The sequence below is a fragment of the Rhinolophus sinicus genome, chromosome 13 (genome assembly GCF_057876585.1).
Source record: "Rhinolophus sinicus isolate RSI-liver-muscle chromosome 13, RSI-T2T, whole genome shotgun sequence".
Taxonomy (NCBI): Eukaryota; Metazoa; Chordata; class Mammalia; order Chiroptera; family Rhinolophidae; genus Rhinolophus; species Rhinolophus sinicus.
Genome location: NC_142513.1, coordinates 31,188,129 through 31,425,985, shown reverse-complemented (window position 1 = coordinate 31,425,985; position 237,857 = coordinate 31,188,129). Strand labels below are relative to the sequence as shown.

At 39.7% G+C, this 237,857-nt stretch overlaps 4 protein-coding genes across 5 annotated transcripts; 3 read left to right on the top strand and 1 right to left on the bottom strand.

Moving 5' to 3' along the window:
- Positions 1–8,453: 8,453 nt before the first annotated feature.
- SLX4IP (SLX4 interacting protein) lies at positions 8,454–197,642 on the bottom strand. 2 transcript variants are annotated; one of them, XM_019734904.3, is made up of 8 exons: positions 196,638–197,642; positions 174,743–174,798; positions 79,456–79,545; positions 75,300–75,420; positions 34,623–34,700; positions 31,632–31,720; positions 14,987–15,087; positions 8,454–13,681 (listed from the first exon to the last, which is right to left on the bottom strand). In XM_019734904.3, the coding sequence occupies exons 2-8, from the start codon at positions 174,767–174,769 to the stop codon at positions 12,961–12,963; spliced, it is 1,227 nt and encodes a 408-aa protein (XP_019590463.3). In that variant the 5' UTR covers positions 174,770–174,798; positions 196,638–197,642; the 3' UTR covers positions 8,454–12,960. The 2 variants fall into 2 exon arrangements, with proteins under 2 accessions (XP_019590463.3, XP_074174090.2); XM_074317989.2 differs by lacking the exon at positions 79,456–79,545.
- A 10,541-nt stretch (positions 197,643–208,183) lies between these two features.
- On the top strand, positions 208,184–210,645 carry LOC141568270 (uncharacterized). Its single transcript, XM_074317990.2, has 2 exons — positions 208,184–208,393; positions 210,423–210,645. The coding sequence occupies exon 1, from the start codon at positions 208,184–208,186 to the stop codon at positions 208,373–208,375; it is 192 nt and encodes a 63-aa protein (XP_074174091.1). The 3' UTR covers positions 208,376–208,393; positions 210,423–210,645.
- LOC141568271 (uncharacterized) lies at positions 210,462–210,825 on the top strand. The gene has a single exon (XM_074317991.2). The coding sequence runs from the start codon at positions 210,462–210,464 to the stop codon at positions 210,612–210,614; it is 153 nt and encodes a 50-aa protein (XP_074174092.2). The 3' UTR covers positions 210,615–210,825.
- Positions 210,826–210,833: 8 nt separating this feature from the next.
- Positions 210,834–227,464, top strand: MKKS (MKKS centrosomal shuttling protein). The gene is made up of 4 exons (XM_019734903.3): positions 210,834–211,824; positions 215,073–215,248; positions 216,173–216,283; positions 218,210–227,464. The coding sequence occupies exons 1-4, from the start codon at positions 210,840–210,842 to the stop codon at positions 218,648–218,650; spliced, it is 1,713 nt and encodes a 570-aa protein (XP_019590462.2). The 5' UTR covers positions 210,834–210,839; the 3' UTR covers positions 218,651–227,464.
- Positions 227,465–237,857: the final 10,393 nt, after the last annotated feature.

Sequence of the window (237,857 nt, the reverse complement as noted above, 5' to 3'; positions counted from 1 at the left end):
ACAAACTTTGGAGGAAAAGCTGATGGGGGATGTTTTTCATTCTTGGGAAACTCTTTTCTTGTTCTGCCAGGCTAAGAATTGTGTTCTCTGATGAGCATCTTATTTAAGAGTGGATGATGGGCTGTAAGTATCCCTGGCCTTGTGCATGAAAAAGCCATCAAGGGAGTCAGAGTCCATGACTGCGTTTTAGCTTGTTGGGGAGGCCGCCCAAAGGACGGTGAGTCGGGATTCCCATGACATCTGCCTGCCCTAATGTAGCAATACTTTGTCACTAATCTGCTGAACAGCTGGTTTCTGCAAAGTGGCATAAGAGAGACAGATGTGCGCTGGTACAGACCCAAGGAGCTGGAAACAAGGTCTGGTTTAGCAGTGCTGAATTCAAACCATCCTGAAGCAATACCTTACTCTGGTGATTTGTAAACTTGGATTATGCAGGACCCCAGAATTTCTTGGGTAGTTGCCAAATGCTTTTGTGCCAAGAAAAAAACATTTAATGAGCCTCTGCAAAGGGACGTGATCTCAAGATTCACATGTGTTTTAAGGAGCCTCCCATCCCGGACACTCTCAGTAGTGGGAAAGTAGAGATAAGGCTCCTCGAAGCCAGGACCGTAATTGTCAAGGATGGTTTTCACCTTTCTCCAGGTAGAAGGAATCAAGTAAGGGGGCCTTGGTTATCCTGGATACAAGAAAGTGAAACGGAAAGGACTCTGTACCTTTCCCATTCTCCATGAACATTCTGGGCCCTCTTTAAGCAGGCACTGGAAGGGAATTTTCAGTCCAGAAACGTGGCTAACTAGAACTCCAGCATTAGCATGTACCGTAAAACTCCAGGAAGCAGCCAACTAGAAGCTGATCGTTTTTAGATGGGCAACTGTTCTGAGATTCTAGACACACAATGTAGGATCAGAGGACAAAAGTGGTGGCGGTACCTCTTAATTGGCTAAAAGTCCAGTGAGACTGGGTGATGATCAGAAGCGTACTTTGGAAGCAGCCTGTTTCAATGTAGGCCTGGCCCAAGATTCACCAAAAGTGGGGCTGGGGAGTCTATTTTCAAGAGCTCTCCCCTCCTCCCCCTTCCTCCCTGCCTTATGTATAGTAAAATTGGAGAACTCTACTAAAGTATAAAGTACTAAAGTACAATCTCTTCATTAATTACAGTTTTTCCTCCTTGTTAAACTGAATTAAGTAGCCTGGAAGCCAGTTTGTTGCTAAATTGCCACCTGACATCATTTTTAAGTAAAATAATTACACAGCCCCTTGAGCAAGTTGTGGTCTAAATGCTTCGTGTTTATTGGTTGATCTGAGAGGTCAGTGAGTCAAAGTTAACTTACTTGGTAATATTTCTTAGGCAGCAAAGAGCCAAAGGAACCAGAGTGTGGGCTTCCCACCTTTCTAAACGGTGTATACCTGTCTATGCAAAAGTGAGTGAGTGTGCAGCTAAAAACCAGTTGCCTTTAAGGAAAAAAGTCTTACGGGCTTTCAGATGTTTGCAACTTGGGCTGAGCAATGTTCCAGCATTTCCGTTTGGACTGCGGGTCTTTCTTGCTTCTAACTGGGAATGAGAAACAGGAGTTCAGAGGTTCCTGGGCTGGGAAGACACAAGCACATGGGTTATGGGAAGCCTCCTCCTGCTAATGTGTATTTATACTTTGTGAGCTCTGATTCATCCAAGCACTGGAACAGAAATCTGCTTCCTGAGGTTCTGTTTTTAAATAGTTTGCAAAAACAACAATTATTTTTCTTAACATTTTTTTCCACCCCACAAGCACCTAAACATCCCAGCTCAGGCTATGTCAGTCTCCAACAATGCCAATAGACAGCTTGGTATTCAGAGGTAGAAGGATGCCCCGAGGCAGTTCTGTGGGGTTCTGGCCCCACAAGTCTCAAAAACAAAGTTTAGAAACCATTTGGGCAATCTTGTTACATCACTTCAAAACTAGTTGATATTTCTGGGTCTATTAAAAATAACAAATTTAGCTTTGTGAACAATCGGCTTCCAATGGTTACAAGTAACAGCAAGTGGGGTGAAGCTGATGGGCCTGTGGCTGCTGTCGCTGGGCAGCAGAGGGGCCTGCACGCCTGCATAGCACCCGCTGAGACAGTGTCAAAAGGGCGCGGCTCCCCTGCTTCGGACATAAATTCTACCTGTATTACTTGCTCTTGCATGCCTGGCACAACCTTCCCGGTTTGGAGTGTCTCTTTCAAGTCCCAGGCAGCTTTTACAAGTCCTAAATTATGTATCATTATGCACAGGTCCGGTATTAACCTGTGATATGCAAGTTGGGAACATTAACTTGTGAGTAAAGGCTCTTAAATCCAGTAAGAACCTCGAATTGAGACCTGCCCACTGCCTCCCCCATCCTATCCTTTTCCCTCCCCCTGCAAATATCCACACCAGGGCACCCAAGAGTTGAATTATCCAGTGAGCAAAAGCAGATGCCAGCAACATGAAAGTAACAGCTTTGTTTTAAAGAGGAGCTCTCCTGGCAGGGCCAGTGTGGCTCCTCCGTGATCCCAAGGGGAATACAAGTTTGCAGCTGGCTCCCTAATGACTACTCAGGTGCCACAACACAAGACAGTGACCTTGATCTGAGCTGTGCCTCCTCTAGGTTTTGAGTAGAGAGGGACATCTTTCTAAATCTGAGAGCAATAGGTGTTTTCCGAATCAAAGGCAGATTAAGCCCTGTCCCTTTGTAGGTGTTTCCTTTGTTCGTTCAGATTTTCTTTTTAGTTTCTGCTGCATAGGATTATAAAGTGAATCACAGGAAAAGAGGTGCAGAAAGGAAATTGACAGCCCCGCTACATCCTACTCCTGCCTGCGCAGGCACACGCAGGCACGTGTGCACTCACGCACACCACAAGCACACTTTACAGGCGTTTTCAGGACAACAGCACTGCTCCCCATACACTTACTTGGGGAGGTCCTGGCCAGCATCAATTATCATTAGGCCTTAACACACTTTCCCTAGCCACTCCTGCATCCCCTGACAGGCTACTTCAAGGTTATCACGGAAAAACCCCCTGAGCATTTAAAATACTAAAATGCAAGTGGCTTGAATGTGGTGAAGTTCCCCAGGTCCTATGTGGTGGGGCCAGTACCACAGATCTGGGAGTTACTGAAACTGCCTATGGACAGCTCTGCTTCCTCCACCCAACACCCCCGAAAGCCGGCTCTCCTTCGCTCTCCTCACCCACCCACCGCTGAGGGATTAACATTAGGAACTATCCCAGGAGTCACCTTTAACCTGTCAGCGTGGGCCAGAATGACATATTAGACAGAAGTTTCCTATGTGCTGAGGCACTCACGCTGAACGGTTTAGGAAAACCCCGTCCTGGAGACAAAAATGTAAACTCTCCAAGTTCAGGATATTAATGAGACACTGGGAGCTTGCTCTGGCTGTGCAAGGATGGTTTTGGGAAGTGTGTTTGAAGAAATCTGAGGCTTCAAACAAAGGAGCGCCAACCTGAAACAGCTCCAGGTTTGCAGAAAACTAAGGAAAATGTGTCTGAGGTAAAGAAAAAGGAGAGAAGGGAGGGGTTGGGGTGTGGCGGGGCACAGGGGGCAAGGCCTCACCACACCCTCTGGCTTGCCCCACCTCCGTGGTCCTGTTATTTCTGTGCTTCCTGTGAGTTCTCAGTCCAGCACTCAGCAGGAGAAGTCCCGAACATTTCCTTTAGGACGTTCTGCCTCCACATGGGCCCGGCCGGTCGCCAGGCCGTGTATGCCCGGTGGTCAAGGGCATGCTCTCTGGAGCCAGACTTCCTTGATTCCAATTGCAGCCCTTCCTTCCCAGTTCCCGGTGTTGGAAGTTTCTGCCTGTGCAGCATTGGGCTCACACAAGTTCAGCCCGACAGCAGTTTCTGGGCTTTGGGGTCAGACAGACCTGGATTCTGGGCTCTGCCACTTAACTTACTTGGGAAAGTTTCTGAAATTTCTTTGTGTCTCAGTTTCCTCATCTGTGAAATGGTGATAGTAAATGTATCCTACTGTTAGTAATCATGAAAAGGGCCGCAGGAAGAACGCTGCTCTTAGGATCTCTCCAAACATCCTCTGATATAACAGAGTCCATAGAAAGATGAAGGAATCCAGCTCGATTCCAAAGACAGTATCCATTCTTGCCATTAAATTGGGCGCCTGTGAGAAGAGCTAAGGGCTGTTGGATCTGCTGCTAAATGGAACCCCAAAGGTGGCCCCTGGTTATGTGATCAAACACCAGTTCAGGTGCTGCTGTGAAGGTTTTCTATGGACATAAAGTCCCAAATCAGAGAGCCTTAAAATTAGGAAATTGCTCACGTGGAGCTGACTTAATCAGGGAGCTCTTTAAAAGCAGAGTTTTACCTGAAACTAATAAAGAAAAAGAAAATAAAAAAAAGCAGTTTCCTCTGGCCGGTCACACAAGGAGAAGTCAGAGATTCGAAATGTGAGAGATTCAGCACCAGGGTCGGTCACATGGCAGAGACCTGAGAACAGCCTCTGGGAGCTGAGCGAACTCCCTGGTCAACCACCAGCAGGGACAATGGGGCCCCAAGTCTCACAACCACAAGGAACTAAATTCTGCCAACAAACTGACGCAGCTTGGAGGTGGATCGTTCGCTAGTTGAGACTCCAGATGAGGATACAGCTGGCAGACACCTGGATTCCAGCCTTGTGAGACCCAAGCAGAGGACCCAGCTAAAAGGAGTCAGAAACTGTTCGATAATCAGTTTCTTGTTTTAAGTTGGTAATTTGTTATTCAACAACAGCAAACTAACACAGGCCTCTTCTAAAGGGACTTGGACCAGGCTGTGGGGAGATGCTATGTTTGATTTTGACTGCAAATCATTGGCTTTTTCCCAGATCAATTCAGTGCTTCCTATCAGCATAGCAGAACTCATTCAGGACAAGTATGAACTGCAGGGTCTCAAAAAAACTCGGTGCCTGATTAAATTCTACAACAGTGTGTGGTCTGTGAGCAGAGAGAGCTCTCCAAAGCCTCTAAATAATAATAGAACATAGGTCTTTCTTCCATATCCATAGTTTCATAAAATCAGGGCCAAATGAGGTAAGCTCAGGTGCCTGGCCTTGGCGGACTCCAGGACAGTCTTGGGCCAGTTACTTCTCCTTATGAAACGTGATGTTTAACTCTTGTTTCCTTGATGAGGTTTTCAGTGGATTGGACATCTCAGAGATACTTTGTAATCCCACCTCCCCATCCCCAGCAGCCTTTCCATACACAGAAGTTCCCTCCTCAGCTGTCCTCACTGCACAGTGGCCACTTCCTCCGGACCAAGAAGGGGCTAAATGTCAAGCCCCGCTTTCTCCCACCATCTCCTTTTTCCTTTCTTTGCCTTCCTATGGTGGGCAGGTGGCCTAGGTGGACATGCACAGCCGGTGGCAGAAAGTTCACGTTTCTCTCAAGTTCAGTGGGCTTTTCTAAGGTAGTACCAAAATGTGGAACATGTGGAAACATGTGGAACAATAGCCAAAATCGTTTCTTACAACCAGAACCCAGAACATGTTATTTGATAAATGAGTACTGAGAAATAGTATCTTCAAGAGAAAAAGCAAGGCCAATTTGGTATTGGCAATTCGCAGATGGATGGACGGTCTGCTTGTCATTGAGCCTGTATAGAGATTTCAGGTGAGATCCAAAAGGTTCTTCCAGCTGGAGATTCTTATTAACATCAAAATAAGAACCCCAACAGATCTCCTGTATCTCTTCAGAGAGCTCTTCCCCCCAGAGGTGTTTTCAGACTGACTTTTCATTGCAGAGCCCCTGAGGATGCTGCCCCAGATGCCCCAGGCTCTGCTCAGGCAGTCTCCCCTGCTCTAGATGGTCACCAAGGCACTGGGGAAAGGCTTGCCAGGGAAGCATTTTAAGGGAAATATCCAACTCAAAGCGCTGCTGTTTCACAAGCCGGATTCACTCTGGCATCATTACAGGAAGGTCCTTCCAGGCTCCGCCCACTGGGACACATCCCAACCGCCCAGCCCAATCTGCCACATCAAGGCTGGAGGTCGCTTTAATTTACCATTCCACCTTCTCCCTCTGACAAAAGGAATGGATGGCTGGTATTAATCCTCCCAGGCACCCACAGTGGGTTTGGGAAAGAGCCCTCTGCATTCTTCTCACCAGCTGAGCACGTTAAGGAGGAACTGAAAAGGCCTTAAGAGCCACTGGGCTTCAAAAAATTCCCAGTCAATTCATCTATCACCTGCCTCCTCCACAGGAGGGTCTGCCGGTCCATTCCACAGTTCCAGGGGCAGGTGGAGAGGGTGGTGAGGGAGGGAGTGGAAGAGCTGTGCCTGTGTGTGTGTGTGTGTGTGTGTGTCCGTGTGTGTCTGGGTCCCCATGTGTCTGTATGTGTTGGTGTGTGTGTGTATGTGTGTCTAAGTGCAAAGAAAGGACTAGTAATAGACGAGCCGGTGAGAGGGCGTGGGAGACTGGGAACTTATTTATAAAAGCTCTTCTGCCCTAAAGCAAGTCAGACTCCCCGCTGAGGAGCTGCTTTTTCTTCCTCCCTTTTGAGTCTTGTGTGCTGAACTGACCTCTCCCCCGGCAGAGGTCAGCGCTCTGCTCCCCCTGTGCACACTCGGCTTTCTGGTCGCCTTAGAAGCCTGAAGAGGAGAGAATTCTTCAGCTCTAATTTCTGAGAGAAACGCTGTAATAAATCTCGTGAAGAAGCTGGCCTTTTTTAATTTTCTTTATTTTTTTAAAGAAATATATATACGTTGTGATCTTTGGGGAGCTGTGGAGAAAACAAAAAGCAAACATGGAACTACATCACTGGAGTCCCCTCCCACAGCCTGTTTCACCCCCTAAAATATATCAGTCTGGGTAATGAATGAGGTTTTAAGAAATGTAACTGAACTTAAAATACGAGGTCAGCATCTCATCCTAGGTAATCCTTTGGAGGATGAGAAATTCTCCTGATTTTCCCACAGGGTTATTTCAGATGCGCTTTCTGAGCCAAACTATTTTAAAAGCATTCACTCTTCCACTGCCCTGCCAAATGTGAACTTGAGATTCACATGCACTTTTCGAGAGCTTATTAATAATATTAATGATCACAGATCAAAGGCAAACCCCAATTATTTAGGTGCTTTAAAAACTCATCTTCTCTACGAGGGTAACAATTTCTCAGTGCTGCCAAGGATAAAGCTGTGTGCTGAGGTGCCGGGTCTATAAAGCAGCATAACTAACTGGAAAACAACACATCTCTGTGTGTTTACTGACACCTTTTCACCAAAGCCATGCCCATTCATTAAGTAGGTACACTTCTGATTTGCAGAAAGGCCCTCTTCTAAAGGATACTCAGTTCTTAGCAGACCCTGCGTCTTTTAACATCCAGTTTTAAACAATAGTTCTTAACTAAGGCTTCTCATGAGAATCATTAATTGAGGATCTTTTAGAACTGCCAATACTCAGGCATTGTATCTCAAGGATTCTGATTTAACTAGAAGCTACCCAGGTAATTCCAATGTGTGGCCAGTGTCAAGAACCTGCTTTTAAACAGATGGAGAAATTAATGCATAGTTTTTTAATCAAGAAATTAATGCCTAGGAGTGGTGTTTACCTCAGGAATCTACAGAGCCAAGTGTGGCACTTAAAGTATCAGAGAATTTTATTTGACAAATGAAGAAACTAAGGCCCGGAACATTAAGTTATTGTGTGCCAAGCACACAAGCCAATTAGTGGCAAAGCAGCAGCCTGGACCCACGGTTTGTGCTCACAGCCCCATGCCATCTTTCTGTCTCCAGAACCCCAGCCCAGGCCCCGTGCGCAGGGCATCTTGCCTGTGGGCTCGGCCACACGGCGCACCGCCAGACCAAAACACGAAGAAATGGGCTGTACTTCATCAGTTGCAGTGGTTCTCAGCATCTCATGCACAACTATTCAAATGTATCATTCAAACCTGATATTGAAATGCTTCTGAAAAATTATATACAGAACCCAAGGGAAAATATGTTTACAAGCAACCAGAGAGGCCTGGGATCCTGTCATAAAAGGCAGTATAGAGAGAGTCGGCCCAGGACTTCCCTCAGCGCTGAATAAGGACTAGATCCATTTAGAAAATGGAAATGAGTCCACTTGGGAAATGTCAAGATTCTCTGGGAAGGAGTCAAGGTCACATTCTTTAACCCCTCACAAGAGGGGTCTAAGCTCACAATTGGGAACAGAAGTGGGAACATAACTGCATTGTAAAGACCACCCCAAAACCTTACAGGCCAATTTAATCACAATATCCCACACAGGGTTTTTCAAATCTAAATCTTTAGGATGAATGGTTCAAACACAGAGATCCTTTGAATATTTTAACACAGTATTCAAAACCTCAGGATTGCTTTAAGGAGGAAAAAAGTCTCTAATAAAAGGAATATAATTTTAAATAGCATGTTCAGAAAAGAGCATTTTAGATGTATATTCCTTGGGGTTAACACACGTTTTTGAAGAAAAGTGATACAAACTAACTTAATTTTTTAAAACAACTTTACTTTTTATTCATAAAACAGGTTCATTTTCACTACATACTACTTTCATCCCCTAGACATATACAACTATTTAAATACTTTAAACAAATAAGAGGAACAAGGTCAATGGGAACAAGAGCTCTCATGGTGATTACTGCTAGTGTTTGGCTTTTTAACTTGACTGAAGAAAGTTATTCTGGGGAATCTGTCAAATCCACACCTACAGTTGCTTGATTAGAGGCTTTGGGGTCAAATGTGTGATTTTATTGATTTTTGTTTAATTAAAGAACTAAGATTTTTGATAAGAAACTGTAATGGCAATATATAAGGTAACACACGGTAATATTATGCTGCATAATGAAACTTACTGGAATGTAATTTGAAGCCCAGTATGGAGTAGTTCTCAACAATTAAAGGCAATAAGTTCACCCACTCAAGTCCCCCACTGAGCTACACATTGACATATATTCCTTGTCTTGCTAAATAAGTAAGGAAACCAAATTAGAGGCAGTTCTGCAGATTTCTGAGAATTTAATTATATCATTAAATTGTAATACCGATCATATTTAAGGTTAGATTTCTGTCCTGAGTAATTAGCTGAATTACCTTCATTTTACAATGCTTAATTTATTTTGTACTAAGGAAGGCTTTAAACCATTTAACAGAATCAGCTTAATTTTGATTTTTTTACTTGCTCCAACGTGTTTCAATTCATTAGTGTTTCAATTACAAGGAATGAACTCTCTCATCTTAATAAACCAAGCATGGAAATTTCCTCATAAGAGAAAAAAAAAGAAATTGAAATGACTTCCATATTCAAGTTATAGCATGCCGAATAGAGAATTTTAGGCTCTTGGGAAAGCCATTTGTTACCTCAAAAGGAGAGCCACTCACTAGAATTTTGTGGAAATGTTACAGTGCGGCCTGCCAAGAAGGAACTGAAGGAAACTGGGAATGGCGACAATGTAATCCCAGGCCATTCTCTTGGGCACAGAGGTTTCCTTCCCTTATGTGCTCTGCCCTCACCAAGCTCTTTCTGAAATCAAAGGCATAACAATTCATGCTAAAATCCAAACAAGCATCAAAAGCAAACAATTAACTCTAACCCCATCACTGTCCCCAACACGTATCTTGAGATATCTCAGAGAAAAGCTATATTCTCCATAAATCAAAATACAGAGGATTTTTGTAACTTGCTTTTTATAAAATGAAATACATTTTCCTACTTCTTTCATATTAAAGTAAGTGAACAAAAATGCTGCAGCACTCACTCCTCTCTCCCCAAATGTTTGTTCCTTTGCATTAAACAATTTACATGCACATCTGGATGAAAGCTAACCTCCAGTGGCAAAGAAAAGAAAAATGTGTAAGAAAAATCACACTGACTGTTCTCAGACATTCTTATTTACAGACACAAAATGACCTAAAACAAAGCAAAACCCAACAGCAACCTATTAAAATGTCATTTGAAAGCACATGGAGGTGACTTAGAAGCCATGAGACTGAGAAAGTTAGGGAGTTCAAAGTTATGACATTAATCAAATTGGATCCACATTTGCTTCAAGCATCAGAGTTTCAGGGACGTGAATACACATTTAATTTAGGTTTTCAAGTAAGTGGTTGATGAACTTGTTCTCTTTGGCTAAGAATACTGACAGGGTCTCAGATTTTCAGATGCTGAATTACTAAGATTATTAAAAATATCAAAACACATATCACTCCCAATAGTGGGAACTCTTCATTTCCCATCTAATAAGCAACAAAAAAACCCTGGCAGCCATTTTTTCCCCTTTGTATTTCCTAATTAAAAAAAAAAAAAAAAATCACACAACCACTCAAATAACAAGAGATCCAGGGGTGTTTCAGACATGTGGAAGAAAAATGCTTAAAGGCAAAATTCCTCAAAAACATGCCACAGTGCATGGGAGTGGAGAGCTGATCCATCCATTAATCCTGTTAAAATCCTATGTACCTGAGGCCTGAAAGCCCAGTCTGCAACCAATGGTACTATTTTCCCTCTTAGATCACAGCAGTTATTTCACAAACACACCAAACTCTAAAGCCAAGACTTTTCTTGAAACAAAATCATTGAAAGTATAAGAATTGGCTTTAACCACTGGGTCCAGCTTAACTGAAACAAAAACTCAACAAAAACTTTCCCTGGTGCCTCCAGTTCAAACATCTTCTAGTTCTGTAGCGGGCAGCAGCTATTGTTCTGGAATGGCCTTCTTCTTTATTCTGGACTCTTCCAGGGAGCTGATTGTTTCTTGGCTGATCACCTGGGTTAGTATTTGTGCCCTGTTTAAATTGTTCCAATAATTGTTTCTGTTTAAGAAGATTCAGTGACACACTGTGGTCCTGTCTTCAGTGAAGGAATACTGACCACTCTGAGGGGCCCACGATGGGCCATGGAAATTGATGTTCTCCCACTTCCTTAAGAGGTTTCCATTCTGTGCACTCCACCCCTACTGGAAGAACAGAATCTGTTCCACTGTGGTTGGTAGTCTGTTGGGCTCCTTCCTAGCTTATAGAATCCTTTGATTAGAATCAGTTGGGGCAGGAAAAAAACGAGGAGGGAAGAGGAAAAGATACCAGTGGGCAGGGCCATGTTCCTGGTGGGAGTGGTGAGGTTGGGACCACAGGAAGGGGACAGGTTTCCAGGAAGGGTTTGGAATATCAAAGGAATAGCATCTATATCCACGGCCAGGTCTGGTGACCAAGACTGAATTTCATGACCCAAAATGTGCCACAAAATATGGTTGCTTTTTAATGAGTCCTACCCTGCAATACGAATGGAGAAAGACATGGGAAGGACAGGATGAGCTGGGACAAATCACTGATTAGTCTTAAGCACAAACTTACCGTTGTCTGTTTTTATTTCATTGGACTTTTTCTGAGGTATTTTTCTGCTGACTCTAACACTTTTGGGAATATATTTGATTTTCCTTGTAACTACTGTGTTTCCTCGAAAATAAGACCTAGCCGGACAATCAGCTTTAATGCGTCTTTTAGAGCAAAAATGAATATAAGACCTCGTATTTACATTATATCAGATATTATACCCGGTATTATATTTATATAATATAATATAATATAATATAATATAATATAATATAATATAATATAATATAATATAATATAGTATACCCGGTCCTATACTATATGATGTTATATAAGACCCGGTCTTATATTATAGTAAATTTAAGACCAGGTCTTATATTACTTTTTGCTCCAAAAGACTCATTAGAGCTGATTGTCTGGCTAGGTCTTATTTTCAGGTAAATACGGTAGGGAGGCGTTACTTCAAAGGACTACCCAATGATGAGCAGGAAGAAAAGGTATGCTTGATGGGTGCCTTTGAAGATGGTTTCTTCATTTTAGAATGAAATTGAATTATGAAAATCTTTAGAAGGTGTCTATCCAAAATAAGTCATTGCTATGATTCACTATGTGAGATTTCAGCAAGCCCACTGGAGATGTTAGTGGGTGACATCGTAAATCTAAGGCTGCTGTTTTGAAATTGAAACTGTCTGTGAAGCCTTCTAAATGGGAAACTGGAAACTCTGGCCACTTGGGTTCTGTTCCATCTTGAACCTAACCAAAATCTTAGAGGAGAGACAGGGCTAGGGATAGGCTTGAGCTATAAGCAAGAACAAGTGTCTTCCATATCTTCCCCTAATGCTGGGCAGAATTATATGTAAACGTCCTGCAATTCTTAGGGTAAGTAACGGCTCCCTGGGTGCTGTGCTGTTATCCTTAAGAACTGGGGAGCAGAGTAACTCATACACTGAACCCAGGTGCTTTACAAATTTGAGGGAGCAGGAGAGTGTACGTGTCTACACGTGGCCCCAGCTGATGAGCTGCAGGCCATGGCCGCCAGGCTGGAGGAAATAAACACTAGGGAGTCTCCAGTTAGTATGGTGGTCCTCGAACTTGAGCGTGTTTCAGGATCACCCAGTTTTTCATTCAGTAGGTCTGGGGTGGGGCCCAAGATCTGCGTTTCTAACACATTTTCAGATAGTGATGCTGGTGTAGGACTAGATGCTGAGAACCACTGGCCTGTTCTTTCACTGCGGCCCTACTTGGACTGAGGAGCGAGAGGATAAACTGTACCCCTAGACCTGAACTGCAGCACTGGGGCACTGTCTTTACGGGGCCCATTGCATGGTCCATACCATGATGTGTCTGTACGGCGGCACCTGACTGGTTTCTTCACGCAGTACATCATCAATGGTGTCATTCCTCACAGTGAACGGATGGTCATCACTAACATAATTTCCTGAAGACAGTTATAAAGTATGACGGGAGAGCAGCAAATGGTGTTAGAACAAGCACAGAGGCTCCTGGAGGTGCCTGCTTTGAAAGCTAACTCTAACACAGATATGTATTTCCTATTTAAAATAATCACTCTAATTCCTTTGAAATCACAGCATCTATACACACTTCTCATTTTTCACAGGTTTGGCCACTATATCCTCAACCACAACTTTGCAATCCTCTTTAGTAAGTTAGTGGCCTCTTTCAGACTTCTTCTTTTTCTTGGTTGGGCTGCCCTGAATTGTAGCTAATCTTTCAGGGTTTGTGGCTGAGCCGGTTTGCTCTGCCTGCCCTGGCTTACTTTTTATAAGATGTCTGGAGGAGAGATTTTCCAAAACATGTAACTCTTCATTAGACGTGGTTTTTGCCAAATCTTGTTTCAAAAGTAACCCCGGATCTGACAGCTCTGAAGTTGGCAAAACTCTGACAACTTTGCTTTTCTCCACGGTTATTTCTCTCGGGACTAATCGATCACTTCCAAGAGAAACTCTCTTGTGGTGGTCGGGGTCTTCCGCAGAGTCGCAGTTCCTGCGTTTCTGTTGTGTTCGAGCCCCTCGTGGACTTTGTTTTGGACCTGGTGATGCTGACTCAGAGCCCCAGACAGGGCTCCTGCGTAGAAGCCCAGTCTCTAACCACTCCCCAGGATGAGGTTTTTGCTGGCTGCGAGTGTCTTCTGGCTGTGTCTGATGAACATTTTCCAGCTTTTGAACAGGAAGCCCCCAGTGGCTCTCAGTTGCCTTTATGTAATTCTTTGCTTGTCCCGTGGACTCTGACGGGAGACTGGACAAAGCCTGACTGTCACCCCTTCTCACTGCCGTCTCTGCAGTCACTGAGTCACTGGATGTTCCCACAATGTTCCTGCTGCTGTGTGATTTCTTCACGGTACTGCTTTTTGTTTCAGCTCTTTTCACACTAAACAAACAATAACAATAAAAAGATTTTTTGTTTTAAGCTGTAATGGAATGGTTTCCTCCAAATTCCCCTTACCACGTTTCCTACACCTGAAAAAAAGAAGGCATGCACTACCCTCCCTTCTCCCCATCTCTCTGGCAAATCTAGAAAAATCCCCAAGTGTATGTTTAAATGCAGGCTGGATCAAGCCGTAGCCTTCGCATTGCCCAGTACACTGGGACACACCAGGACACAGTTTATTGATCACTGGGTTATCAATGGAGTTATGCTGGAGTTCATATTCTGACTGAAGCAGACAGACATTCATTTCAGACGTTAAGGGTCATTACTGCCTACATTTGACACACTTGATTCCCACCCCCCCAGAAGTACATGGTCCAATACGTCCAAACCAGAGGCTGTTTGTGTGTCTGTGTGTGTGTACAAAACATGCTTGTACACACACATGATTTCTATTTGTAGATAAAGAATAATCTGGAATTCCTCTCAGGCCATTTCAAGGTATTACTCAAATGTAATCATCATTTAGCTGGTTCGTTAACTACCAGAAATAGGATTTGGTTAATAAAACTTGCAATGTCCTGAACGAAATTCCAGAGGGTATGCAAGGAAAGAAAGTAGAATCATGGTAGACACAAGAGCATGTGTGTACACACACACTCACACACACACACACGCACCCCCTTTTCTACAGCACACACAATAGACAATGCAAACTTCAGTCTGATCGTAAAATTCACTTTGAGGGGCAGGATACAAGCTGCACGGGGAGAATTTAGAGACTAGAGAATTTGACTTCAACATATTTGCAGGTTTGTGAGTGGCAAGAAATTTCTTAAACCATCAAACTCAAAACAATGAAGCTGAAATATTTAGTTTGGAAAGAAATACATATATTCATGTTCTTACTGCTGCTATCAGGGTCACAAGGATTATAATTATGTTAGGGTCAAACAAGCATCTTAGGAAAGGAGTGCTTTTTTTTTTTTTTTTTTTTAAGATCTGTCTGTAGTCACTGCGAAAGTTGTATGAAACACACCAGCAACAGGTGCTTTTCATCTTCAAAAGACATAATTAATCACTCCTTGCAACACACCTGTGAAGCAAGGACTTGATTCCTATTGTCCAGAAAGCAAGAGAGAGTCAGGCAGGTGGAAGAGCAAGTATGAGACGTAGGGTAGGCGCAGTGCCAGAGGGGGTTTTGCGATTAAGGTCCGTGCACTCTGGCTGAATGCGAGCCTTCATGCTATGTATCCATGCACATAAACAGTCAAAAATGAGAGAAAGGAAACACATTGGACCTACATTTCTTTCAAAGCATTTCTCTTGAGCTTTGCACTGGAAGGAAGTGGACTCTCTGCACACTCAGCAAAATAATCAGACGTTCCATGGAGCGCTCTTTCCGTCTATTCCAAAAGATAACAAAGATTCAACAAGAACGCGATTGCTGTATATGAGAAAAAACAGTTATACTCTCAAAGCCCCAGTGAACAGATTTATTTTTGAATAAATCATCCCAGAACTAGATGAAACTGTGTAGTGTTAGGCTATTTTCATTTTTTCAGATCTATAACTTTTGGGTAAATTGTCACTTCTTTCGGACTCCCAGCCCACCCACTTCATACATTAATACGCACCACAGACATACAAGACTGTGATGGAAAGGGTGCTGACTCCAAACCATCTGGGAACTCTTGGCTAATATGTGGTATCTCTGAGGCCCAGACTGTGACGAGGCCCAGGATCACGGTGCCAGCAGCACGCTTGGGAGCCTCCGTCTTCCAGACACCTCATGGCACCGTGGTCTCTGCACCCTGGTGACCCTGAGAATTCCCCACATTTCCTCTAGTTACCAAAACACAGACTATGTGGCCTTTGTAATACTCAAGGCTGCGTCAAGAGTGAAGCCTTTTAATACTGGTACCCTGAAAACTGGAGGTTGTGGTTCTCAGCTACTAAAAAACTGGGAGTTTTCCCCCCTTAGATTAATAGCCTTACCATGGTTTTATATAATTCATGGATTATCTATCTATCGTTATACGTTCCTGTGGAAGCTTCAGAAGCAAGTAATTATAAAATGTAAAATCCTCCCAACCTTCACCATCGTTGACCCATTTCATACTTTGGAATCGGTTCCTTTGTGTTGGCAAGTAGATCACCGAGACAGGGCGCTCGCTAACTTCTCTCATTTTTCTGGGACACTATGGACCCGTCTCCATCAAATTCCATAGTAAAATGTTGCTGCCACAGGAACAGTTTTGGTAAACTGTCAGTAGGTCCTTGCTTTAGACTTATATTGGAATTACCAACGACAGCCCCAGGGAGCCTGGTAGAGGGCAGCCATCATCAGTATGATGCCTGGGTGCCCCACGTGCCATGAATGAGCTTTGTCTCGTCACTGCCCTGCCTCCCTCAGTACCAGCCTGTAGCCCAAGCTAACACTGCTTATGGTTTCAGACCTGGACCAATGTTAGTCAAAGGCATACCCGCTTACAACCTATGTCAGTTTTAAGAGTTAGTGAACAGAATATTATAGGTTTCATTGGATTATACTGTATTTTGATGCTCTTCCCTCCCCCACCAAGATTTGACCAAAAGAACTAGTTTAAAAGTTAAATGAGAGAGCGAGATTGAGAGATTGAGATTTATGTGTGAAACACTTCTAAACATGCCCTATAAGTACAGTAGATTTTCCCCTTACAACCACACCCTGTAAGTGCTGTATTTTCAGAGCTGAACAATTAACATAAGGAGCATGAGTCAGGCTTTGAACAACTCTGTGGGAACCAGAAAGCCTTTTGCTATTACAAATGATGTAAATTCCCCAAGGCTGGAAGAAGTCCACAATGGAAGGCAGACCGGGTCATAAATAACAACAATGGATACTGCATAGACCACAGAAAGTAGGATGCCGTGACAGTGACACTTTGAATCTCATATTGGATTCAATCACTGCCCTTATTTATTTATTTTTAAACTAGTTTAAAGCGCACTACGTATTTCCTATGGGAACTTCAAAACTTCTTTAAGAAACAAGACAACCGACTCTCATCGCAAATTCCTCTGACAACAAACAATGGGGGAGAAATGTCCCTGGAAGAAAAAGGACAACAGAAAAGGTGACAAGAGTGACAGAAGGAAATGTCCAGTTCAAAAAGTGTAAAACCTGTGACTTCGTTTTCAAAAAAAAAGGAAAAAGAAGGAAGAAGAAAGAAAAAAGGCAAGGCGGGGTCTCACGCTTACAAATTAAAACCACATTTGGCAATTTGTTGAAGGAGGCATATTTACATTTGTATGAAGGCTGGGTGGGCAGGGAAAAAAAGATTAGAATCCTTCTTCATCCCTTGAACTGTCAGATCTCATTAGAAATCTCTCATTCTTATACTTCTAGGGTTGATTCTTTCCCCTTTGTCGATAAATCGCAGCCTCCGGTGCCCCCAACCAAGTATTCAAAAGGAAGCAGCTATCACCTGGGAACAAGATTTCCCAAGGGAGTTGTCCTGATTACTAATGGCTTCTCACATCTGGCATCAAAATGTAATCCATGGCTTATCCAGAGGCAAAACTCTCAGGTGCAGATAATATGTGCTGAGGTTGCAAGTGTCTCTTCTGTGTACCGGGTCGACTATTCTTTTTTAGATTCTGTTCTGACATCTTCCGCAAAGAATACAGACAAATCCAACATAAGTAAAAAGGCTACCAGTTGTCCATTCAAAAATCCAGAGTGAGTACTCCATGGGGCTTCATGTATTTAAGAAATAGGCTGACCAAGAACGTGTCTTTCGGCTTTCATAGATGATTCTTCACAACCTGGAAGCTAGTTCTGCGTCTAGCCAAGGAATAAAATTCTGCAAATATCATTTCCTGGTCACCTGCCCCACCTCCACAATTTATTTATTTTCATTTTTGGTAATGCTCTGAGGATTTTAGTTTTAAAACTTTCGACCTGTAAAGAGTGTCTAGATACAGTTCCAAGACAAAACAGAAGTAGGGCAAGGCCACCAGCCCCAGCAGGCATCTAATCTAGGGAGACACCTTCCTCAGCAGCTTGAGCAGCCCAGAGAGGCACAGTGAGGTTGAGGAGAGCCAAAGCACATGTGCCCGGGTACAGGTCCAAGGGGGAGGTCGAGCAGTTAGAATCTGAGCACGATGATGTCTGGTCTGACCTGGGAATTCCTATACAGAAAGGACTGCAAAGAGAGCCCGCACCAGAACAAGCTAGCAACTAAGACCCGCTCCTGCCTCTAGTCAGAGTATGAGCTGGACTGAAAGGTAGTTAGAAACAGGCGTTCACTCCACTGTGACTTACTGAATGCTATTTAACAGAACACTGTTGGATTAATGAGGGGTGGAGAAAGAAGTTGGCCTAAAAAGACATAAAAAGCACCTGTGTTGAGTTTATAACCTCCTTGAGTCTGTAAAACACAGCTGAGGCTCCCAAAGGCTGGTGGGAAGACTGGCTGGATCAGTGGCACACAGGGAGCTTTTTAAAAATACAGATTCCCAGGACTCACCCGATTCGTAAGATGTGGGATGGGACTGGGGGATCTATATTTAGGTTCCTAGGTAATACACACGAAACAACACTGGACAGAGCAGAGAAACACACACCAATGTAAACTGGTACACTGAGGTGGCGTTTGCAAAGTGTAGTCCGGTCACCTCAGGCATCCAAATCACCTGGAGGACTTGTTCCAAAATGTTCCAGATTCTCCCCCAGAATCTACAGTTAGGATCTCTGGGGGTGGGGTCAGGGCATGTGCATTTTAGGCCAAGTACCCCAGTGATTCTGATCCCCAGCATAGATAATGATCTGCCCCGAAGGGGCATGGGATTGATAACTGAGCAGAGTCCAGCAGTCACTCAATCACACAACCCTGAACGCTGCACTGGGCGTTGTTTGAGGACCTTGTGGAAAAGGACGTGGACCCACAGAACTCATCCTTGATCTCATGAAGCCTCCATCCCAATCAGGAAGACAAGAGACAAACATACAATGTGTCAGGTACCAATGATGTTATGAGGCAAAATAAACCTTTCAAGGGCCATGGGGGTGCTGTTTCAGATATATATGGTGGTCAGGGAAGGCTGTGGTAGGTAACAAGGTGAGTTTTACCCAGAGACCTGGGTGGAGAACAAGCCAACTGAGCATATGGGAAAGAGCATTTTGGGCAGAAAGAAGCGTCAACACTGAGGCTCTGAGGACAGAGTGCGCCTGGAAGCAGGGAGGAATAGGAAAGCAAATCAGAGGGAGGGGTTGTTGAGCAGGTAAGAGGTGTGTGTGTGTGTGTGTGTGTGTGTGTGTGTACTGGGCGGGAATCATGTATGGTTATTATAAGGATGGCACATTTTTTTCTAAGGAAGATGATGTGCTTTTGGAAGTTTCCAAAAAGAAAAGTGACTTGACATTTTAACAAAGATCGCCTTCGGTGTAGCAGAGGGACAAGGGACCAGTGATGGGGCTATTGCAACAGTCCACTCAGAGACAACGGGTGTTGGAGGAGGTGGGGCGAGAAGTGACTGGAAATACAATTTGAAGGGAGATCCAACAGCATGTGCTGACAGATTGAATATGAGGTGAGAGGAAGAAAAAAGTCAAGGATGACTCCAAGGTTTATGGTTTAAACAACTGGATGAAGGGAGTTACCCTTTACCAATACAGGAAGTACCGGGGGAGGGGCAGGCTTGGGGAAGTGGAGCCGTTGTATCAATTTTAGGTGTGCAATCTTGAAGAGTCCTCCTGGATATCCAAATGGAGATGCTGAGCAGACAGTAAAGACACAGGGTGCAGGAAGAGAGAGGTCTGGGCTGCAGACACAAAGCTGGGAAGTCCAGAGATGGTAATTAAAGGCAATAGTCAGGATAAGCTCCACTAGGCGAGGGAGTTCCGCTGAGAAAAAAGAAGTTGCAAATGAGAAGGATTCAGGAAAGGGGACTATGAGGAAACGTCAGCACAAAAGGAGAAAAATCAAGATAACATGATGTCCCTGGAGACTAGAGAAGAAAGTGCTTCATTGAAAGTGACAACTGTGTCAAATGCTGAGGACTGGTTAGAAGTGAAAACTGATCAGTAGAAGGTGGCTTGATAGAAGTTGTTTTTGGTGAAGTGCTGGGACCCAAGCCTACCTGGGACGGGTTCAAGAGCACAGTGGCGACTAGAGCTCTCCAGTAGAAATATATCATGAGCCGTACATGTAACTTTAAATTTTATACAGACCCATTACAAAAGTAAAAGGAAACTGGAGAAATTAAATTTCAATAATACATACTATTTAATGCAACATAGTAAATGTTATCATTACAACATGTAATCAATATAAAAATACTGAGATTCTTTCGTGGTTTTTTTTTTAAATTGAAGTTTATTGGGATGACAATTGTTAGTAAAGTTATAGATCTCAGGTGTACAAATCTGTAATACATCATCTGTGTATCACCTTGTGTGTTCACCACCCACAGTCAGTTCTCTAATACTGAGATATTTTGTATTTTTTATACTAAGTCTGAAATTTGGTGTGCATTTTATATTTACAGTAAGTACATCATTTCTGACTTGCCACATTTCAAATGCTTCATAGCCAAACGTGGCCAGCAGCTATAGTAGTTGGCTAGTGCAGGTCTAGACAACACTTTTGAAGGGTTTGCAGTTGGGGGAGCAGAAAAATGGGGTGGAAGCTGGATTGGGGGAGGAAGTTAATGGAGGGTGACTCAGTGATGCCTCTGGAACAGGCATATTTGGAGAGATGTGGTCAGCAAACATGTGCCAACTTTTGCCTGGGTGTCAGGCAGTTTCCCGTACTCACCAAGGTCACCTTTGAAACAGCTTGGTGAGGCAGGTGATAGCTATTACTAAACTCCAGGGACCTGATTCAACATGGACAAACAGCAAGATGGCAATGCCACTATTCCCACAAAATGGGGTCTGCTGGGAAAATCTTGCTGCCTGCTTTCAAGTACCTGGCTGCAGGCTCTGGGACATCAACATTAGTCGGTTGGAATGGAACGGGGCAGCTTCTTGGGGCCATGATACCAGGCTTCTAGTAACTCCAAGAGCCCCGTGTGCACCACAATCACAGCTCACCCCAACGATACTGCCTGCCGCGGTGTGGTGTCCCCAGTGCCCCTCACAACCACACTGGAAGGGTGTGACACGAGCTACCCCACCAGTCGTTTTTACAACTGTAGAACATCCTGCCTGATATGAAGGAAGTACAGGGAGACGGGGGACATAGCGTTCTTTAATGTGATTAAGACTTTTCTCACAGTAGTATTTAATGTAGCAAGGACGGTGGTCCCCTCAGTTCTTATCTTTTGAGAGTTGCATCTATTTTCTCCTGGGTATGTACATGAATTTTTTCTAATTCTGTTTTATTCACTCCCAAATAAAAATAACCCAACCAGAATATTTTAAAAGTGGGTAATTCATAGACTATTAGAATACCAGGGGTGCCAAAAAAATGTATACAAGTGGACACTTTGGTCAATGTTGCTCAAGCAGTGGTTCACCATAATCAGAAGTGTGTGGACGCTAATGGCAACCACTTTAAGAATCTCTTGAAATTGCAGAAATCAAACGTGACTTGCATTTATCTTTTGTTATCGGTATATATTGAGTATTACAATTTTAATAGTTTTCCTATCTTAAAATGTATACATTTTGGGGGGCACCCTCTGTATATAGTCTTAGGTCACATTCTAAATGTTACTGTTTCCAAATGCCTTGTGAGCGTATCTGCTAAGAATGACATAGCCAGAGTTGATCAAATCAGGTTAACACTCAGGGGTTGAGAGGTGGAGCACACAGGCAAGGGGGGTGGAGGAAAAGGTCTGCCACTCCGGTTGCTGGTGTCTGAGCCAGTTTCTCAATCTCCCGATGGCTGGTTTCTCATCTACCTTTCAGGACTCTTTGGGATATTAAAATGCAGTGAGGTGTATGAAGCATACTTTGGAAACTGAAAAGCAGTGAACACATTTTCTTGACATTACTGTAAAAGAAAACCTAACGCCTACACAAACCACATGGGGTTTGTAAGAAGGCAAAGGATGCCTTGCATTTGTAGGGAACTTACAGGATTAGAGTCCTTTTCCCCACATCTCATCGGAGTCTTACTGAGTATTCGGCAGACAGGTATTGTCCCTATTTGACAGAGTGAGAAGAATGAGATCCAAGACACTAAGTGTCTAAGGCCGCCCAGTTAGCTAGGGGAGGAACTGAGCTGAGAAGGCCTGGCCCCTGTGCAGTGTTCTCTCCACTGTACACAGTGGGTCACTTGCTGTCATGTTAGAGATGGAGTTGTAGAGAGAGTACAGGACGCTGAGTCGTCCTTGGGTCTAGCTCCCCCTCGGTCACTGCCTCACTGTGAGACCTGGACAAGTCACTCATCTTCTCTGAACATCACTTTCTTTACCTATAAAAAACGGACGCTGATGATATCTTGGTAGTGGACACATTCATTTCCTGGAAACAATACTCAGATTTTCTTCTGGAGAATCATGTCCCCACTGTCCATCCGATGTCCATGCATGTTAGAAAGGTCTATCTCCATGCCTGACTCGAGAAGTGGGCCTGTGACCCAGTCTAGGCCAATCAGAGTGCAGAATTCATGAGCCTCAAACAGATGCCTGAGCTACACACAGCCTGAGAAGAAGCCTGCTCTCTTTTCCATGGACAGGGAGCTGTAAGGACAACCACCACGTACAGGCTGAGAATGAAGTCAACACAGTGAAAGGCAGAACTGAAAGACGACGAGAAACAGTCCTGATGATACTCTTTGTGTCTCTGATCAAGTCATACCTGAATCCTGGACGTTTCAGGCACATGAGCCAAAAACCTTTTTTTGCTACACCATTTTGAGTTGGCCTTCCTGCCCCTTGAAAACTAAATGGTTCAGGATTGATACAATCTTTTCTCAGGCTTGTTGCACTGAATAAGTTATTATACGCAACAGTCCTCTGCAAACAACAAAGGCCTTTTGCAAACAATAAAAGCAGAGTAAAAGTAACATATTATCAGCTCATTTGGGGGCCAAAAATATTATAATACAGAACTGGAACTACTTTCGGTTCTTTATGACTTTATAATAAGGCAAAAAGAAAATTACTCTGGAACGTTAGTGTGATACCTAATGATTTTCAGGAGCATCAGCATTCTGAAATGTGACCTGGTGTGAAAGGTTGAGTTACTTATGAAAAAGCAGCCCATATAGAACAAGAAATATGACGACAACCACAATCTTAGACCGTGGAGCAATGTGACCAAGCAGAGGCCACACATCTTAAAATGAGGAAGAGGTCCCTCGCTCCCAAATTTCACTGCTAATATTTTTGTAAGTTATTTGATAGTTAATAAGTTAAGGAATTGGGAAGGGCAAAACAGATGGGATAGGGTAATAATGAACAAGTAAAAGAAGTAGAGAAATATGTATGTGTATTGACTTAAAGGTGCTGACGTACAAAAAAGGTAAATGAAAAGGAAAGTGGTATCTCATTAATTCCACTGTGGCCTGAAGTCATTTTCTCTAAAGATGATAATGATGGTGGACATTTGTGCTGAGACAACACAGATGGAGCCCTTGGTGTAGGGACTAGCACCTGGTAAATGAGTCCTCATGAGACATCCACGAGGCAGACATGACCTTCCCCATTTCTGAGATGAGGAAACTGATGCCTTATGAAGCTAAGTCATTGGCCCAGTTCCCACAGTGAGGGGCAATCTTTCATTTCACTTGGTTTCTCTGGCCCCAAGTCCCTCTTTGGATCCTTCCATTTCTCTGCCTTCCCATGAGATGACAGGTCTCTGCTGATAACGCTGCCACTTAGGTTAGCAGACACTCTAGCTTTTTTTTTTTTTTTCCTTTAATACCTTTTTAAAAAGTTTTCTTTTCTTCTGAATTGATGACTATGAAACTGTCTTGTGCAGATCTAGGGAAGTACGAATAAATAGTTGCAAAGAATGTTAACCTGAAAATAAAATCAGTGAAAAAAAATCAAGGAAGTTATTTTGTAGGAAGTACACATTTCACAGGGATTTTCCAGTTTCTATTCACCTACCCTCAAGAACCTAAAAATAAATCCTGAACAACCTTAGGCCTCACAATTGGGTCTCTGGTGTCAAACAAGTGTGACAAAATTTGGATGCTTTAAAAAATTTGTAGGTTTGACCAACACGTCTTACAAATGGGGAAACTCACTGACCACTCTGAGAATTGAATAAAAGCTATTTAACTTTGACTAGAAAAGTATAAAAATACATATAACTTTTTTGTTTTCAATTTCAGGGAATTCATGAATCATAGGTTAATAATGCCCAGTTTAAAAGTAGAAGGGAAATATCTGGGAAAAATCGAGAGACACTTAATGCGAATTACCCCAGGCGGAGCTAGACCACCTTTGGGGGTCTCCTTATTCAAAACCAACTTCCTCCACAGAAGCCCATGGATGAAAAATGCCAACACCTGCAGGAAGGTTGCCAGCCCCTCAGTCAGGGCGATAATCTTTTCCCTAACATGTCCTGTGGCTGAGCGTGTGGGCCTGGACAGGACAGCAGAGGATAAAGGAGGGTAAGTATGCATCCAGCCACAAAGGTAGCAGGGCTGGCCAGAAGAAGGCCCGCTGTGGTCCTGGTCCCCAGTGGGAAACAGGCTTCAGAGCCAGAGAGAAGACATCACAGACGACTATCTTATTTCGAAACTCTGTTCAGAGCTGGCCCTCTGCCCAGGGATGCAGAAGAAATAGCTCTTCCAATTTCCCTTGAACACAGACAGCAAGACTCCCTCTTTCTAAAACTCCAATCTCATAATAGAAACAGCTTCTGTGGACTAGTCTGGGAACCTCACTACATTTATGAGACTGTTTCCTGGGGAAAATGAGTACCGAATTCTAAATCATCTATTTACTAATGAACTTTCCAAACATAATTCACTCGCACGTCGAACTCTATGTTATCACTGTGGGTGTTCTGATGACTAAGGAGTCATCAGTCCTTGGACTGAGGAGTCTGCCGTCTCCACACTCCTATGTACCTTAGAGAAGTGAGTGGGCCCTTCTGCCAAAGCCACATCTCAGTGTGAGTCTACTGGCAGTTACTGGAAATGAAAGGCATTTTAGATGGGTGGTCTCTACTCTTCTTTCTCCCCCTTTGGATGTTGGTTAGCAGAGCTCCCACTGAAGGTCACAAGTTTATGCTCTTATTGTATCCCTTTTTCCATCACTGATTTGTTTGAGGGTTTATTACTTAACTTTTTGGTACTTCAGTTTATAGCTGCAAAATAAATCTGGGCTGGCAAGTGGAGACAAACAAAAAATGAGGGTAGTGAGCATATTTCCCAATATTTTCTTGGGAAAATATTATGCACAGATGGATAGTATCAGGTATTTTTCTCATTTCTAGCAGGGAGGGTAAGATGAATGGCAATCTGCTAATCTGGTATTAATGGCATTTAAATTAACCCCTCTTCCGGGATGATGGAAATGGTGATGATAATAATTATACTGTATAAGTGCTTCAAAGTTTACAAGACGTTTTTATGTTCACTATCTCACTTGCTCCCTAGGAAAAATCAGGAAGGCTTGTACGGCGGGCATTCTTTTTACCTCTGCTTACCAAGTCAGAGGACCGATGCTCTGAGAAGCCAAATGACTTGTCTAAGGTCATCAAGTGAGTGGAGGAAGAGGCAGTGGTCAAAGCAGGTCTTTTAATTTGAAGTCTGATCCCTTTTCCACTTGTTCTATTCCCCACTGTGGTTTTCCTTATTCAATTTATCATCTAAGTGATCACAAAAGGGAGACTATAGGTCTCTGCATCAGTAAAGGTGCATTATGGGAAGAAAAGGACAAAGGATTAGAGGACCCAGATACATCCTCTTCCTACTTATCCCTCCTATCCTATTCTAACTCAGCAAAGGGCAGGTTTCTTTGGAGGGCTGGAGGAGAAGACATGGACCATATCATTTAGAAATACTGCTGGCTGATTATTTAGGAAATTTTTATTATAAGGAAAGGAGAAAAAAACCTTAGGTTACCGTAACATATAAGCAAAGGATAGTTAATCTTTAAAAAAGTGATTTTACCTGAGAAAAATTTTTTCTTCCCTTTTTTGTCATAGTCCAGAAAAACTATTCTAGGTGGACCCAGCCAGCCAAGAATAATTTCATCCCCACCACCAGCATTTCCATTCAGATCACCCACTTGCAGGTCCACATAAGGGTAGGTAGGTGATGGTGGATGCTATAGTTCCCGTCCCCAGCCAGGGAAAACAGCCCCTCCACAGGCCCTTCTGTGGTCCCGATCTGCTGACTGTGTTTTGACCCTAAGCACTGACCACAGCTGACTGCAAAAGGGCAGGGCGGTCAGCATAGGGAGGCAGCAGGCCAAGATGGTGGGCATCAGCTACGTCCTGCTGCTCCGGGGACAAAAGGAGAGCCTTGTCTCTGGAGAAGCCTCCTTGCTGTGTGTGCTCCCATAGTGAGGCCCCATTCGTATAGGCAGACTGAGCACGTTTATTCCCTTGAACCTAAAAGCACAATACTAGCTAATATGCAGAATAAAAATGACCTCACATCACAAACTAAATTTTATAAAAATACCAGAAGAAAAGATTAGCAAATATTTACCCAATTTTGAAAAACATAATGCCAAGATCATCTAAGGCAGAAATCATTAAATGGAAAACATAAAACTGATGACATAGACACTTTCCACACAGCAATGTCATACAATTGAAAGGTAAACGATAAAATCACTAACAGTTACTTTCTTTATTATGTAAGAAGTTTTTATATAGTAAGGAGTTTGTGAAATACAAAAATACCAACAGAAAAATGGAGACAAACATAAAATTCACAAATGAATGAGGTCCTAGTTAAATTAAACACACTGACCTCAGTCATCAAGTATGAAGCATGGAGCGGTACAGACTAGATCATTAACAGAGGCCAGCTTTGGGTTGGGAGTTATGGGTAATTTTTACTTTCTTTGTATTTATTTTGATTCTAAACTTTTTTGTACAATGAACATGTATGATTTTGGTAAGCAGTTGTTAAGTAAAAAAACTAAGTTCAGAACACTGCAAATGTGAAATATGGAAATGATTTCTTTCCACTCAAGGAACTTTTGCTAGTGCTATAGGACTCTCTTGTTTATGGCTTCCAAGTAATTTACCACTAGTGTTATTTAGGTAATACAATCAGATGAAAAAAACGGATTCTTAAAAAGTCTATGATACATCACGAAAAACCTGGAAAAATCATTCACTACTTATTTAATTTTTTTGATACAAAAAAGGAGTTCTTTTCTTGAATGATTTGATTTACACTTATGCAAAAGTTCCCTCATGAAAATTAAATAATTATATTATCAAGGTATAGAAGTTAGTGCATAGTCAAATTGTTAAGTAGCTTATTTTTTCTATTTTAAAAACTAAAGGATTAAAATGTTTCCTTAAATTTCTATTCATCTTTCCTAAGATAAAATATAACTTTACCCCCCAATTTTTGTTCATCAGAGTTTTAAAATCTACAAGTAAAGTTCTCCTTTGTGCAAAATTAGTTTACGGTTTTTATTTAGCTACATTTTCATCTGCTTCCTCTGACAGAAATTCAGTGTGAGAAAGGATTTTTGCAATAATTTGATATCCTCCCCCTTGACTGTGAGCAGGGCTAAGGCCCACAGAGGTTCAATTACGCACAGCTGAGAAACACGACAGCGAAGCTAAAAATAACCCATGCTAGGGTAGTTTATTGCTTCTCTAGACTCATTTTCATTTCAGTTTTATACGCATAAGCTAGAAGGAGAATTCTTTAACGTTAAACAGTAGTTTGACTTAAGAGAAGTGTTCAATGTAGTGCTTAAATACTGTCTCTTGTCAGGACATGCCGGGAATCCCACAGACACGCTACAGCGAGGGCCTAGCACTGCAAGGCTGGAGAACGTCTGCAGACTCTTGACGGCTGTTTTCACAGCTTGGTCACAACACCTATGAGGGTGAGGCCAAGGACCCAAACATCTTAACGTATATATCCACTTATAGGCAGCACTAGCACTAAACGTCATTTTTTAATTTCCAAAAGAATCACAAACTTTTTTACAGCTTAAGTTTAAAAGTAAGAAAGTAACTTACCGTGTTTCCCCAAAAGTAAGACCGGGTCTGATATTAAGTTTTGCTTCAAAAGATGCATTAGGGCTTATGTTCAGGAGATGTCACCCTGAAAAAGCATGCTAGGGCTTATTTTCCGGTTAGGTCTTATTTTTGGGGAAACACAGTAGAATTTTGGACTTTGCTTCTGAATGGTAGAGAGGATCCAATTGAACGATGAAGGTGCAGAAGGCATACAGCTTCAAAAAAAGAAAAAAACAGAGGCTCTATTTGAATTACGTTTTTAGGTTACCAGGAAACTTTCGGTACCCTTGATGTGCTAGACTATAAGCTCCTTTAGGGCAAGAGCACTTCCTTATTTTTCTTAGTTTCCCCAGAGCTCCTGGGAAAGAGCCAGCACTCAGCAAATTATGTTAAAAGGTGACAGTTAAAAACAGATTGGAAGGGTCTCTGGAGACTAGAAGGAGTGGCTGTAACCACTGCTCTATGAGACAGTAGCTTTAGGCTGACCCTGAAATGTCCCAGATATATACAGAATTCTGTGGTTACTTACACAATAAAGTTATTACTTTGGTCATTATTGATCATTTTCTTTAATAAAGAAATAATAAAAATAATAAATAATTTTGAATATCCCAAAGGCTCCTGGGCTTTACTTCTGAGAATGAAGTTTCTACACCGCAACATGGATTGTAAATATGAAAGACAGTATTATTGGAATGAAATATAGCTGTGTACAATAAAAAATTTATTTTATGCTCTTCATATTTCTAAAGGGACAAAGGGGAGAAAAAAACCAAAAACTGAAGGTACAAACTCCCAAAATGACTCCCCAGCTCAATTTCTAGCAATAGGTCAAAAACTGAGGCTACAAGGGCTTCCAGATTTCTTATGAGAAACTGTAGTAAGAAAAATACAATGACTCATCTCATAATAATGCCCTTTCTTCCCAAAGTACACATCACAATTCCCACATCCCTGGCACACGGGCCCTCAGTGCAGAGCTATTGCAACATGGAGCGTCTCCCTGCACCAATGTCCCTCAGTGGACAGCGGGGTGACAGACCTCCCTGGTGCTGTGGGGGTCAGGGGGAGGCATGGCTGCACTCGTTCTACCCGTTCCCCCCCTCAGGGAGGGGATTTCTCCCTTTGTACTGCTTGATCTGGAACAGCGGTTCTTTTGTGTAGCCACCTTTTTAAGAACTGGGGAGCTAAGTGCAGCTGGCTTCCTTGTGTACAGGCTGAAAGAATCCCTTGGCAGAGCAGTTCTGAATAGGCACTCCTAGATTTCCTAACCAACTGTCATTTAGACACTGAGGCTCCAAAAAAAAAAAAAAAAACAAGAAAAGAAAAGAAAGAAAAGAAAAAGACGAAAACAAAGGAATCTGCCGCTTAAGGCTACAGCATCAGTAAGGCGCCCAGGCTGTTGCTCAGGTACTGGCTCACTCCTCTGTCACTTTTATGGCTGGGAAGAGAGAGTTAAGTAAACAGTTACAGGAAAATAACTTAAGTTTATTGCCCAAGAAGTATCTCCAATACAGCTATTTAAGAAGCCAATTCCCCAGGCCTTACCCAGTCGGATGGTACCAAGAGAAAATGAGATGGATCCTGCCCTTCGGCAAATAATGTAAACTGATAAAAGAATTCAAAGCTCCAAGGAATAAGGAAGTTCAAGGAATACTCACAGGAGTGTCGGATATCATGGCTCTGGGCATTTTAAGAAGTACCGGTATATAACTGAGTAAGCATGCCTGCTCTCTGGCAGAAGGCAATTCTGGGAGGGAAGGATTGTTTATCGATCCTTAAATAGCTAAGACAGGAGGGTTCTGCAGAGGTCAAATATCTATGAGAATAAAGCTCTAAGACAATTGTGGTGGAAGGATTGCTTTGTTGTTGGCTTGATGGACCATTTGTGGGAGACAGGGCCCTTTGCTGGACCTGGATAGTTTATTGTTTCCAGGGAAGAGAAGCTTGAAGAACTGGAAGACTGGAGGCCTGTGAGGAGGGGAGGTGCTCAGGCGAGCTGGTCAAGCAGGAGGGGTGCACAGAGCCTATGTCCAGGGGCAGAGTTATTTAGTGGCATCAGGCTTTAGGTGACTCGTGTCTGCGTGTGGCTGGGAAAGTGTACATGTGAAGGGAAGGTGAGAGATGAGAAAAAAGGGACTAAAAAGACAGAGACTGACCACATCTAAAGAGAATCATGCAGAAAAATGAAAGATCCACATGATGTAAATGGCATTTTTCTTATAAGCTAACTTGGTTAACTCTGATAGTGCTAGACTAGATGTCAGAACATTTTAAAGATAAGAAAACTGACTGGCTCAGGTAAAAGGCTCAGACTAGTCAACCTTTCAGAACAAAAATTCTTAACATTTAGAAAGTCCTTTAGACTATAGGATTTATATGACAGCAGCTATAGAAAACTTCCATCTGTGTAAATATCAGTGCCCCTGAGGAGGATAATATTTCATTTGTATTGAGATGTTTTAATTCACCCTTAATAATTTAACGTATTAAGTATTAATATTACATATCATACAAGATCTAATTTCTTCTATATTCCACATGAAAGCAATAATACTTTTTAGTACAGTTAATTGTTTTCTTAAACCACAGATCAATTTCTTCACTGCTCTGAGAATCAGTTAAGCTATATATGATAGTTGTTTGCCAACATTACTACTTTAGTATTTACTAATTTACTAAGATAACTCAATATCCTAGAAATATTTCAAAGAATAAACTTTTAATACTTTTCACTAAATTTGCTTCATTTATTTAATTTAATGTGTATACTGAGTGTTTTATTGATAGAAAAAGAATAAGGGCCACACTGGCTTTTCTGATGGGCTTGTTTGCGCCAAATGAAGGCACCTAAATTTAAATGAGTTCTCTGCTCTTTATTCTTTCTGGGTCTCCATTCACCCTTATTGCCTCTAAAACATTCTCCCTATGTATTTATTTAAGATGAGATAAGAAGCTAGTTTTAGACCATGTGGGCCAAATTTCAAATGGATTAAAAAATAAACATAAGGAGTAATCTAATATTCCCATAAATTATTTTAGAAGCATAATCATGCCGTACTTCATGTCCAGGTTTAATGTCTGCTAGATTTTTTTCCCCCCTCTTTGTTAAAGTTTTAAGTCTTATGTCCAAAAATATGAAACAAAGTTTGTACAGAAGTAAGTTCAGATAGATTGGGTTGTGACTACAGCAAGATAACACGCTCACACACAAGGAGACACTCTCTAGTATGTGTATTAAGCTTAAAAGACAAAGTTGCAAGCCACATCATTAGAAGCGAGTTTTCTGTGTCTATTTGTCTGAATAGAGAACACCGACGAAACAGAAACAGGACATGGTGGAACTTACGACTTCGCATGAGAAAAGAGACAAAGAAAACGAACCCTATCAGCTAAGAAATAACACACTGGGGAAAAGTACTGGTTCTCATGAAAATGTCAGTGATTCACCATGGAATAAAATTCAAAAGCCACTGACCCCAATGAAAGCTTCCAGTGGAAACATGTGGATTTTGCTTCATTTCATTTAAAGACTTAGCTGATTACATTTAAATACTATCATAAGCACCATCACAGTTTTTTGTAAAAATGTTGTTTTCTTATTTAAAATTGATATGGAAAAAATACTGCTGATCAAACGAAATTTTCAAGGGGTATTGAAAAAACACATATCAATTAATCAATATTATCACGAAAAATAGGTAGGACTTTTTGGTCCCTTACGACATGTATTAAGTACTCAATAGCTAAATGACACAAAATTATTTTTTTTTCTAATTTTTACAATAACTCAATATTTAAGCAGATTTACTTATAGATTTTTTTCATACATACCAATTCTTCATTCTGCCTTGCCAAATGATCACGACTGAATGCAAGCTGATGCACACACACCACAAATCTGTCAGGGAATACACGGAGTTCTGTACAAAATGAAGAAACTCAAGTTAGTAAAAGCATCCAAAACCAAAGAACACAGAAATGCTTGGTCCCAGGTTTTAAAGTGACAGCAATAAGCATGTGCGTATGAGACGCGTGTCTTTCCTCCCCGCCCCTTCTTTTAGTGTTTGCCATCAATAGGGTGGGGCAAGCAAAGAGCTCTAGGGAGGGCCAGGGAGGGTGCAAATTGGTCCACCTGAGCCCCTGGACCATTATATCACATGAAACTCCCAGACAGGGCCTTTGCAGCCCGCCTTCTGTGTCAGTTTGCTGTTTTCTGTCCTGAATTCACATTTGGGAAACAGGATCAATGCTTTCTAATGAGTGTGCAGACTTACATAGGAAGAAGAATACTAGATAAAACTGGAAAATGTGACTTGTCAATGTTCTTATTAGTTAGTTTGCCTATCATATCCGTGGTCAACTGGTCTTAGAGAGTTCCCCTAAGATGGAAGGCAAACTCTCAGTCGATTCAATCAGGCTGTGAAAACAGTAGTTTCATTAATCAGGAATTAATAATCAAACTATTAAGGAAGTGGTTAAACATGCAATAGTAAAGATGATACAACTATACCACAGTCACAGTAATCTAATTATTACAACCTCTTAAAGCAAAGCCACTGATTTCAGGGTGGGGAAGGCTGAATGAATCACAGAACTGAACTCCTCAACATTCAATGAAAGGAATACAACATGGTCAAATGCCATCTGTATCTCTCCTTCTCTCACCTGTCCACCTGTCCATCTATCCATCCATCATCCATCCATCCATGATCCATCCATGATCCATCCATCCATCCATCCATCCATCCGTGCATTCATCCATCATCCATCCATCCATCCATCCATCCTCCATCTATCATCCATATACTCCTCAGCCTCCACCTATCTCTGGAGTGATGTCTGGAATGATGCTTAGCCGACGCTAACAGTGTATTTCCTGGGTGGGTGGGGAGGATTTTTCCTCTCTCCTCTACACTTGGTTGTATTGCTTGAATATTTTTATAACATGTGTCATATTTATAACAGAAATAAAGCCATTTTTCTAAAACAGAAAACTTCCCTCCTATTTGTGACAAATTTTTTTCTTAAAGACAGATTACAAACAGATAAGTGAAGACTTTTATATACATTACGTTTCCAACAATGAATGACATTAGGGCACTGACTGAGGCAACAGCATATCTCAACCTGATGCACTCAGAAGCCACGCATGAAGGTGTCAATTATGTAAACACACACCTCAAACACAGTTAGCACCTTACACCACTTGGCTAGGTTAAATTATACCAAAGTCCTAATGAGTTGATGTTTCAGTAACAGCTCTTCCCTTACCTCTCACCTGGACCACTGCCGTCTCCTTGGTGGTTACTTTTGCCTATTCTAATTTATTCTACTAAGTGCAAGCAAGTTAACAGTTCTGAAAAGCAGCTCCACTTACCATGCTCAGAATCCTATCATGGTTCCTCAGTGCCCACCACATACTATGCAAATATTCAACACCTTCCATGACTGGGACCTAACCTGTCCTTCTGGTCTTACCCCACTAGTCTTCCTTATGCAGAAACTCCCATTTCAGGGGGCCTGCATATGTTTAAACTTTGACCCCTTGTGGATGCTATATTTGGTCAGGTGACCAGGAGTGGACTTTGAAAAGCCAAACCCCCAAAATTATCAAAGCAGTTAGTATTTATTTATTATTTCTTAAAATATTGAGATAAGTGGTAAGTAGTCCGCTTCCCATTTTATGGAAGGGGAAGCTGAGTCACAGAATCCCTTATTTGCTACCTCCTCCCACAAAAATGTCATACTATTGAAATACAACTTGTTGGTAGATCAGAATTAAAATTCAAAATTATCAGTTCTATTAATTATTTGTGGATCAGAACTAGAATTCGAACTTAATCCATTCTATTAAATAATTCCTCTTTTTTGTTCTTCTGTTTCTTCCTCTGAAAAATAAGAATGCTAGAATGGCAGATTCTGAATATTTTGGTGCCGGGTATTGTATAAACAGAAACCAACTTCTATACCCCTTTACTCTGCTTAGGTCATAAGTGAAATTTGCATTACTTTAATATTTAAGTAACGTAAAGATTTAGGCAACAGCAACCCTTACCACAAAGGGCAGCTAGGCTGCATTTTAACAGATACAAGGTTAACGGGCTTACTTTGCTAAGACAATTGAGTAAAGTGGAAGGCACCACTAAAACAGTAATATATTCAAGAGACACTTAAAATTCAAAAAGTGCAGATAATTGTGAAAATTTCAAGAGCAAACCTCCATAGAGTTAATTTTTAAAGTCCTTGTTTCATAATTTATATACTAAAATCATCCAAGGAAGTTGCGCTCGATTTTCTTTCCAATGCTCAGACAACTTGGAGAACAGCTGTCAGCATCTGACTTAATATTGTTGTTGGCTGGACATGTCTGACATCATTTTCTCAGTGGACATCCTGACCTGGGGAAATGAGGGGGACAGCGGGCCTCATCACACACCTAGGAAAGGCTCTGATGGCTCTTTGCTGGGAAAATGTTTTCTGGTGCACACACTCGCACTGTACCCCAGGGCATCAGTGTGTACACACGATGATGAACTGATTCATAGTTTAACTGCCTGTCGAGTCACTCTGGAAGCTCAGTGAAAGTGCTGAGATGCAGCAGGAAAGTAAAACATAGTGTGAAAGTACAGCTCATTGTTCTCAGGCAGGCAATAAACAGTGAAAAACTGAAAAAAAAAATCACAAATGTTTGGAAATACTCTCACTTAGTACTTCAATTTCACGAAGGCAATGAAGCAGGGAGGAATCTTTATTATTTTCATCCCTCTTTAGGGCAAGCTAATTGTGCGAAATACCTGACAACCCAAGAAATCAGTTTCTTACCAGGACTCTGTGAGCGTGAAAAGCAGTGAAGGCGGATCCCTCTCCTGAGGAAATAGGCTGTGATTTGAAAGCCAAAACCTGTACAGTGAAAAGGACATCATTAGGTTGTAAGCTTGTTTGCCACTAAATCCCATGGGCCTAGCCCGTGCCTGCCACCCAGTATGCATTCGATAATTATTTAGCAAACGAAATGGTAGAGACGAATCAACAGAAGGCCTCACTTGAGAGTAGGTGAACATTACAATCTTGGCTCTTCTAGGAGCCCTGGCCATGGCACCTAGGATGCTTGCTAGTCCCTAAAGTGGCTCAGTCACTTTACCTGTAAGATGGAATCAAAGAGGAGGCCTGACAAAGAGGTCTGAAAACCTGGCCCTTCATAAGGGATCATGATTTCAGGCTGAGCTGGTCCATAGATCTTGGCCACCTCCTGAGAGCAATTACTTATGAGCTCACAAAAGAATTGTTTAATACCTACTTGAAGATGTGTGCATTTTGCCTGTAAATAAGTTATTCTAATTCAAGTACAGTAAAGCCATTATATGGACTATGAAAAGAAATGACATGAGCCAAAACAAAACAAAACAAAACAAAACAAAACAAGAAAATTATCCAATTCACCAGAATGGCCTAATAAAAAAGACCAAAAACAGATATAGATGATGTATTACAGAATTGTACACCTGAAATCTATGTAACTTTACTAATAATTGTCACTCCAATAAACTTTAATTAAAAAAAAAAAAAAAAAAAGACCCAAACCACCACGTGTTGGGAAGAACATGGGTAAACTGGAATTCTCATACCCTGCTGGCGGAAGTATAAATTGGTATCGCCACTTTCAAATCTGCTTGAATATCTAAAGCAGAACTTAAACATGAATATACAGTGTTTACATAAATATTTTTCATAACAGTCCTCTAATCTGGAACCAGTGAAAATTATCAATAGAATTTTTTTATTGTTTAAAAAAGGGGATACAGTCACACAGTGAAATACTACACTGTCCCTAAAAATGAATGAGCTATAATTACAGGACGTATCAGAACTAAATCTCACAAACATAGTGTTAAGTGGAGGAAGCCTGATCCAAAGGAGTACATTCCATCCATGAAACTGGAGACATTACCGTTCATCTTACAGGGGGCAAGACAATTTCTGGTGATTCACAGAAAGTACCAGCATAGTTTCTTCCTCCCTCCCTCCCTCCTTCCCTTCCAGTCCCTCTCCAGGTATAAACTACTCTGGTGATGACTTTTCTGAAAAGATTAAGTAAAAATTTTCCCGTTAACACAGTTGAGTACTTGGTGGAAGAACCAGAAATGAAAGGCCAGCCAAAGAAGGGTGATGGTCTCCAAGTTCTAAAACAACCTGAGAGATAATATTTTATCCATGAAATTGGAGGGGCTAGAAGTTACAAGAGGTGGTCTCTAGGACCATCAGACTCTTCAAAGTCCATGACTATAATTGTTTTGAAATAATTCATATAATAATTCATACATAAGAAACACAAAGAAGTTTCCACTTTCACATTACCTTTCTGACACTCCTGTAGAAAGATCCAGAGCATCAGTGACCACCGACTTCATGTTCTGTGTATACAAGCTACAGCTATGATAGCACAATTGCTTTAGACACAGGGATCACAAAATAAAAGTGACATCTATAATAGATAATCTCCAAATTTACTGAGATGAATTTTTTCCTCACACACTTGAAATGGATTGCATTTTGGTCACATGGCTTTCTTTCGCTTCACGTGTCAAATATGCACACGGTTGGCTTTATTCTGAGTGCTCTTAAGCAAATACTTCATTCCTTAGGTCACTGAGAGTGGAAGTGACTTCCACATCTGTTTATTTGTCCTACTGCAGGGGAGTGGAAAGGTGTAAGAGTCCTTAACAATCTGGGAATCACAAACACACACAGAAAAATTTTGAAGTGAGTTTAAAAATAATGATCTATAATGTGAGTCTTCCAAAGGATTGCACAACAACAACAACAACAACAAAACTACGCAATATCTAAGTCATTCTGTCTTTGCTGGGGGATCGTACTAAAGGCTTATAGCTCTTAGTGATTAAGATTTAGATGACACGTTCAAAATGTGAAAAATATTTTCCCTGTTAAAAATCTCCAGCAATAAATATTATTATTAGGAAGGGGCTAAATCTAAAGTTGAATATGAAAGCTACAGCTCTGAGTTCAGGAAGCCTGTTATATGGAGATACCCCGTGAGTGATAACTAAATCCTACTTGGTCAGCTAAATGACAAAGTCTCAATATGACACCTTCCCCCACAGAAAAATAAAGCAGTATAAGGCAAATTCTAACTAAATGATTTATTACTGGAATTACCAGGAGAATTGAGTTTATTAAAACAGTTTCCTCTATACTCTTCACCCCCAGGATAGGATTAGTGTAAAGGGAATCATTACTAAACTGGTGTCTTGTTATGGTTTCAATGAAAAACCCTGCCTAGTGGCACCTACAAAAGAAATGGCAACTTTAACATGTAAAGAGATTTGCACCTGCATAGTCCAAGTTCCACTGGCCACAGGAAACTTTCTTGTTTAAAGAAAAACTTAAAGAGAGATTAAACACAAAAGATACTTGTGTCACTCTTAAAACAAACTAATTTTGGTATCATAACAGAAAAATCACTGCTGATGAAATACACTGAACTAAAATGCTTAGGGAGATATATTTCATTTATCCATAGATAACAGGCAATGATAAAGATTACATTCTCATGTTTGCTTTTTAATGAAAGTGACTTCACAGGGTTTAGCAGGCCACTCAGATTTTGTACTTAGCCGGGGCTAAAGCAAAGCTCCACTATTCTCTAAAGCTAAATAGCAACTTGGCAAAGAATGCAGGAAGCCATTTGCTTTCCCTTTTAGGGGCACCAGCTCCCAGCTTGCTACACTGGTGTTCTGGAGTTAGTAGGAGACTGGGGGGGCTGGTGGTGGTTGGGGGATGGGAAGTGAAATGAAAATCATCAAGCGATATCCTTTTCATCTGAAAACGGTGTTCCAAGATTTTGAGGCACTTGTAAATCACATTTCAGTATGCCTGTTTTCTTGCTAGTTACTGTGTTCCACCTAAATCAGAAAAGACTGTCTTAAGACACAGGAAGAGATTGGAGTTAGAGGGAGGACAGCTTTGTAGTGGAACAACTTTCCACCAGGACTCTTCAGGTATGTGTATTTCAGGAAATAATTTATACTTCTGCATTGCTAATGTACTAAGACATCCAGTACCAGCAAGAGTTCATATTCTCCCCTGGCCTCTGGGCAGTCCCCAAAAGTCTCCAGTCCCTATGCCTCCTGCATTCTGTTATTTGTAAAGAGCAGCTTCTCTCTACCTTTCCACAGACAACCTCCCAACCCACAATGAGGCCCAAAATGCTGACGTGTTACCACATTAACTTTCTTCTGGCTCATCTGGTTCTGGTTGTTCATCAAAGAATATTAATCTCCAAGAAAAAAGCGGGGGAGTCAGTAATATTTCTGAGAGAAGGAAAGTGTGGTTCATGTTATAAGGACAAACCAGAGTCGTGCCATTATTTTATTTCATATTCTGTCTAAAATACACTGCTCCAAAATGGCTTTATTGGAAATTCAGAGACTTCATGATTAGAAAGGGAAAAACAACAACAGCAAAATAAATTAAATGGGAGTTGAATAAATTCCATCCTGGTGTGGCAAGGCAGATTAGTTTTAAGTCATACCGAGCTCCAATGAGTAATACTTTTTAAGGGAGTGGTCATTTATTTGGGTTATTTTATTTCGTAGTCCCAAGACACTGAGAACAAATATCCAACATGGAGATTCTATTGTAAAATTCTCTAGCTTGACTTGTTTTCCAGGGAACTCATGGCCAAGGTGACTTGCAATTCTCCAAAGCTGCCCAGGGGTCTGTGGTATGGTGCACCACAGAGACAAGCCCTCTCCCATGGCTGTTATGAGACGGATCTTAGGGAGCCTGGGAAAATGCCTCCAAGTGCCCCGCTGAGCCACCAGGATGGCCTAGCACGTAAGCACCACTTCACAGTGGACTCCACCCACCACCACATGGCTCTCCTACAGCAAAACCTTCTCCCAAACCACAAGGCAGTCTCAGGAAGACCTACTGTGCCCATTACTTCTCTCCCTGAGATAACGTCTTCATTAGTAGCACCACTCACAATCATGAAAAATTTAAAACATGAAGTAGAAAAATAGTGCCATAAACACCGCCAAAACCATCTAAACCCAATAATGGTTAATATTTTGTCATATTTCATGTACCTGTTTGATAAACTATCTCAAAAAAATTAAATATCATGATATTTTACTCCTAAAGATGGAAATATAGACTCCCCCAAATAAGGACATTCTCCTACGAGTACATCACCAAAATACTATGATCACACGGAGTATGACGTTATTGCTCAAATAACTAGTCCATATTCAAATTTCTCAAACTGTCCCCAAAATGTATATTGCTGATTTTTCTCCTGAACCAAAGATCACGCAATGCATTTGGTTATGTCTCTGACACCTCCTTTAATGTAGAATAATCTCCCCCCTACTTTTATTCATAACTGATGTTTTCAAGAGATGAGGCTAGTTTTCTTGATGAATGACCCCTATTTGGGGTTTAAGTGTATATTTGTTAAATCTCAATTGCCTAAATACAAATTTTCAACCTGCATGGTCTTTTTGAACGCTAGCCATTTGGCAACTGATGTCTTCTTTAACTGCTGCAGGAAACTGCAGGTTCAAACTAAGGCTATAATTACAATCCAAAGTCTGAAACACAGATAACTTGAAGATTTATCCTTAAAGATAATTTCAAAGAAATCAAATCTTAAATTTACACATACTTAAATTTTTCGCAAAGGTAAGCTTACCTAAGCAGGTTGGATAGTGGCCTCATACTCATTTTCAGAGTCCTTGGTGACAATCAGATGACTATGTGCTCATCTAGAAGCAGCTCTGGACTGTGTGCCAGCTCAGACTTGTGACTTGCCAGTCTGAGGTCCAGTCAGTTCTCATTCTCCATGTGAAGACTTGGGTGAGATTTACTAAGAAGGTAGGACAGAAGGGGCTGATTTCTACCGAATACTGACAATGCCTTAGATGCTACAGGAGACCAGGAACAATACATAAAGGATGGAAAATATATGTTTTAAAGTTATTTCATTCAGGAAAAATGAAGTTATAACTCACTACTTTTGCAACTGTGTCCATTTGAAAAATTACACCTGCCCTTATCAGGAGGCCAAGGGTAAAGAAATGACAAGTTTGATAACCGTCACTTAGTACATAAAGAGGCTAAGTGTGACACAGCGCTTTTGGAAAAGACTTGATGAGGACCTTTGAAACACATTACAGGCCTAAGTGTGACCTTCACCATTGCTGGCGATGGGTGGGGTTAGAAAAGGGGGTTTTTCTGTGGGAACCAAAAAACAAGAGTCCTGTCATAAGTTTACGAATACACACACAGGATCCCAGTCTAAGACCACAATTGGGAAACAGTTTGGGTGGCTAAGTGGAATATCTGGTCCTGGGCTAAAAATTTCACTTATTACCCAAAACATTCAGGGACTCCAAAAAGGTTCCCTTGAGATAACATTTCATGTCCTTAAATAAGGACTCTACTGGACTCTGAGTCACAATAAAGCTATGTCTATTTGATGCCAAAACAAATGGGGCAAACTGGTTAGCTCCATGAAAAAAAAAGAAAGAAAAAAAACTGTAAACAAAATAATTACTTGAGGCTAAATTTACTTAGAAAAAACCATGTTTTTAAAAATATTGTTTTTATTTTCAACTACAGTTGACATACAGTATTATATTAGTTTCAGATGTATAACATGGTGATTAGACATTTATACAACTTATGAAGTGATCACCCCATCTGATACCATACGTAGCTATTACAATATTATTAACTATATTCCCTATACTTTACATCCTCATGACTATTTTGTAACTACCAATTTGTATTTCTTAATCCCTTCACCTTTTTCACCAAGCCCCTCAACCCCCCCTTCCATCTGGCAACCATCAAAACGTTCTCTGTATCTGAGTCTGTTTGTTTTGTTTGTTCACTCATTCCATATTTATACCTGTCTTCTCATTGACTTTGTACGTAATATCACCGGCCACAGGTGCTATTAATTTTATTATCTATAGAATACATCAGAGATTGTTAATACAGAATGAGAAAGCCGCTCAGGGAAGTCAAAAATTAGGATAAAACAAACTCAGAAATGATCACTTCAGATTTCTTTCCCATAATGTTTTCCCACTTCTTTGTTTGTAAAAATATGCCCTTAACATTAAATATGAAAACCATGTTTAGATCATAGGCAAGCACAGATGACATGATATTCAAAACGATGGTTTCCACAATCATAACTCTGCTGGACCATGTATAATGATGGGAATGATACGTATAATAATACTGTGTCCTTATAAAACTCAAAGTTCTCTATAAAACCATTCACTCACCTTTAAAAAACCATGCATAAAAGAAACAGAGTTTTAATAAACCTTCTAGATGAGATAGCTGGTTTTCTGAGCTGTTGGCTATTCAAGCAGGCCCATTTGCAATAGCTATCAAACTTCCTGTGCCTAAGACAAGGAACATCAGATGAAGCAAGTCTCCTGTGGCCTCCCTGTCGTCAGGGGGTGCATTCCAACTCTGAGATTCTCCATCCATGTGCAGTGAGAAAGAGTTCATGAATCACTGGAGTATTCTAACAGGACAGTGGAATCACAGGATGAGAAAGATCTTTGAGACATCATCTAGTCCACTTCCCACTTGTGAGCCAGAACTATATCTAAACCATATTTTTAAAACGATACCAAAATACCAAATGAGAAGATGCCACACCTACACAAGTGCAACTCAACTTTTCCTTTACTATCTGAATTGATGTTACAAACTTAGGTGTTTAAGGGCAAGACAGGTAACAGTAAAGAGCTGGGTCCTGACTGTGGAAAACTGGAGAAAGCCCATACCTAGTTTAAAAGGGATGGTGGCTCCTGAACTCCAGCCATCAGCTGCCACTGAAAACTAGGGCATAAGGTACAAGGTTTTAGTCCTTTCCTGAAAAGTTGGAAATCTAATTTTTATGTGAAATTGCCAAAATCTTAAATTAGCAATGAACTCAGAATTTAAATGTACACTGTACAATCCAAGTAAAATATTTCTGAGGGCCACTTTGGCTTCGTGATGCCAGTTTGCAATCTCTAATCTAAAGTCCTCACACTTTAGTTGAAGTTCATTTTCTTGTGTTCTGTCTTACGGAGAGCTGAAGGAAAGCTGGCCACTAACAAACGCTTGAAGATAGGTAGTCAGTTTCAATCCAGTCATTTAAACCCAGGTCCTTAACCTCATGACACGGGACATGTTTATCTACGCTTAAATCATCTTTTTTGATACTTCTAAGACATGACATTAAACAGTTAAGGGTTTTATTCAATGTGGGGGGAAATGGAAAGATTATACCATTTTAGAAAACATTACTTGTATGAAATGTGTGAAATCTGCATTTGAAAACATTAATTGTATGAATGCGTGAGATCAAAACTTACACTAATAAAATAGGACTTGAAAAGATTGAGTAACATACCATGTTCTTGGTTAAAAGGGCAAACGTTATAAAGATGTGAAATGTTCCCATATTTATTTATTTATTTAACAAACATGTACTGAGTGCCTATTATGTACCAGACAATTCCAATAAAAAATCACAATGAAATTTTTTGTTTTGTTTTGTGAGGAGAGGTGGCAGTTTGGAAGTTGCCAAAACTAATTCTAAAATTAATCTAGAAGAATAAACAAGTAAAAACAAGTAAAAATAGTTAAGAAAAGGAAATGAAAATTGTGTTTTCCTAATCAAAAGTAATGTATATAATGCTTGATGTATTAAAAAGAAAAAAAGACAAAAAAGTATAAGGAGAAAGCTAAGTCATCAACAAATTGACCACCTAGAGATAGTCACTTCGTCACCTTCACTTTTGATATCCCCGGATCTTTTCTCAAGATATCCGAGGTTGGACAATTAAGTTGGAGAACTCATCCTAGAAAAAGTGCTACACACCTCATTGCTGAATATCACTACAGTCACCTTAGAAGCACTTCCCTTGGGAAGCTATTCACTGATGCCAGCACCTAGTTAACCCTTCAAAGCAATATTGGAACTCCTTTTCTGGAATGGCCATCAGAGCTGTTGTTGTATTACCCTTGATGTCCTGAATGTCATCAAAATGTCTTCCTTTCAATATTTTCTTTATCTTTGGGTAAAGAAAGTACTCATTGGGGGCCAGACCAGGTGAATAGGGGTGTTCCGATACAGTTATTTGTTCACTGACTAAAAACTCCCTCAGACAGTGCCGTGTGAGCTGGTGCATTGTCATGATGCAAGAGCTATGAATTGTTGGCGAAAAGTTCAGGTCATCTAACTTTTTTATTTTTTTAACTTTTATTTAAATGTTTTTCTGGGACCCATCAGCTCCAAGTCAAGTAGTTGTTTTAGTTGTGGAGGGTGTAGCTTACAGTGTCCCATGTGGGAATTGAACCGGCAACCTTGTTGTTAAGAGCACCGTGCTCTAACCAACTGAGCTATCCGGCCACCCCAGGTTGTCTAACTTTTTCACGCAGCCTTTTCAGCACTTCCAAATAGTAATGGTTTGTTCAGTTGGTACAAATTCATTATGAATAATCCCTCTGATTTCAAAAAAAAGTTAGCAACATCATTGCAACAAAAGTTTGTGAACTTAATTGGCAAACCTTGTACATTAATTATACATGTATTATTATTTCTTTTTATAAAAATGGAGTCACATAAATGCTGTTTTACAACCTAATTAAAAAAAAACCCTCAATGTTATAAACATTGACTTTGAGTATAGTATCAGTTAGGAATCTACTTTTATCCTTTCCCAAATAAATAACCAATTGAATAGTCACTCGAAGGTCACCAGTAATCTGCAATGCCAGCTCCAGCACATACAGGCTTCTCTGAGTTAATTTATTCCATTGACTTTTTACTCAACACACACTGTGTGGATTACCAAAGCATTACTGATAACAAATCCTACTATCAAATAATAGCAAACGCTCCTGATCCCCAGCACTGTTTCTAGTCTTCATCTAGTATTCTTAGCCCTTCACCCTTTTACATAGCTTTTAGTATTCACTTGTCAAGTTGCATGAAAAAACCCTGTGGAAAGTTTGATTAGGAGAGCATCGACTCTACAGATCAATTTAGAGAAAAACCAACATGTTTATGATAATGAAACTTCCTATACATTTAACATAGTAAATCTCCCAATTATTTTTAAGTCATTTAAATGTCTTTCAAAAAAGTTAAATTTTTTTCTACATAAAGTCCTAGCATAGTTTATAATGAAGTACTTCTTAATTTTTATTGTTGCCATTGTACATGTTAGCTCCTAAATATTACATTTTCCAACTGTCTGCTACTGCAGTTGACTTCAGCAGAAGTCATGTTGACCTGCAGGCGAAAAAAGCTATTAAACCCTGTTATTAATTCTAATACGTAGTTTGTATATTTCCATTAGATTTTTCTACATATATAATCATTTACCCCCAAAATGACACTTTTCTTCTTTATTTCCAGTTTTTTTTTTTTTTCGGGGGAGGGGAGAGTTTTCCTTTTATATTTATTAATACTGTAAGGGAAAAAAACCTTTCACTACTACTGTTTTATTAAAGATTTCTATTAAAATGTAGCTAACATACAATATTATATTAGTTTCAAGTGTATACCATAGTTATTCAACATTTATATACCTAAAGAAGTGATCACCACGATAAGTCCAGCAACCATCTGACACCGTACATGAAATACCACGCTATCACAGTATTATTGATGATATTTCCTATGCTGTACATTACATCCCCATGAATTATTTGTTTTATATCGAAATTTGAACCTCTTATTTCCTTTTACCTTTTCCCCCTTTTCAAAATTTTCAATTATGGTTGACATTTATTTTATATTAATTTTAGGTGTAAAGCATAGTGGTTAGACATTAATTTAAGAAGTGACCCTCTGACTAGTCTAGTACCCACCTGGCACTATACATAGTTATTACCATACTATTGAGTATATCTCCCATGCTATACTTTACATCCCCATGACTATTCTGTAACTATCAATTTGTACTTCTTAATCCCTCCACCTTTCTCGCCCTGCCCCCAACCCTCCTCTCATCTATCACCTAGATAAATCTAGTCCCCATATGACACCATACATAGTTATGACAATATTATTCGCTATATCCCTTATGCTGTACCCTACATCCCCATGACTACTCTGTAATAACCAATTTGTACTTCTTAATCCCTTCCGTTTTTAAACCCATCCTCCCCAACACACCCTCCCATCTGGCAACCATCAAAATGTTCTCTGTATCTATGAGTTTGTTTTATTTATTGTGTTCTTTAGAGTCCACATATAAGCAAAATAACATTGCATCTGTCTTTCTTTGTCTGATACGTACCACCCCACACAAAATCTCCAGGTCCATCCACGATGGCCCAGATGGCAAGAACCCATTCCCTTTCATGGCCAAATAATATTCCATTGTATACTGAGGGTGCCAAAAAAATGTATACACATGAACTGTATTCATCTTTTGCTATTGGTATATATTGAATATTACAATTTTAATACAGCTTTTTCCTTTCTTAAAATGTGTATACTTTTTTTTTTTTTTTTTTTTTTTTTGGCACTCTCTGTATATGACCACCTCCTCTTTATCCATTCATCTATCGAGGAACACCCAGGCTGCCTCCATATCTTGGCCATTGTAAACAATGCTGCAATGAGCATATGGATGCATACATCCTCTTGAAATAGTATTTTCGTTTCTCCAGGTAAATACCCAGAAGTGAGATTGCTGGGTCCTTCATTGTCTCTTGTTACAGCCTTTGTTTGAAAGTCTATTTTGTCTGGTACAAGTATTGCTACCCCAGATGTTTTTTCTTTTATCATTTCCATTTTCATGAAATATCTTTTTCCATCCCTTTACTTTCAGTCTCTGTGTGTCTTTTGATCTGGAATGAGTCTCTTGTAGGCAATATACACACAGGTCTTGTTTTCTTATCCATTCAGCCACCCTATCTTTTGATTAAATTCATTTACATTTAAAGTAACTGTTGATAGATAATGGTAGTTATTGCCATTTTATTATTTATATTTTTGATTTTTTTTTTTTCCATCTTAAAGCAGTCCCTTTAACATTCTTTGTAATACTGATTTGCTGGGGATGAACTCCTTTACTTTTTTTCTTGTCTGGGAAGCTCTTTATCTGTCCTTTGAGTCTAAATGATAGCTTTCCTGGGTAATCTTGGTTGTAGGTCCTTGCATTTTATCACTTTGAATATTTTGTGCCAATCCCTTCTGGCCTGCAAAGTTTCTGTTGAGAAATCAGCTGACAGGCTTATGGGAGCTCCCTTATGGGTAACTGCTTTTCTCTTGCATCTTTTACGACTCTGTGTCTTTAAGCTTTGGTATTTTAATTATGATGTGTCTTAGTGTTGGCCTCTTTGAGTTCATGTTGTTTGGGACTCTCTGTGCTTCCTGGGCTTGTATATCTATTTCCTTTGCCAGGTTAGGGAAGTTTTCTGTCATTATTTCTTCAAATAAGTTTTCAATTCTTTGCTCTCTCTCTCTCTCCTCCTTCTGGTAATCCATGATGCAAATATTGGTACACTTGATGTTGTCCAAGGCCCCTTAAACGATTCCCATTTGTTTGGATTCTTTTTTCTTTTTGCTATTCTGATTGGATGTTTTCTGCTACCTTATCTTCTAAATCACTAATTCGTTCTCTGCTCCATCTAATCTACTGTTGATACCCTCTAATATGTTTTTTATTTCAGTGATTATATTCTTTATTTCGGACTGGTTCTTTTTTATGTTTTTTTCTATCTCCATTTTTATGTTTTTTGTCTCTTTGTTGAAGTTCTCCCTGAGATCACTGAGGATCTTTATAACTAGTGTTTCGAACTCTGCATCTGGTAGATTACTTGTCTCCATTTTGTTTAGTTCTTTTTCTGGAGCTCTGTTCTGTTCTTTTACTAGAAATATGTTTTTTTGTCTCTCCATTTTGTCTGCTTCCTTGTATTTGTTTCTATGTATTAGGTAGCGTTTCCAGTGTTAGTAGAGTGACCTTGTGTAGTAGGTGTCCTGTGCGGCCCAGTGTGTAGTCTCCCTGGTCACCTGAGCTGTGTGCTGCAGGAGTGTCCCGTGTGTGGGTTGTGTGTGCCGTTGGTACATCAATGAGAAGGACTCTCGGGCTGATTGGTTTGAGGACTGCCCAAGACTACAGTGGAGGAGCTATTGTGCAGGGGCTGCAGGGGCTGACCTGATGGAACAGGATTTGCTTTAACAGGGCTCTGGTGCCTGCCTTGTGTGCCCTTTGGGTGCATCATCCTTGGAGGCTTCTGGTTGATGCTCTGACTTGGTCAGAAGCTGGCCAGTGGACATGCAGCCCTGGGGCCTCCTGGGAGAGACACCGCCAAAGGCCAAGTTTAGCCACAGGCTATGCCCTTCTTGCTGCCACCTGGCATGAGCCACAACGCAATCTGCAAATGGCTGCCACCCATGCTGGGCTTAGAGGTACCTTAGAGGTCAAGCCGTGACCTGAAGTTAGTGCCACTAATGTCAGACCTGGAGCTGAGGTATGGGACATGCTGAAGCCAGATGCTGCTTGTTTGGGTTCTGTAAACCTTTGAGAGATTTTTGGAAAATGCACAGCATGAACCAAGATAGGCTGTTTTTATGGAAAAGACACTGGAAGGGGCTTGCGTTTGCCTGAAAGTTAGGTGGGGTGGGGTCTTGGGGAATCACCAGGGCAGGGCAAACAGTGTTACCCATGTTGATGGAGACTCAGATATGGTGGCCACCTGTGTCTGCACACTGGGAAGGGGTAGGGATCAACAAAGACACAATGGATTCTACCAACTCTTTTTGTCTGGGAGAAAGCTGTCCCTCCAGCCCTCACTCTGAAGCCAGACAACACATTTCCTCCTTGTATGTCCCTGGTGCCTTTCCAGCTGCTGCCACAGTGCTAGAGCTCAAAGTGAGTGAGCCCATCAGTGAGTAAGTCCATGTACAGACGCTTTATAAGGAGTGCCTGAGACTGTAGCCATCCTGTGTCTCACCTAGCCACAATCTCCGCTGGTTTTCACAGCCAGAAGTTATGGGGACTTCCCTCCCTAGCACTAGAACCCTGGGCCGAAGAGCCTAGTGTGAGGCTGGAAGACCCTAAATCCTTCATCAGGGACCTCCACAGCTGAGCTATCCCTCCCGATTTTTAACAGTTCCATGTGTGTGTGGGATTAGTCAATTTCATGTCTCTGCCCCTCTTACCAGTCTTCAGGTGACTTCTTCTGTACGTCCTTAGTTGTAGGACTTTGGTTCTGCTAGACTTCAGGTGATTTTCAATGATGGTTGTTTTATAGTTTACTTGAATTCTGATGTGGTCGTGACAGGACGCAAGCACAGCATTTACCTACTTACTCCTCTATTTTGATCAGAAATCATCCAATTTTTTCACCTGTAATTTTTCCATCTTATTGTTTGGTCTGGAACCTCCAGTAAGTTTTGAATATTGTGTAAGCATCTTTGTTGTACTCTAAATTATAAAAGGAACACTTTTATGTTTCACCGCTTAGAACACTATTAACTGTAGATGTTTTTTAAACATGATCCTAATTTTCTAAAAAAATTTATCATGAAAGGTGGCTTTTTCTGCATCTTATGAAATTACTAAATGCATTGTTCTTTTTATTAATGTTGTAAATACTACTAATAAGCTTTCTAATGCTGAACCAACTTTGCATGATGTTATGATTCTTTTTTCTACTTTGCCAAATCTGTTTTGCTAATATTTAGTTTAGGATCTCTGCTTTTAGGATTGAGGGAGACTGACTTGTAGTTTTCCTCTTTTATTGTCCTAATCTTGTTTTAGTGTCAAGTTATATTCACCTCCTAAAATAGTTGGAGGTGTTTTAACTCTTACTCAAGTATATAAAACTGGAATTATGTGGTTTCTAAATTTTGGGAGAATTCACCTGGTAAATTATCTAGACCTGGTACTTTATTAAGTAGTGGTATAAATTCTTTTCAGGATCTATTCAGATTTTCTATTTCTTAACTCAATTTCGCTGTTTATATTTTTCTACGAATTTTTCCTTTTCACCTAAGTTTTCAAATTTATTACCATAAGGTTCTTAATAGTTTTTTTATTAGTCCTTAATTTCCACTGACATTTAATTACATCTGTTTCATTATTATTATTTCTATTTCTAATAATTCTCTTCACTTTTTTTCCCCCTGATCTTTGATCACTTTTCTTCTTGAAAATTCATTTCAAAAAACTAAATTTTGGGTACTTAAAAAATCCTTCCTACTATATATTTTCTGTATAATTTTTAAATATTCTTTTACTTCCCTCCTCTATTTTCCTTGAGTTTATTTATTTGTTCTTCATCAAACTTCTTAATCTAGAAGTTTAACACATTCATTCCAGCCCTTCTTCTTTTGTAATATAAGCATTTAAGGTTACAGATTGCCCCATGTATGTATACCCTACAAATCCAGGAAAGTAGTCTTACAATTATCATTCAGTTTTAAATATTTTCTGATTTCAATTAAGATGTTCTTTTGGATCCACATTATGTACAAATATGCTTTTTAATTTCCAAAAGTAACTCTTTGTTATTAATTTCTAAGTTAATTTTATTGTGGTCAGAGAATGTGATCTGTATGATCTTATTCTTAGAAAATTTTTGAGGCTTGCTTAACGTTCTAATGTGATCTAGTTTCATAAATGTCCTCTGTATGTTTGATAAAAATGGGCATTCTCTGGTTTTCGAATTCAGTGTTCAAAATGTGTCCATTCGTTCAAGCTTGTTCTTTGTTTTGATCAAAGCTTCTGTATCCTTTTTATCTGCTTGACCAATTAATCAATGGAAAGGGTGAGTTAAATCTCCCTTTATGGTGGTAGATTTACCAATTTTTTAGTTCTGTCCATTTTGCATAGTATTTTTAGAAACTGTATTATGTGTACATAGGTTTAGAATTTTTATATTCAGTGAACTGACTCTTCAATAAATATCCAGTGGTCTTCTTTATCTTTAGTAATGTTCTTTGCCTTAAAGGTTTTTGATTTGATACTAATATGCTTGCTTTTCAGTAGTATATTTCTGAATATACTTCCTTCCTTTTATTTTTGACCTATCTGAGGTCATATGTTTTAGGAATATGTCTTTTAAACAGTACATGAAAAAAAAATTTTAAACACTCTAGTCTTACATTATTTGACTATAATTATCAATAAATTTGTGTTACTACCTAGTAGTTACAAGTATTTTGTGTCACTTTTTCTGTTTTTTTTTTTTTTTTTAAACCTTTTATTTATTTTGGTTGATTTGTTTTTCCTTCCTTCATTCCATTTTCCCTTTTCTACTCTGCAACTTATATCATCTCTTTGTATTCTTGTAGTGCTTACACTATAACTGTTAGTGTGCATACTGAACCTAACATGTATAAAGTTACGTTTTTACCTCCGTCCAAAAAAGTCAAGACCTAAACATGCTTTAACTCCAATTGTACATGCCCTGTCCGCAATATATTTGCCAATACTTTCCAGGATTTTAGATTTATCTTGATTTTTTATAAATCCTACAAATTATTCATTTTTGTTTAGCTGCACCCACATGGTTATCACGTTCTTTGTTCACAACTGCCTGTCTCGCAAACCTCTCTCCTGGGATCATGTCCTTTTTCCTGAAGAACATCCTTTAGAAGTTCTTTAATGAAGTTTTGTGAGTAGCAAACTTTTTCAGCTCTCTATATCCTAAAATTCCTTTATTTCACCCTCAATCTTGAAAAATAATTTCATAGAACATAGAATTCTAGGTTGACAATGATTTTTTTCTCAGCATTTTGAAGAAATCATTCCAGTGTTTTGACTTTCATTTTTTGCTGTTAGCAGATTAAAAAAGAAAAGATGATCTGTCTTTTTCTTCTGGTAGCTTTTAAGAGCTCTTTGAAGTCTTTGGTGTTTCATTAGAGTTTTCTACAATGTGTCTAAGGATCTTTAAAAAAATTTATCCTCCTAGGTAGGATCTGTTGAGCTTTCTTAAACCAGAAAATATATCCTTCACTGATTTTGGAAAGTTGTCAGTCTTTTTCATTTTGAGTCCTGCTTCCAATGCCAGACCTTTTTCACTGTTCTTCTGGAACTTTGATTTTCCTTATGCTGAGTCTGTTTTCTCCTGTCCTAATTTGCCAAGATCCTGCTGAAACGCTGACTGATACAAAGTTGCCACATCCCATTCCAGGAAAAAAACACACAAAACCAACACACCCTAGTTCACGTTTTCACCAACAGCATAATGTCATGTCCACTTCCCCATATTCACACCAACATTGGGTAATATCAATCTTTTACCTACCTAACTTAACCTGTCATAGCTCATTGCTTTTTTATTTCCATTTCTTTATTGCAAGTAAAGACCAACTGTATTTCAGATGTTCATAATTCATTTGTAGTTCTAGATCTATTCATTTCTATTAGTGTGCATAGCTTTTTTAGATTTCTTATTCACAGTTTTGTAAGCATGATTTTATAATAAACGCATTAATCTTTTATCTGAAAACATTTTCTTCCAATCTTATTTACATGTTATAACTTTGTTTATAGTTTTTGTTTGTTTGTTTTGCCAAAGTATTTTCCACTTTTATTTAGTGAAATGAATGTTTTGACATTCTGATATAAAGGCATTCCCCATGTCAAAAGAAAAAAAAAATCACTTACATTATAATTTTCTTGTAATATTTTAATCTTATTTTAAAATCAAAGATCATAAACTAGTGGCCTACTACAAAGGTACACATGGTGGTTTAAAATTGTCTGAATTACTATAGTTGCAAACATCTTAAGGATTGGGAAAGTTTACATGAAAATATGAATTTCAGCTTCTCCTGAAAAATCAGAATATGTGGCATAATGGTACGGAGTGGTTGAAATTGGTAGAAGCTACTTTGAGCCAAATGGGAGAAGGTGAGGATCACTGGTAGCCATAGGACTAATGAGAAAGGAACACATTCAAAAGACACTTCGGACACAGAATCAGAGACAGAGGTTTGGTGGCCAGCAACCAACATGTCAAATCGTGGTTTTTCTTGCTTTGATGACTAGGTGAATGGTGGCTTGCTACGCAACAGAGAGGGTGGGAGAGTTGGTAAAATAATGAGTCAAGGTTTAGACAGAAGGATCTATGAGATATCTGGGTGAAGCTGTCTGGGAAGCAAATGGAAATAAGGTATGGAGTTCAGAGATATATACTGAGACAACTCTGGGCAAAGGGCAAAAAGGTCCATAGTGGAGCAGGTCAAGTATGAAATGAAGAGGACTGAAACACAATCAACACTGGAGGGTCTAGCAGAGAAAGAGGAGCCCACAAGGAGTAGTCAGATGGGAAGAGGGATAACCAAGTGAGTCAAGTCTTAGAAGTCAAGGGAAAAAGAGTTTAAAGCTCAAATATCAGAGAGCATTAGTGAAGGTAGAAACATAAGAAAACACTAAGAGTTGATAATGAAGAGGTAGTTGACAGCATTTTTGAGGAAGCTTCACGGTAAGAATGAATGACGGTAAGAAACAGGGCACAAAAAGGCAAACATATGTTCTAGGAACTTTGCAAAGATGAGAAGAAGACAGCATGGAAGCTTTGGGGAAACTATTAAATAAAGATCATCATGTTTGTCCCATGCCACACTGTTGTTTTCATTTCCCAGTCCTGTGCTGGCTTTCCAGTAGGGACTGCGTTCCAGATTTGTGTTTAGTGTTGTATAGTGGTTCTGTCCTTTTTGATATGCCAGTCATTGCTTTCTCTTCTGATAGCTATGTAGTCTGTTTTCTGTCCTATATTTTCTATTCAGCATTTGTCTGTAACAAACACTCCATTTGTCTGTAACAAACACTCCTCTCAGTAATGTCACAGTCATTTGGGATTTGTATCCCCTTTAATAAGGTGCTAGGTCTTTTTCCCACTTTTGATGCATTCACTCAAGTCATGGATGAAAACACTAAATATTGCCAAAGTTGATCATCAATCCTACTGTCTCTTCCAGTTATTAAACAAACCACTATGAAGTTCAAGAAACTGTCCCCTAGTCTAGAATCTAATTCCTAATCATGTGCTCACTCCATATCTAAATCACTTGGGGAATTTGAATCTCCAAGGTTGAGGTCTGGAAACCATACAGATCCCGGTATCCCCTGCACCTGAGAATCTAATGTAGATCTGGGGTGTGTGCCAAAGAACTGCATGTTTTTTAAAGAGCTCTGGAGGATTCTGATGTACAGCTCAGGTTTGGAAGTCACTGCTCTAAATCTTATTTTGTCGATTTACTGGTAACATGATAATGAAATTGGTAGCAAGCATCTTGCTAGAGTAATGGTGGTACTTTACAGAGTTCTTAGAAGACAACAACAAAACGCAAGTTCTGTAAGTGAATATACGAGAGAAATTACCCTAGTTCCTTAAACACAAATAGGCCTTTAGCAGGAATATTGTAGCAACAGTGAAGAGGCTTTGGAGGAAAGCTAATTTCTAAGGCACTCAAGGCTCAAACTGCCAAGGCAACTCATGAGTAGCCAATGCATACGTTTTAGCTCAATTATTATCACACCTCTGGAGGATTTCAAAGAACAGGTCTCATGCCTTCTTTTTTCCTCTCTCGCTCTCTTTTAAACTGCCTGCTGTCTATCTTTTCACAGAAAAATAAAATCACATACTTTTCATTTTTTTATCTGCCCCAAGTCCTTTGAGTTCACATAACATCTTTTTGATATTTAAAAATTAAAGTAATAGGTATGTAATGACTTATGATCTTAATTATGATGCTAAATCAGATCTCATATAGATTCAGACTGAAAAAGGCACTAAACACACCTGGGCTGTGACTCAGGTTTTATTATTTCCAAACACTACCTTGATAGTCTTATCTTAACTGCCTAAATGAGGCAAAGTTTAAAATAATATGCATAATAAAAGGGGCCTTTTAAATTTTGTTTTGCTTACATAGTATTTACTGATAATATAAATATCAAATAAATTTAAACTATTAATAAAAAATCATAAGACAGAAACTTCATTTTCATCACATACACACTGTTAACATGAAATTAAGAAAGCTATCACCAGTCACCGTGGGCTGCCCAATGAGATGCAACAGGAAATGCACCCCATCTACCACAAAGTATTCTTGCATAAGAAACAACAACAAGGGACCTGACCTCATCAAGCCTGTGGATCTAACTACCAGTTTACAGGAAATACAGGGGCTGGAAGAATATGTTAACACCACCATACAGATGCAGCCAGCCAAACCCAAAATGTGGGAAATTCCAGAGGACACTGACCCAGTTTCTTTAATCAGTCAACAGCAAGAAAAAAAAATCGGGAGGAGTGTTCCTGTAGGTTCAAAAGAGATATTCATCTAAGGTAAAGCGAACCAACCAAAAGCAATAAATGTATAGAACCACCTGTCTGGACCCTGAGTTGAACAATCCAACTATAAAAGAATTGAAGAGATACTCAGAGTAATCTGAAGACAGACTATATATATGATGACATTAAGAATTTTGTTTTCTTAGTGGCACTTTGATGATTAAAAATATAAAATAAAAAACACTTCTTATCTTTTAGAGCTGTATCTATTAATCATTTATATACAAAATTATATAATATCCAGGTTCACTTTAAAATGACATAGGGGAGAGCGGGGGAGGAAAAAGCTGGTAGGGGTATAAAATGAAATACCATTGGCTATATGTTAAAATGTGACAGTGGGTAATAGATAAGTGGGGGTTCATTATATGATTCTAATGTATGTACTTGACATTTCTAGTAAGTTTAAAAATGAAAGTGATTCTTTTGAAGAAGGCTTAATTTTTAAAAAGAAACATCATCATTTGATGAAAACATTCAAAAATCTTAAACATGATGCATTTTTTTCTTTTAAATATTTGTCTGAATATCCTTTTTCCAAAGTCTCACAACATTAATCACAATTAAAGCTTGCTTTTCTGGGCAATTTGCTAACTTTGAAAATAACATTTCATAAGGAATGCAAAAGTATTCTTTATTATGTTGTGAATTGAAACCATAATTTTTAGAATAACTTTTTTAAGTAGATAACAATTATAAGGCAACCTCAACAAAAATGACCTCATAGATGGTTGTAAAGCTTTCATCTTCCTTAAGCCTTGAGTCAACACACTATTGTACCTACAATAGGACCAGTAACTTCATCCTGGAGATTCTTTACTAGTGGTCCAAGTTGACAATATAACTGATTATAAGTATAGGTACAGACAGACATTTACACTTTGCAAATGCAGAACACATTATCGACCTGTTAAGTATGGAATCAAAAGTGTACTATCCTTTAAAAATATAGCCCTGCAGTAAAAAAAAAGCACACCTCTAAAAGTTGAATTTGGGGAATCTGGTAGACTGAGAAAAACGAGACCTTACTAAAAACAAAAAATCTGGAAAAAAGAAAAAACGTGTTTAAATAAGTAGCTGAGTTCAAAAAACATGGAAATATCAAGGAAATAGCAGGAATGGAGAGGCACAGAGTAGGAAACCAACGGCTGACGCTCTAATTGGCTATGGAGAAGTGTCAGATCAGATATATATATACAGACGAAGCCGAAAGCTGGACCCTGCCTGCATCCTGCACCACTCTCCCACCCACCAGGAGGAAACATTGTTCCCTCATTCCTTGAAAACCCCTCTGCCGAGACCTGTGCAGTTTTCCTTCTGTTGAATGCTGAGAATGCAACATCCCCTACGGCTCCATAACAGCATTTCAGATTTCATACCCCAAACCTCCCAGCTTTCTGCATATCCATCCCACAGAACCACTGCTCTTCACTGCTCTTCTACTACCACCTTCCCAGTGCAAACATTTTCAAGGTACCACTCAGCTCTCAGTCACAGGACTGCAGCTGAAGATGTTTCCCATCACAGTTCCCCCTTGTCTTCACAGTCACTTTCTCTCTTTTTAAATTTGTTTTATTGGATGTGAGGCCTTTCCACTTGGTATTTGATAATACTGGACACTAGGCAGTGCTTTGGGGTCTCTGAAAGGGAGCCCTTGAGATGCTGGAGCAGGCTGCGAGTTTCAAAGCAATGCCCACCCAAGTAAGGGCATCAACACATTGCATTTCCTTCAAGCACTTCTCTGGCCCTCTCACTCCCCTCCCTGGCATTGTGCTCCTTGCTGGTTTACTATGTTTTTGTCTTCGTCTTTTCTCAGTGGCAGATCACTCCCTCTAACTCCCCCACCACTGAGGTTCTATAAGAAGCTACACACCACTTCTCAGGGTGTCCCTCAACACCAGCCTGGCTCACACCTTCTGTCATCACCCCCGCCCCCACGCCGTGCCACATGGTCTACTCCAGCTTACACTCCGTGGGCCTGCTTTTCCCTATCCACCTGCACCTGCACCCTTCCACTCTGTCATTTCTGTCCGTAAAACCCCTTCCCATGCACTGGAGCAAGTCTCACTTTTCCCTCAACTCTTTTCTCAAAACATAGCTTTGCTACGAGAAACTTTTCTGGACTCAAAAAAATAGATTCCTTAGAAATGGCAGTAAGGCCAATGTTGTTAAACAAGTTTGGGCTGCACATCTCTGTCTGAATTATATGTTAGTCACATAACATACATTAAATATCACATTAAATATCACACTGACGATGAGCTATTATAGGGGGAGCAGGTTGGCAGCAAACTCAAGTGTTTCCATATAAGTGGCGCCTTCTACCAAGAAGGGATTGGACTCTTTCTGACCCTAAAAATGATCTCAGTAGAGGAGTTACAGGGACCAGTGTGAACAGGAAATGGTTCTCTTTTTTTTCATTCTGTCAAAAGCTGGGCGTTCCTCTAATACAATTAACATTATCCAACTCATGCTACTTGTGTACCTACTGCATACAAGTACTATTTGAAGCCCTAAGTGTGCAAAGAACACTGCTCTTCTCCTGAGGAACTCAACTGAGGTCAGCGGGAGAGGCAGACGAGTTAAAGATGATGGGTATAATGTAAGTACTACAACAAAGACATGCATTGGGGCCGTAGATGCCAAGACAGGGCATGCCTAATTAAACAAGGGAAAGTAACAAACTCAATTGGGAGGAGGGGGATCCCCAAGGAGGGGAAACATTCAGAGTCTGGAAGCACCAGGAGGATTCTGCCTGGAGGAGTGACGATGGGAGGGCACTGCAGGCAGGGCCGTGTAACCACAGACAACTCCTGTGGGCTCCTGGGAACCCTGGGAGGGTAGATGAGGTTTAGAGTTTAGAATGCATAGGAGGATGGGGAGAGGTGGAGAATGAGGCTGGAGTGATAAGCAAAGGAGGTCGAGTTTTAAGCTGTACAACCTAAAGAACTTTACAACCTAAAGTACTGGGTTTCAACAGGAGCTGCTGAGACCCAAAAGCACGCCCAGTCACACCCTGCAAACAGATAATTCACTGTAGCTTCTCTAGTAACATGAAGACTGGGACTATGAAGAGGATTGCTTTTCTCTTCGTTGATTTGGTTAAAATGAAATAATTAGAGTTGAGAAATTTGTGAAAGGAGTTAATTTAATCTAGAACCCTAGGAAAAAAAAAACCTTTGGCAGAATCAATTGTATTCAATTATTTCATTAAAAATTAGAAGTTTATAACAATTTAAAATTATGTTTACACTGACTGGTTTGAAACAGACTCTTGAACTGGGCAATTAAACATCAGCTTTAATCCTGCTGGGAAGAAAATAAAATAGTTCTGTTACAAGAATGGGAGGATGATTTAAAATGTACTAGTATACAAAGCTATAGTAATCAAGACAGCGTGGGACTGGCATAAGGACAGACATGTAGAAATAGAATTGAGAGTCAAGAAATAAACACTCACATTTATTGTCAACTGTTTTTCAACTAAAGTGCTAAGACAATTAAATGGGGATAGAATAGGTTTTACAACAAATGGTACAAGGACAACTGGATCTCCACATGCAAAAGAATAAAGTTGGACCCCTACCTCACATCATATACAAAATTAACCCAAAATGGATCAACGACCTAAAAGTAAGAGCTGAAACTAAAACTAGAAAAAAGCATAGATGTAAAGCTTTGTGGCCTTGGATTAGGCAACAGTTTCTTAAATATGACATCAAAAGCATCACAACAGCAAAAAAAAAGGTAGATGGACATCATCAAAATTAAAAACTTTTGTCTTTCAAAGGATACCATCAAGAAAGTGAAAAGGCAAACCACAGAAGAGGAGAAAATGTTTATGCATTATATATCTGATAAGGAACCTGTATCTAAAATATGTAAAAACTCCTATGACTCAATTATAAAAAGACAACCTGATTAAAATATGGGCAAATAATTTGAAGAGACATTTCTCCAGAGAAGACACACAAATGACCAGTAAGTACCTCAATAGATGGTAGATATCATTAGCCACCAGGAAAATGGAAATGCTAACCGCAATGAGACACCACTTCACATCCACCAGGACGGCTATAATCAAACTGACAGATAAGAACAAGTGTTGGCAAGGATATGGAGAAAATGGAACTGTCACTTATTTCTGGTGGGAATATAAAATAGTGCAGCCACTTTGGAAAACAGTCTGGAAGTTCCTCAATACGTTAAACATAGAAGTACAAGATTATGTAGAAATTCCATTCTTAGGTATATACTCAGGAGAAATGACAACATTCATCCCCTCAAAAACCTGTACAACTGTTCATAGTAGTATTCACAATAGTCAAATAGTGGAAACAACCCAAATGTCCATGAACTGAGGCACCAATAAACAAAATGTGATATATCCATATAATGGAATATTATTTGGCAATAAAGAGAAATGAAGAACTACTGATAAATGCTACAACATGGATGAACCTTGAAAACATCATGCTAAGTGAAAGAAACCAGTTATAAAAAAGAACATATTAAATGATTCCATTTATATGAAATGTCCAGAATAGGCAAATCGATAGAGACAGACTATAAACTGGTAGTTGCCTAGGGCTGGGGGTGGGAAGGGTATTGGGGGGAAATGGGGAGTAACTGCTAATGGGTACAGGGTTTCTTTATAGAGTGATGAAAATGTTCTAAAAGTGATTCTAGTGATGATGGTTGTACAACTTTGTGAATATACAAAAACTACTGAATTGTATAGTTTAAAGAAGTGAATTGTACGGTATGTGAATTATATCTCAATAAAGTTATTATTTTAAAAAAAAATGTTCGTCAGCTAAATAGATGGGAACTATCAGTGTTTCTCATTGTTAAAGTCCTAAGTCAAGTATGAAAAACGATGCTTTCCTCTAACTGAAAATGTCTGAAACTTTTTAGATGGGATATATGACCAGTTGATCACGGTGGCAAACTCTAAGAGGCAATGTTTCCCATCATTTTTCTAGATTCAGCAAATGCATCTATGAACATTTGACGTGTGAATTTTATAATATTCCAACAGCAGTGGGCTTCCTACCCTTACAAATTATCCTAATTGAATTTCACTGGTGTTGTTTGGTCCATTAGAATACCAGACACTACCACAGGCCCACAAAGTTCAGCCTAATTTTTACTTTTCTACAAAGCTAGAGACAAAAAAAATTAGCAAGCTAGAAATGGAAAGAAAAAGTATGAAAAAGTCTTCTCATAAGAAGACTATTTATAAATTCTGTATACTTTTGTTAGTAAGAAGTTAGTATTTTACTAAACTGAGGATAAACTTACGCAACGTAAAAATCTTACAGTCTTCCAAAAGTTCACATTACCTTGAAAGGAAACCCAAAAGCTGTTTTATTTTCAAATATATCTCATAAAGAAAGATTTGCTAAGTGTTTCAAAAATGTTTTCTATTTAAGAGAAACCTTTACAAGTCATTCTTGTAAATAATGAGAATTGCTTTTCCCCCAAGGGAATAATTTCTACTTCAGTATTTCTAAGAATATACAGGGTTAAAACCGTGTAAAATAGATTTTCTCACAGCTGGGGGAGAGCAAAACACCAGAAATAGGAAACCAGACAGCTAGGGGGTCAAAACACTACACTTCCAGGTCAGACTTCTGGTTGCAATTAAGTAAAATTCCTTCAAATATTTGTAAGAAAATCATATTTTTGCTGTCTCCTATCAGGCCTTGTAACTTTTGTTTTCTTTAGCAGCAACTTATATTTGTGGGTATATACACACTCATATTATTCATTAAATACACACAGAAACACACAAACATACGCACACATTTATGTGTATATATACGCCAATCTATGACCTCAGAATTGCAATTTGATCTTGGTTTCAAAGTTAAAACTAGCATCTCTTCTAGGCATTCATCATTTATGCTTGAGAGTACGCGGAGCTAGTTTGGTTTTTGCTTAATATAGACAATGGATAATTTTCTCAAGGCATTTCACAAAATAGGTTAAGCCAAGTTTCCCACTAGTTAAATAGTTCACGATCAAATAGTTAAAATAAATTTGAAGCTGATTGGAATTTAGGCTCTAGGTAATAACAGCACTCTGGTATAACAACAAATATAAACAAGCTCCACAATTAAGTGTACCTGAGCAGTTATTAAATATGCCTCTACCCAACTCCCTGGGAACAGCCCCGGGGTTCACAATGCTTCACAAATAGCCATCTCACTCAGAAATCTGTGGCCAATTCATTTAGAGACAATGTGAATGTCCACTGTACCAAAGGGAACAGATATTTCCTGCCTAGTTTATAAAAATTACGACAGTGAATATAAAACTGTTTTGATTATAAACAATTGGAAGTGGTAAACTGAAAACAGTAACTACAAAAAAAATGTAACTTTAGATTCTCTTTTATTCTAAATAATTAGAGAAATCAGGGTGCCATGTTAGGGAATTGGAAAATGAAAGCTGTCTGTTCTTAATCATCATGTGCGTTGTAGTCCCCAAAATTCCCAAGAAATTTCATTAGCAAATCTCATTCCCAAAGCCTTAAACCAGTGTGTTATCCTACACTAGGGCCTCTTCATTTGTCCTCTGTACCCTTCAAAACTAAAGGTTCAAAATTAATAGATATTTAATCTGTTAGATAGCTACTATCTATTTTCTCTCTCAAGCTTCCTGATAGCTATTAATATTAGTGACGTGAGACTCCATTACTACAAATTTTAAAGTCTTGGCATTGTGATCGGAGAGCCTGGCCAAAAGAAAAGAATTTAAAGGGGACAAGCTGGTAAACGCTACAGGCACTTCCCAGACATTGGAAAACTATTGCTATAGTGTAATGAACATAAAACTCCCGAGAAATGAACAGCAGATGCCAAGGTAAACAATTTCCACCATACCTTATCATCCCACACATTAAAAAATTATATGCAACCCCTATGAGAAAAGGCCACTGCTTTATGAGTGGGGGCGGGGGAGGAGAGCTTTCCTCATTAGTATCTGTCAAACATGGGAGAGGTTGCCACTTTTCAAGACTTTAACTGGGATGTGTCAAAGGAAAGTACAGCCTTGTAGGGAGTCTCACTATCTCCTTGTGCTCCCGCCCACCCTGCCCCTTACACACACACACACACACACAATGTAGCAACCAAACCATTCAGACCACCATTCAGACTAGTACACCAGGAGGCACATTCCTAAGTGCTAGGATAAACCACCATTTTTACTGGGTGAACTACAGGCCTGTAGAAATATCGTGACAAAACAGACAGATCACCAACAGTATGGTTTTATCTCACCCCCATTATCAATTTAATAGGCAGGTGACTTTCTGTCACATTACTTCTCCCACTCCGAGCAGGCCAGGAGAGCCAACCAGTTCTACATGACCACCAAACAGGATGTGTCTTTGAAATATCTAGTAATAAAATTGTCCGTCTTCATAGAGCTGGTAAATAGGCAGGGCTCTCAGGCAATTACGACAACTAAAAAAAAGTCTTTCAGCTACCATTTGATGACAAAGATCTTTCTAGAACCCAAGACTCCCAGGAAGTTTGGCCAAGTTGTTTCGAACTTTCCAGTTCCAGAATATGCAGAAATTTGAAAGAAAGTCTGAATGTAAATGTGAACAAGTCCAAGCAGACTCAAAAGTAACGCTGGCATTGCATCACCATAAAAGCCCCAACAGAATTAGCAGTGCAATCTGAAACTAAGCAATGGCAATGGAGATTTTGTTTTATGAGGGAAAGATCCTGTCTTTGTTACGTGTGGGATCGGGGGTTAAAGGAGAAGGGCAGAGTGGGAGAGGAAGCAGTGCACTCACAGGCCAGTACGGTCAATCTAGTAAGGTTTATACTAACACTGAAAAGATCTTCTAGGTGGTTCAAACTGAACCAAGAGGTTGAACAGCTTCTTGGTGTGGTGAAAAAGAATCGTCATATTTTTAAAGCTTTGTGTATCAGGTTTTCAGTGTTTTAATTTCTTGTAAAATTATTAAGTAAACAAAAGGTCAGTCATTGTAACTCTGGCAATGTCCATAACAGGCGACTATACCAAGTGGAAACATTACCTTTAAGTATTTAGGGATTTTATTTTCTTTTCATTTATTGGAATAATTGATTAGCAAAATCTCCCCCGTTTTTGAGAATGCAAAGCACCTTGTGTTGTCACTGCTACTTTAGCACACTTTTGGTAAAAAGTATAAAACTTTAAGTTTTCCAAATTGCCCATTCTTGGAAAAATAATCTTTGCTGAAACTGTGGCACATTCACCAGAGAGCTTATAGGCACTTGCTTTCATTATTGCCCTTTTAAGCTTCTTCTCATGTGTGGATGAAAGCCTAGAAAATGTTTTGATTGAGTACATTATGGGAAGAAATGTAAATAATAACCAAGGCTATTGAAACACATGTGTAAAGAGAAAACATATGTTTCCACTGTGCCCTAGGATAGGTCTAGTGAAATCCGTTTCTATTTGTAAAGGACTGTGAATAGAAAAAACAATGTCTAAATATTAAGACTATTTAGCAGAACAGCAGATAATTGAAAATATGTTGTGCTGCTTTACTGTTTATAAAACCATCTGAGAGTTTAGCCCTTCCTCTTTCAGCAGTGTCTGCCTGTGGAAGTCAGAGACGTCCCTCCATCGCGCGTCTGTGACTGGAGTACGGTTCCATTCCTACGGCTGGTGTGCAGAACACGGACAAAAGTTAACACTCCATGGGAACGGCTGACACACATTGAAAGTAACTGTTGAAATCAGTAGTGTTTGTCAAGGGCCTATGTTTTGTCAGGGTTACCAGTTGTTGGATGTACAGTAATATTCACTGTTAATGTGTAAGAAAAAGATGCTGTTTCAGAGTGAGTTTTCACTGTCCTCTCTGAAAATGCCTGACGGTTTATATGGAGGAAGGGCTGGGTTCAAAAGGAAAAGTGTTTCACTTCCAAAATTTATTTTAAATAGGAAAAGGCCCTGTTTTCAGTGGGCTGGGAAAATAAATACAAACCCAAACAAACAGCACATATACAAATTTGCACCCAGGGGGACGCTGGGGAGAAGGTCTCACAATCAGGCCTGTGTCTGAAGAGCAAAGAGAAAGCTTTCTTTGGCAGGTACGACACATCGGGCGTTGGGGAAAGGAGGGGAATATTTCTCAGACAGAGGGAAGAATAGGAAGAACTTGCTTGTTTTGGCAATTCTCATCTTTTTCATTTTCTCCTCTTGTTATGTGAACACCCACGGATTTCCTAACACGGTGGTAATGTGCCCCACCGCAGAATGCTGCGTGGGTGTCGATGAAGAGAGAGGAAGCCTGGTAATTCAGCCCTGAACATTCGCAGAAGATACCTTGGATGTCACAAAGGAGCAAGCACACTTTGGCTGGAGATTTAAGCTAAGATTTTAGAGGAGCGTTCAGCTTAGAAGAAAAGCCAAAAAGAAAGCCACTGCAGACAGAAACCACAGTACCCAGGAAAATTTAATTTATTTTATGGCATTTTCCAAAGGACTGGATTTCTTAGATGTTAACAGCAAGAAAAAAGGTTATACAGAATAGAATAATAGGCAGTAAAAAATATATACATATATTGCTCCACAAACACAAAAATGTAGTGAACCCCTAGTACTCAGACAATGCATTGAAATGAGTGTTTGGAACTGGAAGATGAGCTCTGTTTTGGAGTCCATTTTTTCCCTTTCCAACTTGTGATCAAAACATAGGGGATATAAAACCCAAAATAAAGATATCCACATGGTAGTTCAAGCAGGACCCTGCTCCTGGCTTTCACATGGTTAATTTAAAGACAGCTTTGTTTTCATGGTTAGAGGAAAATTTTATTAAACCAGTGTCTCTCACTCTCTCTCCCTCCCTCCCTCCCTCCCTCTTTCGTAGAGATACTGAAGCAGGGAATACAAGCCAGACATCAGACAGCCATGTTTTCATTACTGCCTCTGACGCTCCCTAGTTCTGCAGCCCTGGGCATGTTGCTTGAACTCTGAGTCTGGCCCTCCTCTTTAGAATAAGGGTTAAGAATGCTGGCTAGAAAGGGCTGTCCAAGGATCTGCCATGGGTGTGTGCAGACCCAGAACAGCGCTAGCACCTCGCAGGCTGACGCTCGGTAACAGGTAAGCAGTGGGGGTAGTAACGCTCAGGACACCTGGGACGGGGTGGGGCCGGAGGAAAGGCGTGTTCAGTCTCTAGTGCGCAAGAGTCAGAAGATACTGCAGCTAATCTTAGACTGGGGTAGAATGTGGTTTTAACTTCCTGAAAACCAAATCAGAAAAACCATGTAATAATTTGTAACTCCCAGACCACTTTTACCTCTGTCTTTTGTGGAAGGGGCAAAAGCTGTTGCAATGGAACCACGGTGCAAAGCCTTGGAAAACGAACATGGGACTGGCAAGCAGAAAGTACAAGTCCTGCCTTTCCTTCTTCCAATGCATGTGCTCCTCCTGAGTGAGGGCCCCTTCCCCTCTGGGAGGCAGGGCACGAGGAGAGCTGCTACTGTTCAGGGAGGACCAGGCAAACGGGGAAGTAACACCTGGGCACATACTGGCACAGTGATAAGGAGCGGGCCCCGTGGAGTGCAAGGAGTGTCAGGGAGAGGAAGCGGCATGTGCAAATGCTCGGAGGTGAGACAGCATGATGTTCTGAGGCCTGTCAGTCCTTAGGCTATAGTGACAAGCTGATACATGACCACAGGAGCTCTCCCAGGGCCTGGTCAAAGCGATCTGGGACCAATGACTCCCTTTCCTGTAGGGGAGAGAGGCTCCTACTGAACGCGGCTTTCCACAGCTCTGGCTGGAGAGCTGCCAGAGGACCTGGTACTGGGCAGGTGGTTTACCCAGCATTCTCCTGAACAGCATGACGGCCCGGTGCCTGAGGCTGGAACTAAAATGTGCGCTACCCTCACCCCCACACGTCATTTTCATGCTTGCTCAATAAACAGGTTGATCAGTGGGAGAACTGGGGTCTCTCAGCTGGAATGCAGCTCCAAGGTACATGGAGCTGTACCCCGGCCAAGCTCATCTAGTTACAGGATGATAAGAGAGCAGAGCTGATCTGGGTGAGATTGTCAGCCTGTGCCAAGTGAGTGACCTGTTCCCAGGAACCCTCTGCACCATGATGGGAGCCCAGGGTAGGCAGGACACTGCTACCAGGGTTGTTTCTGAGCGGACAGCCACCTTGGGAGTGAGGGACACCCCTCAGGGAGAACCAGTTGCCGGGAGGGCTGATGACCAGGACAGGTACGGTGTCTGTCGACCACCAACGCCCAAGAGTGGGTAGGTCACCTGGTAACGGGGTGACCCGAAATTTGTAGTCAACTAAAGCCCCCGGCTGGAATTATGTACCCACAAAACCCTTATGTTGAAGTCCTAACCCTCAGCACCTCAGAATGTGATTGTGTTTGGATACAGGATCTTTAAAGAAGTAGTTAAATTAAATGAGGTCATTAGGGTGGGCCCTAATCCAATGTGACTGCTGTACTTCTAAGAGGAGGAAATTAGGATACAGACATGTATAGAGGGAAAACCATGTGAAGACACAGGGAGAAGAAGGCCATCCACAAGCCAAGGCGCGAGAAACAAACCCTCCCAATACCTTGATCTCAGACTTCCAGTCTCTAGAACTGTGAGAAAAAATAATTTTTATGTTGGTTAAGTCCCCCAATCTGTGACTTTGTTACTGCAGCCCTAGCAAACACTGTATAATAGAAAACCAATCTAGGTCTGGTGAATAGGGGCCTGACCTGCACGACCTTGAAAGAGAGCCACTGGGGGGCTCTCACAGTCCCCAGGTTCGAATCAGTTCTCAGACCGTTATCTTCTTGAGAGGAGAGAGCCAGGTATTCTTCAAGTAAGGACCCTTCAGTAACTCTGCAAGTTCATTTATCAATCTTCCACTTGGGACCTGCAGTTTTTTTTACCAGAGTACCTGCACAATGAGCAAAGGGAAACACCCAGACTTACGGGGATGACTGAACGCGGCTCTGAGATAATAATGCTGATTCTTAGGGTTCCTTAATGCCCTTGTGATTCACCAAAAGGTGATCAACAGAAATCTGGCTTCAGTTCATCTCACAGCAAGCCCAGCAGGTCTGTGAAAAATCTGCAGTTGTCTTCTCAGTTGCTGAATATATTGATATAATGGGGATAGATTTCCTCTGCAACTGCAACTTGAAATCCATGTCTTATGGAATGAATGCTCTTATGGTACTGAAGGGCCAGAGGGAAGTCTCTGCATCAAAACTGTAAAGTAAAAGCAGTACTATACCTAGAGATTATACAGAGATTAAGACACCATTAAAAACTCGAAATATCCAGCAATATTTTTTTCATATAATTTTTTATTTAATGTGCCTCTTTGGCCTAAGTACAAGACAAATGTATCCTGAGTAATGATGGTGGATTATTGTAGGTTTAATTAAGTAGAGATTTTTCCGGAGGTGGTTTCTCAACTGGAGCACTGGAGCATCTAGCATCAACAATACAACACTGGTAAAATGTGGTGTTTCTATCCCAGTGAGCAGAGAACACAGAAGCAGGCAAATTTCCATCCGTGGCAGGAATACCACACAGCTCCACCATTCTGCCTCACTGCTCTGTTACCATTCTGCTTCAGTGACACTCTCAGACCACAGGGACCCTGATTATCTCACTACCTTGTAGGATTATTATTCTGGTCTGCTACATTGAAGACATTATGAGACGACTTATAGAGCAGAAGATAGAATGCATTCTAGATGTCATGCTAGGACACGCATGTCAAATGGTGACAGACGAAACCTATGAAAATATCGTTTCTGAACATCCAGTGGTCTGGGGCATGCGAAAGAGTTCATTCAAACGGGAAGTCAAGTTTTTGCACCTTGTACCCCTTACTACTAAGAAATAAGCACAAGTATTGGTGGGTATGTTTGTGTGTTTCTCTGACCTATACAAATGACCTGAAAGATGGAGTGACCAGCTTACTAGCAGATAAAAATGTGTACCTGGTAAATCAATGCCTCTTCCCACTAGGATGGGATCAACTAGAAATGAATGAATACATTTCTGTCCAGCGGGCAGGATGGTGAATAGTATATTTTGGGTCCATTTGGCCTGTAAGGAGAGAGAGCCTGAGACACAAACACACACACACACGGGAACTCAGAAGGACTTGGTGACATTTGGGGAAAAGTTATATTCGAGTGTGAAAATATTTGTATTTTACGTGAATGTTCTCCGAAAGGCTCCATCAAGGAGAAGTTCTAATAATGACTGGACAAGATGACCTGCCCCGTGGATCTTGGCCAGTCTCTCTTCCCAGCTGCGAGTTTCCCTGATCAAAGGGCCCAGGAGCCATGTGGCCACGGTGGCAAGGATGAACACTATACTTGGGCTCAACCACGTGGACTTAACCTCACCAAGGCTGAGTCCTGCCAAGCACTCAGTTTGCCAGAAGCAGCAATAAATGTGAGCCTCCCCACCAGCTCTCATTCCACAGGAACATGGGCCAGTGGTGGTGGGTGGATTATATTAGACCTCTTTCCTTACAGAGAAGGCATTCTTTTCACTGGAATGGACCCTTATTCAATGCGTGTGTCCTCTATGCCTGCCATGTTTCTGCCGGCCACATCATCCACGGACCTACTGAAAGCTTCATTCACTGTCACCGCTTCTGAGCAAGAAACTCATTTCACAAAATAAGGCAGTGGGCTCATAAAACTCAAAGATCCTGTCGAGCAATCAAGAGAGGCCCAAGTGCAGCTGGCCTTATACAACGGCGGGAAAGTCTACTGACAATTCAGTTATGATACAAATGGCAAGGCAAGACCTCATAGGACTGGGGTAAAGATATAATATGAGCTCTGACCAGCAAAACAATGTCTTCCCTTCGCCAGGACACATGGTTCCTGGAACCAGGGAGTGAAAGTAGGAAGTGACTAAAACGTAACGAAAATGATGACAACCTTATAAAGGCTGGACCACTGATGGCTCAAATTCCTCAGAAATGAAGGTCTGGATCACTCTGCCAGGTAAATAATACTGATCAGCTGACTTATTGGCTAAGGACAAAGGAAATGTAAAATGAGTATTAGAGGAGGGAAGATATAAATACCAGCTATTTCATGTAACTGATTATAAAAATTAGAATGGTAGCATCTTCCTATATTGTCTTCCTTCATGTATATATTCATATATTAACTATTAATACGTTTTTGGCTTTCCGTTTCCTTACTATTTTATTCAGGGTATGTTGGCAACAGTTTATGATTTAGTCAATATAAGTTAACAAATATGGTCTGTGAATGAACTAGTGGAAGAATAAACATCACTCAGAAATCCTGAACTTGAGACTCTGGGTTCTTTCTCTTGGAGGAGATGCTGAGCACATTGCCGTATAGTTGGGAGAGTTGTGTAGTTGGCATCAGGTTGTTCTTATTGTTTGGAAGTTTATGAAAGAGGAAAACGTCCGTGGATGTTTGTAGCTTGTGGCTACTACCCCTCCCCACCGCCCCAATTTTTGACCATCTTCTCCCTGTGTTTTGGTAACTTCAACATTTTATAAGTCTCACTTTCCTCCTAAGGTAAAAGACAAACATTTGCATCCCCTGGCTCACCTGCAACTACGGTATAGCCATGGGATCTAGTTTTGCCTTGCAAACAGTTCAGAATGAGCAGCCAGGGCTATGCCATGTGCCAGGCAGTCAGTATTCTGCAGGCTGGGGCAGAGGCTGACACGGGTTCTGGGCATCGCAGCAGCAGCTGAAATGGGGCACGGACCAAAGCTGTCTCTGTCTTGTGGCTGTGGCTGGGCTGTCCGTGTAGCTTCAGAACGGGGCTGTCTGGCTCTCCTACAGGTAGATCCTGTGAGCTACCTAATGTCTTTAATCGACTTCTTCTCTGAAGAGTTAGACCCATTCTGCCTAGTCTCAAGCAGAAATGAAACTAAATAAAGGATATTAGGCAACTAAGGTTCCTGGCCACAAAAGGTTTTAAGCTGGAGACTATCACATTTTTGTTTTTAAAAGGCCACTTTGGTGGCAGAGGTGTACATGAGTTGGAAGGAAGTCAGGAGGTTCTGGCAGGAATTCAAGAGCTGATTAAGAAAAGGGCCTTGATCAAGGGAGTAACAATAGGAAAAAGAGAAAAAATTAACAAAGAAAAGACAAACAACCCAATACAAAGGTGAGCAAGGACTATAAAGATGCAGTTCAGTCAATAAACACATAAAAACAGAAACAAATAAAAATCAAAAAGCAAGACATATTCTTTTTTAAATTTTGACCTGTCAGACTTACAAAAATTAAAAACACCGATAACACCCAGTATTGGCAAGGCTAAGGGGAATAATGAGGTAGACCTGACAGTGAAGTCTTTAAAAAAACTTTCTTACAACATTAATTTTTACTGCATCCATTGAAATAACATCTCAGGTGAATGCACAAAGATGAGGCTACTGGCAAATATCTGCGCTATGCTCTGTGTTGACTGAGTTTGTGAAAGCTCTTTGTATTCCTTTGTATTATATGACTAAGGAAATGGCCTCAAAGCCTTTTATGCTGCTTTTTTTTAAAGAAATCTCAGATCATGAGAAATATTACTTTTATAAGCATAATCAATAAAGTTACCAGCCTAGAGACTTCAAATCACTCAGCATCATGTGTTAGGTATCTGTGCCGTGATCAGGCATATTACTGTTACACAGACCTGGAAATGGAAAAAGAAACGCGTGCAAATGAGAGAAGATATCCAGTTTACATAAAAGCATGAACCACCCACATCCATCCAAACCACCGAAACCGTAACGACAGCCCTTGCTAGTTTCAGGGAACATGTGACACGGAACTGAAGAATGACATCGGCAAGGCCTTATGGCTAGTGGCTTTGAAATTACTTTCGAAAGAGGCATTCAAGTGAGATAATTGAAGCAGCTGAGAACAGGCAGTTAGATAAATGTCTAGAGGGACGTCTTGGGCTCTGAGGAAAGAGTAAAAGCATGAACTAGGTTCCATTTTTTTGTGGAGCTGTTAATAGTATAAGATGACGGTACATTATTATGTCTGTCCCTGCAGGTGGGCAGGGCCTAGAACATGATGGACCTTGGTCATCTGGGAAAAGCAATCTGTGGGGGAGATGGGTGAACACTGCCCTTATCTTCTGGGAATGAATTACTTTAGCATGTGGTTAAGCACTTACCACCAGAAGCCACGTCACCTGTTTATGCTCTTGAGTCAGACACCAAGGTATTAGAGAAGAAAAGAGGCTCTGGGGATGGCAAAGAATCAATCCTTACCACTAAAGGGGAGGGCGAAGCGAGGCAAACTGATTGTAATACAAGTATAATACAATGTGACAAATATTAGAAAAGTGTTAAGTGCCAGAAGAAGGGAAACTGAGGAAAATTTTGGTGAAGTAATATTTGAGTTGGGTCTTAAAAGTTAAATAGGAGTCTTCCAGGCAATGCAAAGGCACAGAGCTATAAAGAATAAAGAATGTAGGTTTGTAGGAAAGTGAGTAGCAGGAGGAGACAAAGCGGGATAGGTAAGTTGCGGCAGGCCTTGAGCTTAGTAGGAAGAGGAAAGATATAACCACACATGTAATTTATCACCTGAACAAACATTTATTAAGTACCTACTGCAAGCCAGGAAATGTACTCCATGCTGGAGATACAACAGATAATAGAAGAGGCAGAACCTGTCTTTGGGTGGCTTACACATTTGTGGAGAGATAAGACAATTATCTAGCGGTGTGAACAAAAGTTCAGGATGCTCGTGGGCCTGGAACAAGGGGATCTGTCGACAGGGTAAGTTTCCCTGACTTTGAGCAGAGAGCTGAAGGAGGCCTAGGAGAAGGGAGAACTAGCACTCCAACATGGGCAGAGGCCCCAAGGTGAGTAGAATGGAGCTTTGCTAGAAAGGAATTAAGTCTGCTGTGGCTGGAAGAAGAAAGAGGTACAAGATGAAGCTGGAGAGGCAGCTACCCCGGGGATCCTGGCCTTTATCCTGAAAGCCTTGGGAAAATCCTGAAAGGCTGCAGAGGTGCACAAGATCAGACCTGTGATTTTAAGGGATTTTACCAACTGAAGTGTTTACAGCAGCTGAAGCGCTGCCCAGAGCAGATGTGAGGAAGTCAGCCAGGCGGCTGCTGCAGTGGTCCCGGTGTCCAGGTGAGGTGGAAGCACGGATTGGTTGGTGGCAGCAGAGAAAGAGACTGGTTAAGATGTGAACACCAAAGGACATGCTCAGTTAATGGTTAACTGTTATCAGAAGTAGGAAGGAGAGCAAAGACGGTGCTTTCACACCAAGTTTACTTTCAAAGAGGGATACTTAGCACAGCTATTTTTCTAAAGAGTGAATAGCACAATGCTGCATTAGCATCATCCTGCCTCCCTCTGGCACGCAACCTCACTACTTATCTCATTACAAGGGAGCCTGGCATTCATCCCGCTGGTGGTGGTCACTGCAGGCTCCATGAGGGAAATAAACGCTTCTCTGTTTGGGGTTGTCGAATTACATAAACCAAGTCAAAGGCAAATGACAAACTGAGAAAAATCATTTGTAACATGTATAACACAGAGCGTTAATATCCTTAAGGAGCTCTTACAAAACAATACAAATACAAATTTAAACTAGAAATACTGTAAAGAAATTGAAGTTTGCAAATATGTGTATCATCAGCATGCTCACTGCACCATGGTTTACAACAGTGAAAAGACTAGATGCAACTGAAATGTCTGACCAATAAATGAGAGTATGAACACTTAATGGAATATTACGCAGTCATTAAAAATGGGGATAGGACCCCAAACAGCTAAAACAATCTTGAACAACAATAACTAAGTTGGAAGACTCACACTTCCTAATTTTAAAACTTACTACAAAGCTGTGATAATCAAAATAGTGTGGAACTGGCATTAAGACAGACATACAGACCAATGGAATAGAATACAAAGAACAGAAATAAACACTCACATTTATGATCAAATGATTTTTGAAAATGCTGCCAAGACCACTGAATAGGGGGAAAGATAGGCTTTTCAAAAAATGATGCTGAGACAACTGGATATCCACCTATAAAAGAATGAAGTTGGACTCTTACCTTAACCCATATATAAAAATTAACTCAAAATGGATCAAAGACCAAAATGTAAGAGCTAAATCTATAAAACTTTTCAAAGAAAAAAAGGGGAGAAAAAGCTTCATGACATTGGATGCAGCAATGATTTCTTGGCTATGACATCAAAAGTAAAGGCAACAAAAGAAGAAATAAATTGGCTACATTAAAATTAAAAACATTTGGTGTCAAGGGACACTATCAAGACAATGAAAAGGCAACCCACAAAATGGGAGAAATATTTGCAAATCATATATCTGATAAGAGATTAATATCCAGAATATATAAAGAACACCTACAACTCAAAAAACAAAGATCACCAAACAACTCAATTGAAAAATGAGCAAAGGACATTTCCCCAAAGAAGATGTACAAATGGCCAATAAGCACATGAAAAGGTGCTCAACATCACTACTTATCAGGGAAGTGCAAAGCAAAACCGCAATGAGATACTACTTCACATCTATTAGGATGTCTATAATCAAAATAACAGAAAATAGGTATGAGCAAGGTGGTGAAAAAATTAGAACCTTCATGCATTGTTGGTGAGAATGTAAAACGGTGCTGTTGCTGTAGAAAACAGTCTGGCAGTTCCTCAAAAAACATTAAACACAGAATTACCAAATGATCCAGCAATTGCACTTGAAGGCTAGGTATATACCCAAGGAATTCAAAGCAGGGACCCGGCCAGATACTTGTACACCAATGTCCACAGCAGCGTTATTCACAATAGTCAAAGGTGGAAACAACACAATTACCCAACTACTTCACTGACAGATGAATGAATAACAAAATGTGATATATATTATTATATATACAGTCATGCACTGCTTAACAACAGGGATACATTCTGAGAAATGTGTCCTTAGGTGATTTAGTCATTGTGTGAACAGCACAGTGTACTTACACAGATGGTACAGCCTACGACTGTAATTGTATGTGCTGTACTTTTATACGACTGGCAGCGCAGGTTTGTTTACACAGCATCACCACAAACATGTGAGTAATGTGTTGCGCTAAGACAACAGGATGGCTAGTACATCATGAGGTGAAGGGAATGTTTCAGCTCCATTATAATCTTACGGGACCACTGTCATATATGTGGTCCATTACTGACCGAAATGTCAACATGTGGTGCATGACTGTATATTTATACATTAAATATACATATATTCATACTTATTTACTAGTAGTTACCAAATATATAGTATATATTAATAGAACAGTGGTTGCCAGGGACTGGGGAAAGGAGTAATGAGCAATTATCGTTTAATGGGTAAAGAGTTTCAGTTTGCATTGATAAGAAAGTTCTGGAGATGGACAGTGGTAATGGTTGCACAACAATGTGACTGTACTAATGCCACTGTTATGTACTTGAAAAAAGTTAAAATGGTAAATTTTATGTTATGTATAGCTTACCACAACAAAGCAAAGTTTTTTAAAATGGTGATGTATGTGTTTTAAAGAACTTCTCTATAGTATTACATAAGGTGGGGAAAAAACAGGTTACAAAATTGTATGTACAGTAAGATCATTTTTCGGTTTAAAAACTAACTTCTTGCTCACACGAGCCCAAGAAAGGCTTTGGTTTTCATCTTGGGGACAGAACTGTGTTGCCTACCAGTGAGAGAGGATAGGAAATTGAATATTTAGCTTTCTTCACTCAGTAGGAGAGGAAGGCCAGCTGACGATGGGTACGGACCAAGCCACTACCACACACCAGAGATGGAGGTCTTAGAACCTTCTCTGTTCCTTTTCCTTTTGTATACGTTAGAAAGTGAGACTAGCCAGATCTGCTTGGGTACAAAGAATGCAAGCTCCTATGGCTTTTCTCAAGATTTATCCTATTACTAAGCGAAAAACCAGAAAGCATCATCTAATACAATATTGTTTGGACTAAAAATTCCATTTGTTCAAGGCTTTCAGTTTGGGTAAAATTAATGTCTGCCTACTTATCAGCTGTGCTGGGTAAACACTTCAGTATGCCTTCAAAGGGGGTTACTTAACACAATGTTTTTCCTAAAGAGATGCTGCATTAGTGTCATCTAGTTCACAGCAGCCCAGCACTGGCCTCTGAGGATTACCATGGAGTTGACTGCATGTGTGCCACACAGAGTGCTACGAAATCCTGACTGAGTGAAAAAATCAAAAACACCACAATGACAGACTGGAAAGTGAGCTGGGAGTCAGAAGAGCTGGGTCTGAGGTCATGTTCTTCCCTTGCTACGTGAATACTCTTGTCATTCAACATATTACGGAATCTGTGTATGAGGCACTAGGCTAAGCACTGGGGGGTGGGGATGGGGGGATGAAAATGGCAAAATAACAAGATCATCTCTCTCCTCAAAAACATGATCTTTCATTTGGGCAAGCAAGCCCCTTCATCTTGCAGATTCTCAGCTTCTTCACCTGTAACTCAAAGACATTACCATTCTCAAAGCGTTTTTAGGAAATGTGGAAGGACATTTCAACCTCAGTCCCCTCGACGTTTTGAGTCAGGTAACGCCTTGCTACTGTAGGCTGCCCTGTGCACTGTACACTATGTAGTGGAATGCCTGGCCTCTACCCACGAGAGGCCAGTAGCTCTTCTCCACTGCTCCCACCCCAGTTATCACAACCAAAGTGTCTACAGACATTACCAAATGTTTCCTGGGGCAAAATCATCCCCAGTTGAGAACCTCTGAAATAGCATGGTGACATATGAAAGCATTTTTTAAAAGCACAAAGCTCCAAATCAAGTCAGTATTAATGTAAATCCATTTTTAAGATTACTTGCCAAAAAAAAAAAAAAAAATCCTTTAAAACATTTACAGTTTTCTTAGGACTGTTTTTATTTTCTATTTATATATACATCTATATTGCTTACCATTAAAAGCCCTTCAGGGCTTTCTGGTTCATTTTCTTAACCCAAACAAAGCATCTTTATTAGAACATATTTTTAAAATGTATCACTGTACTGACATGACAGTCAGAGTCAAACATAATTGCCATCTCTACAAAGCAGACAATTTATCCAAAATCAAAGTACTCTGTGCCTACCTTTTAAGGACAAGGGACTGGATCTTGTGAATTCTGTATTTGACGGCCTGTGCTGTTTGTGAACTTCCAAGTATTCCTTAACTCTTGAATCAATGGTTTCTTTTAACAGTAAACAGACTTCCTAAAGTAAATTAAAAATATTAAAGATAATTTTAAAATTTAATGCAATATAAAATAAGTCAACATGGTGCACATTAAAAAATCAACAGTGAAAATTTTATTTTGTTTGCTTTTTAAATTAGCTATGACTACTGAAAAGAATGTAATATGTGCTCATTGATACATTGCAGATTTAAATTTGCTACTGAAGTTTGTTCGAAACTATGATGTTGGCTTACTCTGTGATCTGAGAAACTCATTTATAATATCCCTCTGCCTCAGATACACATTTCTAAAAGGAAGATAAAAACGTCTCAGTGTAAAAATTAGGGTGATGAGGTGATGAAATCAGTGAGGCAAAGACTGTTTTCATATAAATATCAATCAGCTGTTGTGTGGCAAATAGAAGAGAGAAGTCAAATAGAGCCATCACTGGCTGGCGAGGAGAGCCCCAGGGAAGTGCCTACTGTGGCCAGGCAGGCGACTGTGGATGAGGGAAGGAGCCAGCAATCAGGGCATCTTCACAGGGAACTCTGACACCAACCCAGTCAATGGCGGGCCAGCCCCTCCTGGTTTCATGTGGGGACAATGTCACCAGATCTTCCAGTTTGCTCACACGGAGCCAGAAACAGTGATTTTTTTATACAGAAACTTCCCATTTTTCAAATAAGGTTCAAAAAACTTTAAAAATCTAAACACATGCATTCATTAATTCTGCCTCAGGCTTACAAACCTACAAAAAAGAAAACAGTATTGAGTCACGGGTTGAATAGAGAGCTGGAAATCAATAATCTGATTTTCTTCCATATTCTTGATGATACTGTGTATACCCATTTGCTTTTGTGACAACTGCAATATATTCACCTATTAATGGTGAAAATAATTTAACTTCTTATATTTCTCTAAAGTAGATTAATATTTATTAGGCAACAGAAACACATGGTTTTAATTCAATGTCAACATACCATACCACTAGAAAATTTCTGGAGCTGTCTATTGTTTTATGTATTAGTTATTTATAAAAAGAAAAATAAAACTTTAAAAGTCCATCCACACCCTGGGAAGACATTATTCACTTCAGTTATACTACCAGAAAAATGTAACCTAATGTAGGAAAAGGAAAAATAAAAGTACACAAATCTAAATTTCTCAGATTAAGAACTGATGCATGAGGACTGATAATTCTGGTTCGATTCCCAAAGACTCTGAAGAAGGTTCAGAGTTGCCCAGGTCACCTCAAACCTGTTTCACTGGTTTCTGGCAATGCCATCTCAGGTTGATCTCCTAAAATCTTCACAAATTAAAACAAGAACAAAGTTTTAAGCTGCTTCAAAAGACAATGACAGCCAAACTTTTATTTATTTTTTTATTATAAACACATGTACTCCTCAACCAGTATAGAAAACCCTCGATTTAACTCACAAATGTAGGTTTGTAGATGAAATACAAATACTGGTCCCTTCTCTCCTGCTCTCATTTTGCAGCCCAAAGATGCAGTGCCTTGTGGAACACAGAAATATCCGTTTACAGTTGAGTGTTTTAGCATTGTTCATAAAACAGAAAGGCAGACTTGCCTCACACTGTTGTTTTAACAATTAAAGAATTTTGCTTCACATGCAGGGTTCAACTATGACTGAGTCTGAAAATATGTGAAAGACATACATGGAAACAAGGATTGTTAAAATTTGGCCATAAATGCCCTATAAGGATAGAACTAAAAATAGTACAACAAAAATAAAGCAAAGGCCCATACACATAAACTTTCTCCCTATAGTTACTAGGCTTTTCTTTGATGAGTCAGGTTTGAGGAATGGAAGGTAGATCCTGTGCAATGTGGTCAAGATTCCCTAGTAACTGACCACACTTAGCGAACCATTCTCTTCAGAAAGAGGACAATGCAAGAAAAGACAAATTCCCAGCTAACTTGGAGGGGAAGATGAGGAAGGAGACCAAGTTCAAACTCATGAGCAAGAGATACATACGGAATCTCTAGGCTAACAGGGGCTCATGTTTGCTTCCTCAAGTTTACAAATGGAACAGTTTGAGTTTGACTGTTTGGGTACACAGACTACTTGTGCTGGACTCAAAATAAACATATGCTTAATCCTTTTTCTGAAAAGGAACTGGATATTCTTAAGATGTTTACTACATAAAATGACTTAAAATGCAATCAAATTGATTGCTCATTAAATCTCAGTCATTAGACGATCTAATGATAAAAAAAACAGATGAAAAGCACTGAACATAGGCTAAAGTCATATACTTTACTTGACTAGAGTTTCTCTTCTCTCTGTCTCTCTCTCTCTCCCCACCCCACCAGACACACACACACAGATGGTATCCCAGTGCAATTTTAATGTCAGTGAGCATGACTTAAAGTAGAAGCTTTAAGTACTTCGCTTTGAGAGCAAAACTGCTCAACGTGTTGGCACGACCTGCCCTATCACAGCTGCCACTGCAACAGAGGCCTGCAGGTCCAGTCGTGCCCTGAGCATCTTTGCTAAGTCATGCCCTGCTGCCCGGATGGAGGCAGTAGGTGGAGCAGCCCAGCTGCGTGTGGCATCCTGGAAAAATTTCACCTCACACTTCGTCTAGGAGGTGATTCATATACTCATGGCTTTATTTTAAAGCCTTCCAAATAAACTGACTCTTGGCAAAACTGACAAAACATCAACAAGAAAGGTCTAAGGCAGAGGTGGTAAAGCTGGGAACGAACAGCGGAGAATGAGGATTCTAGAATGCTATTGATGTAAATCAAGTCCTAAGCCTTTTGGGTGAGCTCCCCTCGGGTGAACATTAGTCACTCTGAGGAAATGAACTGTTTTGTATCATGGGGGCATGTGTTGTGAAGCCACAGCCTGGAATTACATGGAGCTGAGTTGGAGTGGGAGATGCTGGCCTACTAAATACTGTGCCTCTTCAGGACACAGGCCACGCTTATCTACCAGGACGATAAATCCCATCATACTGAATCTTGTGCCTTCCTTCTTCCAGCTTCAAGCCACCAAGTAGCCTTTGTGAAATTATGACAGCAAAGTCCAGATCATTTTATTACCTTTTGATTGAAAATGTATTACCCTATAAATTTTCTTTTGGGGAGATTTTTTCCCCCCAAGTTATCTCCAAAAGCTGACTGAAAAGTTATCACAGTTTTTTGGGGTTTTGTGGTCTTTTTTTTTTTTCCCCTCTGGGTGCATCGCTATCACTAGTGTCTTTTCCATATACCACCTTTTAATAAAACGTGCTTTTATTTCTAGCTCTAAGAAGCCATTGTGACAAATGACTATCACAGACACACAAAGTGCTATAACATTTTGAAAGTTATGTAAAAGTTTTTGCCTCACTATCTCCGTGCTCTAGAAAGCAGGCTCTGGAGAAGGAAGCAAAGCATGTGATGAGAGCAGATGCACCTTCTAACCCCCTGCCACATTAGCACTTGGGTGGGATCTCGGACCCTGAGAGCCAGGAGTGTCTCAGACAGGCCCTGGTAGAGCCCATGCATTTGCAGCCGGGGAGGCTGAGGCCCAGGGAGGTCCAGCATCAGCCTCCCAGTCAAACAGCCATGACTGACCACCCGCTTAGTGACTGAGCCCTGTCACAGAACGAACACGGCCTAACGTCTCTGATCTTGTTGTCAAGGACTCATGCTAATAAAAGGATGGTCGAAAATAAAAGTGCAGATGATCAGGATTCCACACAGGTAGGAAAGATCAGCCTTGTGTTAGCGCGACACCTTCATAACCAGTCAGATTAAAATCACTGCTTACTTGAACAATCACTTTAACTTCTTTTTAAAAAGAATATAGACTACCCCTTCCCCCAAATTAAAGAATTAGGAAATTAATTAAATAATAGAGTAGCATATGAAATCTATGAAGGTGTCAGTTTCTGGAAAAAAAAAAAGTAGGAGTATGCCTGTCATTGGGAAGACAACTATTTTTCAAGGGTGAAATACCACTCAATATTTTTGCCGACTGATTAAAATGAAAGCTATTAATAGCTAATATTTCTTCTAGCAGCAGCTACTTGCATTTAAATAGTGAAAAGTTTTGTGTACCTCTTTCTGCTGTTCAGAAAACCAGCTGGCATCTTTGTTTGAACCTTGCGGGAATAAGTGAAGATCCACGAGGACAGCAAAATTCCCACACTGAAAGACACAGAAGGCTGTTAGCTCACGCCCAGCAAACAATGAGAGAAAATCTCACAAATTCCTATGTGGCAGCTCATAAGTGAAACAGCAACAAAGTTCATACTAGACAGAAATGTCCATGGGGGCAGGGCTACAAGTCGTAACCTGCAACTTTCTGTAAGTTTGACATTTGTAGTAGAACTGCTAAGGAGAAATATCATTTTAATCAGGACACAAAAGACAAAATATTTCCCTGTGGGCTGCACCATGAAGCGGGATACCCAGGCATCCCGTGGCAGCTGGAAGATTATCCAACACTGAGAAAAGTATTAGGTTGGTGCAAAAGTAATTGCGGTTTTTGCATTTTCTTTTTTTTTAAACCTTTTAAATCTCAACTACTTTTGCACCAACCTAATAAAATAGGTCAGAGGTAGGTAGGCTCCGGAAAAGAACGATTCCGTGTACTGTTGGGAATTCCTTTTTCTAGGTGGGAGAGAATATTATCAGCCTTTGCATTTTTAGATGGACAAAGGGTTTGGCTGGGACAACACATCTTAGACTAGAAATAGGAGCACAAGCGAATGAAAAAGAACCAAGGGGAGGCAGGTGGATGCTGATTGACAGTTATCAAAATGAAATCAGTTTCATCAAAATATGCTACGGAACTGTACAAAGCCTGCCTCCTCTCTTATTCGATAAGCTAATGCTGAACTGCACTTCGAAAAAAATGGAAATATTCTATATGTACACTGCTCAATAGGGTAGCCAATAGCCACATGTGGCGACTAAGCACTTAAAATGTAGCAGCTGTGACTGAGAAGCTGAATTTTCAATTTTATTTCATTTTAATTTAAACAGCCACATGTGGCTAGCAGCTCTGTGGCACAGCTACGGATCCTGTAAAAAGTTGTAGCCTTATAAATCCTCACACCTTATGAGCAAAGTAATTTCTGAGACTCAGGATAACTGTGGAAGACCTAACTTAGAAAGAAATAGATGAGCAAGACTGCAGGCTGAGGGTGGTCTAAGAGGCCCACAGGGTCTGCTTATGGCCCACAGGGAAAAGTCACTTTTGCATCTCTTTGGCTGAGTGGTTTTTTTTTTTCTTTTAAAATTCCATGCTATTGATACCTGCCTCGCACCACACAGAAAAATTAATTTGAGAGGGATCATAGACCTAAACATAAAAACCAAAACTATCTTTCTGACTTTACGGTTGAAAAAGATTTCTTAGACAGGACCCAGAAAGCACTAAATATAGAAGAAAAATAGTTAAATTAGACTTTGTCAAAATTTAAAACTTTTGGTCATCAAAAGGCAACATTAATAAAATGAATATGTTATGTCACAGATCGGGAGAAAATATTCATAAATCCATATATCTGACATAAAGGACTGGCATCCAACATAAAGAACTTAGACAAATCAATATGAAAAAGCAAATAACCCAAACTTGGACAATTCACAAGATAAACAAATGGCTAATAAACACATGAAAAAAGTGTTCAACATCAGTCATCAGGAGAATGTAAATTAAAACCACCAAGAGAAACAACTCCATACCTACCAGAATGACTACAATTAAAGACTGATACACAGTTGTTGGCAAGGACGTGCAGCAACCCAAACTCTCATACATCACTAGTGGAAATATAAAATGGTCAGCCACTATGGCAAATGGTCAGTCAGTTTCCTATAAACATACCTTTATTTACTCACTGAACCAGCAATTCCACCTCAGGTATTCACGCAGAGAGATAAAACGTATGTGCACACAGAGACTTGTAAGTAAATGCTCATGGAAGTTTTTATTCCTACTAGCCCAAGCGGAAGACAACCCATGTCTATTGACAGGAGTGTATTCATTCAATGGACTGCTCCTTACCAAACTACTGATACACTCAACATGGACGAATCTCTAAAACACTATGTTCAGCATAAGAGGCCAGGCAAAAAGAATACATACGGTACGATTTCATTTATATAAAGTTCTAGAACAGCAAAATTAAATCTATGGTCAAAGCAATCGGAATACTGATTGCCTGGGTAGGAACTAACTGAGAACAGGCACAAGAGAACGTTGCGCGGTGACGGGAATATTATATACCTTGGTGGGGTATGTGCCTAAGATCAATTAATTTCACTGTATATATGAGTAAATAATACATCAATAATCACTTTTTAAATGTTGGGTAAAAATACGATCATATTTGTTAACAGCTATTTAAAATGTAAGTACTTTCCCTGAAACTGTGTGGGTATTTTGGGGGAGACCAAAGTGAAATTCATTGGGTAATAAATCATGAGGTATGATGAAAGATGATTTCCTCTGAGGTCAAGCAGTGCAGTGTGACCCACTAAACTGTAGTTTAATGTGTTACAATAAGCATTTTATTTTAATGAAAGATAATCGAAGAGAATATTGGAATAGAATTTAAAAAATATCTATGGGTCACATGGTAAAGCTAAGTACTATTTTGTGAAATTTCTGTATGAGTGTACTGAGTTATATGTAAAGCCTATTTCTTGCTGTGGATTGTGGTCAAAATTATTTGAAACCATGTTCAAGTACACTGTTATTTAAAAAATTTCTTCACAACGGTTGATTATAGATTTAACCTTTAAGGAGTATGCTGCCACCAGGTGGAGGTCTTTTGCCACAACTATAGGATCTTAGCCAGAGGTTATTAACCTTTCGTGTGCCCGGCATGTATTTGGCCAGCTGTGAAGCTGATGAAACCTGCTCAGAATCATGTTTCTAAATGCATGAAACACAATTCATAGGATTCAAATGAAAACCAATTTTACTTAACTATGGTTATGTAAATTTTTTAAAATTGTGATATAGTAATGTTATGGACTTGTTTAATAAGGCATTGGCTCTTGTCACACAGCGGTGGACTTAATAAGTACTATAAGTCCATAGTAGTGATATTTGAGAACGTGCCACAACTATAATATGAAAAGAGCTATGCTTCGTAATGGTGACAAATATTGCGAATGCTCTCGTGTTTTGAATACTTGATTCATAATAAAAACTACTTATTAGAACTTGGTTAAAATAAAGATGTTAACTTTTTTCCCATCCAAGTTCACTGACCCTGTGAATTTTATCATGGGCCTCTCCATGGATTACAGAACAAGAGCCCCTCTGAAGCAGGGAGATGTGCCTCACACACGTTTTCCTGCAGGGTGTTCTACGCGGACCCCTCAATTAAACCAAGTTCTCTGCTAACCCTTCTTCATTAGCCAAAGTAATGTTTAAAATAGGGGAAAAAAAAAGAAAAAAAAGAAATAAAATAGTGATGCTCAACAATCTGAACTGAAATCCTATAATAGTAACTTCTACAAAATAGCAAGGTCTAATCTGGTATTTTCTTAACTTTGATCACAAATACCTAGTGTAAGTTTGATTATAAACAGACTGATTAGAATGTCCTCCTTTTTTTTTTTTTTTTTTTTTCTTAAATAAATCATCAAATCTTACTCTGGTGCTCCAACTTTGCTAGGATTTCTGCCAGACTCCACTGCGGGCGCACATGCAGTCCCCTTCCCCGCAGCAGGGCTCTCCCTCTGCAGCCAGCAGTTCTGAGTTCTCCAGCAAGAGCTCTCTCTAACTCCCACACTGATCGGAGCTATTTTGCCTTTATAGAGTTCCCTGCTCTCAAAGCTTTGCTGCCTCTGTTCTCCTAGGAGTAAACAGAAGGGTTTTTTTTTTTAAAGCCTCTTACTGCTGCCAGCAGCAGAGCCTGCACTTCTTAATTAGGAGGAGGTTATTTCTACTCTCAGCAGAGAAACTCTCCAGCTCTCTTCTGAGAGGAGCAACACATTGACCATCACTCCTTTCTCAGGCCAGTTCATTTTACCCAGGCCCAGTTACGTCTTTAACAGCCCAGAGGCTACGACTAGAAAAAGCTGCACATCCCATGCCCTGGGCTGTGCGTCAAAAGGCCAGGATCTGCTCCAGCTTCTAGCCCCTCCACCCAGCGCTTTCAGCCAAAACCTTGGGAGTCAACCCTAACTCCTCCCTTTCGCTAACCTTCCACAATCAGTCACCAAGTCTAGATTTTACTTCTTAAAGAGCTAAACACACCCCAGCTCTCTTGCTCTGCAGCTCACATCATCTCCCACTTGGAGTACTAGGGCCACTTGGTGTCCGGATGAACTCCTGATGCTCCTACCAGAGCAATCGCCAACACGCAGAGGGAGCAGGGCACTCCAGCTGCGGCTCTGAGCAGACACAGCACACAGCCTCGGATGAGCCCCACTCTCCCACTACCTCCCACTGCCCTTGGGCACCTGCTGTTTTTGCCTGCTGCTTCCAATGCACCGCAGAGGTCCTGTGCTTAGTGAATGCCTCTGCAGCCGTGTGGAGCTTTTCTGAACAGCCTATCACACCCTCCTCTGGCTCAGGCTCAGGCACACGCTTCATGCACTTATCTATTTCTGCATTAAGTGGCTGGTTCACATAGGGGCTTCCCCTGCTGGGCTGTTAGCTCCTGGGTGGAGACAGGGTCCATATTTCAGTCTCTGCATACAGGATTAGCATAGTACCAGCTCACAGTAAGTGCTCAGTACTTAATGAAAGAAAGAAGGAAGGAACAAATGACAGGACCAAATGAGCTCTGAGTTTTGGGCAAACTACAGCCTTATCTGCAAACAGAGTTCTGAGCCCATTCTGGAGACATGGCCCTTCTGATTCAGCCCAGCACACTGATGTGTCATAGAACAACTTCCTCCTTCCTTATTCTGGAGTAGCGACACTTATGTCATCACCAGTGACAACCAGTCATTTTCCATAGTTTGAAAAAAAGACATAGTAGGATCCTTGGATTACCTCATGCTAAACTCACTGCCAGCCAAGCAGGTTGATTTTTCGTGCCTCCTTCCTAAGAATTCCAAAGCTGCATCTTGAACTATTTCCAAGTCTTCACAGGTGGGAGATCTTGTCTTCTAATTTTATATGGGGTGTAAAATGAAGGTAAAATGCTAACATGTAGACATCTCAGAAGCAGGTTCAGAGCCAGAACTCTGAGCTATGTGGAAGGTTTCCCAATTCTCTCACTCATTCATTCCCCACTGAGTTTCACAGGGCACTGGGCCAGACCCTGAGAGGGAGCACTGCAGAAATGTTATCACCGCACACACCCAGGAACCAGAAGTAGTAGAGGAGCAACTCTGCCTGAGGGAGGCAAGGGAAGAGGCCATGATGTCTCGGCTAAGTCCTGAGAAACAGGCAAGTGGTGGAGAAAGAAAAATGAATAGCAACCACACTGGGAAAGAGACCCGAATAGCTCGGGGTGCTCTGGGGACAGGAGAGTCTGCAGAAACAGGGCAACAGACGAAGCCAAAAGAGCAGGAGGATTCAGACCATAAAGGAGCCCTGGACAGGCTGGGGGTCGAGGAGACCTATGGGCTGGAGAACTCCCTCAGGAGGGTAGGGCACGGCCTGGCGGGGAAAGCATCAGAGCCAGGCACACAGCTTTAAAGCCACCACAAGAACCCAATGAGAGACATCACAAGGTGAGCCTGAGGTGAAGAGGAAGGGGCAGAATTGAGGGACACTCAGAAGACAGAATCGAGGTGATAGGGTTGGGTGTGAAAGCAGGAAGAGTAAGGATGGCACCCACAGCATGTGAGTGGTTTCAGCCACGCCCATGAGGCTATCCACAGGCAGCTCGTCCATATGGGTCTGTTGGAACCGTCACTGCATTTTATCCACAACTGGATCAGGACTTAAGGCTGTCTATTTTAAATAGAGGAATTAAGTAAAAAACAAACAAACAAAAAACCAAAACAGGATAAAAACATAAAATTAAGCCAAAGACCAGTTTGTACAAAATTCCCATCAAAGTCCTCAGCCTCTGCAACATTTAGCTCTGAGTTACTAACGTAAAAAATGAAAGGCCAACCAGAGTCCATAAGATGAGAATAAATCAGTGCTGAGAATAACTCACTCATTCCTGATACCAAATCTAGAAAGGTACTTCTGAAGGGCTTCATGAAAAAATATGGCAATTATCTCCATGGAGTATCAACTTTACTAAAAGGCTTGAGGAAAAATATAAAACATTTTCATATCAAAACAAACTGCATATATACTACAGTAAGAAATTAAAAAGTCACATGGTTCTTAAAGAAAATGTAGTGCCATTTCCAGAGCACTTGTGTGGCAGGCAGGCATCGTGCTAAGCATTACCTATAGTATTCAATTTAATCCTCACCACTAGTCTGTGAAGGAATACAACTATTACTCACATTTATAGATAAGGAAGTGGAATCAGACAAGGTAAGGACTAGTCTAGCATCGTACAAGCAATAAAGGACAGACCCAGGCATCAAATCCAAATGTGTCAGATTCCAAAGCCTATTGCCACGCATTACTTTGAAGAAATATGCCCATAGTGGAAGGCCACTCAGGACTCCCGACCAGACCCCATGGAGGGCATACTCGAGGCTGCCTGGCCTGGAACCCACTCCACTATACTTGGAACTGGCCTCCTACCCCTCCTAGGGTGAGCGATGGCAGCCATGCTTGCCCATTAGTGCCAGGTGACTGGACCAAGGAGTCTAAACAGGGTCACTAAGCTGCCTTCCCTGGGCAGTTTGACTTCATGCTTGAAGGGAGGCACTGAGAGTTCAGACACTGAAGCCGCCACTGTGGGGTACCATGTTGGATCAAGAGTGTAGTGTAGTGGGGACAGCCCCACCACAGAGAGACTGGGGCGGGAGGAGTGGTTAGGGAGGAGGAAGGATGAGAAGGTGAAGGAAAAGAATGCAGCAGAGGACACGACAATAAATCCCGTGGAAGGTGCGGTTGGGGTGATGAGGCAGGAAAAGCGGTCTCCTGACATTGACAATACTATCCAGAGAGTTCAAGCTGAAGAAAAGTCAACGCAAATATTTTGTCAGTTTAATTCCTTTGGCTTGTTCTTCATTAAAATACTTGCCCAAGAAATCCAAGCTTGGTTTACACATTCAAGAAAAGAAACCTGTATACCTTTAGGATGACACATACGATAAAGCAGGTGACAAGTCAGGGGATGGAGGAATAAAGAGCCATTCCATTGGAATATACTGTATCCTTAATCTATCTGCAAAACCTTGCTAAGGGCGAACAAGCTGGCGATAACAACAGTTAAGATCCATGGCGCATTTCCTGCATGCCAGGTACTGCTGGTCAGTCTCATGCCAACCCACAGATGCATAAACTATTACCACTCAGCGTTCTGGAAACACCGAGAAACTTAAGAGCTCTCTTTCTCTTTTAGAAGATCCCTGGTGATCATAGCTGGTTTCTGTTTGGTGTGGTGCCTTGCCAACCTGGCAATACTTGTCAGGCCAGGTATAAGGAACACACTACAGTCTTAGTAACAGAATTAGACACAGCCTGAATTCGAGATCACAGCACCTGGAGAAAGCCCTATGATGAAAGCGGGAGAATGGCCTGGCACGGGAAGTCCAAAGTCATGCATCTCTTCTGACAGCTCCCCAGTTTAGGAGGGGTGTGCCACCTCCCTTCTCTGGGTGTCAGTTTCCCTCTACGTAAAAAGAATGGACACAACTAGTTCTTTGAGGTGCCTTCCACTTTAAGGTCCCACCTCCGGGTTGTGTTCTGGTTTACAACCATTTGCTTGGATGCTATTTGCCCACATAATGTTTGCCCTCCTGTAAGCTTACAGAAGAGGCTGATGGAGTCTCGGACCTCATACTGTCCTCCAACAGTGCGCTATGGGCGACCTAAGCACAGTAGTAAAATACACCGTCGTTTTGGAATAGAGGACAGGAGAGCACATTTCCTGCTGGGCCGACTTCTGTGGGCATGATTTAGACTTGGAAACCAATGACAGAATATGCCTAGATATCATGGTATAAGCCATGGAAAAGGGAGACACTCAATGGAATTGGCTGAGGCAAAAATCTTAGCATCCAACGAGCTCTTCCCCAAAGCGTTCTCCAACTCCATCAGGCAGGATTAGGCCCTTGTCTGCTGCCACAGCACTTTATTCATGCTTCTGTCGGGGAACGCCACAGGCGGTAAACATCCACCTCTCATGAGTGGCTTTCGGGGAGGACCTGCCTCCTCTTACCTTTGGGTTGTCAATGCCTAGAACAGGGCCTGGCACACAGATGACAGTGACAAGTGATTGTTAAATGAATGAAAAAATACATCAGTGATGAAAATTCCGTAAGTGTCTGCCTGGCCTCTCTAGGAGGGACGACCACCCTCTCACCCGCACCCTGTCCTCAGAACAATAAACACGCTGTGGTGTTTCCTTGCTCATCATTTACAACTAAGGTTGCCTCACATACACACAGAATACTGTCTCCCCAGAAAATGGGTAGCGATGCCCACTGCTCCCTGCCAGATGTTATTTCCCCACCTTCCCATCAGATGGAACAGCTGCAAAACCCGGCTGATGACATGATTTCAGATCCACTGGAGTGAATGTGTCTGGGGCTTCCCTGGTTGCAAATGGATGACTACTCCTTTGAGCTCAGGTTTCTCTGATTGAAAGGGATGCAGGGAGGGTGTGACCTGTCTGAAGTGAGAAGGAATCAGCAAGAGAGGGAGTGTCTCTCGTTTGGTGGCTGCTGTGGGACTTTTGACTACAGGCCAGGGAAGTACACTTTTCCAGTTGCTTGTTTTTCTTAACAGATTTATTGCTATGGTTGGAAAAAGATTCTACATAGATAAGGAGCAAATCACAAAGGTATGAGAAATAAAAATAGCAGAAAAGCAGAGCTAATGGGTTTGATGACAACTCCTAAAAGCACCAGCAAATAGAGTACAAGGCTGATGTCCCTCAGGAAACGGTCCCTGGTCCCCTTCTATGAAAGACTTTCGGTTTTTGTTTTTTTTTGGGTTGTTTTTGCTCAAGTGCTCATACAGTGGCTCACCATCTTCCTGGATAAGATTTGGAAAGCAAAGCAAAGTGCTGCTGGGAATAAAGCAAAGGCCAACGAAAGTGGTTTTATGAAGGGACACCTCAATTTAATATATGCCACTGGAACTGTGGGTAGTATCTGAGGCTCATCTGAAACCCAGCAGCGATCAGGGTGTAGATCGCTGTTAGAAACAGGCCCTCCATCGCTCCCTTTGAAAGATAAGAAGCGACTTCATTCCTCTAGACACTTTCCCTGATCATCTCCAAGACATTATTCTTTCAAATTAACCTGCAGGCCGCTATTCAGGATGCTGGCCGGGATGCACAGAGCATGTGCAACAATGAGGGGCAGCATGGCTTGGGGGTAGGACAGAGCTGACTTCCAGCCCCTGCCCTGAGCCTCAGGGCTCCCAGACCCTGGGTAAGTTCCTGTGATGTAAAATAATGAAAAACACCTTATGGAGTTGTCTGGAAGATTAAATGAGAGAACGCAGGTACAAAAAGCTTCAGCACAGTGCCAGCCATACAAGGGACTCAAGAAAGAAATATGGGCTGGGTTGTTTTGGGTTTTTTTTCCCCCCTCCAAAGGTAGAATTTGCCTCAAATTCCAGGGCATGTTAAATGAACTCTGATTTGTCAGTTCCATAAGATTTACAAATAGATAGGGCACAGGTTTCCACCTATTCCTACTAAGAGCTAATAAATGCCTCATAATTCTTTTGCACAGTTTTACTCTGGCCACACACTGCTTCTTAGAAGAAGAACAGATGGCTTGTAATCACACCAGGTTACGAGGTAAAAATATGAACTCTCCTATCACATATTTCTGCAACAGAGAACATAAAATGAAAAGATAACCTGATGGAAATGATAATGTACTTGTCTGCAGAGAACTTGTGTTGAGAGGGTCTTAAAACTGTCATAGTTAGCAACATTTAGACCAGTCAGGAGCGTGTTCAAGACCAATTATGACCAACCATATAGTCATTTGAAAATGAAATTTGGTAAACAAGAAGGGTATTAGTCCCCACAAATTCTGCTCACAATTTTATCCAGCATGTTATCAAAAAGCTTTGGAATATGGGTTTGAATTATTATGAGGTTGGTGCAAAAATAACGGTGGTTAAAAGGTTAAAAATAATTGCAAAAATTGCAATTACTTTTGCACCAACCTAACAGAAAATATTCTTTTATGTCCCTGAGAATCTTGGTATTTTTCAATGTCGAGGAGAACAAAAGAAAAACAGCGCAGCCTACAAGTTAAAGAAAATGCAAATTACAAATGAATCAAAATGAAAAAGAGAAAAGAAAAATTGTGACTATTCCCCTAGTTGATCAATGCCTACAATTCGTGGATTATTCAAAAGGGTGGCCAGTCTTGGAGGGAGATTTCTTAAAAGAGGAAGGGAGATAAAAGATAGGTAGCACAATTTTCCTACCTCCTGGGGGTGGGGGTGGGGGTGCCAAGAGTTTTGATGAGTACTGTGGGGATTCTGGATGACTTAACAGGAATCTGGTTAAATGTAAAATAATCTAAGGAATCCCCCACATCAGTATCTTTCCTCTGGAATCCTCTCATCTACTTGGAAATATACCAAAGGACTTGCCAGACAAAGAGGTGACAGGCACTCTCTGTTCCATCCAGTTGTCGTTTAATTTTCCTGGAGTATTAACATTATGTAAGTACTATTGATAAAAGGGGGCTACGTTTGCTCTTCTAAACGGGGAAAGGGTAGTGCTTTCCAGGCCAACTGTGATAGGCCAAAGATAAGACATGTAACCTTTATAGGAGGGCAAACAGAATCCACTTATAAGGCTGCAAACCAAAACACAACCACAGAGCGAGGACTTCCTGAGGACTATTGTACATGAAAAGTTTCCACTTCTGCAGGGCCTGAGAGAGGCCCAACCAAGTCAGTCACGTGCCAGCCCCTGCTCCACCCTTTGGTTATACTTTTCATCTTCTTCTGACAGTTCAAGAAAGCTCTCTGTGTGCACAACTTGAAGGATATTTGCCCACTAGAGCATAGAACCCTGGCTTTCAAATACCAGCATCTCCTGGAACTTGTTTGATATGCAAATTTAGACTTCCTAATCAGAAGTTTTAGGAGTGGGGCCCAGTAGCCTGTGTTTTAGCGAGCCCTCCAGATGATTCTGGTGCAAGCTCAAGTTTGAGAACCACTGCTGTAGACTGCTATGTCTCCTTGAGGCCTACTAGCATTCTCTGCACAATACAGCAAAAATGTTGTACATTAGAAAGGAGAAAAAAATCTGAAGAGGCTTCATACTGTAACACAATAGAAGGTGACAGCTCACGAGAATATATTACAATTTTAAAACTCACAAGAACCTCACAATTTTAGCATGATGATAAAATAATTCCCTTAGAGTTGTAAGAAACTCAAATTATGCTTCTCCTTAAAAAGAAAAAACAAAACCCCTCCAGAGATGAATGTGATGTACAGCCAAGGCTGACAACCACAGATGTAACAGTGCCTCATTGGGCACCTTAAAAACCCACCTCTGGATTTGGATGATAAATATGATCATGAAAATCCAAAGGAAAAAAGAGATCTAGCTGCTGGATCGAGGTAGAGCCTTAGGAAGAAATGAAAGGAAAGGCCGGAAATGGAAAAGGAGGAGGTTGTAAGCAGAAGACAGACAGGGAGACCACAGAATTGCACTTACATGAGTTCAGGCCAGTGGGCTCAAGGGAACCCATTCCATGGCATGAAGAGGATGGGTCCTGCACATGGCTTGGTCACTGGGTTAATGAGGAGCGCTGGAGTTGCAATGACATCCTAGAGGGTCAAATTACATCACACTTTGCAAAAGGGACAGAAAGATCAATTTTGCAACTATAAGCTTAATCCCTAACAGGTTATTACAGGGGATCCAGGCAAAAACTCAAATTATGAAAAACAAACCTCATTTTCTTCTTTGACAGCATTCCTGGACTGTGACAACTGGTAAAATATGGTTGACAAAAGACACATGAACCTCAGCCAGGAATCAGGCAAAGCTTCCTATGATATCCTTTTGTCCGAATCGCTCCACCAAAACAGCTTTTGTCAAGGTTAACAATGACCTTCATGTAGCCAATCCAGTGGTCAATTCTTGGCCCTCATGGTACTTGAGCTCTCTCGGTGCCATCTAACAAAGTGGTTCATTCACTTGACCCTTGAAACTCTCCCGTGTGGGCCACCATGCTTTCTTTCCTGGTTCTCCTCTCTCCTCACTGGCTGCTGTGTCTCAGGCTCCTTTGCTGGCTCGTGCCCATTGCACCAACATCTGAACAGGGCTCAGTCCTTAGACCTCTCCTGTCTTTATCTACAGTCTCATCAGTTTGAAGGTTTCCGGTACCAGCGGATTACGTGTTGATGATGCCTAACGTTTCTGCTCCAGCCTGGACCTTCCCCCACCTCCAGATGCACATATCCAATTGCTTACTCTTTGGCATCCCCAGTTGGATGTCAAATAGGCATCTACAACTTCATAAGATCAAAACTAAGCTATTAATGTTTTACCCTCAAACTTGCTCCCACCAGGTTTAGCTGAGCCGACCTGGTAAATGGTAACTCCACTCTTCCAGTTGCTCAAGTCAAAACCCTGGAGTCATCTCTGATGACTTTCCTTCTCTCACATTCTGCATCTAATCTGTTAGCAAACCCTAACAGTTCTACCTTCAAAAGGGCCTGCCTGGCACACAGTAGGAGCTCAATAAATATTAACTGAAAAGAAAATCTATGAATAATCAAGTGAGTCCTGGTGAATAAAAAAAACAGAAAAATAAGGATGGAGGAAATGACAATTAGATGGACTCATAACTAGTTCAACAGCCATGACCACAGGCATCATTAAGGGCCAAACCACAACTTGGAGGGAGATGCTGCAGAGCTTTTTCCTTGACTCTGGTCTTGGTCCACATTCTTAGCAGTGACGTGGATGGAGACACAGTAGACATGCCCACACAATAGCTGGATGACACTGCACAGGAAGGGACAGTGAATATCTGGGGTAACAAAAACGATCTGGAAAAAAAATAAAACAAAAACCCGTGTCTCTCTGACTCAGAAAGATGAGATCAATCTAACTAGATGGACTTTCACAAGGATATATGTAAGGGCCATCATTTGGCTCCAAAAAACTAATAGCCCTCACAGAGGTACTCTCAGTCAGGAGTGAGCTCTTGTGAATGGTCAACATAATGCTGTGGCTGTTCATGATGGGAATTGCGTTTCAGGCTATCTTAACAGTAGTGACCAGAATAAGCATTATTTGGCTGTGCTGTACACATATAGTGCTCAGTGAGTCTCAACATTCAAATTGAAACAAACTGTCATGTATTAAAATAAGAGTGACCAGGACAGGAGCGACACTTAAAACCATGTTACAAGGATCAGTGGAAGTAAGTAGAAAGATTTACCTAATAAAAGAAGAAAACAACCAGAATAAAAAAACATTACCAGGACTTTTAAGGTGGAAAAATTATCTTTTTTAGTTTTTTAGGGCCTTACGGGATACAGAACAGGTGAGAGCACAGAAACCAAAAGGACACAGGTATTGGCTCCACGGAAGGAAGACTTTCAAACTGGCAGGCTTTCCAACCGGAAATGATCTGCCATGGGAAGTGGGCGTGTGCTCAGTACCCAATTCTGGAGATCAAACTTTAGGGACTGACATAAGGCATGTGAAAACGGACAACTGAATAAATACTGCATTATCACAGGACACTGGTCTCGTTGTGAAGGGTGATGAAAACCCCACAGGAAAGGATCTGCTACTGACTCGCTGCATTTTAATGATGAACCATTCCAATCATCTAATGCACCACTGGCTTCTGATTTTTCTTTTAGTGTACCCCTAAAGATGTGGGCTTACTGACTTCAAGAATCAGAGAACTTGTCTTCTAAGAGACAATTTAACACATAAAGCATGTGCTTTAGAACCAGGCAGATGTGTGTCTAAACACTGGCTATATCTTCTACTGGTCATGTGGCCTGGGGCAAGTTTCTCAGGCTCTCTGAATCTCAATCCCCTTTTCTGTAAAATGGGGGTAACCATGCCTGCTCTCACAGAGATGTTGTTAGGATTAAACCCAAAGAGAAAAAAATACAGTAGTAATTAACAAGTAGCAGTTAGTTAATCAATTGGGAGTAGTTAAATAATGACATCATTCTCAGTCCCAGTATCCCAACTAATGAGGGTGACAAAATTGACCAGCGCTGTCCAGTAACTTTCTGTGGTGCAGGAAATGTTCCATATCTGCACTGTCCGATACCTTAGCCGCAAGCCACAGGTAGCTACTGGGCACCTGAAGAAGCTAGTGCAAATTTTGAATTTTATTTCACTCTAATTAATTTAAATTGGCTTCTTAGCAATTAATTTATTAATGTAAGTAGCTACATGTAGCTAGTGGCTACCATACTGGACAGAACAGATACTTCTCTAAAGTGACTCCTGGCTCACAAATCCTGGTTCTATAATTTTAGTGAGAGACTAAAACCCAAAGAGCAAACCACGTTGGGAACCCCATAATAGGAAGTGCCCGGTGATGCAAAGGGGATTCCCATCCCGCAGGGAACTCCAGAAGGCTCCTCCGGACCGCATGTGAGGGGATGACAGGGACTAACCTGGGAAATTTCTATGAACTTTACCAAGGACGGTGCTGATCCAATAGAACTGTTTTATGAAAGGTGTTTTCCTTGTAAATAGAAAATGAAGCAATAAAACTGTTACTGCCAATTAGAGGATTAAGAAGTTTAAGTTTCCCTTCACCTTTCACCCCTTTCACTCTGACCTTGCTTTATCAAATCAGAAAACAAAATTCAAGGAGAATTCTTAAAATTATTATTGCAGCCACTGTAATCACTCCTAATCCATTGGCTTTTGCAGAGAAAGAACCTTCAAGTTTGGTGCTGAATTTCCCCTCCTATTCTGCTCTGCTTCTCACAGCTCAGGAAACAATCCTATAACTACTTTCATCACTGCTTCATCAAGTTTCTACAAAATGAGCAGGAGTTCAAAGGGAATTTTCAACCAATTCATGCCTAAGGCAGGAAATTGAAATACCAAATGGGATAGAAGAATGTTAGACAAACACAGGCGAGGTCTGCTGGTGAGAGCCCCCATTTTTCTTCCCCTGACCCATTTTTAGAGAAACTACAAAGAAGAATAAAGGGAGGTAGCTAATTGGTCACAGGACTTGTTTAGAGCCACCTCTACTTTCCTTTTCTAATTGAATGCTGGGAATAACACCCTCTTCAAGGACTGCTCAAAGGGGAAACGTGCTGGAACAGGAGACCACTGATGAAATGGCTTCAGAAGCTGAAGATCATTAATTAAGAATATTGAGAAGGAGGTTGAAAGCTTAGCTGGAACGAGTGGGAGGGACAACTCGGTATCAGCTGCTACCTACACCTTAGTAATTAAACCTTATGAAGTCTCTCAGTGGAAAGTTACAGCTCCCAGGCACTGCTTGGATAAGTGTAGAGTCTCCTGAGGCGACTAAACTCTGCAGACAGTATCATTGACTTTAGAGTAATATTTCTAACATCCACTGTCATGCGGGAGACCCTGCTTGCTGCGCCATTTGTCATGCAGGGAGGCCTGCGGGGTCTCTGCTCCCGCTCCCCAAACAAGAACGCAGGATATGGTGAGGCCAAAAAGGAACACCCATGGAGCCATAGGTAGGGGAGTCATACCACTATAGTCTCTCTGGCGGCACTATACTCTCAATGGAGGCTGGATCCACACTGTCCGCAAACCGCCATCCACACTTGCCAGCCCAGCCACCATCTTCTTGCTAGCCCCCATTCTTTCCCTCTCCTTTTCTGCTAGCATAGCCACAGCAGTTATATCAGTAGCCAATGGCTCACTGGTTACAGCTGACGGCCAACTAGCCACAGCTGATGGCCATCCAATCACAGTTGATGGCCATTTACTACCCGAGCCAGCACCTGTCCATGTGAGGCCGAGAGCCTGGAAACTCCTCTTTTGGGGTTTGGCCCCACATCCACTATCACGTACTCTTGATTCTCAGGATTCAGTATCTTCTAAGCATCATACCTTAAGCATCATCTCAACCTTAAGTGTACATCAGTGTGGGGACAGAGCCAGGAGTGCAGTTTCCAGGTTCTCGGCCTCACGGGAAAAAGTGCTGGCTCAGGTAGTAAATGGCCATCAACTGTGAATGGATGGCCATCAGCTGTGGCTAGTTGGCCGTCAGCTGTAACCAGTGAGCCACTGGCCACGAATATACCTGCTGTGGCTACGCTAGCAGAAAATGGGGGCTAGGAAGAAGATGGCTGCTGAGCCTGCAAGAGCGGATTGCAGTTAGGACGGTGGGTTGCAGCTAGCAAGAGTCGTCGGTCGGTTGGCAGAAAAGCGGACAGCAGGTCGCTTTTGTGTGAGTCCAGCCTCCAGTGAGACCATAGTGGTATGACTCCCCTACCTATGGCTCCGTGGGTGTTCCTTTTTGGCCTCACCATGTCCTGCCATGTTCTTATGTGGGGAGCGGGAGCAGAGAACTCGCAGGCTGCCTTGCATGACAATCGGATTCACCAGGACGGCATGTTACAAACAGACTGCAAAGCCTCACCCCCAGAATTTCTTATTTCATAGGCTGGAGGTGAGACTGAGAATGCGCATTTTTAACAGAATCCCAGGTGATGCTGATGCTGCTGGTCTGGAGACCACACTTTGGGCATCAATGACCCAGAAATAAGGGTTAGCAAGCTGGCAGCATATTAGAATCACCTGGGGAATTTTTAAAGACGACATCCAAATTCTACTTCAGGCCAATTAAATCAGACTCTGGGGATGTGGCCCGGACAGCAGTACATTTTAAAAGCTCCCTATCTGATTGTAATATGCTGGCTGGGGTGAGAATCATTACAGAAAAGATCACCCTCAAACGATTTAAACTGGAGCCTCCATATTCGCTTACAAATTAGAAATAGGGAGGAAGATCTTGGCATCTGCTTAATTTCACCTGCACCTGGTGGTGATATTTCACTGGTCATTTCCCCCTGTGGGGGCAGAGCCCCAGAAAGTAGTTTCCAGGCTCTCTGCCTCACATAGACAGGTGCTGGCTCAGGTAGTAAATGGCCATCAACTGTGATTGCATGGCCATCAGCTGTGGCTAGTTGGCCGTCAGCTGTAACCAGTGAGCCATTGGCCACTAATATAACTGCTGTGGCTATGCTAGCAGAGGAGAGAGGAGAGAAAAGAATGGGGGCTAGCAAGAAGATGGCGGCTGGGCTGGCAAGTGTGGATGGCGGTTTGCAGACAGTGTGGATCCAGCCTCCATTGAGAGTATAGTGCCGCCAGAGAGACTATAGTGGTATGACTCCCCTACCTATGGCTCCGTGGGTGTTCCTTTTTGTCCTCACCATATCCTGCATTATGTGGGGAGCAGGAGCAGAGACCCCGCAGGCCACCCCGCACGACAAATGGCGCAGTGAGCAGGGTCTCCCGCACGACACCCCCCAATGATCCTTTGTACCAGCAACCCCCTCTCCCAAGAATTTTCTTAAGATTTAATAATTAGAGTAACTGAAGATCTATGAACACTGATAAATCTGCTCATCTCTTGAAAACATGGCAGGCAACAAATGATAAATTTTGAAATGAGAACGAACCCTACAACTAGATGAGCAGTGGGTAATGCTTTTTAAAACATTTAAAATCATCTAACATCTTTCTTCCTCAATCTCTTCTATTTTCTTCAAATTCCTTTCCTTCTTTCCAAATCAGATTCTACTTTTATTCCTCTTTGCACATCTCTCACTTGTCTGCTTCTGTCCTTCCTTCATCATCTCTGCTTTAATATAAGTACTCAGTTATTCCTGTGAAATACAGTTGTGTGATGCCTGTTCCTAATTTAACAATTGAGAGAACTAAATATTTTTCTTGGTGAGAAATAAGAAGCTAAATTAAATTAATTTGGTATGTACCTCCTGATGAACTCTGCCTTGGGCATTCGCCCTCAACAGGAAACTGATTCCCCACCCTGAATTTCTCCAATTATGGAATCTTCAGGCTTAAATGCACTGTGTGCCATACACCAGCACCTACTGATGAAGTGTGATAGTGCCGTTTACCTCCAAGTAATAAAGCTGAAGAAAAAGAAATATATCATTCATAAGCTAGCACTGTGGTTCTGAGGCAAAATCACCCCGTCTTTCCCCCGACCCACCCCAATGTGCAATATCTGGAAATATTTAGGGTTGTCACACCTGGCATCTAGTGGGGTGGAGTCCAGAAAAGCTGCCAAACATTCTGCAAAGCACAGGATAGACCACAACAAAGAATCCTCTGGTCCACGCTGTCATTGGTGTCCAAGCAGAGCTACCCTGCTCTAGAAATTGCTATATGAAGTCAGCTGACTTCTCAGGCACTGGAGAACTCACAGGGGTCGAAGGCCAGCCAGGAGAAGAAAGAGAAAGGAGCAAGTGGTTCCGAGTCACACAAGCACTACACAATGCCCAGCCAGAAGAGAGAACGGGGGCTGCTGCTCATCCTCTCAACTGCCCAGAACAACACAGAACGTGTCCCTTTAGCCTTGATCTTGCCAGATGTAGTCAATGAGAGCTTTTTTCCCATGGGGTTAAAGATTTAATTTGGTAACAGAAACAATTCCATTCCATGATTCATCTCCTGGCCAAATGACAGACTACCCTCACTCCATAAAGCATTCTTATATCACTGTTAACTTTTAACAAGGCCTAAACCAATGAATGAATGAATAAATGCAGAAATTCTGAACAGATAACACTTTAGAAACAGATGAAGTCATTACTTTTTGTAAAAATCTAAATGATAGTGCTGCCCATTCTCCTGAGAGTTAACTAACCATTTTGATTTGGGGCAATTTGTATAGGGGTCTTTGCACAGGGGTGGATGGGGTAATACTTAAGGAGCTTTCTCATGGGTGTTAATATCATAATGAGATCATGACTATTAGGTGTATGTCCTGTGATTAAATTCCTAGAAAAATTACGCTGATCTACAAAACTGTAAATATCAAATTGATCCAGCTTAAAAAGATCAACATGGTATGTTGAGATCCTTGAAAATCAAAACAAGTATGGTAGCCAGCTTTTATTTGTGATACACTTCCAGGTTTTAAATGCCAAATAGCTCCTGATTGGGTTATTTAAAAATCTAAATTTTAAATGGACTTATTAAGGTTGAAGTGCTTAAATGCCTCAGAAAATAGTATTTCTGTTCCAGGTATCCACTACAGGGTTTCTTTAAACAGCAAAGACCACTTAGTTCACCTGAATACTTACCTTCTTCCCAGTTAGGGAGGGAAAGAGGGTTTGCCAACAAAAGATTTACCAGAAAAGAGTGAGCACCAGCAAGACAAGGGGAACAGTTCTTTAGCTATGGCACAAACCGCCATGGTCACCCCATATTCTCACTGCGCCCTCCCTATGAAGTTAGTTATTTTAACATATTCTTAAGTTTTACCATGTAACATAAACTCATCTCTAAATTATAAATTGTGTAAATATGTCACCAAGAAATGCTAAAATGCCCCTATTGAATATGAATTGTTTATCCCAGGCCTATAATGTTCTGTGCCCTAATGCTTCAGAGATATTAGATACTAAAATTTTATTAAAACCATATTCCTTGCATTTGCTGCCATTATCAATGATGCAAATTTACACATGTGTTAGCTAATGAAGCAGCCAGACGGGGTTTTATAGGCAGAGAAAAGGCTGAAAGAAATCTTTTTTGCCAAAGAGAAAGTGGCCAAACTGTGGAAAATGATATAGATATCTAAGGTAGTCCCCACAAGCCAAAACTGTAAATAAGGTTAGACCCTCACATGGTTCCATGGTCTGAGTATATATTACAACATTTTAACCAAACATTCATTTCACTATAAGGATTTATGCCAGCTGGCAAAGCGTAGTTGACCAAAAGTGAAAAACGAGCTTGAGTTTTCCTTCCTTGTAAAACTCAATACATTTGTAGCATTAGCCCCTTACCAGAAGAGGGCAATGGTGGCCCGGCCGGCATTACTCAAAGCCGTTACCTGCCGTCAAGGTAATACCTCTCAAGAGTCAGACCTCAGGAAGCAGCCTGCAGAACTGCTGGCTTGTAAGTATCACGCATGCAAAGACACAAGGCTCTTTGCCTTTTCTTTTTCTGGAATGAACTAACAAGCAGCTGCAAGACCAAAGCTTTAGAATATTTCCAACTGATGCTGTAGATGTACCCCTTCCTGCAACCCAACCTACATATTTTAAAGTCTCCACCTCTTCCTAGTTGTACCAGCCATAAAACTCTTTACATTCCCAAAACAAGAGGGTGCTTGGAAGATTTCTGAATGGAGAAGATTATGTAAACAGTACATCAGAAGTCTGCAAATTACAGATAGAGTAAGGGGCACTGTAAATTCAGATTCAAGTGCACCTGTAGTGCCCTGGCTTTGCAGATCCCTTGGGTGTAATCTCAGTTCTGCTTCCTCTTCTTCCTCAGGACTGTTTCCAAGTTCATCTTCCCAAACAGCACTCTGCCAGCTCCTTCAGGCTTTTCTAAACAAAGCATTCTTCAGCCTCCTCTCCCTGACACACCATTCACTCTGCTGTACAGGCTTACTCATGATTTGCTTTTTTTAAAAAAAACAAAACAAAAACAAAACCCAAAGAACCCACACAATTTGCTCTTTAAACACATTTACTTCTAATGAAGGAAAGCATTTGTTTTTGGTTAAAATTTCAGGCGTAAGCGAGTAGTGAATGGGTGGGAGGGGTTGAGGGGGCTGTAACGGGGTGGGGCATGAGCGTGAAGCACTGGTGCAGTTACAGTATTCTCTCCTAGTACGGGGATTCACAAGCCTAAGGCTAAAACCTCTTAAGTTCATACCTTGACTTCTCAACCTGTCAAAAACTACAATTCTCCCCAGACCTGTTCCTGTTCTCTGTTCTGGCTCAGCCAGCTGCAAAAACACCTGTCCAGTTCGGAGACCTTAACACACCCCTTTCCTCAGCAGCTACATGTAACCCCCATCACTACCTCCTGTGTCCTACCCCGTCGCTATCCCAGCCTCCAGTTCAAGCCACCACCTTCTCCTTCCTGGCCCTTGACTGCAACAGTCTGCTATGACCTCCTAAGTGAACTCGCCTTCAGTGTGTTACCAGCCTGCTGCCAGAGCGGTCGTCTTACCCTGTCTCCACCCAGGCTGAAAACTTTGTGAGGGGCCTTCCACCGCTCTCAGAAAAAAGGATAAATTCCTTATGGTGGCCAGTAAGAGGCTGACCATACATCCTAGTTTGCCTGAGTCAGCCTCATTTTATAGACTTACTGTCCAAACATAATTATTAATTAGTTTTTGTTCTAAAAACTGTCCCAATTTTTATGATAACCCAGATGGTCTCTTTAACTACAAGCCTCTGTGAAATCTGGCCCCTGCCAGCTTCTCCAGCCCCATGTCAATCCACTGTCCTTGCACTCTCTGCTGGCCTTCAGCCACTCACTTAATTTTTATATATTGAAAGCACACCAAACACCAGCCTTGTGCCAGAAGCCGTACACAGAGCAGAGAACAAAACACAGGACCTTGGCTCTGCTGGCAGGTACTCCCCCACTCTGCCTGCACCCACCTCCCCCTGCGCTCACATCTGGGCTTCTCCAGCCTTGGCTCAATGCCTCTTTCTCATGGAAACCTTCTGAAGACTCCAGACCAGCGTGTCCTACCCTTTACCCTGCCAGCAGCATCACATGCCTCTCTTGCAAACAATGGTTCAATTTTTCCTGCTTCTGTGTGATTGATGTGACTGCCAGACTCTTCCAAAAGATGATGATGTCTGTGTGTATTCATGCTAGTTATTGAAGCCCTGATGCTTAGCAGAGCCTGGCCCACAGGAGGTGCTCAATTAGTGTAGTGCAGGAAGAAAGGAAGGAGGCAGAGTGTGTGCTCCCACTCACCTGGGGCCAGCTCTTCTTCCTGGATCCCTGTGTGGCTCTGATGGTGCCTACAATCTTATAAATCCTGCTGTTGACCTTGGCTTCTGGCCCTGCTCACACCAGCCCCGAGGCTTAAACCTGGCCCGAAGGGGCTGGCAGGGAGCAGAAGCCTCCGTCTCCTCCACCATTGTCACCCCAGCTCAGCTGAGATACGCTGTGCATTCTGCACAAAGACCTGACTACCAGCAAAGGGTTGGAGGAAGGTCTTCTGGGCAAACCGTAGCCAGAGGAAAAAGGGAGGACAAGATGAAAACTGGACAAAACAGAATAAAGGTAAACATCATTCAAAGAAACTGAGGGGTGTTTCATATAAAAGGATCAAGCCATTCAGAAGACACAAGTTACAAAGCTTCATGCACTGAACAACCTTCCCACCAGCGAGCTGTCTGTCCCATCTTCTCTCCATTTCAAAGTGGATCTCTGCTGTATTTGCACAAATATAAGGCCAATTTGAGAAGTTTCCTCAAAGAGGTTTTGAAATGTTGAAGTTTCCCCCTCCAGGCAGAAAAATGTTGCTTGTGGTTTATAAGAGTCCATTTCTCCCCCAGCTTTTATCCACACAGCGGGAGCACTAAAAAGGTGTAAACCCCTATTCAAGACATCAGTTACTGCCACCAAGGAAGATGGGGTGAGATGGGGACTGGAGAACGGTTGTGTTTTATGACGTGACCACCCTTACAACACCCTGAAGCATGTGCAACACCATATCCCAGCCAGGAATCTGAGCCGGCAGGCAAGGATGCCACTGTCACACCTCCCCGCCCTTATGTCACCTCCCCAGAGGACCCTCACATGTACCCACCTAGTGAGCGTGCTGACAGCAATCCTTTGATCCATTTTCTTTATCAAACTAAATATAGATAAAAGCTCTAAAATCTCTCCACAGCATAGTGAATTACTTAACTGCCTCCCTCACCTGGGCACATGCACGCATAACTTTGGAGACCACTGCAGTCAACTACAGAAGCATCTGGATGACTCAGAGGAGACAGGGAGGTAAGTAAGGACAAAACCCTGCTGGCAAACAAACCAAGCAATGTCAGGGATGCAGTGCCAGTGCCGGAAACTGTTTAATGGCAGCAATGAGCATTAAACGAGACCAAAAGAAAGCATTTATAAAGACAGACAATAAAATATAGAGAGAAATTAAAACTATCCTGAGAATCCAATGTAACAGACAGCATACAAATGCAGACAGAAAAAAAACAGCAAAACCTGCTCCTCCAAAATGCCACGTTTCTTTCTGTCTCAAAGCTTTTGCACCTGCTGTTCCCTCCACTAGAACTTGCTTCTACCAGATTTCTGGGGAGGGACCTCCCCCTTTTTTTTTTCTTGGGTGGATGTCTAGCATTTTTTTTTTTTTCAATTACAGTTGACATTCAACATTATATTAGTGTCAGGTGTACATACAGCACAGTGCTTAGACATTTATATAATTTATAAAGTGGTCCCCCTACTAAATATTGCACCCACCCAGCACCATACATAGTTTTTACTGTATTATTGACTGTATTGTACTTTACACCCCCATGACTATTTTGTAACTGCCAATTTGTACCTCTTAATTCCTTCTTTTTTCACCCCGCCCCTCCAACCACCCCCTTCAATCTGGCAACCATCAGTTTGTTCTCTGTATCTATGAGTCTGTTTCTATTTTGTTTGTTCGTTTATTTCGTGTCTTAGATTCCACATATAAGTGACTTTGAGTTCAACATGAATGCTATTCCCTCAGAGAGGCTCTCTGACCACCCCATTTGAACTGGAACCAACGCCAGCTGGTCACTAGCCATCAAATCATCCTTTCTTACTGTCATCACACTCCTCAGTATTTGAAGTTACCTTGTTTCTTTCTTGTGCAGTGTCTGTCTTCCCCTGACTAAAATGTCACTTCCATGAGACCAAGGACTTTGTGGGTCATATTCAAACTTGTGTCCCCACACCTGAGAACCATTGCTGGCACATGGGAAGCAAGCGATAAATACTTATTGAATGAATAAAATATTTAAAAACAAGAGAAGCACAAGAGTACTAGAAGATAACCCGCTTCTTTCAGCCCATGTCAGCTCCAGGAAGCAAAAATAAATAAGACCATAGAGGACGCATAACACATAATGCTGAGCTGCAAGCTACATATCAAATGCTGTACAATGAAAGCAGAGAATTTCTCACCTACCTTCTTCTCAAGTATTCACAAAATAGTCTTTGTATCTCTCAGTCTAAACTTCCAATTTCCCACATGAATTTGACCTTCCCTGAAAAGGCAGAGCAGCCAGGCAGAGTCTGATTCCAGAAAAGGAGTCAAGACCACAAGCTGGGTGTCTTGTCCAGTATGTGTCTGTCAGCACCTGTCCTCATGTCACATTGCTCAGTGGACTCTCATGTACCGTCTAAAAAGGGAGACATGATATAACCTAGTCAGGCAGGAATAAACCTAAACATGTGCTTAAACCTGATGACTCCACTAACATACATTCCTTACACTGATGCACTCACTGCAAGAAACATCTCCTTATGCACCTAATATGATAAACTGTGTTCATTAGGGCTCTGCCATTTTATTTTTATGGAGAATCCAGCTGCGACATTGGTTCTTTTGAAAAGCATTAGTGATTGTTCTTTATTTTCTACCTTAGAGTCACTTTAGGATCTTAAACTCCCCTTTAAAAAATGTATTTTAATACCAAAATTATTTTCTCTTTATAATCAAACCAGTTGTTTTGAGGGAAGATGGAAAAGGCTTATAGCCGCTATACCAAACACGCTCATGCCATAAATAATTTATAGCAAGACGGTTGCTTCTCAGCGGCAAGCTCAAATTCCCATTTTAATCAAAACTGATTTTGAAATCTATTTCTCAATTTACATGTGGTCAGGGAGCTTCTCACCATGTGAGCTCTCAACTCCTTGGAAATGGGCACTCTTCCCAAACTCCTAAAACTCCGGTACATTATTAACCACTGGTAAACATTTTTTTCTACCCTCTGATGCTCTTTACTTCATCAAAAGTTAACGTCATGGCAGCAGCTTCAGAGGGAAATCAAAAGCTCAAAGCCACAAAACACCAATGGTACTATGGTCACTGATATTTCCAAATGTAAAAACAGACCTCACAAAGGAAAAAGCTCAAAGATTCACTGAAACATCTAAACACATAAACTCACACCAGAAACATAAAAACTAACCCATAAACCAAAGTACCAACTAGTGTATTACTGTGCTTCAAACCTCCAAAGCCATATCTCCAAGACTATTTTACCTAAATCTGGGGCAGGTAACATAGGAAAGCCTTCCTACACTATCTTTTTTGCCAAAAATGGTATTTACTCATCCCTCCTGCACAGCATTTTAACATTTTTTTTTGTCTTTACGAAATGGCTTCTCTTAAATATTAGGTAGACAGAGTATCAGCCCGTTCACAGGTGACTCTCCAAAATGAATTCCCCAAACTTCTGATAAGCACGATGCTCTATGACTGAGCACTGGCTAGGCAGCCAGATTGCAACAGAGAGAACTAGAATCCTCACACTGCCAACTCTGCTGGTCCACTTCCCACATCCCGCTCCACAGACGGGAGCTCTGTGGCCTGTACGTGGTCTTGGGCTTCTCCAACAGTGGAGAAATAAAGCCATTGCCAAAACGAGTCTCTTCTGAGGGTAGAGACTCAACTGATTTCCCAAACTCATGAAATTCTCCTGGCATCGAGAATACTGCTAATTTTGGCTTAGGTTAGGTTATATCCAGGTGGACTAGAATTGGAAAGAACATTTTATATGATAGCAATTATGGGAAAGGTCCTTGACTTTTTGATGATTTTGCTGTGTCTCCTTTCTTAGTGATACAGAATTCTAACAAGACTGGGATTAAAAAACGCAAGAACATGCATGAGCAGGGTCACTTTTCAACGACAAGCCATTTATTTCATCTTCTTTTACCACAAAGCTGAAGAATAAAGACGATGACTGAATTACAAAAATTAAGCATCTCTTGTTAGAAGGGGAGGGAAAAGACCTCTATCTCCTCCTCCTACAACTGGACTTTTAACAGAGTTAAAGGAGTGAACAAAATCTGACTCTATTTTTGTCAGGCACCATCCTAACCTTATTATTACAAACCAAATAGACTCAGAAGTCCATCTGATGTGTCACCACATATGTTCCTTGCACAGATCAAAATGAAATAAACAGTCTCCTGTTTGTAAGTCATGTACATAAAGGAACGCTCCAGGTGTTTCTAAGAGCCTCAGCTTTGAGCTGTGTTGCATTTGGTCACGTAGTTTGAGGGTGTCTGAGATGTCTGCATTTATGTTTAGAAGAAAAATCCCAAATTGCAAAATGACTAGTCAAACATGTCAGCAACCTGATGAGCAGTGGGACTACTGGCCCAAAAGAAAAATCCACAAATATATCAAGGCCAAAGAAGCTGAAGTCCACAAGCCCCGTAAGACTCCCAGGTAACCTAAGTAAAATTGTTTTCTACTTCATAAATGTCAGTGGGTGCTTTTGCTATTACTCATGAGTATACATGGAGAGGAAAAAAGAAGGGCAGTAGCATGAGTGACTATGGAAAGTACAAATCCCACATGAATGATTCAATCTCACCATGAAAATTAATTACATTTCAAAAATGATGATGTTTATCAAACTAATGTCACGTTCCCATGGAGGGTCCAGTTCTTGTAATAAGCACAGAATGTTTAAAATTGCTTTGATGCTCTTATTTTGATACAATGTCAAACTTCAGAAAAGTTGTGAGAATAGTATAATGTTGGAGATGTCTTAATAACAGATATTGAATTATTTTCTAAGAACTTAAAACTATTTTTAATTAGCTTCAAAAGCTAAAAATAAAATCAATTCTACTCATAGCTGATAAATGAATACACAACACCCAGAACTAGCAAATACTTGGGGAAGGTAGAACCACCAGGTCTGTCAACATTTTTTTTTTTTTTTAATCAGAATATGCAAAACATAAGATGACATTTGTGACCCACTCCCAGGAGCGTACAGATAAGGCAGGCTGGGGGTTATGTGCAATTACGGAGGCACCAGCTGTCCCTCCACCCTTTCTTCCTCAAACGAAAATTCAGGATGGAATGCAAACAAAAAGGAGCAATTATACTAATGGATAGCCTTAAATGTGTGTCAATCTTTTTTCCCCCCAGTAAAGAAATCACTGACAAACTTAGGTCCTGTATTTCTCATAGCAACTTGTCTAAAACACACTGCACTGTAAAAAACCTTGGAATAGAACCTGTAATAGAGGTGACAATTTAGGATTTGTAAATTATTGTTCCTTATTATCTGAGTCCTAGAGAGCTTTATAAGAATACCCTAAAGAAACAGTTTTAAATGCAATCAAGTACCCTCAAATAAATGAAAGCAATAAAGCATTTCCAAAGTCTGAAAGAATACCCTCGCTTTGCACCTTATAAAAACATCTTCCTTGGAGATAAAATAGGGTTAATTTTTAGGACAAGAAACAAAGGGACTCATATTGAATAAATGAAGAGGATTCTGTAGAGTTCAACACTTGGTTTTCCCGAAGGGTTCATATTTGTATCACAAATCCACTTGCACACTAAAAGTCTACTCAGAACACGTCTGGCTTGGTAAAGCATAAAACTAGTCTTTTGACTAGTTCTCTCTGCACCTTCCTGCCACATGTGAATGGTGGCACCCACTGAGCATGTCCTGATTGCCAGAATCTGTGAATGTTACCCTATTTAGGAAAGGGTCTTCCCAAATATTATTAAGTTAAGGATCCTGAGATGAAGAGATCATCCTGGATTATCTGGATAGGCCCTAATGCAATCATGTGTCCTTATAAAAGGCACACAGAGAAGAAGACAGACACACAAATGAGAAGGTGATGTAAAGATGAAGCAGAGAGATGTGGCCACAAGACAAAGGATGCGGCACCCATCAGAAACTGGTAGAGGCAAAGGACGGATTCTCCCCGACACCGCCCAGAGGGAGCATGGCCCTGCCAACTTCAGACTTGATTTCAGACTTCTGGCTTCCAGAACTGTGAGAGAATAAACTTGTATTGTTTTAAATCACCTAGTTTGTGGTCATTTGTGATGACATTCTACGAAACTAATACAGAGGCCTACTAAAAACATCTCAGAAGGTCAAAAATAATTTGATGAAAACAACACCTGAACGGCAACCTTGAAGATATATTTCAGACAAAGAGTCAGCATTTTTTCAGTTTTCTTACCATTTCTAAAATTACCTGCTATGCTGACATTGTCTTCTGAGGAAACACTATCAATTGTGTTTCTTAATGAATTCTATATCCTAGCTTATTCCAAAAAGAATCAAGGCAGGTGACAAACCCAAACCCTACTTGCCGTACAACTACTCGAAAACTGTCATTTCATGCTTTGCTAAACAAAAGTAGAAATAATGTTCTTTCTCCGCTATGATTTTATCACCTGAGTAGACATCTAGTTTGATGATTAGGCTTTTCCCAGGTAGAAAGCTGGAGAAGAGCCCTGCAGTCTGAGAGAATAGCATGAGCAAATGTACAGGTGTGAAAGTACACAGTGATGGTGAAACCCGTGGCAGGGCATGGTGGGGAAGGCAAGTGTCTACATGGAGGCAAGAACAAACAGGACCAGCCAGTGGGCCCAGCAAGGGGCAGGGGAGATGACCTCAGTGGACAGTGAGACCCTTTTCACACTCAGCAGCAGTGAGGCATTTACGACAAGACCGCTAGTCCTTAACCATCTACATCCACATTCTTTTCTTAGGAAGTTACTCGAAGTGTGTTCTACCAAACAAAAGAATAGACCAAGAAAGCGGAAACGGTGAGGAAAGAAAGAGGCTCCTACATAGGACAGAGGTGAACATCAATCGACGCCTGCGCACCGAGCACCAAATGCAGCCAGTCCAAAAGGCAGCAGGATGACATCTCCAGGAAGAAACAAAGAAATGTACCAATACATGACCCGAGAGGGTCGACTGTGGGAAATACTCTTTGGAAGGACTTTATAGTTCATTTTGACAATTTTGGAGGAAAATAATGATATAAAAAAGAAAACTGTAACAAACAAACCCCAAAAAATTAACTCTAAGTTCCAGGAAAAACAAAACATTGTAACAATAAGAAAATATGCATGGTATACAGTTTGGCAACAGCAGTGAAAATACTTGTATTGATATGTAATATAAATATTAAAGACAGATTTAAGTAAAACATTGTGACACAACGATGGAGGACACAAAGAGGGGAAGTTTCTACATGGGTAGATGGGAAGCGAAAGGTATAAGAGTGCTAATTCCCATCTACAGAAGTAAATAGATAATGCCAAAATCTGGCACATCAAGAAATCACAATATAAACAGCTAAAAATAAATATCGCTGAGGTACAGGATTTGGGGATGGGGAGAAGTGGAGGGCAGGGTCCTGCTACTTTTCATTAAAATCCTTATAGCACTATTTAATATTGGAAACTATATACATACATAAAATGTTAAAAAATATCAACTATAAAGAAACCACATTTGAAAGAAAAGAAAAAGGTAGACTGGACAAGACTAAAGATTTTCTTTGGTTTTCCTTCTTTTTATTTTAGTAATGTGCTAGGGACTTTTCATCAGACAGGATAAATGTGTACACACACACACACACACACACACACACACACAAATAAAGATCACCCCCCTGGCTCCACAGGGGAAGATGGGTACAGAAGGGAGAAACTGAAGATACGAAACTAGTTAAGTGGCTACCATAGAGTCTGGCAACAGAAGATGACGACCTGAACCAAGACAGGAGGAGGGAAGAAGGGAGAAACGTCCAAGAAACGAGCCAGTGTGACAGGGCAGGAGATGAGATTTCTGGATACACTAAGCTTCAGATGTTTGATGGAGAGGCTTTTTTCCCCTGAGAATTTGAGGTCATCAGGGTATAGGTAATGACAGAAGCTAGGAAAGTAAAACACCTAGGGTCATATTCAGAAAGAGAAAATATAAGGGTTTGAGGCAAAATGTTACCTAATCTTCACCAGAATCTTAAAATATGGTCAAGCATGAATCACTACCCCCATTTTTGAGAGCTGTAAACTGAGGCTCTGAAAAGATCAAATGGCGAGTATCTGGTGGATCCCCAGTTCTCCTTTTCGACACTGTTATCTTCTGAACATACATATCTTGCCTAATACTTTTTATGGCTCCACTACCATCCTGCACCCCCACAGGTCAAATAAAAACTTGAAAGCAACTCACAAAAATATTAATTATTTTCAACATCAAAGACATTTTTATGTGTACAGTAAACTGAATTTCCAACTAAATGTCTTTCCTATGACTATTTTCTCATCACCACTGAGTGGGCCCGTGGGAGCCCTGTTTCTGACTTCATCCCCAGGCTTGGCCATAACTAATGGAATAGTCATTTCGTGTTTCTCAACAACGTGGAACTAGGGCAAGGTGGGTGGTCAAGAGTGTCTCCCCCCCATGGCCTGTAATGTATAAATATGGGAACTTTTGGGGCTGCATCAGAGTCTGAGAAGAACCAAGCTGATGCCCGTAAAGGAACAGACATGAGAAATGCTGCAGAGGGTCTGCCCTGTACCCACCCTCACCCCCCACCCCCGGCCTGGAGCTCTGTGAACCATTCCTGTAACTGGGTAATAAATGCCAAATGGACACAGCCAGTCCACTTTACCAACCCCATGAGGCCTGCAGTTTTCTTCCCTCACACAGCCGTGGGCCCAGCCCAGGCCTGCTGCCACCAGGCCTTTTTGCTTTCTCCACACCTCCCAAGCCAGAGTCTCTGGGCCCCCCAGCCAGCACTGCAGGCTCCATGGTAGACCAGCCAGATCAGCCCTCCCAGGCCCAAGCCACGCAGGAACAAAACAAACCACCAAACATCAAGGCCTCCTCCTCCTCATTCAAAAAAAAACAAACGGAAAAACTTCAACTACTGGTCACATCCTTTAAAAAAATTTGATGTAATAGATTTCTATAAGAATTCAATTGTAGCCAAATGATGAGTTTTTGTATATAATGAGAGGTAACTCTTACAAAGACTTCTCAATCTGCTCGTTTTAAAGCTTAATATGAGCTTCTCACATAATACATCCTCCAGCAGACAGCTCCCAACATATAATCAGTCTCCTGCAGAAAGTTCTTCATGTATCAGTAAGGCGGCAATGGGTGCTGTGGTGCCAGGTGCTGGGGAGGACGATGGGAACAAGCAGCTGTGGGCCCTTCTTCCCTTAGAGTCTCAGTTTAGAAAGTTATTCGAGTTTAACGTAATAGTTAAACAAGGGTAAGGAGCGATTACTTTCTTTATCCCATAATTACTCCCTCTCCATATAATCGTACTTCTAAAGATACGGAGAAAGAAACACAAAAGCATTTCAGGAAGTCCACATACAGAGATCAGTTCAAAGGGGGTGGGGAGACAAATTTAGCCAATCTAGCAATTATCATGAAAATCCATTAAATGTGATTAAAATGAATTCAAGTCTTCTTACCCACCCAAACGGGCTTAAGTACAAATTTATCATTAGAAACGAATTTAATATCAATTCTACTGGGAGGAGAGAGCTATCAACCATTTCCATCTCTTAGTAACTACCACAACATCCTGTGGCAGTGTCCCTTCCAGACAGATGTGAGTTTGAGGTCCGTCTGCCCAGGGAGGCCATGATCTCCCCCGTCTCGATATGCTTGTACCCATGGATCCATCCCGTACCAAGAGGTCTGATGCAGAGGAAATATTAGAGCTCTGTTTGCACTTGGGGTACCTACGTATGTACACACACACACACACACACACACACACACATCTAGCAAAAGCAGGGAAGAACAATGGGCGGGAGACTTAGCGTTTAAATGGCAAGGAAAAACTACAGGGTGATCAGGACTTGCTGAGAGCCTGGAGCAAAAGGGACTGTGTCCCCAGTCCGGTGGCTGTGACATGCCATTCTACAAACTCTATATTCACAAAGGACTTCAGCAGTCCTGTGGTGGGACTCCTCCCCCATCAGTGGGCTGTTCCATGAGGCAGGAAAGACGTTCCTTTCATCGTTTTGCAGCTGGGCTGCTGTGGCAGGGGTGGGTTATGGATTAAGAGCTTCAGTGGCTGGGAAGAACAAGGATGGTGCTCTGTGGGGAAAAGACCAGAAGCAGCGGCCTGGGCTGACAGGTGAGCACATGTGAGACAACACCCCCTTCACAACTGGGTGGGAGGAGGACAGGTTAATTGGGGTCAGGCATGTAGGTAAGGAAACCCAGGCCAGCAAATGTAGATTGTAGTCTCATACACTGTCACTGGTACCCACGGGCCCAGGAGACCAGGAGTCAGCTATCTCCCTCCCTCCTTCCTACTTCCCTTGCTCCCTGGTAAGTGGCCTGGGGTGGCCTGGGGGAGGAAAAAGGGGAGGACAGGTTCCCACCAGCAGGATACCTCCAATCTATGGGGGGCGGGGTAGAGAAGAGGTTTGAAGAACTGATTTGAATCACTGAGCTCAGGCGTCAGGTAGGATAAGTAGCCGAGGAAATTGACAACCCCCTCCAGGATAAAAGTGAGGTGCCTCACTGGGCACACAAGTAACAAGCGACTGTATGGGCACCTGCAGCTGGAGAAGAACAAGGACCAGTTTCATCCAGCAAGGCTAATCCCCTTGACCGGCACCTGACCTTCAGCTAATTTTAATGTCATTATCATCTCATTTACATTGCAGTCACCATGACTCCCAGCAAGCATCTGATACCATGAGAGTTCTGGAGGAACCAAATAAGGAGGGAAAAGCCAGAAACTGAGGATCCCACCTCCTGGGAGGAAACTGAGGAGGCCTGTCAAAGGGAAGTTACCAACTCCCGCCCCAGGAGGTATAAATAGCCTGGTCAGGACTCCTCAGTGGGACTCAATCTGAGTTCACCAGCACTTCCCTCTCAGGGGTGTACTTTCATTTCAGTAAACTCCCTGTGCTTTCCTGCATCTGTGTCGCTCTTTAATTGTTTCTTGCGTGAAGACAAGAACCTGGTCACTGCTGCTCCAGGCTTAGTCTGTTCTTGGCCATCCCCATGACAGGAATGGGGGCGCCTTTAAGTCTTTACAAAATGTAACAAAAAGGGAGAACAAATAATCATACCTGCTTAACTGCAACACAACGTACATTTTCTACTGACAGCAGACCAAACGAGACATTTCCCACTTTTAGCTTACTAATAATTATCTCCAACACTTGCACGTCACAACACATTTAATCGAACTCCTATTCAGCCTCTGCACCGCTGGGCGGCCTCTCCCCAGACTCCACCTGCCACTCAGTCTATCGTGGTGATCGCCACCACTTGCCATAGGGGTTTCTTCCTGTTCCATGACAGCGGTTAATGGAAGCTCTAATTCCATTAGTTCCATTTGCTGGGCAAGGACTTGAGAAGCCCCCCAAATGAAGTTGTCCCTTTTTGATGTCAGAGAGAGATGGCACAGCAGGGTAGCTTCTGGTTTCACTTCAGTCCTGTAGTCACTTCAAAATTCTTAACGTCAAACTCCTTCTTTGGACAATCTGAACGGGCAGGCTCCAGTCCTGGCTAAGGCCACTTCCAGATTTTTTTGTTCTAAGAAGTGATCAGCCTTGAAGACAGCTCCCCAGCATACACGTTCAGTATATTTTTATTTCAACATGTTACGCAAACTCTTTTTCAGAATCTTGACATGCTCTAATAATAGATTTCCTGATTAAGTAAGACAATGTTACGACAGTAAGAAATAAGGGAGGAAGGAAGAGAGAGAGAAAAGGAGAAAAGGAGAGAGGAAGAGAGGGAAAGGGGAGTGAGATCACAGAATATTTTTGAAAATATCACTAGTATATATATATGTACATACATGTGTCCCCCTTTTTTTTTTGACTTATTGAACACAAATAGTTTTAGTGATAAAAATGCCATTTATAAGGTTTTTTTTACGAGTTTTTTTTTTTTTTTTTAATTTTCCCATGCTTGGTTGTGGGTTTTTTTTTTTTATATAAATTTTATTTATTTAAGTGTTTTTTTCCAGGACACATCAGCTCCAAGTCAAGTAGTTGTTTCAATCTAGTTGTGGAGGGCACAGCTCACAGTGGCCCATGTGTGGGGATCGAACCGGCAACCTTGTTGTTAAGAGCACCACACTCTTAAACAATGGAGCTAACTGGCTGCCCCTGTGAGGTATTTTTAAAAGCAGAAAAATGGAATTAAGTCCAGGTCCCAGCAGGTATTCTAGTCTCATAAGGATATGAGATAATAATTATTTTATTTGTAATTGCAACAAATGGATTATTCTACATAAAAATATTTTCTAGATAATTAAAACATACTCCTTTAAACACTTTGTGTTCATAAAGAGTACCAGACAATGCCTAGCACAAAGGAACCGTTTAATAAATATTTCAGGAAGGAAGGCGGGAGGGAGGCCAGCCACTGAGAAGTGCCATAATGAAATGATCCCTCTGTGTGATCCTGATTCATCCAGAACTTTCTGTATACTGACTTTTAAAATAATTTCTTCATCTGTTCCCTTAGCTAATGGGCACTTCTTACAGCTCACAGTGTGCCTGTCTTTAGCATTCCTTCTGCTCCTAATTTAGAAAAAGTTCAACTTCTTATTCTGTTGTGCCAAATAATCAAACACTTTAGAACTGTATGTAAAAGAGAAGCCGGCTTGAATGAAGGCAGGCGTGGTGAGGACAGAGTTTGAGCTTTAGTGGCCATATTTGGGGATGTAGCACCACTCTGGTCTTCTCCTGGTAACTTCTTGGTTTCTAGAGTTATAGTCCTAATGAATTAGACTGCTTTTCTGGGTAAGAAAACTGTTCTTGACTCAGAATTTTTACTGTCAGGAGCCATGAGCAGAAAAATGAATATGAATTAGCTTAAGAGTATTAATAAGGAATTTCATTAATCTGGGCACCAAGTTCCTCAATTGTACGTAAAGGATCTCTGACAAACATTCATGCTCAGCTAGGGGAACCAAGGTACAGAAGTGAAGGGAATGCCTAAAGAAGAGCAACGGGAAGTCTCTCGACACCAATCCTGGACAGCAACCAGCCTGCAATGAATGAAGCAAGCAAGCGAGGATGGAAGACAGACGACTCCCAGTACAACAACAACAAAAGACAGGAAGACAAAGGGGAAAAAAAGAATACAAAGATTATCTGTGGGGTCTAATCATGGGGAGAATTGGAACAACAGGGACTTTAAAGAGCTGCTGGAGGGTGAAAGATGGACCAGCTGGACTGCTAAAGAGAGCAAGCAAATAAAACCAAAAAGGGAGGCAGAGATTAACTCAAAGGAAAACAAAAATGAGACAGCAGAAGAAATGTTAATCAGAGTACACTACCTGGCTCAGCAGTAAATACTGTCATAACAACATAAAATACCGTCATAATAATGAAAACATAATATGGACTTATATTAAACTGTGTCACAACTAAATATATTGAGTTGTATCACAATACTCAAGAAATCCCCATATCAGCCTGCTATTTAGAAATATAGATGTGAAAAACAGAAGAAACAGCTGAGAGTTTAAAGTGATCACTTCTGGGAAGTGGGAATAGAGGAGAGAGAGGGATGGGACACAGAACTATTGTTTTTCTTTCAAAGTCTATAATTTGATGCCAAGACAATTAAATGGAGGAAAGAATTAAAAAAGGAAAGAAAAGAAAACATATGTTCACACAGATAATGTTGGGACAACTGGAAATCCACATGCCAAAAAAAAAAAAAAAAAAAAAAAGAAGTTGGACCCATTCCTCAAAACATATATAAAAAGTAACTCAAAATGGCTCATAGACTTAAATGTAGGAGCTAAAACTATGGAACTCTTGGAAGAAAACATAGGAGCAAACCTCCATGACCATGGTTAGGCAACGATTCATAGATATAATATCAAAATGGCAAGTGACAAAGAAAAGATAAATCAGATTTTATCAAAATTAAAAACCTTTGTGCTCCACAGCACGCCCTCAAGAAAGCAGAAAAAACCCATAGAATGGGAAATAATATTTGCAAATCATATATCTGATCAGAATATAGAAGGAATTGTTACAACTCAACAATAAAAAGACAACCCAATTTAAAAATGGGCATAAGATCTCAACAGACAGTTCTCCAAAGAAGATAAACAAACGGCCAATAAGCATATGAAAAGATGCTCAACAGCATTAGCCATTAAGGAAATGCAAATTAAAACCACAATGACATAGATACCACTTCACACCACTAGGATGGTTATAATCAAGAAGACTGTTGGCGTGGATGTGGAGAAAATTGGAACTCTCCTACATTACTGGTGGGAAAGTAAAACAGTACAACCACTTTGGAAGACAGTTTGGCAGCTCATCAAAAAGTTAAACACTTAGAGGGGTGGTAGATGAGGGTAAAGGGGATCAAATACAGGGTGAGAGAAGGAGAACTGACTCTGGGTGGTGAACACAAAATGTGATTTTTAGATGATGTAATACAGAATTGTACACCTGACATCTATGTAACTTTACTAACAATTGTCACCCCAATAAACTATAATTTAAAAAAAAAAAAGGTAAACACAATTACGATATGACCTAGCAATCCCACTCCTAGGTATGAGGTGTGATAAAAAAATACAGTGGATGTTTAAATTTTTTAAAAAATGTATTACAATGAAAGACACATTGCCATTAATCCCTCTCAAACACACTTAGAACACACTTATCCCATTGTTCTTGCCACTTTCTGAAGCAGTTCTGAAAGTCTTCTTTCGTGAGTGTCTTTAGTTGTGCTGTTGTGGCTGCCTCCATGTCCTGAATCATTTTGAGTTTGGGGAACAGCCAGAAATCACACGGTGACAGATCTGGTGAATAAGGTGGATGAGGCCACACCGTAATGGTTTTATTTGACAGAAATTGCCATATATCAGAAACAATCCGTGACACAGCATTGTCATGATGGAGGATGGTTTACAGCACACTTTAAAACACACCTCTCAACCGTAGCTCACACCCAACCGACTGCACCAAACAAGTTGAAACTTGTCCTACACTGTTACTAAGGTTCAATGCGCTGCTTCCCATATTGAAGATCCCTGCTTTTCCACTGAATGGCACTTAGCAGTGGCATTCACCGTATTTTTTTTTATCACACCTCTCAAGATAAATGAAAACATACAAGTGCACATAAAAACTTTTACACAAATGCTTATAGTGGCACTATTCATAATAGTCAGAAAGTAGAAACAACCTAAATATCTATTAACTGATGAACAGATGAAACAAAAGATGGTCTATACACATCAAGGAATATTATTCAATCATAAAAAGGAATGAAGTACTGATATATGCTATAATATGGATGAACAATTTGCTAAGTGAAGCAAACCAGTCACAACACCACATATTATAGAGTTCACTTTTATGAGATGGCCAAAATAGGCAAATTTATAAAGAACATAGACTGATGTTTGCCCGGGGCTAGGAGTGGGGGTGGGGGTAGAGGGGAGAATGAGGAGTGTTTCATTTTGGGATAAAAGTGCTCTAAAATTACACTGGGGTAATGGTTGCACAATTCTGTGAATATACTAAAACCCACTGAATTACACACTTTTCATGGAAGAATTTTATAGTATGTGAATTATATCTCAATAAAGCTGTTTGTAAGTCTGTAAAAGAGTGGTTACTACACAGATGTAAATGTCAAATCTCATCCTACTGTAATGGGTTCATTTGATTATATGTAAATTATACCTCACTAAAGTAGACTTTAAAAAATGTCCCTAATACAACAATTTTATTACAGTGACAAATGTTACTATCAGAACACTGAACAGGAAAGAATATCAAACTGCCTTTCTGTGGCCAGCACTAATCATCTGTGATAGGAAGACATCCTCTGCCTGCATCAGAAAGGCCTCTACTGCTGGCCAGACAATAGCCATCTGTCAGCGAGTGTGACAAGACTCAATTTTCAGGAACGTAACAATGTCAGTTTAATCGACATTTTCCTAAAGTTACCAAGCGCACCTTCCTGTCACAACATCTATTTTTCGAAACAGGACTATTAACACGTTGCGTGCGGTGGGGTTTAAATCCCTCGTGAAGATTCTCGTGATCCGTAGGCAACGTGTTAATTGCAAAAGTACTACTATTTATTCTCAGTTTGCTTTTGGGAAAAATATAATCTCACTTTAAAACCTTAACGTTTTCATTCTGGAAAGACAGTGGGTATAAATCCCTTATTTTACAGATGTGGAAGTCGAGGCCTAGAGAAGTTAAATTTGCTCAGGATCACACTGACGGTGAGATGACAAGATTGTAATCAGACTCCTTGCTAACAAGCACCAGCACAAGTCACTTATCAGCGCCCCAGACACAGTGGCCCCATAGTTAGCACATACTGAGACCTTTTTATACCAGGCGCCGCACTAGTACGTGAAATACTCTCCTCCCTGATTCCACGTACCGACCCCATGACGCAGGGACTATTACCCACCTCTACGTCCCCAATTTACTGATGAGAAATTAGGTGCCAAGCAGTTAGTGAGCAGCCTCCAGTCAAGGAGCTGGTAAAGAAGAGTCGGGACTCCCACTTGGACTGTCGGTCTCCAGAACCCGAACTTCTAACCATTAAGATACGCCCACTTCTCTAAAGCAAGCATTTTGCATTTTCATTTCTTTTAATTGTTATCATTTTCCATTTCTCAGACATGGGGAGATACTTATTGACACATCATTTCTGTTTAGAACACCTTGTTTATCCTACCTCGCACTAAGTTCTGGCCTATCTTCTGTCTTGAATCTAATCCCCTGACTCCTCCCTCTCCGAATTTCCCCTTGCCAAGCCAGAATGAGGGACACAGTAGGTACCCGTGGCCTTTGGAAGTGCTGCGTTTTATAACCCAGCATGGTACCAGCCACATAAAGGCAGAAACCACGCAAAGGCAGATACTACAGAAGCACAGTTTTTTGGTGTGTGTGGTATGTATGGAAACAAAGAACCAGTAAGAGATGATGGCACAGAGTGGAAAGAAAAGACTGGTTTAAACAATTTCATAAATTCAGTGCTCGCCTCAGCAGCACATATACTAAAACAATTTCATAAATTCTTACGAATGCTTTTTCAAATGTGATGGCTTGACAATTTAAAGTGATCAGACTGGACAGACATAGCTCCTCCCATGCGCATTCTCAGCTTTTATTTTACCAAACACATTAGTCTATCTGGTTTTAAGTTGCAGGTTGACCTAAGGAATAATCTTGACCTCAAAATAAATCTATTAAATATTGTATAGATTGAAGGGAAAGAAAAGAAGACCTCTCTGAGAAGCAATACCATATTTGGTCTCAGGAATCCACTGAGATGTAAAACATAGACAAAATTATGGGCCACTTTAGAACAAAGCTGTAACTGCTCAGACATATTTCACTCTGTTAAAGGGAAAGACGAATAAAAAGCCAATGGAGACAACCTAAGCCACTCTGGGATTTTCTTTGCTAATGCCAGCAAATTCCTTCCAAAAAACACGGCAGCAAACTTACTACTTGATGTTTGTCTCACGGCTGTCTTCAGTGGGGTGAGCTTTGCAGTTTCTCCGTGTTCGACTCATCCTTATGAAGAAGGGCCATTAAGCAAGAATCTGACTTGTTAGAAAACATCCCAGAACTGACACACATACAAATACATACACATCTTAGAAGGCATGACGTTCATTCCTGAATGCTGCCAATGCATGGGAATTTCAGTTCTGGAACAGCCCCCAGAGTCAATTTATAAGGCTCACAGTCACATCTCAGTTTTGCTCAGCAACATTAACTACCTTATGTATCTACTGATATAGTCAATAGCTTGTTATTTTCTCTGAATGGAATATCTAAGTCTCCCCTCAAAGATTAAAAGCTTGCCTGCATCTACATTTTCTGTGTGTATGTATACACACGTGCACCTAACCATGCAAAAGAAGGTACCTCCAGGCCAGATACTACGGCACAGATAAAAATAGCCTTGAGAAGCAAGAGAGCTCAGGGGACTAACAGCAAAATCAGGTGTAAAGATTTTACTGCTCTTAAAATACTGGCTTTCAAGAACACACTAATTGATATTCTGATACCAACCAAACGAATAGACCTGAAATGATAATAATACATGCAAACATCTTAATTTTTCAACTACACAACAACAAAGGTTTCTAATTTAAATAAAGATACCACTCAAGTACAGTATTCGGGCAAGTGAACGGACGAGCTACACTTATGTTATGAATTTTGATCAGAAGACATCATTTCCTTCCAAATACTTGAAAAATATCAGTTTCCTAAGTCCTTAATTTATGCACATGATAATTGTAAGTGTTTTGACTGGAGTAAAGGAGCCAAGACTACTTTAAACACACCAAAACAAAGTATAACTGGTAATTACATTATTGGACTTGGTCCTTGTTTTAATCTGTCTTTTCTAAGCTTCTGAAAGCAACTGCATCATTTCAAATGCACACCTGTTTCACCAGAGAACAATTTCTTTAAAAATACTGTGCTATAGAAATAAATGTGAATTCAATTTAATAGAACATACACACAGGCATTTGATTTTTCCCTCCAAAGATACTGTATTTAAAAAAATACTTCAGGAGGGGCCAAACTCAACAGTGCACATTCACATTTGCAATCAAAGAGCAAGGTGTTGGGGCCACGGAGACCTGTGCTGCAAGGCTGATCTTACTTCTAGCCCCGCTCTTCACTGCTGAACTGGCACACAGCTGACGCACTATCGCGGTGGGCCATTTCTCTCCAACCTAAAAAGTACTAAACTGCAAGGAAATGCACAAAGGTCTAGGTTAATACTGCCCCTATTTCTATTGTCTCTTTTTACAGAAAGATTACTTTCAGAATACGCTCTTTGATTCTAGGCTTATAAATGTCCAACCCCTCTAAGCCACTTCGAAGAATTTCTCTCAATTTGATGCAAGTTAACTTGACAGTGAAGAAATACATTTTTACCACATTAAGGCTCCCATGTGGCCCATTAGAAGTGTTCGGAATGATTAGTACAGTTATTAAATGTTTAATGCATTATACAGAGGGTGATCTTTCCTTGCTATGAAAACTTTAACTTTGGTAGGGTCCAACCAGAATGCTCAACCATGAAAGCTAACTGTTTGCAGATTTTTGCACTTGGTGCCCTACCATGAGTTAAAATGTGGAATAGAAGAGGAAAGAACTTAGCCAAGAGTTTAACAAAAGAGAAAGAAGTTGGGGCAAGAGTCAGGCGAACAGGAAACATCCTCTCATTTGTCCTGATGCCAAAATGAATTTAGACAATTGTCCTGGGGCAACACTAAAAGTCTGGGAAAATACACCAACTATAATACACCTCGAAGAATACATGTTCAAACGCTGCGGCCAGGAGGCATACCCACTGGTACTCCCCTCTCACCTCCCACCCTTGGGAGGAATTTTATAGCCAAATCTACAGGCACCCTTCTCTGCACTTTTCTCTGAGCGAGTAGTTCACACACGCTCCAAATGACTGTCCTCATTGTGGTTAGGGTCACTGCTCTGGAAACTATACAAAAAAATACCACCCAGAAATAATAAGAGTCGATGGGAATTATTTTTAAAGATTTCCTTTTGGCACAGGTTTATCTAAAAAAGGCAACTCCCTTTGAAAATTATATACAACTTGGTGTTCTCTTTAAATCACTGAGCTAGAAATATGGGGGGTCTAAACTATAAGAGTCCAGAGACTAATATGGGCTGCCCTCTCTCCACTGTCCCAGGGAAATGCACATCCTAATTCCCAGGCAGATGCGGTGCTGACCACGAACTTCTTTACTCAGCTGCAGAGGGGTAATGACCAGTGAGAAACAAAGCCAAGACTCTCCTGCCCTTCTCCCCCTTCAGCCTCGCCAAAGTCCTGAGCAGGCCAGAGGCAGCTCTGAGGTAAAAAGGAGGTCCCAAGCCCTTCTCATGCCCTGCATCCCTCAAAGTCCAAGGATGCCCTTGGCCCACCTGGCATCCTCTGGCTTCAGTGCCCTGAGGCTTCTCCCAACCAGAAGGCCTAAGGATTTTTGCAATTCCTTAACTCCCACTGAAATGTCCTACCTAACACTCACTGACCTCTGTGACGTTCATACTTAAGATGAATGAGGTGTGAGGTGGCGTCTGCCATCTCTTCTCCATCGGTAAAGAGCATAGTTCCACCTCATTCCAATCTTGTGCTGCTTATATTTGAATGATTTATTAGACTGAATTATCTCATACTTGATCAGCCTCAGAGCTTGGGTTCTGGGGTCAGATAATCCAGGTTTGAATCCAAATCCACCCTCTATGTAGCTCTGTGACGACCCTGGGAAAATTTCCTTAACTTCTGTGCCTTAGTTTCCTTGTTGGTAAAATGAGGATTATTGTCGTGCCGGAGACCCTGCTCGCTGCGCCATTTGTCGTGCGGGAGACCCTGCTCGCTGCGCCATTTGTCATGCGGGAGACCCTGCTCGCTGCGCCATTTGTCGTGCAGGGAGGCCTGCGGGGTCTCTGCTCCTGCTCCCCATACAAGAATGCAGGATATGGTGAGGCCAAAAAGGAACACCCACGGAGCCATAGGTAGGGGAGTCATGCCACTATATTCTCTCTGGCGGCACTATTCTCTCACTGGAGGCTGGATCCACACTGTCCGCAAACCGCCATCCACACTTGCCAGCCCAGCCGCCATCTTCTTGCTAGCCCCCATTCTTTCTCTCTCTTCTCTCTCTCCTAGCGTAGCCACAGCAGTTATATTAGTGGCCAATGGCTCACTGGTTACAGCTGACGGCCAACTAGCCACAGCTGATGGCCATCCAATCACATTGATGGCCATTTACTACCTGAGCCAGCACCTGTCTATGTGAGTCCGAGAGCCTGGAAACTACTTTCTGGGGCTCTGCCCCCACAATTATAATCATACTTAATGCACGGGACTAGTGGTATTTCCTAAGACAGGCCTTTGAAGCCCTCTGACAGCGCCCAACGCACAGGCAGTAGTGCCGAAACCTGGCCTATGGATCCTTCTCTGGGAGGTAGGTAGCTGTATCCCTCCCTCCTGAAGCTCCCCTCCACTGCCAGGCCCTCTTCCTGGACTGGATCATGACAGGAGGCTTACAGAAAGATCACCGGATGCAGAAAGATTGTGACTGTTGTAACAAAAATAACTGACTGAAGTAAGGACAGAAACCAGAGTTTCTATCTCATCTTGGTCTCATTAATAACCTTAAAATGGCCTAATAGTAGGGTGACAATATATTAATTTATTGGCCAAGACACTTTTCAACCTGAAAAGGGTGCTATTAATAATTATCAAATAACTAGGGCTGTCCTACTTAACACTCACCTGTAAACACTTTCTCACTCTCAAGGAAAACACATTAAATGCAAACTATGAGCCAGGTTTCAGACCCAGCTGTTGCCTGTTTTTGTACATAAAGTTTTACTAGTAGAACACAGTCATGCTCATTTGTTTACACATCGCCAACGTCTGCTTTCATCAACAATGCTATAATTAAGTTGATGCATGATCCTCAAAGCCTAATATATTCAGTACCTGGCTCTTTACAGAAAAAGTTTGCCAACCTCTGTTCTGGGCTCAGGTCATTCAGAGATACTTCCTTCCACACCCACAGTTGTATCTGTGTGGGGACAGAACCCCAAAAAGCAGTTTCCAGGCTCTCAGCCTCACATAGACAGGTGCTGGCTCAGGTAGTAAATGGCCATCAACTGTGATTGCATGGCCATCAGCTGTGGCTAGTTGGCCGTCAGCTGTAACCAGTGAGCCATTGGCCACAATATAACTGCTGTGGCTACGCTAGGAGAGAGAGAAGAATGGGGGCTAGTAAGAAGATGGCGGCTGGGCTGGCAAGTGTGGATGGCGGTTTGCGGACAGTGTGGATCCAGCCTCCATTGAGAGTATAGTGCCGCCAGAGAGACTACAGTGGTATGACTCCCCTGCCTATGGCTCCGTGGGTTTTCCTTTTTGGCCTCACCATATCCTGCGTTCTTGTATGGGGAGCGGGAGCAGAGACCCCGCAGGCCGCCCCGCCCGACAATCTGTGTGCTGTTCTCTGACAAGAATAGCAAATGACTTCTCTTACGATAAGTATGGATTTTTATTATGTGGTAATTCCATATTTAAAATGAAACTAAAATTGATCAAAATATAGCTTCCTTATTGGCACCAAACTTTCAGAGGATTCTGTCAAACCTGAAAGAATCCAAAGAAAGTAGGAATACCTGACAGTCACATTTAGGAATATTAATATATGTGGACGAGTCAGAGGAACTCAACTATCTAATATGCAGGGAGAAGAAAAGATTTGGGGTTGGGGAGTCCAGGCCTGTGGGCTTGGCACACAGGAAGGGCTGTCACTTGAAGAGCAGGCGCCAGCATGACGTGGTGACTCGGTGCTCTGCTCCTGAGTGTGGCAGAAACTAACTAGGGTCCTTACCTTCCTCGAGCTTCATCTGTGAAACGGGCAGTAACAGTACCTTCCTCACAGGCAGGTGTGAGCATCAAAGGGGATGTCATGTGCTCAGTTGCTACTGCTGCTTTCCTTAAATTAGTCATTTGTCTTATTGTTATTATTGTTGAAGAGCTAGTGACATATTCTGTTGATAAAACCAAAACAACAGCACGTAGGTTTCAGGTAGGCAGATTTCAGCGCAACTTAAGGAAAAGTCTTATCACCTTCCTGCCTGCCTGGTAGTTAGATAAACAGATATTCTCATAACACAGAGTTCAAAATCCTTGGCACTGCCTGCACGGGTGGCATGGCCCTATAGCAGAGAAGATGCAGAGGGGATTGCAGGAGAGTGATTAATTCTTTCTCTGTGACTATGTTTAAGAAAAATTTAGGTGTGTATGAAAGATCCTATTGATAGGGAAATATGACACGCCAGAGATTAAATGATGTTAGCAGATCACGAGGACATGTAAACTTTTAAAATTTAAAGCACCACCAGCAGCTCAAAAGAGAATAAGAAAACAAGCTGGTTCCATTTTGCCAGAAAGGTAAATAGAAGGGCAAGAACACGGCACCAATGAATGGCCCAATGCTGATGGATTAACCCAGGAAGTGGCCTGGTCCAAACTACAGACCCAGTGGTTTTGGTTGGCAGGATCCTGCAGAGGCACACTGTGCCCCATTCCTGCTGGGTGCATCAACCTGGGCCCACTGATAACTTGCCAGGCGCCTGAGGCTAGGCCCAGGCTCCCTCTCACCACAGCCTGCCTTACCTGTAGTGGAACTAAACATGCTCTGACTCACTAATCCTGGCAGGTGCAAAGATAGCTGATTGTATAATGGGCCTGCAGCCCTAGTTGTCTGTTATTTAGGATAAAGGTAAGTGTGGCCACAAGGAGTACAGACCCATGCACTCCTTGGCGCCCTAAGGGACTGAGAGTTATTAATTCATGATCTTAAAACAAAAGTAACTTAGCTTCTGGAGAGCACTTGCCTCCTCTCCTTCTCCAAGCCCACCCACCCTCCTGCCCAGGCTCTCACTGCCTCCTAGTAGACAGAGCTCTCCTCACCATTCGGAGACCCTTTCCCTTGCACTTCTCAGCAGTTTCTACAAAGCCAGTAGGAGGAAAAGACCAGAGCTGGAATCTCTGTTGGAGCTACCTAGAGCCCAGTTCTATCTTTGCCTTCCCAGGCAGACGACATGGGCTGCAAAGCCAGCAGGACGGGGCTACAACAAACCATGCAGCTCCCCTAACGCCTCCCTGCCATGCATCCTGGCAACAAATGGCCACCTGCCATGACGCTTGGCCAGGGGCTCTCTCCTGACTTCCCTGGAGTGTGAGTTACCTGAAAGTGCTGTAGAAGGCAGAGGAATGATCTGGGCTTTAACCTACGCAGGTATGACTTCCAACTCTACCAAGTGCTAGCTGAGTCTCAGTTGCCTTATCTCAAAAACGTGAATAATGATTCTTACTTCAAAACGCTGCAATGAAGATTCTCTGAGATTGCATCTGTTAGAATCTGGTACTTTCCGTTTAGTATATAGTAACTTGTGAATAAACATTACCCCTCTTTAATTTCTCCCCTCTCACCCAATATTGGGGAGGTAGACTGTCCTGGCATAATGTGGGGGCCGCGAGGTTACAATATTCTCCCTCCCCTCCCTTAGTCTGAGGCTTTATTTCAGAGCCTGATAAATGAACACACAGGACAAAGATTATGCTGTACAGCCTCACAGGCTCACACAGGCACACCAACAGCAACGACATTCATTTACTAGGCACACAGAGTGGAACTGGAGCTTCTACAATGATTGCATTTTAAATCCACCAAGAATGATTGTATTGAAAATTATTCCTAAAATATCTTAAACACAAAAATAAAGAAAACAGGTTAGTACTGTGTACATAAATCAATCTGAAGTGGCCAGTTTTTTGTTTTGTTTTTCCTTCCAGTGTTGCAACAAATCACTTTGGTTAAGTATCACACAAAATAGCTGGCTTGCATTTAAGGGATATGTGGTAAGACAAGTCCTTCCCATATATCTGTTTGGTGGCATCATACTCAGCGTGGTGGGATGTGTGCCATTAGTGTGGGCACGTAGCTTCCCTTGACGGTGTCTGGAGAAGTTTACATATGGTTTCTCATCTTGTCTCCTTAACCAGAATTGCTTCTGCCCTAAACAATGCTCCCACCCACTACCCCATCACCACCACCTTTACTGTTACTCTCTCCGCCTCTTTTCCCTGTGTCCATCTTGAATATAAGGCAATAATGGCTCTGAAGTCACACTGGATTCAAATCACGACTTCAGCATTAATTATCTGTGACTTTGCGAAAATTAACTATTATATTTGACCTTGAATTTCTCCAATAGCAAAATCATAATACTTATCTGAAAGGATGACCATAATGATAACACTCTGATAGCAGCATCACATACTACACACAAACGGTGATATCCAGTACACGAATGGTACACAGTCTCTTTCCCTTCAGCAGTCAGGAAAAGGGACCAGTTAACATTCTGGCTATTTCCTTCTTTAGAAAAAAAAAATAATTTTTTTAAATTTAATTTTTAATAATGTAAAATGAATTATTTAATTTATAAAAGTAATATATGGGCATTCTAGAAATTTTATGAAGTACAGAAAGGAAATTAAAAAAAAGAAAGCCCTACAGAAAAAAGGTGATCTCATTTGGACCACTGGCTCTCCAGTCTTTTTCTCTAAACTTTCTGTATAGCTAAGGTTATACTGTATACAATTTTTACACTGTTTTTCTTACTTTTTACTTCTGCCTGTTTGACTTAATATTATAACATTAGGCTCAAAAATGACCAGTGACTTTGTCAATGCCCTGTGATTAACAACTCTGGATATATAATTTTAATGGCTGCTTAATATTCAATTACATGGCTACCAAAATTTATTCATCAGACCGGCGTTTGCCCATTTTTCACTGCTGTACATAAGGCTGCCATGAACATCTTTCTGTGTAAACCTTTGTCCACACAGTGACTAGATTCCAAACCACTTTTTCTAACCAGTGGAAAATCTGGTCTGCACAAAGGTGATATCCCACCAAGCTTGGGCAATGAGGCACAGAAGAGACCGTCTACTTTACACTGCTGCCAAGGGCACACCACTTCCCAGCCGCCATGCTCACATGTATCACAGCAAATAGCAGAAGAGCAGCTTTGACCATGGTGGGCGGACGGCTCCACGGCGGTAGCTCCGCTCAGTCAGCAGCTCTAGACTCTACACTCAAGTCACTTTTCATCAGGGCTTTGGTTTCTTCGGCTGGGAAACCAGCAGCTGAAATGACATTATTTCAATACTCCCCACTGCCTTTACAACTGAATGACTGGTTTTAGAAAAATGAATAAGCTTTAGAGAACCAGCGGTGACTTTCCTCAACAATTTTACAGTTGGATTTCTCTAATGCTGAATTACAACTTGAGGCCAAGCATCGCAGCAGTTACGGAGCGGCCCTGTGCCCCGAGCTCTCTGTCAGACACTGTGGGAAGAATCCCAGGGAAGGAGAAATGAAGCCCTGACTCGGCGTGCAAGGGGGAAAATGAGCTCATTGTGGAGAGCAAGGACACCATGCTTACACTGCTTTCTCTCAGCGTCAGCTATCTGGACGAAGCCACATGTCCAAACGTGTTTGCTGGTCAGTATCAGGACGGCAGGCTGGGATGTCTAATAGACACCCTGACTTAGGCCTGAGGCCCACTGAGAACCCTTAGTGGATAGTCAGTCACTCACGTGAGTCTTCTTTGGCCTCACTCAGAATTTAGTTAATTTGATATCTGCTTTCCCAGGCCAAAGCAGATGGGAAACTCCTAAGTCAGGAATGAGAAGTGGGACTGAAGAAGAGTTAGAGGCAGGCTGACTGACAACAACAAGAAGGGGAGCTGGTGGCTGATGGCGAAGAAGGACTGCAAAACTGAGCAAAAGCAGGCGGAAGAGTAATTTTAGCAAAGCCGTCTGGGGTTATTTACTGCCGGAGCAAGCTGCTGGTGGCCCCTGGGAGCATTAATGACATAGCTACTGGTGTTCAAAAGAACAATCCTGTTTAACAGACATCATTTAGGAAGAAGAGGAAATCTAAATCTGCAAGACATTTACTTTAATTTCCATCAAATGCATTTCAAATAAAAAAGGGACAAGCTTTATTTAACTGGAAGAGTTGCCCACATTGCGCATCATATCTGATGAAGCTATCAGGAGAAAGGACAAATTGATTCTGGACAAAGCATGTTAAAGCGATGCCAGGAAAAAGGAGGGTTTTTCAGGGCTGGGCTTTTGGAGGCTCTACCCTAACTGGCATCATGCCCAGCACTGTGTCAAGCCCAAGCTAGGTGCTTGCTGAGCAGGGCTGATGCTGCACAGACACTCCTACTGACCCCAGCCAGGGGCACGCTGCGCCACAAGTATCTTAGAAAACACTGGCTTTCCTCTTTACTTTCTCCTTCCCCAGATGCAAACCAGAAACAGAGGATCTGCTATAAAATTATTAGGCCAACTCATGACATGGCTGCCTCTAGGGTGGAGAAAGAAAATGACGATCGTAATTGAAAAGAACTTTTATACACACACGTACATGTATACACACACACACACACACACACACAAATAATAATTTTATAAAGGCTGGAAGCAAATATGCCAAAATGTTAAGTGCTACAAGTTCTGGTCGGCTGCTATGTTAGTACTGTTATATTATTCTTCAGAGTGTGTGTGTGTGTGTGTGTGTGTGTGTGTGTGTGTGTGTGTTTTCCAAATGTCTCAAAAAACAAGATACTAAGCTTCTGTTCTCTAGGAAGTATGGCACTAAATCATTTGTCCATGTGTCCACCTATGCAAATACTTCCTGCTCTGCTGTACCTAATACCTGCCAGGTGCAGGCTGAGCTGCTAGGACGCATGGTGATGGAGCAGATCAACGCCCATCGCCCGCAAAGCTTTCGGTCCCTATGTGTGGCTTATGCCGATCCTTCTTCCATTTTTTCAAATCTTAGCAGTAGAAGAGAACGTCTCATCTCATTCTACTCTTGTTTCACTCAGAGTAAAGCCTAACCCCTTGGCCCTGGACCACATGACTTTCCTTACCTGAGATGTCTCTTCCCTTCCTTCCCACCCCATCTCGAACCTTCTCTCTCCCTACTTTCATAGGCAGCACAGTTGCCTCTTTCCTCTCCTGTCTGAGGCCCTTTGTCTTTGCTGTTGCCATGCCTGGAACACTCTTGGCTAACTCTTCACATGACAGGCTTTCCAAATCCTTCAGCTTTTAACTCTAATCTCACAACCTCTTCAAGAGGCTTTTCTGCATCGTATGTCTGAAATGGCAACCCCCATCACCCTGTAACACCAGCCGACATGTTTTCATACTTATATCCTTAGTACGTGTTAATGTCCCCTACAGTCCTGCCTTTGCTCACTCTACTCCAGCCAGGCTTGCCTCCTTCCTATTCTCAAACATACTGGTCTCCCACAGGCCTAGCACATTCTTCCTCCAGACATGGCTGAGTTAACTCCCTCACCTCTTCAAGCCTTCTCAGTGAAGCTTTCCTAGATCATGGACTTAAAACTGCAGCCTGTCCATTCCCTCTGCCTCACCCCTCGGATACCTTTTATCTTGTTCTACTTTTTCTTGTTGGATAACACCACCTACAAACACATTATATAATTTATGTTATTTATTTTGATTATCGCTTATTTATTGCCAGCCTCCTGTTCTAAAACATAAGACCTGCAAGAAGAAATTTTTGTTTTGTTCACTGACAAATCCTAAGGATCTCAACAGTGTCCTCAGTAAACATCCGATGTTGAACAAACCCATTTCAGAGCAATCACAAATATCGTCTTTCCTGTTTACCTGATTACTCATTTACTGTTTCCCTTGAGAGAGCCAGACAGCCAGAACAAGCACTGTGAGGCCACAGCCTGTCTGTCTTGTTTAATCCACATGCCCAGCATGTAGAAAAGAATCTGACACATTTGAGGTGCTCCGTAAATATTTGAAACAAAAGAAGACACTGTCAAGGCTGGGTCCAATGTGAGTTTTTCTATAAAAGGACTTCATGGTAAATTTAGCTACCCATTTTCCACTGATTCTCTCAAAGAATCTAAGCCATCTGAAAAGGAATCATTATTTTAACTAGTATAATCATGACACAAAAATAATTATTTCACTTATTCCGTACCCCAAATTTGGAAGTCAACTTCAGACTGTAATTGCTGTCTAAATCCCAGTAGTAAACAAACCAGCTTCACATTTTATATGTTACCATGAGGCTCTCCAGGTTAGCTCTTTCCAGCCAAAGAAATGTTGACACAGTTGCACACCAAGTTTCAACATGCTGATCATGTTAAAATAGTGCACAAGAAATATTTTTCCACTTTATAAAACGCCAGACTGTTTACATGCTTAAGTGGCCAGAGACTTTGCTATCTGTGTGTGGTCCTGAAGTTTCAATATCATAACCATGAGTAAGAAGTGGAGCAACATGCAATGAGCTGATGCAGTTCCACCGCCAAATTCGGAATCAAGATGTTACTAACATCATAAATGGGCAGAATAAATTAGCAAGAACTAAGTCATAAGTGGGCAGGTTAAAAGGGGTGGGGGGGGCATTAAAATCAACTTCTAATCAATTTTTGAAGAAAAAATAATTTGATATAACTGGGATATATTTACACATATATTATACAGAAATACATGTATTTGAGAAAGAAACAGCACAAGCGAGGACAGAAATAGACTGCAGATTTCTAGTCAAGATCACATACAAATAAGCTGAGCACTATTAACTACTGTCCAGAGTCAAATGGTAGAAAGATCTATGAAAGAGTTCCCAAGCACAGACCTTCATATGAACATTTGAGAGGTGAAAGGTGTTTCTTAGGCTTCGCCCAGCAGCTTAACCAAGAACTTATGCAACCTCCCCGGAGCACGCACCAGAGGAGGGGGCCCTAAGTTCATGGCCGGCCAAATGAGAAGACATGCCCTGTCTCCTCTGTCTTTCCCATTTTCCAAGTAGCACTGGCTCTGGTCTACAATAGTTCAGTCTTCCTTCAAGCTAGAAATAGAATTTAGGCAGGGGTTCCACCCTGTCCAGACAAGATATAAATGAAAAAAAGACCTCACAGAAAGAAAAATTATCTACATCTGACAAACTGAAGACATGCACACATTCCCAGAGTCGAGGGTTTAAATGCTCAAGACAGTTTCTGGATTCTGTGCTGTTTGCATTTATCATTCCTCTAAGTCCCCAAATGCTTCAGGTTAGTGAGGACTGCCGGTTCTCACATTTTTAATAGCTCTCCACTTGAAGAAAATTCTCAGCACACAGTGTCTAAACAAAAAAATAAATCACTTAATGTAAGCAGGTTCATGTTGCAACACGAAATGCCATTTCCCATTTGATTGCCAAATGCACAACTTGCTATTCTCAGTTGACTGAATAAGTGAAAGAATGGTACTTTATTACAATTTTTTTCCTGGCATTTTTTTTCTTTCTATAGTTTCTTTTACAGTCTTCCACGGCTATAGGTCAGGATAGTTTTCCTGTTACTATGGAAATAGTGTAAATAAGTCAACTTTAAAATTCACTTTGGGGGTATGGAGCTGCCACATTTCCGGCTACCTAAGCCAGGCTGGGTGTGTGTTGCACACTCTTCCTTGCAGACAGCGGATCACAACCATTTAACTGGCCTCTCTCCGTTGCAGCCACCATCTTTCTGGCCAGGAAAATCCCACAAGCCTCTCAGAGGACCCTCGCTAACTGCTGAGACTCCTACATAAAGATCTGGTAATGGTCTCCTGCTCTGCAAGGAGAGAAATAAAAGTCCAACGTTAACACTTCTCTAAACACAGAACCACGATTAGAGGAACATGGTGGATACATGCTTCCTCAGCTCCACTAAGCATCCGCAATGCCTCCCGCAATTCTTCAGAGCAATGCTTACAATGAGGAGCCCTAAGCACCCCTTTGGAGGGGCAGGTTAAAGGGTCTGGGAAAGCCCTAGAGGAGAGGCTCTTTACACGCAAGAAGCTCTTTACTGCCTTTCCGCCACTTCCGCGGTTCTGCTGCAGCCCTCCTGACCCACCTCACTGGAGGTCCAAGAGCTCCCACAAGGGACAAATGCTACACCTACAGGAGGGTGGTTCTGCCTGTATTTTCAGGAAATTCTCCATTCACAGTTCATCTGTTCATTCTCCCAGGGCTCCTGGACCTCAGAAAATGACAATATATATGACTCACTGAACTGAATCCCACTCCAGGGTCTGATTATGAAAGAGTAGAGTCTGCGGATAACCCAATCAGTAAAGACAAAAGTATTTTGAGAATCTCCAGGCTGCCAAGGAGAAGTCAACTCTGTTCTCTAGACATTCTTCCTCAATAGTATGGTGGGTTGAACTGTGTCCCTCCAAAAAGATACGCTGAAGTCTTAACTTCTAGTATCTGTGAATGTGATCTTATTTGGAAATAGGGTCTTTGCAGATATAATCAAGTTAAGATGTGATTAGTAGGGTGTACCCTTAATCCAATATGGCTGGTATCCTTAAAAGAAGAGGACACAGACAGACACAGAGAGAAGATGGCTATGTGATGACAGAGGCAAAGATTAGAACAATGTTTATCTACAAGCCAAGGAGCGCTGAGGATTGCCAACAAATACCAGAAACTACAAGAGGCAAGGAAAGATCCTTCCCTAGAGCCTTCAGAGAGAAGGCATGATCCTGAAAACACCTTGGTTTCAGAATTCCAGCCTCCAGAACTATGAGACAATAAATTGTTGTTTTAAGCCACCAGTTTGGTTGCAGCAGCCCTAGCAAACTAATACAAAGAACAATTTCTGTCTTGGGCTAAAAAAAAAGTCAAGACATTTGTGAATGGAAGTGTCCTTCAGATGAAAACAAAGATGCTTGTGAGAGCATCAGGCAGACACATGAGAGCCTCGATGGCACGGTGGCAGCCGGCTGGCCCAAACAGCAGTTTTACAGAAAACAGCACATGTGACTACTTCTCAGGGAAGCAGCTCAGCACTTAGCAATGTCTGGCTCCATAATTCATCCAACCCAGCTCCGCCTTTAGGCCACCTATACTTAATATCCACCCATCAGTCACCTGCCAATTGTTAAGGAGACTCAGCAGCAACTACTTTACCCCTGAAGAGCTGTAGAGGACAGCGCGTCTGGAGACCTAGGAACTCCCAAGAGCAACATACACAGCCTCGGGTCTCACCTAAACCTTGGTACAGAGAAGGGTCCCATAATAGTGGCAGCCCATGGTTGCATCAATGCTGGAGAAGCGTCTATCTAAGGCAGCCCAAGGCACATTAAACTAGAAGAGCCAGATTCACAGTCACCAATGCTGAAGTCAAATAGCAATTTAGGTAGCACAAACCATCAAGTCTAAAGAGCTAAACACACATGTTGAAGGGCTACTACTAGTACACACTGGCAAAATCACCAAATATTTATGGCCCCTACTATGTACCAGGCATTATTTTAGGCATTAAAGATACAGCAGTCAATAAAACAGGTAAAAAGCTCTGCCCTCCTTAAGTTTTCATTGTAATGGGACAGACAAAAAAAGAAAATATACAGCATTAGACGATGACTTGAGTAGCAGAAAAGAGGATAAGAAATGCTGGGGACAGGGGTAGTTATCAGATTAAATGGGGTGGTCAAGAAAGGCCTCAAAGAGAAAGTGATAGTCAAAGGCAGGGAGTACGTTCTGTGGATATCTGGGGAAGAGCATTCTAGGCAGCGGGAGGACAGAAGCAAAGGCCCTGAGATGTGGTCTGGAACCGTCAGAGTCACAAGAAGGCCGATGAGACTGACGCCCAGTGTACACGCGGGCGTGCACCGTGTGCATGCAGAGAACAGCCAGGTCACAGAGGACTTTGAGGACAGTGGCTTGTACTCTTGAGTGACATGACCTTACAAGTGTTTAACAAGGTCACTCTGACCACTAGATGGAGGGCAGGTTGAATGGGGGGTGAGGGCACAGGCAGGGAGGCCAGGTAGGAGGCTCCTGCAGTAACTGCCACAATTTACGTAGCATCGAGGATTTTAAATCTTGGCCAACGTGATGCAGTTAGTTAACTCCCCTTCTGAGTATTTATCCTAAAGAAAAAATAATGAACTGCCATTTCGGCTTCACCCAATGAAAAATCTACCCATTCTCTGCTTAGTGAAACGACCTGCAAATCAAAGATCACATCTACATTTAAGGAGAAATGGCCTACCTCATTCATCAGACTTCTATAAGCATTTGTACCCATTACATTTTTATATAGGCAGTCGAAACATTCAAAGCAGAAGTACATTTTCTAAAATAATAACATTATTAAACTTTTTAATGAGTTGTCTGTGTTTCAGAAGGAAATGAGAAGAAATGAATACATTAGGACAATAAACTTCTTGAAGGTCTTCATTTCACCATCAGACCTTTTTAAGTCTGTTTGTCTGGATAAGCAGAAGCAAATATAACTTGCCATCTGGCATGACCGCCATCTCTTTGTGATCATGTTAAGTCTTGAGCTCTTTGACAGGAGAGGGTCTTTGACAACCCTGCCCATTAGCCTCAAAAACCAAGAGGAGCAGCAACAGTGAAGAGGAGGTAAAACAAGGAACCTTCTGTGGAGAGAAATGTTTATCAATTAGCAGTACGTCCTTGCAGGAAGGATACCTTGTCTGGTACATGAGCACTTCATCTCTAGGAACCCAGAGAGGGTCTCCCAACTCTTTGGCAACTGCAGTCAACTTGTAACTCTTCAATTCATGGATGAGGACAGCTCCTTTTTAAAGCTTGAGTCCTTCTCCTTAGTAGCACCATTTTTGAGAGAGAACAGAACATGGAGGGAGGGGAGAATAAATAAAATTAAAATTTAATCTTTAGTGTGTGGTGGAAATTTTTCTATACTGGTTAAGGCACTGGTTCTGCAGTTAGACAACTTGGGATAACAAGGGGGCTGTTTCAGCGTATTAGTCAGGATTCTTCAGAGAAACAGAACCAACAGGATGTGTGTGTGGAGATGGAGAGAGAAAGATTTATTTCAAGAAACTGGCTCACACGATTATGGGGGTTGGCAAGTCTGAAGTATGCAGGGCAGGCCGACAGTCAGGAGACCTTGGGAAGAGTTCCTATGGCAATCTTGACTCTGGAAGACAGTCTGACGGTAGAATTCATTCTTCCTCAGGGACCTCAGTCTTTTCTCTTAAGGCCTTCAAGTGACTGGAGGATACTTCATTGTGGAGGGTAATCTGCTTTACTCAGCCTATGAATTTAAATGTTTGTCTCATCTGAAAAAGAACTTCACAGCAACATCTAAACTGATGTTTGACCAGACACTGAGTACTACGGCCTAGCCAAGTCGACACATAAAATAAACCATCACATTCAGTTTCTCACTGGAAAAAAAGGCAAAATGTCACTCGATGGCTGTGATTGTGGCTCTTACGTGAGATATTCACTGTTGGTGCATATGAAAGGCCATATATACATATATAATACTAGCCACCATTATCTTCACCACCACTACCACTAGTGTTTCTACTATATAGTAACTGCAATAGTTTCACCTATTTTAGCTACCATTAATGCAAGTACATATGGTTACACTAGTATTTCATGTGGGAACTTTCAGAATTTATATATAGCAGTGCCCCTCTTATCCACAGGGGATATGTTCCAAGACCTTCAGGGGATGCCTGAAACCTCAGGTAGTACCAAACCCTATATACTGGGGGTGACAAAAAAATGTACACATTTTAAAAGATGTTATCTATGTATTATTTTCGAAGTTGAATTACAGTAGCAATGTGTAGTATGATGTTTACTCAAAAGATGGTGTTAATCAAATGAATGCTAGTGTCATTCATTGCATTACAATTTTAATACAGTTTTATCCTTTCTTAAAAGGTGTATACATTTTTTTGGTACCCTCTGTATACTATGTTTTCTCCTATACATACATACCTTTTCACTTATAGGAAGCACTTTACAGCTTCCCTCTGTCATATCTGAACTGCCAGCAAGACTAAACTTGTGCCTTGGGGCCATTATTATGTAAAATAAGGGTAACTTGCACACAAGCACTAGGACTGTGACACTAAATCTGATAACCCAGAGACTACTAAGTGACTAATGAGTGGGGAGCGGACACAGTGTGGAGACACTGGACAAAGGGATGATTGTCATCCCAGGCAGGATGAAGCCGGACAGCAAGGGATTTCATCATGCTACCCAGAATGACATGCTATTTAAAACTTATGAATCATTTATTTCAGGAGTTTTTCATTTAATATTTTTTGGACCACAGTTGTCCGTGGGTAACTAAAACCACATAAGGAGGGGCTACTGTAGGTATAATTCATGCAAACCAAACCACCAACCGATCTCATTAAACATCATCAGGCCAGTAGGGAAGGAAGCCCAGGCCAAATGCACTTGTGAAAAGACTGTCTGGTTCGAGAACGTTCTGATGAACCCTCCTCTGGCAGATATGGCCTTAATCTGTGCTTATGTCACACAGTCTGCATCTGATGCCTGGGTTTGGAAGCGTCTTTACCAAGAACATGATCCCATAAAACAAAGTTGGCTACAAAATAAGAATCCAAAACGAGTACCTGATGTATGGGGAGGAGCAAAAGACGTAATTATAGGCCCTTAGAAAAGTCCATCTTTTTCCCACACATGAAAAACACAAGTAGAATCGTGACACAGGACATCATCATAAATGTGAGGCTCTCTTCTTCTATCCCCAGAGCTCATACAATAATGTCTAATAGAGAGGAAAGATTTTTAAATAATCTCTAGGTCTCCTGACAAAGGGGTGTATGTTTCTTAAATTAATCATCTAAAAATTGCACAATCACCATGCTTTAACCATTGCTTTCTCTTTTCACCTTTGACATGTGCCATTTCCTTGAATTCGGTTATTGAGTTTTTTGTACCTTTGCTGGCAGTAATCATCGCAGGTGCCTACATTTACTCTTTTAGATCCAATTAAACCTGGTTATACTTTAGATGAAAGTGCAGCATTTAAATGTTTTACTGTTTTGATTTTTAGAGATTTCTAAAAGTTTTTAAAATATATTAGGTTGGTGCAAAAGTAATTGCATTTTAAAAGGTTAAAAATAACTGCAAAAGCCGCACTAACTTTTGCACCAACCTAATATTTTATCTCAGATCAAACAGATTCTCTGCCGCCCTCTATAAAAAGGGGTAAATAATGCTTTTGTCCTCATGTATAATCATACCTTGTAGCATTTTCAGAGACACCAGAAGATTTCTCTTATCCATAGGTAATATGGACCTATTGACCCTTGAACAATGGGGGGGGGGGGGTTAAGGATACCAACACCCTCGCAGTCGAAAATCCATGTGTAACTTTTGACTCCCCCAAAACTTAACTACTAATAACCTGCTGTTGACGGAAAGCCTTACCGATAACATAAAACAATTAACACATATATTATATATTTATTATATAGTGTATTCTTACAATAAGGTAATCTAGAGAAAATAAAATGCTATTAAGAAAACCATAAAGAAGAAAATACATTTACAGTACTTACTGAATCCACGTATAAGTGGACCCATACAGTTCAAAACCATACTGCTCAATGGTCACTGTACTTTAATATATTTATTTCCTGTACCAGTAATACAAGTGAGAAGATGAAGCACATTAATTAACTTTCATAGAACTTGTATGTACAATAGAAACTGTTTCTAAATTGAACCCATTAGTGGGTCCTGAAATCAGATTACTGATTTTCAATCAATATTTTGTTTTACTCAATATAGTGAACAGTCTAGAATTAAATAAAGCAAAGTATATTGCATGTTTAAAACATTACAAGTATGTTTTGTGACACTTGTTTCAGTTATATGTATAAATGCATGCATGCAAACATTTCGTGCATGTGTGTGTTTGGGTACTCAAAGTCATGTAAAATGTATTTCTTATTGTAGGTAGAATAAAAGTTTGAAGATGGACAAGTGTCTCTCTTCTTAAGAAAGTAAGTCTCAAAAGTCCAAGCCACATGATATAAAGAATCAAAGGAGAAAACTTGTACTAGATCCACACTGTTTGTCATTAAAGAAATTAGTAGGATCATTAAATGTAAAATAAAAATTTGTTCTTGAATATAGTTAAGAAAATAATGATTATTATAAAGACACAAATTAAGGAGTGAAGATGTCTTAACATCTAAAATATGCATTTCATTTTTAGCTGTAATCATCCTCAATGAAGTACCCAATTGCTTTAAGTTCTTTTTCCTACTTAGAAGAAGCCAGTAAGAATTGTCATTGCTCTAATCATTGCTGAAATCTATATACAAGGGTTCAATGATATGATCACAAAATAAGTATGTCTAAAGCAGGAAATTTTAAAAGTTAGACAATTTTTTAAAAAGAATTTTAATATGGACATTTAAAAATGGGAATCCTGAGAATAAGGGGTAGGGCCTCAGTCACTTAAGGGTGAAAGATCCAATTGTGAAGTCTGTCTAAAATAATTGCTACAAGTGCCAAAGAACCTCCCATAAAGACTGCATAGCAGATTCTCATTTGTAGCATCCCTGCAATAATGATCAAGTTTCTAAACCATCCACAAAGTGTCACAATGATAAATAAAGCCAAGTTCAAAACTCATATAACCATGCCATGAACCAGAAATGGATGTGCAAAAAGCAAGGAGCAGGGTAGGAGCCATGGACCTGCTGCAGTAGTAATGGGAAGTTTCACTCTTGCAGAATTTTGGGAGAGAGAATCCTTGAGGCTGGAAAGGGTAGGTTGGGGAGGGACTACCCAGAAGAAAACTGCTAACAGATGACCTAGGATACTAGCATGAAAGGAACCTACTATTATTGGGAGGCAGGAGAACACAAACACAGCCTTGGCAGCTGAACAGAACTGCCTATTGGTTCAGCTAATACATCAACAACATCTATTTCACTATAGGACAGATGATCTGAAATTACATTACCTATTTCATCAAATCTACCATGTTTCACTGAAAACCACACCTAACCAGATCATCAGCTCTAATGTGTCTTTTGGAGCAAAAATTAATATAAGACCTGGTATTATATTATATATTATTATATTATATCTGGTCTTATATTATATAAGACCCAGTCTTATATTATATTAAAATAAGACTGGGTCTTATATTAATTTTTGCTCCAAAAGGCACATTAGAGCTGATGGTCCAGCTAGGTCTTATTTTCGGGGAAACACAGTCAGATGCCATCAATTTTGTAAGGAATAATATTATTTTAAATACCACTAAGAGAAATATATTGCCAACTGAAACCATGAATTACAGATGCATCCCAATCTGAAAGATTTTAAAACATGAAAAAAATGTGAACTTTGGAACTAATGAAACATACTCTATATGACTTGAGTCTAGACCCTGTGCTCTGGAAGAGCTAAGAGAAGAAGGTGGTTCTCAGGGAGAAGAGGCAACATTTTAGAAAACGCAAGATCAGGAGTAAAGATTTCATACAGAGGGCAATAGGAGAAAATTAAATAATCAAGAGGAAGAAGTCATTGCCTCCACCCACTCAAAATGAGCCTACAAACCAAAATTCCAAAATATATGAAAAATTCTAATGTTAAGAAAGAAGAGCAACAAAATCAAAGAAAAATAACTAATTTTCTGGAAAAGCCTAGGAGACTTGGAAATAAGTATGCTTGAGAAGTTTAAAGAGATTTTAAAAAGCATAGTTTTCATTAAAAATATAAAATTATGATACATAAAGAAACAAAAAATACCAAAAGAATGAATCAGAAATCTTGGAAAATATTTTGAAAAAATTTTACACAGCATAAGTTCTAGACTGAAGGGAGTTAACACAAAAATTAGTAAGCTAGAAGATAGCACTGAGGAACTTTCCCAGAAATAGCAGAGAGAAAGAGAACCATAAAGATATGAACACATTTGTCATGGAAGATAAATTGAAATGCTGCAGTAAGGCTGGAATAAGGGTTCCAGCAAAGGAAAATGGAGGGAATGGTGGAAAAACAGTATTTGAAGAAAATAGAGTAAAGAATGTTCCAAAATTGAGGAAATGATTTCTCAGATGAAAACAGCTTTGGGTACAAAGCAAAAGATAAATCCACACCTAGATACACTATAATGATACCACACAATATCAGAGATTTAAAAAAAAAAGTTGTGAAGCTTAAAAGTTATAGTGTTATAGAAGACTTCTAATCAGTAGGTAAAAGAATAGTACCTTTAAAATGCTCATGGAAAAATCATTGTTGACCTAAAATTTTATACCCATGTAAACTACCATCCAAGATTCAATGCAAAGTAAAGACATTTCTAATATCAAACAACTAAAACCATGTATATCACTCACAGACCCCCAATCTCTCACTAAAAAGACTTTTAAAGGATGTCCATCAGCTGGAAGACAGGCATGGGATATATAAAGCAATATGCCCAAACATTGAGTTTTTTAAATGAAACACACATACATATACATAATATACATAAACTTAACTTCTGATTGAAAAAAATTAATATCAACAATCAATTCATTTTGTATTAAGAAAACATTATGGAAGTTGCTCAATGTTTAAATGTACTAAGTTATGGTTAAATATGCAAAAAAGGGTAAAAATGCTGAATAACTTTAAAATTTGTTAGAAAATTTAAGAATGAAATATGTGTGGGAGACACTGTAGAAGGTTTGACCTCAAACCCCATTCTCAATTCTTTCCCAGCCTCCTTCCAGTTATGGGAGGTTCATGTCACAGATCTGGTCAACAAGATGGAAGTCTCTTGGGTGGTATCTCAGAAAAGCCTTTGTTTCTCTGACAAAAAAGGGACTTCTCTGTAGGCACACCTTTCTTTGCCCATTTTCCCTTTCCCAATTTCTTCCTGCAAATGTCTGAAAGTGCAGCAGCCAGCTTATAGCCATGAAGCAGCAAGAATGAGGAGAAGCCCATGAGTTATGGGTGATGGACCAGAAAGCTGGAATGAGCTTGGGTCCCAGATGGCAAGCCCATATCCAGATTTTGTGTTGTACAAGAAAAATAATCCCTATTTGTTTGTTCCTCTCTAACAGGGATTTCTGCTACTTGTAGTTGGATGTTATTTTAACTATATAATAAAAAGAATTAAGAAAAAGCTATACAAGAATAGAATTACTATATATGTATTCCAAACCAGAAAAAGGAATTCAAAAAGGAAGGAAACATTAACAGTTTTGATTAATTCAGCAGAAAACAGGAAAGCGGAAGATATGAAGAAAATAAATGATAAGCAAAAATATACTGTACTTGAAATAAGTACAAATACATCAATATTTGCAATAAATGTAACCAATGCATAGGTACAGATTATTACACCGGGCAAACAAAACAAATCAAACAAACAGAAAACCAGTTATCTTCTGCTTACAAAAAAGAAGATGCAAAGAAAGAGTATTAAAAGCAAATGTCTGGCAAATTATAACCAAAATAAAAACTGGTGAAAAAATATTATCTTAGAGAAAAACCATTAATATCACTAAAGATCAATATCTGAGGATAAAAATAGAAAAAATACAGAAGGATAACAACAATCACAAATTTATTTGTACTTAGCAGCAGTTTCAAAATACATGAAGTATAAAATAACAAAATTATAAAGAGAAAATGACAACTCTATAACCACAGTGAGAGATACTATCAGAAGCTGAGGAATCAGGCAGAATATTTGAGTAATAATATTAATAAGCTTAATGGGCAATTTAAATAGAATTCTGCATTTAATAAACACAGAATGCTATTTTTTTCAATTATACGTGGAACAATTTACAAAAACTGACGAAGTGCCAGGTTAGAAAGGAAGTCTCAACAAATTCCCAAAATTGCTATCAGTCAGACCACATCCTCTAACCATAAAGTAGGCAGTTAAACCAGAAAATAACAATAGAACATGTTCTTAAAAAGTATTTAACAAATTTAAGGTGCTAACCTAAATAAATCAGGAACTAAAGAGGAAATCCAAAATATTCAGAAATTAACAATGGAAGTACTACATATCAAAACACGTAACATGCAATTACAATGATACTTAAATTTTACAGCCTTATATGAATTTTATAAAACACAAGAAGGAACCAAAATAAATTCAATTTACAACAGAGATGGGGAGAGTACAGGAGAAAGTGAGAGAAAGAAAGGAAGAAAGTAGAAATTAAACAGAAAAATTTAAAAATATCAAATATTAACAGAACCAAAATCTGGTTCAATAGAAAAACTAAGGAGGCAAACCTCTTGAACAAATAACATTGGATAAAAAAATGACATAACCTTAAATACAGTAGGATTTTTCTTAAAAACTATAACTCAATTCCATGTTAACATTTGAAAACATGGATGAAATGGCTGTTTCCTAAAATAAATTAATTAGTAAAACAAACTCAAATGTTAAAATGTGCACAAATCAGTGAGTGTTGAAGAAAATGAACCAATAATCAAAAGCCTATATAATCCCATGCCTCACCCCAAAACCCCAGGTCCAGGTAGTTTTACAAGAGTTTTACCAAGTTTTCAATAAATAGATAATCCCAATCTTATGCAAACTATTGTTGAATATTTAAAAAGAGGAGATCTACTCAACTCATTTTGTGAGATTAGTAACAAAGACAGTCCAAAAAAAAAAAAAAGCAAAGAAAATTAAAAATGAAACTTATTTATTAAAAGTTCAATGATCGTAAAATGTAATATTGGCAAATCAAAGCAAAGTTTATCCCAGGAACAATAATATTGACAAAATCAGAACACCTACTAATATACCGTTATCAGAAGATTAAAGGAAAAAACATAATCAGTTCAATAAACGCTTTTTAAAAATCTTCAGTAAAATTGAACACTCATTCGTGATACAACATGGTCACAAACCAGACCAGCAGGAAACTTTTTTGATCTGAAATGTGGTATCTAACTAAGCCTAAAGCCAACATTGTTCTTAACAGTGAAACTTTAAAATTCTTTCCATTAAAGTCAGATACAAGACAAGCAAGTATATGCTCTATCTTCTATTCATCATTGTACTAGCACAGGTCCTACCCAATTCAGTGACTCAAATAAAAAATGAATATATAAGAATTGAATGAAAGAGACAAAACTTACCTTAATTGTAGATGAGTGTTTACACTAGAAAATTAAGAGACTCTTAGTGAAACTATTAAAATATAAAACTGTTTTAAATAAACCGATAAAGCTATTAAAAATAAGAGAGTTCAGGAAAGTTGGTTTCAACATCAAATCTATAAAAATGAATAGTTCTCCAAAACCCTATGATAACCTAGTTCAAACAGAATAAAAGATCCTATTTATAGTAGCAATAAAAACAAAATGCCTAGAAGTAAACGTAATAAAAGATCTTGCTTAAGGCTTTTATGAATTTCAAAGATAAGATTCAGAATCATAAAGATAACAATGCTCTCCAATTGATTTCCACTTCAATGTTACTTGAATCAAAATCCCAAATTTTTAAGGAAGATCAAAGACTCTAGAGTAGCCAAGACAATTTTAAAAATTAAGAAAAAGGTAGAGGAACTTGTTCTGCTAAATGAAAGACTTATAATGTTGCAGTCATCAAAACAGTTGGCATCAGCATGAAGAGACAAAAGATGATATATAATCATAATATGTAACAGAAGAGCATTACAGATCAGTGGGGAAAGGATAAGTTGTTCTGGGACATCTGTTATCCATTTGGAATTTTAAAAAAAGTAGACTCTTACCTGATGTCACACATGAAACCAAATACCAGGTGGATTAAAGAGTTAAATATGAAAATACAAAATCCTAAAATTTTTAAAGAATACATAACTCATATTTTAGTTGGAAAGGTAGATATTTTAAATCAGACCGAAAACCTGCACAAACCATGAAAGAAAAGACTGATCAATCTATGGAATTTAAAACATCTCCTCAACAAAAGACACAGAGACAAAAAGTCACAGATAAGCATTTGTAACATACAAATGACAAAAGATCAGTATATGGGATAAAGGTTATATCACAAGATAAATACAAACAATCCTGCAGAAAAGTTAAGTAAAGAATATGTAAACAAACTGTAAGGTATCATTTCACACCCATAGATTGGTAAAGGTAAAATTTCTGGCAATAGCAAGAATTCCCAAGGATGTGATAAGGAAGAAATTCTCACACACTACTGGTGGCAGGTAATACTGGCATTTCGGTGTGGGGAGCAATTTGCAGTGTCTAGTGAAGGCTGAGCGGTAATCTGCAGTCCAGCATTTACACTCCTGGGCACATTTCTTAGAGAAATCAGCGCCTGTGTACAAACCGCAACCCCCCACCCCATCTCCCGCCCCAAACACACAAGAACGTTGGTTGCAAACTGTTGGAATTGCACAAAATTGGGAAAAACTTAAACGTTCAACATAGAAATGGGTAAATAAATGGAGATACTTATGAAAGAGAAAACTACAGAGCAAATCCATTACTAGAGCGGCATGTCCCAATGTGGCAGTATCACCAACATAACAAGAAGTAGTAAAATCAAACTGCATGGTACTATGCACAGCAGGATACCATTTATGTTGAGTCTGAACGTATGCAAATCAATACTACGTGCTGTTTATGAACGCATTCGCTTGCAGTTCTTGAAGATTCTTCTATACAAGGTGCGAGCAGAAGTACGGTGAATGTTTAAATAAAACAAAATTTATTACAGTAAAAGACACAATGCCATTAATCCCCCTCAGAATACTCCCCTTCACTTCGAACACACTTATCCCATCATTTTTGCCACTTTCAGAAACAGTTCTGGAAGTCCTCTTTCATGAGTGTCTTCATTTCCACTGTGTGGCTGCCTCGATGTCCTGAATCAATTCAAAATGTTTAGCTTTCAGGGTCATTTTGACTTTGGGGAAGAGCCAGAAAGTCGCACGGTGCCAGATCTGGTGAATAAGGTGGATGAGGACACGCCGTAATGTTTTTATTTGACAGAAATTGCCGTATACCAGAAGCGATGTGTGACACAGAGCGTTGTCATGATGGAGGATGAAGTAAAGACAATCATGAAAGAGGATTCCAGAACTGCTTCAGAAAGTGGCAAGAACAATGGGGTAAGTGTGTTTGAAGCGAGGGGGAGTATTTTGAAGGGGATTAACGGCAATGTGTCTTTTACTGTAATCAATTTTTAAAATGTAAACATTCATCATATTTTTTTATCACACCTTGTATAAGAAACTCCAGCCCACTGAGAGATAAACAGAGAAGGTGTATTATGGGTAAAGGGACTAGAGTTAGCATGAAATCCATTTACACAAAGAACCAAGACCAAACAATGCTATGATTACAGGGGTTACATTAACAATCTTAGCTGCATAAAATAATAATATACAAAATAGAGAAGTTGAGCGAGAAATAGAAGAAAAAGTAAACGTATTAATCCCTTCATTTTCTTAAAGAGAAGTTGACAGATACTGTCTATGTTTGGCAAAATGTTATGAAATGTTCAAACTGGAGAATGAGTATGAAGGTGTTCCTTATGTCATTATCCATTTTATTAAATTTTCAAATAAATTGTTTTTAAGAATTAATTGTATCTACATATGACTAAAGACAGACAATAATCAAGCGTGAAAGTTTGTAATGATTTACTTTCTTAAAAAGTGGAGCCAACTAACAGCAATGTAACCAAATCACTCTCTTTTGCTTGCTTTCCACTGTACCATCCTGAATGGGAAAGGGGTGGAATTACAAGTAGCTTGCTTAGAATTCTGCATAACCCTGGATATACACCCCTGTGTGTGTGTGAGGCATATGAAAGCCATCTGTGTTATAGCAGAAAACAAGTTGAAAGCTACTGAATCAGAGCATTCAAATCAAATAATGAATGCAAACAGACCCTTACCATGAGAAACTATGCTCCCAGGAAGAAGGAAAACTGACGGAGACACTTTAAAATAAACAATCAAACAATGAAAAACCTAAGTCCTACTTGGTGAATAATGTTAAACTGCAGACCCACTAAACCTTTTCAACATCTATTAACTAACAGCAACACCAGTGGTTTGGGTTTCAAGTCCTTCCATTCTTTTTGGGTCCTTTGGAAAAGACACAAAGGAAGAAATAAAATGCCAAAACAGTAGGTCTCTAGAGAAAAGGTGCTAGAATTAAGAGTTGGTAAAATTCACAACATAAGTGACTTGTCCCAACAACACAATGCCAGAAGAACCTAAGAGGCTGTGACTTAATCTAAATGGGCCACTTCTATTTATTTTCAATGCACATTTGACACCCGTAAAAAGAAAACGTTACAGGAAACCACAGGGATAAATTAGCTGAACATCTCTGCTGTGACCACTCTTTACTTAAGCCCGTGCAGAGGCCCAGACCCAGCATGAAGAGCGACACAGGCACAGGCCACAAAATGGAATATTTTAAGTATTATACTTATTCAGGAACAAAAAAGCATAGTCATAAACAACTGATAACTGATGCATACAATTATTCAAAGGAAGTGTTAACCTCTAAAAAAAAAGTGTCACTATTTTAAATACTAAAAATATCTCCTTTCAAAATATAACATGTTCTTAGGTTCACATTACTGAGACTTTCTTAAAGCCTCTAATGGTGATAGTATTTTTCCAAGGTGTGTCATTCTTTTTAACCCATGCAGGGGATTCACTGGAGCTTCTTTAGAATATATATTAACACTGAGGACATTTTTAGGCCCTTCCCTGTGTTTGAAGCTATGAAAGATAAATGGATAGGGTAGAATTAAGTGAATAAAAAAATTTAAATCAGACTGGATTTCCAAGAATGAGCCATTATACATGAAAACACTATGTATTAAAACACCTTCAGAAGATAGCACAGTAATACTTGAAGATAAATTCATCAAACATGAATAAAACTGTTACCTTTAATTTGGCTGAATGTGGTGAAACTCCTCAAGTTAACCATTTCTCTATCCCTTTCATTAAGGGGTACCAAGAAAATAGAGTTATTCAGGCCCAGCGAGCCACATCCCACTGTGGCTACTCCCACTCTGTTTTTAACATCTCTCCTCAGGCCTAACTTGACCCCTTGGTCTTTTTGTCCCAAAAGATTGAAGAGAGGGAATATTCTAGTAAAGGAAGAAGATATAAAAGGGTTCTGAGGAAAACAGGAAGAACATGAGAGAGCCTCAGATAGAAGGACAAGTAGTACCAGACATTTCATTTTTCTTGGTTTAAAAGATTTTCTGTACTGTTAATCAAATACATATTTTTTTTTAGAAAGTAATTTTTATATTACTTATCTTTCCTTAAAAAGCTTAAGACACATTTTTAAAAAATTTACCACTGTAATATAGGGACTAAGGGAAAAGAGAGAAAAAATCTACAGAGAAGGTCCAAAGGTAGCATTACAGGCAACCTACATATAACACGGCACTTCTATAACTCGGTTTCGCTCTAACACGGTTTGAGAATTAGAGAAATCCCCGAACAACACAGAGCATAATAAGAGCTTTTAAGAGCAAAAATATCTCATTTGAAATTAGGAAAAATTCCCAAATAACACAGAACATAATAAAAGCCTTTAAGAGCAAAAGATATCTCATTTGAAATTTTTCATTCGAGCGTGGATGTTGTATCAGATTTGACTGCAGAATTTTAAAATTTATTAGAATCTTAAATCCATTTTTTTCGTGGAGTATTAAGTTCAGAAGATGAAGATACCTTGTCAAAAAGAAAACTCCCTCGGTTAATGGTGCTTAGTAGTGATGACGAAGAAAACATTATTTAACACATATTAATGTGTTATACTTTTGGTGCAAATTGCTTTAATAAAGATATTTCTCTTAATTAATAAAAATATAATAGTATGATTTTTTTTTTTTAATTTTTGGAACCTAACCCCTTTTGTACTAGTTCTTTGTTTCGTATAACACAGATTCACATAACACGGCATTTTTTAAGGAACCTAACAACCGCGTTATATGGAGACTGTATTTCCAACATGTCTTGTAGGTTTCAGCTGCTGATTTTGTAAGGAAAGATACTGGTAAAGAGGTAGGGGATTGTTTCCTCTGGATTCATCTACAACAGCACCAAACACAATGTCTTGATTTTGTTGCATCAGTGAACCCAACAGTAACCTACTGACAAGTCAGAGAAGACCAACCCCACGAGCTCCTTGACTTATGTCAAAGCTCGTATGAAGAACATGCCACAACACATGGCTTGTGCTACTGTTTACCAAGGTCAGGCATCTAGCAAATACCTGAGTGGCCTGTATCTATGTAGCAGGTTCCTTTGGGAAAACTAGAATAAACCTACGGCTGTCTAAAAGAAATCATTCTAGAAAGCTACGGGAGAAGAGCTAATGATATGATACCCACAATATGCTAAGTAGTATGTTCCTTGGTTATTATTACGTAGAGACTAGACATGCTGTCATTTGTTTAGTGTGTCAACTTGGAAGAGACAGACTTGCCCAATATTTAGCTTAAGGGAAGTGTCACCAATGACTCCTGAATGAAAAAAACAAAATTAGGAACTGAAAAACAACAACAAAGTATTCTTTGCGTATTTTGGGTATATTAGGAAACTTAACAATTGCTTTGCTGGAAATTGAGTGCACTTTTTGAAATATTAATCATTAATTGTCAGTGAAGGTCCTGACACCATTTACTCCAAGACTCTTATTTACAAATGAGGAAGCAGAAGTCCAGAAGGTTGGGAGACTTGCTCAAAGTTATGTGGCTTTTGGGGATCCGGGTTATATTCATTTCTTGGGGCTACCATAGCAACATACCCAAAACTGGATGGCTTAAAACAGAAATTTATTGTCCCACGGTTTTTGAGGCTAGAAGTCCAAAATGAAGGTTATAGTCATTTGAAGGTGTCACAGGGCAGGTGCCTTCTGAGGGCTATGAAGAACAATCTGTTCCATGCCTAACTCCTGGCTTCCGGTAGTTGCAGACATTCCCTGGCTTGTGGATGGCTTCCTCCCAGTGTCTTCACATGGTCTTCCCTCCGTGTATGACTGTCCAAATTGCCCCTTTATATACGGAAACCAGTCATATTGGATTATGGTTCATTCTAGTGACATCATGCAAACTTAATTACCTCTTTACAGACCCTATTCCCAAATAAGGTCACATTTTGAGGTTTTAGGACTTAGAACTTCAACATATCTTTTGGGGGGGATACAATTCAACCCATAACAAGGACTATGAGAGAACTCTGCTCAGGACCTGAGCAGAATCCAGGTCTCCCAATTCCAGGCCAGCGGCCTTTCTTATTCATAAGACTCTCTCTGCTACTGGCACACATTGCATATTTTGGGGTCCACAGATGACAAGCCCTACTTATAAAGTCAGGTATGGCTTCTCTCCCCTATAATAAACTGTTATTTTGCAAAAGCGAGCAAAGGGAAAACATCACCCTACTTGAACATCACTACATGTTCACCAATGTATTTTAACTTCCTCCCTCACAAAATGTCTGTCTATTCCCCCAAAATATGTCTGTGATGGGTTGGCCCTCTTCTCTAAAATGTCTACTGTTCAGAGGAGGAGATTATATGAAAATATGACCGGAGGAAGAACAAACTAAATCTGTTTTCCCATTTTGTACAAGACCACCCCTCTTAATGCATCTTAGCCTGCCTAGAGAAAGAAACACATGTGTGGAATTTCCTTTGGTGAGAAGAAACCTAGAGGGCCTTGGATTTCCAACAGGCCTGTTTCTTTCTGCCACCAAAGTTACACAATGAGTGGCTGGCTAATCAAGCAGGGTCAGAGGCAATGAGGCCCAGGTTCATCCTTCAGTTAGTGCTCCATCCTGGCCGTGGCATCTCTCAGCAGCCTCTGTTCAAACTATTCAATCATCACTCACCCTGCTGCCAAGGTATTCTGGAGGCTGAAGATAACTGTCGTATGGTCTCACTATTTTCCATTATAATCACATCTGTAACACTGAGTCATAAAAAAGTCTATCCAAAGAACTGTATTAAAAATTACATGGAACTGGTTTTCCTAAGTGGCCCCTTGACAAACACATACCCGCCCTTTTCCATTAGGCCTTTAGAATCCTGATCTACAGCTGGTCTTGGAAAATTGGGAATTGTTTTACTGCACAAGATCTAACAAGTTATCACAGTTCCAAAAAAACGTTTGAGCAAATAAGAGCTTAGCAGGATTAGAGCGGATGCATTTTTTGTTGTTGTTTTGTTTTTTAACCCTCAAAGAGCTGCCTTAAGAAATAAATATTTTTCTACAGTACAGGACAAAGAGCTCAGAGCTGGAAGGGTGTGGCAGCTCCTCGAATCCAAACCTCTGTTTACTCAGTAGGACACTAATGCCCACACTGAAGTGGATCAAAATCAGTGATCAAGTGAACTAAATTAACACTTAATTGTACCCTTCATTTGACTATTCAAAAGAAAGTAAGTTTGAATGTAGAGATTCAGGCATAACTTCGTTCCAATAGGAGGAATTTTTTTCAGAGTAGAATCCTTTCAAAGAGCAATTTTTAAACATTCTGAGAAATGCTAGGGTTGAATGGTTAGTCTAACTAACTTGAATCTAAGCACTAAAGGACTATTAATTCTTAGAGTAACATTTTGTAAACAGTGTCACTGAGCTGCCTATTTATACTTCTGCTGATTATTTATTCCAGGAAAGATGTAATATTGAGTTATTTTACAAGACCTGATTGCCTTTCCTACCAACATTCCCTCTATCAGGAAATTCATCCAAACCTACCACTGTAACTCTCATGTCCACATACATCAGCCCTAAGCCTCATTTCTCCTCTGTATATAGGGAATTAAACATTTTTACCAGGATATTATAAGGATTAAAATGAAACGTATAAGGAAGTGACTGGCATACAGGTGAACTCTTTCAGTTCCTGGCTCCCAAGCAGAAAACAGTACCTTTTCCTCTCTACTCCAGCAGCATTTCATTGCTACTTTTCTAATCATCTCACCACCCTGCACGGGGTATCTCTTCATCTCTGAACTCCTATGTAGGACTTGGCGTCCTGCATACAACACACCCTCAATGAACTTCTGTCTGAACATTTCAAATAAAACATTATTGTTCTTATTTGCAAGACCATTAGAATCCCTATCTAGTATAAGCAAAAAAACAAAAGTGAAGAGTTGACAATTATTTTGCTTAAAGTACCAGAAAAAAAGAAAATGAAACAACCAAATATACAAACCTTCTTAAATATAGCACATAAAAGATGCAAAAACCAGCCAAATTATCCAGTGTCAATCACTAACTTTAACAGTAAGTTTGCAAATTTTTATCTAATTGTTTCTTGGGTCAAGAACCCACTGATTTCCTTAATGCCCAACGAAACAAGCCCAATCTCTCCTTTTGGCCTTAAAAGCCCGCGGGCAATCTGCAACCAGCTCTGTTTTCCAGTTCTTCCCTCTGCTTCAATCAGTCCTATGTCTTCATGGTCCCCCACACAAGCCATCTTCACTTCTACCTCGGAGCCTGTGTGTGCAGCATCCCCAAGTACATTCTCTGTTCTTGGTCAGGGATTCAGATGTACCCACTTGGGTGCTACTAACTCCAAAAGCTTTTCTGAACAGCCCTAGCCTCCATCGTCCTCCTCCTCAGACACTACGTGGACAATCTGAACACTTGGAATTTATATGGGGTCTTGCACTATTAGCTCTCTTTTTCATATGGGCATAGCTTAGTCTCCTAACTAGAATATACTTTTCTTGAGGATACTTTATCTTATTCTTTCATTCAGTTATGCATTAAATATGTACAGAGCACCTGTAATGTACAAAAGGATAAGGGTTATAAAAAGGAATTCATAAGACACAGCCCTTCCCTTAACGACCTCACAATTTTAGTATGTCCCACAATGCCTCACACAGAAGTCTTCACATGTATGTTTAAGGGAAGGCTGACTGATGGGAAGCTTGCCATAGTTCTTCCTAGTTGATCACCAGACTAATGAGCCCCCAATAAATACTCCTTAGATAAGTGAATGAAGTTCCTTCGGAATGGGAAGAAGTGGAAGTTATTTTGTAATTCTTTCAGCCACCCTATATCTACCTTTGTAACTGAAAGACCATCAAGATTTGACTCTACTAGATTCTATATTTTACTATTAGAATAGTAAATTCTAAGTAGTAAATTCTGAATAGAAAAATAAACAAAAGGCTATCTCATCAAAGAATTTTTTTAGGAAAACATTATTTTTTTTCCTTTATTGCTATTTTTTTTTTTTAACAGTTGGGAAGTAATTAAAATCTAATTTGCATTTTCACAACATTTAGGAAGGTCTTTTTCATTAACATATCATCCATTCAATACTATTTAAACTTCTTCATAACCATTTTGTTTGCTAATAAAGGAAATAAAGTAACTCATTCCATACTAATCATAAAACTATCTTTCCAATGTTACTCATCCATGGCAATGCATATCCTCTAAATGAATTAATAAACATGAACGGTAAATGGTTGGGACTGCTGACTCATCATCCTGAAAATTCTTAAAATACCTCTAATTCTGGAAAAAGGTACACAGAACATATATGATTTTTAAAAATAGCTTTATTAAGATTTAATTTGTATATAAAATTCATGTTTTAAGTTTCTAGTTTGATGAGTTAGTAAATTCATAGTGGTGCAAATGTCAGCATAAGTTAGTTTTAGAGTACTTCCATCACCCCAAAAAGCTCCCTCAGCACATCTGCCCACTCCAGTAGACATGCTTTCCTTTCCCTTCACGAAGTACGGGAGGGAAATGGCGAGCTGGGAGACAGAGTTAACAACAGGACAACCTCATGGAAGAGGATCCAGCCCTGGCCTACTCCTCCCCAACCAGGCATGAACAACCTTTAAGGCTACATAAAAGTAGACTGGCCAAAGTGCCCAGTACTCAAGTTATAGCTTGAAGGGAAATAAAACTGGCCTCAGATACAAAGGGAAGAATATAGCAAAGCAAAAAGAAAGTGTGAAGAGAGCCACATCAGACCAAGACTGAAATAAATGGCATGGCTTAACTATGCTTCTATCAAAAGCACAATATAAAAAAGGAGAAATGTGCAAAAGGCACATGCTAAACCTAAAAGGAAACATTGTTTGAAAAGCAGGAGTACCTGACTGTTTCATGTAACAGAGCAACTTAGGGCCATGGTGGGGGTGAGGGGCTCATGAACTCATGAGCCCAAAGACAGATGATGTAACTAACAGAATAAAATGAAAAAGAGGGTGTGGTGGGCAGCTCTAAGATTGCCTCCAGTGATCCTCACCTCTGGTTTTTCACACGCTTGTGGAGTCCCCTCCCTTTGAGTGTGGACTGGATTTAATGATTTGATTCTAGCAAATATAATGTGGTAGAGGTGATGATGGAATATCATATTGATTTTAAGTTACAAAAACACTGTGGCTTCCCTCTTGGGCTCCCTCTCTTGCTCTCTCTGAGGAAAGCCAGCTGCCATGTTGTGAGCCGCTTTATGGAGAGGCTTGCATGTTGAGAAATGGTGTCTCCAGCTAACAACCAGCAAACACCTGAGAACTCCTGCCAATATCATGTGAGGGAGCAGATCTTCCCCCAGTCAAGCCTCGAGAATACTGCTGCCCCAGCTGACACTTTGATTGAAGTCTTGTGAGACAACCTGGGCAACAGGCACCCAGGTAAGCTATGCCTGTATTCCTGAGCCACAGAAACTGTCAGTAAATGTTTGCTGCTTTAAGCTGCTAACTTTGGGGTAATTTGGTGAACAGGAATAGACACCTAATATGGGGAATGTAAAGAAACAGAATGAGAATCAAAATCAATGTCATTATGGAATTAATAAATAACTGAAAACAAGACAGACAAGAAATTGACAATCCTGAAAATCGATTTACCGACAGTGAAAAGGTTTGGATAATCACGGTAATATGGTCTGGATATTGCATGGTCTGGATAATCATTTTTCAGACAAAAATAAAAGGAACAAGGAAATTAAAACAATTAGAGAAAAGTAATAAGTATGGAAGATAAACAAAAATAATATAATTGGAGGACATATCCCTGAAGTGAAGAACTTAAGAAATGGAACAAAGAGGCAATGGATTTCAAGATATGAGGCAATGTGAAAATCTGTCTGGAATGAAGAATGAACAGAATTTTCAAACTAAAGCAACACATGTTCCAGAAAAAAAAAATGATGCAACTATACTCTACACTGAGAGATATTTATAAAATCCTCTAGGTATCTAACAACAAAAAACATGTCATCTATAGAATAGGGGAAATACTTTACAGTTCTCCACAACAATCCTCCATGTCAGAAGACACTGGTAAAAATTCCAAGGGAAAGAAAGTATGAGCCAAGGTATAATTCAAATATAAAGGCAAAGAGGAGACATTCTGAATCATGAAATAATTCAAGAAACGCAAAGCCCATCACCTGTTCCTGAAAACAGTGCTGAGAGAACTTTCTGCAACACCAGCACTGTCCTATCGCTACTGAGCACCTAACATGTGGCCAGTGAGACTGGAGAACTGCATTTTTCATTTTATGTAAGTATGTTTAAAATTAAATAGCCACATGCAGCTAGCAACTACCATAGGGAAAAGCAAAGGACAAGAAAGTGAATAACAGAAAAAAAAAAAAAAGAAACACCTAAAAATAACAACAAAAAGTGGGAGGTGGGCGGACAGGAGACAAAGGAGGAGACGCTGTTCCCTTACACAGCAAGGGCGGGGGGTTAATCAGTACTGTCTAAAACTGAAATTTAATTTTTAAGAAGTGAGTTCAATCTCTCTTCATTTTATAAGCTATTTTAATCTTAGACGACGCTTTTAGGACATACAATCTAATGAGGAAAAGTTATTTGAGGTTCAAGAATTCCTTACATGTCAATTCAGCTTCTTTTTCAACTAAGGAAAAAAATTACATTTTACGTTTTTAATTAAAAAAACAGCTGTTTTTAAATTAAATATTCAATATTTAACAAATTTTTGTTAAAAATATTTAAACAATATTTAACATATTTCTGCTAAGTATCCAATATTTAACAAAAGTGTTTCTAGCTTTTGCTGTAATCATTCAATCTGTACACAGGATCTATCCACAGCATCCATTTGAAAAGATGTTCACCCAATGCTAACAAGAGTTGTTTTTCCATAACAGATTTTCAGTGATTTTTTTTCACCTTTGAATTTTTCATAATGAAAATGGGTAATTTTTTAATGAAACAAATCTGTTTTTAAAATAAGAGCCTAGAAGCTAATACTACAAGACGTTAATAATGGGAATATGGAATTTGAGTGGTCAGAATATGAAAAATTTTCTTCTTTATGTGTTTCAGATTACTTTAAATTTTCCAAAGGGAAAAAAGTTTGCAAAATGTTTAGAAGTTATGTAACACTGATCCTCGATTTGCATCCACACTAGCTGACTACCGGATTGTCCTCAACTTGGCTTAGAGGCAGGTTTGTCATCTGGGAAGCAGCCATAGTCACTGATGGCCTCTAGGTGGAGCCCAATGTTCCTACCCACTGGTCAAGGTCTCCCTAACTTCTACCCCAAGACCAGGTCAGGATCTGGGCAGAGGCCTTAGTCAGGGGAGGACTGGCCAGCCTGTCCCTGGAATACTAGATCTTGGGTGGGTTTTTCTTGCTTCTTCCTGACTATGAAGGTAACACACCTTTTTCTCCAGGACTGACCCCTTCCTTCTCTCACTTTCTCTGTTTGCACACTCTCTCACCCGACCCCACTTGGTAAGCCAAAGGAGCTCAAGAATTTCTCCCTGGAGAGAGGCACCCACCGCTTCGAGAGTCTGGCAGAGGTGGCCTGGCTCATTAAGGTTCTGCAAAGTAGAATGGGACCCAGAACTGACCTTTGACTAACACAGTCCTCAGTGCATTGTTTTTCCTTAAAAGACTTTTTTTGAGGGAGACTGGCAATAACGAAGAAGAATCGGGACTCCAGGGTTCCCTCTTTAATGACTGTACCTGCCTTGCCTACGTCCCAAGATGTGTTTTAATATGGTTAGTAAAAGTTAGTGATACAGTTAAAAAAACTTTAAAAAATTATAAATCACTATAAGTAGTCCTATTACTGGACAAGGATAATTCTAAACCTGTCTCTTCATAAAACTGTAGGTAGCATTCTCAATCTTCTTTATCAATGCATACAACTTTCAGTAAAAGATCCCAGGCTTGAAACATGCCTTTACCATTCTCTACCTCCACCTGAGCAAATTACTCAACCGCAATGCCCCTCACATCCGTGACCCATCAATAGTAAGGTGTAGTTGACAGAGCTGCAAAAATTAAATAGGACATGTGAAAAACACATATTAAATATGCTAACATGTGAACAAGTGCAGTAGGTAGCCAGTAAATGTTAGTTCCCTTCTTGGGCTGTCGCAAAAGCTTCTAAGAGAGAGCTTGTAACAAAAAAACACCATTAACACACTTGAACTTCACATCTTATGCAGCTTAAACGAAAAACCTGACGAGGAACGAGGGAGCCTACATAATCTTAATACTGGTCTGCTTCCCAACAGGTATCTTTAATTTGATTATTAATAGCTATTTTAGTAAATGCTTAATAATTGCCAGGCACTGGATTATACACTTTTTATGTAACAACGCTATGAAGGCTGACACTTATTATCCCCATTTGGAGAGAAGGAATCAAAAGCCCACCGGTAGAAAAAGCGGTGGGGTCCATCTGCCTATTGTGTAATACCCCAACAAAAATTCCCTCAGAAGTAAAATCAGAAATCTAAGGAATACTGGTCTCTTCAGAGCCTAGGTAACCAAAATTAACAGCTTTGGTGGCTGCTTTTGTCATGGGAAACTCCACATTAATGTCCTAATAAGAACTCTTATTATACTTCCAATATTTCTTAGAATTTAAACTGAAGACAAAAGGAAAGAGCTGAGGCTCTTTTAGTTTTGTGGAGGAGAATTACTATTAACAGCGCTGAAATTTGGAAAACTCAGCTCAAAGTTAACGCCATGTGGTACCACACTTTTTTAAAACTGGCCTTTGCCGATTTAAATTACTTCATTTAAAATTGTCCTTAATGTTGAAGATGGGTGATGGATGATGCATCAATGTCCCTTATACTCCTCCCCTGTAACAGTTTTAAAATTTTCCATTAAGAGTTTTTAAAGTCTACACACACACAAACACTGCTCCCATGATCCTTGCAGTGAGAGGCTGATTCATGTAAATTTTATAGAAACACCCTTCTCTAGATAATTTTAACTTTTCCTAAAAATAAACATTCGAGTCACCGCCAATGGGGGGTAGCAGCTCAGGAATGCACTGTCATGGCAGATGGAGAATCAGTCATTGTGGGAAGTGAAACAGACTCAAGCAACATCGGAACTGATGCAGCGACATCTGATTCTATCAGGCCATCTTTGAAGAAGTAAGCATTTCATCAGCTGTTCGAAGACTTTTGCAGTGGCTAGCAGCACTGCTTGGTGACAAAAATACTAATGCCACAATGCAGTTTCTGTTGTTTCACACACTGGAGAAAGTACAAATGGAATGCTGAGTCAAAAGCAAATATGCACACTCATAGTTGACCAGCGACTCGCTGGAATGCATTCAGGGCTTCAGAATTTAAGAGTTAACGCCAGATTCGTGCTACGGAAGGATGGGTCCTCTTCTGACTCAGAATGTCATCTATAGAGTAGGTATTCAAAAGTTTTAATAGAATGACATACTGTTTGATACTTTCCTTGATTGTTGCAATATTATGGTTTAATTACCATAACATATGCACACTGAAGGATGTGAACAACGAAAAAACGCCTCAACATGCACACCAACAATAAAGCAAGTTGCAAACTGTAAGTAAAGCAGTAATTATGACCATCCTCACCCCTGGCAACCTAGAGAAACTTCTCAAGGGTCAGATAATTTTAGCTACCTCTTGGATGCCCCTGAGGCCTCTCTAGAAACTTGAAGTGCTCATTATTTTCTGTAAGAAGGCCTGTCTATGGAATTGCCAAAGAGAAACTTTATAGTAAAGTCTCTAAACCATGAGGTACATTAACTTTGGGGGCAATCTGTGCCCATTTTTCTGACAACCGCCAAGGCAGGGCATAGGCACAGAGAGCCATGTATGCACTAAGTGCCACTGCCCGTGCCACAGTCACTAGAGCAAAGGTGGGCACCTACCCAAAATCACCTCCAGAAGTTTGCTTATTGGGGCAGAGAGCATAGCAGTCTTGCACTTGGGAGGGAAGAAGCCGTCCTGGTGCCCAGCATGCACTGGGGAGTGGAGAGAGGCCAGCAGGGGGAGAGTAACAAGGTACATGCACAGACCAGGGTCCTGATTCTCAGAAAGGCCCACAATGGAGCTGTCTCGAGGCCTTCGCAAAGCTCAGTGCCCCCTGAGACACTCCCAGCCCCTACCATAAAGTATACTTTTCCAGTTCCAGGGGTTCGCACAGGTTTGTTTCTCCCTCCAGACCCTTGACTAGCACCTGCCCAGTAGAGCTCTTCCGTCTCTAAATAAGGCACTTGGTTTTCTCTTAGGCAGCATTTCAGATCCTCACCTTCTGCTCCACAGGCCTTCGCATCTCGTTCATGAAGGAGCTGGACTACATCAGCGGTTTTCAATGTGTTTTATGTTCCCCAGACCCGAGTTAAGTTCTATGTAGGACCTCAGTACATCAAACTGATGGTGGCTGAGCCACCTGGGCTAGAGCAGGGACTAGAGACTTCTGGCTTGGGCCTCTATGGGAACCAGAAACTTTCCGGGAACACTGTTGGAAGCCCTGAGCACAACGCTCTCTGGGGCCCTGGCTCGGCCTGGGCAGCACGTCCTCTGAGGGAAGAGCAGCTTCATGTGAGCCACTCCACCCACTGGCCTAAGAAGGTGAGACACAAGAGGACGATGACCAGGATACATAGGGAAGACACCATCAATCACCGAATCCATGGCTCCCACGGGGAAAGCAAAGCTTCCGATCCTGGAAGGAAGGGCCAGAGGGAGGCTGAGGTATGTTACTGCTGACAGCTCAGCGGTCAGTGACATCCCAGAGAGCACCCATGCTTCTGAATCAGCAGAACCCAAAGACAAATACACTGCTTTTCATTTGGGATGTGGCTTACGCATAGTGGTAAGGAAAAGAAAAGAGGAAGTGAACAAGGCAGCGGGCTGAGGTACACAGGCTCCGCTCTCCGCAGCCCACACGGCCTTCCTGCCATGTTAGTCTTTTAATCTAACAATATTTCAAGTTGTCAAGTAAATGAAGACTTGTTTCAGCAAAGTCTGAAGCTGCTCTTACAAAAGCCTATAATTTCGAAGAAGATATTCTTTAGTCTAAAGGGATGTTGAGAGACCATATAACATAGTTATGCAAATATGTTCAAAGCCTTAATGTTTGTGGGACTCATTAATACCATTTAATGAATCCCCCGGCAATGTCTGAACTCTGGAGTTTGCCTTTAAAAGCCATTCTTTCTCTAGACCCCATTTTTTTCTTCATTTTAGATAGTGATGTCCTTAAGCAAAACTCTTTATGCTTTTTTTCCCCTCTTCTTCTCTTTTTAATTTGTGGTCAAATAATAAAAAGGACTAATAAGAACTCCAGTAGTTTTAAGAATTGCAAATTAAGCTGCTTCATAAAACATCCTGAAAGAAAAACATTAATCACAATGATTAACATTTAGTATGATGTTACTGAAAATGCCTAACGTTTATTAAAATGATTACCTATACAGAGCACTTTACATGTACCATTTCATTTAACCCTCAGACTAGCACTGCGATAAAAATACCACAATTAGTGCAGGAGATGGTAATACTGCTGGTCCAGGAACATACTCCGAAAGCCCGTACTTTAGAGAACACAGTCTTTCTCTTCTCTTATTCTCTGAGCTTTCGGACCCATCTCGCATGGTGGTAGAAGTGCACGCCCCATCTCACCTATCAGCCCTGGTCCACAGTCGAGGCACTACCACAGTCCAAAACAGCCAGACTGAAGGCTGGCCACCCTACATGGCTTTCTCTTTCTTCCAGAAAAGATACTAGAAATGCCCAGTAAGTCAGCTGTTCACAGACGAAAGTGCATTTCAAACTACTTATTTTTAAGCATGCTTTCTGAATACAACAATGTTCTAGGTATAACTTCTAACACTAAAATGGGTGAACTGAACAGTCTTGTTGGAACTCCTGGTCTCAGAAAAATAGTCTAACACCCGCAAAACACTATGAAATACCTTCATATTAGAGTTAAACAAAAAAAAACAACTGTGATTAATGTCTTCAGCTACTGTTGACTTGGAACTTGCCCACATCAGGTAACAAGGAAGGGAAAGGGGAAGGATGCTAACACTTTCTGAGTGATGACTCTGTGATTAGATGGACAATTATCCCAGAAGAAAGTTTATATTAACATAATGTATTAATAATTAACCCTACTTAACATACAGGTACAAAAGCTCAGACAGACTAAGTCATTTCGCAAAGTTCACATCAATGTTAAGGTTCTGATTCAAACCCCGGCCTTTCTGCCTCATAAGCTCAAATTCTTTCTACTATATAATATACAAAACAAATTCTTCAAATAAAAATCCATAGAATTATAGAAATGGAAGGAGACACAGGTCCTTAAGAGGCTTCTAAATTCAATACCTCATTTAATAGATAAGGGAGCTATGGTAAACAATCTCCAAAGATAGCCACTAATAATTCCCCCTCTCCTTTGAATAAGCACACTGCTCCTCCCATCAAGAGGTGGAGTCTATTTCCTCTCCTCCGGGCCTTGTAGGAGACATAGGTCTACTTGCTGACCAAAGAATACGAGTTGAGATAATTAAGTTCACGAACTCATCCTAGAAAAAGTGCTACACACCTCATTGCTGCATATCACTATGGTCACCTTCTGAGTACTCCCCTTGGGAAGCTATGCACCGATGACAGCGCCTAGTCTACCCTTCAAAGCAATTTTGGAACTCTTTTTCTAGAATGGTCATCAGAGCTGCCGTCATATTACACTTGATGTCTTGAATGTCATCAACATGTCTTCCCTTCAATATCTCCTTTATCTTCAGGTAAAGAAAGAAGTCACTGGGGTCCAGATCAAGTGAGTAGAGAGGGTGTTCCAATATAGTTATTTGTTTACTGGCTAAAAACTCCCTCACAGACAGTGCCATGTGAGCTGGTGCATTGTCGTGATGCAAGAGCCATGAATTGTTGATAAAAAGTTCAGGTTGTCTAACTTTTTCACGCAGCCTTTTCAGCACTTCAAGCAGTAAACTTGGTTAACTGTTTGTCCAGTTGGTACAAATGCACAATGAATAATCTCACTGATATCAAAAAAGGTTAGCAACATTGTTTTGACTCTGGATTTAGACTGATAGAACTTTTTTGGTAGTGGAGAATTGGCTGACTTCCATTGTGCACTTTGCCACTTTGTTTCAGGGTCGTATTTGTACACCCATGTTTCACAACCAGTGATAACACGTCCCAAAATATCATCTTGCCTTTCCAAAAGGTCTTAGCAAACTTTGGTTCTCCTTTCCTTTTTTTCATCGGTGAGCTCCTTCCTGACCATTGTTGCACACACCTTTCTCATGCCAAGATTTTCAGTTAAGCTTTTCCTGTTTCTATATCAATGTTTACTTGGTCTGCTATGCTTTTCACAGTCAGCCGACGATTGTGACGCACAATTCAACAAATTTTTGAATGTTCTCATCAGTTCTGCTCGTTACCGGCCACCCTGACCTCTCTTCATCAGTGACGCGTTCTCTCCCCTCAGAAAAACGTTTAATCCATTTATACACTGTTTTCTTCATGGCATTATCCCCATAAACGTGGACTAGTATGTCCCTGATTTCACTCCCACTCTTGCCAAGTTTAACAGATATTTAATGTTTTTTCATTGCTCTAATTCAAGCTCAGACATTCTCGCGATGGCACACAAAAACTCAGAACGATACTGAACGCCACTCAGCAAGACACCGCTGCACGTCGACCCGGACACAGCTGTGAGACACTGATATACCAGCATTTTGAAACCTTACCGAGCTGTTTGTACAGTGCTGCCAATGTAAGTGCACGGTGGCAAGTTCACGAACTTAATTGTCAGACCTCGTATGGTGGAAGAAACAGTTTGCCAGTTCCAGATGCAGCCCTTAGGAAGCCTGGCAGCTTCTACTGTCATTCTCTGAGGAAGGCAGTCATCATGCTGTGAGGACGCTCAAGTTAGACTACGGAATGACAAGACACCCTGTGAAGAGACACATCGTGGAGAAGAACCGAACATGCGAGTGAAACCTTCTCGAGCGCTCTAGCCGAGTCGGGATCTGAATGCATCCAAGTGACTGACCCCAGCCAATGCCATGTAAAGCAGAAAAACTTCCTAGCTGGATTTTCTGACCATGGAATTATAAAAAGTTGGGGGCTGGTTGGTTACAAAGCCATAAGTAAGGGAAACAAGAGGTTAACTGACCTGTCCATTGTCAGGAATCAATAGCAAGGACTAACATCTAACCCCTGACTTCTAGCCCTGACCACCTGACACTGTAGCCCATCATGTAAACTGACACACAAATAGGGCACCCAACAGATTGAGTGGCCTGTGGTTTTGCCATAATAGCCCATTCAGAAACAGATGTGAACAAAATTGCTGCACGCATTTGTTCATGACTCAGCTATGCAGGGCACTCTGGCATCTCTGTGTTCCACTAGCCTACTGCTATTTAAAGTTTGATACTTTAATTTCCCACTGCAAATACCCCTAAGGAGAGGGACAGGTGACCATCAGCCTTGTCTGTGTCTCTAGTGCTAACCCAGGGCCTTGCATGCCAGGGGTAAATGAAGATTTGCTGACTGACACCTCAAATATTAAAATAATTAAACTAGTCCTCACTCCAAAGAACTGTGAGACCAGGAACAAATATGACGCCAAGGCCAATTCACTCTAAATCTATACAGAATGTCACCGTAAAATAATTACTGAGGGCCCATTACAAGCATGTTATTTTCCCAAACACATTCGCAGGACCATGTTTTTTATTATTCATCTGCTACCCACAAAAGACCCTGTCAAACATACATATAGTGTTATCACTGAAGAAATGGATGCTCGAAGAGCTAACAGGATTCACCCAAAGTCATGCAATTTTCACAAGTGAAACCACATAAATTCAGAAAACCTGATTAAAAGTCTGATGCTAATTTCATCTTCTAGAATCCTTTCCTCAAAAACCTGATGATGTAATTTTTAAGAAGTACTATAAAAGAACCTAGAGCAACATGAATCATAGAAATTTAGAATTATACATGATCTCAATATTGATCTGAAAAATATCCAGTTGACTTTTTTTTTCAGATTTGTTTTTTAAATCGAGGAAGGGGAACAGTGTGTATTTCCAGGACTTTTTATTGGGGAATAACGGTGTGTTTTTCCCAAGACTCATCAGCTCCATCCAAGTCAAGTTGTTGTCCTTTCAATCGTAGCTGTGGAGGGCACAGTTCAGCTCCAGGTCCAGTCACCGTTGTTAGTTGCAGGGGGCACAGCCCACTATCCCTTGCGGGAGTCGAACCGGCAACCCTGTGGTTGAGAGCACGCGCTCCAACCAACTGAGCCATCTGGCCACCTGGAAGCTCAGCAGCAGCTCATTGACTTCATTCTAGTTGTGGAGGGCACAGCTCGCTGGCCCATGTGGGAATCAAACTGGCAGCCCTGTTGCCCAGAGCTTGCGCTCTAACCAACTGACCTACCCGTCTGTCCCTTCAATTGACGCTTGAACAACATGGGTTTGAACTTTGCTGGTCCACTTATACATGGATTTTTTTCAATAAATAGGTAGTGAATTTTTCAGATAATGAGAACTGGGATGCTAGACCTGGCACATGCCTTGCCAGAATCTATATGTCACTGTAGCTTTATGAACCAAACAGCATTAACATTCTTTGTCACCTGAGATCATACTAGCAAAATACAGCATGTGCCTATGTGAGTGTGTAGGGTCACTATTAAAATTCATTATTTCATTTTTCTGATAGTCTGAAAATCAGGATATTATTGTCACATGTTCCTCACATGTAACAGTCTCACACACACACACAGTGGAGTAGTTTTCTATATTACTCAATCACGGATATTCCAAGAGGTTACTACCAGAGAAGTATTTAAAGGACAGTAAGTGGACACTGCATCTTTTTACATTATTTGGCTAATAACTGGATTGCTGCGCATATGGGCTATTTCAGTGGAATGTCATTTCTATGGAATTCCCAGGGATAGCACAATGCAAGAACACTGTCAGGCCCCACCCACCTCTTGATTCCTTAACCAAGCATCCCCCAAACTAACAGTAATGATATCAATAAGCAAAAGTGAGGAAAAAGAGCAGTTACTGTACTAACACTGTGACCGCAAGGGCTTTGTCCCATTCCCAGTGGAACCCCTCCACCCTTCACTGCTAGAACCAGGGCTAGGCTGGGGTCCCAAAGCTGTCCCAGGACAAAGGGGATCCTTACTCTCAGCCCATTACTTTCAGTTCCTGAATTGGGAAAAGAAGCATGCCAGAGACAGTCTTGTGTCACTCTGAGAACGCTTTCTCTCAGCCCACTTTGGATAGTTTGGGTTGTTGTGATTGTTTTCTCCTGCTGCAGCTAATGGTATCGTTTCCTGGTGAGGAGAACTGTAAGACACAGCAATCTAAATATCCACAGGCATAACAGGCTGTGGATGAGAGCATGCACATAGCTCCCAGGCCAACAAACACAGACATTTAGGATGTCAGGATAATTTAGGAATGAGGCAGCGATTTTGAAAGCACTTTAGGTGCTATGCTTCCTTGGATCACAATGTCTGCAGCTACTTTACAAAACATGGGACAATGACGCCCTCTACCGCACTCAGAGAGAATCCAAGGAACTCACTGAGTTCTATATGTAAGAGATGGTGAGTCTACTCTTCTACTAAGAATTAGGTTTTTACACTAGAATAATAACATACAAAGCACATGTATGTTGGAAAAAAATGTAAGGTCTAACACTAAGGTGTTACTTAAAATAAAATATAATTAACATTATTACACTGAAATAATTTACTTTCCTAAAGGACAAATAGAAGTAAACATTACCCACTGTCATTTTGGCTACTAACAGAAGCTGTTTTTAAAAGAATTAGTTAAAATATATTCAAAGTGGAACCGTAGACTCCTAAAAGGAGAAATAGGTTGAGATGAATTTTTTTTTTTTTAAAGAAATGTACCACAAATTGAAGATTACAACATTCTCTGTCTGGAACTGAAAAAAGAAGTAAGAAACATCTCCAAGACTGAGTGACTTCCCTCTTCTCCATGAGCCATGAGGGAAGAAACTTTTCATCTTTGTAATAAGGAAAGTGAGGGGTACTGGGCACCTCAGAAATGCTCCAGATTCCTCAAGGTCTGTGTGGATACAAAAGAAGCAGAGCACAGGCCCTTTTTCTCAGGGAATGTGGCTGGGATAGTATGTTGTAAAACTATGTACATGTATATATATCATGCAATATAAGCTGCATATAGGGGTCAAAGGAACAAAGTGAGAGGGTAATCAATGTGGGAAAAGTCTAGATCGTGCGTCAAAGGAAAAGCAAGTCACTGGTCAAGCCTGGACAAAGCTGATGGGCAGAGACTAAGTGGACCATGTTCGCAAGTTCCATGATAAAACCATGGATCAAAGTTCAAGAGGAAGGGGAGAACAGTTATCAGAGTGCTTTAAATCTAGCTGAACACTTTACATTAGATCTGATTAAACAAAAGGAATTACTCTGATCCGCTAAGCAAGGAAGTAACGATGAAAATGGTGCTATCCTGACACTTGCCAAGATGAACTGGAATGGCAGGACAAGAAAGGCACAGAGATTAATGCAGAAATACAAATAAAAGGGATAATAAGGCTGAATTTGTAAGAAAAGAGAAATACAGCAAGTCCAAGATACCCTACAGAGGGTGGATGCATTAAATAGGCGATTATGAATAAAGAACAAAGATACATCATAATTTGGCAAGCTCGGGATGTAAGAGGGCAGTACCAGGGACATTCAAAGCAAAAGTGAGTTTAGAAGAAACTTCAACGAATTCTTAGTTTGAGGTTTTAGAGATCAATTTTGGCAGAGACTTCATGGTGGCAGGTGACAATTTAAAACTGAAAACAGGATGAGAAGCCAGGACTGTACCTAAACACTTTCTAATCATCCAAAAAAAAAAAAAAAAAGAAAAAGAAGATAATAGATGAGCTTATACACATGGGAAAGAACTGGGAAAATGAAGCCCAGAAAATTGGGTGTCTGGCCAGAAAGGCAGAGAAAGCTCTTGGAAAAGGAAGTTGCATTTCAGGTCCAACAAGAACTTTATTTCAAAGTCATCACCACTCAGAGCAAATGCTCTATTGAGTGAGAAGGTATCTAAAAGCTTTAAGCCTGAGGCAGAATTAACTGGGTAACTGTTGGTGAACTTTCATGAATTTTATTTTTATTCTATCACATAATCAGCACACATTTAGTTGAATAGTTTCCAGCATGCACAATGTAACAGAACAGATAATATGCAATAGGGAAGAAACAGCCGCCTACTTTAGTCTGAGCATGTCATCAACCACTAGGCAAACTCTTACTGATCCTACATGTCTTTAACATTTAAAGCTCCCCCAAGGAATAGACAGCATTAAGAAGCAACTGGAATATGAAGAGTTTAACTACCAGGAAAATAAATACAGAGGTACTTCTTTCACTTTGAAAAAATTCACAAAGACAAATCCTTTGTAAAAACATTGTTAAGGATAAAGGCTGCACACTCAAATTCATTTCTAGTAAAAAAAGGTAACCATTTAAACATTTTGTGATTTATTTTGTTAGGACACTTCAGTTTAATTCTTCTTTAAAACTAGAGCTCAACTGATAGAAGATATTTGCATAAGTGTGTGTTTCAATTAATACACAAAATCAATGCATCTATTTTCAAATGAGCACTGATGACAAAGGCAGTACCACATTCCCCTTTAGGTAACTGAAAAACCTAGGACACAGAATTGAAGTTATTCATTGAGGCAAACCAGTGAGACAAAAGCCCATTTGCTATTCAACTTTCTTTCCATGGGAGTTCAAAGCATTGCTCTTCACTTTTACTTTTACTATAAAGGGGAAATTACTGTCAATTCTTGGGCATATTTCTCTTTCTGTGGTTGTTCTAAGGAATGCAAAGACTAAGATTAACTGAAATTCAGAGTAGAACATAAAACTATAATTGCTACAAAGTAGTGGAAAGAAAACATAAATAATAAAGATTCAAGGAGATTTTTTAAAAAGTAAAATCTCTCCTCATTAACATTAATAAAATCTTAATCCTGTTATTTTAGATTTAGAAAATGACTCACCCTTCCTACCCCAAAAATTCAGCTCCCCACCCTGTCTTACTCCCCACCCCCCTAATAAAAAGTGAACAACTATCAACAGCAAAAGTTAAAGCTTTAAGTCTCCTGGAATGGGTGGGAAAGAGGAGGAGGGGGTCATTACACATTCCCTGTGGAAGAAGACAAAGCCAGATCCACATTCCAGGGAAATCTGGCTGGTCCGAGTTTCTCCTTAAATACAGATTGGCCTGTCACCAAACCAGGCTCTGTAATCTTCCCAAGCTGCCACATCTAGGGAAGACAGGAATCCCTTCTAATTAATCAAGCCCTCCCAACAAAAATTTTCCCACCCACAATAAAGTGAGCTGGGGGGAGGGGAAGCAGCAGAACAAGCTTTGTTGCCAAAAGAATTCTAGACTTTGGTGTAATACCTAACTAATCCAAGAAAACAGATGCAGGAAGCAAAGGAGACAATAAGCTAAGAACCTTTCATATTACTGCTGTACTGGAGCCCAAGTTGAAATTTTAAGTCATAAGAGTGAAACCTGGCAACATTATATACTTTTAAAAATAACTTTAAAGGTTGGACTCATAAACTTTTCAGAGGTAGACACCATGCATATTGATTTGACACTTTTAACAATTATTTATTATTCAAATTTATTTTCTTTTTACTAAAACTTTTTATCTTTTAATGGATGAAAAGTCCATGATTAATACCATTATATGTCCATGTCTATTTCTCGCTTCCACTTGCAAAGGAAACAGCCTTGCCTTGGCCTTGCTAATTGACCCATCCTTGCAGCCGGTTTAACCCAAGGTAACTTCATTGAAAGTTTACTCTGACAGGATGCAAGGAGGCAGGCCTACAGAAGGATGCAAGGTAATATGATGTCCGATTGTGATGTCCAATAAAGCTGCTACTAGCCCTGTGGGCCACCTGAGCACCTGAAATGTGGCTAGCAGGAATAGAGATGTGCTTTAAGATAGATATTTATACACCCAAATCAGCCTTTATAAACATATAAATATTTCAGACTTGGCAGGCAATGAGGTCTTTGTTGCAACTATTCAACTCTGCCATTGTAGCATAAAAAAGCAGCCAGAGACAATACCTAAACAAATGGGAGTAGCTATGTTCCAATAAAACTTTATTTACAAAACAAGCAGCTGAACTTGGCCCCCAAAAAACTTATTATTTTGGAAAATCTGCAGAGCTAAAACTAAGATCACTAAGGGACTTAGGGAGACATGTGTCTGCTGTCACCATTACTTTCAACTGAGAAAGGAATCACTGAAGTATGTATAGGGAGTATCTCCCTACCACAAGCTTCAGTGGCCCAGAAGAGACCCTGAAAGCTATGTTCCAAGGACTCTCTCATCTCACCCACTGCTGCCATTTCCTGGAATTCTGGCCTACAAGAGTTCAAGGCAAGAGCCGCAGCAGTTTAAAAAAAAAAAAAAAAAGCCTCTTTCATGAAGGTCAGAAGACCTTTCTTCACTTGAAGAAGGATAAGATGTTTGCATAGATAATAAACGCCATTCCATGGAAAAATCAGAGATTAAACAACTGAGATGCAAGAGGCAAATAGGTGGTGCTCATGTGGTTTTCTGTTATTTTGAAAACCATGCTCTATCCAAGTATTTTTCAACCCAGATAGTCAAAAGTAGATATATCTGTATGAAAATTTGCATAAGTTAATTCTTAAATTTTATCCATTTAATTTTTTATCATAGTAATACATATACACAGATTAAAATGACATCAAAAACAGGCCTCTTCTGCTCCATCCTGCTACAACCCCTACCCCAACTCTCACCAGGTACAACACTGAAAACTTCAGCTACTTGATCTGGTATTCACCATCACATTTCAAATACTATGTTTATACTATAATTTCTTATTATTTCGGTTTTACATACATTCTATTGAAAATGAGGTAATGCTTACAACCTACCATCCCACACATCTCCTTCCCTAGTCTTCCAAAATTTAGAGTTAACAATATATGAAATACACCCTTTGCTCAAAGCTGAGACACGTAGTATACAACGCTTACTTTCCTACCTTACACAACCTTTTGTTTGCTCAGTTAAGGGTTACATCATTCTTTTTTCATTTAGTTTCCCATATTCCTATCACTAAATTGTTCCCATATTCTCTAACAAACCTAAAAAACAAAACAAAGAAAACCGTATACCTAGGATTCCTGTTCTAACCTGTTTCTTCATAAAGCATCTAGAGTGATAATATTAAAACTTTTAAGTCAGAACATTACATTCCTCCACTCAAACCCTTCACAGTCTCACCAATTCACTCAGTGAATGTGGGAGGGACCTGTGAATTAATTATAATCAATAGAATTTGGCAGGGGTGATGCTACACCACTTCCATTATAATGTTACAAGAGAGTATAACTTTTATCTTGCTAGCCAACTGTCTCTTGGCTTTGATGGAGCAAACTACTATGTTGTGAGCTGCTGTATGGAGAGGCCCACATGGCAAGGAACTGAGGGCATCAGGTGGCCAACAGCCAGCAAAAAATTAAGGCCTTCAGTCCAACAACCCACAAGGAATTAAATTCTGCCAAGAACCACATGACCTTGGATATGGATCCTTCTGCAATCCAGCTTTGAGGTGAGACTGCAACCTGGTGAGAGACCATGAAGTAGAAGGTCCCGATAAGCTGTGCCCAAACTCTTGACCCACAAAAACTGTGAGATAATAAATGTGTGTTGTTCTAATAAATTTGTGGTTATTTGTTTAAAAAGAAAAAAGAGAGAGACAAAAAATGCTGGTGAGGATGTGGGGAAAAGGGAACCCTGCTGGTGGGAACATAAATATGTTACAGCTACTATGGAAAACAGTATGGTGGTTCCTCAAAAAATTAAAACTAAAACTACCATATGATCCAGCAATCTCACATCTGGGTACATATCCAAAGGAGATAAAATCACTCTCTTGAAGCGATACTTGCATTCCCATGTTCATTGTAGCATTATTCACAGTAGCCAAGACATGGAAAGAACTTAAGGATCTATCAATGGATGAATAGATAAAGAAAATGTGGTAGACCGGAGGTGCCAAAATAAATGTACACACATGACTTGCATTCATCTTTTGTTATTGGTATATATTGAATATTACAATTTTAATACAGTTTTGTTTTTTCCTTTCTTAAAACGTATATACATTTTTTTTGGCACCCTCTGTATATATACAATATTATTCAGCCATAAAAAAGAAGAAAATCCTGTCATTTGCAACAACACTGACAGACTTTGAGGGCATTATGCTAAGTGAAAAGTCAGACAATAAGACAAATACTGTATGATGTCACTTATGTGTGGACTCTAAAAACACCCGACTCAGAAACAGAGTAGAATGCTGGTTGGCATGGGATGAGCAGTGAGGGAAATGAGGACATGTCGGTTGAAGGACACAAACTTCCAGTTATAAGATAAATAAGTTTGGGGGAATCAACAGGTATAATGTGGTGACTACACAGTCTGACAATTAAGTTCGCGAACTTATCCTGGAGCAAGTGCTACACACCTCATTGCTGAATATCACTACAGTCACCTTTGAAGTACTCCCCTTGAGAAGCTATGCACTGATGCCAGTGCCTAGTCCACCCTTCAAAGCAATGTTGGAACTCTTTTTCTGGAATGGCCATCAGAGCTGTCATTGTATTACCCTTGATGTCCTGAATGTCATCAAAATGTCTTCCTTTCAATATTTCCTTCATCTTCGGGAAAAGAAAGATAAAGTGGGCAGATCAGGCGAGTAGGGAGGGTGTTCTAATATAGTTATTTGTTTATGGGCTAAAAACTCCCTCACAGACAGTGCCGTGTGAGCTGGTGCATTGTTGGGATGCAAGAGCCATGAATTGTTGATAAAAAGTTCAGGTTGTCTAACTTTTTCACACAGCTTTTTCAGCACTTCCAAGTAGTAAACTGGGCTAACTGTCCAGCTGGTACAAATTCATAATGAGTAATCCCTCTGATATAAAAAAAGGCTAGCGACAGTGTTGCAACAAGTTTGTGAACTTAACTGTCACACATGAGAGCTGCTGTGAGAGTAGAGTTTTCTTGTTCCCCGCATAACAACAAAATGGTTATTACGTGAGGTAAAGGATATGTTAACCTTATTGCGGTAAACACTTCATCATATTTATGTTTATCAAATCATCACATTGTACACCTTGAAGTCACACAATGCTAATGTGTCAATTATATCTCAATAAAGCTGAGGTAAAAATAATCATCCATTTGGAAGATTCAAGCCTGGCTGTCAGAATACTTGGGAGCCAGGATAGCCGAGAGCTGGTATCCTAATGCCTAAAAGGGGTAGAAGAGAAAAGGGAGCTGACAATGCACTCATTCCAGCTAAGCCCAGACTTGTGAAGAACTTCAACTTGCAGTTCTTTATACAATGCTTGACACACAAATAAATACTTGATTTGCAGACATCCTTATATAATACTCCCTGGTTCATATGGGTAAGTTTGTCCATAATTTCTTAGAACAGGAAATATTCAATAGAGCTTTTTCATTTTATTCTCTTGAGAAACTGCAGCTTTCATGAAAATGCAACTAAAAAAAAATAATCTCTGTTCGCTGACCAAGGAAAGCAACATGGAAGCTTGCCATCTATCCAGGGCCTTGGGAGGGAAGAGGGAAAGAGAACAGCAAGGATAATACTGGAAAATACTAAAAACACCAACCTGTGCCAGACTCTGTTGTGGGTTGCAAAGTTATACTACCCATAAGGTGGTGGAATCCCAAGCCATAAAATTAATGTAAAACCTGGTCCAAAACCACTGAAATGCCAATGGCTCCAGCAGAAGTAAACTTAAAACTGCTCAACTGCTCTGCAGGGCTCATAGGTCTTTCTGTGTGCGTGTGTGTGTGCGTGCGAATGTGCATGTGTGCGTGCGTGCGTGCGTGCGTGCAGGATGTGACTAACAATGAGAGCATAATTAAAAATTACACACATAAACAATCCAGCAATTTCAATGATCAATTTATTCCATACTTAGTAAATAATAGTGGAAATAATAGAACAATCTAAAACAGATTATGAAATAAATTGCTTTAAAATTATGAAGGTGATAAAAGGAGGAAATGAAAATATGTTGAAAAAATATGTAAACAAAGAACTGGTAGAATTTGAATTTTTAAAAAAACAAGAAACACATATTCTGAAATGTAAAATGCAGTCACTAAAAATAAACGTGTTAAATAATAGATTAAATACAGATTAAACAGCTGATTAAATAAAGATGAGACGATTTTAATGAACTGAAAAAGATCTGATAAAAAGCACTGTGAATGCAACATAGAGACATAAAGTGAAGAGAAGCAGGAAAAGGCAATGCAGCACTCACAGAAGCCTACAGGAGCAGCGTTCATCAGAGAAGGCACAGTGACAGCAGCAGCAGATGTGCCCGTCCCCTGCTAACCATGACACTCAAAGGCAGTGCACAGCAACCTGGCAGGGTGGGACGTCAGACTTTCAGAATGAGATCCCAGTACTTGGGCTGCGGGGCTTTTAAACTGCATGATTAGGGAAGTACTGGCCCCTTGCCGGTGTGATCAGAGGCAGGAATACAATCACGTGATGTGTAGAATCTGCCAGTTAATGTGTTAGAATGCTGTCTCTGTCCCTAATCTGTTAACTCGATACTCATGGTTGGGGTAACTTCCCTGACTGGCATGCTTTGAGAGCTCGGTTCCAAGCCTTGTTGGTTGACTGTGAGATGGGAAAATACGGTAGCAGAATTTGCCACATCAGTGTCAATGGCTTGGAAATCAATCGATCTATCCATGGTATAATTACGGACTGGGATCCAAGCTGCATGGTTGACCAGAACTGCCTGCCCTACAGGACCATAGCCAGTTTTGGTGAGCTCTGCAAGACAGCCTCGGATAAGTTAATATCACCCCTCTAGCACATAAGAAACTATTATATGAGACTATCCAACAAACTTTGTGTAAGAGTTCCAAGTTCTACTACTTGGCTGAAACTGAAATTATGCAGGGAGAGAATAAAGAGGAGCAGTACCAGAAGATAAAAGGATTGAGATTTTCCAAAACTGATGAAAGTCCTGAATCTCCCAAATGAAGATTTATATTGCATCCCACACTAGATAAATAAACACAGGTCTGTATCTCAAGATGCCTTCAGAGGATGGCAAATTACAATTCTTTCTTCTTTTGACTTCTTGCAACTCTGGGACACTATCCCTCAAACCTCAGCCGCCATATTATCAGAAGCCCAAGCCGCAGGGAGTAGCCCCACGAGAACTTGAAGGACAACAATTAACAGCCCCAGGAGTGATTCCAACCATAGCAAGTATCAAGTGACAGCCTCCAAGTATCAGTTGACAGACTATGTTGTCTTTGATGTTCTAGCTGAATTGATTCCCCAGATAATTGTAGCTCCAGCTAATATCAAAAGGAGAAACCACCCAACTGATACCAGGTACGTTACAGAATCATAAGAATAAAATGGCTTATGTTTAAGCCACTAAATTTTAAGGTGGTTTTAAGCATCAATTGATAATTAAAACATTTCTCAGTTGCAATAACAGATTCCAGAAGACAACGGAAAAATATCTCTAAAGTGCTGAGGAAAAATACTGCTCCACCTAGAATTCTGAAACAAACTATTATATATATATCTTTCTAGAGAGACCAAAATACATTTTACCCAAACAGTGAAAGTTCACCACTTATAATCTCTCACAGAAAGCAATACTACAAAACATACAGGTACAAGAAATAATTGTAAGCAATAAAACTTATGAATATGTTGTAAATCTAAAAAAGCTGATATGCTAAACAGATACAACTACAATATTAAACGGTTTCTGATATGGTTAACTAATTTATCTATTTTGGTGTTTTGAATTCATACTTAATATAACACTAGCACAGAGAAAATGTCCTAAAGAACAGTCGACATATATAAAAGCGTTTCCTAAACCTTATAGTCCTTTATCTGTTCTTCCCATCTCCTTCCCTCAAATGTGATCCTCCCATGACTCCACACCTGAGAAGGTCCCAGCTCCAACCAGCAAGGGATAGAGAAGACACACTTGTGGGAGGAAAGCAAAAGAGAACAGCAGGCAAGAGGACTCTCTCCATTCACCAGGTGCAACATTTGATACCTATTTCTTTATTTGTATCTGCTTTGTCAGAATCAAAAATCATTTCATAGACATGCACTATGAATGGTAATTTTTAAAATTAAGGACCATGTTATGACCAAAAGGCATCTTACAAAAGACTTGAAGCAAGAAAGTCCCATAACCATATGAACTATTAATTTTCTCCCCCATCTAACTCTTAACAGGAAAATTTTCAATAGCTTACATAAAGTTTTCAGTAGAGTACCAAATTTAAAGAGCAGAAGGAAAGTTCAGAGCTTCTATTTTCAATTAACATAGAACTCAGATATATTAGAAAGTGATGAACCATTTTAAAGAAGGCTACTAAGCATTACTTACTTTAACAGCAAATTTCTTTGAGGCCATGGCTCACTGATCCCGGAGTAATTACAGACCTTTAATTGAAGAAAAAAGAAAGTTATATCAAAATCTCTATATAGGTATATCAAAATCTCTTCCTATTTGAATATTACAGGGGATAAAGATTGGCTGAATAATCAAGTATCAATAGGTTTTTGCAAGATGGCTGCTTTCTTATAACTGGCCTTAACAAAATATTATACTGAATTAGTACTTTTAAAATTTCCCACACAGAAAAGCACAGGCCCAGATGTATCCTATCAAACGTTTAAAGAAGAATTAATACCAATCTTTCAAATCCTTTAAAAGAACAGAAGCGTAAGAAAAACTTCAAATAATTCTAAGAGGCCAGTATTATCCTGATACCAACACATAACACACATCACAAGAAAACTACACACCAATATCACTTATGAATAAAGACACAAAATCCTCAACAAAATACTACAAACCGTATCTAGTCACATGAAAAAAAAAAAAAAAAGGATTATACACCATGACCAAGTCAGATTTATCCCTGGAATACAAGGTTGGTTTAACATCTCAAAATTAATCAATACAATACATTATATTAATAGACTGAAAGAAAAAACACAAACACATGATCATCTCGAATTCAAAAAAATTTAAAAAATTAAGAAAACCCACCTTGGATAAAAAAAAAAAAATCCAACACACTAGGAAGAGAATGAACATTCTCACCCTGATAAAGAGCATCTATGAAAAACACACAGCTGAAATCTACTCAATGGTGAAAGCCTGAATGTTTTCTCCCCTAAGATGAGGAAAGGATGAGATGTTTGCCCTTGCCACTTCTACTCAACATTGTATTAGAGGTTCTAATCAGGGCAATTAAGCAAGAAAAAGAAATACTGTTTCCCTGAAAATAAGACCGGGTCTTATATTAATTTTTGCTCCAAGACGCATTAGGGCTTATGTTCAGGGGATGTCATCTGGAAAAATCATGCTAGGGCTTATTTTCTGGTTAGGTCTGATTTTGGGGAAACATGGTAAAAGGCATCCAGATTGGAAAAGAAGAGGTAAAACTATATCTATTAATAAATGCCATTTTCTTATATTAGAATAAACAAGTTTAGCAAGGTTGTAAGATATAATATTAATATTAAAAAATAAACTATATTTTATATATCAACAATGAATAATCCTGAAATGAAATTAAGAAAACAATTTCATTTACAATAGCATCAAAAAAAATACTTCCAAAAAATTTAACAAAAGGACAAGATTTGTACACCAAGAACCATCAAATATTATTGAAATAAATTAAAGCCTTAGGTAAATGGATAGGCATCCCATGTCATGGATTGGAAGACTTAACAGTATTAAGATAGCAATACAAGGTCTGACAATCAAGTTCACAAACTCATCCTAGAAAAATGCTACACACCTCACTGCTGAATATCACTACAGTCACCTTCGAAGTATTCCCTTTGGGAAACTATGCACTGATGCCAGCGCCTAGTCCACCCTTCAAAGCAATTTTGGAACTCTTTTTCTAGAATGGCCATCAGAGCTGTTGTCATATTACTCTTGATGTTCTGAATGTCATCAAATGGTCTTCCTTTCAATATTTCCTTTATCTTCAGGTAAAGAAAGAAGTCATTAGGGGCCAGATTAGGTGAGTTGGGTGGGTGTTCCAATACAGTTATTTATTGACTGGCTAAAATACCCCTCACAGACAGTGCCGTGTGAGCTGGTGCATTGTCGTGATGCAAGAGCTATGAATTGTTGGTGAAAAGTTCAGTTCGTCTAACTTTTTCACGCGGCCTTTTCAGCACTTCCAAATAGTAAACTTGGTTAACTGTCCAGTTGGTACAAATTCATAAAGAATAATCCCTCTGATATCAAAAAAACATGAGCAACATCATTGCAACAAGTTCGGGAACTTAATTGTCACATGTTGTAATCCTCAAATGGATCTACAGATTCAACACAATCTCTCTCAAAAACCCAGCTGACTTCTTTATAGAAACTGACAAGCTTATCCTAAAATTCATATGAAAATGCAAGGGATCTGGAATAGCCAAATAATCTTGAAAAAGAAGAACAAAGTTGGAGAATTCATACTTCCCCATTTGAAAACTTACTACAAAGCTCACTATTTATCAAACGAGACAGAATAGTACTAGCATAAGGACAGGCACATAAATCAACAAAATAAAATTGAGAGTCCTAAAATAGATCTTTACAGCTATGGTCGATTGATTTTTAACAAACGTGCCACGTCAATTTAATGGGGAAATAGTCTTTTCAACAAATGGTGCCGGGACAACTGGATAGCCACATGCAAAAGAATAAAGCTGGACCCTTACATCACATTATATACAAAAATTAACTCAAAATGGATGAAAGACCTAAATGTAATGGCTAAAACTATAAAACTCTTAGAAGAAAACACAGATGTAAATTTTTGCAACATTGCAGTAATTTCTTAGATATGGTACCAGAGGCACAAATGACAAATGACAAAATTGGTGTTAGATTTCATCAAAATTAAAAACGTCTGTGCTTCAAAGGGCACCACCAAGAAAGTGAAAACATAACCCACAGAATGGTAGAAAATATGTGTAAATCATACATCTTATATGGGACTCATGTTCAGAATATATAAACACCTCTTACAACTCAACAATAAAAAACCAAAAACCCAATTTAAAAATGGAAAAAAGATTTGAATAGATATTTCTCCAAAGAAGATATACAAGCAGCTAATAAGCACAAGAAGAGATGCTCGGCATCATTAGCCATCAAGGAAATGCAAATCAAAACCACAATCATATACCACTTTATACCTACTATGATGGCTAAAATAAAAAAGACAAACAATAACAAGTGCTGACAAAGATAAATTCGATCTCTCATACATGGCCGGTGGGAATGTAAAATGTTATAGCCACTTTAGAAAAACAGTATGGCAGTTCTTCAAAAAGATAAACATCAAGCTGCCATATGATCCAGCATTTTCATTCTTAGGTATGTACTGAAGAAAAATAAAAACATACCCACACAAAAACTTAAATAGTAATGTTCATAGGAGCATTATTCATAACAGCCAAAAAGCAGAAACAATCCAAATGTCCACCCACTGATGAATGGGTAAACAAAATTTTTACAAGTATACACACAGTGGAACATTATTTGGCAATAAAAAGGAATCAAGCACTTCTATTCCCCTCTGCTGTGCTCAGCCAGGCAACTGCCCACTGGCACCCTACACTACAGAAGCCTGGAGAATTATTTTCTGGAGAAGATTAAGCTAGAGGATCTCTGATCTGGAAAACACCAGGCACAGCATAAGGTGCAGTGTACCCTTACCCTACTGAAAAAAGAGAAATTAAGGGAATATTTACAAACTGACTGATACCTTCTCCAGCCTGCATGCCCTTTGTGATGGTTGATTTTATGTATCAACTTGTCTGGGCTAAGGAATGGCCAGATAACTAGTAAAACATTATTTCTGGCTGTGTCTGTCAGGATGTTTAAAGAAAGAGATCAGCATTTGAATTAGTAAACTGAGTAAAGCAGGTGCCCTCCCCAATGTGGGTGGGCATCATTTAATCCACTGAGGGCCCAACAGAAAAAGGTGAAGGAAGGATGAATTGTTGATCTGTCTGAGCTGGGAGATCCATCTTAACCCTGCGCTCAGACATTGGCACTCCTCGTTCTTGGGCCTTTGGACTCAGACTGAATTACACACTGGCTTTCCTGGTTCTCCCAAACAGCAGATGAGACTTCTCAGCTTCCATAATCACATGAGCCAATTCCTATACTAAATATATACATACACACACACACACACACACACACGCACATATACGAAAGGTCAGACAATTATGGATAGATGTATGGACGTGTGTGTGTGTGTGTGTGTGTGTGTATACACTCTATTGGTTCTGTTTCTCTGGAGAACCTTCACTAGTCTTGCCTCTTCAAATAGGAGACTGAAACCTTCCCATTTGGGGAACTGGACTAACCTAAAAGGCAAGGTTTAAAAATACTGACATCAGGGGTTCCCCAAGGAAACAGCCATCTTTTCTTTTTTAAAAGATTTTATTGAGGAAGGGGAACAGGACTTTATTGGGGAACAATGTGTATTTCTAGGACTTTTTATTGGAGGACAGTGGTGTGTTTTTCCCAGGACTCATCAACTCCATCCAAGTCAAGTTGTTGTCCTTTCAATCTTGGTTGTGGAGGGCACAACTCAGCTCCAGGTCCAGTCGCTGTTGTTAGTTGTAGGGGGCGCAGCCCACCATCCCTTGCAAGAAGTGAACCGGCAAATTCGTGGTTGAGAGCGCGCGCTCCAACCAACTGAGCCATCTGGCCATCCGGGAGCTCAGCGGCAGCTCATTGACTTCATTCTAGTTGCAGAGGGCGCAGCTCGCTGGCCCATGTGGGAATCGAACCGGCAGCCCCGTTGCCCAGAGCTCACGCTCTAACCAACTGAGCCACTAGTCTGCCCCTAACTTCCATCTTTTTAATGTCCCACTGCCAAATACAAGTAAATAAGTAGGAATTACCTGCCACCTACGGAAAGACTCTATCATGAAAGAAAGCAAAACAAACAGAAAAAAACTACTTGGTTGAAACCAGGCCTATGCAGGAGAAAGGAAATACTTCTTAAAGAAACTATCATTATTATCAGAGAGAGAAAAGATATTACATCCATAAAGCAATAAATAAAAAAGGAACTTTTGAAAAACAACAAATTAAAACTATGATAGCAGAAATACAAAAACTTAATAGAAGGTCTGGCAGATCAAGTTCAGTAAGTCATTCAGAAACTTTAGCAAAAATAAAAAAGATGAAAAAATAGAGAATAAATTAAAAATTAAAGAACCAGTATTAGAGGACCAAGACATGAAAATTAATATAGAAACAGACCCATATTGGGGCATATATCCCAATAAAATTTCAGGCATTGATGACAAAAAGAATCTTAAAAAAGTGTGTGTGGGGGGTATAGTAGAGGGAGGTGGTGGTAAAAGAGTATTTGGCTCCAAACTACCCAAAGCTACTCTGGAGACTAAAACGGACGGAAGAAATATCTTCAAATTTCTAAAACAAATTGTTTCCAACCTCCAACTGCATTTAAACATGAGGGAGGAAAACATTTTAGACATACAAGGTCTTACAAAATTTAAGACTCAGGCACCCTTTCTCAGGAAGCTACTGAAGATGTGCTTCACCAAAATGAGAAAATTAAATGAGAGGCAGATACAGGAAACAAGAAGGCCCAGACGGGCGAAAGACAGAGGAAATCCCAGGATCCGGTGACAGCAGATCCCTGCATGAGACCATGGGCTTGACCAGGAGGAAAACACCAATGCAGGCCAGAGCAGGTTGCAAGGACCCAGGAGATGCATCTTCAGAAGTGTCTACATGCACGCAGGTGAATTGTAGACATCTGGTAAAGAATATGAGATTGAATTATGACAAGTGCATGAAAAGCTAAGCAACTTAATAGTAACAAGGCAATTATTGAGTCCAGGACAAACTAAAACTGCAGAAAATAAAAAGTAAAGAGTACTTCATATACAGCTCAGTTACAATTAGCATTTAATCATAACACTGGACCTTGACCTAAACAATACTATATCGTGTTTCCCCGAAAATAAGACCTAACTGGAAAATCAGCTCTAATGTGTCTTTTGGAGCAAAAATTAATATAAGACCCGGTCTTATAGTAAAACAAGTAAAATATAGTAAAATAAGACCGGGTCTTATAATAATGTATTGTAATATAATATATAATAAAGATAACAAATATAATAAATATAATACTGGGTCTTAAATTTTTGCTCCAAACAATGCTTTGGAGCTGACTGTCCAGCTAGGTCTTATTTTCATATTATATTTACAACAGTATTACAAGGATGGGAAATGTGTGTGTGTGTGTGTATGTGGTAGGGGCACAGGAGTTAAATCAAGCAAAAGCTCCCTGTAATGTTAAAGGAATGTTTCAGAAGCAAAGCCTAAAACCAATTAAAAAACAAACAAACAATTACCACCACGCAGTAATAATAAAGCAGAAACACAGCAAGTAATTTAGTGATATGGAACCAATTCTTCAGTGCTAAACTCTGCTCCAACTTGAATAGCAAGTTAAAGAGAGCTGATATGGAGGAAAGAATGGGGTGAGAAGAATGCCATAATTCACAAGCCTTGCGCATGTAACTATCTGCCTGTTTAAATCATGTGCACAGACACTATTAGAGCAACACTGTCCAATAGAAATACAATGCAAGCTACAGATGTCATTTTAAATTTTATAGTAGCTGCATTTAATAAAGAATAAACAGGTGAAATTTTAATATTTTATTTAATCCAATAAATCCAACACATTATCATTTTAGCATGTAATCAGGAGAAAAATATTTACACTCTTGGTGGTTTAGCTGTCTTTGAAATTAGGTGGGCATTTTGTACTTCAAGCACATCTCAATTAGTAATGGACACATGTCAAGTGCTCAACAGACGTTTGTGGGCAGTGGCTACTATAATGGACAGCTTAGTTTGAGAATATTAGGTTTTATTATGAAAAAATGACTTATTTCTGTGTCCCAGATTATTTATTTATAGAACAGAGACAGTAATACTCAACTCAAAATCACTGAAAGGAGTAAGTAAATGTGAAAACCCCCAAAATAATCATTTATAAACACTAGGCCCTCGATGAATGGTAACAATCACTATTACCTAGTTAATAGTGATTTTTTTAAAAATCTGGTAACATTTGATTCTAATTTTTTAAATGGACAAAAATATCTTTATCTAAACTCTAAATCATTTTAAGTATTCATTTCTATTCTCTGAATAATGTAATGCATATGATTTAGAAAAAATTTAGCTATGTTCATCATAGCAAGACCTTTTATTAGACACAGGTGTCAATGGAAAAAATAAGTTCCTGGAAGTCAGGAAGATGTACTTGAAAACAATTTATAAAAGTTGTCCAAAAACTTTAGACAGATCCTTAACATTATATTATTTGAGCCTGGTAAACATAAAATCAGCCCCCTTATGTATATTAAATTGGGCTTCAATAATTTCTGCTAAGAATTTAGGGAGTCCCTTATTGGGGTACTTAGAGGAGACTCAAGTGGTTCATTCAGCTGAACAGAAGAGGAGGAGGGAATTTTGTCAGCAAGTGTTTTCAACCAAAGCTGAAGCATGTGCGATCTAATTATTTTTTAATTATGCACTCGTTTTCCCATATGTCCTTCCTCTCCTGAAGGCAGGTAGACAACGTGGAAGGCTGTGGCAAGGCTTTCAGAACATATCTGCTGTTGGGTAGATTATGACCCTGTCGTGCAGGGTGCCAGGCGGGGTCTCAGCTCCCGCTCCCCACATAAGAACACAGGATATGGTGAGGCCAAAAAAGAACACCCACGGAGCCACAGATGGGGAGTCATACCACTATATTCTCGCTGGCGGCATCCACCTCTCTGCAATCTGCTCTTGCCAGCTCAGCCACCATCTTCTTGCTAGCCCCCATTTTCTGCTAGCGTAGCCACAGCAGTTATTATTAGTGGCCAATGCCTCACTGGTTACAGCCTGTTTGGACCATGTTTCCCCGAAAATAAGACCTAGCCGGACAATCAGCTCTAATGCGTCTTTTGGAGCAAAAATTAACATAAGACCCGGTCTTATATAAGACCGGTGGTGGGGACAGAGCCAGGAGTGCAGTTTCCAGGCTCTCGGCTTCACGTGGAAAGGTGCTGGCTCAGGTAGTAAATGACCATTAACTGTGATTGGATGGCCATCAGCTGTGGCTAGTTGGCCGTCAGCTGTAACCAGTGAGACATTGACCACTAATATAACTGCCGTGGCTACACTAGCAAAAAATGGGGGCTAGCAAGAAGATGGTGGCTGAGCTAGCAAGCGGCGGATTGCAGCTAACAAGCGAGACTGGTGCAGGAAGACCTCTTGTTGGGGTGCTGGCGGATATTTGCTTCCTGTGTCTCCAACCCAGCCGCCAGCAAGACTATAGTGGTATGACTCCCCTATCTATGGCTCCGTGGGTGTTCCTGTTTGGCCTCACCATATCCTGCGTTCTTGTGTGGGGAGCAGGAGCAGAGACCCCGCAGGCCTCCCCGCACGACAATCTGTCACCTACAGAACTGCCAACGTCAATTGCTAACTGGGCCGTCAAAACAGGTGTGCCCTTCTGTCATGCGGGGTGTCATGTGGGAGACCCTGCTCACTGCGCCATGTCATGCAGGGAGTCACACGGGGTGTGTGGGGACAGAGCCCCAGAGAGTAGTTTACAGGCTCTCGGCCTCACGTGGAGGGGTGCTGGCTCGGCTGTGGCTGATTGGCTGTCAGCTGTGGCCGGTTAGCCGATTGGCCACCGGTATAACTGCTGCGGCTACGGAGGAGAGCCGAGGACTGCCGAGGAGCCCAGCAGAGCTGAGGAGAGCGGAAGAGGAGAGCCGAAGAGAGGGGAAGTGAGGAGAGGAACAGAGTCGAGAGAGTGGAGGAGAGTCGTCCGTCAGTCGGTTGGCAGAAAGGCGGACGGCAGGTCGCACGTCCGGTGAACCCAGCCTCCACTGAGACCCCGCAGGCCACCCTGCCTGAAAGATGGTGCGGCGAGCAGGCCTCCGCGCACGACAAATGGCGCAGCGAGCAGGGTCTCCCACACGACAGGGTGTCATCAGGCGGGGTCTCAGCTCCCCTCCCCACATAAGAATGCAGAACATGGTGAGGCCACAAAGGAACACCCACGGAGCCACAGATAGGGGAGTCATACCACTATAGTCTCGCTGGTGGCTGGATTGGAGGAGACACAGGAAGCAGGAGCCACACTGCCTGTAACCCGCTGTCCTAACAACAATCTGTGCTTACCAGCCACCATCTTCTTGCTAGCCCCCATTTGCTGCTAGTGTAGCCACAGCAGTTATATTCGAGGCCAATGGCTCACTGGTTATAGCTGACGGCCAACTAGCCACAGCTGATGGCCATCCAATCACAGTTGATGGCCATTTACTACCGGAGCCAGCACCTTTCCACGTGAGGCCGAGAGCCTGGAAACTGCACTCCTGGCTCTGTTGCCACACCTTCGTCCTTCAGCCCTCTGCTAAGGCACAAGTTCCCAACACAGAGTATGACTTCGAGTAAAGCTACATAAGTAGTGGTTCTCTCCTGCTAATCAAAGGGAGAGCAAGAGAGAGAGAGAGAGAGAGAGAAAAGAAGAAAGGAACTGTGCAGCTGAGGAAAATGGGTTTGAATTAATTGACCATTATGCTCTATGACACGGCACACTGCTTCATAAACAAAACATGAAGTGGACCACGATGAAGTCTGTAACACATCGGGACACCCAGTGCATAGACCTTGAGTCTGCACGTTTGACAAAGTCATTTTAAATAAAGAAGGCTATTTCCTTTATCACAGCATAGCATTAGGCGCAGCTGCTAGAAATGAACTAAATAGTGAACTGAAATCTGAAATGAACAATGAACAGAACCAATTTGCTAAGCCCCAAATACAGTAAAATCACACTTACTCATCAAGGAAGGAGTAGGTTCTCAAAGGTGAACAGCTCTCAGAGCACTGCTGAACAGTACAGGGTGTTCTACAAATATCTGTTCGATGAAGAGATGCCTCAGACATAGGAGCTGAGTCATTTATGCGTATAACCATTTATTTGTTTTTACGAAAATTTTCCAAAAATGTATTGACTATTTACTGACTTTCATAAAAATACCGTAACTGATTATTTTTTTGATATTCTAGATGAAAAAGATCATCAATCATCACACTGGGCAATACACATATTAACCACCCTCTGAGCTTCTGGTTCCTACACAGAGCGATTCCACAGTGCAGCCTGTGAGGTTGCTGTCAACGGTGTTATCTCCTGTGGTTCCCTTTCCCCTCTCGGGTCTTCAGCTTAATCAGATGGGCCCATAAACCTAAGGGACCAAGTATGTCAGGTTAATCGGATGCTTTCTAAGTTTCTCTTACATGGATTAGCATCGAGTTCAGAGTGGAGGCTTGAGCCCTCTATCTTAGAAAATAAAATGGCTGGTAGCTTTCTTCAGGATTAGGGTTTCTGTAATGATGAAAGCACTTGAGTCATGGTACCATAGAAAGCGCCCTCTGGATTTGGGCCTCAGCATTTGATCCTCTGCCTCACTAGAACAATCCTTAAGTTGGCCTGTAAGGTCTCCTCCATCTCTAAACCTCTCTGACTCAAAATCCAACAGCAGTTCAAGGAACAAATAATGCCAGTATACAAATTGTTCAGAGAAGAGAGTAAAAGGAGACCCCCCCCCCAATCATTTTATGAAGCCGTGATAGCAAAACCCGACAAGGGCAGTATAAGAAAGGAAAAATCACAGCCAATTCTATAGATGAACATAGAGGCAAGAATCCTAAACAAATAGAAGCAATTTGAATCTAGCAACATATGAAAATATATCAGAACCAAGTGAGGCTCATCTGAAGAGTGCAAGGTTGGTTTCACACTCAAAAAATCCACCACTTTAAAAAACTGAAGTGGAAGAAGGCACATCATCATTTTAACAAAGGCAGAAAAAAAGAAAAAAGAAAAACATTAGAAATCTGAGAAATTTCCTAATCTGAACAAAGCATTTATAAAAAATGTAGTAAACATGCTTAACGATGAACCCTACAAGCAATTTCTTTGAAACAGCAGTTAAAAAATGTAGACTTATTAAAATACCATTTAACTAGCATCCCACAAATGAAAAATACTAGGAATAAATTTTATGTGTATAAGACCTCCTCAAATTGATCTTTGAACTTAATGCAACTCCAACCACAACCTTGTACAGAGAACTTGAGGAAGAGCGAAGAGGACTAAGGTACTTAGAAAAGAAAAACAGAGGAGGAGGTTTGTCTTCTCAGACCTAAGAAAACGACTACAATGCTATAGTAAACAAAATAATGTACTGGCAGAGGGGTAAACAAACAGGCTGAAGGGACAGACTACACAGACCAGAAACAAACCCACACATTTATGGAAATGAATGACAGAAGGAGCAGTGCAGATCGGTGGGAAATGAAGAGACTATTTCATTCAATAAATTGTGGTCCAACAACTGCGTATCCATTTGGAAAAAAATAAAATTGGACTGCTATTTTACACAACAGACAAAATTAAATTACAGATTGGCTAAAATTCAAATGTGGAAAATTAGAACCTTTAAAAAATATTTTTATGAACTCAGAGTAAGGAAGCGGTTTTTTTAACTAGACACAAAAAGTTCAAACCACAAAGAAAAAAAAAATGGTAGATTTGGCTATATTAAAATTAAAACTACAGATTGCAAGAAAACACATGCCATCCCCATATTCAACAAAGAATACACAAACTAGAACATATAAAGAACTCTCAAAATTCAACAGTAAATATACAAACAAGCCAGTCAGAAAATGGGCAAAGATATGACTACCAAAGAAGACATACAGATGACCAGAATGGCAAATAAAAACTAGTGAAAACATCAAACGTTGGTAAAGATGCAGAGAAAATGGATCTCTCATACACTGTTGTTAAGACTAAAAGTGGTACAACCAGTCTGGAAGAGATGGGCAGAGTCTTATAAAACTAAACACGCACTTACCATATGACTTGAAAATTTCATTCATAGGAATTTATCCCTGAGAAATGAAAACCTAGGCTCACATAAAAATTTATATACAAATGTTCATAACAACTTTATTCATAACAGCCCCAAACTGGAAACAACCCAGACGTCCTTCCATGGGTGAAGGGTTAAACAGACTGTGTACATCTACACGTACACCATGGGATGTTACTCAGCAATAAAAAAACAAAAATCGTACATGCAACAACTTGAAAGCAGCTCAAGAAAATTATACTGAGAAAAAGACAAACTGAAAAGGTTATATATGATTTCATTTATATAACATTCTTGAAATACAAAATTATAAAGGTGAAGAACAGATTAGTGGTTGCCAGGGGTTAGGGATGGGGGAGGTATACGTGGTTATGAAGAAGTAGCAGGAGGGAGCCTGTAGCACGATGGAAGTTCTATACGTTGCTTATGGTGTTGGTTACACTAATAGACACATGAGGTAAAACTTCATGTAACTAAATGAATGCATGTAAAACTGGTTAAATCTAGTAAGCTCTGTGGATTGTGCTAATGTCAATTTTCCGGTTTTAATATGTGCACTATAGTTATGCAAGATGTTACTAGTGGGGGAACTGAGTGAAGGGTACACAGGATTTTTTTTTTTTTTTTTTGCCAACTTCTGTGATTCTATAATTATATCAAAATGAAAAGCTTAGAAAATTAAAACTTCTGTTCATTGACCCAGCAATTCCACTCCTGGGTATTTATCCAAAGAAAACCAAAACACAAATTTGAAAAAATATATGAACCCCTACATTTACTGTAGCGTTATTCACAATAGCCAAGATATGGAAACAACCGAAATGCCCACCAATAGATGATTAGATAAAGATATTGTGGTACATTTATACAATGGAGTATTAGTCTGCCATAAAAAAGAATGAACTCTTACCATTTGCAACGACATGGATGGACCTAGAAAATATTATGTTAAGTGAAATAAGTAGGACTAAGAAAGACAAATACCATATGATCTCACTTACATGAGAAATCTAAAGAACAGAATAAACGAGTAAACTCAGAAGTAGACTCAGATACAGAGGAAAAACTGATGGTTGCTAGATGGGAGGGGGTTTGAGGGATGAGGAGAAGATGAAGGGATGAGAAAGCACAATTGGTAGTTATAAAATAGTCATGAGGAAGTGAAATACAATATAGGGAATACAATCAATAATGTTGTAAAGTCTATGTAAGATGTCAGATGGGTACTAGACATGTCGGAGGGATCATGTCATAGATTATATAAATGCCTAACCACTGAGTTGTACACCTGAAACTAATATAAAATAATATTGAATGTCAACTACAATTTTACATATACGCATATACACACACACACAGATATATATATACATACACACACCGGGAGTGCCAAAAAAATATACACATTTTAAGAGATGTTATTCATGTATTACTTTTCTAAGTTGAACTGAATTACAGTAGCAATGTGTAGTACCGTGTTTCCCCCAAGATAAGACCTAGCTGGACCATCTTAATATAAGACCCGGTATTATATTGTATTATATTATATTATTATTATATTATATTATATTTATTAGATTATACCCAGTCTTATATTAAAATAAGACCGGGTGTTATATTAATTTTTGCTCCAAAAGACACATTAGAGATGATGGTCTGCCTAGGTCTTATTTTCGGAGAAACACGGTATGACATTCACTCAAAAGATGGCGCTAATCAAACGAATGCTAGCATCATTCACTGTATTACAATTTTAATACATTTTTCTCCTTTCTTAAAAAGTGTATACATTTTTTTGGTACCCTCTGTATATACATACGAAGTGTGATCAAACATACGGTGAATGTTCAAATTAAAAAATTACTACAGTAAAAGACACATTGCCATTAATCCCCTCAAAATACTCTCCCTCGCATCAAACACACTTATCCCATCATTCTTGCCACTTTCTGAAGCAGTTCTGGAAGTTCTCTTTCGTGAGTGTCTTGGCTCTGTCGTGGCTGCCCAGAACCCTGAATGAATCTTTTTGACTTAGTGGAAGAGCAGAAGTTGCTCGGTGCCAGATCTGGTGAATAAGGTGGAGGAGGACACACCGTAATGTTTTTGACACTAATTGCTGTACCAGAAGCAATATGTGACATGGAGACTTTCCATTGTGATCACAAAATACAGTGAATGCTTCTGTGGAGTGCCATCCAATAGAAAGGCAGAGATCTTCAATACGGGAAGCAGCACATCAAACCTTAGTAACCGTGTGAGACACATTTCAACTTATTCAGTGCAGTCAGTTGGGTGTGAGCTACGGTTGAGAGAAGGTGTGTTTTAAAGTGTGTCATAAATCATCCTCCATCATGACAACGCTCCGTGTAACACAACACTTCTGGTATACGGCAATTTTTGTCAAATAAAAACATTACAGTGTGTCCTCATCTACCTTATTCACCGGACCTGGCACCGTGTGACTTCCGGCTCTTCCCCAAAGTCAAAATGACCACGAAAGAAAAACATTTTGAATCGATTCAGGACATCGAAGCAGCCATGACAGTGCAACTAAAGACACTAAGGAAAGAGGACTTCCAGAACTGCTTCAGAAAGTGGCAAGAATGATGGCATAAGTGTGTTCAAAGAGAGTGGGAGTATTTTCAGGGAGATTAATGGCAATGTGTCTTTTACTGTAATAAATGTTAAACACTCACTGTAGTTTTTGACCACACCTCATATAGTCACAGCACGTAAAGACAGCATAGGGAATATAGTCAATGGTACTGTAATAGCTATATACAATATCGGATGGGTAGTAGACTTGGTGGGGTTATTACTTTGGGAGGGGTGTAAATGTGTAATCATTATGTTGTTTTGCACACCTGAAACTAATTAAAAATTATTCAAAAAAATCCTTCTGTTCATCAAACAATACACATAAAGAAATGGGGGGAGGGTCACAAAATGGGAGAACATATGTAAACAATATTTAACCAGCAAAGGATGAGTATCTAAAATAAAACAATCTAACAGAAAAACAGGCAAAGGCAGTGCCCAGAAGAAGGTACCTGTCTCTCAGCCAAGCCTCTGGAAGGTGGTGGGGGATAGAGTTGGGAGCATTTCCTGATCTCTCCTATTATTTATGCCTTAGCAACCACTGTACAACATCCAATCATGAGTCTTCTATCTCCTTTGGGGAGGTGTGGGACGCGTCCCTCACCATTCTCTTATATAAGCTGAGAAGAATGCAGTCTAAATACAGAAAGACCATTTACTAGAGAATCTGGGGAGGCACACGCTGCGCTCTCTTCTCTTACTGTAAGCACACAGCTTTCATCAGACAGTCTCACAGGAAAGAAAAATCATTATCTGGTAATATTAAGAGGTCCCACATTCCAAAGGGCTGGTTATCCCAAAGGTCCCCCACAACCATATCCTTTTCCAGCACCTCTTATCTCCATCCTTCCACTTCTACATTCCCCAAAACCATCACTAGAGGTACCTGAGCAGGAGTCCCCTACTAATAACTCGCTGGGGTCTCCCCCAGCATCACAGGCGCTGCCAGCTCCTGCCCACACCTCCATCTCAGCTTCAATGTCCCCACATAGCCAACTCTGACACATACCCTTGAACATGGCACTCCAGCTCTCCCCACCTTTGCCCAGGCATGCTACACTGTAGACATCCTCTCTCCTAAGGCAAGTTATCCTCTGAAACCGAACTCAGATGCCACCTGCTCCTTGGACCTCTCTATGAATCTCCAGAATGAACGGCTCCCTTCTCTAGGCCACATCTGTACCTTACACCACCTCTACTCTTACTTAGTTTACCAAATTACACATAAGTCTGGTCCTCAGTCTCTCTCCTCTTCCTGACTATAAGCTTCCTGAGGTCCAGTCCTGTCCCCTTTGATACCTGATGTATGGCACAGATGCATCAAAAGTTTGTTGACTTGAGTCTGTTGATGTTACTAAATCAGCAGCTACAGACTGTGTTAAATTATTATTTTTTAGATTTATACCTATTTATCTAATGCATCTTTACTGTGCCCAAATCCCAAATTCCACATGAGGCCTTCTTAAAAGGTCAAAGCATTTGATCTATTTCAAAACACGAATAATTCTTAAGTTACATGTATCACGCAGCCAAAGTTGAGAGAGTTGTAATGCACACAAACATGTAAACAGAAGATCAAAGTGTTTTGTATTGAAAATAATGGGCAACAGATCAGAGCTATGGTTTAAGTTTAGTCCATAAATGTGAGTTTTTCAGTACATAATTTCTTTTGTCTTTAAAATACTGACATTCTAACATTCATTTGAATGGAAAAGGTATTACCAGCCTCTGCATTAGCTAAGTTTTAAACCTGGGAACATCCTGAGGTTTTTCTAGCCTTGTTTTACTGATCATTAAAAAGCAAATGTGCACACACACAAAAAGCTATATGCATCTTAAAATTTTACTTTGCTAGGCCCTTAAAGTTGCTTTCAGGAGTGAGCAAGCAACATGCTTAGTGCCTGGGGTTACATGTTACAAAGCCTTGCTATCAGTGCTTCCAATTCAAGTCTAAAGTCAGTGGAATTTTTATTTTACTGCCTGTTTTTAAAAAGTTGAGGAGGTTAAACGTCACAAAGCCTTGCTATCAGAGCTTCCAATTCAAGTCTAAAGTCAGTGGAATTTTTATTTTATTGCCTGTTTTAAAAAAAGTTGAGGACAATCTCCAAAAAGGTTAATTTCCAAATCTGAAAGCATATAATTTACATACGCATGCTGACAAAGTTAAAATATATTATAAATCTTACAAATACCATCTCATACTCTGTTCATTCCTGAGCCCACGTTCTCTGGCCTGAAAACAGGCGTTCTTTCACAAGGACAGGACTTTGATAGCGTATGACCCCACCAAAAATGTGTGCATATGAAAGATCCTAAGATCCTTAAGAAAATTAATTTTGGGAAGGAATGGAAGTAGATTAAACAATATCACATGATTGTCCTGTCATTTAAATACAAAGCAGAGATAAACTCTAATAAAGAAAGTCAGCGACCTTCTAGATTATTCTGTGGGAAAATCCAAGGCACTCTAAAATTCACATTTGTCTTCCTTTTAGCGTTTTGCTGGCCTGTGTCACAAGCCAAAGCAACCACTCCAGCTTAAAAAGACCAAAAACTAACTTCAGGTTTCTAATCTCTACATTTCAAATTTTATCAAGAAAATTACTAAACTTCCTCCTATCATCTTTAAAGAACTTTCATTAGCTATGGGAGCAGAAACTGAAAAAAACAAAGGCCTACAACTTCTGAAGGAATAACTATAATTCAAGAATAAGAAATCATTTCATTCCCTGTACCCTCACCCAATTTTATCACCAAAAGAAAAAAAAAGTAACAAGGAAGGAATCACAAACTGTAACAAAATAACAAGGAAAAATGACAAATGAGCAAAGGTCTTGCTGGTGACAGCCTAGATAAAGTTTGAAAAGGCACTTCAGTGTTAAAAAGAACCACCTTTTCCTATTATTCACATGGTAATTTTGAAAGCGAAAGCGGGCTTGTAAAAAAAAGGAAAACTAAAAAAATAAATAGGAAAGCACCAACAATAGAAGGATAATGCCAAGTGACCAAAAAATTAAGACTTTTCTTTCTCTTTAAATGTTGGTCAAATATTGAAATCCTCTACCATGATTAACTCCATAAAACTGTGCTACCTTTGCATCACTCTATACCCTTAACCCAGTCAGGTGACCCATGATCTTGGCCTCTTCTTCCTGCCGTGCCCACAGAAAATCACCTTCACTAGGGCTGTATAGGATGCTTCACTAGAAGACAACCACTGATCTTTAACACTTTGTCAGAAACAGACATAGGCATAGACATGTGGGGCAGTCAAGTCTTCAAGTTCTAGTAAAACAGACATGTATTCAAATTCTGCCCCTTCACGTGACCTCCAACAGGCTAATCAGTTCCTCTAAGTTTCTGGTTTTCTTATCTATAATAACAACAAGTGTCTATTCAAGGGTGATGATTACATAAGATCAGATAGGTAATATTTGGCTTAGTGTGGGTGCTCAGTCTCTATTAACCATAATCATTATAAGCATGGAGGCCACATAAGCAGACAGCACATAATCAATCCATTTAGTATCCACTCTGATAACTACTGTTTTCCAGTCACCTTCCCCACAGAAAACACACTTCTAATAATTAATGCAGCAGTCTTAAAATCCAATCCTTTCAATGCAAAAACTATAGAGATGGAGAAGGGATCATTGATTGATAAAGGTGGAGCGGTGGAGGTCACTATCGAGGGATAGCAGAAGGAAATTGGGGGTGGTGATAAAACAGTACTGCATCTTGATGGAGACAGAGGTTACATGATCACTGCATTGGTCAACTCATGAAGCTGTACACCAAAAATTTTACCACAGTAAATTTAAAATATTTTTTAATTGCAAAACAAAAACCCAATCATTTCTAAATAAACAATTAAAATAATGACACAATTGAACTTTTAAATGCCCAAGATGTTATAACTGCAATATTTTATATATTATCCTACAACTAACACAAGGCATATCCAATTTTATTTACCAGCTCTGATTTACGTAGTCAAGCACAAAACGTCAATGCTGTAATAAACATGAGGCACTGCTTTTCTATAATAGAAACAAAAAGACTTTGGAAATGTACTTACATCAACACTAAAAATGAGTGGTACTCTCCATTTAAGGATAAAAGGTGTAATGGTGACCCTATATCTTCTGTTTTTGAAATTTAAACCTCTGATGTAATTCAATTTGACAGTGGTTTGGCTTGGGATTTTTTGAAAGTTTTTTTCTCCTTTCTTTGCTTCCCTCCCCTCCCACCAAACTTTGATGACTCTGTTTACTGTACTATGCATACCAGTTCCAATGGTTCTGTTTACTTCGGACCAGTGTGTACACCTGGCCTGATAACTTGAGAGGGGTTTTTTTACATCTGTGTGGGATTCACTCCTGATTTAGAGGCAGACCACGTCTAGGAAGCACTTTTTCCTGGAGTTGCCTGGCCAACTTCTCCTTCCTTTGTTCTGCTCCTCCTTAGGTGTCTATAAAACCATTTGGCTCCATTAAGAGAAGGAAGACAGTCCTTGTGAGGGAGTCCACTGTTTTCCCTTAATGCTGGCATTTTAGAATAAAACCTGCTTTTCTTTCCACCAACCTTGCCTCTTGAGTTTTGGCTTTTATGCAGCAAGCACTCGGCCCTTTTGCACAGTAACAAAGGGAGTTTTATGACATTTGAGATTTGATTTCATAGATCTCTACCTTGCTGCCTAATGAGTAGGTTACTAAATGTACATGACTTAGTGTTCTCAATCTCTATAACATAATATATCAATAGCAGACTTTGAGGATTTAATCAAGCTTAAAATGACTAGGTATATACACACCAAGAGATACAATCCCAAAAAAGTCAATGCATACATTTTGCATTTTAAAAAAGCTATAACATGTTACACTCAGAAAACATTAACTCATAAACTGCACAATGGCAAAGGTAAAGTCCTGAAACAAACACATTTTATCACTGTCACCTCCTGGTTTCACTGTATATATAAGGTTTGGCTACCAAGTAAGTAAACATTTTTTTCCCAATTCAAATTAGCTGGTGAACAAAGCAATGTGTAATGAACACTGTGAAAATAAAAACAACCCAATGCCCTTCAACTGGTGATTGTGTAAATAAATAACAATATCTACATACAATGGAATACTACTCAACAACTGAAAGGGAATGAACCATTTATATTTGCAAAAACAAAGATAGCTCTAAATTATGACTGAAAGAAGCCAGACACTACCCTCTCAAAAAAAAAAAAAAAAAAAAAAAAATAGCTCTTAGGGTAAGATTCCATTTAGATAAAATCCTGGGAAATACCAACTTATCTAGAGTGACAGAAAGCAGATCAGCGGTTGCCCAGAAGACAGCGGCCAGAGGAATTACAAAGGGGCAAGAGGAAACTTTTGGGGGTGAAAGATATGTTATCTTGATTGTGGTGCTGGTTTCACTGGTGTATACATGTAAAACACATCAAACTTACACTTCAAATATGTGCAGCTTATTGTATGACAATTATACTTCAATAAAACTGTTTAAAAAGGAAAAGACCATATTAAAAAAAATATATCTTCCTAGCCTGGTACAGGCATACCTCGGAGATACTGCGGGTTCAGTTCCAGACACCACTGGAATAAAACAAGTTGTAATCTTTTTGCTGGTGGCAAGTCTTGCCTTCCATTTGTAAAAAAAACACTACACCTGTGAAGTGCAATAAAGTGAAGCTCAATAAAACGAAGTATGCCTGTATGTGAAAATCAGAAACAATGAATATTGCACTTATGAAATAACTTTTCTTCCTCATATCACAGAATATATGTATTCACTACATTTTGTAATATTCACATGAGGGTAGATTAAAAAACAAGAGGGTCTTCATCTTTTCCCAATGAATAGATGGAGGAAGGACAGAAAGGCAGGACCACTTGCTTAGGACATAGAACAATAAATGGCAAGTTAAGTGGTTACTAGGAAGTTGGTTCAACACATTCCCAGTCCAGTTCATTGCCTTTAAATTCTTAATTATTTTAAGTAAAACCATTAGGGAAAGAAAAATCTAACACACAACAACGTGTAAAATGAAGTCATTTGCTGTTTCTCAAATGCCTTGCTGGCTTAATTCCATCCACAGGTTTCAACCTCTGCTAATGTTGGATTGGAAAACCCCTAGGTGATTTTCATGAGCACCAACCCAAAACTGAGAACCCCTGAGATAAATTAGATTTAGATTTCTCAATAAAGGAATACAGAAGAAAGCAAGGTGCCACAAAAAGCTTTGTTAAACCATGGCCCAAGGTTTTACAGAATCAATATTGAACTGTTGAACACATGCAGACTTTGGGGTTCAACATTTAAGAAACTAAAAGTAAAAATATGCACACAGGAAATATATGCACACAGGTGTTGTCGTAAGAGAAATTACATAATATACCAGACTGACAAATTCTCTTCAACTTTTTAGAATGAATTGGCATCCTGACATCAAGTTGATGGGCTAAAAGCACAGAAAAACATGCCATATGTGCACTGCATCTAAACACATGGAATAAACTGACTATATTGTGAACTGTTTAAGAAGTACAGATTGAAAATAGACCATCTTTATTTTTAGTCCGTGCCCTGAATGAATGCTCCTTGCACCTTAAGGTGCGCTTCTTAGGGAAGATTCTGATTCAGTTGGGATGGGGTCTGAGGAGGTTCTAACAAGCTCCCAGGTGATGCTGCTGCTCAGTAGACCACACTTTGAGGAGCAGGACCCACACATTTGAGTATTGGTTTTAAAATCGGCCAACTGGCCTACAAATATGGTTATGTCTAAGATCCGAGTAATAAGTGCCAATATGATTATTCCTAGTACAGGAGAAAAAAAATGGCAGGGGAGGAGGGTTGGGGGAAGGAGCAAGCAGATGCTTTAATACTTTATAGTCTAGCAGTGCTAAGGACCAGAGAATACAGGCATACCTCGTTTTATTACACTTCACAAGTGCTGCGTTGCTGTTTTCTGTTTCTATTTTTTTTTTTTTTTTTTTTTTTTACAAATGGAAGGCATCAGTCTCCACCAGCAAAAAAAACTACTGCTGGCTTTATTGAGAGACTCACTTTTTTGTGGTGGTCTGGAACAGAACCCACACTGTATCGGAGGTACGCCTGTACTGCTTATTACTTGTCCCAACCTAATCAAGGTGATGGTTAGAATGTAAACTCCATGAGAGAGTGTTTTTTTGTTTGTTTTTCAAATTTACTACCGCATCCTTATGGCCTAGTACACATTAGGAACTCAATAAATGTACTGAATAAATGAATGAATGAGAAGCGTATACAAACACAACCTGTGTTTGTTACAACACAAAAACGTCTGGGAAGGGGGCTGTCTTTCTATATGTGGATGTTTGATACAAATAACTGACCCACTAATTGTACTCCACTGGCCTTAAAATGTATTTCCAAACCGGTACTTCCAACTTTAAAACCTAGACTTCCCGCGCCTTTATGTTTAACAATTTTTCAGCTCTTTGAAAACAATGAAGAGAGGTAGAAGCACAGTGAGAATTCAGAAACGGCTCAAATATATCAAAGAAAGAAAAAAAAAAACATACGAGGGATGAGCAAACAGTTCAGTTTAAGTGAAGGAACATCTTAGGTGGTCAGGAATTCCATGTTCTTACCTACGGCGGTGGGAGGGTTTGGGTTCGGGCTTTTATTTGTTTGGTTACCGCCCAGGGTCACTCGTGAAGTAGCACGTGGTTGTGGAAACTCAGACTAAAAAGGGCCGGCTCTCAAGCCAACCTTCAGAAGCTTTGGAGACTCGTGCTTGGAGCTTACGCGCACCTTCCCGGGGTCTCCCCACGCGCCGGGGCACGTTGCCGCAGCCCACACCCAAGATGACCTAGTCAGCCTAGTTATCGGCCTGAAGCCACAGCCAGCACTTAAGATGGCGGCGAAACATTAGTCGAGGGTCCTGGATGGCGCAGGGATCCGCCCAAAAGAAAAATGGCTCCGTCCGTGATCTCGCGGCTTTTGAGATCAAAACAAAACTGGCGGCAAAGGCTGGTTTGGAGCCTGTGAAGGCAGTGAATATGATTGGCAGTTGATGCATCAGGGTTACCCATAGTGCTTGACAGCAGAGGTGATTGAGAGAAAAATAAAACGCAGCGTGTCTGTGGTACAGAGTGCTTCTTCACACCGGAAAGCTACTGGCACACGGATTGAAACATTCTTCCAAATCTTCGATGGGGAAAGATGATAAAATAGACAAGTTTGAAAGTAAAGGTGGCTTTCACAATGCCGGATGAACTTTAAAATAGCCATAAACATAATTGCCTCAATACTTCTTTTGAATGATACCGGAGACTAAAAGTTTTGTCGTTTAACTAAAAACAGCAGGACTTGGCGACCTTCCCGAAAACCCCCTTTCGAAGAACTGACGGCAAAAGCAGCAAACGAACAGCTCGCACTGCGCATGCCCGCTTTCCAACCCGATCCAGAGAAATAGTGAAATATTCCTTTTCTCCTGGTTTTCAAAGCAGCCGTAAAAGAAGGCGAGGAATTGGCGCTGAACGACAGAATCCGGCGCTTCGTGATTGGTCGAATCTGGGAGGCCTGGGAGCCGCGGAGAACGGTTAACTACTATTTCATTCATTCAATAAGTGCCTCTTAAGCACACGCCATAAGGAAGATACTGTGCCCTAATAAATCCATTTGATGTGTTATTTAAATTTCAACAATTTGCTGAGATCGACGCTGAATAAACTCCGCCCCGATATTTTCCGGTCTCTGCCACTGCTGTCAGGGCCGAGAACGTCACTAAAACCCGGAGAGCGGATCCACGCCAATCGCAGAGCTGCGCATGCTCCATCTCCAAGCGCGGGGCGCGGGTTGTCAGGATCTGTGGCGGTTGCTGCGTGAAGCTCAGGCGGCCTCTACGGCCTGCTGGTGGTGGCGGCCTAGGGAGGCGCAGCGGCTGGTACGCAGGTGAGAGTTCTGGAACCTCAGGTGGAAAAGCCAGCTTCCTACCCGGCCGAAGAGAGGGACGAGGGGCTTGTGTGTGCCTCCTCCCCCTCTCAGAAAGGTCACCGAGGTCCTCTCTGAAGGATATTTGGGGGCGGGGATAAGGAGGAGGCCGGCTCCTTAGAAAGCTAAAGACCTAACTTTATAATAGCTACAGGCTGTAAATACTTGCCAATGATAGGAATGTTTATGGCGAGGGCGTGTTCCAGTATTGTGGGTAGGGTTCCAGGTGTAGCGCCTTCTCACTGCCATCTGCACGGCCACACGGTGAAGCAGATAGCAAAGGTGTTCCAGTGACAGCACCGATTGCACCTGCGCTGCCACCTTCCAGCTGGAACTTGTGACTCGTTGGTCACTCGTCATTCGCTGGGACAGCATTGTGTGCCTGTGTCTATCTGGGAAGTGGGGTCCACCCTCTGCCATGGAACTGGTTGTTAAAACTGCTGTACGGCGAACATGGTAGTGCCAACTCTGAAAGCGGGAGCTGGATTCACAGCGCTTTTGAGGTTGTGGGAATTAAAATCCTTTTGAGGTGGAGACCTTCTGAGGTCAGTTTCATCTTCCTCCTAAAGGGGACCGTGCCCAAAATCCTGTTGCTGTTTCAGAGGCTCTCAATACTGGCAGTTTCATTGATTAACATCGTCAATTTATCTATGCTACATATATATAATGTAATTTATATATACTAACTATATATAAATACTAATATATACAGAGAGTGCCAAAAAAATGTATATACATTTTAAGAAACGAAAAACTATTAATTGTAATACTCAATATAATACCAAAAGATGAATACCAGTCACGTTTGACTTGTGCAGTTACAAGAGGTGTTCAAAGTGGTTCCCATCAGGGTCCAGATACTTCTGGTTACTGCGAACTACTGCTTGAGCATAGATAACATCTCCTAAAATGTGTATACATTTTTTGGCACCCCCTGGCATCTATGCTGAGTTAGCAATTACAGCAGTGACCAAGGCAGGCATGGTCCCTGACTACATGGAGCTTGTCTTTTAGAGATGGGAAAATAAATAATAAACAAGTACATTGATAAATGAACAAGATATTTCCAGATTCTCCTGGGTTGGGTTACCTAGGAAGCAGGCGCTGAGGAGATTTGAGGGCAGGGCATTTATTAGAGAAGACTTTTGGATCATTACCAAGGAAGAAAGGTAGTGGGGCTGGGTGGGTAGAAAAAGTTGAGCTTCAGTGCAGTCTCAAGGAAGTCCTCCACCAGTCTGAAGGGGACTCTGGTGCTGGGTTGTCCTTTCAAAGTTGTCCCAAGCCTGTATACCCCTGCATTGATTGGATGTCCATTGCCCTGGGAAAAGGGCATAACTTCAGTTTTCTTCAACCTAGTAAATCTTGGAAGGGGACTGACCACTGAGGGTGATGGAAGCACTCTCAGGATCTGGGAAATGTCTTTCATTCTTAAGGGGTATCAGGGTGGCACATCACAGATGTGCTAGAGATTAATGGGTGTGGGAGAAGAAAAACTTTAGATTGGTGCTCAGAGAAACGTAACATCTGAACAGCCAAAGCAAAAGAAGGAGCCACTCTGTAGGACAAAGGAAGCAAGACTCTCCACTTTCTGCTATTCACTGAATGTATAGCAAAGAAACAAAACAAGTCACTGCTGCCTTCTATTATGGGTGGCAGTTGCCAATTTTTATAAACATTGACTCCCTGCTGTAACTAAAGATGGAGTTAAGTAAAAATGCATTGAGACTAATTCATAGGAAGCTAGAGGAGAAGATGAGAAGTAGAGTTTTGCAAAACTGGTCAACTTGGTAAAGACTTAATCTACCCACACACATATACATATGACCTATCCAGACAATCAGCTCTGATGCTTCTTTTGGAGCAAAACTTAATATAGTAAAATATAGTAAAATAAGACCGGGTCTTATATAATACAATACAATACAATATAATATAATATAATACCCGGTCTTTCTCTGATCAAAGACCTCATAACCTCTCTCTTGAGAGTCTGGGTATTTTTATTGACATCTAGTCTAGCTGAAACTGCCCAGGAATGTGGGCTTCCTTTCAAAATAATCAAAATAATAATAGTTAACAATCACTGAGTCCAGACTAAGTGCCAGGTATTGTGGTAATTTCACAACAAGCTCATGATAGGAAAGTCATGATTCTCATTTTACAGATGATGGAATTGAGGCAGAGTGTGGTTAAGTAACTCATCCAACATCATAGTTCCAGTTGTAAAGTGGTAAAGTAGAGGTTGAAAGCCCAGACAGTAGGATTCCACAAATCATGTCCTTAATCACTACAGAACAATGCATTAGTACTGAAATGATTGGCTGTATTTACCTTCTGAAGTTGGTAGGCAGGAACTAGACCCTGATAGGCTTTTTATACTGTACTGAGAAGTTTAGACTTTACCTTCTAGTCAAAAATGTCACCAAAGGCTTCCAAACAAAGCAGAAACACGACCAGATTTATTGGGGTTTTTTGTGTGTGTATGGGGGGGGAAGGGAGTTTGTGTGCAACATGGCTGTATTAAGAGTACGGGAAAGGATAGGTGAGTAGACGAGGATAGTGGTTCTCAAACTTTAGCTTCAGAATTACCTAGAGAATTTGCTACAACACAGATTTGTTACTAAACCCCACCCAAGAGAGTGATTCAGTAGATCAAGGGCAGCCCAAGAATTTGAATTTCTAATTAAGTTCCCAGGTAATGCTGCTGCTGCTGGTAAGGGGACGGCACTTTGAGAACCACTGGACTAGAAGCAAGGAGGTCATGTGAGGTAATGAAGGTCTGGACTGTGGCTCTGGGGAGAAATTTTATAAAAGAAATGCCATGTCAAATGGCAGGACGTGTGTGATTGACTTGAGAATCAGGAAAAGGGCAGGGTCCACTGTATCCAGATTTCTGAACTGAATGGCTTGGTAGATACCCTGTTTCCCCAAAAATAAGACCTAGCCAGACAATCAGCTCTAATGCTTCTTTTGGAGCAAAACTTAATATAGTAAAATATAGTAAAGTAAGACCGGGTCTAATATAATATAATACCCGGTCTTACAGTAAAATAAGACCCGGTCTTTCAGTAATTTTTGCTCCAAAAGGTGTATTAGAGCTGATTGTCCGGCTAGGTCTTATTTTTCGGGAAACATAGTAATGCTTTTTCTTTTTTTTTTTTTTAACCAAAACAGGAAATACAGAAGGAACAGCAGTTTAGGACGAAAAGAGATGCTTTTATACTCATATGAGATGAGTTTAGACTATTTGTAGGCACAGTTAGGTAAAGGTGAACAATAGCAGTTGGATATGAGTCTAAGCTGGAGTCTAGGTTGGATATGTGAGTCTAATGTGCGAGTCATTAGTGGATGTGTTATAGTAGAAGCTTTGGATGTGAATGAGACCACCAGGAGACAACATGAGGAGGACAAAGGACAGATCTTTGATAAGGGTAAATAAGTGAATGGAAATTGAGGGGCTACTAAAGAAGACTGAAAAGGAACAGACTAGAATCTCAAGTACTTAAAAAGTTTCAAGAACACATTCAGAATGCTTAGAGATACCAAGTAAGGGGAGAGATGGTTGATCTTTATGGACAGAGCCATCTCCATGGAATAAAATGAAAGCAAATTTCTTGGGTTTGAAGGTGGAAGTGGGAAGTGACTCAAGAAAAAGACGCATTGTTTGAAAGGAATCAGATTGTGTAGTAGCTGGAAGGAAGACTGGTAATGGGCTGTTGCTTTAAGGAATTTGTCTTTGGTTCTTTTCAACAGAGGAAAATGGTCAGGCTATGCAGAGGAGAAAGACCCATTATGAGTGATGAGAGGTAGAAGAGAAGGGATGGTGGAGTTAAAATCCTGAAGATATGATAGAAAGTGGGACTGACTTATAACAGGAGTACAAGTTCTTTCTGTGAGACAGCAAGGAAGAAGATTAAGATGAGAGCTGAGATGGACAGGTTTTTACACGTAGGGACTCACACCCTGTAGCCACAATTCCCTCTGGCCGATAGGTTATCTGGGTAAGTTTTCTGCAGAAACAAAGGTGGAGAGTAAAGTACTAATCTCAAAAATAATGAAGATAGCAATCAGCCCTTTAGGGACTCAGAGCTGACCAGGGGTACATAAAGTCACTGCTGTACCGCTGTGGGCCCAATCCACTGCACATTTAATCAGGAACTGTCTGGCTGTCTGCATGATACCAACTCTCCTCCCCACCAAGCCCAGCACTGAGTGGCAGCCAAGTGTAAAAACAGTGAAAGGGGACAGAAAGATTCTCATAGAATTCTGTAAACATTATAAACTCTAAAAACTCTATGAATAAATTTCAACCTCTCTGATAAGCCACAGCTTGCCAATAAGCTAATGTCATCTTCCTCGTTAGTCACTAATCACTCACTTATTGTTCACATTTTGGACTGCCAGTTATTATTAGTAAAGCTCCCCTATAAAACTTGTGATGCTTTCACTATATTATTTGTAAATACACTGATTTCACAGTAATGGAGGAGGGGACTGGCAGAGATCATAAAATACTTATACATAACTGTGTTGCCCTTCGCTATACTCTGTGACTATTCCTGACCCACTTCTGACTAGGCTGTGCTGTCAGCGGGGTGTAGGTCAAACTGACCTTGAATGAAATGATGGGGAAGGTGGTAGGATTTTGTTCTATGGAAACTTTAGAATTCAGGTATGATCCATTTAGTTCATCAAGAGTTGACCATAATGTTTTTGGTGTGTGTGTTTTCACACGACAAAAAGTTCAGCAAAACTGTTATTTTAGGTGATGTAGTTAGGGGGGAAAAAAAAAAGGAAACTTGTTCTTTTTAGCATGCTAGTCATTTGAATAGGCATGAAGACAATATGTAGTCCTTTCTAATGTGTACACACACACACATGCCAACATTTGAACTGCTCTGTTAAAAATTGAAGATAAAAATTATTTTTAGTGTCGATTGGAATTCAGAAATGAAGAATTCACAAATCCCTACAGTCAACATTGTCACTGTAAAAGAAGGCCTTATACAATTGAGTAACTTCAATTATCACCATCACAAGAGCTGGTTTAATTAATTGTTTAACAATATGTCAATGTTCTCTTCGTGATTAAATTACATTGGGTGGAACTTTTTAAAACTTACTATTTTTAAAGCAGAGCAACAATGAAGACATTAAAAAAAAATTACCCTACACTGTGCCCAAAAGACCAGCAGATGGCGCTCAGCAAGCCCAGTAGGCAAAGTGAGAACAACTTTCAGAATATTTCCTGAGCCCAGGTTGTAAGCCTGATTTAGTAATGGCCAATAGCAACACTTGGTTTTACTTGATGTGATGCTACATAGAAAGAGTAATCTGGTAGCTATTGCCAAGCTGTTTAGGATTTTCTGGGAGGCTTAATTGCCTTCTTACCCTTCACCTTACAGCCCAGTTCTTACCAAGAAAACTTCATTTAACTTGGAATGTAACAAGTTGCAGTAAGCCTGTCAGAGTCTTTAGTGGCAGAAATTGAAGAGATAGTAATTTCTGTAATACAGATTGGGGAGGGGAGGGAGGAAATTCTAGACACAGTAATGTCTCAACTTTAAAGAGTATTTGTGATCTCAAGCACCTATCTCCGTGTTTTTCTTTCTTGAGCTTTATAGTACTCAAAAAGATGACCATATTTTAATGAGGTGGAGATATATAGTAAGCTTCTCCACGTTCTACTCATTAATCTCTTGCTATTCATTGTGTACTAAAAAACTAAGCTAAAGAAAACTGAACTAAAATTAGTCCAGCTAATCCCAATTATTAGTAGAGCCCTGATGTGTGTTTGGAGGGTAATAGATTCTTTTGCCCTCTCCTTTTGGACAAAGTGTCACAAGACCACAATTAACCTCTTATATACCTGAAACAGGGATCAGAAGAACATGCCAGGCTTGATGCACTGGATAGTTGACCTCAGTGACCCTCACAAATATGCACCATGTACTTGGAATGTTCTCCTCCATCATCATGCACTGCAAATTCTGATTGACCCTCTTGCCGAAACTTGAGACTCCAATTCTTGGCTTTTGAAAATTGCTTAATAGAATTCTAGCCACGAAGTTTTTGGACTCCAAAATCTAAGTTGAGTGCCACAATTAACTGACAACAATCTTGGAATCAGTCATTTAAGGTTTCCTCATTTCTAAAGCAGTCTCATAAAATTTCTATGAAAACAAAACAAAAATATGAAACCTTTTGAATAGTGCAAGGTATATATTTTTGAAAGAAAAGTGAGAAAGCATAATCTGTGAAGATTGCCTCTAAACATTTTCTAAACTTAAAAGGCATTTCAATGAATGAAACCATAAATATCTACTTTCTTGTTTACTTACCTAAACTTTACTAATCTCGTTTCATTTGTCTTGGTTTCCCCCATCTTTGTAAAAGAGTCCCATACCTTTTTTGTTTGTTTGTTTGTTTAGAAATATGTGTAAAGATGATTCAGGAAAGAAAGAAAAAGCCAGTGGCAATTACACTAAAGAGGATAAGAATAGGAAAAATATTTTCTTGCTGTCCTTTCAGTTGCTCCTTCACTCCAAGAAAACTTCAAAAGCTAAATAAATGAACAACAAGCACAGACTTATTTTAGGGACCAGCTTGTTGTTGCTCATCAAATCTGATCATTTTGAGCACATTCCTGAGAAATTTTTGTTTCAGACTCAGGATTCTGTGGTGTCCATAAAATAGTTTCATACCACTTGGACTGATTTGCCAACTGTTTTGAGGGAAGGGCCATCTCAAGATAAATTTTATTTAGCCAAATTTTCCATTCCCAAACTGGAACTCCCAATCTCTGGCTGCTCAGCCCCATGAACCTATAAAAGTAAAAGTCAAAGTTTTAAAAACCTTCTTGCAAGTTCATTTGAAAAATGAGTTGTTAAGAAATCTGTTAAGTTCTTTATATATTATCCTGAGAAGCAGCACGTGGAGGCTGAGAGCATGGGCTCTCGAGTGCTTACAAGAATACTTATTACCATAGCATAGTTAGCAATAAAGCGTTGAAAAAACCCTCAAATTTCTATCAACTGGTGATCTATCAAAATAGGGTATCTCCATACAATCAAAAGCTGTACAGCTAATAAAAATTAACAATGAAGATTTATATTTGGGGGGGGAGAAGATTACAAACAGCGTGTATATTATCACATTTTTGTTAAAACCAAAAAGATTGTAGATAGTTTTACCTTTTTTTCCTTATTTCTGTATTTTCTAACTTTAAAAAGGAAGCCTGTATTATATCTGTTAGAAAAAGGCAATGATGCTAATTTTCATTTTGAAAAAATCCCACAGAAGAATTGAGAAGAAAAAAGCGATTAAATCAAAATTGTGTTTCCCCAATATATTTTATTTTATTTAAAAGCTCCACAAGAGGATATGAACAAAATGAGGAACATATTACCTCATTAACTACTACATCAAATGTCAAATTTCAATCCTTTGTTGTCTTTTTTCTTAAAACTAGCAATGAGCCTTATTTAGTAAAGTCTAATATATCTGGGCCTGGGAAGTTAGTTATTCAAGCCATGGAATATATGTAATGTGCTGGCAAGCTATTAAGTGAAAGAAACAAAATAAATTAACGTTATTATGCCATTTTAAGAGTGCTAGTTCCATCTTGCTTGGTGGAGGGGAACTGTTACGGTGTGATAACCAGTGTTTTTATGTGGATTAAATGTGAAGACTCTAAAAGTACTTTGTAAAGTAAAACTCCCTATCATCCTGATGCTAATCATTTTCCAAGGCTCTCAAGGGACAACAGAATAATTGTCAGAAAATAGTTACCTGCTCTCTCACCCTGTTAGCCAAATCAGTATGTGAGATGAGGAGAACTCGAGGAAATGAGGGCATGTAGGTGTTGAGTAAACATTAAAGTAATTAATCCTTAAATCAGTCCAACATCATTCATTAATCAGGAAGCGCTGTTACTGGGCCTCAGTTATATTTGGCAAATAATGAGTTTTCAGCCAAAATAGATACTAATTCCCAGTTTTAACTAAACCTAAATCTGGAAAAAGATGTATAGATCCTTAAGTTATCCTAATGAAAAAGAATAATAAAGAGTTAAATACAATATAAATAGAGTGACTCCTTTGTCTTTAACCCATGAATGACCCCAAGATTCATTGTCAGGAGCTAACACGAATTAGCTAATCTGAGACTCTTATTCAGGAATGTTCACAGTACATCACGTTACTGTGATTTACATGGAGAGAAGATTACACTTTCCCAGACATTGCTGTTACGGACTGTAGTTTAATTTGTTCTGAATTTTAGTTATTGAGTTATCCCAACTTTATTATTATATCTTTTTATCCAAATGACTCTTTTCTATAAGCTGTTTCCTAAAAGTTTATACTTCAGGAGAAAGCTGACAAATACTGAGTTTTGTTAGTGATCATGGAGAAGTAAATTGTGAGTAGTAGGAATGCCATCTATTAAAAGTGCGGTGATTTGATAACCTCGTCTTGACAGTGACATAGATGTTAAAGTTCACCTTAAGTATTGAGGAGACTAGCTATGAATGATAGTATCTTCTAAATCTTAAAGGTATTTTGTGAACAATAATGCCACATGTCAGTCAACACAAACCAGTTGACTTTTGTGCCGCCCCTCTCCCTTCTTTCCTTAGGAAGTAACGCTTAAAATACTTCTCATTACTCCAAATCACCCAGTGCCTCTCCCAATTATTTTACTGTGTCCTAAATCTCAAATGCTCCAATGGCTTTTGCATAGTGGACTTCAATGAAATTGAATCATGATACAATTATTTGTGATTGACTCTTCGGAGATAGAACATAAGCGTGCCAGTAAAAGGTATAGTCTCTAAAGATTGCAAAAAATGTAAAGGATCCTAAAGCACTTTAGAAAAGAAAAAGGCTATAAAATACTTTCAGTTCCAAAGTAGGCCGTGTTTTTTGTCCATCTAATAGTTTTAAGTTTAGCAACAAAGTCCTTATAAAATATGAGTTTGGACCTTGGAGAGAAATTTCTAGTACTGGGAATAATATATGTACATAGACACAACTCCTAAGCTTTCTGTTTATTTTTAATATATATGCAACAGAACACAGCTCAGGTCCATTAGTACTATATTTTAATCTTGACTTAAAAGAGAAGAAATAAGTAAAAATTGTGTTCAGATATTTTTCTAATGTCATTCATACAAAATTACTATAAGAAATTTCATTATACTGAGATTTATACATGCAATTGAACCTAATTCTTAATATAGCCCATAGATGATGGAACAGCCCTTATTGTCCTTGTGTGTTCAGAAAGGAACTTAGAGGGTCCATTCATATCATCACAAATCTATATGCTAATCACTAAAGCCTAATGAGTGTTCTAAATAAAAAAAATATATAGTCTTTCGAGGTTATCCACACTCAAGTTCCCAAACCCAACAGATCATCAGAAATAAATTTCCTGGGCCCACTTTTTGCTTTCCAAGTCATAGATAGTGAGGGATAAAAATCGGTTTTCAATACTATGTAACTCCAAGCAAGTTATTAGCCCCAATTTCTTAATGTAAACTGGGTTGACTGTAAGCCCTGTAGGGTAGAGTTCTTAGTAATAAGGGTAAACATTCTAAAATACAGTAGTTCGGCACATAAATGTGGGAATGGCATTAATTCATCACAATTCATAGAGTCTAAGCCATAATTCTCTACAATTGCAATCCATGCATGGCTGTCCCAATCTCAGTTGGTACCATCACTTACATCCTGTCAGAATGTAGAGTCTAAATTCTTTTTACATATTTAAAGATTACCATTTGATTCTTTTGTAAACATTGTGACTAAGCGTACTTTAAAAAAAGAAATCTAATTTCATTGTGGTTCAGAGAAAGTAAAATCAATTATATAAAGAAAATTATTTCCATGAGTGTTTCCAAAGATTCATGTAGCTTCCCCAGCAGGTAATGGTGCTCCTTTACAATTGTTAACTAGAAGTTTAGTATTGCTTTATAAGGTTCTCAGGCCTAACTTCCCACTATCTCTTTAGGTCTACAACATGGCTCCTTTTGTTAATTAACATTGCAATACACTGTAACTAGAAACGTTTAATAGCTTTTATTAGAGTGGGATATTCTACTTGTGGTTTATAGATGTAATTTTGAGGGACTTGTTTCTGTTTTTGTTTACTCACTTAACTGTTGACCTTTTCTTAGGTGCACAGAGGCTGAAGTGCTATGAGCTTTCAGAGCTTCTGGAGGGACTACAAAGTTCTGATTGTTATGGTGCCCTTAGTGGGGCTCATACACCTGGGGTGGCACAAAATCAAAAGCAGCCCTGTTTTCCAAATACCTAATAAGGACAACGTTCCTGAGCCAGATAGTCTGGCACTTGCCAGTCCTCAGAAGGACCATATCCAAGGGAAATAGCAGGCTTGCATTCTTCAGGTAAGCAGTTTAAATATTGTCAACCGGATGGTATGTTCCAACAATGGGAAACATAATCTTTAAAAACAGCATAGAACTCGGGGTGGGGTGGGGGGAGCCTACATTGGTAAGTTACCTGTTGATATTATTAGCCACTGGCAAAATATTATTCTACAGTTGCTTCTAGGAAAAGTTTGTTCTAAAGAGACCTTTGACACTTGCCTGAGACTCATTTGGATGAAAAGAGGAAGTCCGTTACTTGTCCTCCTGCCCTTTTCACTAGAAGCATCGCCATGATCATGAACGTGTCCAAAGGAGTAGTTGTCTCCTTGCCGTAAACCCATTCCAGAGCGTACAAGTCTGTCACCTGCAAAAGATTCTTCTCTTTATTATTATTCTGTTTTTTCCAAGACAAAACTAATTGTATTCATTCCTTAGTATCTAATGTTTTAGCTTCAAAATAATTTGTTACTTTTGAGCCACCAACACTTTCAATGATTTCTTTCTTTCTCATTTTATAGAGGTATTAGCCAAACGATGTGGTCACCACCACAACACTGTTGCAGGTGCTAACTTCATTCTGAAATTCTACAGTGCAGGTCACCATTATATTTTGAAAAAATGTTTTACTAAAGACACCATTTGATTGATCATAGTTTCTATTGTGATTTGTGTGTGTGTCTTGTAGTGTGCAAATTCACGAATGGAAGTCACTTCACCAAGGTTTCATTGAAATGTATTTCATAGATTTTGCTAAATCTAAAATAACCATTGAGGTAATATTTAAGTACCTTGAAGAGATTTGTTTCCTCCTCATGCCATAAAAAAACAATGACTATGGCTTTGTCATCATCGCCTTTACTTTATTTAGACTCAGTTACTATGGTTACAGCCCTTTAACTAAATTGTGAGGAGTGGTAAACAAATGGACACTCCACATAGCATTCTCTTGTTCTCTTCACCTCTTCTTCGCACATCTTCAAATCATCTTTCTGGTCTGCGTCATACTGTGCCATAGTCTACTGTAGGTAGTGCTGTAGTTTGGGTAGTTCAGTTAGTTTTATTTACGTTAAGTACTGTCCAGATGGCTAGCATAGTTAGCATATTCCTGAAAATAACTAATAATTGGCTGAACCCTCACCTCCAAAGCACCAGATCTCAATAGATAAGGTCCATGACCTGAGATTTTTATTCTTTCCACACATTATTACAAGTGTCCACATTTTATGCCTCAAGGCATGCTGTTTACAACCTTGTTAAGGAAACTAGTACAAGTGTTAATGCACTTGGTATATAATGACATTTTATGGTATTTAGACTCTGAGATCGAACTGCAAATCAGATCCTATTTTTCTCTTTATTATCCAGCACATTTTCTAGTTTTTGTATTGGAGAGGATTAGTTGTAGGATGTCAAAACTGAAAATCATTGATTGATAAGGTAAAACTACAGAAAATTAGCTCTGACTCTAGCTAAATATTTAAAACATGGTTTGTTTTTTGATACAATGTGTTATGCAGACTTGTACAGTTAGACATAGGCTGTATATTAGAGAGTCTCCACAGTAGGAATAATAACAGTTAACTTGTTTTCATAATTATTTACAAGCAGGATTTGATATAAATGCACTTCTATTCAGACCTCAAGTTTCCAAGCAAACCAAAATTATAGAAAAAACGTAACATTAGATATTGATGTAACAGAATAAAGACATCTGGGACTTTTTTAAAGACTCACAGGCCAAATTTTATGAGTTTTATAATGTAGTATTTCTCTTATAGAAGCATGTCATATTCAAATAACTGCTGTAAGCTGTCTAGCTGTGTTATTGTGCAATAGTCACACTTTTTTTCACAGGAACTCGTTGAGGAATAAAGGAATGAATGGTTATTCTAAGTTGATTTACATTTCTCATTTTCTGGGGGCTTGTGCCAGTTGGTAGTTTCTTTTTCTAAAGAATGAAAAGAGCATTCAAATAAATTATTAAACTGCAGTCTATAAAATGTTTTGGAATTATTTCTCTAAAATGTTTTATTTTTATTTTTTATAGGAAGAAGCGACTTTGAATCTGAGTTTGATATTGAAAGAAATGAAAAACACCAGCTGGATTAGAAAGAACTGGCTTCTTCTAGCGGGGGTTTCTTTCATAGGCGTTCATCTCGGAACATACTTTATACAGAGGGCTGCAAAACAATCTGTAAAATCTCAGTCTGGAAGCAAACAAAAGAGTATTGAAGAATGAAGTAAAATAAATATTTGGAATTACTAATATATCATTAAATCTTTACATGCTGATTAACTTCATAAACATGGAGCTATTTAACTTTATAGCCAGAGCGCTGCATATTCAGCCTTTCATACTTGAAGAATACCATTTTCAAATGTTAAAACCCATGATTACACAATAAATAGAAAACTATGGTTTACTAAATAAAAGCTGTCTTCACAAATTACCACCTGAAGTAAGATGTCTCGTTTAGAAGCTAAAAAGCCATCATTGTGTAAAAGTGAGCCACTGACAAGTGAGAGAGTCAGGGATACACTTTCTGTCTTGAAAGGAATTGTAACATCGTGCTATGGTCCTTCAGGTAGGCTGAAGCAGCTGCACAACGGCCTTGGAGGCTGTGTGTCCACAACCTCACACTCATCAGCCCTGCTTGCTAACCTGTCTGTCACCCATCCCATTTTAAAGATCCTGACAACTTCGGTGCAGAATCATGTGTCATGCTTCAGTGATTGTGGCTTATTCACAGCCATTCTTTGCTGCAACCTGATTGAAAATGTTCAGAGAACAGGCTTGATACCCACCACGGCCATCAAATTAAATAAGCATCTTCTGAGCCTCTGCACCAGTTACCTCAAGACTGAGGCCTGTGGTTGTCGAATCCCAGTCGACTTTAGTAGTACTCAGATCCTCCTTTGTTTGGTACGCAGTATATTAACAAGTAAACCTGCCTGTATGCTCACCTCAAAAGAAATAGACCATGTCAGTACTCTGATTCTGACAGCCTTTTTGCTTACAATTCCAGAAAATGCCGAAGACCACATCGTTTTAGGAAAGAGTATAATTGTACCCTTAAAAGGTCAAAGAGTTATAGATTCTACTGTATTACCTGGAATACTTATTGAAATGTCAGAAGTTCAATTGATGAAGATACTACCTATCAAAAAATCAGATTCCCTCAAGGTGGCACTCTTTCGTGCGTCTTTATCTGGAGACCTTTCTGATACTGGAGAAGGAACTGTGGTGATGGGTTATGGGGTTTCCCTTGAAAATGCAGTTCTGGACCAATTGCTTAACCTAGGAAGGCAGCTAGTCAGTGATCACGTAGATCTTGTTATGTGCCAAAAAGTTATACACCCATCTTTGAAACAGTTTCTCAGTATGCATCGTATTATTGCCATAGACAGAGTGGGAGTGGCTCTGATGGAACCCCTGCGTACAGTGACAGGTAAAACCACTCAGCTTTCACACCTCAGAGTTAATAAATCACACTTTATTTGAGCAGAGATAGTCTTGGTGTGTGTCACAGTTAACATCTTGAAAAATTTTTGAACCTGCCAACCTCACAGCGTATGTATCATTTCTGGCAACAAAAGTTGTTTCTGAAAAAGAACCTATAGTCACTCATTAAAAATTGAGTGATTATGGCCATTTCCTATGTATTTTCCAGCGCCAAAATGTACTACAAAGTCTGTCGCAGTCTAAAGCTTAACCCCCAAATATCTTACAGATTACTGAGAAAACAAAACACACTCATAATCAATAAGGTCTTTCATACTTTACACAGAATTCTACTGGAGTTTTACAAAGCTCTTAAATCACATAGTAATTCAGAAGGTAATTTTGCAACTAGATTATCCCCTTCACTTTTATATAACTCCAGCAACCAACTGTGCTGCCTAAATAGTGGTTCCTGATTAAGGCACTGTGTGTGTGTGTGTGTGTGTGTGTGTGTGTGTGTGTGTGTGTGTGTGTGCATGCGTGTGAGATTTAACTATCTCAAATATTTCCAGCAGAGCTTGAGAACCAGGATCATCTTTTATTTTCAGTGCTTACAGCAGGTTTGGTACACAGTAGGTGTTCTAAAATGTTTGTTGAGTTGGCTATATTAACATGCAGAATTATAATAGGTAAAAAATTAACTTTCACAGACTCAGCAAATTAAAAGTAGATATAAAGTTGATATTTACCTATTAAAGCCCAAAGAAAAATGACAAGTTGAAGAGTTCTGGTTTGAGCCACTTTTCAATATCCCTTTAATGGCATTGACTATTAGGAAGATGATCATTTCATTCTGATAGGTTGTAATTGTTAAGTTTTTAGATGTGAGCCATTGTTAAAGTTCACGAGGTTTACTTTTGTTGTAAATCATAAAAACGGAGTACTATGTCAAGTATTGAATGCATAATATCTGGGTTACTGCCCTCTGTAAGACTCATGAATTGTCAAAGGAAATTATTAAATAATGGAAATAGCTCTTTGGAACTCGTTGATGTGGGTCAGACACATATCTTTAAATACGTACTGGCTTTTCATGAATCAGGTAATTTTTAGCTGTGAATATTAGGTATTACAGGTTATTTAGTTAGTATGAAGCATTTTCCCATAGAAACAGCATTGTAAATGGGCTCTGGGTTTCCACACCAGCCCACAATTGTTATTTATCCCATATGTAATTAGAACATAGTATTAATAGCCAGAGCTTTAGTCCTAGATCATGGGATAAGAGACCTTTGAGGCAAAAAGAAAGGGGGGATATATATATTTCACGTATACAGTAGTCCTTTTTCTTCTGATTGCATCTTACTCCAGTCCCCTGTGCAAATTCAGAACTTCACTCCCCCTTTTATGTTTTTGTTGTCACAAATTATCCCTTTTTATGCTGTGAGTTAACTTCCAAATTACAGTTGCTATTTTCTTTTCCTTTTTCAAAAATATCTTTTTAATCTTTATGTTATATTTAAGTGTATAATACCCTCTTCTGCATAAGGGTTGCAATTTCCTGTTTCTGTCTAGGAGTCATCTTACTCCTAGTTTTGTATTCTTTTGTCTTTTTGTTTCAGGTAGAATAACCCCCTTCTATTTCCTGTAATGCAGGTCTTATGGTGGTAAATTCCCTCAACTTCTGTATGTCTGTAAAAGTCTTTATTTCTCCTTTATATCTAAATGATAACTTTACAGTATATATTATTCATGGCTGGTGATTTCTCTCTTTCAATAATTTGAATATTTGATTCCAATTCTCTCCTAGTTTATATGGTTTCTACTGAAAAATCCAATGATAATATGATAGGATTTTCTTTATTGGTTACTGTCTTCTTTTCCCTGGCTGCCTTGATAATTCTGTCATTAATTTTTGACAATTTTAATATAACGTGCTTTGGAGAAAGCTTTTTTAGATTGAAATAATTAGGTGTTCTGTTTGCTTCATATATATATATATATATATATATATATATATATATATATATATCCATTCATCTATCATACACACACACACACATACACACACACTAGACCCATCACTCAGGTAAACTAAGAATAGCTGAAGTATGTTTGGGCCTAATTCATCTTCCGGTGTATATCTAGGTTAACATTACCTCCTTTCTCCCCCTTCAAACAAAATTTCTCTTTATTGGTGATTTGCGTTAAATAGTGGAGTTATTTATTGTACATGGGCAACGTATGTGTGAAGCTTGTCATGGTAAAGAAGAAAGGATATTCAAAGAAGTGAAATTGCACAGTGATTATTTTCTGGGTTCTTAACAAATTTTTTGAGCTGGAATTGTTTATAGACATTGTTTTAACCCCATTGGTTTCAAAGAGGAAACTGATCCAAAGGAGTGCGTTGTTCAGTTACAGTTTTAGTGTTAAGACTTTAAACTAGTATTGTTATTTCTTATAGAAGTTTGGTGCAGTTCCTTTTCTTACATAGCTTTTACTACATTTTAGAGATTTTGGAAACCTTCCAGTCAGTCATCCTAACTTCTCATTTATTCTATTTTTATTTGTGTTTTGTAAAATTTTACTATTTTACTATTACCTGTGCTGAAGGGAGGAAAAAATACTTACATATCAAAGAATAAAAAAATGAAATAAGAATGTTACATACTTTATTTTGGCATAATTGAAGTAGGTAGGTAGCTATTTACATACAAACAGTTGCTAGGCAAAAAAAAAACCAAAGAAAAAAGAAAATGTATATGTTTACTAAATAGAGCCCCAAAACTGCTATTTGGATAGCTTAATTTGTGTGTTTTAACATAGAGATAATAATGCCTTTTTAAAATAGTAGTCTGTCCTCTCATTTCACTCTTATTCCAGATTAAGGGGGTTAATAATTCTGGGTCTCTAATCCTTGAATGGGCTTTCAGAATTCCTGGACTCCCAGAAAATGTATGTACAGTTTTGTGTACTTTAGAGACTACAAAATAGCTTTTGAAAGATGTTCAAAGAAGTCAGTAAACTAAAAGAATGTTTGCTTTACTTTTATTTGTATATCATTTAATAACAATACTACTTATTTTATAGGTTTAAGAAAATGCATTTTGTTATTTCTTTATCCTATATTTCATATTTTAAATGATATGCTTTGAGGACTTTTATATTGGCTAGGAATAAATATTATCATTTTAAATGATTGTATACTCCACCTTTACTCACACATTTTGTGTTTTCTAAAATTTTTAAAAATAGGAACACAGCCTATTGGTTCCCTTGGCTCAATCTCTCCTAGTAGCTATGGAAGTGTGAAAGATTTGTGCACTGCAAAATTTGGCTTCAAACATTTTTTCCATCTGATTCCTAATGAAACGATTGTCTGCAGCTTGCTTCTCTGCAACCGAAATGACACTGCCTGGGATGAGTTGAAGGTAGGTAATGAACGTTGACTTCCATACCTAGAAGCTGAGGCAGGGATCAAAGGCATTCAGAAAGGTATTATAAGTTTTTTTCACATTGGTGAGCCATGCTTTTTATTTTCATAACTCCCCTACGTTGTACAGAAAGCAAAAATAGCAAAAACAACAGAATTTAAGTCACAAGTAGACACTACCGTTGACTTGGTATGTGTTACCATTTATTGTTTCTAGTATTTACAAAGAATCTAAAGATCCTTAGCATAGGAACTTTTCTTAAGAAATTAACTTGAATTGTGTCCTCTTTGATGCTAACGTGTATGAGTGATTCACTTAGATAATGAGTTACCCAGTCCCATCATCCACCTCTTAATAGAGTTTGTTGTTCGCCAGCAAGAGCGCACGCTACTTTTATGTAAGTGATAACCTGTGGTATTGGCCACAAGCTTGAAGATTCATGTATGCTCGAGGATATATCCTTGGTAAATATTAAAGGTCTGTGTATTGTGTTTCTTTTTACTGCTGAGTTATAGCTGCATTATTATTCCCATAGAAGCTTGAAATAAATTTTATGTTACTTATTCAGCTAATGTGTTTAGACTGAAATAATTTTTTACTAGACGTAGTGGCAAGCTTTGCTGACCCAGTTATTTTGAGGCCATTTATTGGTGAATTTCAATTTGCAGAGCAAAGTATTTATGAAAAGATATTAATCTGGTCCATGAAAACAAACATCTTGCTAAAGTAGTTTTCTTTAATCTCTATTTTTTTATTCCAAAATGTATTCATCACATTACAACCTTGGAAACACAGGTTTTGTTCTTTTGCCATTAAAACAGGCTCTTTGAGTTTACTATCTAAGTTGCCTTGAGAACATGGCTATATTTCTTTGTGTGTGTGATGTTACTGTCTGATTCTGATGATTTATTTCTTTTGTAGCTCACATGTGAAACAGCACTGCATGTTTTGCAGTTAACAATCAAAGAACCGCTTGTTTTATTGGGAGGTGGTTGTACTGAAACTCACTTGGCAGCATATATCAGGCACAAGGTAGGTTCGATATTCCTCAGATTATCTGAATTCTGGGCAGTATTCACTTTCTGAGATGATATGCCAGCATAATATTGTGGAGCCTTTAATCTAATTTCTCAGTAGCCTAAATCAGGTTTGGAAAACATTTGAGGCAAATAACACTGACAAATATAAGGTAATAGCTTTATCACAATGATTATTATTAATCCAACCTTTTACCAAATGTTCACATTCTTTGAGTATTGTCTAAATACCCTGTTTCCCCGAAAATAAGATCTAGCCGGACAATCAACTCTAATGCGTCTTTTGGAGCAAAAATAATATTAGACCCGGTATTTGCTTTATATTATATTATTATATTATATTATATCATATTACACCTGGTCTTATAGTAAAATAAGACCAGGTCTTTATTAATTTTTGCTTGAAAAGACGCATTAGAGCTGATTGTCCAGCTAGGTCTTATTTTCAGAGAAACACAGTATTACATGTTGAAATGAGTATTCTGTTGATAGGAGTTGTCATATCAGAGATCTCAGCTGCTGTGGTACAATAAGAATTGATATCACAAGGAAAGTGTTGAGATTCTATAAAATACTTCAGTACCTTCTGGATCATCAAGAAAAGACTTAATTTCATTTATTAAAGGATTCCTTCCACGTGTTAGATTTTATTATAATTTTAAAATTGGTATCAATTTGTGATATATTTTATTTTTATCAAGTAGAATATTTTTTATTAATCTAGGAAACTTTTCTGACAATAGTCAGATAAATTTAATGCATTATAGTTTTGACTAATTATTTCATAAATACTGACTTACTTTATTTGAAAGTGGATACAAAAAAGTATGTGTTTTCCAGATATTTGCAGTTGATTCTTTGGTTACTCAGTGTTATCAAGAGACTGCATAGTTTCTAGTGGATGACTGGGATTGGAGAGAGTATAAGTGTTTTTTTATAGAAATGCCCCTCCCTGCTTCCTCAGATAATTTAAATTCTATTTGATGATAAGCCCATTCATGAAAAGTTGTCAGAATATCCATTATGAAAAACAAAATCAGTGCCAATCTATGGGTGCTGAATGCACAATAATATAGTCTGCAAATACGATTGAGTAAACTAGAAAAAGTTTTTTGGAGGAGGAAGGTATCTTGAATAACATTTTGAAGAAATGGTACACCAGTGAAAATATGGGAAAAAATATGCTTTAGAGATGATCTCATCCGGTTCAAACCTCCTGGTCAAAACAAAAAATTAAAAAAAGGTCACCATTTTTAAGTAGTTAGGGTATAGGTTTTTAACTATCATTCAGTTACTAGTTTGCTAATATATTAATTTTTTTCTATCATGAAATTTCTACAATAAACTTTTTAGAATGGTGGAACGACAAAACAGTTTAAAGTCATATGATCTTTTCATTAATTTGAAGAGAAAGACTGTTTTTAAAAAACATTGATGTGAAAATTGCATGCATCCCTAAATGGTTTTGTCTTAATAATCATATGTGTGTTCTCATTTTAAACAAATCTCAAACATTTTGCTAAGTATAAATAAGTACTTCATTTGGACATTAGTCTTCAGGAACTTCCTCCTGTGTGTATAAAAACCTGTAATACATGCATTATGCCTTGTTCTTCATATATTAAGGAAGCACTACTGGGCAGTCATACAGAATAAGTTTATGATGGGGTTTATTCTGATTCATTCATTCTAATAACATGACTGGTAGCTTATAGCTTTACTATAACCAGCCAGGTTATGGGATTATAGTCTGGCCAGCTGACTCAGATATGCCCATTAGCCTTGTGCCAAACCCTTATGTGAATGGAAAGTAAGTAGTAACTTGACAAACAAGTGTTTGATCAAGTAGTCTACTTTTCAGACACATTTTTAAAACATTAATTGGTCTATATGTGTTTTCAATGATTTCATTACTCTTTAGATTTTTAATGAGCCAGAAAGCCTTCCCCAAGATGATGGATATACTCAAACAGAACTTCAGCTAATTACTGAAGCATTTTGCAGTGCACTAGAATCAATTGCTGGTTCTTTAGAACATGATGGAGGTGAAATTCTCACTGACATGAAGTATGGACACGTTTGGTCAGTTCAAGCAGATTCTCCCTCTGTTGTTAACTGGCCAGATTTTCTTTCAAGATGTGGCTGTGGACTATGCAATAGCCAGGAAGAACTCAACTGGTCTTTCTTAAGGAGTACTCGGCATCCTTTTGCACCACAAACCTGCCTTCCACATGGAGCTGTGGGCTCAGCCAACAACCTGACCTTGGACTGTTTCACTGCTAAACTTAGTGGCCTACAGGTAGCTGTGGAGACAGCCAATTTGATTTTGGATCTTTCATATGTCATTGAAGATAAAAACTGATGTAAGAGAATACCATGTTTATATTACAAAAGACAAAAAACTAGTCGGGTATCAATTAAGAAAAATATTGAGCATGTTCTCTCCCAAAGACCTGTTCTGCATATCTAAATAGATGACTCACAAAATTATAGATTTGCTTATATAAGGAAAAAAAATATGATTCTTAAATAGAAATACCATAGAATAATAAAAATATGAAGCATCATTAAACATATTGTAGTTATCTTAGGGGTGCCACAGATACCACTGTAGGTTGCTCTAAATTTTTGTTGTTATTTTGACATCATTCTAAGAACATACAGAAATTTTTTTAAAAAAATCATATTCTATGCTTTAGTTTGTCTATGCTTATTATATTTTTAATTAGTAGCAATTAAATATGTTTAAAGTATAAAATTAGATTCCAAAGTATCATAAAACATTCAGTACATATTGCTCAATTAAAAGAAATACTCAAACTGCACATTTAGTAAAATTCAGTGTTTTTTTATGTGAAACAATATTTATTCAGTGTTTAGGTAATTGATGTAGAACCTGGTCTACCTGCAACTGCTAGTTCATATCACAGTTCTTTGTGTTATTTTGAGGAAATGTGTGATTAGGAAAAAGTAGATTTATATGGTAACTAAGCAGCATAAAGAAAAGAAGTGGAAAAGTTATTTCTCTAGTTCAGTCAGTAGTGTAAAAAAGAAACTAGAACAGCTCTCATAGTCAAATTAGAGACACTGATGTTTCACCAAGGAATGTAATTTGAATTTTATGCAAATACAAGGTGTACTGATAAATTGAAGAAGAAATACGGAGTGCAGCTAAAGGAATAAGCATGGAGTTGCAACACATGCCTATATTAACCTTTAGGAAAACATTTTGAAAAATTTTGGAAAGTTAAACAACCTGAGAGTCAGTGATCAGTTCTACAACCATGATAAGAGGAGATAGAATTTTTAAGCAATTTCTTCCAACAATCTTGCATTCCAAAAGAATTTTTACCCTGAGCCAAAATGAAAATTGCAGTACAGGCTCATAGCAATGCAATATATATATTGAAAATCAGCTACCCCTCAAGCTTCATAAAATATTTCTCTAAAATGTTATTTCTTTTATCATTGGAGTCAAATAGACGGGCACTGTGGTAGGCAATGTCTATGCTGGCCCGTCCGTGATCCTGCCTCCTGGTTTTCTGACGCTTGCATAATCCCCTCCCCTTGGGTGTGGGCTGGATGTAGTGAATTCTTTGAGTCTCCATGTCCCCCTTTTTGTGAACCCAAATGTCTTATTGAGGTTATACATGCCTGATCCATCATTGTATGTTGGGAATGGAAGACAGAAAACTTGTCTCATTAACGTCATGGTTCTTCAGGTGGCGAGAACTGTGCTTCAGAAGCTGTACTTAAGGAATTATACCTGAGGAGCTTCACCCACCCAGATCTGATTTCAGTGGTGAGATTCAGTGATAGACTTCAAGTTGATGTTGCAATACAATGAGACTTCGGAATCTGAGGAAGGTGTCAATGTATTTTGCGTGTAGCCTCTGAAATGTCTGCCAGTGATCCCACGTCTTGGTAGTCCACCCTTTGGGTGTGGGTGGGACCTAATGACAAGCTTTTAATGAGTAACATACAGCAGAAATGATGGGATGTCACTTCTGATGTTAGCTTGTAAAAGGATAGTCTTCTCATTTGATCTCTCACTCGTTCGCTCTGATAGAGGCCAGATGCCAGGTTGGGAACTGCCCTATTGGGAGGCCCACATATAGCAAGGGACTAAAGGAGGCTTCTAGTCAAAAGCCCACATGGAACTGAATCCTACCACAGAGTAAATCTGGAAGCAGGTCCTCCCGAGTGGAACCTCAAAATGAGTGTGGCCCCTGCCTACACAGCCACCTGAGAGGCCCTGAAGAAGAGGAGCTAGATAAGCCACTCCTGGATTGATTCCTGACCCACAAAATCCGTGAGATCATAAATTTTAAGTCAAGTTTTGGGTGTAATTTGTTATGCAACATTAGACATCTAATAAAGGTCGGAATAAAAACTTATTTATAATTATATCCTGAAAGCTTGGTCACGTGGTGGGAAAAGCACTCTTGATGCCATGCTTTTGCCTTTTCACCATCACTCCCAGCATAAAGGCAGTGTTCTTCAGCACACGTGTTTACAGTGGGGGGTTTACCTTCACTTAAGAAGGTGTGTCACATACTATGGGAATTGTCCTGGGTCTCCTTGACCCTCTGCTGCGTTTCCAAGTTGCTCCCAGAAGAGATGCCACAGTGAACCTCTTCAATTGATCTTCTCTGTTAAGGGTCTCTACTTCTCGTGATAGCCACTTTTAGCTCCATCATTTTCAGCTTTGCTGTAAAATTCAAGTATATTTCTTGGTGGAACATCAGTGCTCTCATTTTGAATGTGTCATAAATTTGTTGACATGTTTAATAAACTTATGTTTCCTGAAGTTATGTACAATCCTTAACCAGAAAATACTGTAAATAATTTTTTTTTAAATTTCCTTTACAATTCAAGAAAATCATTATTCAAACTTAGATGGTAAAATATGAAATGAAGAATATTGATGAAAATGATTTCAGAGCTCATTTTGACAGAAGTAAATGATAAGAAAAAACAGAAACTAAGTTAAGCCTCAGGCCCTGTTTTGTGACTTAAAGTAAGATTGAGGTCTGAATATTGCATTATGTGGTTCCTTGGGAGACAGAACAGAAAACCTTGATAGCTACAAAAAAAGAAAAAAGCAACAATGCAGAAGAGACATGAAGTCAGTGACAGCTGCTCGTTACTTTCATGGTACTCACAGGACATGTAACATTAAAGTTTATTGAACCAAAGGAGTCCAACAGGATTAACATTTTATTAATCAAAAGAGGTTAGGATTTTGGCAGCATGGAAAAAAATGGAGAACTAATGCAAATTAAAAGAGCCTTTCAAGTCAAAATACTTATTTGGTTTTATAAATGCCCCAATTCCTTAATTCTTTCATTTGTACTGTATTGGAGATTCTTTATATGTTAGACATTTTAAATCAACCATTAGGGTGAAGTATTTTCCACAGGATATTTAAATTACATATTATTAGTATCTTTTATTATCATAGGTATTCTTGAACTCATTTAGTTTGTGTAAGCAAAGCTATTTAGGCATTCACATGATAGAAAAGAAATTTTAATTACTTCTATGAGATCCATCATATTCTATATTCTTACATTGTTGAATTGATCTTTGGATAACTTAAAATAAACCAATATTGTTTACAGTCATATAAATGATGTAGGTTATTATTTAAGAGTATCAAGTACAAAAATCACTCTCATAATCAATGTAGGCCCTGTCAAAACATCAAATCAGTTAGGTTATTCCTTTCTGATAATCTTTGGGGAATAGTCAAGGAGACTAAACATCTCTTACAGGGCCCTATTTCAGCTGTCTAAATAAATCTATCTCTTAATCTGGAGGAAAAGGCAAGTTTGAAAATCTGATATCTTTATAATTTTTTTTTCATGTAGTTAAATGTTTCCACTTAGTAACAGTGGTATCCCATAATCCTTGGAAATTTTTGCCACTTACCTACAAAATTTGAATTTAGAAGTATCTAACCGAATGTTAGTATTTTAGGATTATAGGTAGATTTATTTACTTTATTAAAAATATAATAATACTCATATAAGAGAATGCGATCTCTGAAAACTATTCCTATATGTAGATCTAGCCCTTTGTTGGACAGATTAGTAGATGAGGTACACTAAAAGCAAAGGAATACTGGTACCTATAATAAATTGTGACTTAAGAGGGAAATAAAGTAACTTGACAATCTCTCCTATTAAAAATTCACATTGAGAAAATATTTGTAATAAACATCCTATTTTAGCCATGTACCTTTTTTTAAAAAAAAAAATACTGTGATTTCATTTTGAGAAGTATTAATTGACCTTTTTTTTATTTGCCAGACACAGTAGTTAATGGTATTTGAGGTTAAAAAAAGATTTTTTCACAGTCCCTGACCTCAAATAACTGATCATTTAGCCAGTGAGACATATATTTTTAATATTACTTTTCTGTTTTAAAAAGTAATTTTGTAAAATAATTATCAACATTATGTTGTAATAGAAAATTTGGAAAATATGAATCAGACACACGCACAAACGCAAAAGGAAAATAAAGTCAAATGTAGTCCTACTACCTAGAGATAATCACTGTTTACATTTTATATTCACCTTTTCAGTTTGTTTTCTGTATATACTTTTCCAGAACTATGATCATACCGTATGTTGCTTTATAATTTGTTGTGTTTTTTTTTACCGAATATGTCATGAACTTCACAGACATGTACAGTCATTACACATTCTACTCCTACATCATTTGTAATGCCTGAAGACATGTCAGTTGTAGACATTATACCATAATTTAGTCAATGAACTTTTATTAGAATTCTCTTAGGCTGTTTTCACTTTTTGTATTAATATAAACAAAAATTCAGTGAACATCTTCTATATATCCTTTTCCCACATCCCTTATTATTTCCTCAAGATGGATAAATAGAATTGAGATTTCTGAGTCCAAGTGTATTTAAAATGGAAAAGCTATTAACATATCTCACTGATTGTCTTCCAGAAATGCTGTATCAGTGTGCATCACTTTCCTGAACTTTGGCCAACATTAGTTATTGTCTTTGCCAATTTAATCGCCAAAAATAGACTTCATAATTTGCATTTTTTAAATTATTAATCAGATAGATACTTTTTTATATATTATTGACCATGTATTCCTTCTTTAGTCAAGTGCTTCTAATTGGCCTTCCAAGTTTTCTATCAGAAGTTCATCTTTCTAATACACATTTATATTTTAATATTTATATTTTCATATGCACTATTAACTATATGTACATATTATAGAGGTACATTTTTAAAGCAAATTCACAGTTCTTTTCATGGTCTCAATTTTCTAACTAGCTTTCCATATCCAAGTCAAACACGGTACTTTCTTAATGGTACAGTTTTATACATTTCTTTTGATTTGCACTCAAAGGCAGCAGTAAAACACCCAAGTAGTACGATGAATTTAAAATAGTAAGCAAACTATTGCCTCTGAATTTTTACTATCATCTAACTCTTTAAAGAAGCATCTGTGAAATTGGATGACATATTAGTTTGCTAGGGCTGCCATAATAAATTACCACATATTTGGTGGTTTAAAACAACATAAATTTATTTTCTCACAGTTCTGGAAGTCAGAAGTCTGAAATCAAGGTGTTGTCAGAGAAACATTACCTACTGGGGTGCTAGGTGACAATCATTCCTTGCTTCTTTCAGTTTCTGGTGGCTATTGATAATGCTTGGCATTCCTTGGCTTATAGACACATCTTTCTCTGCCTCTGTCTTCACATCCCTCCCGCCTTCCCCTCCCCATCTCAAGTCTCCCTTCCTTTTCTCTTATAAGGACACCAGTCATTGGATTTAGGGTCTACCCTAAATCCAGGATGATCTCATCCCAAGATCCTTAGCTTAATTACATCGCAAAGAGCCTATTTTCTAATAAGATCACATTCACATGTGTGAGGCATACGACTTAGACATATCTTTTGGGGGTACCATTTAACTCACTACAAATAGTAAAAAGCTGCCAAAATATAACTCCTTCCCCTGGGCTATAGCTACACAAAGAGTAAAGTATGCCTAGCTTGGACAGAAGGCACCAATACCAGATTTTACCACTAAACATTTCAAATAATTTCTCCATTTATTGTTCTTTAATTATAATCAAAATGCAGTCTCGTTTCCCCCCTTTTTCCTTAAATCACACCACACCTGACATTCTCTATTTCCCTCCTCTACCTGCATCATCTTTACTCTTACTCTCCTGCCCCAGGTATCACATATAAATTACCCTGTAGATGTTGTTCCATATTTTCTCTATGCTCATATAATTTATATACAAACATATATAGAAAAAATTTTTACATTGATTTTGTAAAAAAAAAAAAAAAAGATCATTTTCAATGGAACAGAATAGAGAGCCCAGAAGTAAATCTATGCCTATATGGTCATTTAATCTATGACAGTGGGAGCAAGAATTTACATTGGGATAAAGACAGTCTATTTAATAAATGGTGCTGGGAAAACTGGACAGACACATGCAAAAAAATGAAGCTGGACCATCTTCTTATGCCATATACAAAAATAAATTCAAAATGGATTATAAACTTAAATGTAACACCCAAAACCATAAAACTGCTGAAAGAAAATATGGGAAGTAAATTTGCAGACATTACCCTTAGTATTATAATATTTTTACTGATACATCCCCCTGGGCAAGGGAAGCAAAAGAAAAAATAAACATGTGGGATTACGTCAAACTCAAAAGCTTTTTCACAGCAAAGGAAATCATCAATAAAACAAAAATGCAGCCTACTAAGTGGGAGAAGATATTTGCCAATGATACATCTGATAAGGGGTTAATATCAAAATTTATAAAAAACTTATACAACTCAACACCGAAAAAACAAACAACCCAATTAAAAAATGGGCAGAGGATATGAAGAGACATTTCTCTAAAGAGGTATACAGATGGCCAACAGACATATTAAAAAAAAATGCTCAACGTCACTAATCAGAGAACTGCAAATAAAAACTATAGTGAGATACCACTTCACTCAGGTCAGAATGGCTATCATAAATAAATCAACAAACAAGTGCTGGCAAGGATATGGAGAAAAGGGAACATAATTATTGAATGCCATGTTAATTCTCTCATGTTTGTGATAATATCTTTGACATGAATATAAAGAGTATGCATTTAAATTTCTGCCTCTAAGTACTTTTATAATTTGTGAAGTTCAAAACATTTCTGATCATTTTGGCACACTTCACATGGAAATAAACATTGAAATGTGGAGTCATGATTGAGGGATCTTCAAAAGGTCTTAAAGGGAAGGCCGAATGGCTCAGTTGGTTAGAACACAAGCTCTGAGCAGCAGGCTTGCCAGCTCGATTCCCGCATGGGCCAGTGAGCTGCGCCCTCCACAACATCTTGAAGATAACAACTTGAGCCGAGCTGAGCTGAGCTGAGCTGAGCTGAACTGCCACTGAGCTCCCGGTGGGTGGCCCAATGGCTCAGATGGTTTGAGCACATGCTCTTAACAAGGTTGCCGGTTCAATTCCGACATGAGATAATGGGCGGCGCCCCCTGCAACTAAAGATTGAAAATGGCGACTGGACTTGGAGCTGAGCTGCACCCTCCACAACTAAGACTGAAGGACAACTTGACTTGGGAGTTTATGGGTCCTGGGAAAAACACACTGTTCCCCAATAAAGTCCTGGATATACACATTGTTCCCCTTCCCCAATAAAATCTTTAAAAAAAAGGTCTTAAAATAGGCTTTCAAGTGAACAAAATTTTATTTTATTTTGCACCTATTGATTGGAAAATGGAAATATGAAAGGGGCTTTTGGAAAAAATTCACTCTGAGAACGTCTGAACTCTGAAATGTCATCAACAATAATTGTTCATTTTATCAAACGGTTTGCCCCAGCCTTCCTTTAAATATCTACTTCCGCTTGAGCAAACTAAATAACCCAAATTCAATTAACTCTGTCATTTTTAAGAACACACCTATTAGAATATCTGCAATTACATTCTGATCTGGAGTCTTCCAAAAGATTGGGTAGTAATTTTTTGTGTGTTTTGTTTTATGCCTTATTGAACTATAACATGCATAGACAAAAAAACACTCATTAAATATACAATTGATTAATGTTTCAAGCTAAACACATATATGTAACCAGCACCCAGATCAAGAAACAGAGCGTTTCTCCTTTTTGTCCCCTTCCAGTCTTTCAAGAGAAACCACTATCCTGACTTCTGACACATAGATCGGTTTTACCTTTTTTGTGTGTGCTTGACAAGTATATAAATGGAATCATACTGTCAGTAAGTACTGTGTTTCCCTGAAAATAAGACCTAGCTGGACAATCAGCTCTAATGCATGTTTTGGAGCAAAAGTTAATATAAGACCCAATCTTAATTTTACTCTAAGACCGAGTCATAATATAATATAATATAATATAATATAATATAATATAATATAATATAATATAATATAATATAATATAATGACTGGGTCTTATATTAATTTTTACTCCAAAAGATGCATTAGAGCTGGTTATCTGGCTAGGTCTTATTTTCGGGGAAACACGGTCCTCTTCATGTCAAGCTTCTTTCACTCAGTATCTTGGTGAGATTCATCCATGTTGTTTTGTGAAGTTGTAGATATTTCATTCTCGTTATTTTCAAAATTGTATTATCTAAATAGAGCACAATTTATTTATCCACTCTTCTGTTGATGGAGATTTGAGTCATTTCCAGTTTGGGGCTATTATGAGTAGTACTGCTAAGAACATTCTTGTACATGTCATTGGGTGAACAAATATGTATCCTTTCTGTTGCATATATAACGAGGTGCGTACTGCTGGAGCATGTATGCTTATGGTCAGCGTTAGGAGATAAAGCCAGGGAGACACACAACTAACACTATGTGAGAGTTCCAGTTGCTTCACATCCTACCTAATAGTTAATATTTTCTGTCTTTTTAATTTTAGCCATTCTAGTGGATTTTAATTTGTGTGTGGTTTTAATTTGCATTTCACTCATGACTAACATAAGTGAGCAACTTTTAAACTGTTTATTGGTCATTTAGATATTCTCTTTGATAAGGTTCAAAGTCTTTGCCTATTTCTATCAGATTGCCATCTTTTTCCTTGTTGATTTGTAAAAGTTCTTTATATATTCTGAATAAAAAAAGTCTTTTGTTGGACATATGTATTGCAAATGTTCTTTCTGTGGGTTGTGTTTTAACTCCCTTTATGGTGCCTTTGAACAGAAGTTTATAATTGTAATATAGTCCAATTTAATCAATTATTTCTATTATGGCAAATGTTTTTATATTCTGTTTTTAAAAAATCTTTCCTTGCTAAAGTCATGAAGATGTTCTGTGTTTTTTTAAAAGCTTTATTACTTTACCTTTCATACTTAGATCTACAGTCCATTTGGAATTCATTTTTGTGTGAAGTGTGTAGGAGTCAAATTATACACACATACACACACACACCGGGGGTGCCAAAAAAATGCATATAAGTGGATACTTTGGTCAGTGTTGCTCAAGCAGTAGTTTGCCATAATCAGAAGTGTCTGGACGCTGATGGTAACCACTTTGAGCACCTCCTGTAATTGCAGAAGTCAAACGTGACTTGTCGTCATCTTTTGTGATCAGTATATATTGAGTATTACAATTTTAATACAGTTTTTTCCATTCTTAAAATGTGTATACATTTTTTTGGCACCTTCTATATGTATTTGTGTAGTAACAGCCATTGGGCCAAGCACCACTTACCTTTCTTTCCCCACTTCTCTGCAAAGCCACCTTTGTTATAGATCAGATAACCTTGTGTGTGGAGGGGATAAGATTAAATCATTTTGTAAGAATTAATGCATGGTATATTTGATGGAGAAGGGAAGGTGTTTATGCTCACACACTTAGAAATGTTTTTAAAATGTACGCTTCTTCCCACCTGTGTCCCCTTATTACTGCTTTCCACCAATAGTGCTCCAGAACAAGATTTTAGATGGATTCAAGAATTTTCATTGCTCTCCCAGTTAAATTCCTTTCCTTTATTGAATGGAAAAATGATTGAGTCCATCTTGCCATAGAAGTACAAAATAATTAAGCTTGAGTTAAAAACACATAGCAACAACAAGAAAAGTTAAGCAAAAGCCATAAAATACCTATAATTTATGAGAGAAATAAAAAACTTCATATAATGAACAACCAACGTAAATCATTTTTTTCTACAATAAAACAAAAATTCTCCTACTTCTGCCTTCATCATTTCTCAGTCTACCTTGTTTTAAAATCTGCCCAGGGTAACAGCAGGTATGAGTAGTAGCAGCTACCATCAGCTTCAGTGAAAAGGATCTGCTTAGGAAGGACCAGAAAAACATGAGGAGCTGAAAGTGCAGGAATGGATGTAGCTTCTTAACTTTGAAAATCTAGGCTTAGAAACCACACAGAGACTAATTTAAATCATTCTCAGCCTCAAAAAGCTAGAGGGAAAATTATCAGTGACACGTAATTCTCCAAAGCAGAACACTGAAAAAAGGATTAACAACATCTTCTGAGTGAAAAGTGCTTCCCAATCAGTTTAGAGTATTTCAAACCAATTTGTTCCAATCTTAGCTTGGAGCTTAATTGCTAAGAATTTGCTTTTTCTTCATCAAAATGTATAATGAAGATTTATCACCTGTGGGTTGATACTGGTTTTTTTCTTTCTTTTTTTTTTTCTTTCCTAACTGCAGTATGAAATGTCAAAATGAACCAATCTTTCATTGTTAATTTTTGTGGAAGGGAAATGTAACTACGGAAGTTTAATATACCAGAAACAAGAAACTTGGCTGGATAGTAACCACTAGTCATCAGCCCCAAATTTTAACAGATGAGAAAACAGTAGCCAAAAATATGTCAGGGCTTGTCCAAGGTACTGCAGGGAGCAAAAGCTAGAGCTAATGGGGAGCTACGTTAGGAATGGGGTCCAGGCCTGCAAGTCTCAAACACGTTCATTTTATTGGGTGCAGTGTTTATTCCCAATATAAGAAAATAGCAAATTGGTAGCATCAGGCAACAAAATTTCAATCATGGGAAATCCCTGTATTCAATTACCTATTGTTACTCAAATTGAACATGTACAAAACTAAGCTTGCAACGTTTTCCCTAAATCCTGTACCTCCTACAGTTTTACCAATCTCAGTTAATGGCAGCTTCATCCTCTGGCTGCCCAGATGTCATCCTTGATGCTTTCATATTCCACATCCAATGCATCAGGAAATCCTAACAGGTCTATTTCTAAATATATTTCAAATTCAACTACTTCTCTTTACCCTCAGTGCCACCACTGGGTCTACGCCATCATTTCTTGATTAAATTATTGCAGTGTCCCCCTGATTGGTCTTGCATTCACCGTTGCCCCTACCTCCTCAGTCTATTCTCAACACAGAGGGCAAAGAGATTCTGTTAAATATAAGTTAAGGAGAAATCGGTGAGTTAGATCATGTGACTTCTCGGCCCCATCTCATTCAAAATTAAAGTCAAAGTTCTTAGTAAAACCTACAGCCCCTGCAGGACCTGGCTCCATTTCCTCTCTGACTTCATTTTCCAACTTCATCCCCTTATCCACTCCATGACAACCACAGGAGTCTCCTTTCTGTAGCTCCAACATACTTCCCACCTCAGGGCTGCTGTACTAGCTGCCCTCTTTGCTTGGGATGCCACACTCCCATATACCCCCACATGCCTCACCCCTCCCTTGATTTAGGTCATTACTCAAAATTCTGCTGTTGAGTGAGTCTTTTATTGGCTACCTTATTAAAAATTTGATTTCTGCTGTTGAGTGAGTCTTTCATTGGCTACCTTATTTAAAATTTGTTTTCTTCCTCCCCAGATATTCGTATTCCCTGATCCTGCTTGATGTTTCTCCTTAGCCTCTATAACTATCTAACATACTACATATTTTATTTATTCAATTGGGAGCCAAATTAAATACTTTAAGCAACTTAGGTGTTTGGGAAGGGGGTATTCATAATATGGCAGCCTGCATAGAACAACAGGAGTTGAATTGATTTTTGAAAAATGCATGGGTTTTGAATAGTCAGTGAGGAAAAAGGAGAGCATTCCAAGTGAAAAATGATGAGCTATTTTTCAGATATTTGAGATGCAAAAAGTTTGATCTCTTAATAAGTAGAGCACTGCAGTACTTTTGGAAGTACTGAAAGTACTGCAAGAAAACAAGGATGTTTTCTTCTGTTTTTTGAACATTTGTCCCAGTACCTGGCATAGAATAGAAATTCAATAAATGTTGGGTGAATTTTGTGATGAATAAATGGATGGATGGATGGATGGATGGATGGATGGATGGATGGTTGAGTGAGTAGATGATACAAACTCATGGATCCAGCTACTTTCTGTTTAAACAGAAAGATTCTTACGTATTGTAATCATAAAGGTAATTCTTCACTCAGTGAATCAAAAGACTGAGTTAGTTTTGACCCACACATGAAAGAACCTTTTAAAAAAGACTAAGAATTTTTTATTGTGGTAAAGCACACATAACATTAAATTTACCATCTTAATCATTTTTAAGTATACAGTTCAGTAGTGTGAAGGATATTCACAGTGCAGTAGAGCTCTAGCATGTTTTAATCTTGTAACACTAAACTCTATATCCATTAAATGCTAATTACCCCACCTCCCTTCCCCCAGCTCTTGGTAACCACCTTTCTACTTTCTGTTTCTATGATTTTGACTATTTTGGATACTTTATATCAGTGGAAGCATACAGAACTTATCCTAAAAAGAATATAAGAAATTTTAACCTCCCTTTCTGCTACTTTGACAGGAACAGTCATTGGAAAACATTCTACTTTGGAAGCTAAAGTTCCCTGTTGTGCAATTTAAAATAAGATTGAGAAACAAGAGCAGATTATTAATTTCCTGGTTTCATCTCTATGTGTACTCAGTAGGGAAAATGATAATAATTCTCATTATATAAATGAAGTAAATCAAAATACTATATTTTATCAATTCTAAAACATTGATTTCCCCCCACATTTTAATATCTCTGAAATAAAGATATGTCTCATAATCAATGATGTTTTTGCATTGTGTCATAGTTTAATTGGCAGCATTTTTTTTTTCTGTTGTGGTGGCATTTTTTAATTGGTGTATTTTATAAGCATTGGCATCCTAGAGCTATGAATTAATAAAATAAGTGACTAGTTCAAAATCTAACAACCACTTAATAGTAGAACTGGGACTGGAACGAACTAAGATTTCCACAGATTAAACTAGTCTTTTAATGATTAGATAATATTCTCCCTAAAAAAATAGATCTTTTCCCAAATTGTTTTTATGCCATACCTTATGAATTTAAAGGAAGTGTCATTCTACTCTAGATGCCTCCCATTTGATGTTAAAAAGGATAACGAGTTTCAGAAACACTCTTAGTTTCTGGCAGCTGGGACCTCACTAATGTTGCCACACATGGAAATAACAATGCAGGAATGTCTCACGTATTGCATGAGACATCCTTACACTAAAAACCTTACTGTTGATCTGAAATTCAAATTTAACTGGGCATAGTGTATTTAACCTGGCAACCTTAACCTTTCATTCCACATTATATCTCGATGTTTACCTCTATTTGAATATTCAGATGTTAACAATAAATTCAAAAGAATGACCGTGTTTTATTTAACTTATTTTTTAAAACTCAAAAGTGTTGTCCCGAACGAGCAGCGCCATCTGGGAGGAATATGCCAGACTTCCGGCCCACCCTCGACCCCCAGCATCAGGATCTGAGGTGGGGCTGTGTTTTAACAAGCCCTCCAGGTGATTCAAATGCACATTGGAGTTTGAAAAACTGTTCTTGAAAAGAATCTCCGGGTCACTAATGAGAAATGCAGTATTTCAGGCTCACCCCAGATCTATAGAATTAGAATGCGCATCCTACCAAGATGCCCAAATGATTTTTGTGCACGTTAAAGTCTGAGACCTGCTGCCCTAGAAGATACCTAAACTGGATGCTGTGTTTCATCATAACTGCCTCTGAACAACTGACACTGAAGAACCAAAGACTGAGTGGTCTCTGTGCCCCAGACGGACAATTGGACCTGATTCAAGACTCTTTCTTGATAAATGAAATATGAGGATTATTTCAACGAATGGTGAGCAGATGTCAATCTCATTGCATTCTTCCATTCTGTCCAGTGTTCCTTTCAACCTTAATTAGCATCACTTCCACAAAAAATCTTCCTACCTCCTGTTAGCCCTTACCCCTGGTTTTGTTAACCCAGCAATAGCTAGCAATGTCTCCCACGATATTTTCATCAAAGCCATTATAAAGGCTTACCCCCAAAATATCATAGGTGATATATAAAGGTCTTGCAATTTGTTAAGAGGCTTCTTCTAGAGTAGGACTTTCCAGCCCTGGCTATATATTCAAATCATCTGATAGCTTTAAAGATTCTAATATTCAAGGTGCTGTCCAAATAATTGAATCTCTGAGGGTAAGATGCAGGAATTATTATTATTATTATTATGATTATTATTATTATTATTATTTTATCAAAGCTGCCCAGGGGATGATTCCAATATGCAGCCTAGGTAGAGAACAATGATCTAAAGTTTGGTTTGATTACACGTATAGTACCTCTTCCGTGCCACATGACCTATGCAACTAAGCTGGATGCAATTGTCTTCAAATGCAATCAAATGACATACAAAAGGTTTTTTAGTCTGGGAAGTCTCAAAATCTCTTTATTGTCACACGTAGGAGCATTTTAAGTGGGAGGCAAGTGGGCTCTACCAAGACTATCACTCTAAAAACTCTATTAATTGTGAAATCCACACTAAATACACTTCAGGAACTGAGTGTTTTTCACCTGCTTCAGACACATCAAAGTTGGCACATTGAAAGTTTGCCATAATACTCAGATTTTATTTTCTATTCTTACTAATCTGGTGACTCCTCCAAATGTGTTCAGTTGCGTTCCCCATCTACCCCCTTATCAATAGGAAAAAGATCTTATATGTGAGGGTCAGAGTCCTGTAGGCAGTTGGGGACTGACTTTTCATTTTAAATTGCCAAGTTAAATATTGGTTCTGATATCTCAACTTTGCATAGTATTTTGGGAGAAAATGTCCATTTTTAACAACTCTTCTGGTCATAAGACTGTTGCTTAAATTTAATCCAAATCCCTGCAGCAACCGAACAACTTCATCTATACTCTTGAAGAGGAATTCTTGATTACAGCTCCACAATCCCAGATGTGCTTTGGAATTTGAAAATTTTGGAGTGTAGAAAGGTAATGCAGTGAATACGGCATATTGTATTACATCTCCAGGGAGGTCTAAAGCAGCATCCTGTAATAAACACATTTAAATCTGTGCAGTGAAACATAAAAATTCACAGTAAGGGAGATAAGTAGACATTATAAACAGTCTCATGTGAGTTCTGGTTTTGTCATTAAATTTCAGAGAAACTTTTAGTTTTCAGAGCTTTTTCTATGTGGGCATTATGGATAAGAGATTGTAAGTGGAAGGTGCTGTAAAAAAATGAAGAGTGAACTTCAACTGGTAAAAACTGAAGGGAAACGAATCAACAACAGAAGTGGTGAGCACTGGAAAAGCTCATTTAACACATTTCTTCCCATAAACCAGCTGGATTTGGAATGAACATTGGCCCCTCAGGGGCCAGGATCAGAGTCCCAAACAGGATACCTTGCAATGAAAATGAGACTGATTTGAATTGGGAGATGGGTTTTACGAAAAGATGGAATGAGGGATATAATAAAAAGCTTTGGAGCAACTAGAAATGGCATCTTATAAGTGGTGTAATTATTTTCCATGATGATTCATCCCCCACGCAGTTTATAGCTGACTCTTCTTTATTTCTCCCTCTCTTTTAATTCACCTACATCAATGCATTAGTGGTGGGTGGTTCAGGATGTCTTGTCCTACCCTCGGACAGAGCCATTGTTTTTGTAGCTTTTTAGAAATCTCGTGGCCTCTCTTCAGATCTTTTGATTCTGCATTCTAAATCCTTAGGTCCTCTCTGCTCCTTGACTGTTTTTCTTGGCAGGGAAAATGGAGGGATCCCTTGGATCTCCTCTAATTGTTTAATTAGCTTTTGCTCGAGGAGCATAACAGGTCAGTGAAAAGAAGATGGAAATTGGGAAGCTGTAGCCCTCCTTTAGAAATATATGTGACTATTCTTTCTCAGAATATTCTTGAAGATTTCCCTTTTGGCATTGTCTTTTAAAGAATGAATCTAAGTTGATATGTAGCAATTCAAAGATAGGCTAAAAATTGAGAAGTGAATAATTTCTTCCTCTCAAATACTTACTGACTAGAATAACCAAGCACTTCAGACATGTAAGTCACTTTAAAGATAATCTAGGCTTTTTTTATAATGTAAATTTATCAACATGTAATGCACATACAGAAAAGTGCACAAATCATAAGTGAACACATAGATGACTTAACACAAAAGTTTATGCACTTTAGCTGGTACCCTGCCCAAGAAATGGAACATGACCAGCAATACGGAATTCCTTCCTATGGTCTCCACCCCAAGGATGACCGTAAATTAATTTTGTTTGTTAATTTCACGTTTTAGTTTTTTTATTTCTTTTGTTCAGCATTGTATTTTTGACATTCATGCACATTGTTGTAGTTGTAGTTCCACTGTTTGCATTGCTGGGTGGTACTTTATTGTATGATATGCCACTTAAACATTCTACCATTAACAGTCTTCGGGCTTGTGACTGCTCGGGGCTATTATAACTAGTGCTGTTTTAAGCATCTTGTATATATCCCATGGTAAACAGGCACGTGCATTCCTGTTGGATACTCAGAAGTGGGATTCCATAGGTGTGTCAGAAGACATACCGATGTTCAGCTTTAGTACATACAGCCAATACCTTTTCCAAAGTTGTTGTACCAATTGGCGCTCCAAGCAATAATGCATGGGCATTCCACGGGGCTTTTAAAAACATATCCACGTACAGTATTATTTTTCAGTTAGGTATTTGAAGTTGCCCTTCAGACTTATATCTATAAGGATCCTCACAGTTAAGCTTTAAGCCTTTCCTAACCTTTTAAAATAATCTCATGTTTTAAAGTAAGTTCCAGGTTTCAAAAGAAAAATGCCCGGCTCCCTGTGTTAGGAACTTCATAGCACACCGTGGCCTTTCCTATCCATCCCTGATTGATCTTCCTCAGCAAAACCTGGTGTACTGATTTGACCATCTCTGGACTTTCAGAGAGCACTTTAGGGGATTTACAATTCGCAGAGCAAGATTCAGTATTAAAACACAATTCGTAAGTCATTTGAGAATTAGTTGAAACAGTGTCCTCAATTCTTGCAAAATCTAACACTGACCCTAACTTGAGATAGCAAAGTTACCAGGGTGATTTTCACGTGTGATTTCTGTCTCATTACTTTGTTGTCATATTTATGGACATTCATAAGGCAAAGACTATATAGAGTCTATATGTAACTTACAGAAGATTTCATGTCACATTTCTTCTAACAGTGGCCTTACTTCATGCACAGGTGTATAAGTAATGAAAATAACACCTATTTCTTAACTGCTAACCTTGTCAGGCAGTGGGATTTAGGCTTTAGACTCTTGCTACTCAAAATGTGGTGGACTACCAGCAGCATCGGCCTCACCTGGGAACTTGTTAGAAACGCAGTCTTGGGCGCCACCTAGACCTGTGGACAGAACTTTCATGTTAACCAGATGCCCAGGGGATACACATTAAAGTTTGAGAAGTGCTGTTTTAGAGACATTATCAGAATTCTGATAATGTAAGGATGTTAGACCATGTAAGGATGGGAGGAGCAAGAGCCTATCTATCTATTTATTTATTTTCAATGTCTTTTTTTTCCAGCCTTATTAAAATATAATTGACATATAACACTGTGTAAGTTTAGGGTGTACAATATGTTGATTTCACCCACTGATATGTTGCTAAATGATTACCTCCGTAGTGTTTGCCAACACGTGCATCGTGTCACTTATGCTTTCTTTCTTGTGGTGAGAACACTTAAGATCTACTCTGTCAGAGACTTCAAGTATACAATCGGGTATTATTAACTATAATCACTATGCTGTACATTAGATGCCTAGAATGTATGCATACTATAACTGGAAGTTTGTACCTTTTGACCAACATCTCCCCATTTACCCCACCCCCAGGCCCTGGTAGCCCCCCTTCTTGTCTCTGTCTCTATTGCGTTCAGCTTTTTTAGGTTCCACATATAAGTGATATACAGTATTTGTTTTTCTCAGTCTAACTTATTCCATTTAGCATAATGACATCAAGTTTCATCCATATTGTCACAAACATCAAGATGTCCTTCTTTCTTATGGCTGAATAATATTCCATGGTATACATATACCACATCTTCTTTATCCATTCACCTGTTGCTAGACACTTAAGTTGTTTCTATATTTTGGCTATTGTGAATAATGCTGCAATAAACACAGAAGTTAGATATTTCTTCAAGATCCTCTCTATACCCAGGAGTGGGATTTCTCAATCGTATAGTAATTCTATCTTTAATTTTTTTGACTCCATATTGTTTTTCATACTGGCTGCACCAATTTACATTCCCAGCAATATCCTCATTTTAGAAATGAGGAAGCAAAGGCATAGAAAAGTCTTTGAAAATGAAAATTTACAAAAAGACTGACAGTAGAGTCAGGCTTATAATCACTGTGTGACCTCCAACCTATTTCATAAGCATTTGATTCATGTGTAAATTTTTAGGGGCATGCTTTGATATAAATAAATGATAACAAACTCACAAAGTGAACAAGCTTAATAATAACTTGGGTGTCTGGTCTTTTCAGTATTGACTTTTGGGAATGCTGATATTTTGCTGGTAAATGATTAAACATGTGAGAATGTGATGATAGAGAACTGGTTGTGTTCTCAGGAAAGGTGGGCAGTTTGGTGTGGGTAGGTAAGCAAATGAAGAAGTGAACTGACAGTGCTAGACTTTATCTGAGCCCTGTGCTTCCAGATAATAGCACAGTTAAGATATCCTCCCAACTTTTGTTTTGCAAAATTCTACCACCTTTTCCTGTTCCAGGAAATGACTTACTGCAAAGAACCACCCTCCCCAAAATACTTAATAAGCCTGGCTCTCTAGTCTTTCTCATGACTGTCATCAGATTCACAGCTAACTGTCTTGTTTACCCTGTGACAGCCAAACATAGACCTTTCTTCTTTTGCCTGAACTTTCTGAATGGCCTGAGGCAGACCTTCCACTTCCTGTTCTTTGTCTCATGAATGATTAGCTGAGATTAGAACTATTTGTCTCCTTGAATCTACTAGACACAGAAATAAACATTTCCTTTTCAGCTGACTGACTATGACATCACCTAATTGCAAAATATTCCAACTGTAAATGACCCCACCTATAACTTCTACTCTTCCCTATAAAAGCCTAAAGCCAATTACCCTGGTGAGACTTTGTGGGGTGTTCTCTCTATTTTGCAGCCTTAATAAAATCAATGGCCTTACTTGTTCAGTTTTTGTCTTGGGCAGAGATCATTGTTTCTGGTCTAAGGGTTGGTGGTTAACC

Excerpts from the sequence above, each read along its gene's own strand:
- SLX4IP (XM_019734904.3), bottom strand. The coding sequence starts at position 174,769 with ATGGCCTCAAAGAAATTTGCTGTTAAA. Across the intron at positions 34,701-75,299 it reads CAGTCCCTTGTCCTTAAAAG|GTTTTGGCTTTCAAATCACA; the intron begins GTAGGCACAGAG and ends TTCACTGTACAG. Across the intron at positions 31,721-34,622 it reads TTCACGCTCACAGAGTCCTG|AACTCCGTGTATTCCCTGAC; the intron begins GTAAGAAACTGA and ends CATTTTGTACAG.
- LOC141568270 (XM_074317990.2), top strand. The coding sequence starts at position 208,184 with ATGAGCTTTCAGAGCTTCTGGAGGGACTACAAAGTTCTGATTGTTATG.
- LOC141568271 (XM_074317991.2), top strand. The coding sequence starts at position 210,462 with ATGAAAAACACCAGCTGGATTAGAAAGAACTGGCTTCTTCTAGCGGGG.
- MKKS (XM_019734903.3), top strand. The coding sequence starts at position 210,840 with ATGTCTCGTTTAGAAGCTAAAAAGCCATCATTGTGTAAAAGTGAGCCA. Across the intron at positions 211,825-215,072 it reads ACCCCTGCGTACAGTGACAG|GAACACAGCCTATTGGTTCC; the intron begins GTAAAACCACTC and ends TTTTAAAAATAG. Across the intron at positions 216,284-218,209 it reads CAGCATATATCAGGCACAAG|ATTTTTAATGAGCCAGAAAG; the intron begins GTAGGTTCGATA and ends ATTACTCTTTAG.